This window comes from Pipistrellus kuhlii, unplaced genomic scaffold, assembly GCF_014108245.1.
Source record: "Pipistrellus kuhlii isolate mPipKuh1 unplaced genomic scaffold, mPipKuh1.p scaffold_m20_p_1, whole genome shotgun sequence".
In the NCBI taxonomy this organism is placed as follows: domain Eukaryota; kingdom Metazoa; phylum Chordata; class Mammalia; order Chiroptera; family Vespertilionidae; genus Pipistrellus; species Pipistrellus kuhlii.
In genome coordinates, this window is record NW_023425404.1 from 130,790,121 (window position 1) to 131,078,478 (window position 288,358).

The 288,358-nt window shown below is 39.4% G+C and overlaps 1 protein-coding gene and 2 long non-coding RNA genes across 9 annotated transcripts; 2 read left to right on the plus strand and 1 right to left on the minus strand.

The window, feature by feature from the left end:
* The first annotated feature begins 21,675 nt into the window (after window positions 1-21,675).
* Window positions 21,676-137,053, plus strand: PAPSS1 (3'-phosphoadenosine 5'-phosphosulfate synthase 1). 6 transcript variants are annotated; one of them, XM_036409640.2, is made up of 13 exons: window positions 21,676-21,832; window positions 30,416-30,530; window positions 41,180-41,415; window positions 45,780-45,918; window positions 49,512-49,630; window positions 67,811-67,924; window positions 71,100-71,211; window positions 72,963-73,168; window positions 77,261-77,396; window positions 87,807-88,075; window positions 109,520-109,749; window positions 126,781-126,915; window positions 137,043-137,053. In XM_036409640.2, exons 1-13 carry the CDS (start codon window positions 21,773-21,775, stop codon window positions 137,044-137,046), a joined length of 1,875 nt encoding a protein of 624 aa, XP_036265533.1. In that variant the 5' UTR covers window positions 21,676-21,772; the 3' UTR covers window positions 137,047-137,053. The 6 variants fall into 6 exon arrangements, with proteins under 6 accessions (XP_036265533.1, XP_036265549.1, XP_036265524.1 ...); XM_036409656.2 differs by lacking the exon at window positions 137,043-137,053 and adding an exon at window positions 110,697-110,739 and having other exon boundaries at window positions 126,781-126,892; XM_036409631.2 differs by lacking the exon at window positions 137,043-137,053 and having other exon boundaries at window positions 126,781-127,483.
* Window positions 137,054-224,793: 87,740 nt separating this feature from the next.
* On the plus strand, window positions 224,794-271,632 carry LOC123653320. 2 transcript variants are annotated; one of them, XR_006743052.1, is made up of 6 exons: window positions 224,794-224,872; window positions 229,529-229,611; window positions 230,044-230,175; window positions 237,059-237,138; window positions 248,579-248,712; window positions 270,520-271,632. It is a non-coding gene; the product is annotated as an uncharacterized LOC123653320 (long non-coding RNA). The 2 variants fall into 2 exon arrangements; XR_006743054.1 differs by lacking the exon at window positions 224,794-224,872 and adding an exon at window positions 226,440-226,485.
* Window positions 237,069-261,778, minus strand: LOC123653322. Its single transcript, XR_006743055.1, has 3 exons — window positions 261,768-261,778; window positions 252,422-252,428; window positions 237,069-237,150 (listed from the first exon to the last, which is right to left on the minus strand). It is a non-coding gene; the product is annotated as an uncharacterized LOC123653322 (long non-coding RNA).
* Window positions 271,633-288,358: the final 16,726 nt, after the last annotated feature.

Consider the following 288,358-nt stretch of genomic DNA (forward strand, 5'->3'; position numbering starts at 1 on the left):
TCAGTTACTATCTGCCAAATATATTTTTTTCGCCTTCACTTTCAACATTTATATGTACTTTTGTTTTATTCTCCTCTCTTTTAAATAGTATTTAGTTGTATTTTTTAAAATATATTTTATTGATTTTGTACAGAGAGGAAGGGAGAGAGATAGCGAGTTAGAAACATCGATGAGAGAGAGTCATTGATCAGCTGCCTCTTGCACACCCCCTATTGGGGATGTGCCCGTAACCAAGGTATTATACATGCCCTTGACCGGAATCGAACCCGGGACTCTTCAGTCCCCAAGCCGACGCTCTAACCACGGAGCCAAACCGGTTTTGGCAGTATTTAGTTGTATTTTTTAAATAACAATTGTACAAGTAGTCATTTAATTGGTGAGTTTAGTTCATTTATATTTATGTATCAAGTTTATTTCTATAGATCTTCAAAATTTGTTTAATCTGGTTATTGTTTTAGAATTTTTAAGGCATTTTTACATTCCTAGAAAATCTTTTTACTTCTAATTCCTCTTAGTCTTGTGTTGCCTGCTGATCTTTAATTCCATTGTAATTTGAATAATTCCATTGTTTATTTCCATATATATTCTATTCTTAATCCTCCATTAACAGTTATAACAGTTATACTAGGTAACATTTATATAGTGCTAATATAACTATTAAGTACATTAGATAAACGCATATGTGCAAGGCACTCTTTAAAAAAATATATATATATTTTTAAATCAATCTTTATTATTCATATTATTACAAAGGTTCCTCATTTTCCCCCCCTCCACCAGGTTCCCACCCCCCATTGTCCTCATCCATAGGTGCACAGTTTATGTTCAGTCTCTTCCTGCATCCACCACTCCCCTTTTCCCCGAGAATTGTCAGTCCACTCCCCTCCCGTATCTCAGATTCTATTATAATCAACAGTTAATATTGTTCATCACGTTTTTTAATTTCCTTTTTTGTTGTTGTTGTTTTTTTTTAAAATATATTTTTTTATTTAAACTATCATTTCAATGGGAACTCTTTTAGGAAATTTACTTGTGTTAATTAATTTAACCTTCATTTTACTAATTAATCCCATTTTACAAGTTAGGGAACTACAGCAGTGAAAGGCAAAAAATTTGACCAAGGGCGCATATTTTGGTAGATTTCTGAATGGGATTTGAACTCAAGCTGTCACTACACTTTCTCTAATACTCAGTATGAGAATAGGGTATGGGGAATGAGGAAACAATTTTTTTTTTTTTTGGCAAAAAGATAATTTTTAGTTTTGATTTTTAAAATGTTCGTGATTTTCAACATTATTCACATGGCTTTTGCTCTTTTTCCTTAGTTTATTATTTATATTCATTGCCCGTTTTTGCCTTGGAGAACTAAATAATCTTTTGTATTAAAAACTCTTTGCTTTGAAGTACAATAAAGTGTATTTTTATTTAATAAAATTCTGCATTTTAGCAGATATGAAATCCCAGTTAACATTTTAATTTTCTAAGGAAAATTAGACAGAAGATTTATACAACATTTCCTGTTTCAAAGAAAATATAGCTCTGCTCTTCCTCATCCTTACTACCAGGAAATTCTCAAGCTATTATTTTCTACTTCCTGAGCTCAAATGTCCATAAAGGAAGCATATAAAGAAAGGGGAAAAAAAGTATGCATCTTTCTGTTATGTATATCATGTTAAATATTATTTCTGGAGTCTATGTGAAATTAAATACAAATTTATTAGTTGCACCAAATAACTACTTCTATTTAAAATGCCACAAACATAATTTTACATAATTCCAAAATAGGCACAATTTACATTTCATTTTTTTAGGACACAAACAAAATTCAAAAAATTTTGAAAAAGTAAAGATTTAGCAATTATGCAAAGTATAAAAAAGTATCCTTTAGTTTCAAGAATGATTCACTATAGAGTTGCTTTATAGAGAGATCCAAAGGCTTATCTGATTTTTAATACTAAAATAAAAAATACATATTCAAGAAACTAAAGAATCATAGACTTCCATTTTGAAGCTCTCAGCAATTGTCATGATCAAACCAAATCTTGGGAAAACAGCACAATTTAAGAATGTTGCCATCTAGTGGTCCCCTTTAGAACTGTCCTCATAAATTAATTTCAAGTAAACAGATTACTTGAAAATTTAAAGATCTTGACTTCTTGAAATTGGAACCAGAGATCAAAAGAGAATTTCCTTAGGTAACTGAGCAGTTTTTAAAATTACCTATGGAAAAAAAGGAGAAGGCTACTAACAATATATGTGTATGTACATGTGGGGACAGCAATGAATGAGGATAGACAGTAGAGGGAGAAAATGGTAAATACAGTACTCAGTATCCTTTACAGTGATTAAAGACCATGACGAAAAGGTTGACTCTTGAAGTAGTAGGAAAATAGTGCCATTGTTCATTGAAATGTATTGTATTGGAATTATTTTTTTTATGGTTGAGTATCAAACTATTTCCGTTTTATTTCTGCATCATACATTGCAATTTTTAAAACTTTGATTGTTAGCTAATACAGTAATACAAAAATTAGGGAGAAAAGATATTCATTTTCATAAAGTGCAGAATTAATTTTAAATTGTTTGCCTTAGTAAACAAAACCTCATTTCAGGTCCACCCTTACCCATGGAGGAAGAGAAAAGGTTATTTTAAACTTTTTATTTAACGAATGAAAGATCCAATAAAGACAAGATTTTTTGCAAACATTTTTTCTGGGTAAGCTTTCTAAGGACAACTGATTATAAAATAACCTTTCATAGTTAATATGAACCTATATAATAAAATAACAAGTACATAACTTAGACCTCCATGCTTATTTTGCAATGTTTAGGTCTCCAATTAAGAGAAAGGAACACAACTGAACAGGAACAGTTACTTTAAAAAAATATATATTTGAAAAAATTGACTTCAGAGAGGAAGGGAGATGAAGAGAGAGATAGAAACATCAACAATGAGAGAGAATCATTGATTGGCTGCCTCCTGCATAGCCCTCCCACTGGGGATTGAGCCCTCAACCTGAACATATGCCCTGACTGAGAATCAAATTGGTAACCTCTTAGTTCCTGGGTTGATGCTCAACTGCTGAGCTACACCATCTGAGCAGGAACAGTTACTTTTACTGGAGTTACTTGAAGACATTCTCTGGTTTTGGCCCTTGCAGGAAGTTAATTCTTACATTCCCTTACCAATTATAAAAATACTAGGGGCCTGGTGCATGAATTCATGCACCTTGAAAGGAATTGTGTGAGCCGTGAGGTTGGGCACAGGGATGGATCTCAGCCCATCCTCCATGCCCCTGCCTGGCTGCTCCTGCTGTGGCCCCCAGTCCTCTGTCTGCCAGCAGCCCCACTCCTGCTGCCACCACTCTCATGCAGTAACAGTGCCAGTCCCACTCACACCCACTGAGTGCGTGGAGTGATTGGGGCCGCCGCCAGCAGCAGGTGCGAGCAGAGGTGCCACCCTGACAACCCCTCAGGAGCAGGGGGAGGTGGAGAAACCCTCAGGGGCTATCAGGGCCAGCAGCTGCTGCTCATACCCGCTGATGGTGCCAAGCAATCTGGGCCAGTGCTGGGCACTGGCAGCGGGTGAGAGCGGTGGCTCTGGCCCCAGCAGCAGGTGCAAGTGGGGCCAGTGCCAGCAGCAGGTGCGAGCACCTGGTGGCACACAGCGTGCGGGAGCAAAGAATTTTCAGTAACCAATAGAAGCTCACCCTGATGACAGTGACAGGTGCCCCGCCTTGGTCTGGTGGCCCCACTCACCTGCTCCACCATCCTGCTGCAGCCAATGCCCACCATGTTCTGTACTCTGCCGCCTGCTGCCGATGCCTGTCATGTTCTGCACATATCCCCTGGTTGTTAGCACACGTCATAGTGACCAGCTGTTCAGTTGTTTGGTTGTTATGTTGTTTGGCCTATTTGCATATTGGGATTTTATATATATATATATATATATATATATATATATATATATATATATATATATAGACTAGAGGCCCAGTGCACAAAATTCATACCTAGGGTGAGGGATCCCTCTGCCCAGCCTGCACCGTCTTGCAATCCAGGACCACTGGCTCCTAACCACTCACCTGCCTGCCTGTCTGATTGTCCCTAACCACTCTTTCTGCCTGCCTGATCGCCCCTTACTGCATCTGCCTACCACAGCTACCACTGCATGCCTGTCTGATCACCCCTAACTGCTCCCCTGCCAGCCTGATTGACCCCTAACTTCTCCCCTGAGGGCCTGATCACCCCTAACTGCTCCCCTGCCTGCCTGATTGCCCCTAATCACCTCTGCCTCGGGCTCCACGACTACGGCTTTGTCCAGAAGGACATCTGGAAGGTTGTTCGGTTTAATTAGCATATTACGCTCTTATTAGTATAGATAATGTATTGGACATTTACAACTTCTGAAGGATTTTTATTTTATAAAAGCTAACATTTTTTATAAAAGCTAACATTTTTTGAGTGCATAGTGAGTGTTGAATAAGCTTTGGTGACTGTTAGATAATGCTTTTCCTGTAATATACTAGTATATTTGACTTCTATAATCACTCTGTTAGTTACCTCCATTTAAAGATGAGAAAACTGAGGTATGAAAAAGCTACAAAGTTGGTAAGTAACAAAACTAATTTGTCTAAACCAAGAGGCAGGCTGCAATATCTGTGCTCTTAACCCATATGATACACTTCCTTCTCGATTAAGTACAGAACTTAGGCTGTATATATAACATTATATAGAAAGTTTAGTCAATTATCCAAATAATTTTTATTAAATTTATTTTTTTATGGTGGAGTATCAAAATATTTCCATTTTATCTCTGCATCATACATTTGCAATTTTAACAACTTTGATTGTTAGCTAATACAGTAATACAAAAATTAGGAAGAAAAGATGTTAGTATTCATTTTCATAAAGTGCAGAATTAATTTTAAATTGTTTGCCTTAGTAAACAAAACCTCATTATTATTTTTATTATCTGGATTTGGTGTTTGCACTGATAAACTCATCCAACAATTGTTTCATTTTCCTTTCACATCTTACTATATTCTGGATAAACTCTAGTATGAAATTTGTCTACTTATATTCATATAAGAATATTATAGTGCTCAGATTTCATTTATAACTTCTTTGGTAAGATTCTCTCTTCAACTCTTGGTCATCTTCCTAGATCACCAGCACAACTGTGGTCACGATTATGAGTTGACTTGTGTACTCTACCTTTCACTTTCATATACTGCAGTCCTAACCCCCAGTACCTCAGAATGTGACTGTACTTGGAGATAGGACCTTAAAAGAGTAATTAAGTTGTTATGAAGTCATTGGGGTGTGCCCTCATAAGAAGAGAAAATTTGGACACAGTTACAGAGGAAAGACTGTGTGAAGACAGGGAGAAAAGGCAGCCATTTATAAGTCAAAGAGAGAGGCCTCAGAAGAAACCAACACCCTCATCTCAGACTTCTAGCTCCCAGAACTTTGAGAAAATAAATTTCTGTTGTTTAAGTTACCCAGTGTGTATTACTTTGTTATGGCAGCCCTAGCAAATTAATTCAGTCACTGTATCAACTGCGGTCTTAGTTGACCAAAAAACTAAACCAAAACAAACTGAAAACCCAAAATGAAAGAACCCCGCTCTTGCTAGTTTAAGCAGAAAAAAGACATTTCTTAAGGAATATTAGATAGCTCAGAGAATCTTTGGAGGACCAAAGAGCCAGGTTGGGAGGCCATGCAGCCAGCATGGGAGTGGGAGTGTTCTGGCTTCTGCTTTGGGGAGGTGGATCAAAAGGCAGGAAATTGCCTAGACAGGGAAAGGGTGCTTGAAGGGTGGTATTACCACAGTAGTCTGATTCTTTGATCAGTAGTTGCTCTGCTGGTACATTTCTCTGAGACTTGGTTGTCATTTCTGCAGACCTTAAGCTTTCCTTAAATCTATTTTTATTTTCACTGGATAAAACTCTCCCTGGTCTAGAATTCAAATAACTATCAAGAAAATGTAGTTGGACCCCTCACCCCACCTTATTGTGTATCATTTTTTAAATTTTATTTTGCCAGTACTTTCATTAAAGTTGGAGTTAGCGAAACTAGGAAGGACTTAGGATAGAAGAAGCAATAGGAGAAAGTCCGGGCAGGGCTGCTGTCAGCTCTCTAAAGTCAGAGAAAGGATGGTTTTGGAGACATTTTCAGGAGGTAAGCCCAGGATGAGCTGCTGCTGCCCATTTGCTCCTGGTTGCAAGTCCCATGGGGACCCTCAGAGTTTAAGAGATGTATGCCCAAGGGAAGAAAGGTGGGCATGCTGTGAGGGAGAGTGCGCATATTGTGTACCTTTTAAAGAAAGAAATTAAGCAGCTTACTAGGAAGATGTTGCTTGCCAAGTATTCTTTCCCCCTTATGCTAGGAACATTTCCTCATAGCCCCCACCCCTACTCCCCCGCCTGTCTTTCCCCGTGGTTTGTGTGGGTAACATCCTGTACTCTTTTACTCCTGTGCAAGTTCCAGACTCACGGTTCCGCTTGGCCAATTAGAACATACACACACTATCCCTCCTCCCCGGCCCTGTGATCAGCTCTAGAATAGGTAGTCACATTGTCCAGGACACACTAATGAGACAGGGTCCAGGACACATCCTAGCTCAATAGACTTGCATCTCGCTGGCCCCTCTATTTCTGCTGTGGGTTGCTAGGCTAGGATGTAATCCTGGCGCTGCTGCTGCCTGAATTAATACTCCCTGATGAGAACTTTCCCGAGAGCAAAGCGGACACAGAGGAAAGTAGAGACAAGAGAGAGATAGACACAGCATCCTACCTCTTATCTCTTGAACAGCTCTCTTGAAGCTTGTGTTGCATCTGGATTACTGTTTCCTGTGCCATAAAGTCACTTTCAGCTTAAATCCATTGGATTGATTTTAGTCACCTGCTGTAGGAAGCCACCCATTGTCTTCACTATCAGAGAAGTGAAAACAAGGAGCCCAGAACGCTGGTGAGCCTTGAGAGCCCTGGCAAGGGCCAGAGCTAGGCACCGATTGTTTAGTCCAGACAATGGTGGCTCAAGCAATTTCCTGACCAAATAGTCTCAGAGTAAACCTTTACTAATATTTATTGACCTTTAAGATGGGCACCAGTGGAAGTCCTTCCCCTTGAGCTGGGCTTCCCGCCTGGCCCCCAATATTTCCAAATTATTATTTCTTGTCTCATCTCTGTCATTTGCGCACAGCTCTTCTCCAGATCCAGAACCTTGAACCACACAGGATGTGACTCTTAGAACTTGCCACCAAATACTCTTGACTAATTTAATTTATCCCCTTATGTAATTTTATTGTTTAAATAAAATAAGTAAAGATGTCCCCTAATAATTTTGCTTTAACAAACATTAATAGTACCTCTAACTTGATGTCCAACTGAAAAAAATTTCTGGTCTCTGCCCTGATCGGGGCTGGGGCCTAAACTCTGTGACTTGCTCTAAAAACCAAGCATCAGAGCCCCATCTCCCTCTTTTTATTTTATTATTATTGCTATTAATAACATCCTTGCAATAGAATACAGTTTATACTTGGAGTTAAGAAAAAGAAAAAGAAAAGAAAAAATACTTGGCCCTGGCCGGATAGCTCAGTTGGTTAGATACGCCAAGTTTGCAGGTTCAATCTTCAGTCAGGGCATATATAAGAATCAGCCAATGAATGCATAAATAAGTGAAACAACAAATCTATAATCCTCTCTCTCTCTCTCTCATCTCTCTCCCTCTCTCAAATCAATAAATTTTTAAAAAATTGGCTTTGTTTTTATATGTGTATATACCACATACACTCAGATACAAAGTAAAAATGGAGTGAATACCTCAAAGGTTTTATTCATCTTGATTTCTTCCTCTTTAGATTAAATGACCTTATTAGAACCTGATGAGCAATAATACATACTTGGATATATTTCTCCATATTTTTTTGCTTTTATCCAGTTTTACTCTTGAATATAACAAAGAATTATTTTGCTGTTTCTTATGTTCAAATGTTTGGAGATCAGCATAGGGTTAACTGCTTTATTTTGTTCTTTTTAACTTGGGTGGCTTCTCTCTCTTCAGGTTTGACCTTTCAATTTCATTCTTACATCTGACTATTCCTGGTTAAATGCTGAGGTGTAAACACACATTTAATAGAGGAGTATTATAATTTCAGACTGACTTGCACCTCTCTGTCTCCTGTAAGAATTTATGAGCTCTATCAAGTAACATAATATCCTACTTCATTATGTTTCATCTTCTAGCTTGCAGTGCTGTTTTTTTAAATTTATTTTTATTTTTTTATTTGTTTATTTTTAAATCCTCACTGGAGGATATGTTCATTGATTTTCAGAGAGAGAGGAAGGGGGAGAGAGAGAGTAGGAGAACATTGATCAGTTGCCTCCCATACACGCCTCAACTAGGGATCCGCAGTAGTTTTAACTTACCTCTGTCTTCTCATCATAAATCAGAGCCTCCTATACCAATCTTTTTTTTTTAATGTATTTTTATTGATTTCAGAGAGGAAGGAAGAGGGAAAGAGAGATAGAAACATCAATGATGAGAAAGAATTACCAATTGGCTGCCTTCTTTCTGCATGCCCCCCACTGGGGATCGAGCCCACAGCCCAGGCATGTGCCCTTGACTGGAATTGAAACCAGGACCTTTCCAAACACAGGCACAGGCTCTATCCACCAAGCCAAACCAGCTAGGGCTCCTATACCAATCTTAGAGCAACTGTTGTATTGAAGGAAACAGATCACTATCACAAAATTAAATTTAAACCTACTTTGGTGAAAATATTTAATTAAAGGTACTGTACCTGAATATATCAAGAATCTAATTCTCAAGTTGTGTTTCTGTATAAATTAGGAATGACCGAGACATAAACGAGTGCCCTGGGGACAACTATAGACATAATCACGGTCTTAGTTTGTTCAGGCTGCTATAACAAGATACCACAGACTCAGTAGCTTATGAACGATAGGTTTAGTTCTCTGAATTTGAGAGGTTGGGAAGCTTAATATTAAGATGCCAGCACGGCTGTCTTAGGCTAAGGGCCATCTTCCTGGTTCATAGCTGATGTCTTCTCTTTGTGCCCTCACGTAAATGGAAGGGACTGGGAATCTTTGTGGGTTCTCTTTTATAAGGGCACTAATCCCATTAATGAGGGCTCCACCCTCATAAGCCGGTCACCTCTCAAAGACTTCACATCTAAATATCATCACCTTTGTGAGCAAGGATTCTGCATATGAATTTTGAAGAAAACGTCAACATTCAGAACTCAGCAAGTACTCATTGGCTTGAAGAGTGGAAGTTTTGTCTCTGATGTTCCACCATGCCTTCCTTTCTTTTAGTTTTTCCTTTAACAACATCAACTTTGTGTTTTCTTGGACAGAATGCAATTCGTGTGTCTTTTCATATTTTCTTGAAATGTGTTTCCATAATTTCAAAATAAAAACTTACTCAAAAATTTAAATTCTTATTCTACAACTCTGCTTTAATGAATTTCATTTACTAAAGTTTCTATATGGAATAATTTCCCAGTGAATATCTGGAAATTGTGCCAATAAAGTTAAATAAGAATACAGCTTTTAAGTAAGGAGTGAAGAGCTGTGATTTAGGATTCTGTGCCTCTTATGTTGCTAGATTACTCAACCTAAAAATGGGGAAATATTAAAGTCAGGAAGATTTCTCCCTATTACAACATAGTGATATAACATTTGGGCTTCTGACTGGCTTGGGGTTTGCAGAACTCTATCTCACAAAAACTCACACCAGTGTGACCTACTTAATTCTCTGGACATCCAGAAAGAATTAGCGGTGAGGGGAAGGCTGGGCAGAGGGAAGGAGAAAGCTGGAGAACAAGAAAAAGAAAACTATTTAACTGGTGCATTTTACCTTCGGTGGCGTAAATAATAAGAATCTCCAAGCTTGTAAATAAATGGATAATGCTCTCTGACTAAAATTAGGAACTTGTTTTTATGTAAGTCGTTTATAATTTCCCAATTGTATTGATATTTATTGCAGCCCAAATGAGCAGATGTGCTTTTAAATTAGATTTTTCTATTAAAAACAAATGGATGCCTCAAGTTCACTCCAATTCTTTTCTTAATTCTTTATTGTATGGAAATGTCTTAATTTTGTTTACTGTAAGAAATATGCACAATTAAGTGGGCTTTTCTGTGATTAAATATTTTAAAACTTTTTTGATTTTTAATTTTCACTGATAACGTGGTTATTTTAAAAAATAAATGAAGGCAAATGATTGTACAATAGTAAATAGTGATATTATTTAAGTATTTGTAAATATATACTTGTGGGTGAAAAAGGGTTTCTATGGGAAGTAGCCTCACAGGGTGATCTGATCATAAATTCCTAACTGGACAGGTCATAGTGTGTCCTCATGCCCCAGGCATATAACATTTTTTTTTTTTTTTTTTTTTTTTTTTTAGCAAAAGGCTTATTTTTGCCTTAACCAGTTAACTGCCATGCATCCAAAATGAAAACCATCCCCACATGCCACTATACTTTGAATTTAATTCACCGCTGACATCTATAGACACTGCTCATAAAGGGTTAAGTGAACCCTGTCCATTACTTCTGGGTATCTAGTTTAACACACCTTTCAAATCTCTCTTTTCAGAAACCTAACAACCTTCCAGTGAGCACCTTCCATTTCCTGCTTGCTTTCTCCTACCTCCATGTAATCTTCCTTATGTTTCCCCCTTAATTCAGGATGCATAAAAGAAGCTGCAAACTGCCATTCGGAGAAGCATTTTTCTCAATCTGTTGCCATCTTGCTTCCAGACATATCATCAGTTTAGCTCAAATAAAATGTTATAAATATTCTTTACATCGGGGGTGGGGAACATCCGGGGCCCACGGGCCATATAAGGCCTGGGACATCATTTGGCCTGGCCTTGTCAAGGCAACTGCAGGCGGGACTCAAAATTCAATACATCTAGGAGCTTTTTTCATAGCAACATACATTTATATTAAGTGAATTTTATTAAATGAGTGATGTTATAAATATCCAAATGGTCCTCAGAAAAAAAGGTTCCTGATCCCTGCTCCAAAAAGGTTTATTTCTGAAACCGACATGTATATTTATAAATAGAATTTAGGCACAATATATTACATTTATGCAATAATTTTTCTAAAACAGTTCATCTATTTTTTTGTTTGTTTACCTATTGATGCATAACAAGCTACTTGAAAACTTAGTGGCTTAAAATAACAACTACTTGCCCTGGCCTTGTAGTTCTTTGACAAAGTAGCCAGACTTCTTGAGTTGTCAGTCTTCCTTTTGCCACATTCTGTTGGCTAAAATAAGTCACAGTGTCAGCCGAGATTCAGTGTGAAAAGGATGACACAGGGTGGGAATACCAGGAGGGTTGAACCTGTGGAGACTACTATATTATGTGTCTCTTTTAAAAAATATATATTTTATTGATTTTTTACAGAGAGGAAGAGAGAGGGGTAGAGAGTTAGAAACATCGATGAGAGAGATACATTGATCAGCTGCCTCCTGCACACCCCCCCCTGGGGATGTGCCTGCAACCAAGGTACATGCCCTTGACCGGAATCGAACCTGGGGCCCTTCAGTCCACAGGCCAATGCTCTATCCACTGAGCCAAACCGGTTTCGGCAGTATGTGTCTCTTGACAACTTCACTTCCTGGGACCTAAATTGTAAAATCCAGTATTTCTCAAGATATATTTTTTTTCTGTAATCTGAGGCTTAAGAAATGCTTTTCAGCCTGGGTGGTGTGGTACAGTGGTTGAGCATGGACTCATGAACCAGGAGGTCATAGTTCGATTCCCAGACAGGCCCTGGTGTGGGCTTGATCCCCACTAGGGGGCATGTAGGAGGGAGCTGATTGATGATTCTCTCTCATCACTGATGTTTCTATTTCCTCTCTCTGAAATCAATAAAAACGTATTTAAAATATTCTATATAATAAAAGGGTAATATACAAATTGACCATCACTATAACACATAAGATGGCTGCCCCCATGAGGACACAAGATGGCTACCACAAGATGGCCAGCAGGGGAGAGCAATTGTGGGTGATCAGACCAGCAGGGGAGGGCAGTTGGGAGGGACCAGGCTGTCAAGGGAGGGCAGTTGGGGGGGACCAGGACTGCAGGGCAGGGCAGTGGGGAGGGGGAACCAGGCTGGCAGGGGAGGGCAGTAAGGGTGACCAGGCTGGAAGGGGAGGGCAGTTAGGGGCAATCGGACCGCAGGGGAGCAGTTAGGTGTCAATCAGACTGGCAGGGGAGTGGTTAGGGAACAATCAAGCAGGCAGGCAGGCAAGTGATTGGGAGCCAGCAGTCCTGGATTGTGAGGGGGATGTCTGACTGCCTGTTTAGACCTGATCCCATTGGAATCGGGCCTAAATGGGCAGTTGGGCATCCCTCAAGGGGTCCTAGATTGGAGACAGTGCAGGCTGGGCTGAAGGACACCCCTTTCCCCCTCCCCTCCCCTCACCCCGGCACAAATTTTCATGCACCAGGCTTCTATTGTGTGTGTGCATTTATATATAAATGCTTTTCAGAAAAAGAGCACTGGTTTAATCAATTTTGGAGATTGTGCAAACTAGAGCCTTTCTCTTGAGCTAAAAACAGTAAGGATTTTGCACTATAAAATCTATTTTCTTTGCTTACCCAGCATTTCTCAAACATTTAAGTGTATTGAACTGTGCCTGGTACTTTCCTTGTAAATATTTGTTGAGTGAAACTTATCACAGGACCACTTTTTTCACAAAATACACATTGACAGTATAAAAAATTGATGTTTCCAATGGAAAGAATTTGGGGAAAACAGGGCTATTTTGTAAGAGAGAAGTATACGATTTTTGTGTCTCTCTGACCTTCAAACCCCATCTTGGTGCTTCCTAGTGAATTAATTATTGTATTTAGATGGCGTGACCCCATTTCCTGGTCCCAGGTGATTAGACTCCAGGTGAGCACATGGTACAAAGGCAGCTATCTATAGGCTGGCCAGCTACTTAAAATATATCCTATCACTAGAGCTTTTGGGGGAGCCTAAATTGGATAGCGATAGGCAGACCAAATTAGGTCTGTCCCTTGGCTAGTTGGGATGTGAGAAAACCATTCAGTTAGTTGATAGAGGCAGAGAATCAATGAATTTCCATTCTATGGAGCCCTTGGTGCTAGTTCTTCATTATCCTGTTGCCGAAAACACTTCTCTGTCCCTTTCTCATAGCAACTTTAGAAGAAAACTCCTGTAGTGAGGTAGGCCATCTACGTCTCTATTTCTCACTATCTGAAAGAGTCTATTACATGATGTCAGGGAGGGAGGCCTATGCTCTGTTTTTCAGAGTGAGGAAACCTTCTACTTACTTGTCTAGTCAGGGAAGAAGTGCCACTATGACATGTCCTTCTCCAGCATGCAAAGCCGGTGGGAGTTCAACAGCCGACAGGACAGGGTAGGAGAGGCTGGCAAACCAACTGCTCAGGCGGTGTTTTCAATTGTCGTAGGAAACTCTTTGTCAATAGATGCAGAAGAGACTGGATATAGGTGGGAATTTTTCTTTAAAAAACAACAACTCGGAAATATATGCTGAAAGTTCTAGTTCTGGGCATGTTATTCCCTCCCCCCTCTTCACTGACTAACAGAAAGGAACAAGGAGAAGTTAATGGTAGAAGAAAGGTGACAAGTAGAAGGAAAGAGCACATAGAGAGCAGTGAAGCTGGAGCTATTGTGCAAAATGTAGTGAATTACTGAAGTGGAGCTGGTCTAGGAAATAATGGACAACCAGGAGAAGGTAGCGTAGTCACTAGTCCAAGTCTATGGAGGAGTCAAAACGGAATCATTCCCTGGGTATTTATTAGGAGACGGTTTTGAGGAGTGGGGAACAGCACCCAGAAAATCCTACTTAAGTCCACAGACATGCCAGGTCTAGAATGTCAGTGAGAAGAGATAGAATACTGACTTTGGGACACTAAGTCAATAGTGGGTTTAGCTGCAATTTTCATGAGGTAGAAGAAATTACAAATTGAGATGCCAAGAGCAATAGGGCTTGCCTGTTGTTATTATGCAGACAGCCTCACTGCAGGCCGAGTGTTTGGGGAGTTATCACAAGAAAGAAACATGCCTGCTTTGGGATGTCAGGATTCTATTTTAAAAGTATATATATATATATATATATATATATATATATATATATATATATATATATTACTGATTTTTTACAGAGAGGAAGGGAGAGGAAGAGAGAGTTAGAAATATAGATGAGAGAGAAACATCAATCAGCTGCCTCCTGCACACCCCTTACTGGGAATGTGCCCACAACTAAGGTACATGCCCTTGACCAGAATCAAACCTGGGACCCTGAGTCCGCAGGCTGATGCTCTATGCTAGGGGTGTCGAACTCAATCAGAGAAGGGGCCAAAATCTAAAATCCAAACTAAATCGCAGGCCAAATGGTTTACTGAACAGTCATAAACTGTCATTGTGATGGAAATGCAGCGGAGTGCAGTGATGACAGCGCGGTGCGGGCCACATTGCAAGGCCTGGCGGGACGGATTTGGCCCGCGGGCCTTGTGTTTGACACATGTGCTCTATGCACTGAGCCAAACCGGTTAGGGCTAAAAGTAGTCTTTATCTTTTAGAGTAGTTGTCTATTTACAGAAAAATTGAGCAGGTACAGAAGTACATTAAGAGGGTAGAGTCCCATATACCACCATGCTCAATTTCCCCTATTGTTAGCCTTTTACCTTAGTATTATTACATTTAATGAATCAATACTGATACATTAATATTAATGAAAGTTCAGTTTATTCAGATTTCCTTAGTTTTTGCCTCATTTCTTTTTGTGTTCCAGGGCCCATTCAGGACACCACATTCCATTTAGTCCTCATGTCTCCTTAGCTCCTCTTGGCCCTGCCAGTTTTTCAGACTTGCCTTGTTTTTGACAATCTTTACAATTTTGAGGAGTACTGGCCAGGTGTTTTGTGGGTTATACCTCTATTGGAATTTGCCTGATGTTTTCATCATGACTCACCTGAGGTTATGAGTTTTTGGCGGAAGATCCAGAGAGATAAAGTGTCATTTTCATCATAACATCACATCAAGACTGCATGTTATCAACATGATTTATCACTGTTGATGTTGATCATGATTACCTGGCTGAGACAGGGTTTAGCGAGTTTCTTCACCATGAAGTTACTCTTCTCTCCATTTCCTTAGTACTACTTGAAAGGAAGTACGCTCAGTCCATATTTAGAGAGTGGAGATTATTCTCCCTCTCCTTGAGAGTCAAGTACCTACATAAATTAGTTGTGATTCTTCTGCATGGGAAGTTGTTTCTTTTCCCTACTTATTTTTCAATAATTGATCCATATTGATTTGGACTCAAACATTTATTTTATGTTTGCGATAATCCAATAATGCTTTATTAATTTTGTTGCTCAAATCATTCCAGCTTTGGCCAGTGGGAGCTCCTTCATTTGGCTTCTGAGTTTCTTTGACAGACTCTCATGAATGTGGTGTTTTGTTGTTTTTCTTTTTTGTATTTCCTTACTTTCTGACACTCTACTAGTAAGATGTTCCAGGCTCATCTTGTATGCTTCTTTGCTAATCCTGAAAACAGCCATTTCTCCAAGAAACCCTGGTTCCTTTTATTATAGATAGTATTAGAAACCAATACCATGGGCATACAGGAAAGTGTACTCATTGCTACTGGGGTTAGTTCTTTTGAGCTCTCTCATCTGACAGAGCAAAGACATATATTAGTACATGTATATAATACACACACATCTATAAATATTCCTATATGTAGTCATCAGTACCTATATTATACACACATACATCTATAAATATTCCTATATGCAGCCATCAGTACCCATATTAGACTAAACATGAATTCTTACTAATGTCTCCAATTTGAATCCAGTGCCAAATGAATTATTCTAGCCTCCTCCCAATTCATACCACTTCCTTACCTGAATCTCACTGCACCAGTTGAAAAACTTGGCTCTTCTTTGTGCCATCCATTTACTTACCTTTTTAGTTACATTATACATGTATAGCAGCATCAGAATCATGAACTCTAGCACCAATTAAAGCATAATGCTTATTTGCAGTTCCTTTTGCCTTCTGTTTTACAGACTCCACTCATTTCCATATTCACTCAGGTCAGCACCCCACTCCCTTTGTTGACACTGTAAGGAGATTAAAAGATGGAGGAGTAAGCTTACACATTAAAATAGTTTTAAAGATATGTCTTGCATGTTAACTTGTTAATACTAAATTATACTGTCTGTGGATGCACATTTAAGTGGTGAAACTTAAAAAAAAGCAAAGAAGTTATAACCATAGAAATAACCTCATAAGAAAGCAACTTGTACTTTTGGGCAGAAAAAAATATCAGTGACTTAGATGTACTTTCCCATTTGAAACAACCACAGAAACCCAATAACATAATATACAAAACAGTGGTTTTCAGACATTGGATACCAGGCATACTTGACAGTGATTCCTGAAAATGGGGAAACAAATAAGATAAGCCTTATAATTGCCTCAGCTTACTATCTGGAGGGAGTTTCCAGACTACAAAGCAGGGTTGGGGAACCCAGGCAGGGACCAGTGGTCCCCCGAGTTAAGAAGTTGGAGCTGGGAGTCTGGGAGACCGGGTAGAGTTAGAGAGGGGAAAACAGAGTAGAGAAGAGAGAGCTGCCACAGAGCAAGTTCCAGAGATGGCAAGAAGTCCACCTGGCAAAAGGCAGTGGGGAAACTAATGGAGGACAGAGAAACACACAGAAGGAGCAGAGGGAAAATGCCTGGAGCTCACAACCAGCACAGAAAATAGGCTGTGCTCCTCCCACCAGCCAGTGGAGAACCTTGGTCATGGGCCAAGCAGTCAAAATGGTGTTCTGAGTGGAGGGACACAATTAGTCATAGATGAATGGTTATTCTGACGTCACCGAATGATGCTAAAATCAAACCCTGAAAGGATTAAACTGTTTCCAAGTAACTTGACTGTGACCCAGAATAAAGTTCAAGAATATTTATAGAAACATAAAACCATGCAGCATTCAACAAAGTGAAAATTCATAATATCAGGGTCTGGTAAAGAGGAGGAAGAAGGGAAGGTATGGCTCATAATGAAAAAAAAAAATCAATGCAAAGAGATGTAAACACAGATAATAGAATTAGTAGATAAAGACATTAAAAGAGTTTTGTTCCATATATTCAAACAGGTAGGGGAAAGATTTTATGTTAAATGGAGGCATATAATATACACTTATGTTTTGTAATCCTCACCTGAGGATATTTTCTCATTGATTTTTAGAGAGAGTGAAAGGGAGGGGGAGAGACAGAAAGAGAAAGAGGAGAGTGAAAGGGAGGGGAAGAGACAGAGAAAGAGAGAGAAAGAGAAACATCTATTGGTTGCCTCCCACATGTGCCCTGACTGGGGCTGTGATTGAGTACGGACGTTGACTGGAATAAAACCGTGGACACTTTAGTCCACGGGCCAATGCTGTATCCACTGATCCAAACCGGCTGAGGGGGTGGTCGGCAAACTGTGGCTCGAGAGCCACATGCCGCTCTTTGGCCCCTTGAGTGTGGCTCTTCCACAAAATACCAGGGCCTGGGTGAGTCTATGTTGAAGAAGTGGCGTTAGAAGAAGTTTAAGTTTAAAAAAATTTGGCTCTCAAAAACATTTTAATCGTTGTATTATTAATATTTAGTTCTGTTGACGAATGAGTTTGTCGACCACTAGGCTAGGGGAAAATATATCTATATATTTAAAAGACCCATTTTGATCTTCTAGAGATGAACAATAAATTATTTGACAGGGAATATATAGAGAATTTTAAAACTCAGGAATAGGAGAACAAACAACTCATTTAAAAAATGGCCAAAGGTTCTGATCAGACACTTAAAGATACATAGGAGCCAAAAGGCACATGAAAAGGTGTTAGCATTACTGTCATTAGGGAAGAACAAATTAAAACTATAATGAGGGCCCGGCTGGTATGGCTCAGTGGTTGAGTGTCATGGTTCAATTTCTGGTCAGGGTGATGTCTGGGTTTCAGGCTTAATCTCCATTGGAGGCAGCCACCAATGATTGTCATCATTGATGTTTTATTTCTCTTTCTTCCCCCTTTGAAATCAATTAGATAAACCACACACACACACACACACACACACACACATACAACAACAACAACAACATAATGTGGTACCATTGCATACTACTACAGTGACTAAAATGAAAACAAAACAAAACAAAAAAAACCAACCATACCAACTGTTGGCAAGGATATGGAACAACTACAATTCTTGTGCACTACTGGTAGGATTTGTAAAACCATTTTGGAGAATGGTTTTGGCAGTTTTCAAAAGTTAAATATATACCTGCCGAAAGGCCCAGTCTTTCCCCTCGTAGGTAATTACCCCAGGGAAGGAAAGGATATTTCCACACAAAGACTTGTATATGCTAGTAAATGTTCATGGCCACTTTATTTGCAATAGCTCCAAACTGAAATCACCCAAATATCCTTCAACAGATGAATAAACAAATCCTGGTATATCTATGTGCTGAGTTTAGCTAAGCTACTCAATGATATCACTGCTTCAGCATCCATTTTGTTTTGCCAAGTCCCTGTGGGAGCCTTAGCCTCTTCTTTTGCAATTGTATACTCTAGATCAGGGACTTTCAACCAGTGTGCTTCAAGAATTTTCAAAACATGCAATACCTGACTGCTTAGACAGGGGCACTGGTCTCTTTTCCCTTAGATTAAAAAAAAAAGAAAAAAGAAAAAGAAGAAAAAGACCATGGTCATCCAGTATAAATGAATCAAATTATATATATTTTTTGTGTCCCACAGAATTTTTAGTAATTAGCTTCTGTGTGCCGTGAGATGCAAAAGGTTGAAAATCGCTGTTCTAGATAGTAGCTTGCTGAGTCACAAGCAAATACAAATTCTGGATATGACTTTCTTGACAGCTCTGGTGACCAAAAGTCTCCCCTGCCTCCAAGACTTTCCCTTTGCCTTTTAGGTGCGATTCCCATGGAGCTTCTCAAAACTCTGCTCTTGTTAGCTTGACTTGAACAATGTGTCCCTAGCTTGGGGAACCCAGAGCACTCCATTAATGGAGCCTAATAAAGGCATATGCTTTAGGTCTATCACTGTCTGCACCCTGCCTGACCTCCCAGGCAGCTCCTAAGGTGGGCTGTGTTGTGAGTAATACACTTCTGTATTTCAGTTTCTCTTGTGGTCCCTTGTTGAATAGCAACTCACTATCCAGCATCCTATGCTCTACTTAACGCATGTCAATTTAACAAAAGCATGACATGGTACAATGGAATACTAATCATCAATAAAATGGAATGAACTATTGATATGCACAGGAACATAGATAAATCTCCTCATAATTATGCTGAAAGAATCTAGGGAAAAGAATACACATGGTGTTTGGCGCTGCTTCCCATTAGTCACTACTCATTTAACATATCAAAAATTTTAACACAATGTTTTACATATAGTGAGGTACTTAAAGATGACGTTTGTCTTTGGTTCAATTATCTGAAGCTTGGATGCTCTTCCAAGCTCATCGCTATCATTGGCAGAATTCAGAATTATACTGAGATTCAATTCTGCATACAGATCCTTGATTAAGAATCCTGTAGAAAAAGCTATAAGAAATCACAGACATTGTAATTGGCCTAGTAACAAGACCAAATTTCTCTTTTAGAAATATCACTCTGACAGAAGCTTTAAGAACGTTGTGAGTGGAAGAGAGCTGCACTGGGTGGGAAGATGTACAGTTAAGGGGCTTAGCTGTGATTCAGGTTGGATACAGGAAAAGCCTAATTTGAGATAGTGGCAGTCTAGCAAATAAACAGGGGACTTATTTGCTAGCTATCAAGAGGTAGCAGCTTCAGGTTTTAGAGATTGGGGTGTGTGTATTGAGGGGAGAGGGTTTTGGGTATGGGGGAGCAGAGCTTCACATAACTATCTTGGTGCCAGGGCAAGCAGCAGGGAAGCCCTAAGAGTAATGGCGATGGGAGAGGAGATAACTCATGGAGGAAGCTCCCCCACACCCTCTAGCTCATCGTATGGATTAGCCCTGCAATAACTGGGTGAATTTGAAAATGTTCTTCACCGCCGGGCATTCTCCCCACTGGTAACACGCAGCCCTCTTAAGCCTGCATTTCAGTCCTCTAAGGAGTTCCTGAGAAGCTAATAATACAGAAGCATGTTTTCAGCCTAGTCAGTGAGAAGTACTGGACAGAAATCTGATGTGAAGAGAGGTTTCCAAGTGGGTGTTAACCAAAGGAGAGATTCAGGCTGTAACAACAACAACAAACAAAAGGATTTATTTTTTTGGAATCTGAGAGATGTAGATTCAGGGCGCACCTCAAACTGCTCCGGAGAGAACAAAGAAAGGCGAGGTTTATAAAGGCAAAAACCACAGCATAATCCTTCCATGAAAATGAAAGATAGGTTCACAGGGATGGATTGTTCCAGTATGCAAATGAGGGAGGGAAAAACTACAAGGAGGAAGGAGAGTCCAAGCATTTCCATGCAGCAGTTGCTCTAGAATGTTTTTGGCTCAGCCTGGAGCAGAGGTTAGTGACTTGTGGCAACTCTGAGAACCGAGGCACAGTGTTCATAGGTCCCACTTCCCTACCAGCCTCCTGACTGTTTGACTCTCTTAGCAGCTTAGGCCATTAGATTTTCTCCGTGATAGTGGGGAAGGAGGACACTTTGCAAATAACCTTTAAGCCCAGTCGAGATAGTAATTATGGATGTCCAGAAAGGGCGCATCAATTCTGTAAACTTAATCATACGTTGAGCAGAAGGTTAAAGTGAAGAGGAACTTTTGGAAAGTAAGTTCAGTGAACCAATCTTTCCCTTTGCAAGAATGGAAAAAATCCCTTTAAAAAAAATATATATATATTATTGATTTTTTACAGAGAGGAGGAGAGAGGGATAGAGAGCTAGAAACATCAGTGAAAGAGAAACATCGACCAGCTGCCTCTTGCACACCCCCTACCAGGGATGTGCCCGCAACCAAGATACATGCCCTTGACCGGAATCGAACCTGGGACCCTTCAGTCCACAGACCGAGGCTCTATCCACTGAGCCAAACCGGTTCTGGTAAAAAAAAAAAAAAAAAAAAAAAAAAAAAAAAAATATATATATATATATATATATATATATATATATATATATATATCCATTTTTAAACGTGTCTTGGCTAACAAGGGCACAGATTTGGTGGACACGAGGCTGGGAGCCTGGTGTATGGAGGAAAAGCCAGAAGGGCAGGATTTCCCATCCATGTCTTCTCCCAAGAGCACTGGCCCCAGAGAGCCAGTAGCCATTCCCCAGGAGGCAGGCCGGCCCCCGCGCAGGCGCAGCGCAAGGCAGGCCGGCAGGCCTCGGCGCCCCTTGGTTCTCTTCCCAGGCCCGGTCCCTTCCTGAGAGCAAAGAGACTAGAGGAGCCTCGTGGGCGCTCGAAGCCACGCCCCCACCTTCCATTGTCCCGCCTTCCGCTTCGCCCGCCCCCGCGTACCTCTGCCCGGGACCAGCCGGAGCGGCAGCTGATGCGCGTGCGCGCGGGCGGCAGGAGCCGCGAGCACGAGCGCACGTCGGCGGCGCGCGTGCGCGCGTGCGCCAGCGCTAGGTGACCCCGCCTCCCGCCCCGCCCCCGTCCCCGCCCCCGCCCCCGCCCCGCCGGCCCTCCCTGCTCCTGTCGGCCTCCTGACTCTGAAGATCCCGGCACCCGCGCGCGCTCTGCGGCCATGGAGGTGCCCGGGAGCCTGTACAAGAAAGTCAAGCTGAGCAACAACGTGCAGAACTGGGTGAGTGGGGACGGAGGAGGCTGGTTCCGGAGCCCCTGCCTGCCTTCCGCCTCCCTTTGCATCCTCCCCGGGGCGCCGGGGATGGGTACCAGAGGCCGCGGCGCCTTGCAGCCGGGGTGGTGGGCGGGTGGTGCGGGGCGCGGGTCGGGGGCTACGTGGCGTCCCACCACCCCCCTCCGTGGGAACAACGTCCTCTTCTTCCCCGGTTCCTCGGCTCCGATAGACCTCGACGTAAAGTCTTTGCCGAGAAGAGCCGGCGGCTGCGGAAACCGGCACCTCCGGAGGGGAGCGAGCTGGTTGCATCCCCTGGCGTGGCGTGACGGTCTGCAGAGGAGGCGGGGGCGGGCGGGCGTCTCGGGGCGTGCTGCTCCTGGCTGGTTTCTCTTGGCTCCGCCAGCGCGGTTACCCAGGGTCGTGTGTGTGTGTGTGTGTGTGTGTGTGTGTGTGTGTGTGTGTGTGTGTCCATTTCCAAGTCTTTCCATGTCTGCGCTTCAGTGGGCAGAGAGAGTGCCCAACAATGTATCCATTCATGGGCTGAGAATTCGCTAAACTGAGCTTCTTTGTGGCTCGGTGTTAAAATGGAATGGCTAACATTACATGGGAGTTTTTAAGACTCAATTCCTGGAGACAGCAAGGTGTGGGGAGACGGAATGGGTTATAAGGTTTAGCAGCGACTGCCAGCTGGCTTTGAGGGTCGGGTGGGTGGTGTGTCGTCCTGTAGGCTGCTTCCTTCCTTCTTCTTTGGTAAGAAACAGCCTTTAATTCAAACGCGTTAGTGCTTTTCTGGGTAGGGTGGGGAGATGGTGTCCAATCTGGCTCTTTGGAAAGGCGCTGGTTTTAGGTGTAGGTGGGCATTTTTATCTCACAGCACAACGAAGCCATGAGGTTTACAGGCAGCCTTTGCAAATCGTTTCAGGCAGATGCTCATCTGCAGCCAGTCATTTTCCGGGTCTGTCTTTGCCCAGGAGGCTCACCTGCTTCCTTTCTCCTTGTAGATATTGTCTTTTCCTTAGGTGTTAAGGGAAGGCGAGTTAGAACATTGGAAAGAGCACTTACTGGACTACTGGCCTGGTGTCTCTGACACCAGCTTGGCCTTTTCACTAGCGTGTGATCTTGAGGAAAATAACTTTACTTCTTTTAAACCTCAGCTGACTAAAGAAGGGTATGACAGTGTGTACCTTACAGGGTTATTTCGAAGAGTAAAGGAGGTAATGCATTTGAAAAAGTACAAGGAAGTGTCATGAAACTGTCCACTCTGCTCCTGTTATCTTGAGTATTTCCTGGTTAGGGTAATAGGGGACTCTGTTAAAGTATTTAAAGGTAATTTCAGTTACACCATCTGTTGCTCATTTATTTACTATTCCATTTGCCAAATAAGTGAATATTTTTTGTAGAGACCTGTGCCAGACATAGAAAAGATGAAAAATGAGGGACGCACTGTTTGCATTTCTGGTTGCTCATGGCCTGATTGGGATTGTAAATGACTTTGCCAGGTGATAAGTTTGTCATTTTGAAATTTATTTATTTTATTTATTTTTTGCAATTTGGAGGAGAGATTAATTTAGCCTTGGTGTTTTGGGGAGGGTTTACAAAAGAGAAATGTGCCCACATTTCTGAGGGAGAGGGGAGCTGTGTGAATAAGGGCTGGGAATAAGAATTATTTTTTATTCTAAGACTAACTAACAGTTTACTCTGGAGAGTTTTTATTGAGGAGTGGAGATAAAATTCCAGAAGCTGGGACTATGTTATGCAGTTGTTTTTGTTAATCCTCGCCCAGAGATATTTTCCCATTGGTTTTTAGGGAGAGTGGAAGAGAGAGGGAAAGGCAGAGAGAAACATGGATGTGAGAGAAACACATCGATTGGTTGCCTCCTGTATACATCCTACCCAGGACCCAGGCCAGGGAGGAACCTGCAACGAAGGTATGTGCCCTTGACCAGAATCGAACCTGGGACCCTTTGGTCCGCATGCCGATGCTCTATCCAGTTATCCAAACTGGCTAGGATTAGGTTATGCAGTTGTTAATGTTTGCTCCCAGTGTTAAGACTTGATTCTGTAGGAGATTTAAAAAAATTTTTATTTTATTATTACATTTAAAAAAAATATATTTTTATTGTTTTCAGAGAAGAAGGGAGGGAGAGAGAAAGAGATAGGAACATCAATGATGAGAAAGAATTATCGATCGGCTGCCTCCTGCATGCCCCATACTATGGGTCCCAGGCATGTGCTGCCCTGACGGGAAATGGAACCGTGACCTCCTGGTTCATAGGTTGATGCTCAACTGCTGAGCCACACTGGCCTGGCATTCTGTGGGAGATTTTTGATGAGGCTAGAATTTTTAATTTTCTGGGTCTATTAAGTCTTTTTTTTGCCCCAGTAGGGAACACCCACCATATTTCCAGGATTGAGATTGACACAAATTTGAAGAACTCATACACCTTTAATGTTCCTATTGCATGATAAGACTGGTGTTCCAGGAAGACCGGGTGATGGAGAAATTAGACATTGTTCCCGATGTGGAAGCCCTGGAAAACAGACAGGGTTATAGTGAGGTTTAAATGAATTACAAGCATACCTCATTTTATTGCACTTCACAGATACTGATTTCATCAACATTGAGGTAAGACCTTCTTCCTTCAGCAGAAAGATTATCACTCACTGAAGACTCAGTTGATGGTTACCATTTTTAGCAATAATGTATTTCTAAATTAGTTATGCAGGTTCTTTTTTAGACATAATGCTTTCGCACACTAAATAGACTGCATTGTAGTATAAGATAATTTTTATGTATGTTGCGAAACCAGACATTTCTGTTATGGTTTTATTGTGGTAGCCTGGAACCAAACCCGAGATATCCCTGAGGTATGCTTGCGACATGCCTTGTTCTACAGGTTGGGATGCAGTGGTAAAACAACAGAAAGGGGCTCTGCTGTCATGGGTGTTACATTCTACTTGAGAGACAGTTAATTGAAAAGAAACAAATAAATGAAGGAGATAATTTTCCTTGTTGCTACTTATACCTTTTCTGAACATTCCTCCCCCCCCCCCACCTCCTCCCCGAATACTGCCAGGTGCCTTTCACAGAAGGGCAGCTGCCTGTTCTGAACTTGGGGGGAGACTGAAGTAGCACAAAAATGAGACAGGAGTGCAGAAATGGCACACACAGCATATTGAAGGCCAACCGAGAGGCCCGTATAAGTCATTCTTTGGAGCATGGGCCTCGCTCTTGTCAGGGGTAGATATTGATCTTCCCATTCCAGAAGCCAGGGAGATATTGTAGGAATAGTTGCCCAAAGAGGAAAAGCTGGGTTTGTTTTTTTTTTTTTTTTTTTTTTTTTTTTTTTTTTTTTACCAAGAATGTACTCTTTTTTTTTTTTCTTCTCTTTTTTCTGACAGTATTTTTTTCCATTGATTTTTAGAGAGATTGGCAGGGAAAAAGAGACTGAAAGAAACACCGATGTGAGAGAGACACATCGATTGGTTGCTTTTTGCATGCCCCCTACCAGGACCAGGAGCCTCTAACCAAGATTGTGCCCAGAATCGAATCCGGCCTTCAGTCCATAGGCTGATGCTCTATCCATTGGGCCACACTGCCTAGGGCACAAAGAATGTACTCTTTAATGTTGACTAACAACAACAGTAAAAAGAATGATAGCAAGGTCTAGCTCTGTATTTTACAATCTGATAGCCACTAGCCACCTGTGGCAAGTTAAATTCAGCCAAAGTTATAAAATAAAAAAATTCTGTTTCTTAGTTTCTCTAGCCACATTTCAAGTGCAGTGTTGCCTCAAGTAGCTACTGACCACTGTATTGGACATGCAGTATAGACCATTTTCATCATCTCAGAACAGCAGGGCAGGTCTAGGTAGTCACTTTGGGGTGGATGCCAACATTTTTCCTACTTACCTAAGTATACTCGTATTCGTAGTCTTATCTTTACTTTCTGACCAGGGCAAGGAAATTTCAAGAGGTAATGACTTCTATCAGGATTTTAGGCAATTCTGAGCTCTGGCCCCTCACAGGGCACCCAGCACTGTTAGCCCTTCCCTTAGCACAGTTACTTCTCTAAATTTGAAATGTGAAATAAACTTCCCCAGCCTGGCTTTGTTACATAGAATTTTGAGGTTTAGGTCTTTACCAGTGGTTTTCAACCAGATAAAATTTTGCCACCCCCCTGGGAACACTTTGCAATATCTGGAGACATATTTGGTTGTGTGTGTGTGTGTGTGTGTGTGTGTGTGTGTGTGTGTATACGTGTGTGTACCCCTGCGCATCTGGCGAGTAGAGGCTTGGGATGCTGCTAAACATTCTACATGCACATGATAGCTTCAACAGTAGATTGTCTGGGCCAGAAAGTTATTATTTATGAAGTTGAGAAAGTCTGCTTTACTCTTGGCTTTGACTTTGCAAAAGGGGAAAATGTTATGTAAAACTTAAATGCAAAAGTAGTAATTTAAAATAAAAATCCAATTGATGCTAGAATTCTCTTTTTCACCCACTTGGAAGTTACCATCTCTTGCTCTGAGTTGGATCAATTACCCATAGCATACCAATAATAAAATTCCAACCCTGAATTATTTTAAAAACATATTACTAAGTAATTACTTCAAATGAAAAGTTAATACTTCTTTCTTTACCAAATAAGTTTTAAGTGAGTCAAACTAGTGAAATATTAGACATTATTTTATAGAAGTTCATTTTCTAACTTCAGAAGAATGCAGTCATTAGGTTGCTTTCTCTTATTCTCTCTTTGAAGTTTGCATCCCTTCCCTTTGTCTTTATCTCTCTTTTGTGCTAAGTGTACAATTCATTGTGTCTTTGTATATTCACAGAGTTGTGCAACCATCACCAATATATAAATTGAGAATATTTTCATCACCCCTAATGGAAACCCTATACCCATTAATCATTCCCTACCTTTCTGCTCCCTCCCACCTCCAGCCCCTGACATCCAATAATACACTTTGTGTCTTTGGATTTCCTTGTTCTAGATTCCTATAAATGAAATAATAAATAAATGTAACCTTTTGTCTGTGTTTTCTTTCACTTAACATACTGTTTTCAAGGTTAATTCACGTTGTACTATGTATCAGTAGTTCACTCCTTTATATAGTGGAATTTTCCATTATATGGATATATCACCTTTTGTTCATTTGAGTTATTTCTACCTGTGGCTATTACAAATAATGCTGCTGTGAGCAATTGTGTATTAGTTTTCTGTGCACTTATGGTTGTAATAGTTAATTTCAATCTTTCCGGTAGAAGTTAGTGAGCTGTTGGCTGCCAGCGTCTGAAATCCCTTCGTGTGTGGGGACTGTCCTGCTGTCTTCATGGTTGAGACAAGGGTCTGTCACCGTGTCATGAGTTCTTTATCTGTTTGTAGTTGGTGCCCTTCCCTGAAATGTTTGTCCTCTTTTATCCCCAGTATCTCGAAGGGATCAATCAACAATACTGAATGAATGAACAGGTATAGTTCCAGACTCATTTCTGACTTCTAGGAATCTTTTAGGGCTGGGCTCCCCACCTAGAGGTTGTCCAGGGGCCCTTCTGTTGAAGGAAGGTATATATAGATTTACTTAATAGATTATATATATATATATATATATATATATATATATTCTATTAAGTAAATATTTAAATATTTTAAATCTTAAAACAAAAGTTGTGGAGATAAAATATATGTGCAATAGCATGCATAACAGTTGATGGTGATCATATAAACATGCTGGTCATTTGGAGGTTTGGGTTAGGGCCAGAGATCTGCTTCCTGCCATGCAATCCGTGTTGCCACTCATGCATGTATTCGCAAGGCTTAAGTGTAGCCATCTCAAGTTTTCTCAACCTTCAGGAATGTATGGTCTCCACCTTTGCTGTTTGGCTTGGTATCGTTCAAAAACTAATTTCAGTTATCAGTAACTGAACTAAAGGTTTCAGTCATCAATAACTCTGTGAACTAAGGGTTTCTTCTTATTGTATATTACTGTCTCTTCAGTGTTATCCAAATTATGTCTTTGCACACAAAAGGAATGTGCCTGTTACCATTGCAGGAATTCTCTTTAGCAGTCAGTTTAAGGTAGATTGTGGGATGAGTGAGAGAAGTGCAGGTCCTGAATTATTCTTGATATTTGGAATATGCTCTGGGCCTTTACAAATTTCACTTAATGTGGGGCTCTTTATAAAATTAAAATAAAGTCACAAAGCATGGAAGTCTCTATATGCCATGGTAGGAAAACTTAGTTTGCCCCATAGGGAGTGGCTAAAATAACAAAACAGCTCACGTGGAAATTAAGGTGGGTCAGAAAGGAGCACAGGGCCACTTGTGTGTGTGATGAGGACAGCAGTCTGTAGAATGTGTAGCAAAGGTACAGTGGAATATCAGAGGCCATGTGACTCTGTCTAGCCCGGCAACAGGACTGATAGTCATTTAGTCGTGAATTCTTTGAAAATGAATTGCCTAGTTCTGCTGGATTTAAGATTCCGGAATGTTAGTCATCATTTCACTTGCATGTTATGCAGAGAAAAGAAAACATGCTGTAAAATAAATGCCTTGTATCTAACTTTTACTGAATACTGGCAAGGCACAAGAAGAGAAGATGGGCATTATGGAAAAAAACAAAGGACCGTATGTCACTCAGGGCGTCTGATCTGTCTCCTCAAGCAAGTCAAAATATATGCACAAAAAGACATCTAAAAGTATTAAAGGGTCTATAAATAAATAATGACTCCGGTAGTACATATTACAGGGTCTATAACACGTAACTAAGCCATTGAAGACAAAGACGAGGAATGTAGAATCAAAAGGAAATACTAACTTAACTCACTCTTGGTCCTTAGTGAGTCACTCATGTTATATTTTTCTGTTAGAATTATAGGAAGGATTTATTTAGAATGGGTGGAGAAGGAAAAGAAAGGGGGGAGGGGAGTGAGAAGAAGAATGCACATGGAAGTGGCCTTTAGTGCTTTTATGTAGTTCAAGCATATTTTCAGGACCTTGCAGTTTCAGTTGTTTTAAAAAATGCTTTTTGATTTATTCTAAAAAACCAGTAGGAAGGAAAATGTGGCACACCCTTTTTTTAAAGTTTATTTTTTTATTGGAAAATACCAAACATACATAAACAATAAGCCTTCTCATACTCAGACTGCCATATTTGCTGCCTGATTTTTTTTTTTTTTTAATGTAGGAGCATTCTTTTCTAGTGATTAAAGCAAAAGATCTCTGCTTATCTATAATTTTCTCTCAGCCATATCTTCAGTAGATTATTGCTCGTCAGATATTTTTTATACATTCTACTCAGTTTACTAAGGAAAGCAGAAGACATGGTATAGGGCTAAAATGAATTAAAATTCATCCAGATACATGTTTCTTTTTGCCCCAAAGCACTTGGAAAAATTTCCCCAAATAAAATGACCTAGTTAAACCTGTTTTGCAATTATAGGAAACTAACTTGTAGGCACCCTCCTTGTTGCTTCCTCCATTTCCTGTCTTCTCCTCCTCAGGCAGCCTGCCTGGGAGCTAAAACAGGAGGAGGTGTCTCTGCTTCCGAGAGATGCAGATGTCTGTTTGGAAGCCTGTACTTTGTTTAAGACATTGGAAGTGCAGAGCTGGAAAGTTATGTTTGCTTCATCAGCTTATTAGAAAGAAATGGGTTGGGAGACTCATATTAAAATTTTTATAAGTGGTTATTGAACAAATAAATATACTAGAGGCCCGGTGTACGAATTTGTGCACAGCTCAGGGGTCCCTCTGGGTGGCCTGCAGGGATTGGGCTGAAACCCCTCAGTCAACGCCGACTGCAGCTCCTACCTGCCCCTCCCGCTCATCCTATCCTCACTGTGCCTGCCTTGGGCTTGTGCCCAAAGAGTCCCGAAGGGGAGAAGCTGTGGCCTCCAGCCATGAGCCCTGCATCTGTGGCCCTCCCAAGGAAAATGGCCTGTAGGATCAGGCTGAAACCAGCTCTCCGACATCCCTGAGGGGTCCCGGATTGCGATAGGATGCAGGCCAGGCTCAAGGACCCTACCGGTGCACAGTTGGTCTAGGGAGGGACTGTGGGAGGACCCCGGGGTGTGTCTGGCCCATCTCCCTCAGTCAGAGCATCTGCCCCCTACTGGTCAGTGCACGTCATAGCGAGCAGTTGAGCAACCTTAGTATATCATTATCATATTACACTTTGGTGGTTTGGTTGTTCTGCCATTCAGTCCATTTGTGTATTACCCTTTTATTATATAGGATATTGTAAATACATCTATTAATGAGGTGATCAGTGGGGATGGGTTGGGGTGATGTTTGTGGTGTGCCTATTAAAAGAATTGTCCAACTGTGTATGTGGGCAATGAGTGATAGCAAGGCTCAGATGGGCAGAGATGCCTTCCCCTCCTGTATACTGCAGGGTACTGGGAACGGGGAGATGTGGAAAGAGATCTTGAACCTTAGGCACCTCTCAGGCAGATTTTAGAAAAGACTATCTTTGGAAGTTGAAGAGCTGGATGGAAAGATGTTCCTTTACAAAATCCATATGCTTATCTTTTGAACAATTCAAGTGAACAAGAATTCTTTCTTCTCTCCCCCCCCCCCCCTTTTTCCAGGGGATGCAGAGAGCAACTAATGTCACCTATCAAGCTCATCATGTCAGCAGGAACAAGAGAGGCCAGGTGGTGGGGACCAGAGGTGGCTTTCGTGGTTGCACAGTTTGGCTAACAGGTATAGTCAAACGAACCAGGTTATTTCAAAAGCAGTGTATAAACAACCTTGAGCTAGGGTTAAGCATATTTAAATTTTGAGCCCAGTTCTTCTGTCTGGAGTGTCATAACATATAACCAACAAAGTTGTGTAATAACCTATTTCCTTTGGGTAATTTCCCCCCCCCCTATAGAATTGTTAAAATAAATTGATGCACCTTAAAACTACCTTGTAATTGATAACTACATTACATTCTATAGACTTTTGCATGAAAATAAGATCTGGATTCTGCCTTCAAGAAGCTAACAATCCCCTCTTTTATAGATACTCCTGGATGTTATGAGGTGGTATGAAACATGGACACTTTGTAATATTGATTAATTAAATGTAGAAAAATTAATTAAAAAAGAGTTAATAATGTAAACCAAAGAAGAGAAAGAATGAGTGATAGAGATAATTTATTCCTTTCATTCACCTTTTGTCTCTGATTGATTTTTGTGGTGGTTTTGCCAGAGTCTTTGCGCTTAGCCAAAATAGGCTGGGGAGAAGGCAAATTCATACAGATTTTGGAGATAGATTAGGAATTGTGTATTTAATAAACATGTATTCAAAATTTATATACATCTCACCAAATTGTCTACTTAGATTTTATACCTATTCACTCTCCCACTAACAGTGTGGGAAGAAGGTCCATTTTCCAGTGTCTTTGTCAACGTTAGATAGTACCAACCCTAAACATTTGTGCTAATTGTTAAAAACAACATTTCCACTTTGGTTTCAATGTTAGACAATTCTGTTTGTTTTTGTCTGAAAGAATTCAACACTCACATCTTCCCATCTCCTCATTCTTAAGACTGGATTGTTGTTAAATTGCTGTTTTTTTCATAGCTCATGTTTGAACACTTAACATACTGTTCTCCAATCTTAGATTTCTGTAATTGTTTGTAATCGAATTCAGAAAGTAAATTAATTCAGTACTTATCTCACCATCAGTTCTTTTATCATGGCATGCTCACTCATGAATTCTTTCTTTGAGTCAGGTTTCAGTTTCTGTATTTCATTGTTAAATAATTTTGGTAAGATGGTTTTCTGCTAGGTTCTAGGTTCCCTGAATTTTAATTTTCGAGGATGTCTGTCTATTATGACAGCTTGTCTTGCAAAATATATATTTGTGTATTTTTTGTTGTTGTTAATTCTCACCTGAGGATATTTTTCCATGATCTTTTAGAGAGAGTGGAAGAGAGAGGGAAAGACAGAGAGACACATTGATGTGAGAGAAAATATCGATTGGTTTGCCTCCTGCACATGCCCTGATCAGAGCCCAGGGTCGGGAGGAGCCTGCAGCCAAGGTACGGGTCCTTGACCGGAATCAAACCCGGGACCCTTTGGTCTATCCTCTGAGCCAAACCAGCTGGGATGCAAAAAAAAAAAAAAAAAAAAAAAAAAAAAAAAAATATATATATATATATATATATATATATATGGTTCATACTTTCTTTGTCATTACTCCATCGTCTTCTGGTATTAAAAGTTGTGTGAGACAAATATGATCCTCCCCTCCTCCCCTTATTTTTAGTTTTCCTTTTTCATCTGGATACTTGAAGAATTATATCTTTTTCCTGTATTTTCTTTTTAATTTATTTTAATTAATTAATTTATTTTTTATTTTTTTGGACTAAGGAAAGCAAGTTACAGAGGCAAAAGAAGGACCCTTGGAGCTCAAGAGAAAGGAAGCAAAGGGGGAAGGAAAGGAGAAGGAGAGGGGGGGGAGGGGGGGAGGGAGGGAGAGGGAGGGAAAGAGGAAGGAGGGGAAGGCAGAAGGCAGAGGGGAGAGGGGAGAAGGGAGAGGAGAGGGGAGAGGGGACAGGAGGGGGAGGGGAGAGGGGAGAGGGGAGAGGGGAGAGGAGGGAGAGGGGAGAGGGGAGAGGGGAGAGGAGGAGAGGGAGAGGAGGGAGAGGGGAGAGGAGGGAGAGGGGAGAGGAGGGAGAGGGAGAGGGGGGAGAGGGGAGAGGGGGAGAGGGGAGAGGGGAGGAAGACTGAGCCCTTCCCTGTATTTTCTTTTAGAAGTTTTCCCTTTCTCTCATAGGCCCTATATCCTTCTGCAGTTGATTTTTGTGTGTAGTGTGGGGAGGGATCCATTTTTTTTTTATATGGATAATCAGTTGTCCCAAGAGCATATGCATATATTGATGAGGGTATCTGATCTGCAGTGCCAGCCATCATCAGTTTCAACTTACGTGTGCTTGTTTCTGGGCTCTCTGATCTGTTTCATTGGTATACTTGTTGATTCTCCTATGATTACCACACTGTCTTAATTATTATATTTTTATAAGTCTTGGAATCTAGTGGGATAAGTCCTCTTATTCTTTTTAAAAATAATAATAATTATTTTTTTTTGGAGAGAGGGAGGAAGGGGGAGAAAGAGTGAGAACAAGAAGGAGGGGAATAAGGGGGAAGAGAAAGAGAGAGAAAGAGAAAGATCAGTTTGTTGTCCCACTTATTTATGCATTCATTGGTTGTTTCTTGTATGTACCTTGACTGGGTACTATATATCTTGGGGTATCGAGATGATGCTCTGATCAACTGAGCTTCTTGGCTAGGGCTTACCTTATTCATTAGGAATAAGAAGACTTTTTTTTTTTTTTTTTTTTTGTCTCTGTATTATTGTATAAAATTTTTAATCAGTTTTCCAATTTCCCCTAAACCCTGTTAAGATTTAGTTTGGGATTACATTAAATGCAAAGCTCAATTTGGTAGAAAATTGATATTTAGAATATTGAATTTTGGGTACTCTTTTTTTTCTTTTTAAATATACTTTTATTGATTTTAAAGAGGAAGGGAGAGGGAGAGAGTGATAGGAGCATCAAAAATGAGAGAGTGCCCAGATAGGGAGTTGAACTGTGACCTTCTGGATCATAGGTTCATGTTCAATCACTGAGCCATGCCAGCTGGCTGGGTACTCCTTTTCTTGAACATGGTATATTGCACTTTTTTTTTTTTTTTTTTACCACTAATGATGCTTATAAATACTGTTGATCAGCTTTTTAAAAAATATATTTCTATTGATTTTTAGAGAGAGAGGAAGGGGGAGGGATAGAGAGATAGAAACATCAGTGAGAGAGAAACATCACTGATTGTCTGCCTCTTGCATGAGCCCTTCTGGGGATCAAGCCACAACCTGGGCATGTGCCCTGACAGGGAATGGGTCCTTAATCTCTTGATTCTTGGGTTGACACTCCCCCACTGAGCCGGGCTATTAGATTTTTTGGTACTTACATTATGGTCCTGTTGAAGCATAATAATCTCTATTTTGTAAAATCACTGTTTAAAATTTTCTGCTGTTTTTAAATGATCCCTTGTTCTATGTAGTCAACTCAGTTATTTTTTAGACAGTCCCTTATTCTGTAAATTAACTGTTAATTTTTTTTAGCTTAAATGAGTAATAGGAAAGATAAAGTTAGCTGTCTGACCTTGAAGGCTAGCCATCTGATGTAAGAGGCTGGTACTACTCCCTATTAGTTATGTACTATACTCAAGGTTATAAGCTGTCTGCAAAAAATAACTTACACAAAGCTCTTTGTAAAGTCTGCAGAATGTCCGGAACCAAGAAACTGGAAGAGACAAAGAACTGGAAGCATATAAATAGGGAAAGCTTCCTCCATGATTTTTGCTCAGAATTTGACAGAGATATTCTGCTCTAAACTCGCATGTAATAAAGACTCCTAACTAATTGGCTCATTAAGGTGTCCTATATTCCACTTACTGATTTACAATATAACACCATATGTTTTCATAAATGTGTATTTGAAAAGAACATATAGTTTTCTGATGTGTGAATATGTTCATCATATCAAGCTTGGTAATTAACTGTTAAATCTATAGCCTTTATTGATTTTCTTTTTCTTGTTTTTTATGTTGAAAATGGAGGCCCAGATTTCTTTTCTTGTAATTCAGTAGCTTAATTGGGATCTGTCAAAGAATTAGGTGGTTTGTTTGCCATTTTCCTGGAGCATGGTTTGCTTTTCCTTAGATTTTATTTCAGATAAATTTTCTTTTTTTTGTATTTTTACATTGGTTGGTTTAATAGTATCCCAGGACTGCTGAAGCAAATCACTACAAAGTGGGTGGCTTCTAACAACAGAAATTTATCCCTTTGTAGTTCTGGAGGCTAAGAATCTGAGGTCAAGGTTCCTTCTGTATACTCTGTTCCCTGTTTCTCTCCTTGCTTATGGAGGTTGCTGGCAACCCTTGGAGTTCTTTGGTTAGTAGGTGTATTTTATTTGCTTTTACAAGCAAAAATTTATTTATAAAGTTACAGAGGGAGAAGAAGTGAGCCATGGAAGAGGTGAGTCAGCTGGGCTGTGTGGGCTTGGGAAACAAGTCACAGAGGCCAAAGAAGGGCTGTTGGAGTTTAGAAGAAAGAAAGCAAAAAAAAAACTCGCCTGGGGGAATAAGGAGGAGAGTGAGGGAGTAGGAGAGAGAGACAGACAGAGAGATCTCCTATCTTCACAACACCTTCTTTCCTTTTCATGTACCTGTCATATAAGGGCACCAAATATTAGATTTAGGGTCCACTCTAATCCTGTACAACTTTTTTTTTTTTTTAATAAATCTTTATTGTTCATATTATTACAAATGTTCCTCATCTTTCCCCCCCTCCGTTGCTCTCCTCCACCAGGTTCCCACCCCACCCTCTGCCCTTTCCCCACCCCCCATTGTCCTCATCCATAGGTGCACAGTTTATGTTCAGTCCCTTCCCACACCCCCCTCTCCTCTTTTCCCCAAGAATTGTCAGTTCACTCCCCTTCCATACCTCTGATTCTATTATATTCAACAGTTAATATTGTTCATCAGATTTTTTTTTAATTCCCTTAGTTTTTAGATTCACTTGTTGATAGTTACGTATTTGTTGTTCATAATTTTTATCTTTATTTACTTTCTCTTCCGAAATAACCCCTTTCAGCAGTTCATATAATTCTGGTTTGGCAGTGATGAACTCCTTTAGCTTTTTTTTTTATTAGTGAAGCTATTTATCTGGCCTTAACTTATTACATTCACAAATGCCCTATTTCCAATTAGGGTCACATTCTGAGGTTCTATGTAGACATGAATTTTAGGAGGACACTATTCAGTCCAGTACAGCTGGTTTCTCTTCATGAATACCTTGAACAGCATACCTTAGAGCTGGGCTGTCTATCTTGTTTTATTGTTCTTCTGTAACTGCTTTAATAACTTCACATCATTTTTTCTACGTTCACTCTAATCATCTCAATGAATCCTGTGTCAGTAATTCAGTATTCAGTAGTGTCAATTCTTATTTTGTTTCAAATTAAATCCTATCTAATAAAAGAGTAATATGCAAATTGACCATCACTCCAACACACAAGATGGCTGCCCCATGTGGTAAAAGATGGTTGCCCCCATGTGGACACAAGATGGCTGCCACAAGATGGCCAGCAGTGGAGGGCAATTGGGAGGGACAAGGCCTGCAAGGGAGGGCAGTTGTAAGTGATCAGACCAGGAGGGGAGGGCAGTTGGGGGCGATCAAGCCTTCAGGGAAAGGCAATTAGGGGTGACCAGGCCAGCAGAGGAGGGAAGTTGGGGGTTTCTAGGCCTGCAGGGAAGGGCAGTTGTGGGAGACCCATGCCTTCAGGGGAGAGTATTTGGGGGGATCAGGCCTGCAGGGGAGGGCAGTTAGGGGTGATCATGTCTGTAGTGGAGGGCAATTAGGGGTGACCAGGCCTTCAGGGGAGGGCAGTTAGGGGTGACCAGGCCAGCAGGGGAGGGTAATTAGGGGCAATCAGACTGGTAGGGGAGTGGTTAGGGGGTGATCAGGCTGGCAGGCAGAAGTGGTTAGGGGCAATCAGATAGGCAGGCAGGCGAGCAGTTGGGAGCCAGCAGTCCTGGATTGTGAGACTAACAGGATCTGGCCTAAACAGGCAGTCTGACATCCCTCGAGGCTCCTAGATTGGAGAGGGTGCAGGCTGGCCTGAGGGACACCCCTCTTCCATGTGCATGAATTTTGTGCACTGGGCCTCTAAAATTTGTAAAATATATAAATATAATACACATGTGAATAGGCTTTCCTTATAATTTAGGTTGTCTTTATGTTATAACAAGTTTAGATTTTCATGTTTCAGTTTTTTATTTTTGAAATTTGTCGCTCAGCTGGTAGTGCAAAACAACAAAAACGTTAATCTCTTTGTTTCAGTATTATTGCTGTCTCACAATATATTCAAAACCCAGCGGTGTAAAAAACAATTTTAATTTGCTCACCCTTTTGTGGGTAAGGAATTCAGAAGGGCTCAGGAGAGCAGGTAGGTCTTGCTTGGTTGAGGTCACACTGGTGTGGGCTGCAGTCTTCTTAGGGCTCAACTGGGCTGTGTGTGTGAGATGATTCAACTGACAATGCTTGTCAGCTGGGATTTTAGCTAATCACCTGCTTGTGATCCCAGAGTACTGAACAGCTGGTTTTTCTCAAATTAAGTGTTCAAAGAGAAGCTGCATCGCCTTTTTTAGTCCAGTCTTGGCAGTCACACACTGTCATTTTCAGTACATCAGTACATTCTTTTTTTTTAAATTCTGGGATGTAAAGCTCTTCTTAATTTTAGTTGATATACAATATATATATATCAATATATATCAATATATATAAATATATATGTATATATATATATATTTTTTTTTTTAATAGATTTTATTGATTTTTTTACAGAGAGGAAAGGAGAGAAATAGAGAGTCAGAAACATCGATGAGAGAGAAACATCAACCAGCTGCCTCCTGCACACCTCCTACTGGGGATGTGCCCGCAACCAAGGTACATGCCCTTGACTGGAATCGAACCTGGGACCTTTCAGTCCACAGGCTGACACACTATCCATTGAGCCAAATGGGTTTTGGCTACAATATTATATTAATTGCAGGTATACAACAGTGATTTGACATTTATATACCTTATGAAGTGATCACCATGAGAAGTCTAGTAACTGTGATGACTGTATAAAGTTATTATAATATTATTTATTGTGTTTTCTGTGTTGTATTTTGTAGCTCCTTGACTTATTTGTGTTATAATTATAAGTTTGTACCTCCTAATCCCCTTTGCCTTTTTTTCCCCACACCTCTACCACCCAACCCTCTGGCAACTATCAGTTCTTTATACCTATGAGTCTGTTTTGTTTGTTTAGTTTAAAGTTCATTTAGTTAAAATAAACATTCTGACAGGTGTGAGATGATATGTCATTGTTTCACTACATTCTTTTGGCCACAAGTGAGCCCTATGGCCGGCCTAGATTCAAGGGCAGTGATGTGAGAGTGTCAATGTCACATTGTAGAAAACCTTTCAGGATGGGAAATAGCTGTTGTGGCCATCTTTGGAAAATATAACGTTATGCTATACTCATATGAGTTTTTATTGTTGAGATTATTACAGATGTTCCTCTTTTTTCCCCCATTGCCCTCCTCCACCTGGTTCCTGCCCTAGCCCAGGCCTTTAACACCCTATTGTCTGTGTCCATAGGTAATGGATATATTCATATAATATCTTTAATTTCTTCCCACCTTCCCCATATCCCTTCCCTCTGAGAATCGTCAGTCTGTTCCATTTTCATTGCCTCTGAATCTATTTTATTCATCAGTTTATTTTGTTCATTAGATTTCTTATTTGTTTATTTTGATTTTTAGATTTAGTTGTTGATAGGTATGCATTTGCTGTCATTTTGTTCATTTTAAAAAAAAAATCTTTTTCTTCTTCCTCTTCTTAAATAATACCTTCAATATTTCATATAATACTGGTTTGGTAGTGATGAACTCCTTTAGCTTTTTCTTCTCTGTGAAGCTCTTTATCTGATCTTCAATTCTAAATGATAGCTTTGCTGGGTAGAGTAATACTGGTTTTAGGTCCTTGCTATTCATCACTTTGAATATTTCTTGGCACCCCCTTTTGATCTGCATAATTTCTGTTGATAAATCAGCTGGCAGTCGAATGGCCATTCCCTTGTAGGTAACTAACTGTTTTCCCTTTTGCTGCTTTTAAGATTCTCTCTTTGTCTTTAGCCCGTGGCATTTTCATTATGATGTGTCTTGGTATGGTCCTCTTTGGGTTCCTCTTGTTTGGGACTCTCAGTGCTTCCTGGACTTGTAAGTCTATTTCTTTCACCAGAGAGGGGAAGTTTTCTGTCATTATTTTTTCAAGTAGATTTTCAATATCTTGCTCTCCCTTTTTCTTCAGGCACCCCCATAATGTGAATGTTGGTATGCTTAAAGTTGTCCCAGCGACTCCTTACACTATCTTCATGTTTTTGGATTCTTTTTTCTTTTTGCTCTTCTGGTTGGGTGTTTTTTGCTTTCTCATATTTCAAATCATTGATTTGATTCTCCAAATCCTCTATTCTACTCTTGAATCCCTATATATTATTCTTTATTTCAGTCAGTGTATTGTTAATTCTGATTGGTCCTTTTCTATTTTTTTGGGGGGTGGGGGGTGGTTTCTAGAAGATTCTTGAGGAACCTTATAATCATGGTTTTGAATTCTATATTCAGTAGTTTGCTTTCTTCCATTTCTTTCATTTGTGACATGTTTCTTTTTCTCTGCATTTTGGCTGCTTCCTCTGTTTGTTTCTATGCATTGGGTAGAGCTACTATATCTCCTTCAGCTGGTAGAGTGGCCTTGTATAGTAGGTGTTCCAAAGGGCCTAGTGGCTCAGCTGGGAGCTCTAGGTGCACCTCTTTGTGGCCTGTGAGCACAGTCTTGTTGTAGTTGAGACTTGATTGCTGTTGGTTTTACAGGGAGGAATTAACCTCCAGGCCAAGTGGCTGTGAGGACCAGCTGCACCTACAGTGAGAGAGCTGCTGTGCAGAAGACACCCCTATGAGCAGGACTTGCTTCAGTGGGGCTATGGTGCTCACTGAGTCGGTGCCTTATGGATGTGAAGAGTTGTAATCTGATATGGCCTGACATTGACCATTGGGTACCCTGGCTCTTGGATCTCCAGGGAGGTGCAAAGTCAGCTACTGCCTGGTGCTACCAGGTTGGAGCTACAGAGAGATCTGCAGATTCCTCCTCTTTTGTATTAGGTTTGAGAGCATGGCAGACTGGTGCTGGTGCCAGTCTTGGGCCTTTTATTGATAGGTTTGGGGCTCCCTGACCCAGCTATAGCTTGTTTGAGAGATTTTAGCCCGAGCAAGGACAGGCCATTCATATGCAAAAGCCACGCACACAGCTTGGGTGGCATTGTAAATTGGATGAGGCAGGGTCTTAGGGAATCACCAGGGTGGAGCAAACAGAAATGGCTGCCACTCAGCCCTGCACCAGGGAGGTCCCAGCATAGGAATTATCATCCCTGCAAGCACCTCCATCTGGGAGAAAGCCACCCTGAGTTCCTGCCCTGATGCCAGACAATCCAGTTCCTCCTCGCATGTATCTATGGTCCCCAGAGCCTCGCCTTAGTGCTGGAGCTCAGAGGAAGTAGGACCTTATAAGTTCAGTTTGTGGTGCTGGCCTTTTAAGAGGAACAACTGTAACTCCAGCAGCCTCTGTGTCACTGAGCCCCAGTCTGCACTGGTTTTTACAGCTTGTAATTCTTACTGCCCTTAGAGACTTATTTTCCCAGCTCTGGAACCCTGGCCTGGGGATCTGGCGTGGGGCTGGGACTCCTTGCTTCTTTGGGTGGCCTCTGCATAGATGATCTCCCTCCTGATTAAAAGTGACCCAAGTGGGTGCTGGACTGACCCATTATGGGCCTCCACACCTCCAGCAGTCTCAGTGTGCTTTTCTTCTTTACTTCTCTAGTTGTAGGACTTCCATTCAGCCAGCTTTCTGGCAGTTCTGGATGCTGGTTGTTCTGTATTTTAATTGTAATTTTGATGTGGCTCTTCATATAAGTTTTTAATGTTTAAAACAATTAGTTTTGAATTAATCCTCTCAACATATCTTTTTTCTTTCTTTTTTTTCAGTTAGTCTTCCATACTACCACGACTTCTTTCCAGAATGTCAGTACATTAGTCTTCAATATTCTGTCTCTTGCTTCATAGCTACTTTAGTTATGAATTCTACAATTACACATTCCCCAAGGTGGCAAGTATGAGTGCATAAATGTGCTCTTTCATTCGTTCCTTCTTGTTGGTTAGTGAAGTAACATCATTGGTAGAGGCAAGTGGGTTGAAATGAGGATATTCTTTCAAGGTTAATTATGTTATAAATTGGATTCCCAGATACTTTTATCTATCAGAGGTGATGATCTTGGGATATAGAGGTAACAATAATATTTCACTTACTTTTGTCTTTTCTTTTTCTTCTCCTGTCAGAAGTAATTTGGGCATACTGAAGTAATGTGGGCAGCTTTAGAATAGTGGTAACAAGAAGACAAAGGGAATACCTATCCAACCTTGTCTAATATTAAAATTGGTTAAGCTCTTTGAAGTTCATCAGTGATTTCTAGGACACCTTTGGGCATAGATAGAGGAGTTATTAAAAACATAAGTGATTATTATATTTAAACTACAGATATTTTTCTAGCTTAGAGGTAAATCTTATAGAGAAATATTTGTAAGGTTGTTACTGAGAGACTGCTGTGAATAATGAATGTAATTAAGTCTGTATTAAAATTCTTTATTACTAACTCATCCTTCTGATTTGATGAATGACATCTCTGTGTACTGTGTAATTTTAGGCTTATCTGGAGCAGGGAAGACCACCGTGAGCATGGCTTTGGAGGAGTACTTAGTTTGCCATGGTATTCCATGCTATACTTTGGATGGTGACAACATTCGTCAAGGCCTCAATAAAAATCTTGGCTTTAGTCCTGAAGACAGAGAAGAGAACGTGCGACGCATTGCAGAAGTGGCTAAGTTGTTTGCAGATGCTGGCTTAGTATGCATCACAAGTTTCATATCGCCTTATACTCAGGTATGTGACTTTGGGCTAAATACATGTATTGGGAACATGGCAAATAGTTTCAGCATTAACATTTGCTTTGAGGCTAAATCCAAATTAAAAAGAATTAACCTACCACATTTTTGTGCCATGACTTTTCTGAGTAAACTCATTTTTTATAAAACCTGCTATAAACTCTTTCCCCCAAAAAGTGTAACCAAAGTCATTGTCTTTAAGCCAAGCTGACTTTTTAATTCAGTATGCCTATAGAAAATACTCAGCGGGTATCAAATACCAGGAGAAATCTTGTTTCTTAGCATGTGTTCTACCGTGTTAGCTTCTTTGCTCAAAATTCTTTTTTTTTTTTTTTTAATATATTTTATTGATTTATTGATTGACAGAGAGGAAGGGAGAGAGATAGAGTTAGAAACATCGATGAGAGAGAGTCATCGATCAGCTGCCTCTTGCACACCTCCTACTGGGGATATGCCCGCAACCAAGGCACATGCCCTTGACCGGAATCGAACCTGGGACCCTTCAGTCCCCAAGCCGACGCTCTATCCATTGAGCCAAACCGGTCCCGGCTCAAAATTATTAAGATCCGTCTTTCATCATATTCTTCTTACGTCAGAGACCATAGCAACATTGGATGACTATTTTGTATTTCTCTGAAAATCTCTTTTTCTCACTGCAAGATTTTTGTTTCTCCCATCTGAGAGGCACTCTTCTCCTTCCTGCTATCCCCCTCTTCTCAGCATCACCCAGTCCTGTTCATGCTTTGAGATTCAGATATCTCCTCCTCCATGAATACCTTCCTTTTCTTAAGAACCTCAGGCTTTGTTGGGTGCCTCTCTGTAGTGTCCTCATTATTGTACTTTAACACATTGTTAGTTATAAATACCAGTTCCTTGGTTGGTGGTGATTATGTCAGCAGCAGCAGCAGAGGTAGTGGTAGCAAAAATATTAGTGATAATAGACCTAACATTCATTGAACTGTTGCTTTGTACTAGTAACTGTTTTATAGTGCTCATTTAGTACTTGTCACCCAGTAGGGAAGGTAGAGGTGAGGAAACAGGTGTAAATTACCAACCACAGCAGGTGTTTGCATCCACACAGTGCCCCTGGAGCCCATGCTCTTCTCTGCAGTTCTTTGCTGCCTCTTGGGGCTGGGACTACATCTTATTTATCTTTGCAATATTGATGCCACGCGATGTTCTTGGAACACAGTAGATATTTAATGTTTGTTAGGTGATAGCTCCTTAGGAAGCCCAGATGTCAAAGAAGAGGCAAGTTCGTTTAGTGATTAACGGCAAGGGCTTTGGAAACAGACACAGTGGGCTGAGATGTCAGCTCTTTCTATTGCAGTTATGACCCTGGCCAGTTTACTTAACCTTCCTAAGCTCTGATAATGCTTGCCTCATAAGGTTGCTCTGAAGATTGCATTCAAAGCTCTCAGCAAAAATTTTGTTGCTCTCATCTCTTGAAGCATTAAGAATGAGGTTTGGATGGTGCTTAGGACAAATGAGAATCTGTGTTACCATTGGGATAGAATAATGTAATATAGGACATGTGCATTTTTCCATGTCACCACTGAACTTGAGCGTCTTCGTTCTAAAATAAACCTAATCATTCCTGTCAAGGAGTTGGTATGCTAGGTAATCTGGGAGGAACATACAGATGTGAACAGTCATAATGTCTTGAGGCAAGTGAAGAGGTGAATGGGTCTAGTAATAATTAATGTCGTTTTTAAACATTCGTTTAAAATCTTGCTTGGCGTTGACTTGTATTGACATAACCTTCAAATACGTGGTATCTACAGAACGTGTGAAGTGCAATTAACAAGTTTTGCTTGAAAAAGTTTGTTTGGTTTGGTTTTTGTTGCAAAACTAGGGCTAAGAAGATGGCGGATGAAGAGCATATTCGGCACTGCATGCTTTATGAGTTCCAATTAGGAAGAAAAACAAGTGAGGCTGCAAAAAACATCTGTAGTGCTCTTGGTCATGATGCAGTTAGCGCCAGAAAATGCCAGCGTTGGTTTGAGAAATTTCGCGAGGGAAATTTTTTGTTAGATGCTAAGAGTGGTCGAGGCCTTGTGTCCAATTTTGATCAAGAAGCTCTTCAAGCTCTTTTGGTGCAAAATCCTCAAATTACCCAACAAGAGCTTGCGACAACTTTAAATTGTTCACAAAAAACAATTTCCAATCAATTGCGTGCACTTGGCAAAGTCCAAAAGTTTGGAAAATGGGTTCCTCATGAGTTGACCGACAACAACCGTAATCAAAGAGTCACAATTTGCAGTTCGCTCCTCTCTTGTCAAAACCGTTTGCCGTTTTTAGAGCAAATTGTTACCGGAGATGAAGAATGGGTGCTGTATGTTAATTTGAAAAGGTGGCCTCAATGGTTGGACAAAAATGAGGCTCCGCAGCCCACGCCAAAACCTGACTTGCATGCGAAAAAAGTGATGTTGTGTGTTTGGTGGAATTTTAAAGGAATTCTTCATTATGAACTTTTACCATCTAACCAAACCATTACAAGTGCAGTCTATAGTGCCCAACTGGAAAGGTTAGCCCAAGCTTTAAGAGAAAAAGAACCCGCGCTGATTAATCGGAAGGGCGTAATTCTTCACCACGATAATGCACGACCGCATACTGCAAGAATCACTGCTGAAAAACTGCGCCAGTTGGAATGGGAAGTTCTCCCTCAACTTGCATATTCTCCATTCTCCTGATATTGCCCCTTCCAATTACCATTTGTTTCGTTCTTTGCAAAACTTTCTTCTTGGAAAAAAAATTTAATAATGAAGAATGCCTCAAAAATGCATTGACCGAATTTTTTGCATCAAAATCACAAGAATTTTACACCAGAGGGATTCAAATGCTTCCTGAGCGTTGGGCACAAGTAGTAGAAAACAACGGCAACTATATTGTTGATTAAGTTTTATTGTATTGTTTAAATAAATTCGATTTAAAAAGTATTAGAAAACGACATTAATTATTACTAGACCTAATATATAAGAAGTTCTGTGGAAGATTCACAGATGAGGCGCCGCAAGTGAGTCACAAAGGATGAATCAGAGTAAACCAGTTAGACTGGAGGGTGCAGGCTGTTTCAGACACAGGGGTTACAAAGGCATGGAAATGTGAGGGCATTTGGCCTTTGGAGGACTCTAGGTTGGTAAAGCTGCTGTGCAGGGTGAATGTGAGGGGAGATGAAGCTAGAGCAATTTGCAGACCCTTGGGGTAGTTAACAGTTCAAGAATGTTGGGGAATGTTGTCATTGAGTTTGCACCTTAGTGAGGAACCTTTGAACCTGGATGAGAATGTCCTGGAGGTGGAAGACTGGTTAGGAGGCATTTGGGAATGGACATATTGAAGGGCTGGTGAGCCATTAGCAATAGCAGACTTGGTGTCTGGTTAATTATTGCTTCTTCTTTTTTTTTTTTTTTTTTTTTTTTGCAGGGAGAGCAGCTAAGGAGTGAAGGCTTTTGCTTTCTGATTAAAGATGGAATTATTAAGTTAGAAAATACAGGATAGAAAGGGAGAGGTTGAGTATTCACTTCAGGTGGGTTAGATTTAAAGTGCTAATGGAGATGATCATGGGAACATTGGTTCTGGAGCCCAGGAAAGTAGAATTGAGATGCAGGTTTAATTATCATTCACTTCCTTAGTTGAAACCTAAATAAAGTTGAGTATACAGAAGAGCGTACAGAATGAGAGGAGGGCTGCTGATGGAAACTCGAGCACCTTCTTTGAAAGGATAGCTGGAGCAGTAAGATCACAACTTAGTAATCACTCTGCCAGACACTATGGCTATAAAGCTAGTGAAATGATTTTAATATATGGGAATAAGATCTATGACAGAGGTACATGGTGGGTACATCTGGGAAGCTGGAGAGAGCAAGGACCCTCAGTTTGGGCATGCCCGGGAGGCCTCCTGGAGGATGCCACCTTGGGGATATGCTGTGAGGGAGCACCTTGCGTTAGCCAGAAGAGTGGGTGTGTGGAGAGGTGTTCCTGCCAGGGAGGTGGTAAGAGCATACGCCCAAACATCTATAGATGAGGGGTTTGCATCTGGCAAGTGAATAAACTAGCCTCAGACTTCTGAATGGCCCTCGTGTAGGCTGAGGTTGGACATTAGGGAGAGGCCTGATGATCCTGTATTCAAGCTGTGCTCTGGCTCAGGTTCCTCATACAATCAAATGGAAGTTTTTATGGGGCATCTGTTACTTTTCCCTCCTTGAATTCCCCCAACATCTCATTTTAAGAATTGTATGCTTTTAAAAATTGTTATGGATTTTATCTAATGTATTTATTTTTTTACTCATCTTTGATATTCATATAGTACTTTTGATTTGTATACACACTTTTTATTGTTCTGTACCCATCTTTTTTTCTAAGGATCGCAACAATGCGAGGCAGATCCACGAGGGTGCGAGTTTACCTTTCTTTGAAGTATTTGTTGATGCTCCTCTGCATGTTTGTGAACAGAGGGACGTCAAAGGTCTCTATAAAAAAGCACGGGCTGGAGAAATTAAAGGTAAGTAACATTTCCCCCCAGTTTCTCTTCGCTTAGATACTTTATCTTACTATATCAATTTCATATCTTTTATAAGAGATTGGGGATATCTAAATGACTTGGAGCTTCTTGAGAGAGAAAGTGGGTCTTAATACACGGTGGTAGCTCTCAGACCCAGGAGAGGAACTGGCACTTGTATTCACAGTGACTATCACTGATCCGGTTGGAATCCTAATCAGAAGACAGAATTTTAGAGTGTTGGGACTTTGGGGGCTGGTGGAAACTCCTTGGTATAATTAGCTGCCTGGCATTAGATGGGATATCAAAGGCGAGCTGCTGCTATTACAGCCCTTTGTTCCATTGATAATGTAGAACATTTCAGAGCCAGTGGGAAAAATGCCTGAATTTTAAGCATCCTGAGAGCAAGAACAATGTCTTGTTCTTGTGCTTGGAATGATGGCTTATTCATTCTATGTACAATTGTTGAATTGGATTGGATTAACATATCACTGTTTTCACAAAATATACACACCTTGCTTTTTAGGTTTTATGGTCTTCTCCAAGAGTTTCAGCTGTGATGAGCATTTGGACATAGAAGGAGACATTTAGATCTCGTCTGCTGTGGCCTTTGATATCAATTATATTATTTATCTTCTAGACAACTTTGACATTAGTCCTGTTCTATTATTAACAGAAATAGAGCACATGCAGTGTTAAAAAGAAAAAAATCAAAGGTAGATTACACAGTCAACCTCATATAGGAATCAATGATTCATGCAGGTAGCTTTTGTTTACCTCCCTCACAGGAAGTGCGATTGCCTGGGACTTTCGCAGGAGTTCCAGGAGCTCTGTGAATTATAGATGGTGGCATTCAGCTTCTGGGTCTGAAAAGGAAAAGGTGGAATGAGAAGGAAAATGCTTGTCATTCTGGGCTCTTCTGTATTTTGGACATGGGGAAACTTTAGCGGTTGGGTCAAAATCCTCCTGCTGTGGGAAATCTGGGTCCTTGGGCCAGGTTGGGGTCCTGTCCTGCCCCATGGAGACTCAGTTTCAATTGGTAAGCTGTCACTTGTTTGACTCAAAAAGCACAGGATAATGTGTGACCATGGGAGGGAAACCAATTTCACCCCTTAACTTCTATATCACTCTCTCCCTGTTGAAGGGCAGTTTGTTGTAATAGAGTTTTGACGAAGAGAAGCAAAATGTGTCCAGGATCCTGAAGTCTACATTTTTTACTTTTTTAATTGTCGTTGGTTTTGTTTTGTAAAGATGTTTCATTGAGGGAGGTAGATGTGTCTGCTGGGCTGGAGTAAACGACTTGAAAGCAGGGACACCACCTTGTGTGTTTTCATAATGTTAGAGGGTAGCACAGTGGCCCAAAGCGTAATGCCTGGCAAACACATAGTAAATGCTTTTCAGATGGATTAGAAGGGGGAGTGGAAATCAGATGACAACACCCATTTATCAACCCTTGCTATTTGCTTTTGGCAAGGAATATATTTGGAGTTGGGGATGTAATGATGAATAAGATTTTATCTAAAGTTCCTTGAGTCACTTTGAATTTGTATTCTACATCTGAGAGTGTGTTTGTATTAGCTTAGTTTTCTATGTGTTACTTGTTTAATTTCCTGTTCTCAATGCTTTTGTGCACACATTGATAAGATGCTCCTCAGGTTAAAATATGTATGTATGTGTACCCACATTTATTTTAGGTTTCCTATGGTGCTGGAGTTCTGATTGTTCATTTGTTTGATATATAAATGATAAATTTGATAATAAAAATTTCTTGTTAGATGACACTTAAAAAGGTACTTGTTAGTGTTGTTTTGGGGCCTTGATGATATACATTCAAGGACAGATGAAATTGCATACATCCAGCAGGTCTCAGGATTTTATAGGTCATTTGGCTTTTATTAAACTGTAAATATATCACTCTATCAGCCATTCTAATGCCTAGAGTATTTTCATGATTATTGCTCATGTAGTTATTAACTGCTGAAATATAAATGTTTTTCTTACAGTGTTAGTGTATTATCCTCATCTACGGGGTAAGTTAGCTTGGAAGAGAATTCCTCGACTAGTAGAATGTTAAGCCAAGTTTTCTAACATACTGATTGTCAAGCTTTACTGCTTGACAATTAGCATTACTTGTAGGAATTTATAAAACTCTAGTGCCAATGCTGTCCCTAGACTCATGAAATCAGAATCTCATGGGAATAGGACACAATGATCCCAGTGTATGGCCACATTCGAGAATCAGAGCTTAAGAACTAGGGTTTTAACCAGAATTATTCCTCCCTCCCTCCCGGCTGTTTTATTGTGACTCACCACTAAATACTGCTGGAAATGTTAGTAAATCAGAAATTTATTCCTGGGTTTAGGACTTCATGTGATACTTAGAAATATTAGATAGGAAAAAAGTGAAATAAGAGGACACTATAGACTTGTAGTGTATATTTAGAACACTTTTGGGAACTGTACCTCTTAATAGTAATGATGTTAAATTCATGTTCATCCTTCTAATCCAAGGCTTACCTAAGCATTCCAAGGTGGGCAGGCCTTGAATGACTTATGTGTGTGGGTGGTGCAGAAGTGGGAGACAGGAAGAACGGGTCTTCAGCTCAGCTAGCCCATTCTGGGAAAACATCACGTGTTCTTTATTTTCTTGGCAGTCACAATGGGAGAATCTTAAATAGTGGTTAATAACTAAATTTGATTGTGAGATACATTTTGTGATAGAACAGGATTGCCCTCCTGGTTTGTGTTTTGTTTAAGCTAAGAGTGGTTAATTTGTCTTGCCTGAACACTTAAGCTGGTGGCAAGGGGGAGCCTGCATAATCTCTGTGGACAGACTGATCAGGTGTTCGTTTCTGCATTGAGAGGAAAAACCTTACCAATTTTAGTTTCATGCCTAGAGTAGAGGTACTATATTCTGTATTTCTGTGGAGAAATGAGGTGCTCCTTTTGCCTGGTGTTAATTCCTGTGTCTTCACAGGCAGTTTAGACATTTAAAAAGAAAAAAAAAAAAAGCAGAAGTATAGTTGATCCTCATTAATTGAAGAGTCCATATTTGCGGGTTGGCTTACTCACTAAAATTTATTTGTAACCCCCACATGTGTACTGACGGCACTTTAGCAGTCATTTGTGGACATGCGCAGAGAGGCAAAAATTTAGTCATCCGGAGCACACATTCCTAATTGAAGTTGAACAAGGTGACATTTGGTCTTTGTTTCCTCTATCATACTGTAAAGAAGTGTCCTTTTTGTGGCTTATTTAGTATCATGGTTTTTGCATTTCTGGGGTGCTTTTTGTTGATGATTTTGCTGTTTAAAGTGGCCCCAAGCCTAGTGCTGAATTGCAGTCTAGTAAGTTCAGGAAGGCTGCCATGTGCCTTACAGAGAAATGTGTGTTAGATATACTTCATTCCCGCAAGCATGAGTTAGAATGCTGTTGGTCATGAGTTCAGTGATAATGAATGAACAATATACACTTTATGAATGCATAATAATCTGGCCACTCAGTGTGTGTGTGTGTGTGTGTGTGTGTGTGTGTGTGTGTGTTTGTGTGTGTGCTTTTAATTTCTGCCTTCCTTTATTATCTGGTACCTTTTATAGGTTTCACCGGGATTGATTCTGAATATGAAAAGCCAGAGGCCCCTGAGCTGGTGCTGAAGACAGACTCCTGTGATGTGAATGACTGTGTCCAGCAGGTTGTGGAGCTTCTGCAGGAGCGGGTAAGAGGAGGACAGAGCGGGAATCACCAGAGGACTGTTTCTATTTATAGCATACCCAGGACACACCCCCCCCCCCCCCCCCGCAAAAGTGGAGGTAATGTGGAGGAATGTCTGTATTTTTAAATTCTTTATAGTGTCAACGGTTTTCTGTATGTATAGGTTGCTGTGCTAGGTATTGGGGGCGGGGGAGGGGATACACTGTGTATGCACAATATATGAAATACCTATCAGTGTAACCTACAGGAGGCTTGAGAGCCAGTAATCTTTTATTTTACCAGTAATTTTACCACAGAAGTACCTAACAGAGAAAACTCAGCCTTGACTTATTCGTCTTTACAACTTGGCATTATTATATATTTTTTTCAGTTAAGATACATAAGGGCATACCATGGTAGCTAGCGTATTCTTTGAACCTGGGAGGCTTTGGAGGGGGAGGTTTCTGTGTCCTCACATGCATCAGCAGATCCTGGGCCAGGAGTTCCTCCACCTCCCTCCCTTTGGCACCATATTTGCTTCTACCCCTTCCCCACATACAGGGGATCCTGGGAGGCTTTCCTGTCCTTCCCTGTCAGCTTACGGCCTGTGTTTTGTGAGCCAAGGGTGCAGGGAGATAGGAGAGTTTGATGCCTGTGCACCACTGAGGAGAGCTCACTCTCAAGTCTCCAGACCTGCTTCCAATCTTTCTTCTGAGCAGCTGTTGTAGGCCTGACTGTGAGTGAGTGCCGAATCCCTGGTGTCTGGGCTCCCAGTCATACTGGTCCTTGCTCAGCCTTTTGCATTTTAAAAGCATTTTAGCTGTTTCTTCCTTTCTGCCTTTATTGCAGTATTTTCTTGCTCTCATGCTCTACTAAAGGGAGCAGTAGGTCATGTGTCTTGTCTTCTCTTGGTGGGACTTGTCACTCGTCGGGAGCAGTTCATGCCACTGCAATAGGACTTCTGCTCTGTGACAGCCTTAGGGAAGTCTAGGATTTCATAGATTAGCTGGTCTTTCCTCTTCTAGAAGCTGCTCTACTTGGGTATTTTTTTCCTACCTTGTCTTCTAGCTCACTGATGTGGCCCTCTGCTTCTTCTAGTCTACTCTTGATGCTTTCTATTGAGTTCTTTAGAGCAGCGATGTCATTTTTCGTTTCTTCTTGGTTCTTCTTCATTTCCTCTTGGTTCTTACACGTATTGTCGAATTTGTCTTCTATTCTTTTCATCCACCTTATGACCATTTCTCTGAATTCTTTCTCTGACAGGTTGCCTGCCTCCATTTCGTTTACTTCTTTTGCTGGTGAGGCCTGCTTTTCTTTCATAGGTGGGCTGTTTCTTTGCCTCCCCATGCTCTTTCTTATCTGGGTGTCTGGTTATGTAGTTCTCTCTCTCCTTATCCCAGGCGAAATCTGACCTTTCTGTGAGAGAGCGTAGAGCTCCTCTGAATCTGCATGCTTGCGCCACATGGGGACCAGTGTTCTCGGGTTCACAGCTGTTCAGTGGGTGCCGTAGTTGTAGATTCCCAGGGCTTTTCAGGTTTCCAATAACATCCACTTTCCCCTTCAAGATGGCGTGGTCTCTGCATTGAGCCAGTTGCTCCGGGAGGAAACCCAGCAGCAGTGGGGACTGCCCAGTCAGGGGAGCCCTGCCCAGCAGTCTCCGAGCAGTCCCCCACTGTCTCCTGGAGTATAGCTGTCCTTCAATTCACCAACAAACACTCCCTGTGTAACCACATACTCTCCCTTTATTTTCTCACACACACACACTATCTTGCAGTCTGCCTTCCCATTGGCAACTATCTTCTTTCCTGGCCTTTCCTCTTGTTACATGTTCTGCTGCAGAACTTCTGTTCCATTTTCAGCACATTGGTTTTTTTATAGTGTTTAAAAATTTGTTTGAAAATCATAAATATTAATTCCAAGTCATGTTTGTTGCAACTGTTTTCAGTATTTTTCTTTTTCATTTGATTGTATTTTTGTTTGCATTTTTTGTACATCTAACCTATCTTTTTAAAAAATATATATTTTATTGATTTTTTTGGAGAGAAGAAGGGAGAAGGATAGAGAGTTAGAAACATCGATGAGAGAGAAACATCGACCAGCTGCCTCCTGCACACCCCCTACTAGAGATGTGCCTGCAACCAAAGTACTGCCCTTGACCAGAATCGAACCTGGGACCCTTCAGTCCACAGGCTGACGTTCTATCCCCTGAGCCAAACCAGTTTTGGCCCAACCTATCTTTTGTACTTAGATTTGTCATTATCAATGTTAGAAAGTTGTACATGATTTTATTTTCTGTTACTTTAGATCACTGTTTCCCAAACTTTTGACATATGTATACCCCTTCTATAATTTTCGTAACACTGAGTACCCCTTGTACTCATGAGAACGTAGAATTAGGCACAGCTAAGCACAGTGAAGTGCATGTTTCCACCAAACTCCAGTGCAATGCATACCCCCACCAAACTCTTCCCATACCCCTGGGTGTATGGGTACCACACTTTGGGAAACACTGCTTTAGATGATCTTTTTTTATATTTTACTAAAGGCCCGGTGCATGAAATTCGTGCACAGAGGTGGGGTGTCCCTGAGCCCAGCCTGCACCCTCTCCAAATTGGGACCCATTGAGGGATGTCCCACTGCCCATTTAGGTCCGATCCCACTGGGCAGTTGGACATTCCTCTCACAATCCAGGATTGCTGGCTCCCAACTGCTCGTCTGCCTGACTTCCTGATTATTCCTAACCACTTCTGCCTGATAGCCTGATCACCCTCTAACCACTCCCCTGCCATCCTGATTGATGTCTAACTGCTCCCCTGCCAGCCTGTTTGACTCCAACTTCCCTCCTCTGCGGGGTTGATCGCCTCCAACTGCCCTCCCTTGCTTGCCTGATCACCCACAACTGCCCTCCCCTGCTGGACATCTTGTAGTGGCCATCTTGTGTTCACATGAAGGCAGGATCTTTGGCCACATGGGGGCAGCCATCTCGTGTGTTGGAGTGATGGTCAATCTGCACATTACTCTTTTATTAGATAGATTAGAGGCCTGGTGCATGGGTGGGGGGCAGCTGGTTTGCCCTGAAGAATATTCTGGATCAGGGTGGGAGTTCCCTTGGGATGTGGGGCAGCCTGAGTGAGGGGCCTCTAGTGGTTTGCAGGCTGGCCATACCCCCTGGTGACCCAAGCGAAGGCCCTGGTATCTGGAATTTATTTACCTTCTACAATTGAAACTTTGTAGCCTGGAGTGGATCCAAGCCTCCTGCTTGCTCTGTGGGTGGCAGCCATTTCTATTGGGACTTATGTACCTTCTATAATTGAAAACTTTGTAGCCTTAAGGGCCAGGGTGTGCAGAAAGCTTTGCTTCTTCCATTGCAGTAGTCAACCCTAGCGTCCTGCTCTTTCCAGCTCTGTGGCTGCTGCCATTTCTGTTTGGATTTGTTTACCTTCTATAATTGCAATTTTGTAACCTTAAATGGAGGCTTAGGCCTGCAAGGGCAAGCGGAAAGCTTGGCTTTCTCCATTGCCTGGGAAACCCAAGCCTCTCCTGCTCTCTGTGGCTGTAGCCATCTTGGTTGGGTTTATTTGCATACTCACTCTGATTGGCTGATGGGTGTGGTTTGTTGGCATGGCTTGGTGTAGCAGAGTGATGAGGTAGTTAATTTGCATATTATTCTTTTATTAGGTAGGATTAGTGATTCTGAAGTGTTTTTCTCTAATAAAACCTCAGAAACTTACTCATAGATGCTAATATATAATTATAGGAAGATCATGAGTCCCTAAAGCCATTTTATAGATTACAGATAATTGCAGGTAGTTCAGACATTTATAAGTGGTTATTCTTACTGTGTGATGGTTCCACGGGTCTCTCTCTCCTTCTCTTCTTTTCTTCCTGCAATTCCTAGCCTCTTCTTTGGGTCCTATTTACAATAGAACTTTTTTGTTGGGGGAGGGGCATTTTTTTTTTTTTTGTTCTTAAAAAATGTTATTTTGAGAAAATTTTTCAATTCTTTGTAAGTTTAAAAACAGCACAGATAGCCGAAACCGGTTTGGCTCAATGGATAGAGTGTCGGCTTGGGGACTGAAAGGTCCCAGGTTCGATTCTGGTCAAGGGCATGTACCTTGGTTGCGGGCATATCCCCAGTAGGGGGTGTGCAAGAGGCAGCGGATCGATGATTCTCTCCCATCGATGTTTCTAACTCTCTCTCTCTCTCCCTTCCTCTCTATACAAAATCAATAAAATATATTTTAAAAAAAATAGCACAGATAATTCCTGTAATTCCTTCACCCAACTTCCTCTTGTTACCATATTATGTGAACATAGATCATTTCTGAGGAATAAGAAATTAACCTTGGGTATGATACTAGAAACTACAACTATGAACTTTACAAGTTTTTCCACTAAAATGCTTTCCTGTTCCAGGCTTCAGAATCTCATGCTGTATGTAGAGTTAAATTGTTCTTTGACCATGATTCTATAAAATGAAAATACAGACTTGTATCTATAATTTATAAGACTGCAAGATTTTTTCCCTTATGATTAAAAATGAGAGTAAACTGCTACTGTACAATTTTAGGCTCCTACTATTTATATTCTCTCTAACTGGTCACCCAGCATCCAGTTTTGTATGCCTTTTATTCCATCCTAGACTGTTCGCAGAATTATCTTTCTAAAGGGTAGTCTAATATTTTTTTGTTTTTACTCTAAAACGTATATTGATTTCCCCCCATTGCTTATAGAATTAAGGTGATTCGTATTCAGTCTGGTACCAAGCTACATATTTTGTTATTGTCCTTATGTATTTCACCATGGTATTATTTCCCTCCCCCCTCCATCCTATAATCCCTCCCTCCTTCTTTCCTTTCCTTTCTTCCCTTTCTCTCTTTCTTTCTCCTTTCCTCCCTCCCTCTCTCCTATGCCATTGCTTACCTAAGTCTGTGTTCTATAGTATTAATTAATGTGTCATTCCTAATTAATGATTATACTAATTGCCTTTTCTTTTATACAGATCTTAGTCTATATTATGCCTGCTAGATGATCTGGTAATTGTCATTCAAGGTTGGAAAATAGGGCCAGATATGAAATTAGAAGCTACTGATTACTAATTATACTGGACATATATGCAAGGCTTTGTATCTTAAAATTTTCCTTTAAAATTGATTTTTAGAGAGATAGAGATAGAGAAGAAAGAGAGAAAGAGAAAGGGAGGGAGAGAAAGAGAGAGAGAGGGAGAGGGAGAGAGAGAGAGAGAGAGAGAGAGAGAGAGAGAGAGAGAGAGAGAGAGAGAGAGAGAGAGAGAGAGAGACATGGATTTGTTGTTTCACTTATTTATGCATTCACTGGTTGATTCTTGTATGTGCCCTGATAGGATCAAACCCACAACTGTGGCATATGTGAACAGTGCTCTAACGATATGAGCTACCCAGCCAAGGCAAGGCTTTATGTCTTTTAAAATATTTGTTTTGATAGCTAAACTCTGAGGGAAAATGGCCTTCCTCTTAGTTTAACTTGTATATCAGGTCCTGAATAAAGACATTTTGTTCAACATTACTTTGTTATAATGCTGATGTGATGCTATAGGAACCTATCTTATTTGTATCAATTAGCCTAAGATAAAATTGGTTTCCTTATACAGTCTTTTGCTTAAAATCACAGAGCTTAAGGAGGATGTTAAGCGATGAATCATGAGAATTCTCGCTTCATATTACACAGAATTTTGCAAAGTATCATATTAACTTGTAAGAACATGTAATAAATAACTTCAAAATGCAATGGGTGTTTAATTTTAAAGCGTGCCTTTAACATTTATGTAAAACATTTTTGTGTACTCTTCCAATAGAAACTTACCTGGCCACTGAGTAAAGCTACTGGTCCGCAATGTGTTAAGTGAGGACTTACTGTAAGAAGAACAAACCACCTGTTGTTTATTTATTCACACAGTCAGCCTATGAAGTATTTCACAGATATTAAGTAACTTGCTCATCAGCATGTTGCATTCTATACCTAGGATTCCAGGTATATGAATTCCTAGGATTCATTTTCATATATCATTGACTTTTGCTTTCAAGAATGTTCTTATTTTGCCTTAAGTGCAATGTAATTAAATCTACAACTAGAAAGTGGTTCTGTTTATATTCATTGATGAGAGACATTTTCTTTTGAAAAATTATTTATTTTTATATTAAAGCTGGATGATGACAAAAGAAGAAATTCAAATGCTTCCTTAATGCAATTGTTTTCTTTTGGTACCACCCTCCTTTGGGGGAAAGATTTCAATTATGTACTTTCCTAAGTAAACAACCTCACTTCCCATTGAAAGCATGCATTTCTGCATTGTACATGGCTCACACTGTTAATTTAACAGATACTTTGTGCTATTCACACTGGGCACTACTGTAAATACTGGGGTTTGTGGCAGTGAATTAAAAACAGTAAAAATTCCATTCTCATGGACCTTAATTTTTAGTTTTTAACCATTACTTACAGTTACAGATGAGAATGACATATAAATTCATTATGGCCAAAGTCGGTTTGGCTCAGTGTTAGAGCGTTGGTCTGCGGAATGAAAGGTTCCAGGTACAATTCCGGTCAGGGGCATGTACATTGGTTGTGGGCACATCCCCGGTAGGGGGTGTGCAAGAGGCAGCTGGTCGATGTTTCTCTCTCATCGACGTTTCTAGCTCTCTATCTTCCTTCCTCTCTGTAAAAAATCAATAAAAATATATTTTAAAAAAAATTCATTACTTTTTTTATAACATAATGTGGCATTCAAAAATACTATGGAATGGTAATTGCTGGGAGGGACAGAGGAGGTAGAAGAGGGTATAGTGGGAGTAAATACTGATGGGAAAAAAGAAAATAAAATAATTACTATTGAAAGACGACTACACACACACACACACACACACACACACACACACACACAAACACACACACGACTAACTGGTATGCATCCTCCATTGATTTTTCTCAACAAGTTGAATCTTAAATGAAATATGTGAACACCCGACATTCAACTCAGAGTTTATGATCAAGGAGTACATTTACCTGCTGCACCCTTATTGCAAGGTGACTTTCATACAGACCTCTGCATGGCGACCGGGGTGGCAAATGCAGCTCAGCTTCATAATCATCACAAACGTATTTGTTAGATTTTTCAAAGGTGGGTTATGTGAGCTCATGTAGTAGAGTTCAGATACTGACTGGGAGGTGAAGAGGTTGAATGTGTAGAGTGAATTGGTGTCTTAAAGCAAGGAAGAAGAACAGATCATCGTGGCCTTATAGTGTGTGCTTTGAATGGGGATGTGGAGAATAAGGAGGATATGTCTTTAAATAATGTTTTTGCATCACTACCTGTTGTTGTGTGTAAGAGTATATTGCGGGTGCTCAAGGCAGATGGCATGGGCAGGGATGGAAACCATCAACAGTAACTCTCAGTAGTTGAATTCTTACCATACACAAGGCACTGTGCTAGGCACTTCAAAAGCACTGTTGTGTTTAATTTGTATTAAAACTGGAAAGTAGTCATAATTATCTTCATTTTACGGATAAGGAAATAGATTGAGGGAGGTGAAGTTGTTTGTCCCAGGGTAGCTCAGTTGGGTAGAGCAGGATTTGAACACAGTCGGATGGGTTCTGCAGCCCACATCCTGGTCTTTCTACTACACTGCCTTCCCTAATATCTAGATGTTTTCAGTTTCTAGTTTATTTCTGAAATATGCATATTTTCTTTTAACTGTCTTTCACATTCCCTGGCCAATTGTTCTCTAAGTGTTGTTGGGATTAAGAAATTGAGAAGAATGGACATTTCTTGACTTAATATTTTTAGAGTACTTTTAAAATACTTCTGAGCAGATCAAAGAACACTGGGCTAGAAAAAATGTTTACTATGTAAAGAACTAAGCGGCCATGCCTGTCCTTGGTTAGTGTGGAATGTTTGTTCAGTGTAGTGTGAAATAAGAAAAGTGTGTATAGGTCATTTGATTGACCTTGGGAAGCTGCTGATGAGTCATGACTTACTTAGGTCCTAAACCCACATCTAAGTGGTAAATGAGTTGACTTGGCTTTCATGCCATCTATAACAAAAACTCCATTTCTAAAACAACCATCTAAATTACCTTTTATCTCCTCTTTAGATTCTGTTTGCTAGACTTGGAGGATTTTTTTTTTACACCAACCAGTTCTCTTGTTTCTCTAACACCAATGGGGTGTCTAATCATTCAGTTCAGTCCTGACACTAACTATCCAGAGTTAGCTCAGACCCCACAGGTTAAGGGCTTTCTCTCAAGACTGCCTCTACTTCAGATGCCAGCTGGAAATAGGGTGCCCAGGCTGCCTGCGTGTCTGCCCAGCTGACTGCACATTCAAGGGTTCCCATGATGCCCAGCCTGGCTCCAATAATTCCACTCACAGAACTTGGAAAAGCTCTTTCATTACTATTACCAGGAGTTATAAAGGATACAGTGCAGGAACTGCCAAATAGAAGACATGCATGGGGCAAGGTACGGGGCAGGGAGAGATGTGGGGCTTCCATGCTACCCTCAATGTTCTCACCCTTTCTTTAGGGGTTCTTATGGAGGTTTTATCCTGCAGGGACGATTGATTCAATCTTTGGCCACTGGTGTTTAAACTCAATTTCCAGTCCCCCACCCACAACCATCTAGGGATGAAGCTGAAAATTCCAGCTCTCTGATGACTTGTTCTATCGGGACTGAGCCCCGCAGCATGGAGCAGCAGTTTTCAACCAACCTTTTTCATCTCACCGCTCACATAAAATAATTACTAAAATTCTGCGGCACACCAAAAAAAAAGTTTTTTTTTCCTGATCTGTCAAAAAAAATTGGTATAATTTTGATTCATTCATACTGGATGGTTATTGTTATTTTGGTTATTGTCATTTTTATAATTTGACATTCTGAGGGAAAAGAGGTCAGTGCCCCTGACTAAACAGTCAGGCATTGCATGTTTTAGAAATTTGTGCAGCACACTGGTTGAAAATTGCTGGCCTACATGGTGATGGAAGGAGACTTGACTTGGGGTGGTAAACACACAATCCAATTTACCGATGATGTATCATAGAATTGTATACCTGAAACCTATGTAATGTTACTAATCAATGTCACCCCAATAAATTCAGTGAAAAAAAAGAAAATTTCTGGCCTAGAGTCACCTCATTGTTTCAAAGACACTCCTACCACTCAGGAGATGCCCCGTGTTTTAAGAGCTCTATGTCAGGAAGTGGGGACAAAGACCAAATATACATTTCCCATCGTACCACAACTTGTTCTAAGAGCAAGGAGAGGAGTGTGTTTTGGAACGTATGCAGGCGCTTGAGAAGTGCTGTCTCCATGGTAACAAATGGGCGTTTTTCTGCCTGGTGTTTGGTGTTTGAAGAGACTCTTCTGAAATGAATTCTATCAGGAATTGTTTTGTTAATTTTTACTCTAAGTGGCTTCCATTTCACTGATCGAGAAAAATGTTCTTTGAGCTTGTGGCACCATGGGTATGTTAGGAGGAGTTTAGTTAGCATAATACCCTCTGTCATCTTTGTTCTCTAATTTGTCTTTCATTCAGGACTGTGTAATATAATGGAATAGGTTAATGCAGTCATTTATATAAAGACTGAATTTCTCAGTATTTTGTCAGAGCATGTTTATTTCTTATTGTGCTTCAGGAGGCATATATTTAATAAAAAATGTAAAAGATGCTGAAAAAGGTTGAGGGTTTTGGATTAAAAATTTTCCCCTAACCCTGGAATGGTCACTAGATGGCCTGCTGGTATTGCATTTTAACTTGGTGTGTTCTGACATAAGGAAGTAGGCTTCTTGCTGCTGGTTTTAATCTAAAGAGATATTTTAAATTATGTTTTTGAATCTACCAGGAACTCTAGATTTACTACTGCTATAAATTATTTAAAGGTATGTCTCTTCATGGAATGGTGGCTTAGTGTTCTTAAGTAGATTTTATACTGTACATAAAAACCAGACTTCACAGCTCAGTTTTAAAGTGTTGCCAGAATGTTTTTTGGTGCTCATGCTTTGGAGGCATTGTAGTTTAGATAATAGACACTTAATATTTACATAAAAATACGAATGTGCTCTAATGTTCAAATCTGTTGAGCAGACTTGGCTCAAGAAAAAAGTACAGAGAAGTACAAAGGAGAAGGTACGAGCCACTATGTATTTTCAGGTAGTGAAGACAGTGTATGTCGTTTTTCTGTCTTCCGGTTTCTGATTAAAAAGAAACAGTGTCTCCTTGAACAAAGATACAGATACAGTGCATGTTAGATCTGAGAGGGCATGTCATCAGTCAAGCAAAAAATCTCTTGAGTACTCATGTTACATTTTAAAATAAACATTTAAACATTCATACTCTCTAAACCTACCTCACTGGTAGCGTGTGAATGGTGTCCTGACCCCCTTAGTTAGGGGGACTCCTAGGGACACCCCGATCTTCCTTTACCCTGAAATGCTGCGGAGCTCTGAAGATTAGATGAGGGACTTAGGTGTGCAAACACATGCTGACCTGGCTTATGATGTTTTTGTGATAAAAAGTAAATTCCCTGAAAACAAGGGTCTTAGATGTACCAGTTGAAGGACACATTGTTTTCTAATGGCTGTCTGTGTCTCTGGAAATCCTGATGAATCCCAAACAAAATGGGAAGCTTGTGTGGCAGGGACATCCTTCTGTTGTCCAGACCCCTTCTCTACTTGGAGGTGGTTTTGCCCCTATTAGAAGTTTAGCCGTGGTTTTGGAGACTAAAAAGGGTTATTGTAACTAGAATGTGCTAGGAACTGTCTGTCTGCATTTGAAAATTTTTTTTGTGTTCCTGATAGTTCTCTGTACACTTAGTCTATGTAGAACTTGCTTCCTGTAAGCAAATGTTCCATGTTCATCTTCATTCATTCTGTTACATTGTGTTATTGCAAAAAACGTTCACTTTATGAATCTTTTCCGAGGAGTGAAAATAGTAGAAACCTTTTTTTTTACATTTTTTATTAAATTATTATCTGTGTACATATTTTAACATTGCCCCCCCCCATACATACCCTCCCTCCCTAGAGTTTTGTGTCCATTGGTTGTACTTATATGCATGTATACAAGTCCTTCGGTTGATCTATTATCTCCCCCAGATCTCCCTACCCTACCTGCTGTAATTTGACAGTCTGCTTGTTGCTTTACTGTCTCTATATCTATCTTTTGGTTCATCAGTTTATAATGTTCTTTATTATCCATAAATGAGTGAGGTCATGTGGTGTTTCTCTTTCATTGACTGGCTTATTTCACTCAGCATGATGTTCTCCAATTCCATCCAGGTTGCTGCAAATGATGAGAATTCCTTCTTTTTTATGGCAGCATAGTATTCCATTGTGTAGATGTACCATAGTTTTTGGATCCAATCATCTGCTGATGGGCACCTAGGCTGTTTCCAAATTCTAGCTATTGTAGATTGTGGTGCTATGAACATAGGGGTGCATATATCCTTTCTGATTGGTGTTTTTAGTTTCTTGGGATATATTCCTAGGAGTGGGATTACTGGGTCAAATGGGAGTTCCATTTTCAGTTTTTTGAGGAGACTCACACTGTTCTCCACAGTGGTTGCACCAGTCTGCATTCCCACCAGCAGTGCACGAGGGTTCCTTTTTCTCCGCAACCTTGCCAACACTTGTTGTTTGTTGATTTGTTGATGTTGGCCATTCTGACAGGTGTGAGATGGTACCACATTGTTGTTTTGATTTGCATCTCTTAGTAGAAACCTTTTGAACTTTTACTTTGGCATTGGTTAGGAATCAGAAGAAATTTGTGTCTAAGTTGTGAGGCTAAAATTCATTTAAAGATATTGCTAGGTGTGAAGTTTGAAAAGAAGAATTTTATAAAATGCTTGTAATGAAAAGATTATTATGACTCAAAGATAGGAAAACATTTTCTCTTTATTGAAAACAGTGATTATAGCATCTATGTTTGTACATATAAAGAGGACATTACTAAACCTGTTTTCATGCTAAAACTATGTTTTATTCATGCACAAAACACTAACAGATTAATTTGGTTGGATTAATAGTATAAGTGCTACCCTTTTATGTTCAAAATAAGTCTCTTGGAGACACTTAGATTTGCTCCCAAATTATTTATACCTTTGCTTTTTAACTCCGGGTGTGGTTGGAAGGAAGTAAGACAGGATTGTGTATAAATATTTGTTAGTTCTCAGTTCCTACTTTGAACATCTCTTCAGAGGAAATTGACTCACATGCCTGATGGGCTTTCCCAGGTTGTGGCGTTCTGGAGGAGGGTGATTCCAGGGTGGAGGCAGGGAGTGCAGACTCAGGCATGCGGGACATCGCATAGAGCACCATGTATGCTGTTCTTCATTAGTGTTTGTGACCTGAATCTAGTGATGCCAGTCTAGGAAACCAGCCAAAAATGCCCTGTGGTGTCCAACGAAGATCAAAAGATTAGTCTTTGGATGCTGTTCTCTGACCCACCCCCCAAGATTGTTGACAGCTATCAGTGGTAGATGTGGAGGAGAGGGAGAGTAAGCAATCCCAGCACAACATCAAAAAGGTATTGCAGCCTTACAGTGATACAGGATTCAGAGATGGCAGTGGAAGCTTTATGCAGAGTTGATGTACCATTGAATTGAGAATGGAATGCTTCTCTTGCTGGAGGCCCTGTGTCATTTGTTCCCAGGCTGCATTATGGTTTCGAATTTCTAAGGGGACTAGAGTGGTTGGAGTGGAGGTTTTCATTTTGTTTACAGTGATGGGATTTGAAAAGCTGGTTGAAAATCATTCACATATTAACGTTTAGGCCTAACTGAAATGTTGAGATATCATTATTTTTTGTCAAGAATTGACACAAATATCACATGCTGACCAGAAACCGTGGGAATTATAAATGAACTCATGAAAATAAATCAAGAACACCTTGTGAGAGAAAATGTTTTATAATTTAGTTTTTATGGGAGAAACAGTAATGGGTTTTTGTTTGTTTTGGACTTTTTTTTTTGGAGGAGAATTGTACTGGGACCTCAGTTCCAATACTTACCAATTAACTGTACACCTCGGATAATAACCTTCTTTCTTAGCTTTCATTCTTTGCTCTGTAAATGGGAAACAATAATAGCACCTGCCTGTCTCAGAATTGTACTGATGATTCTATGAGCTAATATGCGTCCAGTGCTTAGGACTGTATCTGGCATGTAGCAAGCAAACTACAATATTTATTGAATATTTATTGTGTGTTACCTGCGGTGGAAGACAATATAGCAGGAATCTGGGACAAGTTACTAACCTTTCTCCTGAGCCTCAGTGTCCCCGTCTGTAAAAATGTAGAATAGCGATAGTTTCTTCTGCTGTCATAGGTAGAAGTGTATGGAGATTAAATGCATTAATTCATTTGAAGCTCCTAGGACAGCACTGCTATTACAGAATGCATTCAGTAAACATTAACTCTGCAGTTCAGATACTGTAGTCATTTAATTGTCACAATGGCCCTGAAAGAAAGAAATCATTAACTATTTTTAAACCTCTGAGAAGGAGGCAGGTTCGAGATGTTAGGTAACCTGTTGAAGGTTGCACTGTTAGAATCTGAACTCAGATCTTAGATACAAACATCAGGAATAAACATCTGCAGACCCCTCTGGCTTTCTTGAATCTCTTTTTAGTTTTGAAGATGATGTGTCCCTAATATATTGTGATTAATGTAAATATTTAAGTTTAATTCCATTTTGCCATCCTCTTCCTCATAAAAGTCCTAATGAATGTCAGACTTTTATTTGTAACTTAAGTAAATTTTAGCATTTGTTTCTAGTCTGGAGGATATTAGTTCTTTGTTTTGCAGCTGGGAAAATGTGTATGTCTCCTGACATCTCTGAGAGCTTTACAGATCCAAAAAGCTAATTGAACATATAGGGTGTGTGTGCAGTGCACTTAATGCACATTACATTATTCTTATAGGAAAAGTTGATTCTGAATTTTTATTTTGTGGTTGATGAAGTAATAGGCTTTGTACAAACTGCTAAAACTATTAATTGTCCTATAATGTGCCTATGGGCAAAAACAGTTGGAAGGGAATATGTAGAAATGATAATGATAACCATATATAAGGTAATGTGCTTTTCTCATTTCCAATTTTTTTACTGCTATTTTTTACTTAAAAATGTATTAAAGTGCATGTATTAATGTATTAAATGTATTATATTTAATAAATGTATTAAAATGATTCCTGGAGTTAGAAGCCCAGAACAGTACAACGGTTGACATTTCTTTTGGGAGCCAAATTTTTAAAACTTAAACTTCTTCTAACGCCACTTTTTCAAAATAGACTCGCCCAGGCCGTGGTATTTTGTGGAAGAGCCACATTCAAGGGGCCAAAGAGCCGAATGTGGCTAGCGAGCCGCAGTTTTCTGACCATGGGACTAGATTAAGTTAATCTGTTTCTCTTGTCAGATAGAAGGAAGAGTATTTTCTATATGTAATTTTCTCTTCGGGTGCACAATGAAGTGAACCCCTCAGCAGAACTTAAGACATGTCCTTCTTACCTTGGTCCATAGGAAATGATAAGTCTCATTCACCCAAAGTTGCTTGGTATTTCCATCTACAAAGAGAAGATAAAGGCAGCAGATGGGAGCTTTCTTCCTTCTCCAGTGTTCTTTGAATGTGCTGACATAGTCTTACCATCAGCAGAGATAACAAACACCTGCAGCTGTGGGCACCTGCTGGTAGCTTAATTGCAAAAGAGGCTCTAGAACAGGGGAAAGGAATGTCCCACTCTTGGGCCTATAAGGCCCAGGAAATCATTCTGTCTGGCCCTGCTAAAGCATTAGGGGTGAGTTAAATGAATATTTGACCAAATATAGCAGGCTAATTTTTAAGTTGATAATTTTGTATGGCCCATGAGTGATCTAAATATCTAAATGTCCCTTGGCAGGAAAAAAAGGTTCCCACTCCTCCTCTAGAAGGTTAATAAAGTGTCCTGTGCTGTGCAGGGTCTCTCTCTCTCTTTCTCCCTCCCTCCCTCCCCCCCACCGCCCCTCCCCGCCTCCCTCTCTCTCTTTTTCCCTCTCTCCCTCTTTCCCTCTCCTCCTCCCCCCTCCCCAGTTTTCACACACACACACACACACACACACACACACACACACACACACGTTTCCACTTTCCCACTTTCCTCCTGTTAGCAGTGGGGTGGTCATGCATGTGACTAATGGGCCTTCAGAAAGTGCCCTTCCCATCTACATTCCAGGAGCAATCTATGGTAAGGCAGCAAAGAGTGTTTCCTTATTTCTTCTCTTAATTTTATTCTTTCTACACAACCCCCCCCTTCATGTTTATTCTTCTTATTTAATCTTGGGTTTATGATGAGAAACACCAGAATTTTACCCATAGGAATAGCCTGACTTTGGCACATGATTTAGCCGGAGTTGAACTGTCTCAAAGAATAATTGTTTCTAGATTCTCAGAACCCACAGGGATTGCTTGAGTAGTGGCATCCATACCTTTCATGAGGTTATCTAGCTTTGATACGCATATCTGACCCTGCTTTTTTCTCTACACATAGTATTAATGTAAGTCCAAATATAAGTTGAAGTCTCTTCTCGCACGTATTTCTTAGGAAAAATAATAGGGATTGTCCTTAAAAAAGTTGGTTTCCCATTAATATTTATTTTGAATAACTTTTTGTTAATGTTTTTTTTTTTTTTAAATGGACTTTATAGGGCAGTTTTAGGTTCACAGCAAAATTGAGTAGAAAGCACAGAAAATGAGTTCTCATATGCCTCCTGCATGCCTCCTGCTGTCAACATCCCTCACTAACACCCCTCACCAGAATGGTACATTTGTTACAGTTGATGAACCGCATTGACACATCATTGTCACCCATAACCTACAAGTTACAATAGGGTTGTACCTCCCGAGGTTTTGACAAATGTATGATGACAAGTATCCACCACTGCAATATCATACAGAATCGTTTCACTGCCCTAGAAAATCCTCAGTGCTTTGCCTATTCATCTTGCCCTCCACCCTCCTCCTGTCCCCAACCCCGGCAACCACTGACCTTTTTTACTACCTTCAGAGTTTTGCCTTTTCCAGGATGTGACAGCAGTATACAGTATGTAGCCTTTTTAGATTGCCTTCTTTCACTTAATAACTAGTGGCCCTGTGTACACTAGTAGCTCGCTACTGCTCGCCTCAGCTGGCCGCCCCGCTCACCACCGCTGTAGCTCTCCCCGGTTTGTAAGCTTGTAACTGGCTACCTCCCCCTCCTGTAGCTCTCCCGGCTTGGAGCTCCCTGCCCTGCCCACCTGGTGATTGGTTGTTATGCGTCATGGTGTAATGACCGTTTGCATGTTACCTCTTTATTATATAGGACAGCGTTTTTCAACTGCTGTCCTATATAATAAATGTTACCTGGTGTGCCGTAGGTGCAGACAAGACAAGAATTTTATAATTTTTCACTATTTTGTTTACTTAATATTTCATAATAAAGTAATTATAAAATACTTTCTTTGTGTTTATTTGATTCCTATTCAAGAGAATTACTTCATATATAGTCAATATAGGCACAGAGTTAAATTTTTTAACATTTTCTAATGGTGGTGTGCCTCGTGATTTTTTTCATGAAACAAGTGTGCCTTTGCCCAAAAAAGGTTGAAAAACACTGATATAGGATATGCATTTATGTTTCCAGCATTGGCCTCCCCCTCCCCCCAAGGCTGCCTAGCTCCTTGCTCATTAATGCTGAGGAATGTTCCATTGTTTGGATGCATCACAGTTCATTCATTTGCTGAAGGCTGCTATCAACATGTGTGTGCAGGTTTTTGTGTGGACATAAGTTTTCAACTTATTTTGGGAAATATCAGGGAGCACAATTGCTGGATTGTGTGATAAGAGTAATTTAGTTTTGTAAGGAACCACCAAATTGTCTTCCACCCCGTCTATCAGTTTTTGTTGGTCTGTATTCTCACTAGTTTTTAGTATTGTCAGTGTTTTGGATTTTGGCCATTCTAATATGTCTGTAGTGGTATCTCGTTGTTTTAAATTTAATTTGCCTAATGACATATGATGTAGAATATTGTTTCAAATGCTTATTTGTTATGTGTATATCTTGTTTGGTGAGGTGTCTGTTCTGATATTTGGCCCGGTTTTTGAATGGGTTTTCTTGTTGAGTTTTAAGAGATCTTGCATATTTTGGATAACATATTGCAAATACTTTTTCCTTGCCAATGGCTTATCATTCTCTTGACAATTACCTACTTTATTTTCAATAACAAAGTATTGCTCAGACGAGATAAATGTATGAGAAGCTTTAATCGAGTTTTATATGCTTACCATTGTTACTTGATAGATTTGGCTTAAAAATTTAAAGTAATTATATACATTTAGTAATTATTCCCAGGAGTGTGACAAACGTGACCAAACCTTGTAATGATCACCTGTGTGCAGCAAATGAGTGTCTGTGTTGTGGTAATTACGCATGTGTCCTTGCAGGATAAATGAGGCTAAAGACCACCCAATCCTATGGTATATAATAAAAGCATAGTATGCAAATTGTCCCCTCGACCAGGAATTGTCCAGGAGTTCAACAAGGAGGCAGGGCTGGTTGGGGGAAGAGAGGGAGTACCCAGCTGGCAGCCAGCAACTTCTAGGGATCCTACCAGTGCATGAATTTTGTGTACTGGGCCTCTAGAGTTATATAAATGAGTATCTGGAGTTTATATAAAGTTTCCAGACTATATTTCATATGGGATCAAAAGTGCTGTTTCTCAATCCTAAAGTTGTGGAGCACTGTGTCATATTCCTGAAAAGGTGGCTTAAGTGGCATGTTCTTATGACATGTTAAAAATAATAATAGTTATGTTTAAGTGGATTTTTTTTTTTGGTTTTTGGGTTCCAAATTCTTTTTATCATTACCTCTTTAAAGTCATGTCTTCTATGCAGTTGCCTGATTTTGAAGGTATATGGTGTGTTCTAGGAATTTCTTTCTCACTAGATAATGGGACATTATGCATAGTGACTTCTTGTATGGGGGATTTTATCTGCTTGACGGTAGACCAACTGATATTTGGAAGATTGATTGGGGAGGGACAGCATTCAAATCCCTCTTTTATGCCTCTTTTTAAAAGTCTTATTTTTAAATTTAAGTTTTTCTTCATTAAAATAACCCCGAAGAAGGCTAAAATTCAACAGTTTATTGTATTTGTGTTTTTGTATAGGATATTGTACCTGTAGATGCCTCTTATGAAGTAAAAGAACTGTATGTACCAGAAAATAAACTTCATTTGGCAAAAACAGATGCAGAAACACTACCAGCATTGACAATTAGTAAAGTAAGTACTTCGTTACTTTTTATACCAAGTACTATGGCCTTATGTACAGTTGGTAGTCTGTAAAATTTGTGGTTTTATGGTTGTGTTTGAGGTCATGGTTAGGTGTGGTGTGTATCACAATTTCCAGGGTGGGAAATGTGCTTAATTTTAATTTGTAAAGCCATATCCCTAAATGATCATGGCCTTGGTTTTATTTTAGTCATAATATATATATATATATATTTTTAAAATATCAAAGAACAAAGATTATATAAGATTTTTAGGTTTATCAGAACTGGGTTTTAAAAGGTTGAGAAATACTAATCTGCAAGAACTAATTTATGATAATTTGCAATAACTAATTTAAAGTTAATAATTAATTTAAAAATGAACATTTTTTTCTTTAAACATGTTTCCCAATCCCCTGCCAAAACTCTCATTCTCCCTTTCTTATATTATTAAGAATATTTCTTAACTCTAATGATATCATTGGGTATTTTCCCCAATAAAAAAAACCCTGCTTATTAAACTAGATATGGTGACAGTGGAAATTATCTAGTTAAACTAGATATGGTGTCAGTGGAAATTATAATTTACTAGAGGCCTAGTGCATGAATTTGTTCATGGGTGGGGTCCCCCAACCTAGCTGGCGATTGAGGCCTATTGGGGGCCAGATGGCCTGGGGGAGGGGCTTCGGGAGATTGGCTAGCTTGGGAGAGGGACCATGGGAGGTTGGCTATGGGAGTGCACTGACCACCAGGAGGCAGCTCTTGCACTGAGCGTCTTCCCCCTGGTGGTCAGTACATGATACAGCCATTGGTCATTTTGGTCATTCGGTCATAAGGGTTGCTTAGGCTTTTATATATATACTAGTGGCCCAGTGCACAAAATTTGTGCATGGGGGGGGGGGCGGGTCCCCTCAACCCAGCCTGCACCTTCTCCAATCTGGGACCCCTCGGGGGATGTCCAACTGCCTCTCATAATATCCCTCTCATAGTTGGATATCCCTTTCATAATCCTGGCTCCTAACTGCTCACCTGCCTGCCTGCCTGATTACCCCTAACTGCTCCCCTCTGCCTCTGGCCTGGTTGCCCCCAACTTCCTTCCCTGCCAGCCTGTTCACTCCATGCAGCCTGCTGCTCAGTCATTTGGTTGTCCCTTACCAATCCCCTGACATCCTAGTCGCCCCATGCAGCCTGTTCTATTATCCATTTGGTTGCGATGGTCTCTTAGGCTTTTATTTTAGTTAAATCAGTTTCAAATTTTAGAGAATTTAAGCCTTACCTTTAGGTATACTATAAAAACAGAGATTAAGGAATAAGAACCTGGACTAGAAGTAGAATTTCCCAGTCTTTGTGTAGTATGATAAAAATTTGACACACCCAGCAAAGTGCCAAGTCTGAAAGTAAGGAAAAAGAGGAAAAAACCAAACTTCTGAGCTTGGAGAAAGATTTTCCAAGTATATAGTTTTTCAAATCACTGATAGGAGTAGATGATCCAGTGTTCCTTGTAAGGAATGCTGGGAGTACAAACATTTGAAGTCGGAGAGCAGAGCCACTTGGAAAGCTGATAAAACTCACTATAAAGGAACTGATGACTTTGCACAGAATGAACACATGAACACATGCATGTGTGTGTGAACACACATACACACACACACACACACACACACACACACACGAAGAATGACAGTGAATGGACATGAATCCAGGTCAGTCAGACTTGACAACCCAGAAGGATAGAAGCCTTTTCTGAATGTAAATTTTTCTTCAATACAGTGGTTTGTTCTCTGCACATCAGTATGAGAAATAATTAATTAAAAACTCCATGCTAAGTCAGATAGTATATTAGCTTGGTCTGCCCTAACAAATACGATAGACTGAATGGCTTAAACAGCAGGAAAGTCCAAGATCTAGGCACTGGCTGACTTACTCCTGGTAAGGCTCTCTTATGGCTCAAGGACAACTGCCTTCTCGCCATGTCCTCACAGGGTAGAGAGAGGGAGCGCTGGTTTCCTCTTCTTATTAGGGCTAACCTATTGGATTAAGACCCACCCTTATAACCTTATTTGACCATTGTCACTACTTCAGAGGCCCTATCTCCATGTCTACTCACTTCGAGGGGTTAGGTATTGACATGATTTTCAGGGGGCACATTTAGTGCCTAATAGGTACCTTTTAGAATTGGATTCTACTATAAACAAAGAATGGCCTTGGTCACAGGTGTAGGGAAAACTTGAAATTAATTTGGTGCATGCATATAATTTTTTTCTTTGGAATTGAAGAAGAGGAATTTGATTTTTCAGTGGGACACATTGGCCAACCTACTTCGAAAATAAACAGTAAGTAACATTTTACTTGGCCAGGTGCTGCATCTTTTCTCATTTGAGAACCACGGCTACATGTTACAGCACCAGTTAAAAATGAGCATACCTAGCTTACTTTAATGATACAAAGATGATCATTTCTTTAATGTTCTTATGGGATATACTAGAAATCGTTGTAAAGTGAAGTGTGCTCTATTATTGGGGAAGGGCTATTTTTAGCTGAAATTTTAGTTTAGGACAGTGTTGTTAAAGTGTAGTTTTTAGACATCATTGTCAACATTTTCTGGAAACTGTTAAAAATACAAATTCTTGGGCCCTATAGCAAATTAACTGAATTGGAAACTTGGAGGTGGAGCCATCTTCATTTTAACAACCCTTCCAGTAGTTTCTTATATATATTAACATTTGAGAATCACTTTAGGAGATACTTTTCTTATTGGAAATGTTTGCAAGTCTGATGTTATTTAAACTTACTCGGAAAAATGCGTATTTTTCTAGTGCCCTAATTATTAGATTTGTATAATCTGTAATCATTCTTGAGATGTTTGTTTCCATCACTTTCTTTTTTAATTTATATTTTATTGATTTTTTACAGAGAGGAAGGGAGAGAGAGAGCTAGAAACGTCAATGAGAGAGAAACATTGACCAGCTGCCTCTTGCACACCCCTTACTGGGGATGTGCCCGCAACCAACGCACATGCCCCTGACCGGAATCAAACCTGGGATCTTTCAGTCCGCAGACCAACGCTCTACCACTGAGCCAGACCGATTTCGGCTGTTTCCATCACTTTCAAAATTAAATTCCCAAAGGCTATTACTGCTTTTGTTCACAAGTACATGACATAGAAAATTTCCTTTCTCCTTTACTAGGTGGACATGCAGTGGGTGCAGGTTCTGGCAGAAGGTTGGGCCACCCCACTGAATGGCTTTATGCGAGAGAGGGAGTACTTGCAGTGTCTTCATTTTGATTGTCTTCTGGATGGTAAGACATTTTGCATGTACATAGAGTGTGGAAGAGATATTGCACAGTTATAGGGATTCATCACTCTTTATAGGAAGTAATGGTACCGTTTTAACGAAGGTAGTGTCTTAAGACTAAGTTATATCAGTACTAGACATTTTAAGTGGATAGTGAGATCTGTTTTCCATTTTTGTTTCCCCGATTGTGATTTATTGCATGGGGAGAAGGAACACCTGAGGATTAGGGATGAAAAGAATTTCAAAAGCAAATAGTTTCCCTGTGCCATAGCCACCTGGTCATTTTCGTGCTATATGGAAGCCTGTGCTTGCTTAAGCCAGGCCTTCTAGTAGGGAGCCAGGGAGTTCAAGTTTAGGAGTCCTGAAATAAGTGGTTGAAAGGATGGTTCTTCCTATTCTTTTAAAACACTCAAAATTACATTTTGTAATAATAATTGTAATAATAATTACATTGTATATTGTAATAATAATTCAGCTACCTTAAACGTTGTATATACTGTTGTTCCATGTCACAGAACCCTCCTCAATTGCTACCATGCCCTTCTGTATTATGACTTCTTTTCACTGGGGAGTGAAATAGATAGTAGAGAATGTAATTTCTAATTGTTCTTCCAGGTAAGTTTTATCACAAGAACATAAGGATTAAATATTGTTCTTCAGTTTTCTTCCTTGAAACTAATAGTAAAGTCTTTGTGGACTGTGTCTTGAGTATTGATTTAGTTTTTGGTTTGATATAACATTTTGCACTGTATGTAGTGGTGGTAATTTTAAAACATCTAAACAGTTATCAAAGAAGTTATGCCATGATTTCCCAGAAAAGTATGGTTTCTATTTGGTGTGTAAATAAGATCCACATAGCAATTTGAGAGTGCGTTTTATTTTTCTAATCTGTGCATGATGAGTAGGAAAAAAAACATTTGGAGCTTGAAAGGTTGGGAACTGAGAATGTGCCTTTGGTCTCAGTGGCACACATTTTGAGTTAAAAGGAGCACTGATTACCTACTGCCTTTGTGTCCTGGCCAGTGATAGCTGACATGGGTTCAATTCTGATGAAAAACAAAGTAACAAAACCCGTTTAGGTGTTTTTGTCTTTCTGTCTCAAGGATATCTATGTATATTCAAAAATATATTTTATTGATTTTTTTCAGAGAGCAAGGGAGAAGATAGGGAGTTAGAAACATCGATGAGAGAGAACCATCAATCAACTGCCTCTCCTGCATGCCCTTTACTGGGAATGTGCCTGCAACTAAGGAACATGCCCTTGACCAGAATCTAACCCGGGACCCTTCAGTCTGCAGGCCGATGCTCTATCCACTGAGCCAAACCGGTTAGGGCTTAAGTATTCTTAACCAACTTGCCACTCAAAAGGCAGTTATCAGCACGAATTAAAATTTTTTTTTAAAAGGCCCTGAACCATATTGCTTTATTTTATTCATATATTGGAGGTATTTAGAATATTGCTGGTGATGTTAAACTTAACCAGCTGAGTTTTACTTGTTAAACAGCTTCTTTTACTTCTGTGATTCTATCCCATACTTTCACCCCAAAAGACAGTTTCATGAATTGTTGTGAGTATTGCTACACACACTGTTGATTTCCTTAATTTTTGCTGTTTTTTTAGCCTCTACTGCTTATTCCGTCTCCTGATTTTCTGTGCCAGGCACCAGTTAAACATTATTAGTGTCCACTGTGTGAGATGTGGCTACCTGAGGAGTGTTGAGTAATCCAAGCTGTGTGTTCCTTTGTGCCCTGCAGGGGGTGTCATTAACTTGTCAGTGCCTATAGTTCTGTCAGCTACTCATGAAGATAAAGAGAGGCTGGATGGCTGTACGGCCTTTGCTCTGATGTATGAGGGCCGCCGTGTGGCTATTCTTCGCAACCCAGAGTTCTTTGAGCACCGGAAGGAGGAGCGTTGTGCCCGTCAGTGGGGAACGACATGCAAGAACCACCCCTACATTAAGGTCCTGTACAATCCTGGCTGCATTTTATCTCGATCATTACAAATAACATTTGTGCTGAAAATGTGGGCATTACCTGTCTATTGGTGGTTCCATTGACATTGTTACTAGATTGCAGAAGGGAGGCTGGATCTTAGGTTAGTGTGATGAGCATATGGTCTTGTCACCTGGTCCAGATAAATATTTGTTCAGTAACTATTTAAGCATCTACTATACACAAGGCACCGAGCTAGATGCTGGTGCTGGACACGCAAGCACAGTCTGTATGCTCGGGGCTCCTAACTTTTAGTGGTGGTACAGACGTTAATCATGTCCATACAGGTAGGATGGGAGGTCAGGATGGTTTTGTCTTGTCTGGGTTTTTAATTGAACATTGTGCTTCCGGTATGGGAGCAGTGCAATAGAATTAGTCTCCTCAAAGTGCCTTGTGTACTTTATATGTGACATGTTTTCATTGAAGTAAACTTCTGTTACTTGTTAGGTGTTTTAAAGTACACTTTGAACACTGAGAGAAACTAAGTGAAATTGTAGTAACTTTATCTAGAAAATGTCTGTAACAGCTATTAGATATTGGAAATGTGCTAAATCTCATTTTATTGTCTCATGAAGGACAAAAACTGGTAACTTTTTAAAAATGGGATGTATTTTCTTAGAAAATAAGGAGGTGATGGTGTCAGGCATTCCTTCAAAATTAAATTTTACAGTTAATAGTAACAAGTGACATGGCTTACAATACATGCTCATGTAAATTCTTTGAGTCACATGGCAAACCTGTAGGATGGTGGCATATCCTTTGAACATATGGACAAAGTGAGACTTACCGGGGATACATGTCTCGACCAAAATTATGCAGGTAATAGATGGGATGAGGGTCTGATTTTAATCTAGATCACTTTGGGCGCCAAAGCCATTTTCCATAATCATAGCAGATAGTGGTTATTGGTATGTGAGCTTCAGATACTATGTAGCCTATATCACTAGAGGGTACTTTAAAAATATCTATTTTTTAAAAATATATTTTTTTGATTTTTTACAGAGAGGAAAGGAGAGAGATAGAGAGCTAGAAACGTTGATGAGAGAAACATCAACCAGTTGCCACCGGGGATGTGCCCACAACCAAGGTACATACCCTTGACCGGAATCAAACCTGGGACCTTTCAGTCCGCAGACTGACGCTTTACCACTGAGCCAATCCGGTTTCGGCAAAAATATCTAATTTTTAAAAAATATTTTTATTGATTTCAGAGAAGAAGGAGAGGGGGAGAGAGATAGAAACATCAATGATGAGAGAAACATTGATCAGTTGCCTCCTGCATGCCCCCTACTGGTGATTGAGCCCACAACCCAGGCATGTACCCTGACCAGAATCGAACCAGGGACCCTTCAGTCTGCAGGCCTTCATTCTATCCACTGAGCCAAACCAGTTAGGGCACTCTAGGGTACTTTTCATATGAATTTAATGGAAGAAATATTTATTTATTTATTTGTTAATCCTCCCTTGAGGATATTTCAATTTTTAGAAAAAGTGGTAGGGAGGGGAGAGACAGACAGAGAGAGACACATTGATTGGTTGCTTCCCACAAGGCCCCTGACAAGGGCTGGGGATTGCCCCTGCAGCTGAGGTCTGTGTCCATGACCAGAATGCAACCCAGACACCTTCAGTCCGATGCAGTCTCCACTGAGCCAAACTGGGTAGGGCAATGTTTGTTCTTTAATCAGTCAACAAACAGTACTGTTTATATTTTCAACCATTTTTTAAAAGTGATCTGTAGACTTCTTGGTATTAGTTGGTACCTGGTCTGCAGCCTTCAGGCACCAGTAGGGTCTGGATAGGCGGGGGCTGAGCGAGCCAGAGTTCTCAGCAGAGATTCAGTGGAGCAGAGATTCAGTGTTTGAGAACTAGCTGGTGTCCAGTGGGAGAGAGGACCTTTGGGAAGCTAGAGGGCTTACCATTCTGCCCTGAAATGTTAGGACTTGGTTCAGTCATAATAACCATTTGCATGCAGTTATGTTTCTCAAACCACATTTCTGTTACTTGGTCCTTTCAGTGACCCTTGGAGGTAGACAGTGTTTTTCTTTGTCCTCAACAAACTTGGAGTGGGCTCCGCTTGCCCAGAGCTGCATAGGCAGCAGTCCCGAGTCAGGGGTAGGTCTGTCCTGTGCTTCTTACTACTCTGCATGCTTACTACAATCGAAGAGGTTGCAGCAGGCTTGGGGATGAGAGGACCACCAGGTGTTGCTGTGAGGAACTTAGCCGGGCAGTTTTGCTCAGGATGTCCAGTCCCAGCTCCACCCCCACCGGAACCCCCCGAGCTATCCAGTTTCTAGGTTAGACCGGTGCTCCTCACCTGGCTGGAGTGCTGCATCCTCTCATACCCAACTATCTTCCTTTCTCCTCTAGCAGCCAGAGTGCATGCAGAGTGTGTCTTCTCAAAATGGAAATCCTTCCAAAGTCGTCAGTAAAATGCTCTTATAATTAGAATAAACCCCAAGTGCCTCTGTGGCCTCGCATGATGCTCCTGATCTCTCTTACCTCTGCTCCTGTCCTTGCTTTCACCTTTCCTGACCTTCCAGCCACATTAACTTTCTTTCTGTTCCTCAGAGACAAAGCCTTTTGCTGCTCCGGGACGTTGTACTTGCTGTCCCTCTGCCTAAAATGCTTTACCTCATGGCTGTTTCCTTCTCATCATCTCAGGTTAAATGCTACCCTCCTCAGAGAAGCCTTCACTGCCTTCTTTTTCGCAGTCACTCACTATATGCCCAGGGCTCTGTGTTCCATTGTCCTTTCTATTTTCTGTAACGTTCGGTACCAGCTGGTATTTCTCTGGTCGCTCCTCTGTCTCCGTTATGTGACATAAGCTCTATTGCAGGAAGATCTCTCTCTCTCTTTCTCTCCCTCTCCCTCCCTTTCCCCCCTCCCTCCCTCTCTCTCTAACGTTTCCTGCTGTATTTCCCAATGCCTGGTGAAAGCCCTGGCACATACCAGTTACTCAGTAAATGTTCATTGAATGGGTGGTCTGACGGGAGGGGAAGGACCTTCTCGTGGGGAAGACCAGGCAGGAAGGGGTGGCAGCAGTTCAGGAACATCGTTAGCACATAAACCACAGTCATGGGAGAAGGGCCAGCTTGAGCTGCTCTGTGGGAGGGATACGTCCTAGGAAATAGCATCTCCTTTTCCAGATGCAGGGAAAGAGGACAAGAGAAGATAAGAAATTTGAGGTGGTGTGGAGATTGGAAAGCATGACTCTGTGCCCAACTCTGTCATCATTACTTTAATTGCTCAAAAGTTTAGGATTGGAGAGCACAAAATAGGGGCTAAACTAGGATTACAAATTTTTATTAATCAACATACAACAATGAAAATAATGTTTTTATTACTTAAAAGTCTTAATTATTCATGTTGGTTTTGTTTGCCCTTTCTTTTAAAATGGGCTAGTTGTTTCAAAAGTCCTTTGAGAAATTATAGAATACTAGAGGCCCAGTGTCCAAATTTGTGCATTGGTGGGGTCCCTTGGGGTGGCCTGCAGGAATTGGGCCCCACCTTGCATCCGCAGCCCTGCAGCTCTGCCTGGCACCACTCTGTGGCCTGGTGCCACCCCTTTACCTGCTCCACCATCCTGCCTATGGGGTGATTGATTGGGACTGGGCCCCCGCTGATGCCTCTGGTCGCAGTCTGCAGGGAGATTGGTGGGGTGATGGGTCCCTGCTCCCACCCACCTTGGCCTGCTCATCTGCTCCACCACCCTGCCTCCGTCCTGCTCTCGTTGGGGCCCATCAGGGCTGCAGTGCCTCCACTGCCACCCGCTGCCGGCACCGTGTCCCCAATGCCTGCCATGTTCTGTGCCGCCCCCTGATGATCAGCACACGTCATAGCGAGCAGTCGAATTCCTGACTGAACAATATGCATATTAGGATTTTATTATATAGGATACTCTAATTCTGTAGCATTTTCAATCCCAATTCAGTTGTTATGCTAAATGTACTTACCATTGACCTTGAGATGAAAGTAAAAGTTTATAGCTTGTATGAGAACAATGTTCTTATTTTCCTCTTGGTTTCTATTTAAAACAATTATTTTCTCTTTCTTCCCATTAGATGGTTATGGAACAAGGAGATTGGCTCATTGGAGGAGATCTTCAAGTCTTGGACCGAATTTATTGGAATGATGGTCTTGATCAGTATCGTCTTACTCCTTCTGAACTAAAGCAGAAGTTTAAAGATATGAATGCTGGTACAACATGGAACTAAATACCTAATATGGGGCTATTTGTTGTTGTTGTTTTTTTCTTGATGGGAAAAGTGTAGATTTCCCCCCAGTATTTAATAACTAGAGGCCTAGTGCACGAATTCGTTCACGGGTGGGGTCCCTCAGCCTGGCCAGTGATCGGGCTTATTGGGGCCACAGGAGGTTGGCTGGCTGAGGTAGGAGCTGCTGGAGGTTGGCTGTGTGTGCACTGACCACAAGGGGACAGCTTTTGCATTGAACATATGCCCCTAGTGGTCAGTGTGCATCATTGTGACTGGTGGGTTGCTTAGGCTTTTATATATAAAAATCTAACACTGAATGATGAGTAAAGGTAAATGTAGCAATTGGAATATGGAAGGAAAAGTATCATTGGATCTAACATTATTTTGTATGCTACGTGGAAGATGAATGCTAATAACAAATTGATCTTTTAATTGTTTATTATGAAACTCTCCTGTTAAAGCTGAACAGAACTATGGAAGAGAAATTTTTTGAAGAGCTCATTCATATCAGTGTGCTTTATATCTCAGAATGCCTTATATGAGTGGACTGTGTCACTGTAGAAAGTAATAGGAAAACAGAACTTTTATCATGTTTGTTATTCAGTCAACAAATGTTTGTTGTTTTTCACCAAGTACAGAGATCCATAAGTAGATGACAGGAGCTCACAGTGGAAAAGAGAGAGACATTCAACTAATAGCAGAAAAGGTTGTTGAAAAGTAGGTTAATAATGATTTTAAATTTCTGGATTAGGATGGAGTGGAACAGTAAGAGCAGAGAGCCTATAGATTACATATTATAAAAACTCCAGGAGAGGCTTTTTAAAAATTTTTATATCAGATACCTGCTGCTCATAGGTCTTTTACATAGAGGTAGGTAAATGGTGTATTTACACTGGTGCGCCCATACTCTTTCTCTCCCTATACTCACAAGTCCACGGTGCCATGTAGGACAAAATCATTCTTTGGAGTTGGGAGGCTTTTTTAAGATCTGATGAATTTTGAAGCATCTTATAATCACGTTACTAATTAATTCTCACTCCACAGAAATGTTCAAGCCCTGAGTGTTAGTGCTGTTTTGTGCGTTTTAAAAAAGTATTTTCTGTGTGGTATAGAAATCAGGCAAAGAAGGCTGAGAAAAATCAGGTATACATGGTTGCTTTTTAAGGAAATAGCTGGCCTCCAAGCTGTGTTTGTTCTCTCCTAAGCGACTGTAGGAATCAGGGCGAGAGCACCCATTTCATCAGCTGTGTCCAGCCTCTCTGACCCCTAGGTCCCAGCAAGTCATTTGGAGTCTTGTGTACAATGTCCCCGCTTCACCACCATAGTAGTTATGTGGTTGTTGGAAATGGCATTCATTTCTAAGGCTCAGTTCCTTCTGTCGTCGGAGTAAGGGCAATGATGGTACTAAGGCATAGGATTTAATTTTAAAGAGTGAAATGAGATGTCTAAGGCACTGTAAACAATACCTGGTACATGGTAAGCAGTTCAGGTCCTAATTTCTGTCATGTGAAGGAAGCTAGCCTTATCTATATTTTTGTGAAGGTTAGAAAAAGAACGTCTATGTATTTTTAAGTTTTGCTGTAGTTTGCTAATATTTGAAAATAAGATCAAGAACTGGAGGCCACACACACCCTTTTCAGAGCTCCACAGTTCCCACCCAGTGTGCCTTCTTCATCACAGCTCCTGCTTGGTTCCCGTAGGGCAGTGGTTGGCAAACTCATTAGTCAACAGAACCAAATATCAACAGTATAACTATTGAAATTTCTTTGGAGAGCCAAATTTTTTAAATTTAAACTTCTTCTAATGCCACTTCTTAAAAATAGACCCGCCCAGACCATGGTATTTTGTGGAAGAGCCACACTCAAGGAGCCAAAGAGCTGCATGTGGCTCTAGAGCCACAGTTTGCCAACCACGGCTGTAGGGCATGAGTTTAAAAAATCAAGCCTTTCCAAACTTGATTTTTTCCCCTTCTGAATTTGAAGCGAATATTTGGCTTAAACTACTTGTACTCAAATAGTCTCTGAAAGCTACATTTGCTGCTTACCTGTACAAAAGCTTATTTATCTTGTTTGTTGCTAACATTTTTTTGGGCCCAGTCACAGGGAATATCTTTATGTAAGTCAGGGATGGCACTTCACTCTCTGGTCAGTGTTTGAGTCTGTTCTGCCCACTGAGAGGTAGGTAAGGTTTTCATTCCTGACAAGAAACTGGCTTACAACTGAAGTCATCTCCTCCCGTTCTTCCCTTCCATGCGGGAAGTGCATAGGTTGCTGCCGTGTGACGGTGCACTGTCCGGAGCTCTGGCAGTCATTTCGCACTGCTGAGGATCTGTGAGAATCTGAACTGTTTGAGTTTGTGATCCAATCCTGGGTTCCTCTATCTCTGGACTTCTTACTCAAAGACCTAATGCATGTTTGAATTATTGCGGGCACTTCTGATTGGGTCTTATTTTATTTGCAACCAGAAACATCTGATAGTTTTTTTAAATGTGCATATTTTTCTCTCTTTTTTCTTTTTCTTTTTCGGGTGAATGGGGACATGTTAATGGAGGACTTGCTGAGACAACCTCATTTACTTTTAATTTTTTGTCAAAATTTGAATTCATATTTAAAATTCATCTTAGTAAATTAATTGTTGGCATGGTTGAGGAGTCTTATCAAGGAATTATCATTCATAATTAGGGATTTTAATATGACATCTGTTTTACAGTCTTTAGTGAGCCAAACATTTTAAATTAGTTAGAGAATGTATTGCATAATGAGTGATTGCAACTTTGTTTAGAGTAGCTAAGAGCCAGTTATTAGCCTTGCATTAGACAACAAAGATGGTGGAGTGTTAGTTTGTTTACTTTTCCATTTTAGTACTAAGGCAAATAAGCAACAGGCTGAGGAGATTCCTTTGTAGTTCTTGGTCACTGTTAGGAAACCCATAATAAGTCATCTGCTGATGGATATGAAATGTAGTTCAAAGGAGAGAAAACAAGGAATATTTATTTTTTCTCTTACCTGGGGATTTTTTTCTTACCTCTCTCTTTCTCCTTCCCAGTGTTAAAAGAACTTTGATCGCCCCTTTTGGGCTGTCGTCTTGTGCACATTGACATGATTGGTTTTGCTGTTCGGCCCATCCTGTAGCTGGAAGGGTTGAGAGGTCTTTAACACTCACACAGTGGTCGCAAGGTGACATGATTCCAGAAGGCAGGTTCTTTGAACCACTGGTGCTTGATCTCTATCTTGGAAAGAAAGAAAGAATTTCACTTAAGCCAAGGAAATATTTGAATTATTTTTAAGCTTTTTTGTGTGGTATTTATTTATTACACACAGAACACTGGTGCCTGCCAGGTTGCAAAGGAAAAAGTTGACATAATTTCCTTCAGGCTAGTATGTGGTAGCACAGGGCTGAATAAATCTAAGAAAGCTTAGAGCTGCTGAACTAAAAAGTCTATTTTAAATGAATGGGTTGGGCCATTAGATGGATATCTTAGGCCACATTGGGAATGATGAGTGAGAGCTGGGGCTGCACAGGTGAGGTGTCTGTCTGTGAGGGCACTTGGCTTTCTTGACCTTGAATGGCAGTGAGCTGGAGAGTGTGTGGCCTGAGGTTGGGTAAGGAGAGACTCAGTCAAGTCGGAGCACACACAGAGGAGGCTCTGAACATAATTTAACAAAGCAGGTGTTTAAAGAAGGATGGTCATGGTTAAGGGAACTCACAGGAATGTTTTAGCATCCAGGGAACACAGTTTAGGGTAGTGTTACCACTCCTGAGAGGGCACGGGAAGGGAACTGTTTCCAAGCCTGGGAAGAGGAGCTGTGGCTGTGAGGAGGGGCTGTGGGGCAGAAGCTAGTTGTAGGGGATGTAGGCACAGCCGGAGTCACAGCGCTGAGGCAGCATGCTAATGGTACAAGAGCTCCTGCAAAGCTTGTCTCCCTTCATCTTCTGGTTGCCTGCCCATGTCTCCCATCTTGGAGGCATGCACACACATAGTGCACACATGCACACACATGTACACACATACACGCACACAAAACACACATGTAAGCACAGGACAGAGAATTGATATGAAGCAGCCCAGAGCCCAGTTGCCAAAAGGTTTATATTCCACATATATCCTTATTTTTATTTGAAAATATTTCTAGTCTTAAGAATGCAAAACATTTTATGGCTGCATACTTTGGATGTAAGAGTACCTGTTTGTGAAGAATTCTAATTAGTGTTTATATGTACTCAAGTGGCCTAGGTCTTATTGATTTTTTCCCCCCTCAGAAGCAGTTTCAGTAAAATAAATACTACTAATTTATGATAGTCTGGAGAGAGGCAAGGGAGATCAAAGCCTTCTTTCAAATTCTCTTCAAAAAACTTCCACAAAACCTCACTTTAAATGTCATATGCACACACACACACACACACACACACACACACACACACTCACACACTCACACACTCTCACACATACACCCCTCTCTAACAACCTGACAATTATCAATACTTCTTGTTTAGCTACTTTATTGATTCAGGGAAAGCAGAAGTGCCTGTTTTGAGAGCTTTGGGGTAAATAATGTGGTAAATATTAAAGCTTGAGTAGGGCTGGGAGAAGAAGCTTATTAATTACGCTGTTTGTAGGACAATGTCGCACAGAAGTTGAAAGCGGGGAAGCAGGAAGCTGTTGTAATCATGGGCTTAGTGGTTGGGATGCATACCAGGGCTCTGGCCAGGGAAGCACGGTTCTGAGAAATTGGGGGGAAGGGTGACGAGGAGCTAGAAGCACTTTCTTGCTCATCACCTTGTTTGTTGCTCAAAACGGTCCCGCCTGGAGTGCCGAAGTTGTCCATGGGCAGGCACTCAGCTGAGAAATTGCAGACTTGGGGTCCAACCCGCGTTCTTTGCACAGTGCCCCCTGGGTTTGATGCCCTGGTGTTCGACTAGGCGACCGGAGTCCTGCACTCTCCAGGGAGTCGGTGCTGGCCCTCCTCCCACCATCAGGAGATGCTCGTGGCCACTGTTTGCTTGCCTGCCACACAATACTTGCTCAGAAGTACCTTCTCTACTTCCTTCTCTTTTCTCTGCTGGAAGGAAACGGGCAGATTGTGCTTCTTTCCATGATGTGCTGGCTCCTGGGCAGATGGTGTTTAAGCTGAGGAAGAGGGGACACCTGTACCACTGGCTCTTCCTTTATGTAGACATGAAATACAGCCAAAGGAATGGGTTTTGGGGGCTAGACCTGCGTCTGGCTTGTGATGTGACAGTAATAGTGAAGGTGGAAGAAACGAGGGGATGCAGGGCAGTAATGAGCAATATATCTTGCAATAGTTTCAGCGATACCTCTAAACTGTTGAATTGGAAGGTCAGGACTCAGAGCTGCAACTAACAGGAGCCATCTGTGCGCAGAGTAATTGGATCCAGGCGAAGGGTGAGTTTCTGGAAGAGTGTGTGGAGAAAGAATTTCTTCGGTCGCAGCGGTGAGCCCTGCTGCTCTGAGAGGTCCTACAGGATGTCAGTAACAGGTGATTGCACCAAAATGGCCAAGCAGAATATAAAATGCCACGCATACCTGATGAGGACTGTGTAAAAATGCATGGGCAAGGAGAGCAACTAGGAAAGTGGTTTTTGTTGTTGTTGTCTTTGTTTTTGTTTTGTTTTTATGTCAGAAGCAGCGGAGAGGCCAGGAGCATTTAAAACAGGAACGTTTCCTTTGGATTTGGCAGGAGCTTCATGCCACATGACGGAGCAGGAAGGAATTGGCCGAATGAATGAATCCAGTCCTGCTCTTCCATTTATCCTTCACACAGTCACCAGACTGACCCTTTGAAAACAAAGACCTAATTTCGCCTGTTGCTGTTGAAGGAAGTGTATTTTCCTTTGCACACGGGCTTATTTTCTGGTTGGTGAATGTCGGCTTCTCCTCCTCTGACCAGATTGGACGCTCCTGGGGGCAGGGCCGGTTCCACTCTGCCTCAGGACAGCATCTCTCCCGTGGCTTTTTCATCTTGCCCCACATTGTCTACTCGCTGCCCTGCCTGCTGTCTCAGGGTGCGGAGGCTGGACTCGGGGAGGAAGGCCAGGTCGTGGACACGTTTTGTGAAGAGGGGGTGCAAGCCTGCGGTGCATCGGCAGTGAGGGAGTAGAGCTTCTGATGAGATCTAGGGCCCATGTGCTTCATCGCCCGTGGAGGGTGAGGGTGAGGAAGGGATAAGGGATCTGAGTCTCTGAGATGAGTGATGGGACTATGCTCTCCGAGGGTGTGGAGGAGGACCAGCGATGCACAGGAGGCTGTGAGGAATCCAACCTGAGGTGTACTTGGGGCACTAAGAGGGAGTGGTGAGATGATCTGGGGTGTAGGGGCGGGTTCTGGTCAGCAGACGCAGATTTACTAGTGGCTAACACAGGACCCTGCTCAGGGGCCTCAGGCTGCTGGGAGCAGGATGGGGAGAGTGCTTGGGGGTCAGGGCATTGCCTGTCTTCGCTGTTGTCATAGCGGGGCTCACCCCACTCACCAGTGTGTAGGTTGTGGTCTGCCAGAGGAGCCTGTCTGGGTCCTGGGGGAGGAGTAGATTGAGTGGGTGGAGAGCATGGGAGAGGGGCGCCTGGGAAGGCACATGGGCATTTTCCTTAAATTAGCTGAGTCCAAGACAACTGGCAGAGCTGAGGCTCAGATACACATTTCCCCAACATGGCAGAAAGTGTAATCAGCTTGGCCTTCATATCAAGCCCAGGTGTTGGCAAGGGCGGGTCTAGATATGTAAATTCAGGCAAGCTAGGGCCTATTTAAGAATGCACATAAGCTTCTTTGATCCTAAGTTTTGGTGTTACTTCTTGGTATTGGGTATAAAATAAATGCACTGGGAGGGGTCACCTCGTCATCTTCCTATCTCTCCAGCAGACAGAATGGTGGCCCACCCAGCTCCAGCTTTAAATCTATCTCTGTGTCTTCTCTCTTTATTTCCATTATTTCTCAATCCCTGGCCGCCTCCACTTAGAACCGGTTCGTTCATCTCTTTCCGTGCGGGACGTGGAAAAGGGAGGCCCCCGCCACATCAGGCCCCTGCAGAGAATGGGAGAGTTGGTGGAAGTCTTACTTTATATGGAATTGTGGGAACATGTTCCTCAGCAATAATCATCTTCTCATTTTGCTGTCTCTTCACTCTACCCACTTACTCTCTGCCCTGCCCATCAGTCTTGCACAGTGCCATTATCGTTTTCTGTAAGACACTACCAGTTAACTCACAACCCCTTTTCGTCCCATTGTGTCCTGCCTTACTTGGCATTTGATATTTTATATGATCATCTTCTGTCAGCTTTTATATACATCTGTGGCAGAATGGATGATCCTGTGTTCCTCACACACATCTATCTCAGCTTTTCTGCGTCCACAGTTTGGCTCACATCAGTTAGTTTGGTTAGAATACTGATTTTACTTCTATTAGTCACATTTCATTTAGCAAAATATAGCATGCAGACCAAGTTTGGCCCACTGCTATTCTTTGTAAATAAAGTTTTATTGGGAACCTGCCACATTCATTGGTTTATGCATTGTTTGTGGCTTTTTTTTTTTTTTTTTTTTTTTTTTCACCAGAATAGCGGGCTGAATAGTTGCTGCAGAAACCCCATAGCCTGCAAAGCCTAAAGCATTCACTCTGCCTCTTTAAGGGAAAAGTGTGCTTTTATTTATGGTGTCAGCAGCTTTGCAGTGTACTTTCTATAAGTCAAGATTATGGAATACCTTATCCTTTCCCAGGAACAGGTACAGAGGGCTAGAAAGAAATGGAAATCATAAGTGTTAATATTAAATTTCAGTCATTTGTAGATCACCACCTATTTTTAAACATGATCTTAGGTAAAGCAGTCTGAAACTAAGCCATAAGGAATTATAAGTGAGAAGTCAAATATTTTATACTGATTATGGTGTGACAACAGGGAAATCATTGCTTTTTAGAAAATGGCAATTACAATGTGAGACATAATGAAAATTGTTGTATTAGTGGCCCCAGGTTCATAATGGCCCATTATTCTTTTATTTTTTATGGAAAATTGATGAAAGAAAATTTAATAGTGATGCACACTGGGCTATGTTCGTTGGGACAGTGTCCTGGGAGTGTAGCTCCCAATGGATCAGATACTCTGATTACAGGGTTCATTCACGGAAGTTCTTTAGTGGAGAGACCAAACGGTAGGGGTGAAAATACAGCCTGGAACTACAGACGGTTACAGCCATTTGTATAATTAATTTATATATATAGTGATAAGGAATTGAAAAGATTAGAAACTTAAGAAAGACCTGGTTCTGTTGGCAAGAAAAAAATGGGCAGACAGATCAAATGTGGTCACGGGATTTCTGAGTGCAACTGATAGTAAGGAAAGAATTATACCTGGAAGACATTTTGGCAGCAAAATCCTTTATATGTTTCTAATGTGAACTTTTAATAAGTCATCCATCTTAACTTTATCTGTGAAATGTCCAGTGTGGAGCTAGATTAATTCTTTTTGGAAAGAAAGCCTAGGTAGATAAATTATTAGAATCTGTGAAATATGTGTATGTGAGACAGAATTTTTTTTTTTTTATATTTCCTTTTGCACATCCTGTCATATAAATAACCGTGCTAAAGGGCGATTTTACAAAGTCAGATTTGACCTGATTGAAGTCTAGGAATGTAGTCATCATACAGCTGAGATGCATTAACCAAGGGTCAGATAGACTCCTGTTCGTGATTAGAGAGGACACAGCTGCCTGTCCCGCACTGAGCTCACGCCCTCACCCGGAAACGCTCGCCGGGAAGAGAGTTCGCGCTTCATATTGGGTGGCTCACAGTTTTGATTTCTTCTGTTACAGATGAGGTTCACCTTTTTTAAAGTTAGTTTTTATCACTTAAGATTGTGTTTGCCAGTTTTTTTCTGCTGTAAAGTTAGCAAATTGTTTTATACTTACAAGTATTTTGAGGGAGAGATTTTTAGACCATAAATATTCTGTTGCCATCAGACTTTTACCTGCTAGTTTTAGCACAATACAAAAACTGTCAGATGGTGAATTTCTAATCCCTTCATTTCTTTCACATTTATTAGTTGACTTTCTACCATGAGGTAGAATTTCCACTTCTCCCCCATTGGTTATTCGTTTATTTTATTCTTAGGGACTCACAGATTCTCGATTTACTCTGTTGGGTACGATCCATTACTATTATTTACTTGGATGTTTAACTTGTTCTGGGTTCGCCAGACTGGCTACTTTATCCTTTTGACGTGCCCCTGTCATTCTTTGAGTACTTTCTTCATAACATAAAGGTTGTTTCAGCTCATGTTGAGCAGCAGGTCTTGGAATAACTTCATTGTCATTTATCTATCTATATAAAAGGAACTTCAAAGCATAATGCTGTAAATCTTAGAATATCAGAGGTTGTGCCAAAAAAAAAACCCCTGGTTAAATAGGGGCCACAGTTTCCCTCCTGGGATTTTGTCATGGGATAGAAATGGGTTAGAATGGAGAACAGATTGGAGAGGACGTTGACGTTTACTGCTTGGCTTAACATTATCAGGGGAGGGTAGGACGTGCCTCTCTCTGAGTCAGGCTTGGATGAACATGGCGCTGTGCCAGGGGTTGTGAAGGCAGTATCAGACCTCCTCTGTCAGGTTGTTACTCTCTCCTGTGAGATTCTTCTGTGACCCCAAAGAACCATGTCTTCTCAGAAAGGTCTCCTAATAGGAAGCCCCATGTAGGGATAAAGCCAGGATTGTAAGCCTGAGATACAGAGTTAATCAGTCTAATGAATCTAGCAGTTCCTATTGTTTGGGTAATAGCAATGGCCCTTGTAGGAATATTGCTGTTGCTTAGCTATAATCCAAAATCCCAACCTGGCATCACAAAGCCAGATAGGGTTCCAGTCAAGCAAGTAATCACATACTTGGATAGCAAACAAATTTTTTGAATTATAAATGTCTCCACCTTACTGTATTCTTTTAATAAAGAAGTGTGTTAGGTCTTATGGAGCAGCGTTTGCCAACCGGTGGTCCGAGGGCCACTGGTGGTCCATGAGGTCCGAAAGGTTGGCGATTGCTGCTATGGAGGGATTGGACTGGTGGGTCATTAAGGCAAAGACCAAGAATTTATATCCACGTAAGCAGCTGAACCAGAATGTCAGGGCCTGAGAGTATGATTGTTCTCAAGTTTCCCATGAATGCAGAAAGTGATTGTTATAAACCCATCAATGTTATGACACATCCTCAAACGTGAGGTTAGTAGAAGTGCAGGTCATGTTGGCGTGGTCAGAGCAGTACATGTTTTCACCCGTTTTAATTCCGAGAATGCATGCTTGCTTAATCCTAAGCATCAGGCTTCAAGAATTGTTTATCTTTTGCAAGGTCATCTGTTAGAAACATGCTCCTCTAACTCTGAAAATTCTCTTTTCAGATGCTGTCTTTGCATTTCAATTACGCAACCCAGTGCACAATGGACATGCTCTACTAATGCAGGACACCCATAAACAGCTTCTAGAGAGGGGCTACCGGCGCCCTGTTCTCCTCCTGCACCCTCTGGGTGGCTGGACCAAGGATGACGACGTTCCTTTGATGTGGCGAATGAAGCAGCATGCTGCCGTGCTGGAGGAAGGCGTCCTGAATCCCGAAACAACGGTGGTGGCCATCTTCCCATCTCCCATGATGTATGCTGGACCAACCGAGGTAGACTGCTTTTCAGATTTTCATGCAGCAGTGTGGAGACCACTCTCATGAACACAGCTAGAGTCGGCCACAGACCCGTCTGATCTATGTGTCCATTGCAAACACTGAGTGTGCCCGGAGGGCTCTCCTGCTCTGTCAGAGATGTTCTCTAAAGGGGGAGAAGGTGGGCAGGGAGAAGCATGCTCCTCTCGCTCTTGTTGCAGTCCGTGGTCCCAGTTGTGGAACAAGTTCTTTGTAGATGAAGGGCTTGGTGAGTTTGGAAAGATGTGACACAAATGTAACTGCTGACCACGTTTCAGACACAACTCCGATAGCACCTATCTCATCCCTCTGACTAAGTCCTAAGTCACTCTTCCCAGGAAACAGATTTGCTCTGATTTTTTTCTTCTTCTGAATTTTGGAAGGGCCAACAGCATTTGAATAGGAAGAATGTCTGAAAAACAGACAGGGAACATTCTTCGTCTGTTCTTTTGTGAAGGACTGGAGCATAATAGAGTGAGGGTGTAAAATTGCTTCTTGATTTGAGTGGGAGAGGGTTCTAGCATTCTCTTAAGGGGTGAGAAGGGATAATTTGAGATATTTTTATATCTCTATATAGGGAGAACTTAAATAGATTTTTGCTGGAAGGTAGAGTAGGCTTTCAAAAAATTTTTGTTGAATGAATGAAAGACCTGAAAAACAGTGGGAAATTCCTAGCCAGCTTCTTCTTGGGCGTTCAAGCTAAAGAGTAGAAGGCATATTCTTATGTATTCTTTTTCAACTCTTAGTCACATTTATCTGGGAGACAAACCCTTTTAGAAAGGGTCAAATAATTTAGTTGTACATACTCCTCTGTGATGTTTTCTTCTTAAAAAAAAAAAAAAAAAAAAAAAAAAAAAAAAAAAAAAGAAAGAAAAGCTTCAAAGGAAACCCAAGCATGTTTAGCTATTTTTGGGATCAAGCCCAAAAATTTTGATTGGAGCTTAGTTATGGGGTTGTATGCTCTGTTACTTCTTTCCAAGAAAAACAGGCAAACAAAAATCAACAATCACCACACGCTGAAAGATTAACTCTTCTCTTGGATCCAGCCAAAGTAATGCAGGTAAAACTCATATTCTCCCCTCTTTGTTGTTACACAATGCTCATGAATATTGGGTAGGGATAGACCTTTGAGTTTCCTAGAGATCACTCACAACCTTTAATTTTTACATCTCAGAGAAAAACTAAAATTGTTTTGGAAATAAAGTAACAATTCTGTTGCAATAGTACCCCAATCTCTTCTTTGGTTCTATCTCCATCATCACCATCATCATTGTCATCTAAAGGGAATCATTTGGTCTCAAGTTTTCCAAAAGTATAGGATGAATGGTTTTCAGTGAGGAAATGACCCAAATGAGTTTAGCATCAGAAATGGGTAATGATAAAAACCTCATTAAGAGCCAGATAGGGAAGTGAAGGAATTTATCTTCCCTATTCAGGGCATGTTTTTCCTCTTTGTGTTTATTATTCTCTAAAAGGAGAAGAGATAGGACATTTTATTAACTAAATGAACAACTGCTTTTTAGAAGGTGGGAGTGAGGGGATAGGTAAGTAATAAATGCAGCCAGCTGTAATGAATCCTTTCTTGAGAGTCAAGCATGCTGTTTTATCTACATTAGGAAGATTTTCATGTCTGATTTCAGAGCAGGGTATGTGTCTACAGGAAGACTCAAAGGTGAAGATACCTAACGTACCTTTGGGTGCTTGCATTTTGGCTCACCTGGTAATCTTCCTCCTTGCGAGGCAAAACTGCCTGGCTGGCAGGCTGGTTGCAGGTAGCCTCAGATTCGACTCCCATTGTTGCCCGTGAGAACATGGTTTGGGAAAAGGAGGAGAAGCCTGTTGTCCAGGAGGCCAGGCACGGCTGTGGACCTGGTTTGCCACCAGCTGGTTTTTGATCTTGGGTTAGCCATCTCTGGGCTGTGCTAAGTTCCCAGTAAATGGTTATTAAGGGATGCACAAGGGGTGAATGTTCTTTAAGGTTCTATCTCATTCTGATCATTTTCTAGTTTTTCTTTTATTTTCCTTTTATTTCATATTAAAGTATAATTATAGTACAATGAATTTATCCCATGTGGTCACATTCATACAACCAGCACCCATAGTTTTTAAAAAGACTACTATTAATACAATACCCCAGAAGTTCTTCCTTCCCCCTCCTCTACATTACCTGCCTCTCCCCTCTGTCATCACTGTCCTCACCTCTCACATCGTGGATCCACTTTGCTTGGTTGTAGTTTGGATACTCTGGGAAACAGACTCTGAGAGCGAGATTAGGGTTCAGGACATTTATTAGGGGGAGTACTTCGGGTCAGTGATTATGGAAGGGAAGGGAAAGAAAGAGAGCAGGGTTGGGCAGTGGAAAAGCTGATTTGTGATTCAGTCTTAGTGGAAGCCTAGTTGATCCCCTGTGGAGTTCTGGAAAGGCCCCCAGAGATCTTCCAAGTTGCATAAGAAATTGTTGGTTATAGCCCTTTGTTTACCAGTGATTGGCTGCTCGGGAAGGGTTGGGCCTTGGGGCTGCTGCTCTTTGAGAGGCAGTTTCTAAAGCGGGTGGACAGCTGCCTGGTGTGTGCTGGCAGAGCTCCGAGCAGCTGGGGATGATCTTTCCTTCCCAAGGAGGGCATGGGCGGTGCATCCCAGCATCCAGTCCTGCCTGTTCTATCGATAACACCTTTTATAGCTAGAATTCTATACTCTCTCGTGTCTGGCTTCTTTCACTTTACATTTTGTTTGTGAAACTTGCCCTTATTGTTGTATGTAGTTAGTTGGAGGTCAGTCATTCTCAGAACTGTGGAGTGTTCCCTGTGATAGGCTTTTGGTCAGTTTCCAGTTTTTTGCTGTTAAGAGTAGTGCCGGTGTGGAAGTGTTAATGCACATTGCTGTTGGTGTACCTGGAATAGCATTGCTGGGTCATAGGTTTATATTTGTTCAGCTTCAGTGCATGCTGTCAGTCAGTTTTCCTGTGGGTGGTAGTATTTTACACTTCCATCTGCAGTGTATTTCGTTACCTGTATTTTTTATTTTATTTTAGCAATTTCTGTCCTTTAGCCTAGACTATTTGGCCAAGCACTTTGTAATACTTTTACTATTTCTAAAGCAATTGCAAAAATGTTTTCATTGAACCTGAAGAGGAAATGGAGCATGGTAAATGAGTTGTCCAATACAGTGATTGAGAAATAGGAGGATAATAAGCTCACTTTTATTGGACTCTTACTGTATTTGCCAGTCATGAGCTGAGCGATGCTCCTCCTATGGGAGTGCATTGATCACTAGCGGGCAGCTCCTGCCTTGAGTGTCTGCATCGTAGTGACTGGTTGTTCTGCCATTTGGTTGATTTGCATATTAGCCTTTTATTATATAGGATATAATAGTACTGTGTGAGAAAATATGTAGTCATAAAAAAAAATTATGTGGTCATACATTATTTGAAAACAGTCTGGAAACAGATTCTTAAAAATCTTCTATAGATGTTCCAAAATAGTGACTTAGGATGGCCCTACTGACATTCATTAGAGGGGGAATCTCTGGTATAGTGGCTCTCACTTATTTTTTGATTATTATAGCCTAGCTCTGTGGATTATGATATTCTTTATACAATCTGTACAGGCATACCTCAGAGATAATTGTAAGACCACCGCAATTTAATATCACAATAAAGAGTCACATGAATATTTTTGTTTTCTACTATGCAGAAAAGTTACGTTTGCACTATACTGTAGTTTATTAAATGAACAATAGCATTATGTCTAAAAAAATCCCTGGTGTACATAACTAAATTAAGAAGTACTTTATTGCTAAAAATGCTAACCATTATCTGATCTTGTTGGAAAATGGCACTGATAGACTTGCTCAACATAGGGTTGCCATAGACCTTCAATTCGTGAAAACACACACACACACACACACACACACACACACACAAACACAACAACAACCCATAATATCTGTGAAGTATAGTAAAGAAAAGTGCAATAAAACTAGTTGTGCCTGTATTCTTGCTTTTTGTACTCTTATGATATTTACCTCAGTATATTACTAATATCTAACTGTTTTTGTGTTGTGAGGAGTGAATGGGATAATGTACATCAGTTAGCACATTGTGTAGCTTGTGATAGTACATGGTGATTAGCATCAGCTGCCTTAAAAACACCCACAAAGTACTTTTGCTTCAAGTTCTTAATATTCCTAGGATTCTGTCCCCACATCAAGGGGGCTGCCTACACCTCAAAGCTGCCTCTCAGTGTGAAGTCCTAGAATTTTGGTTTGGACAGAGAGCTTGGAATGACCTTCTCCCTAACAAACTTCATATCAGAGGATATATCCTCTGATTTGGAATGCTCTTTGGTGTTTGATAGTACATAAAAATATGAAAATTAATAATAAATAAAGGAAAATAAAATTAACTCCTTTTTGAGTGCCTGTTAATGTGTCACTCATTGGACAGATTCTTTGCATCCATTGTATAGCCTCCTCCCCACAGCAGCTCCATGAGATGGGTTTTATTCCCATTGAATGATGAGGTCAGTGCAGCTCTGAGCAGGTTAGTGGTTATAATGGGCAAAGTAGATTAAAAAAATATTTTATATATGTATATATATATATTTTGATTGATTTCAGAGAGGGAGAGAAACATTACTGATGAGAGAGAATCATTGACTGGCTGCCTTCTGCATGCCCCCTTCTGGAAACCGAGCTTGCAGCCTGGGCATGTGCCCTTGACTGTAATGGAACCCAGGACCCTTCAGTTCGCAGGCCAAGGAATGGAACCCAGGACTCTTCAGTTCGCAGGCCAACACTCTATCCATTGAGACAAACCAGCTAGGGCTGTGGTCGGCAAACTGCGGCTTTAGAGCCACATGCAGCTCTTTGGCCCCATTGAGTGTGGCTCTTCCACAAAATACCATGGCCTGGGCGAGTCTATTTTGAAGAAGTGGTGTTAGAAAAAGTTGTTTAACAAATTTGGTTCTCAAAAGCAATTTCAATAGTTGTACTCTTGATATTTGGCTCTGTTGACTAATGAATTTGCCGACCACTGAGCTAGGACGAGGAAAGCAGATTTTATTTGGGAACTGTTACCATAGAGGAAAAGAGACCTCAGAATAGAATGGGGCTCATTTCTAAATATGGCATGGACAGACGGGTGGGGGAAATAATAGCCAAGGAGGGAGTGGGGGTTATGGATGGAAAACTACTAAGAGGCAACATCAGAAATAACAGTCAATGGATGATTCTGGTTAAACAAACCAAGCAGGATTCTTACTGAAAGTGGGCCAGTCAGACCAAGTATCACGTGGAGGGTGGGGGTAGGGAAGTGGTCTTCATCCCTGGGGGTAAAGGATGAAGAACTGGATCAGATATAGTGGATGAGGAATTCCCAGTTAGCAAGACTTTTGCTACAGTTGGGCATTTCAGGCCTGACAAGGATGCACACTGAAGGCCAAGGCCTGGAGGGCTTCTAAGAGCCTGACTGGAGTTCGGTCAAGAAGAGAGGGTCATATCCTGCATCCAGCAAGATGCAGAGGGCTTGGCCTATGCTCCTTGCTGTGTGGAAGCCCCTAAGGCACATGTGTCAAACACAAGGCCCGCGGGCCAAATCCGTCCCGCCAGGCCTTGCAATGTGGCCCGCACCGCGCTGTCATCACTGCACTCCGCTGTGTTTCCATCACAATGACAGTTTATGACTGTTCAGTAAACCATTCGGCCCGCGATTTAGGCTGGATTTTAGATTTTGGCCAGTTCTCTGATTGAGTTCGACACCCCTACCCTAAGGGGCTGTGCCTTGGCCGTCTGTGGAAAGGCATGGAATCTCGGTGCCTGCACAGAGCTCGCAGGGTTTAGAGATTATAAAGACTCCTTGGGTTGTATCTGCCAGGAGATGCCTGTCTGGAAAGCCAGGTATAGGCTTACAGGTGTGGTTCTTGTCAGGAAGCATCAGATCATGTGTGTGAGTCGAAGGATCTTTTAAAGAGCAGAGTGTAGGCATACTAGTAAACATCTTCATGTTTTAAACCACTAAGTGTTTTAATGTTTACGACCTGGCAGGAACTCTGAGATTGAGCGGCTTATGAAAACTACCCTTTTTTTTTTTTTTTCTCAACCGCCTCACTTGTTTGACTCTTTTTGGCTTATTCACAACCTTAAGTGAATGTTTTTTGTTTTTATAATAAACAAAAAGGACACCACTCATTTTTTTTGTAGCGTTTCCAGTGACATCAGGAAAGAGTCTGCCAGTAATGCTTATTTGCCAACTAATAATACAATTAAAAACAGTGACTCTTCCTTTAACCATTTTCTGTAGGTCATTTAGAAGGCATTGGTACCAGATTTGTTTCCCTCGCACAAATGCTTTTCAGAACAATGAGCAGCTGTCAAGCCTGTTTGGTTATCACCAGGATGTCCCTGAGTTTCCAGTCTGTAAAGACTTAAGGGCTTGACTTCTAAGTTCCATTTTAGGAATTGGGTGGGTGGGGGCAGCATGGGGAAGGAGAGTTGCTTTTCTAATGCTAAAAAGGTATTATGTTTGTATTTTTGTGAGGTATTAATTGCCTTTGAAGTCGTGTTTGTCCCTTCTACCATATTACTAAATCTATTTTTGTAAAGGATGAGAATGCTTTCTAAGACCTGTTATGTGAAAGTTAGATGTATTTTGGAATGTGGCTATGTACAACTAACAGGCGTAATCTGGTGTAAGACCTTCAGATGAGAGCTGCCAGTTGAATTTGGAGAAAACGCATTGTTGGGGGGAGGAACCTTTCTTTGCCATGAAAGCTACCCATTGCCTTGTTAAATGACTCCTTGATAGAGACCGATTCTGTGTAAGTGAGCAGGTGCCCTTAAACAGGGATGGTAGGAACATACAGTAGTCCCCTTTATCCTCGGGGGATGTGCCCCAGTGGATGCCTGAAATCATGAATAGGGCTGAGCCCTATATGTACTAACTGTAGGCTCGGTGCACTGGATTGATGCATGGTGAGGAGGGGGGTTTCCTCAGCCCGGTCTGCACCCTCTTGTAGTCTGGGAGCCCCCCCTTGGGGGATGTCCAACTGATGGCTTAAGCCTAAGCTGCCAGTGGAACATCTTTAGCACTGCCGCAGAGGCTCCTGCCATTGCCATTACACTTGCAAGCTATGAGCCCAGCTCCTGGCTGAGTATCACTTCCCTGTGGGAGTGCACTGACCACCAGGGGGGAGCTCCTGCATTGAGCATTTGCCCTCTAGTGGTCAGTGCATGTCATAGCTACCAGTTTGCCTTTTGGTCAATTTGCATATTAGCCTTTTATTATATAGGATAGGATTTTTTTCCTATACCTATATATGGTCCCACTTACAGGAAGTGTTATCAGTGGGGTGTCCTCTGTGTCCCCACTGGTTGCTGGTGGAAGTGGGCTTCTTGGGATGCCACTGGAATAAGAATTTCTGGAGGCCCCCATGGGAGGATGAGGTAACATGGAAAGTTTCATTTCTGTGGAATCAAACCCCTGAGTTTCCAAGTTCCCATCTCCCTCTGCCCCGCCAAGGAAAAAGTCCAGCTGTGTCTTCATCAGGGCTGGGATTAAAGCCATTGCCCAGAGTTTCTGTCCCATGTTTGCACAGCCGAGTCCAGTATCTGGCTGGGTTAGCTTGTGTTCACAGCTGTGGTCCATTGGCTGTGGGGCGCATGGCCATGGGCTATGCGGCTCTTGGGGCCACAGGGCTATGGAGGGAACAGGGGTGAGTACAAGGAAGCAGGAACAAAGCCACAGAACAAGAGAGCAACAAGAGATTCTAGAGAGAATTTCTTGTCTGCATTTTAACCTTCTAAGATTTTGTGCGCTTGCAGTGGCTCCATCCTCTCTAGCCAGTTATCTTTTTACCAGCTTAGACTTACAGGCAAACATCTTCCCTGCATTACCCAGACGTTACTGTCCCTGTGTCCCTCTTCCTCATTGTTGGACCCCTTTCCCCCGTGATTCGCAGGGAATAGATTGGTGCTTCCCTGGGGAGTATGATGTAGCTTCCTGGTGAAGCTGCCCAGATGATCCTGTTAATAATGTCTGGCCTTCCCTTTGCTACTTTGCTATTATTAATGTTAACAGCTAGCTCATTACAATGTTAACAGAAGCGCCTTCTCTTTGGCATATCCAATTTGCCAGCATCACTACCTTTGCATGTTGGGGCCCTCATTAAATAAAATACTTAAATTTTACTCAGTTACTTGAACACTAGCAGTGTGATACTATGACAGCTGATTGATAACTGAGATGGTTAGTAAATGGCTAACGGGCAGGGAGCCTGTACAGCATGAAGATTCTGGCCAAAGGGCTTTATGTTCTGGGCAGATGGAGTGGGAGAGCATGAGATTTCATCACACTGGTCAGAATGGAATGGTGCGCCAAACCATTTCTTTCTGGAATTTTCCACGTAATATTTTCAGACTGTGGTGGACTACAAGTACCTGAAACCACAGAAAACAAAGCCTCAGATGAGGTGGGGCATAAGTGTTAGACTGCTAGAGTCAGACTGGATCTCAGTTCAGAAACCTTGGTACTTGAATTCTGGCTAAGAAAGAATTCAGAGCCAACACTCAAACTATAAGAGAAACAACTTTCAGAGGCAGCCGAAGGGCTCTTGGAGTTTAGGAGAGAGAAACAAGGAGAATACTGCTGGGGGAAGGCAGCGGAAAAGGCATGGCGTGCTCCATGGATGGGTCCTCCATTTAAAGGGCTGTTAGAGTGGGGATTTTAGGGGATTTCCCAGGGAAGGATCTCAATAGAAAAGCATCAGCTTTCCAGGTGTGTCCTTTCAGAGTTGTGGTCTCCACTGATTGGTCAGCACCAGGACAGGGGTAATTAGTTATTGCAGCTATTCCTGATGTCAGCCATCATATTGCTCATCTGGTTTTGTTGCTTTTCTGAAAGACAGCTGAAGCCTATATGTTTTCCCTAGGGGTTAATGCTTAAGGGCGTGGTTGTGCAAAGGTTCACATGGGAGTCACATGAGGCCACTCTTCCACCCCTTGTTCCTTCTCCAAAGGGTTTTTACCGCAAGACTAGCAACTCGCCAGGAGAGGAAAGGTTGGAGGGTCAGAACTGGGTCAGGGCAGGGTCTGAACTAAACGACCAGCTATGAGAGGTTGCCCTGGTGAACTTTTGTACATGGCCCATCATGCTTGCTCTGCTCATGTCTATCTGACTGCTGACCACAGAATTACTGTGTTGCCACCTAGGTGCCCGTATAGTCAGTTAGTTAGTTCATGCTTTCATCTATAATAGTTTCTATCTGGAGCGATAATATGTGTTAGGTTAGAGATCTGTTCCTGCCTGTAAACACTTGCAAGAGTTCTGATAACTTAAAGGGACGTTATTCTTGAGATTTCAGCCTAATTATGGGAGCCATAGATTCTCAAGTTTTCATTGTAACCTTTGGCTCCCTCTGGCATCCTTGATAATTTAGTTTTGTGCTTATTTGTTTTATCCATTTTTCTGGAGCAGTGCGATACAGATTCATAATCTTTTTTTTTTTTTAAATATATTTTATTGGTTTTCCACAGAGAGGAAGGGAAAGGGATAGAGAGCTAGAAACATCGATGAGAGAGAAACATCGACCAGCTGCCTCCTGCACACCCCCCACTGGGGATGTGCCCACAACCAATGTACATGCCCTTGACCGGAATCGAACCTGGGACCTTTCAGTCCTCTGGCTGACGCTCTATCCACTGAGCCAAACTGGTTTCGGCCAGATTCACAATCTCTTATCCAAACTATTTGGGGTCATGTATCACTTAATTCTACTGGGGGTCTGGGACATAGAGAACATGGACATTTCTGTAGCAGTGTGAATGATTTCTACACTGAGTGGGATTGGTAAAGCCCATAAATAACTTCATGTCAGTTTTGATCAGGTTTTGCTCCTAAATTAGTTAAAAAACTAGGTTTTTGAATTTTAGGTGGATATGTTAACTAATCTTCCTATGGTAATCATGTCACACACCATATATATATATCGAGTCATCATGTTTCACACCTTAAACTTATAGAACATGTTACATGTTAATTATATCTCAAGAAAATTGGGAAAAAATTGGATGTCAGATTTTTGGATAAGCAATTTTGGGTCAGTACCATAAAAACATTTAGTTCTGTTGATTTATTTTGAAAGTAATTATTGGGATCTATATAGTCTCATATTGCATATACTTTTAGCTTGAGAACTGAAATGACTACTTTAATTCAGAGATATTGTAGATTTTACATGGGGGAAGACTGTCCTTTTTCTCCTGTTTTTTTATTTATTGATTTATTTTATAGATTTTCAGCTGAAAATCTGTTGTTATTGAAGCAGTATCAGGTTTTAATATTTTAGATTAGCCTGGTTTTTCATTTTTTTTTATAGTGAGATAATCTATACTATTTCTTTCCTGCTCTGATAACCTGTCTTGTAGGCCTTGATACGGTATAAGCAGCTCAGTCAGCTTGAAGAGCTTAAAACGATTCCTACAGCTGAGAAATCAAGAGGCAGGCTGTTATGATCTGGGAATTTATAAAAAATAGAGAGATGTGCTAATGTAATGTACAAAGAAAGGAGGGGTATTTTGACATGGAATTCATAAGATGAATGGAGGTATTGATTTTTTTATCCAACAAGAATAGGTTATGGATATAACTTTCTAAAGACTTTAAGTAGTGTTAAAATAAAGGCACTTTTGATAGTTTGGAACAGGAAATGTCCGAATTTACATTAAAATTGTCTCTCTCTGTGCCTGAAGTTCTTTTATAAACCAAGTGAGTATCAGAGTTTTACCTTATGGAATATTGACTTTAATAAAATTTATTGTACTTAAATAAAATAAACTTTCGGTGTGAATATGTAAAGAAATTGGTCAGTTTAGCTGGATTAAAAATAATTATCTTCAGTATTTTTAAGTGAGAAAAATTGAAAATACATACGCAGTTTGATAGGCAGTTCTCAAACCTTAATTGAAGATGAAGTGAGATAATTATTGAATGTCAGTATTAGTTAGCACTCGGCATTTGTATTCAGTCCTCCTGTCATCCTCTGCAACCTGGGCTTGGGCCCTGGCTGGGAATCAATCGGCAACCTTTTGGTGCCCTGGACAATGCCTAACCAACTGAGCCACACCATCCACGGCTGATTTTACTGTAAATGATTGCACAGTTTCCTGGTGCTAGGAAATTAATTTAATCAACAATAACATCCCACTGAAGGAGATTTGGGTTGTTTTCTGTCTTTTATTATTATTATTTTTTAAAAATATATTTTATTGATTTTTTTTTTTTTTTTTGAGAGGAAGGGAAAGGGATAGAGAGTTAGAAACATCAATGAGAGAGAATCATCGATCAGCTGCCTCTTGCACGCCCCCTACTGTGGACGTGCCCTCAACCAAGGTATATGCCCTTGACTGGAATGGAAACGGGGACCTTTCAGTCTGCAGGCCGACCACTGAGCCAAACTGGTTTCGGCTTTATACCAGTTTTCATTCACATGAGCGGAGTAAAAGAGTATAATATTCAGGCAGGTGGTCATTGTGCATGTAGATGTCTGCTTTATCACTGAGTCTGAATCCCTGGAGCCCATCACAGGTTGTTGTGACCCGGAGAGGTGTATTTATTGAACCAGGTGTTTTCTCCACTAACCTGTGTCTTTAAGTCCTATAAATACCACAGTTTCCAAACAATTCAGTTATTGTACTATTTGAGGTGATAGAGTATTTTAAAGTTTTATTCTATAAATTAATGTTTGTTACATATACTTTTAGTCTTATGATTTCCACATATAGATTTTTCTTTCAATAGGGATGAGTTACTCACAAGTCACTTCTGATTGTTCCTTGTTTTCTTTTAATTTGGCTAATAAGACAGTTTCTAGGAAGTGGGAAATATATAGAGGGAAACAGTCCTTTTTTCTTTCACCTACCTCTTTTAATTAGTCTACTTTTAAATGAATGCAACTTTAGACTAAATAAGTCACTGATTTTAGATATTGGGTAAAGATCTTCTTGCCTTTTGTCTAATGACAAAAAGAATAATTTCAGTGAAGATGTTTCCCTTTTAATTCTTTATTTTGGCTTATATTAAGTTGTGTTCAAAAGAGTGAAGATCAGCAAATATATACCATATTAATACTTGGGGCTAAAATACCGTCAACAAGTCTTTTTTGCTTGTCAAGTTATTATTTCACTTTTTGTTTATTTTTGACAGTTATCTTTTAGGGAACATATTATCTTTTTCAGACAATGAATGCGTTTCATTAGTCAAGAAAGGGTAATTTACAAAAGTCTTTCCTGTTAAAGAGCTGCATTCATGTTTTACAATAGTTAAGCACAATAAAATATAAAAGGGCAGGAAAAAAACATTTTGAGCAAAACTTTATAAAAATATAGTCAGTGTTGTGGAAATCTTAGATCTTGTGAATGTTTTTGTGAAGTTTAGACATCCTTTAATTTTCTTCCAGCTTGTGTAATGAATACAAAATCTTGTGGTTTGTGTAATTTGAAACATATTTTAGCAGAGTGAGGTAGGAACCCTTTGAACCAGAGCAGGTAAAACTTAGCTACATTTTAAGACGTGTTTTCTTTTTTTTTAAGTTTATTTTAAATGCTGTGTTGACACCCTATCTACTTTAAGTTTGTTGGGAACTAGGAACCTTACTAAAGTTTTCCTCCATTTACTTTGAAGAAGTAAAACATGGTGGGAGCATAAATCAGTATTGCTTTGTAAAACACACTTGCATGGACCTCAGATGCACAGAATTAGATTAATCATAATTTGTGGTATACGGTGTATGAGTGCACTGTCATCATTGGTCCATGAGTTGGTTTATTAAGATGTGATTATTTATATATTTGTTACCTTTGAAAATTATTGAGTGAACAACTTTGAATTGCCTCTGACCTGAGAAATATAACTTGCATCTCCCAGCTTCTTCTGTCAGTCAAATCTGGAATTGGAATCGCTTAGGTTTTTGACATTTGCCAACATGCTCGTCAGAAGTTTTATGCCAGTTTTCATTCACATAAGCAGTTTGACCACTATGCACTTGTGTCTGCTTTGTCACTGACTTTGAATTTAGGGAACCACAAAAGGTCTATGATTGACATGATAAACAGAGAAGCATATTTATTGAGTCAGGTTTTTTCTTTGTGAGTCAAAGTCTTAGGTCCTAGAAACACCATAGTTTCAAAATAACTCTCCTGCCATTCTTCTCCCTCTTCAGGTTATCACAGTCTTGAATGTTGTACTTTTTATTTCCTTACGTTTACACACATACATGCACATTTTCATCACATGTACATATGCTCACATGATATATCATTTAGCTTTACTTGTTTTCCAAAGTGATTAAAAGTATGTAATACTTTTAACCCTGCTTTAGATGCCTCTATGCTGATGATACTCAAATATCTATCTATATTCACATCTCTTTTCTGAACTCCAAACCCATATATCTTACCACCTTGAGTCTCTAACATACAGCTCAAACCTAACATGCCTAAAATGTTAATTGCCTCCTTTTAGCCCTCCAAATCTACTTTATCCATAGCTTCCTCCATCTCAGTGAATCCCAGTTCCTTCAGAGATCATGGGATCATCATTTTCTCTCCTAACCCATGCCTGTTTGTCCATAAAAATTATGTTCCTTATCACTTTCAAAATATATGTAGACTTTTGCTTCTGGTCATAATGGGGTAATGATACTGGACTTGTCCTCTTGCTGAAAACAAATATAAAATTGGTTAAGTATGTGAGACACCTGTGTGAAGGCAGTGTGCAGAATCCTGAGAGATGGGGAGCACACATACACAGTGAACCCCCGGTTTAGCCTGGTATGGTGCCTGGGGGAGTTTCCGGACCACAGCACAGACTGGGAATCCAAGCAGAACACCTTGGTCCTGTAAGCTGAGGAGGCAGAGCCTGGATCTGGGGGCCGCTGGATCTGCCAAGATCTGCAGAGTGCTTACCGGAGAGGAGGGTGCAGCACAGAGCTGAGGCACCAGATGCTCCTCAGAGGATGCTCCCCAGTGTTCCTTGGACTGCATTTGTGCAGGGCGTGACTCTGCGAGGCCTGATGCAGACGGCTGCATATAATCTAGAGTGGAGTGAGGATGCTAGAGGTTGGGTTACCCAGTGTTGGAAGGTGGCGTTGAACTGAGACACCAGAAAAACATGCTTTAATAGCCAAGACCACCCTTTATACACAACACAGAGTATTTGTTTGGGTCCCATTAGGAGGTGGAAATTGCACAGACTTTAAATAGGGAAAATTTAAAGAATTATTAAACATCAGTAATGGATGTAATAATAACTGTAAAAATGTCAAGAGAACTCTAAAGGGTACCATACGGTTGAAGGAGATGACTAAAAGGAAGGACAAACTTGTAAAAGGGTTTCCTTCCCTAAGAGTTGGCCCCAGACCTCATTGAAAAAGCAATGGTTTTATCCCAGTGGGTGGAGGAAAAATCCAGTGGACTGTCTGGCCACAGCTGGTTCACAGAAGCCAGAAAGCAGGAAACAGTGCTGGTGCACATGCTGAGGCTGACAGACAGGTGCCCAGAGGGTGGTTGGGAGCCCACTGCTGCCAGAGAGATGCAATGTATGATGCTGGGGTGCAGAGGGGCACAGGAAACAATCCTCTGGGCACAGGTGAGCCCAGGCTGGTGGGTGGGGTACAGAAGGGAGTCAGGGAGCCCCTGCTGCTGGGTGGCTTGGGGTGCACCAGTGTCTGAATTAGGAGGGCAGTGGCGAGGTGGTCCCTGGGTTCAGGTTAGGGCTTTGAGGTTCTGAAGGATTACGCACTTTGGGTTTGCTCATGGACCAGAATGCCACCAGTTATCCACATACACAGGCACCACTGACACTCCTTCCTCCTACAACGTTCCTATGATGCCCTCTACTGGTAAAACTCAACCTTGTGCTTGCTGATAGAGAAATGCTTCGAGTTCAGTCCATTATCTTAAATAATTTGGGTGAATTTGGAGTTGAGAGGCAGTAGATGGATCAAAAGCTAGACCTGCCCTGGCCAGTGTGGCTCAGTTGATTGGAGCATTGTCCCATACACTGAAAAGTGGCAGGTTCTGAAGGTTCTGTTCCTGATCAGGTCACATACCCAGATTGTATGTTTGATTCCTGGCTGGGGCTCATGCGGGAGGTAACCGATTGATGTTTCTCTCATTTCTCATCTCTCTCTCTCTCTCCCTCTCCCCCTCCCCCATTTCTCTCCCCTTCTCTCTTTCTCTCTGCCTCTCTCTAAATAAATAACAAACATATTCTTGGGTGAGGATTTTTAAAAAGGCAAAAAAAGAAAAGCTATATCTGCTCAACAAGGCTTACAACGAAGCCGTAGAAAGATAAAAAGAGTTGCCAATTACCTCCTTAAAACAAACCTTCCACAGGTCCAACATACAATAACAAATTACTGGAAATAGGAAGAAACTGGAAAGTATGATTTACAATGCAGAATGCAAGCTCTTTGTTATTACTTAAAACAGACCTTGAGATGATGCCTATGTTAGAATTACCAAGTAAAAGTATTAAAGCTTTTTAAAGGAAAATATGGATGGGGAATCTCAGGGAAAAAAAGGAAACTAAGAAAAATCAAATGGAAAGTCAAGGACTAAAAAAGCATAGTATCTGAATTGAAATAATTTATTTCAATCAGACAACATTTGGCAGAAGAATTGGTCGGTGAGCTAAGAATCGGATTAATTGAAATAATTTGGAAAAAAGAGAGAAAATGGATGGGGAAAATGAGCAGAGCCTCAGTAACTGTGGACAATATCATGCTATCTAACATAGATGTAATTGGAGTTCTGAGAGAAGGAGACAGAAAAATGTGTCAGAAAAAGTTTTTGAAAAAATGGTGGTGAAAGCTTTCTGAAATTGGTGAAAAACATCAACCTAAAAATTTAAGAAACCTCTAATCTTGGAAAAAATTAATTCAAAGAAAACAACACATAAGCACATAGTACTCACATTGATGAAAATGAATGATGTAAAGAGGAAACTTGAAAGTAAAGTGATGGGGATGGAGAGTTGAAGAGAGAACATTAGGGAAATAATAAAACTGATGCTGCCTGGCCTGTGTGGCTCAACGGTTGAACATTGACCAATGAACCAGGAGGTCATGGTTTGATTCCCAGTCAGGGCACAAGCCCAGGTTGCGGGCTCCATCCCCAGTGGGGGATGTACAGGAGGCAGCCAATCAATGATTTTCTCTCATCACTGATGTTTCTATCTCTCTCTCTCCCTACCTCTCTGAAAGCAATAAAAATATATTTTAAAAAGTAGGAATGATGCCTAACTTCTCAGGAGCAATGTGAACTGGAAGCAGTGGGTTAGCATCATTAAGAAAAAAAAAAAAAAAAAAAAAAAAAAAAAAAAAAAAAAAAAAAAAAAAAACAGCAAAAAAATAAGCTTGTTAATCTAGAATTCTGTTTTCTCAAAAAATAAAAGTAAAGACATTTCCAATAAATGAGAGTTAACAATTTTGTTAAGGAAGAAAAGCTTTTCATGGATCTTGCAGCAGAATTCCTCAGAGGCCCCATTTTTGTTCAGCTATGGTGGGCTGCATGGCAAGGAAGACGAGGACCTGGCATCTCATCCTCTGGAACAAAGTTTCTGTCATCAGGGCGAAGAGGAATCAGTTGTGTAGACATCCAGCCGTGAATTAAATTGTGTAATCAGGAAAAAGTGACAAAGCTCTTTGTTATTTGGTACATAGGTGCAAGAAAAGCAGAAAATAAGTCCTTTGTTGTTAGCTTGACCATCAGCCAATTCTTAGAAGGCTTTATAGAAAGCCTTTGGACATGGCATTGTATTTCTTCCCTATGCATTCAGTGCTGGCCACTGGGCATACGAAATTAAAGAATACATCTTGACCTCAGTCTGCTGGAAAGATAAACAGACAGCTCTTACAGGTTGTCAGTGACCATCTTCTAGGCAGTGTGCCATCTTTTTCATAGAACAAATGGATTTCCTTTAGAAACACCGGTTAGGAAGCAGTTAACTCAACTGGGATCATCAGGGAATGTTTTACAGAATAATAGTAACAGCAGCAATGATTCTCCTTTATTGAGGGCCAGGTGCTGTCCTGAGTGCTTTCAACTCTTCCATCAATCTTATGTGTTAAGAGTTATTCTTGTTTTTATAAATTTTGAAACTGAGGGCTTATATAAGGAAATTGCCTGAGGGCATTCAATTAGTAAGGGGCAAAGTCAGGATGTAAATCTAGGACAGCCTGACTCCACAGCCTGTGTGCTTACCCATATGCAACAAGGGCTCTGGACTGACTCGCAGTCTCTTGATTAAAGCATATCACCTTTCCAGTGGGTTATACCGTATTTTTCGGACCATAAGACGCACCGGACCATAAGACGCACCAGTTTTTAGAGAAGGGAAATGAAGAAAAAAAGATTCTGAAACAAATAGTGTCCTAAAATATTTTATGTGCATTAAAACCCAACATCACAGTCATAAACACATGTAATCAACCCTGTAAAGTAAACAGCAGCATTTAGAACCATTTTAGAGCCGGGCAAGCACACAGAGACCACACAGAGCCGGGCAAGTAAAAAAACTTTTTTTTTTAAAGTATATGTGTAGGCTATATTTGGACCATAAGACGCAGGGACTTTTCCCCCCCACTTCTGGGGGGAAAAAGGTGCGTCTTATGGTCCGAAAAATACGGTAAGTTAACCCACACCAGGTATTTTTGGAAGAGTTACGTGTTTGCCTTATTTACGTCTGTTATAGTTTTACAAGTATTCCCATGGGGAAACCACTCACTAAATTGTAAATTAAAATAATTCAGGTCACCTGCAGGAGAATGTTGACTCCTTGTTTGGTGTGTTTACCTTTAATTTACTCATGTAACCTCTAGAAGTCCAAGAGCAATTTAATTGACTGGTCATTTTACGAGACAAAATTAGAACTGGCCACTGCCACCAACCACATGCTCTGTGACCCAATAAGGTGCTAAGTTTTCTGGCTTCAGTTTCCTCTTGTTTTAAGAGTAGGGAGCTGGTTGGATTAAATGATCTGAGCTTCCTTAAATATTAAAATTAAGCCATGCATTCGATGTTTGTGGACCTTTTGGTGTTTGAATTATTTAAATGCCTAGACATACATACTTAATGAGCAAAGTGAGTTTCCCTAAATTCAGAGAACTTAGACTGCTCTTTCAGTTTAATGCTGTGCAAGCAGCCATTCATTTGCATGCAGCAGAAAAGATTTTTCATTTAAGTAGAGTTGCAAAGTAGTTACCGTATTTTTCGGACCATAAGACGCACCTTTTTCCCCCCAGAAGTGGGGGGGAAAAGTCCCTGCGTCTTATGGTCCAAATATAGCCTACACATATATTGTACTTTAAAAAAAAAGTTTTTTTACTTGCCCGGCTCTGTGTGGTCTCTGTGTGCTTGCCCGGCTCTAAAATGGTTCTAAATGCTGCTGTTTACTTTACAGGGTTGATTACATGTGTTTATGACTGTGATGTTGGGTTTTAATGCACATAAAATATTTTAGGACACTATTTGTTTCAGAATCTTTTTTTCTTCATTTCCCTTCTCTAAAAACTGGTGCGTCTTATGGTCCGGTGCGTCTTATGGTCCGAAAAATACGGTAATTGACGGTAAAATTCTGACCTCAATAAATATTCTGAGTCTGAACTAGTAAAGGTATTTTGTGTGACTACGGTGAAGGGGCAGGGGGGAGTGGGCAGAATCTTCTTTATTTTATTTTATTGTGGCTCAATGCACATAGAATTAATGCTACAGCAGAACAGGGTATAGTTATACGATCGTGGGGTCCTCTCTATTCAGCTGGCAAATGGGGAGAGAAGAACTAAGCACTCAGGAGTCTTGTTGGCGTTCCTCAGCCGGAAATGGCACACATCACTTTGGCTCTCATGCCTTTGGCCAGAACTCGGCCACATGGTCCCACTGCAAGGGAGGCTGGGAGTTGTATTTCACTGTGTTCTCAGGAAGAAGGGTAGTACTGGGTACACAGACACAGAGGTATATGGAAAATTAAACGAGTGGAAAAAAATAAGACAGTTATTAACTCTAGAAAAAACAAACAGTTGTACAAGGAGGGGAATAAAATAAAGACCATAATAACAGCGAACATTTGCCGTGTACTTACCGTGACTCTGTACTAAGTACTGTTTTTCTCGCTGCTCAGATGTTTCATATGTTAGTTTACTTAAAGCATCTATTTTTACAGGTGAATGTTGATTTTACCAAAATGTATCACTGTATTTATTGGAGAAATGGGACAGGGAATGAGAGTGGAGAAAAACCAAACATCATCTTTTATAATAGGAAAAATAATGTGGAAATAATGTCTACATTTTATAGTATCTGAAACTAAACAGTCAAGACATGATTGGTGATGAATGTCATTTGGAAATAAAGAGATGGACATCAGTAGTAACAATTGAAAGAGCAAACGCTGCAGGATGAGCAGTTCAGGTGTGGGGTGATTGCCCTCCTGCTACTGTTCTCTCCAGGCACAATATACAAGTATCTGTTATAAGAGAAACTGTCAGGAGAGAGAAAATGGAGAGAAAATGGAAGCGATGTGTTCATAATGTACACCTTATTTTCATGCAGAACAGAGATGGTTTTGTAAAAATCACTAAATAATGGAGCCTCACGTGGAAGGAAAGGAGCTAAAAACAGATTTCCAGACCTGGATTTGCACGATACTTTATTGGCCGAGTCAAACTGTGTGTGTACTTCAAATTTTAATGAGAATGATGATCTCTTAACAGTTACTCTGACTTCTAAATTCTAGGTGTTAGACTGATTTTTGTTTTTAAACTGTGTCTTAATCTGACAGTATGGGCTTCAAAGCTAGTATTGCATGCAGCCAAATGCCTTAATTCTTGCCCGATATCCTGGGTCATAGTCCCTTAGCTACATGTTTTCTTAGTACCAGTTTATATAAGTAGTCAAATTAGTTTAATCATTTGCATCCAGTAGTTTTTTTTTTTAACCAATGAACATACAACAGAAAAACACAGAAGTCACAGTGTACATACAGCTTAATGAACTTCTACGGTGAACACAGCCTGGTTGCCAGCCCTCGGCTCAGGTCCAGAAACAGAACTTTACCAGGCACGCCTAGAACTGACATCAATGTGGACTAAAGTTGCAAAGTGATTAATTGATGATAAAGTTCTTTGTAGTATTAAGAATGAAACAGCCTAGGTGCCCATCAGCAGATGATTGGATCCAAAAACTATGGTACATCTACACAATGGAATACTATGCTGCCATAAAAAAGAAGGAATTCTCATCATTTGCAGCAACCTGGATGGAATTGGAGAACATCATGCTGAGTGAAATAAGCCAATCAATGAAAGAGAAACACCACATGATCTCACTCATTTGTGGATAATAAAGATCATTATAAACTGATGAACCAAAAGATAGATATAGAGACAGTAAAGCAACAAGCAGATTGTCAAATTTCAGCGGGGAGGGGAGGAGGATCTGGGGGAGATAATAGATCAACTGAAGGACTTGTATACATGCATATAAGTACAACCAATGGACATAAAGCTCTGGGGAGGGAGGGGATGGGAGGGAGGGAGGGAGGGGGGAAAATAAAATAAAATTAAAATTAAAAATAAATAAATAAATAAATAAATAAATAAATAAATAAAATAAAAATAGAAACAGAAAAAAAAGAAAAGAATGAATTTATCTCCCTTTGACTGATGAAATTGTGTTAATTTCTGTTATTTCCAAAATTGGTCAAAGACTATGAACTTTCAGTTATAAAATGAATAAATTCTGAGGATCTGATTTATAGCAGGGTGACTATCATTAGTAATACTGTGTGTATACTTGAAATTTGCTCAGATCTTAAGTGTTTTCACCACACACAGGTAACTATGTGAGGCAATGACTGTGTTAATTTGATAGTGGTGAATGTTTCATAGCATATACATATATCAATTCAACATGTTGCATTCTTCAAATATATACAATTTAATTTGTCAGTTTATCTGTCAAGAAAATGGCAAGAAAACAGCAGAACATTACCGTTATCCCAGAAGCCCCTTCCAGTCGCTTCCATGAAAAGATCAATCTCTACCTGACTTCTAACCTCCTGGATTAGGTTTTGAACAAATCATAAATGATATCTAGTAGTTGTATAAAATCATACATGTAGACACATGTACTCACATATTTTCTTTAAGTAAAAAAAATAAACATGTATGCATAAACAATTGTATACATTTATGCTTTTAGATTTTTTTTTTTTTTTTTTTTTGTGGGAGAGGGGTTGCCAGTTCTGTTTATGGCTTCCCAAGGTTACACATTTAAATTTGGATCATATGAGAAGTATATTATTATTCCTTTACTGTTTCTTAGGACTCGTCGTAAAGGCATGATGATCTAATAGGAAAACTGTTATTCCAGGTCCAGTGGCACTGCAGAGCGAGGATGGTGGCGGGAGCCAATTTCTACATTGTTGGACGGGATCCCGCTGGCATGCCTCATCCAGAAACGGGGAAGGACCTGTACGAGCCAACGCACGGCGCCAAAGTGCTGACAATGGCCCCTGGCCTAATCACGCTGGAAATAGTTCCCTTCCGTGTTGCCGCTTACAACAAAAAAAAGAAGCACATGGACTACTATGACTCTGAACAGTAAGTTTTACGTCCTCTGCACATATCTGTGAAATACCTGTCTTCTCAGCTGTCCCAGGGCTTTCACGTGCTGTCTCATCTTTACAGCTTCACTGATGACCAGCTTCGTTGTACCCACTTCAGAGAAAGGCAGACCAAGGAAACTAACTTCTCGATATCCCAGAAATTAGAAATAAAAATCGAATATGGTTTTATGATTACAGGAATTTTGTCTTGAAGTATTTAAAGGCAGAATTGACATTTCTCTGTCCACCATATCTACTGTACCTTAGCATACAGAAGTGGTCCGAGGATTTAGTGATGAACATTGCTCTGCTAAGCCTACAACATTTATATAAGTGAGAAAGTTTTTATTTTTTAATATATATTTTATTGATTTTTTACAGAGAGGAAGAGAGTGGGATAGAGAGTTAGAAACATCAATGAGAGAGAATCATCGATCAGCTGCCTCTTGCACACCCCCTACTGGGGATGTGCCTGCAACCAAGGTACATGCCCTTGACCGAAATCGAACCCGGGACCTTTCAGTTGGCAGGCTGACACTCCATCCACTGAGCCAAACCGGTTCGGCTATAGTGAGAAAGTTTAATATTCTTGCAATCACCATGTGACAGGCACTATCCTAATTATTGTACAGATGTTAATTATTCCCTACAGCAATCTTATGAGGTAGGTGCTGATATTATTCCCACTATATAATTAGTAGTAAGCTGAGGCATACAAAGGTCAAATAACTGTAAAAGGTCACGTAATCAATAAATGTCAGCCCAACAATTGGACCTCAGCGTGGTGGCTCCACAGTTGGTGCTCCTGACCAGTAAGAGTGCAGTTTTTTCTTCAGAGATCTTAGGAGGAACAATAAACTAGCAGGCTTTTAGGATAAATTATTGGTAGTCTTAAAGAATGGATTTATTGATTGATGAAATTGTATTAATTTCTATCTGGAGATACTATCAGTAGGTACTACACTCCATGATTTAAAGTGGCAAGGTGAGACTTTAGAATCAGAAATCATGGGTTCTAGCTCAACCTTGCTGTAAGATTTGAGAGTCTCTCTGGCCTTATTCTTCATCTTAGGAATGATGGCTGTGGACAAGGTGATTACTGCCTTGCTCAAAATCTGTAGTTCTTTCCATGTTCTGTCGCACCTACTTATTTTTATGTCTTTATATATATATATATATATATATATATATATATATATAAATATATATATATATATATAAATTGATTTTTTTTACAGAGAGGAATAGATAGTTAGAAACATCGATGAGGGAGAAGCATCGATCAGCTGCCTCCTGCACACTCCCCACTTGATATGTGCCCACAACCAAGATACATGCCCTTGACCGGAATCGAACCTGTGACCCTTGAGTCTGCAGGCCAGCGCTCTATCCACTGAGCCAAACCGGTTAGGGCTATTTTTATGTCTTAGTAAGTGCTTGTACATATGGATTGTTTTCTTGATTGCTGCTTATTTAAATAGTATAATTATATCTGCTTATTTAGTATACCTGCTTTTTTAGTACAAGTTACAGTTCATGTTCAGTAAATAGAATCGATAATTATTTTTTATTTATGTTTTATCAGTGTCACCTCTACTGATGGGTATTAATTGAAAATTGACTGTAGTAACCTTCCATCTGAGAGCTCTCATTCTTTTTTCCATGGTCGTTTACAGTTGACTCTATATTCAGAAGTGATCTTGACCTGACCCTGACCCCTGTATGTTCAGTTGGTGTGGCCCATTTTGTAACACTGGGAACAAGAAAAGAAAAGAAATCTTTTTAAAAATAAAAACATTCTCTTGTTTCTAAGAGGGCCATAAATGTGTCATTTAATTTATTTGAGATAATGATAAGTTGTCTGAATAAGGAAAGACTATTACCAGAGGAGTTTGTTGGCTTCTAATTTAATAACATAAATAATTCTGGAGAAAATGCACAATTTTAGGTAATAGTAGGCTTTCTGAGTGACCAATTGTAGCGAAACTACAGGAAAATCTTGAATCAATGAAGAGAAAAGGCTTACGTAACTGGTATGGGCAAGCATAAAGCACGAAGTGTTCCAATGGCCTAGTTGTGGAGTTAAAGACCAGAGCAGTTCTAGAGCATTATTTTCTGAACACCTGAAATGTGGCCCAAATTCTAGTATACTCCTGAACGACACCATGAGACGAATTTACAATCGCCAGAACATTTTTACCCTTGTACAAAATCAGGGTTTGCCAACACCTAGAAATAGTTCCAAATTGTGGTAGGTTTAGTTTTATTTTGGCCTAAGGATATGTGTGTGTGTGTGTGTGTGTGTGTGTGTGTATGTGTGCTTACGTATATATGTATATATTCAGGGTGGGGCAAAAGTAGGCTTACATTATTCGTATGGAAAGTAGAATAGTAATTAATAAATAATAATGCCAGAATACACTCTGTTTCATGTACTCACAACTGTAACCCTACTTTTGCCCCACCATATACACACACACACACACACACACACACACACACACACTATGATTTCACTGTAAAAAAAAAAAAGCAGCTATAAAATTCATGTGCTAAGAGTTGTAAATAGACTGTTTCTACCAAAGCGATGCCTTAGAAGCTTAATAAAAAAGAATTTTAAGAAAAGTAAAAGCAATTATAGTAAACCTTGAACTATATTACCACAAAAGATTATTGAAAGTAAAAATTAAGGAAAGTAAAAATGTTTAGAATATAATGCTGTCCTTTTGTGATTAAAATTATTCAGGGTCACCAACAGGGTTTCTAACTTAACGATAGTCCCCCTTAACTGCAATTTTGCTTTCCATGGTTTCATTTACCGTGCTATCAACTCTGGTTCGAAAATATTAAAGGTAAATTTCAGAAATGCACAATTTGCAAGTTTTAAGTTGCACACCATTCTGAGTAGTATGATGAAATCTCAGACCATCTCATCTGCCCTGCCTGGGAATATGAATCATCCTTTTGTCCAGCATATCTGTGCTGTGTGTTTCCCGCCTGTTAATCACTTAGTAGCCATCTCCGTTATCAGATTGAATGTTGCAGTATCACAATGCTTGTGTTCAAGGAATTCTTATTTTACCTAATATTAGCCCCAAAGTGCAAAAGTAGTGATGTCTACAATTCGGATATGCTAAAGACAAGCTGTAATGTGCATCCTTTGAGTGAAAAAGTGAGTACGGTTATATAATTTGAGAGGGGCCACATTTGCATAACTTAATACAGTGTACTACAATAGTATTATTCTATTTTATTAGTAGTTGTTGTCAATCTCTTGCTGAGCCTAATTTATAAGTTAAGCTTTATCATAGGTATATATGCATAGGAAAAAACATGGTTTATACAGGGTTCAGTACTATCTGGGGTTTCAGTACCATCCACTTGGGAGGGTCTTGGAATGTACACCCTTCAGGTAAGTATACATCTACTGTACTTATTCTAGGGAGAAACCTACTTTGGAAATTCTTTTGGAAGCTCCCCAGCATTGCCTTTCTACAAGTTTATAAAACATGGAGTGTCAGAGATGGAGTGCTGGGCCAGGAAACTTTGCTTCTCACCCAGCATGCAATGCATTGGTTTAATTGTGTACGACAGTGTTTCCGAAACTTTTGACATATGTGTACCCCTTCTATAATTTTCGTAACGCTGAGTACCCCTCGTACTCATGAGAACGTAGAATTAGGCGCAGCTAAGCACGGGGCAGTGCATATCCCCACCAAACTCCGGTGCAACGCGTACCCCCACCAAACTCTTCCCGTACCCTCGGGGTACGTGTACCACACTTTGGGAAACACTGGTGTATGAGATGTTTTGAAAGTAATGACCAGTCACTTACAGAGAGAGGAGAGAAAAATAGAATCATTCAACTAGTGGCCAAATGCATAAAACTTAGGTGCATTTACAGGAGACAAAACTAAAGAGAGCCAGAGCTTTTCTTTTACATGATCCTTGTGCCTCTGTTTCATTACTTTGGCTTCTTTGCATGATCAGCTGATTTAATCACATGCAGGACCCTAGAACTCATCTGTATGTAGTTAGTTGACTGATGGGCTGGGAGGCCCTTGATAACTTTCATGTTTCCTGGGTAATATTGCTCTAAGTCTCTCTTTTAATCATTCAAAAGCTAAATAATTACATCAGTTCTCATAAGATTTTCCAATGATGAATTCTATATTAGTTGCATGAGCAGCTCATTTTCTTGGAATTTTTTTTGAGTTAGCAAATCTTAATAAATTGTAACTTGGGAGGCTTTAAAACTGCCTTAGTTTTCTAAATTTTTACATTGTGTTCAAATATAATTAAGTTGATGGGAATATGTTGGAAAGTGATTAAAATTTTGTGGAAAGGCAATAGTCTTTGATGTAGTGAGAAAACAGTTATTAATTATGTGCATATGATGTTGGCTTAAATTTGATTAATGGACATTGTTCAATGCCAACTTTTATGTAATTAATGATTTTATAGCTTTTGATTTCACTAAATACCAGTGTAAGACAAGATTTAGGGAGAAAAAACCAGCTTCATAAAAATTTCAGGCAAGATATTATTGATAGGAATTATGATAAAAATCATCTGTTTATACTTAGGAAGTTAAGTAGGTCCATATTAGCTATAATAGAGATTCAAAAAAATTTAGTTTTAGGACTACAAGATTAAAGTCCTTTCTTTCAGATATTGCAAACTTTCAGGGATACTTTTTTGGGGTGTAACTTTTTTCCCCCCTTTATGCAGTAAATCTTTGTATTTGAGTAAATGTAAGATTATGATTCACATGCTTGAAATAGTAACTAAAAAAAAAAAAAGCACACATGAGTGAGTATGCCTTTTGGAAATGGATAAATGAAGGGACAGGTGGATGTAAATGTTTGCTGTTCAGTTATTTCCACATTATCAATAGAGTATTTTTTTCATAGTTTTAAAATACTGGCATATACTCAAAATCATACAGTATTAGTGTTATTAAAAAAATACACATTCTGTGTCAGGGGTGGGGGTGGGATAGAAGGAGGCCAATGAGGAAACAAAGGGGACATATGTAATACTTCCAACAATAAAGATTTAATTTAAAAAATACATTCTAATTGTAGGTATCCTTCAAGGCCTTTTCATATACAATATATTCTTCCCTTCTTTTGTATACTTTCCACAGGAAAGCTCATCTATTCTAGCAGTTTCTTTATGGTGACTCTTTTTTTTAAAATTAATATAGTAGAGGCTTGATGCATGAAGATTCTTGTAAAAATGGGCCTTCCTTCCCCTGGCTGCTGGCATCACCTTCGCTCCGCCCGGAGCCGTCTTTCTGCCTTCCCATGCTGCCCAGAGGCCCTGAGTGGCTGGGGCACTGCGGTATGCCTGCATTGTTGCCTTGGTGATGATGCAAGCATCCTGCCCCAGCTAGGTGCCTATGTATGCAAATTAACCTACCATCTTTGTTGAGTTCATTTGCATACTCCTGATAGGCTGGTGGGTGTCGATAAGATATAGTCAATTTGCATCTCTCTCTTTTATTAGTGTAGATGTTTATTGATTTCAGAGAGGAAGAGGGAGAGAGAGAGAGAAACATCAATGATGAGAGAGAATCATTGATTGGCCACCTGCTGTACAACCCTCACTGGGGATTGAGCCCACAACTCAGGCATATGTCCTGACCGGAAATTGAATCTGTGACCTCTTGGTCCTGAGTCGATGCACAACTGCTGAGCTACACCTGGCAGGGGTATGATACCTCTTAAAGCTATATATATGTCACATCTTCGTGTCCCGCGCCCTAGCGTAGCAAGCAGTTATTCCTGCGCACACCTCTGCAAGCAAGCCACCCTCACTTTCCGACCTGATGGCAGACAGTCCAGCTTCTCCCCGTAGGAGTTTGGTCCCCTGTGTCTTTCCAGAAACTGAATTTCAGAGAAATCGGGAGCTTGTCTCCCTTCAGGTTGAAGAAAGCAACGTCCGCTGCCAGCCCTGAGCGCATGGGCCTCCGTACCTCAGCTTTTCAGCGCTTGTGCAGGTATCAATGCTCTTCTCTCTTTCCTTCTAAGTTGTAGAACTTCCACTCAGCCAGCTTTCCCATGGTTCTGGGTGATAGATGTTTTGTCTTTTAATTGTAGTTTTGAAATTGTTGTGCAAGGCAGCAGTTTAGGTGTTTACCTACGCCACCATCTGGGATCCTTTATTTTTCCTTCTTGTAGAATTCCTGAGTCTGCTTCTGACATAGCTTACTTGGAGAAGTCAAGGCCAAACTCTTAAGTGAAGGCTGGAGTCCAGATACTCTGAGCACTGAAGCTGCTCTCATCCTGGTGGGCTTAGCACACTTGAGTATTGATTGCCATGGTCCTGTCTTAGGTCGCAGTCCAGCAGGAGACAATCCTGTTTAGCTGGGACTCCTTCCCACCTACGTGTAAGGAGGAACCTGAAGGGAACCCAGTCCACTCCCCTGGGAGAAGGTGAGGAGAGCACAGAGCATTATATTCAGGAGCCCAAACTCTGCTCTAGGGGGCCAAGCACATATTATATGGGTGACATCAAAACAAAACACTAAACAGCCAGAAAGTCTTCATCTCACATGGGAGTTTTAGATGGTTCTTGACCAGATGTGCCTCAAAGTATTCAGTAAAAGCAAACAAAATTCTCCTGGGGCATTAACATCTTTGTTTTAGGACTCAACTTATTCCAATAAATAATTACACAAGCTGACTGGACAGTTTCAGCCAAAAATGAAAAAATACACAAGGAAACCAGAAAAGTGGAAACTACAGTCAGCAGAAGAGACCTGCACAGACTTCACGCAATAGAATTACCAAATAATAGATTGCAGAAATAGCTATGCTTGCAATGTTTATAAGAACAAAGATAAGTTTGAAACTATCTACATGGCACACCCTCATAAAGAAATAACCTAGCAATACAGGCAAGAGAAAATTGGGAGGGGATGTCATTGTTATCAACACATTTCCAAGACCTTGGATTTTAAATCAAGAGGTTTATTCTCAAAAGCATGGGTTGCTGAAACCGGTTTGGCTCACTGGTAGAGCGTCGGACTGAAAGGTCACAGGTTCGATTCCGATCAAGGGCATGTACGTTGGTTGTGGGCACATCCCCGGTGGTGGGTGTGCAAGAGGCAGCTGGTCGATGTTTCTCTCTCATCGACGTTTCTAGCTCTCTATCTCTCTCCCTTCTTCTCTGTGAAAAATCAATAAAATATATTTTAAAAAAAGCATGGATTGCAAGCCCAGGAGACACAGCTTCCAGTACAAACAAAGCACATTCTGAAGAGGGAGAGGTAGGGCAGGGCATTTAAGGACAAAAACCACAGGAGGCTGACCTTTAAGGGGATTGATTGCTAAGGGAAAGCAGAGCCGTTAGTATGCACTCTACATTTTCTGGGTGGTTAGGTCAGTGGTCAGCAAACTCATTAGTCAGTAGAGCCAAATACCAACAGTACAACAATTGAAAGTTCTCTTGAGAGCCAAATTTTTTAAACTTAAATTTCTTCTAACACCACTTCTTCAAAATAGACTTGCCCAGGCCATGGTATTTTGTGGAAGAGCCACACTCAGGGGCCAAAGAGCCACAGCTCGAGAGCCGCAGTTTGCCAACCACGGGGTTAGGGCAACTGAGCTTTCCAATGTTTGCTAATTTAGGATCAGCAGGTGGAATCATGAGATATGACCAAGGGTCAGTATCATAACGTCAGCGGAATTGTCACAAGACACTGGCCACTGGCTGGGTTTTCCTTGGAGCTCGCAAAACAAAGCTGTAAAACAAGCCATGTTTAAACAGTAGGGAGTGCAGTTCATCAGAGTTCAAACTGCCAAGCTGCTTAGTCACTCAAGCAGAGCCAGAGACCGAATTGCAAAAAAGAACTAGATATTTGGTCACAAAACTGTGATATTAAAATCCTCAGTGTCAAGGTGTGCATTTGTGCCAGCAGGAGTTAATGGGAGCTTCGGTTTGCCTAGATTGTGACAAGAATTGGGAGATATGGATTGACTCAAAACATCTTTAGGAGACATAGTCATTAGGATTTAAAGTATAATTGCTATATTAAATGAAGGCTGATTTTTTTCTTACTAAATACATAAATCTAATATCTTCTTTTATCCTCCCCTCTCCTCCTGGATTTCAAAACAAACACCATCACCACCAACAAAACATTTTAGTTCAGTGTTCTCTGGAATTCCAGAGGTGACAGACAGGGTTTTGTTTTGTTTTTTTAATATATATTTTATTGATTTTTTTACAGGGAGGAGAGAGGGATAGAGAGCTAGAAACGTGGATGAGAGAGAAACACCGACCAGCTGCCTCTTGTACACTCCCTACCGGGGATGTGCCCGCAACCAATGTACATGCCCTTGACCGGAATCGAACCCTGGACCTTTCAGTCCGCAGACCGACGTTCTACCACTGAGCCAAACCGGTTTCAGCGACAGGGGGTTTTAAGGAGAAGAATTGGTAGGTATAAAAATACAGTGCAATTAGTATAGTGACTGTGTTTCTAACACCATCATTATTTTATACAAGGTACATGTTATGCTTTCTGCAATAATACTGTGATTCTGAGAGTGTTCTGATGGCAAGATTCTGACTTTCCATTTTATAAAACAGTTCATAAACAAAGTAATTTTTTGCATTTTGCTCCCATAATTAAGAGACGTTTATTAACCAATATACTGATAATTTTCTCCCCAATTTTATGGAATATTTCCTTTGATCAGCAATGAAATAGCTAATATGGAAATGTAGTTATTTTTTTTATCCCTTCATAGACCACTCTAGAGAACATTCCAGAGAAGTGAGAAGCTTATATTTTCTTAAAAAAATAAATAAATAAAAGTAATCTTTTTCTCTCTGGTAGTTAACATTAGGAATGAATGATACTTAATGAGATTTCATAGTATTTTCTTTTTTTAAAAAAATACTTTTATAAATATTTTTATTGATTTCAAAGAAGAAGGGAGAGGGAGAAAGAGATAGAAACATCAGTGATAAGAGAGAATCATTGATTGGCTGCCTCCTGCATGCCCCCCACTAGGGATTAAACCCGTAACCCTGGACATATGCCATTGACCAGAATCGAACCCAGGATCCTTCAGTCCGCAGGCCAACGCTCTATGCATTGAGCCAAACCATCTAGGGCCATAGTATTTTCATTATAAAACCAAGCACTATCCATGTACTGCTTTTCACCAGTCTTAACATTTATAAGAGAGAAGGTGGTTGTGAGCAGAGGGACATGCACTGAGAAGTAGCCAACAGCGGAAGCCCCTATTAGAACTCTAGTGAGCTGGCGTAGATGGAAGATTTATTGTTTTAGTGCCAGGAAGACCAAAGTAACCTTGAATCAGTGCAGGTCAAAGGTCTCTTCTTTCTCTCTTTATTTCAAAACCCTTACCAGGTTTGACTCCTCTGGGAGGATGAATGGACACACCTGTCAGTACTAGAGGAAAAGTGGAAGAAGCAAGAGAGTTCCCAGGGAGATGTTTCCCTTAGTGCTAAGAGTAGAGTGATCTGGGGCTCCCAGCAGAGCATGACAAGGTATTCCTAACACTCCCGCTGGCGGAAGGGAAACGGGTCTCTGTGATGTTCCTAGGCAGTTCCTCCTTCATGGTGAGTGGGATACCCTGATTTGATAAATCCTCAGCTGAATAAAGGATGAATGGGATGAGTTCCCCCAGTGGTCAACCAGTAAATATGTGCTTTGCTTAAGTTTTCTGTGCATTCATTTAACATAGCTGAGTGTATAATATAGTAGAACTTTGTTCTTGCTTTTTATTATTTGCTTTTCATGAGCATCTTTCCATGCTGTTAGAAGTTCTCTGTGCACATCTCAAGGCTCCTCATTGTCAGTTTTGGTACTGTACTGTGCCATGAGTCTGATGGGGTGTGTGCAGTGAATGATGACAGGGGTGAATGGTGACAGGAATGAATGATCACACTGTGTAGGCCCCCTGTGTGCTTCAGAATGAGACTGGCGGGAAGGACTTCTGCTCATGTCCTTAGATATCACTGAGGGATGGTGGTATCTGCCTGTCCCACCTGGTCCCACTTCTTCCCACCCTTTCCTCTTACAAACATGGGGTATCCTTTTTCTATACCCATGCCTTCAAATGCTGCACTACTTATTGAGATCAGGCTGTGATTTCTCTCGAGTGTAGAGCTGTGCCGTATCCAGTCACTGATCTGGTAAAGAGGCCCAGGAGGAAATAGCCACAAGTCATATGTTCCATGAATTGATTTTCCCCCTTCTATTGTGCCAGTTAGCAGGCTTTCTCAGCTCAGCCCTGTTGACACTGGGAGCCACACAATTCATTGTTAGGAGCGCCTGTCCTGTTTGTGGTAAAATGTTGGCCCTGGGGAGGAAGAGATATGATAGCAACCAATGGTTTGTAACAATATTGGCATATTTGAGTATCTTATGCTCTCCTTTTTAAAAAGAAAATATTTTTATTGATTTCAGAGAGGAAGGGAGAGGGTGAGAGAAATAGAAACATCAGTGGTGAGAGAGAATCATTGATAGGCTGTCTCTTGCATGCCCCCCACTGGGGATGGAGCCCATAACCCGGGCATGTGCCCTTGACCAGAATTAAACCGGGGACCCTTCAGTCCACAGGCCAAAGCTCTATCCACTGAGCCAAACCAGCTAGGGCCCGTATGCTTTTCTTACTTATTTCATCATTGACAAATGAAAAAGAAGCATTCCTTTTTCCCTCAGAGTCGTCTTCCTACTTTGATATTTGGAGCTGATCTATGTGTTTTCAGAGTACTGGAAATCCTGGTTTCTAAATAAATGAAGATAGTCACATATGCCAATATAGTAGAAAGCAGATAACAAAAACATTTAAGAAATCTTGTGACAAATAGAAAGGAAGTAGTTAGACCAACGTCCTTGTTACCTAGAATTCAGTACTCGGGTTCACTTAATTTTTATGGTTAACTTGTAAAGAATTAAGCTCTTTGGGCTACTACTTTAAAAAAACCCTTTGAAAATGTATCATTTCTGTCTGTATAACCTCCTGCCTTAGTCGGAGGCCTTGTATAGGACGCAGCATCCAAGCATGTCAGCGGTCTGCATAGAACAGCCCTGGGCCAGATGCCTCAGCCCAGGCAGTTTTATGTTGGTGGTGGGCATCTGAGAGCTTCCAGGACTAGTTTCCTGAAAATGGAGCCATTCTTGAGTAATCAGAGACTTTTTTTTTTTTAAAGAAGAAGATAAAAGTGATGTATCTTTTTCTAACTGAGGGAGCACAAAAACCCAGAATTTTGCCCAGCAGGGTATTTGTGGATCCTTTTGAAACCTGTTCATTGGCACTCAGTTAAAAAACCCTTCTTCTCTAGCTCAGAGATACAAAGAACAGATGGGTGGTTGCCAGAGGCGGGAGGGAATGGGTGAAGTTAGTCAAAAGCTATAAACTTCTAGCCATGGGGATGTAATGCCAGGCATGGTGACTAGACCTAATAATGTTGTATTGCATATTTGAAAGTTGCTAAGCAAGCAGATCTTAAAAGTTCTCAACATAAGCTAAAACCGGTTTGGCTCAGCGGTAGAGCGTCGGAGCGTCGGTCTGCAGACTGAAAGATCCCAGGTTTGATTCCGGTCAAGGGCATGTACATTGATTGGGGGCACATCCCCGGTAGGGGGTGTGCAAGAGGCAGCTGGTTGATGTTTCTCTCTCATCGACGTTTCTATCTCTCTATCTCTCTCCTTTCCTCTCTGTAAGAAAAATCAATAAAATATATTTAAAAAAAAAAGTTCTCAACATAAGACAAAATCTTTGTTTTTGGTAACTATGTATGACAATGGATGTTAACTAGGCTTATTTTGTGGTGATAATTTCCCAATACAGATATCCAACCATTATGTTGTTCACCTGACATTAATACATTACAGATTTTGTGACCCATTACAGTAAAGAAAATTGAATTGCAGTGACGTCAGGAAACGATTTGATATTTGACTGATTGTCTGGTAGAAGCAGTTCTCTAACTTTTATTCATAAAACTGAGATGGTGGGAGGAAAACATGATGAATTAAGGACTGGGTTAAGTTCTAAATGTTTTGCGTATTTCAATTGGTCTTGGTTTGGAGATAAAAGTTTTGAAATTTGTTATGTATGATGTCAAACACTGCTTTTTAGTTCCTAGAAAGAAAGACAAAAAGCTATTTATTGGGTTGTGAAAAGACGATTTTTTTTTTTACCTCATTCTTAGTTGTTGGTGTGTATGTACTGTATTATATATAAGCATCATTCAAACTGGATGAAAACTTAAATAGGTCCCAAGTAGTTTATTAGATTCATTTATAAGTGACCATCATTAATTTTAGTTATATTACAAAATAAATTCTTCTTTGCTTCTCTGATCGCTTACCATCTAGTTAGCAAAGCTGGCCTAATGGAATATGAACAGTCAGAAGGTGCGCTTGAAGAGCTATCTACTGTCCCCAGCCCTTGTCATTTAAATAGCTTGTGCTAGTGGCTCTGATGGCCACATATGTGGACTGAAAGACTGCAGATGGTTGTAAAGATGTAAAATCTCCAGCAGTTATTGAACGTCGGAGTTAGTCAAGATGCTGGCCACATGTGGTTAGTGTGCCCCATGTGGGGGACGATGCTGGTCCCACGGGGCCCCACGTAGTCTACTTGATTGTCTGGTTTCCCCCTTCCTGCAGTTTAAATGCTCCCCCCCCCCTTTTTTTTTTTTTTTTAAGAGCAGGAGTTCTGTCAGCTGTGGATTATAAGACTCTATGACCAAGTGGTTTTGAGAAGAAAAAACCAAAGCATACTTGTGTTTCTTTTCTAGGTTCCAGGGAAGATTGGTAACTAGTACAATTAGATCGCCTAATTAGAGTTGCTTTGTAGTCAGAGCCTTACGTCTTTTATTCAGTAGCCTTTTCTGCTTCAGCAGATTCCTGGTTACTCACAGGTGAAGGTCAGAGCTAATTTTAGATCATTCCTGGAATGCTCAACTTCTGCTTGATTTAATTATTTCTGTAAAATAATGCTCATTTAAATATATGATTGTAAACACTGTGATTCTAGGCCTTGCGTTGGCCTTCTGATGAAAAACAGAATCCGTGTGTGACTGATAGAAGTACAGTTATGAGGCAGAGGGAAATGAATGTGTTTTTCCTAGCCAGGGTGGAGTGCAACCACCACCATGTGGAAGTAGGAAATCCAGTTCCATGTGATGAAGAAATGCCTGTGGCATGCAGGGCAGATGGGGTGTGAAATAGCGTCAGGAAAAGAGGTACCCAGGGACCTTGGTTTTAAAATGCAATTTCAAAAGGAATGCAAGCAAACTTCTGGATTTTAGACAGCATGGCATTCTGGGGAAAGAAAAGACTTCAATTGGTCTGGCCTTTCTTCCTTTAATCAAAAAGGCAAGACGGAATCATCCAGCAGCTGCTGTGCTCTTGTGTTTTTCTCACTGCCATCAACAACCAAAGATTGCTTCATGCATGTGACAACATTTTCTTTTTCGAAATCAGAGTTTTAAATTTATCTGGCCAGAAAGTGTTCGGGTCATCATTTTCCTCCATGAAGCTTAGTTAGGGAGCTGGTAAGGGAACCTTCTAAGGAACATTCAGTCTGAGATTTTGTCAAATGGTTCTCAGCTGAACTAACCAAGCTTGCATCAGGCAGGAGCAAGGATTTTGAGATACAATTGGGAAGAAATCTGGACCCACCAGCCCCCATTGACTTTGTGCCTAGGCTTGGCTTTGATCCTCGCAGGTGTAACCTGAAGATGAGGTGGAGATCAGTTGACTGAGTTGATAGATTCTATTACCAGTTTATTCCCATACAGCTTCTGGTTACCCTCAGAAGCCAACTTTACGTCTTTGTGGAAACATTAACTGCCTCACCTTCTTCTAATTTCAAACCATCACTATTCTTTTCTTCATTCTTGACCCTCCTTGCCAAAGCTCCTTCCCCCATGTTCTTTCTTTCAGACCTTCTCCGTCTTCCTGTTTCCTCCCTCCTGGTTTTCATCCTGCTTCTAAAATTAGCTCTGAGCTTCATTCTTGCCACTCATTTTGTTCTGCCTGTGTACTTACTCTTTTCTTGAAAAAAAAAAAAAATCGCATCTTTTCTCCTCTGCGTCTCTGCCATTTTACTATTCCATCTGTTTTCTTCATCACCCACTAAAACTCTTCCATTAAAGAAAATTTAAATTCTGGTTTGTCAATCCAGTGGTTTGGGTTTTTCCCCCCTTCATTCATGGCCATCTTCCTTAGTCCCTCTGTGGCCTTAAACTTTTAAAATGTCCCTTCTTCTATGACTTTCTTATAATTTTCTTGGGTTTCTTCCTGTTCCTTTGACAAATACTTTTGCTGAGCTTATCTTTTCAAAAATCCAGTTTTCATTTCAGTGTTGACAATTTACAAGTTATGTTTCTAAACCCAACCTTTTCTGATTTTTAAAAAAATCTCTCATAGTATTGCTTCTAGGCCTAACTCACGTGCAGTAAATTTCTTTTTTCTCACCTTAAGTTGAACTCATTCATGGAAGAGAAAGATGATCACTCCCTGGCTGGTGTGGTTCAGTTGGTTGATCACTGAACCATGCACCACAGGGTCTTGGGTTCAATTTCAAGTTAGGGCATATACCCAGGTTGCAAGTTTGATCCTGGTCAATGTGGGAGGCAGCCGATTGATGTTTCTCTCTTACTTCTAGGTTTCTTTCTCTCTCCCTCTCCATTCTGCTCTCTCTAAAAATCAATTTAAAAAAGAGAGGAAAATGATTGCTTACTTCATGTTTCAACTGTGGTCACCATTTCATCTGTACAGGCCAGTCTAGCTCTGACTTTTCTGCATATTGCATAGATGACAGAAGTGGGAGATTTAAACTGTTTGAATCCAGCCTGCTTTGAGGCATTCTCCATCACCCTTTCCTTCTCATCACCACCTTTGAAAATTGTATAGCCATTTCACCTGAGAAGAAGAGGGCTGTTGAAATACTATCGTATCTGTGTGTCCTTTTGTTTCTCTGGTAGTGCGGGGAAGAGGAAGAGCAGACAGGGCGACTAGGAGAAGATGTCAACGTGTCTGAATGAAAGAAGTAGTGCCTTCTGCTTGGTAGCAATGTCACTGCGGTAGGACTAGAACAGGGAGCATGTGCTACAGCAGCATCCTGCTCATCTGCTCTCATTGGAGTGGCATTCCAAATGATGGAGGTTTCAGCCTGATGAAAGGAATTTAAATTATTATATATCACTTTGGATAGCGATTTTTAAAATAAGCGTTTACTCATAATTGTTTTTGATATTTTATTTGATTTTGATAATTGATACAAATCATTATTGTAGAAAACTGCAGAACACATGTTGAACAAAAGTAAAAGCACTCATGACACCACTTTGTTGAAATATCCTTTTAACGTTTCCGTGTTTTTTTATAGCCTTCCTTTCCTCTCCCCCCCCCCCCCCCATTCCTTGTATTTTAACAAAATTGCAGTGGTGGTATGTATAAAGTTTTCTTTTTTTATATATATATTTTATTGATTTCTTACAGAGAGGAAGGGAGAGAGACAGAGAGCCAGAAACATCAATGAGAAAGAAACATTTACCAGCTGCCTCTTGCACACCCCCTACTGGGAATGTGCCCGCAACCAATGTACATGCCCTTGACCGGAATCGAACCTGGAACCTTTCAGCAGACCGATGCTCTACCACTGAGCCAAACCGGCCTCGGCTGTATAAAGTTTTCTATCCTGGTTATTTCATGTATTAATTATATCATGAACATCTTTCCCTGCCCTTACCTGTATTTTAATAACTACATAATTCTCTTCAGGGCTATACCATCGTTTATTTAGAACCGTCAACTTTTAGGTTATTTATATCTTTTAGGTTATTTATATAAAACAACTTTCATAATAGGTATCTTTCTGCATAATATTTATCTGCATCTCTGACTATTTCCTTCATGTAAATTCCTGGAAATGTGATTATTAAAACATACCTAGCATACCTCTAGAAGGAAGGGCCATTTGGCAGTTTATGATGTCACTGGATCCTCAGTTTAGCTCCACAGATAATGAAGAGGGGAGGGAACATAGAGCTTCTAATAGGGAGTAAATGTGATCTGTGATTTGGTGACTTGAGTGATCCAGAGCTCATGCTGGGTCCTGGTCTGCTTTCTAGTTGGTCCCATTGTCCGAGGGAAGAGGATGACGTTACCAGTAGACCGTATGTGTAATAGCTGTAGGTGCCACATGCTTAATGATGTAAGGGCTTTGTTGCGTTTTGTATGTCTGAAGATGAGAAGGACTAGCACTGCCTTTGTAGTAGCTTATCAGTGGAATAATAGCAATTATTGCTACCTATCGTACTTTCTATTGCTATTATGAAATTCCAGTTTTTCTCTTAATGTTCCAATGTGCATTTCGCCTTTCAGATTCAGCCTTCCTAAAAGTTTTTAATCTGTGCTAGCTAAATTATATTTAATTTTCTTTTTTAAGTTCATAGTTGCCAGGGGCTGGGGAGCAGAGGGTGAGACGGGTATGGCTATAAAAGGGAAACTTGAGGGATTGTTCTGGTTTTGGAACTGTTCTGGACCTTAACTGTGGCGCCTACATGAGCCTGCACGTGTGATAACGCTGCACAGAACCAAATAAACGACCTGGGAAATGAACACCAAGAACACCAGGGAGATTTGAGTAGGATGGTAGATGGTTTCGGTGTTGATGCCCTGGTTGTGATGTTATGCGGTAGTTTTGTAAGATGTTACGATTGGGGGAAACTGGCTAAACGGATACATGGGATCTTGCTGTATTAATTTTTATAATTGCCTGTGAATCTACAATGATCTCAGTAAAAATGTCAATTAAAATAGGTTTGCCAGTTCTGAAATTGGATGATTTTCAATAATGTGGCATTTTTACTCAGTGATAACTTTGAAATCAGCTTGATATTCACAAGTACATGTCCATTTTTTCTCAATAAGTTTGTCTACTGTGAACAGAATGGACAATTGCTTCTTAATATTTTCCTATAACTAAGTTTCTTAAGGTGTGACATGATTTTCTTTCAGCCATGAAGACTTTGAATTTATTTCGGGAACACGGATGCGCAAGCTTGCCCGAGATGGCCAGAAGCCTCCTGAGGGTTTCATGGCTCCCAAGGCCTGGACTGTGCTGGTGGAATACTACAAATCCCTGGAGAAAGCGTGACACTTCACTGAGTAACCAGAAGGGACCACATAGTTAGTGTTGGCATTTCTTTGTGGTGGTGTCTGTCTGGACGCCCTTTCTAAAACCAGACCATTGTCCTTAACTCGCATCAGCTTTGGTCTGCCTTATGAGCTCTGTTTGAACTAGTGTAATACAGTGCTGATTTTAATGTATCTTTTCCACTTATTATAGTTAATATTCCTATAATACAATTTTAAAATCTTGTCTTTTTATATTATATTTATGCTTCTGTCTCATGATTTTTTTTCCAAGCTGTTATACTAATTGTAACCAATAATATACACATTGAATCTCATTTTCATCCCTTGGAAAAGGAAAGAAAACCCACTAAACAATAAACGTGGCTAGACCTCCTTCTGGAAATTTTACAAGACATCTGTAGCAATTAGATTTTTTTCCACATTGAAAATATAAACTGCTTTTTTTATTCCTTCCTTCCAATCAGCTATTGATTTATAATCTGTTATAATCTAAAATATTCCTGTGATATGTATTAGCCCTGAATGAACTTTCTTTATTCAATAAAATTAAACCTTTTGACTTTATTTGTGTGATATTTTTAATTTTTATTTATTTCAGAGAGGAAGAGAGAGGGAGATAGAAGCATCAGTGATGAGAGAGAATCATCAATCGGCTGCCTCTTGTACTCCCTCCACTGGGGATCAAGCCCACAACCTGGGCATGTGCCCAGACCAGGAATCGAATTCTGTGACCTCTGGTTCATAGGTCAGTGCTCAACCACTGAGCCACAAGGGCTGAACTTGTGTGATACTTTTAGTTTTGTTTACACATATGCTTTCCATTTTGTGAAGTTTCTGATGGAGGAGAGAAGATAAAAGTATATTTTATTACTGGAATCTAATAATTATTTTCTAACGTATTCCATAGTGAATTTGTAGGTGGGAAAATAAGAATGTATTCTCAGCCTTTTTAAAAACTGAACATGTTTCCCCAATATTCTTAAAGCACCTCAGAGTGTGGTTCCAGTAGTAGAGAATGATACAGGGAGTAGTAGGATGTCAATTAGTCCCTTTTTTGGGGAGAGAGAAGGCAACACACTAAGTTTGCTTTTGTAAAATATCCTCAAGTTGAATATTTATGTGAAGATGCTTTTTTAGGAGCTGGATATGCACTTTATGTTGAGATTACAGCTTTTTTGATTTTTCAATCATGCTTTGTATTGTAAAATAGTCTTGCATGGTTTGGCCTTAAAAATTCATCATTTTAAAGAGATGGAGATGATACATGGATATAGTGTATTGTCATTAAGGTGGAAGGGTATAAGATATTCAGAAAGGAAATAGAAGGAAAAGTATTTTTTAAAAAAGGTAAAAATGGTTGGATAATGGAACCAATTAGTGAGAAAACTCGTAAATAAAAAAGAAGTGGGAATTATGAGTAGATATTTTCTCATGGATAGATATATATTCACTGTGGAAAGTATTAGCAGGTGATTGAGAGGACACATGGATGGATATTTGATGGGAAAAATTAGACATGTTAGTTTATTACTTTCTTGACGCCACATTATCTAATTGTCTTTATTTGGGGATAACTCCTGTATATAAGTCCACAAAGGTTGAAGGGCACCATAGACTCCCCCTTGGCACCTTGACTCAGCTAATTTCAGAAACTCCCACCTGAAATGTTGAACATATAGAAAGTGATGCAGAGATATAGAGACAGAATAAATCATGGTTTCATGGTGGCAGTGGTAGAGTCAAGATCCTGGGGTCAGTGAGTGTCCAGTGGAGGTGGCACCCATGGCAATTGGGTCTCCTATGCAGAAGAAGTAATGTATCTAGAATATTCCAGTGTCATGATATTGGCTCATTCCTCTGCCATCAACCTCCTTTCATTCTTGAGTATTTTCTAAGCCTTATTCTGTTACATATTCCATCAGATCTGTAAGGTACCCACCAACCTTCCCATTAATTCCATTGTAATCTAAATTATCGGGAGTTTCTATTGTTTGCTATCAAATACCCTGATCCTAATAGGTAGGATGTGGAAAAAAACAACAACTGTATTTCACAAAAAGTATCATGCCTCTGCTAAATTTCAAGATGATTTTTTCAGTCAGCAGCATTAAATGTTTAAAATGTAGAAAATAAACACTTTCAAAAACCTGGCACTCAGAAAATTTAGCATCCGTTCGAAACTATGAAAATGTACTCATGAAATCAAGATTAACAGCATTCGGGTGAGAATTGGTCTAAAAAGTAACTCTGTGTTCCATTGTGTAATTGTCCTCCAACCTATCAGAGAGAGAAGTGATGGAAACATGATTTTAGACCCCTGTGCCCTTGGGGTTGGCCACCTAATTGGTTGTGTGTTCCAGAGAGATGGGGAAGCAAATGCAAGCACCAGTGACTTCCACCAGCCCACAGGTCAGCATGCGTGTCTTTACTCTGCAAATCTGATGTGCAGAAATAGTTTTTCCTCTTCCCAGTTCATAAAAATGAGCCCAAGCTAATCTTTAAAACGTTCAACCCTCACACCAACCCTGGCAAGTGTGGTTGGAAATCTCCATGCCATTGTAATCTATCCATCAGCTGGAAAAGTGGATGGAAAATAATAATATTGTTTTTGAAGGAAGGAAGAAAAGAAGAAAGTGTAATCGTCTTGGCAGAAATATAATGTTTTAAATCTGTCAAATCTCTATTCCACTATGATAATCAAGACCACATATTTGCATTTCATTTGCCATCCAAGAGGGGAACAGTTGGGTCTATGTCTTGGAAGTCAGCATTCAATTACTTTATCAGGAAAAATTCGGAAGTCATGCTTCTTACATATGGTATATTTTTATTAGCACGTATGTATCCATGGGTGGGTTGGCTTACAAAGTAAACTATTTGCCCACTGGGACTCTTACATGTGGGGTATATTTCTTTGAGGGCCTACAATCCTCTTTGGTTATATTCCTGCTGGATTCCCTTCCCTACTCCATACAGTCTTGTCCTGAATGTAATTATGTGAGTCGTGCCAAAAACATCCTGCCCACCTAAGTCCCAGTCTTTTCTGGACTGAGATAAAAAAGCTGGCCTCACTTGACTATAATTGAGCAGGGTGTGTGAGGATTGAAGCCTCCTTTTCCTGGCATCCTGCTTCCCCAGATTCCAAGGCAAATGGCACCAGAACTTAGGGCCTCAATATGAGGAACTGAAATAGGAAACATGGACAGTTTTGTCATGGATCTCTGGACCTGTGCCAGCACGGAGCATTCCTAACAATCTCCCTTTGTTAAGAAAAGGAAGACACCTCAACTGAAATGAACTGGAAGGCTGACCCCTCTCCGCTTTCCCCCAATAGCCCTGGCTTAACCTCCCTGAGAAGGTTTGTACTCTCCTGTAGCTTGATGACTCCTATTTCCCAAGAACGCTTAGGCGTCTGTTAAAAGCAAATGTACAGAGACATGGAAGCATGGAACAGAGTGGGCAGGGGTGAGTAGGTAGGGAAGATTAATGGGGGAATTTATATGAACATTTGCACAGCCCATGGGCATAGACAATAGTGCGGTGAAGGACTGGAAGGGGCAGGTGCATTATATTAACCATTTTTCTTTGCATTTATTTTTCTTTTAAAGAATGAAAACAAAAGGAACATTTTAATCCCTCAATCTCTCAGAGCAACCACCATATACCACATAAGTACACTGGGGGCCTTAAGGTTTTTTTTTTTTTTTAATGATTTTTAATCTTTGGAAAAATAGTGAAGGGATTTGATTCCTTTCATTCATATCTCTAATGGATTAAAAGTATTATGCCCCAAGTTTGCATAAAAATTTTTCTCTTACTGCCAGAAATAAAAGAAACAAAGAACCTCAATAAAGAAGATAAAACATAGTGTAGCTAAGAGACAAACTTGCAAACTCTGTTTTGAGTGATTAAAATTACGTTGAATAGAAACTTTAAAAGGCAATATTTTTAGGAAAGGATCTTGAGTGATGACTTGTGCCACAATAAGTCTGAAAGAGATCGTAGGTCATGTGCTAAAAGCATAGAGCTCTATTTACTTGGGAGTGGAGGCCATTACATTAAATGGGAATCTTAAAAAATGTGAAAGCATTTGTTCCAGAAAATGTGAAAGCATTTGTTCCAGAACTTTCCATATAATCAGCATATGTTTGCTTCCTTCCCTTTCAAAATAGCACTGAATTATCTAGTTCCATTTCACCTTTATGGATGGGATCCTCACTGCGTTGAGGTTGTCAGTGTGCCAACCTTTAGAGGCTGGGACCTGAAGCTCCTAGACTGATCATGACAGTCTGTTCCCAGTTTTCCAGCCTTCCTTGTAGCTATCACTGGCCATTGGACCAACCTGGGCCAAGAGGGAGGTTTTGCTTTCCTCCTAATAGAGAAGGGACACAGCTAGCAACATGATAGTTTCTTTTGTTTTTGTTTGGTAGGCAAAAGAATGCTTCCTTGATAAGTTCTGTAACGAGATAAAATGAGTGGTATTTAGAAATATTTTTTGTTTGTTTGTTTTTTAAAGAGTCTAAAGAAATGTTTTTCAAATTGTGGTCTTGACCCATCTGTATTCAAGACACCTGGTTGCTATCCCTGGGTTGAAGCCAGGAATATGCATTTTAAATATGTGCCTCATGCCATTCTTATGTACCCTAAAGTTTGATATCTGGTGGGGGGGAAAAAGCTGAGATGGATAGTTCTTTTGAATATGTTTGTTTAAAAAGTTATAATATGTTTCTATCTCTTGATGGAAGGAGCTGTGAAATCACATTGCAAAAAGTAGGAGGGAGATATTTTGTCATTGTTGTACTTTATTTCAGGTGATGGGCTTGATGGTCCTCCTCATTCATTTACTACTATCCTGAAGTTTTGCCTTTTCCAAGACACAGAGCTTCTCAAAAGAAAAAGCCAAATATATGGGATCAGAAATTAGTAACAGAGGATCATATTAGGGGTTCTGCCAGAAACTGAACCATGCCTGGAGCTTAATGATCCGTAAGTTTGTAAAGTCTTTACTAGAGTTTCAAACATTATTTTTTCCTACCTTGTATTTGCCAGGCTCGAAGAGTAGAATAATATCAATTTTCTTACCACATAATGAGGACAAACTGCTATAACAAAAACCTCAAATTCTTAATGACAATACAAAAATAATCTATTTCTTGCATTTATCAGTCTGCAGGTAGTTGTAGGTCATATTTCATTTTTTTTTTTTTTTTGACACGGCTACTTTCAATCTGTGGCATTCTCAGTCACTTTGGAAGAGAGAGCAGGGCTGACCATGCGAAGGTGCCTGAAAGTGGTCTTTATTGATTACTAGCCACATGCCATTGGCCAGGATGGTCATATAACTCCAAACTAATTGCAAGGAAGTCTTGGAAACATAGTTTCCCTGAATTCTTAGGACATGTTAAAGAGATTAATGTGCATTTAGCTAGTGTCTAAAGAAAATTTCTTGATTATCTTTCCAAAATTTTAGATGTATTATGAGGGTTCATATGAGAAAACATAAAATAATAACTGAATAAGAAAATGAGGACAATGAGAAAATGAGTCAGAGATATCTCGTACTAAGAATTTGTGTTTTATAAACTTGAAATCCTTTTCTTATTTATTATAGAAGCAAATCGCTATTCATTCCCTCATTGTGCCATCTCAGAATTCATAATCCAAATCAATTTCCAAGTGCCTGAGCCGAACAAGGCATTCAAAATGGAAATTCTTTTTAATTAGTCTCACCCACATAATTTTTGTTTGCTCTTGTTATAAGTCTAGTAAATAAGAAAGTCTTATAATATCTTTCCCATTTTATATAAAACAAGCATAGAAACCTTATGTAAGACTGTCATGCAATCAATTGCCCTATTGCTTAAGTTCCTAAGACAGATGGAAAGTGAGTCTGGGAGGGACCCATTAGCAAAGTACTGTTGAGTATTATCTTGATTTTATCAAAGTATGATCTTGACTTTTAAGCTCATAAACTGACAGTACCTTGATTGCATGCCGTGGCTGGTTATGGTTATTTCAATAAGACTGAACTAAGAGTCAAGGCCAGTGTGTCCTTGGGAAACTTACTCATTTCTCTGAGCTTCAGTTTTGTCACCTATAAAATGAGGATCTCACAGGAATTGGGGTTTGATAGGATATGTGAAAGCATTTGGTACATAGGAAGGGATACATAAATGATAATCCTTAATTTTATCATGACCCTCCTGTATAGTCTCATCAGAGCTTCCATCCTCTCTGAGGTAGCCCTGAAGTGGGCAATGGGATACAAATCGTGGCCACAGAGGGAACAAAGGCCAGTTTCAGCATTACAACCTGGTCTCCCAACTCTGTGAGCACATGGTAGTCAGCTCATTCTGTGATGTGGGATTCCAGATATTTATATTTACAACCTTAAATATCGCCAAGTTTTAGGTGAGCTTTTCTGTGTTAGGGGAGTGGAGTGATGGGAGGGAATACTATAAATAGGCTTAGAGTCATAATCTAATGAGTATGTTTTGGGATAAGGACCTAGGATGAGAGAATATGGCCCAACATGTATGAATGCTGATCTGGCCCTGTGTAGTGGGCTGCAAGCTTCCTGGCAAGTGTGGTGTGGAGCATGTCAGGGCTCTGAGGGTCTCCTTTGTTCTCTCCTTCAAGTATCTCAGATCCACTTGCCAGGGAAGATCTGAGCAAGGGAGGTTGGTCTCATGCCTGGAGCTGTCTCATCAGTTTTGTTTTACCATATTTCTATTTTCATCCATCTGGGTGCAGAACTATACACAGGGAAGAAGTAATTGCAAAGAAAGCCTTAAGTTTCTCTTTTACACAATAAAGAGGGGTAGGAGGGAACAGTTGTCAACCATTGGGACTGATTCCACTGTCTTTGTTGAGGAATTTTATTGACTCTTGAGGAGAAAATAATTTGTTCTAACGCCTTTCTACTTAATTAAACCACCTTTCCCCAGCCATTCAGATAGTTAAATCTTAGCCTATTGCTCTCTGGAAGTCATGCTCATGTAGGCAGAGTTTCAAACCAGGTGGATACAGGTAGGTGTCATAGATTTCATGAATCCCCTGAAATTATATGGGGAAAAATTTTACATGTGTTTTACATGTGTGCCTTTTCCTGGTTTTTGGAAGATTCTTATAGGCCTCTGTATTCTCCCCATAAAATTTTGAGAATCACTGGTTCCCATGATATCCACTCAGTAGGTCTGGATCTCACTATGGTACATTGTTGCTCTATATTTTTGAGAAAAATAGAAAAATCAGGTGAAACATGAAAAAGAAAAGAAATCAACTCTAACCACACTCCCCAAAGTCACTTTTAACATTTTATTATATGTCTTTCAAGTCTTGTTTCTATGGATTGAACTTTAAAAAAAACCAACATAGTTGTAAGTATGCTATTTTTTTTAAAATTAGAAAACACAATTTCTTTCAGCCATTTCCCTTATTGTTGGATTTTAGGTCATATTAATCTCCAAAGTATTAATAAATTTATAGCAAATGTCATCAGGAATAAGACAATTTAAAGTGATTATGGCTATAATGTAGACTTCCAAAGGTGGAATTTGAGTGCCAGAGATTATCAGTTTTTTTCCCAATGCTCTTGATATGTAATTGGATCCACAAATTATTTTTCCAACGTTTCCTTATGCAAGTGCACACACCCATAAGCACAGTTCATTTCTAATCTATTTATTACAAAGCAAACACCAGTTTACTTACATTGCTAATGTTTGAGAAATGCCCTTCATGTCCCTCTTAGTCATTTATTTCTTTTTCCACAAAGGAAACCACAATCTTTTATTGGGAAGTCACTTCCTTGCTTTTATTTATAGTTTTATCACCAAAGCAAATGTCCCTAAATCCTAGAGTTTGGTTTTGCCTGTTTTTCAAACTTCATATATACGCTGTCACACAGTATGTAGTCTTTTGTCTGGGTTCTGATGCTCAGTTTTAGGTTTGTGAGACTCACTTCTGGTGTAGCATGCCACCAGTAAGTTAATTTTCATTGCCATAAAGTCTCCCCTTCTGTAACAATTATGAGCTGTGGTCTATCATCACATTACAATACCTGAAGAGATTGTGTGTGTGTGTGTTGTGTGTGTGTGTGTGTATTTTTTTAAAATTTTTTTTTTACAGAGGAAGGGATCTGGATAGAGAATTAGAAACATTGATGAGAGAGAAACATCAATAAGCTGCCTCCTGCAAACCTCCTACTGGGATATGCCATAACCAAAGTACATGCTCTTGACCAGAATCGGAACCTGGGACTATCCACTGGTTAGGGCTTTATATTTCTTTATAAAGAAAAGAAGGAAACAAAACTTTGAATATCTATTTTAGTTTAGACATTACAAACCTGAATGTTGTGGAAGAAAATGAGTGTGTGATTTTAAGAAATAGCAGCTCCTCTACTGTCATCCTCTTTATCTATGAAGAATGATTCTTTTTGTATCTTTCACCGCATTAGGTCTAGATTAGAGGTGTCACCAAACAACATCCCACCAATTTGGAGCAGTTTTGGGTTCCAAGTTCACAAAAGTGCACTTACTCATTCACAAAGTGGCGATTATGCCTTTTGTGGTGAAACAGAAGGTCTCGCAGACTGTCAGGTGCTTCCTCCCTTCTGAAAGCTGTCCTGGGAGGTGTCCATGTTTGCGTGTCCATTTCTGACTCCAAGGGAAGAGGAATCAGGATTTCCTGTTATTAACGGTATTTACACAATTAACGCAATCTCAGTACTTGCCCGGCGTGCAGTAAATATTTGGAAGTTGTTACTCTAGGCCAGTGTTTCCCAAACGTTTGACATATGTGTACCCCTTCTATAATTTTCGTAACGCTGAGTACCTCTTGTACTCATGAGAACACAGAATTAGGCGCAGCTAAGCACGGGGCAGTGCATATCCCCACCAAACTCCGGTGCAATGCGTACCCCCACCAAACTCTTCCCGTACCCCTGGGGGTACTCGTACCACACTTTGGGAAACAGTGCTAGGCTACAGAGTCCTAGAAGCCAGCATCTGAGCAACCATTTCTTTTATGGCATTTATAATCTTCCATAGGAGTTTTGGCAACAATATAAAGGCCTGCTTGCCACCATGGTGCTTGCTGACACCGAAAGGAAAAATGGGCAGTCTTCTAACTTTGTTTATCCATTGATGTTCATGATTATAATGAAATCAAGTCCCTCAAACGAGGAAGCAATTAAAACGTGCTAATTTCCGGGGTGTAAGAAAGGAAATGGATACTTTGCTTGTATTCCATAAGACAGGGTGATCAATAAATCCTCACTGCCACCTAAATTATTGAAACAAAATTGCACATAACCTTCTAAACACCCCAAATTCATTGCTGAAGCTCAGAAATTTATGCAGCACATGCCTATTTGGAGCTCATTCCCCATTACTTTAAAAAAGAAATATAAGTAGGCTATTGTAGGGGAGGAAAACTTTTTTCTTCTCTTGTAGGTTTTTTTTTTTTTTTTAAACTTGTTTAATAATTAAATTGACATAAAATATTAACGAGAAAAATAAATTTAATTTTGAATGTATAGGGACTCCTAAAAATATGAGACTCAAAGAAGTGACCAAAGCGTGCAGCTTTTATATTTTTTAAAACAATGGAACAATCAATATGTGAAGAATTGACACGACAAAGAGGTTTGGGCTTGGGGTCTGGTAAATAATGAAGGATTAACAAGGTTTGCTTATACTTCATCTCCAGCCTTGAATTCCCTGTCTTACATTCCCCCCCGCCCCCATCAACACCTTCACTGACCAATCAGAATAGCTCATTTCTGATCCATCAGGACAGTGCCTTTTGGACCAATCAAACTGCAAGAATTTGGAGTCCTCATTTGCACGATGATGGACCAATCAGGGAACAGGAGCAGGGGCTTCTGTCTGTATGAGCCAGCTCCCCTTTGGCTTGGGGACCCCATTTTCCTTTGCATTCAAGGCTGCTGTTTCCCTGGCTGAGCTGAAGATATGTTGCCAGAGCAGAGTGAAGCAGGCCAGTGCAGGCCAGAGCAGATTGGCACAGGCTGGAGCAGGCCAGAGCAGAGCAGACCAGTGAGGAGAGGAGCGTGACTCTCTAGCACCCGGTCACCTGGCCCAAGGGCTGCCTCACAGCTGAGCTGTTCTCACGCCCATGCTGTCTCACAACTGAACTGTTTTGCGCTGAATAAAGTTTCTTTCTCCACCGCACTCCAAGGTGGGGGCTCCTGTTTGTGTTGAATGGGCACCAACAACCACTGGCTGACAAGAAGGACCAGAGGCATGAGTGCTTCTTACATTCAAGAATAGCATAGGTTAGAAAGCATCCCCAGCCCTTGCTTTTGTCTCATGTGAGCTCCTTGCTCATAGGGGTTCCAAGTGGAACTCAGGAGATTTAGTCTGTTTGTGTTCTCTCTCAGCGCTGCTCCCTTTTCTGCAGCTTTCCGGCTTTAGCCCTCAAATCTTGATATATTTTCCTTTCTCTGGGAGACTTTTCTATTTTCGGTGGCTTTGGTTTTAGCTAGGTGCTCATGGATACTCTCTGGCCAAACTTGGTTGATTTTGAAAAAGAAGAGGAAGATCCAACAAAGTGTGAGCCAAAGGGGACCCTGGAATAAGCCCTCTGATTTGGGAGACCCTGTTTATTACAAATTTAGACACACCAAGTAGATACGTTAGAGGGAATGGGCATTTCTGCCCCCAGCGTTGTGGAGCTCAGTACAATGCTTCTTTATGTCTCTTGCCTCCTGTCCTCGAAACAAAACATCCCCAACCCTGTCTGCGTGCTATGTGGCTTGTGCTGCTCACATTATGAGAGATAGTAACTATTTCAGCCTGCAGAAACGATTTGGATGGTAAAAATGCAAAGGTAAGAGAAAAGACATTAACTCGTGTTTTTGAGGAGGCTTCTTTTGAGAGTCCATTTACTCTTCTTCATGCTTCAATTTCTGAATCCAGAGATGCTTATGAAATTAACAAGGCATTTCTGACAGTTTGTACATGGTTGCTTACTATTGCTTTTCAGCATTATAATTTCTATCACTTAATTTTATATACATAGTTCTAGATGTAATATTGATGTAATATAGATGTAATTTTGTACATTGGCAACTAAATGGACACTGAATGTTAGGATTGCAAAGTAAATACCTTATACTAATAATGGCCTAGGTGGTCATCACACCCTGATGCCGGGATGCCCTCACGCTGTCACAAGATGGCTGTGCACCCAGCGGAGGCGGGGCCTGGGGACCTCTCTGTGCAGCGAGGCCTGGGTGTCCTGCGCTCTGGCTCCCTATGGTGCAGAGGAGTCAGGCTGGGGCATCTCTGCCACCTCGCATGGAAGAGGCGGGTCACAGCAGAGAATCCCCGCCGCCTCACGCAGAAGTGGCGGGTCCGGCATCCACATCCCCTTGTGCCATGGAGGCGGGTACCGGTGTCCCTGCTACCTCGCGGGAAGGAGGTGGGTGGTGGCAGAGAGTCCCTGCTGCCTCTCCCGGGGGAGGCAGGTCCCTGGGCTCTGTGCACCCAGGAGGTGGAACCCTGGGCTCTGGCCTACCTCTTCGGGGCGATCCATCAAGGAGCCCAGGATGGGTGGACAGGGCTATCTCTTTGGGGTGATCTGTCCCGGGGATCACTGGGCTCCTGCCCTGTGAGAGGGCCCAGGCCTGGCTGGGCCATCCTCCCTCCCTCTAGCGTTTAATGAGATTAATTATGTTTTATTTTATGTTATAATATAAAACGTTATATTTTAAAAATATTCAATTAAAATGTATCTTATGTAATTTCTATTTGATATTTTGATATCCAGTAATTATTTTTATTTTGCCCTCTTGATTTCTGTAATAATTTTAAATATATTAGAAGAATATCACTGTTTTTGAAAAAAAATGTGCAAATAACTTTCATTAAAAACTTCTATTCCCTATTTTCAATAAGGATATAGACAATTTTTATATATTTTGAATGCCATTGCATTTTATTTTAAATTTATGAAATTATTGTTGGTAGAACATAAATTATGTAAAAACCTTCACTCTTAACAGCATAATTAGCAATTTGCTAAAATGTAGGCAAGAAAATTTTATGAAATAAAAACGTAATAACTTATGAGCCATATAGGTCTTTTATTAGTCACACAAACGTCACTGTCTCATCAATAGGACATCCAGATATGTAGAATAGTGGTTAAATTCAGTTTTTAAAACTATAATGCCAAATTTCAGTCCTATAAAAACTATAGTTTTACACAATCTTTTCAGTTTTGTTATTATGACTGTATTTGTCAAGGTAAGAGGATAAAACATACTTCATTCAACAGTTAGGTTGATTTTTAACATTTAAATCTCCAGTAAGTGATATACGGGCCTCTTGTTCTGAGAAAGAGAAAGCAGCCAGGCATGTGAGAGCTGCTGCCGGTGGCTGGGAGCTGACCTCGTCCTTACAGCGAGGCAGTGTGTTCTCAGTGGAGCATAGACAATGCCACCCACACCACCATCAGACAAGGTCCCTGAGAGACCATGATGGAACGAGACAGAAACAGATCACTAGGGACTCATTCTGCCAACAATAACATCTTCCAAACTGAAAAATAACCAAACATCTCCCTCTCTTAGTTATTCTGAGAGACTGCTAATTACTTACCGATACACCTTACTTATTTATTTATTTAAAAAATTTTTATTGTTCATATTATTACAAATGTTATTCCCCCCCCCCCCATTGCTCTCCTCCACCAGGTTCGCACCCCACCCTCTGCCCTTTCCCTACCCCCCATTGTCCTCATCCATAGGTGCACAGTTTATGTTCAGTCTCTTCCCACATCCCCTTCTCCCCTTTTCCCCAAGAATCGTCAGTTCACTCCCCTTCCATAACTCTGATTCTGTTATATTCAACAGTTAATATTGTTCATCAGATTTTGTTTTTTAAATTTCCTTGGTTTTTAGATTCACTTGTTGATAGTTACGTATTTGTTGTTCATAATTTTTATCTTTATTTACTTTCTCTTCTGAAAGAACCCCCTTCAGCAATTCATATAATTCTGGTTTCTGGTTTGGTTGTGATGAACTCCTTTAGCTTTTTTTTTTTTTATTATTATTAGAGAAGCTCTTTATCTGACCTTTGATTCTGAGTGATAGCTTTGCTGGGTAGATTATCTTTGGCTGTAGGTTCTTACTATTCATCACCTTGAATATTTCTTGCCATTCCTGTTTGGCCTGCATGGTTTCTGTTGAGAAATCAGCTGACAATCGTATAGGTGCTCCTTTATAGGTAACTACCTGCTTTGCTCTTGCTGCTTTTAATATTCTTCTTTGTCTTTTGCTCTTGGAATTTTAATTATGATTTGTCTTGGTGTGGTCCTCTTTGGATTCCTTTTGTTTGGAGTTCTGTACGCTTCCTGGACTTGTAAGTCTAATTCTTTCACCAAGTGGGGGAAGTTTTCTGTCACTATTTCTTTCAGTTTTTTTTTTTTTTGATATCTTGCTCTCTCTCATCTTCTGGGACCCCCATCATTCTGATGTTGGTTCGCTTGAAGTTATCCCAGAGGTTTCTTAGATTATCTTCAATTTTCTGGATTCTCTTGCCTTCTAGCTTCTGCGGAGGAGTGTCTTCTAGTTCTTTATGTTCCAAATCTTTGACTTGATTCTTGCGATCTTCCATTCTGTTTTTAGGACTCTGTATAATATTTTTTATTTCAGACAATGTATTCTTTATTTCTTGTTGATCCCTTATCATTTCTTGTTGATTCCTTATTAATTCTAGTTGACCCCTTTTCATATCCTCATAGGTCTTATCGATCTTTTTCTAGGAAATTCTTGAAAAATCTTATAAGCGTAGATTTGAACTCTATTATCCAGTCGCTTTTTGTCCTCCATTTCTTTCGTTTGTGATCTATTTCGTCTCAGCATTTTCGCAGCTTCCCTGATGGGGTGGGGGGGGGGGCGGGGGGTGGAGGGGAGGGGGGGTGGGGGATGGTTTCAAGGTGGAGCCTGCAGCTTTGGCTTCCGTCAGCCCTGCCCTATGCGGCTCCTGAGTCTCAGAGTCCTTCAGTACTCGTTGCAAGCGCCTCTGAGAGAAAGGTGCTCTCGATTTTCACCTGCTACCAAACAGTCTATGCTCTCCCCCAATGTGCCCGGAACTGGGGTTCAGTTCAGTTGGAAGTGGGGTTGGAGGTGGCGTTCAGAGCAGTCCGGAGCTTTTGTCTCCTTCCCACCAGGGCAATCCTGCGGCATAGCCAACCGTCCCTTCTCTGCGCTCAATGTGCGGCCTCTGGGACCTCCTTTCGCCACTCCCCCGGGGTTCCGCCTTAGAGCCCAACTCCCTCTGTTTGAGCCTGGGTCCCCGGGGTCTGGCCTAGAACTGGGGTTCAGAGCAGTCAGAACTGGGGCCCAACACAGTCGGAGCTTTTATCTCCTTCCTGCTAGGGAACGCCAGCCAGGCACTTAGCTGCCCCTCCTCTCCGGCTCCATCCTCTCCATGCGTGCCACGTGTCTCTGTACCTTAGGCTTTTACAGCTCCTCAGCTCTTCCTTCTGGTTTTCTCCTTGCTTCTCGTTGTAGAACTTCCAGTCAGTCGACTTTCCTGTAGTTCTGGGTAATGTCCATTTTATATTTTAGTTGTATTTTATTGAAATTGTTGTGTTCGGCTGTGGCTAGGTGTTTACCTGTGCAGCCATCTTGGATTCCAATACACCTTACTTTTCACTCCCTTTGCATTTTCTACACTATAAAAATTATTAAGAATCCCAAAGATAACACACCTATTTCCTGAGAGGATCCAATCCTGAGCAAAGTCCCACTTTTTTTTAAAATTTTAGTCCTAACTGGTTTGGCTCAGTGGATAGAGCATCAGCCTGCGGACTGAAGGGTCCCAGGTTCGATTCTGGTCAAAGGCATGTACCTTGGTTGTGGGCGCATCCCCAGTGGGGGGTGTGCAGGAGGCAGCTGATTGATGTTTCTCTCTCATCAATGTTTCTAATTCTCTATACCTCTCCCTTCCTCTCTGTTAAAAATAAATAAATAAAAAATATTTTAAAAATTGATTTCAGAGAGGAAGGGGGAGGGAGAGAAAGAAAGAAACATCAACTATGAGAGAGAATAATTGAGCCCACAACCCAGTCATGTGCCCTGACCAGGAATCGAGCTGTGATCTTCTGGTTCATAAGTTGATGCTCAACCATTGAGCAATGCCAGCCAGGCTAGTCCCACTTTCTTAAATTCTTCTCAAAATCATTTAACACAAGCTCAAGTCCTGTACCTTCCATCTCATACCCTCTTAATAAGAAAGCTCATGTCCCCCGTGGTGACTATGCTCCCTTATTAAAATGAGCCAATAATGCCAACGCACTGCAGACACCTTTGTGCTGGCTTTTGGCTGGAGGGCTTTGCCAGCACGTTTGCTCTAGAGCCAGCAAATACTAAGGGAGATCCTTCCTGCCTAGAATGCGGATTCTGATTCGAGTTCAGCTTTCTCTCTAGCTGGAGTTGCTGCTTCCTCCCTAGTTACCAAGGACCAAACCCATCTCCAAGGTCATGACTGATTCTCCCCAGATAGCACCAGAGGAAAGGAAATTCCTTCCGTTAAAATAACTTCAATCCTGAGGCTGATTGTAGGGAGGCAGCAGCCTATGTGGCCAGAAGGTTGTAAACTTCATCTTGGTCCCCTGGTTCTGAAGTGTTCCATCCACAAGGTGGTGGTTTCTGATGTGAGAGAGAATGTGGGCATGTGGGGGCACTTACAGAGGAAGGACAACCAGAGCCACATCTGGCTTCTCTAGGCTTTGCTGTGAGACAGCCTTTGCCTGAAATGGATGTTCTTACTTAAATATTTTTGCTATATTGTATTCTTTTCCTGCAATAAGCTGCAGATTTGTTATAAAACTGCAGCCCTGTTTCTTGTGAAATGATAAAGCTGGTGGTTTAATTGTTCATGGAAGAATTCAATAAACATGTATTAAGAACCAGTTATGTGCTAGTCACTATTAGAGTTGCTGATAACATAAACAGTGAATAAATGGGCAAAAATCCTGGGTTTATGGCACTTACACGCCATGGAGCATTATGACTCCTTGCTGTGCTTGGTTCATATTAATGGAGTCTTTATGTTAGATGCAAATGGCTCTTTCTTAGTCATTTTGGATGGGTAACACCAACTGAATGGAGAGCTTTTTGATGACCAGTCCTACCCCATGCCACCCCTCTGTGCCCATCCCCTTTCTGAAGATGGGGAGGAAGGTTTAAGTTTTAAAACACATAAAGTCAAGGGCTAACTTCTCTAAATGTTGGTCTCTTTTAAGGAGTTCAGAGGTATTTGTTATCAGCATTATGTACCTGTACACAACTTATTTACTAAATTTTAAAAATTAGTTTCAAATTAAATATGGCTATATTCTAACATCTTGCTGGCACTACTTAAGGAAACCAGAACGTTTCTTTGTAGCTAGAAAGGTAATCTTAATGCTTGCATTAGTAGGTTTATCATAAAATCTAAAATAATAAAATCCAAATTTAATTCAGTGCCAAAAATTTGTATTGAATATCTTCTATGGGAAGATGGTATCTTTCTCTTATGAAGGTTAAAAGGCATTGCAAACATTAAACATTAGTGGACATTTTCAAGATAATGCCTAGATTTGATCAATAAATTGCTGATATATGTATCTTACTACACAGAAAGCAACATTTTTAGTAATGAGTCATATATAATAGTGTCTGCAATGTGGTTTCCATTAAAACGCTAGTCCTCATCTGCTAGTAACTTTCTCCAAATTTAATCTTTTGGGTTGAAATTTTCCATGCCTGGTTTAAGCTCAAAGGCATTTAAAAATTATTTTTTTAAAGTTGCAGGGCAATTCCTTTGGCTATCATATGTGCCTCTTCTAATTTCAATGCAGGCAAGAGAAAGAAAAAAAAAAAGGAAAGATTTGAGTATATCAGTATGGTATTTGTGTGTTCAACTAGTATCATAAAAGGCCTGACAGTCTAGATGTAAGATCATTTTATTAAGCTTGTTTCCTTAGGTAACTGAAGCAGGCTCACCGTTATCTGATGTGCCTTTGTGTTTGCAGGAACTATTTCTTTACCTGATCCTTAGAAATGAGGTTCCCATGACAGTTGAATAGCTATGTGTAGCTGATTCTTGTGATGATTGCACACAATGCCTTTTCTCTGAAGCTCTTGGGATAGGAGTGCAGGCCTTCATCATGTCCTTTCCCCCTGTTCCATGCTCCATGTAGCAAATATGTTATTTAGGAAACTAACTTGGCTTCTCACCACAAGATATGGATGATTAAATCTTCGGGGAGCTACATTGAAAAAGCTGTCTCTGGCTTGTCACGTTGCCAAATATGGAACTGTGCTGCCGACATTATTTTTGTCCTAGGATATCTGGAAATGAAGCTGTAAGCACACCTTCTCCCCATTCAGAACGAAAGAATAAGCATCCAATCCTCGCCGAGGGGGTTGGCAGTTGAGGCTTATTGGTGTATGAGGCTAAACGGCATTCTTGAGGACAAAAAAATGAGGGGGAGCACAGGCAGGAATTCCTCTTGGGCCAACACGAAATAAAATGAAATGCCCTGTTTCTTACAGTTTCATGTGTCTTGAATCTTCACCTCACACTTGATTTAAACTTTATTTTCATCTTAAATGTCATTAGAGAGTCGTCACTTTTGAAATTGTGTAGCTTGATTTTTACCTTAAAAAACAAAAACAAACACACACACACACACACATCAAATTGCCCCAAAGGCATTTAAAAAGATGACATCTTAAGTATCCTCTTTCTAAAGTGGTGCCCATGAATGTATATACAATAGCTGGTTTACATGCCTGTCTATTCTCTCTCTCATGTAGACATATACATATACATTCATGTAGATTCAACATTTTCCACAAGGAACAAAAGGAATCTAATAATGAAAAGCAATGTTTTCTCTGGATTCATGCCAAGGCACCGGATCCTTGTTCTTTTCCAGTTGATTTATCTTAATGATGCTCTGTCAGGCAAAAGCCTTTATGAATTCTGCATAATGTCCTATTCAATTACAGCGGCATGCTTGCCTCAGCTTTGCAAAGTTAAGCTTGAGATGATTTCTCTCTCTAAGAATCTCTCCCATAGTCAGTGATAAAATAAGACCAGTTTTTGCTGGAAGAAAACAATTAACAAGAAGTTTCATTTCTCTCTTTCTCTCTCTCTCTCTCTCTCTCTCTCTCTCTCTCTCTCTCTCTCTCTCTCTCTCTCTCTCTCTCTCTCTCTCTCTCTCTTCATGCTTTAAAAAATTAAATCTGGGCACCTTTTACCAACATTGTTTTTTTTTTTATTTAGTTTTTCATTTCTTTCTACATTTCAGTTAGATATAGGTCTTAGAACTACGCTTTGTGTTAGTTTTATGTGTAAGACAAGATAATTCTTTGTTCAAATGTTCCCTCTCAGGCTCCCCCATCTACAGAGAAGCATGGGAAGGGTTCAGGTTGCTCAGTAATAGTGCTCTCTGAAAGAACTTTCTGTGATAATGGAAATGTCTTATAATCTGCTCTGTGAAACACAGTAACCACCAGCCAACTGTGACTGTTGAGCATGGAAAATGTGGCTAGTGTTACTGAGAAACTGAATTTTAAATATTATTTAAATTTAATTAACTCAGATTTCAGTAGCTACCTATGGCTAGGGGCTACTCATACAACACAGGTCAATAGAATTTAATTCTAGAAAACTGCACTGAGGTTTGGCAAAACCCTATTCTTATAACAAACTACCCCAAACATAGTGCCTTGAAACAGTAATGTATTCTCTCTCACGATTCAGTGGGTTGACTGCTCAGCCAGACAATTCTTAATCGAGGTTTCTCATGTGGTTTCAGTCAGATATCAGTGGGGACTAGAATCATCTGAAGGCTCACCTGGACTAATGTTTAAGATCGCTTCTCACTCCATACCTGTTGGCTGGGACTAGTCTGTTTGGAAGAGCGGGGGCCTGGCCAGGCATCTCTCTTTCCATGGAGCCTCTTCACGTACCAAGCTTGGGTTTTTCACAGCATGACAGTCTCAGGAACTTGAACTTCTTATATGGTGTCTGGCTTCCCCCAGAGTGGGTAGGTGAAGAAACAGGAAGTAGGTGCTGCCATGTTCTTCCAGCTTGGAAACTGGCCCCCCTATACTTCTTCTATGACCTATTGGTCAGAGCAATCACAGAGCCTGGCCAGATGTCAGAGGAGGTGGCCTAGACCTTCCTCTGGGTGGGAAGGAGGTAAAAAATAATGTGAGCATTTTTAGTTATCCACAGCTATTCTGTAGAGTGGCATATTTTCTCCTACATTCATCCAATAGAAATATGAAGGTTAATGCCTCTTCTTTTCTTCTCTACCTGAGCAATAAAGTAATTTCAATCATGTAACTTGAGGCCAAAAAATGACCAGAACAAAGAATTTTGTGCTTATGATGAGGATTTTGATGATGTTTAAACTGAATAGGGGATCTAAGATGTGAGGAGAAACATTGATTTTACTTTAACTCAGGACTCAGCTTCATGTGAGGAGCAAACACCATTGACTACAGTCATTTTCATGATTCTGAGATGATTGACAACATCAAATTCTGGCTAAAAGTCCTCTTCACACTGTATCCATGTAAGTGCTGTCTTTATCTGTGAAAATATAATGACTAGAGGCCTGGTGCATGAGATTTGTGCACTCCGGAGGTCCATCAGCCCAGCCTGTGCCCTCTTGCAGTCCAGGAGCCCTTGAAGGATGTCTGACTGACAGCTTTGGCCCACTCCCAGCACAGGAAGTGGGCTTACACCATCAGTATGACATCCTTAGCACTGCTGCAGAGGCAGGAGATGCTCCTGCCATTGCTGCTGTGCTCGCCAGCTGTGAACCCTGCTTCCGACTTAGCTGTGCTCCCCCAGTGTGTTTCATAGAGACCAATCATTACTCGGTTGGGTCAATTTGCATGTTAGCCTTTTATTATATACGATTGTTTTAATATTTTTTGTTTTGTTAATGCAGCTTTAGTAGTTGGAGTTTTCTTTTTATTAAACCCTTTTTTCCTGCCACTTTCAGCACCAAATTGATCTTTTCTTAAAAAAATTAATAATTCTATCTTAACAAAAATTCATCGGCTTTTGGGTTTCTGGGTTTCTCATGTTGTTCTATGAACAAGTTGGCTCATTTGATTTGTGTGTCATGATATATTCAAAACATTTCTTTAGTTTAACATAAACTTTCTTCAACTTTAAAACATTTGTATGGATATCCTGCTGTCAGCCAGCTTCCACATGTTTTGTCCAAGAAAATTAAGGTGAATACTACTTTTTTCCTAAAAGGTTGACTGCATTTCAGGGCTGCTGTTAATAATTTGAACTTGCCTTTGAGCATTAGTCCATAATGTTCACAGGACGCTGGGCGATGACCTGGGTCTAGGTCTCTGAGTCATGCGGAGGGTCAGCAATTCCATCACATGTAAAGCCTTAGGTTTAGTCTTGGGGCTGCTCTCATACCTAGTTGCCACACAGTCAGACACCTCCCAGCGGCTCTTCTGATACTGCTTTTGCTTAGTTTCCTGCTCTTTGTTGCTGAGATCTTCATGGCAGAGAGTGTGTCTTGGGTAATGGAATTCAGCAAGACTTTAAGATCTGTATTGCAGAAGGAAGTCTGGCCAGGTAGGACTTCCTTGGTGCACATAGCACTGATCAAGGGAGTGTGCCTCTCAGCACTGTTTGGGGCCACTTTAAGGGGTGATTGTGGTTCTTGGGTCCATCCACTCCTTTCTTTCCCCCTGCCGTCATCCCCATTCTGATCCCACAAGAGGTCCCATACCCTCTTCCATCAGGTTTGTGTGGATCTGCTGTGGTTCCATTTGCTCTGGCTGCTGTATCCGAGGCTCTGGCCCTCATCACTATGAAAAGCCATGGCTTCTGGTACCCGGCAGAAGAGGATGCAAAGAGAGGATGGGATGAATAATACGTGTAGTTTGGGACAAGAGATGTTTTGGGGAATGGGGAAATCAGTACCTAGGAACTAAAATGCAATTTGTCACTCCCACAGAATTGCAATGTCTCTCCATCTTCAAAACCACCCTCTAGTCCATCAGCAACTTATCCACTCGACTGCCTTCCCCAGCTACTGCCACAGTGATCATTTGAAACTGTGTATCTGATCACACCACTCTCCTGCTCCCATTACTTCCCATTGCCTGTGGCATAAAGTCAAGTGTCCTTACCCTGATCAGAAAAGTGTCTGCGTGTCCAGACTCATTGCTCACCATTCCTCACACCATCACTCAGCTCCAGCCACATTAAAGATTTGCAAGTAGCTCAAACAGACATTACCTTTGCTACTCAGGACTTCTGCTCATATACATGTTCCCTTTTCTGGGAAAACTCTTCTCCCATTCCTTTAGCTAACCCCAACGCTTGTATTGGGAAGTCTTAGTTTAGAGATCACTTCCTCCAGGACATCTCTGCCTGTGTCTCCACAGACTAGGTTCGGCCCACTGTTGCATACACCCTTTCGTTTTTTTCACCAGGCTCACTGCTCGCACATCTTTGACTCTGCGTTTGCCTTCCCCTAGGATTGGTGACGTAGGAACACTTATTCACTGCAGTGTCATCAGAATACAATGTAGTGTCTGGACCAGCAGCTAATAGTGACTGAAAAGTGGAATAAATTCCACACAATAGAAACAGCTCTGATAAAACCTTATTGTTGAGCAGGACCTTCAAATAAAAAATTGTAGTGTGAATAACTGTCAACCTGAAAACGATTCAGGAACAAGGGATTTTATTTGTGTTGAAAGAGTTATTGTACCCCCTGCCTTTGGGTTCAATGCGTGCAAGAAGGAATAATCTTTGCAACACACTTAAAAAATTCGCAGTGGTAACACTGCCTGAGCTATGTTTGAATAACTTCGGGAACTAGGTATAAAGAAGATCACAAGCCAAGAGCGACAGAAGGAAAGGAACTCTTCCTTCAGAGGAAGCCTTGATCCTCCTCTCACGTGGCTGGACCCCGCTGTGTGCACATCGTGCCTGGCCAAGCCCCAGCTTTACATGAAAGGGCTTCACCGGCTTTTAACAAACCATATGGTGAAAACATCGACACACACACACACACACATTTCTCCCGGTACCTTCAGGCGCTGCTAAGCAGCTGGTATTAATGAATAAGAATGGCCATTGAAATCATGGTATGTTGTTGCTAGGAAGGAACAGTTTATAGCCAGGAGAATTATGGATTACTAGGCAAGAACACACAGAAATAGAAAGGATGTGTGATTTCTGCATTTCATCTAGATTTGGCCACCTGCACCGCTGAAGGCAATGCAATGCTGGGCTGATTAGCAAGTGTTAATTCTGTTCCTACTGATGGTGGTCCTGGGAGAGGGGACCCATACCTTCCATACTTACAGCATTATTCAGGGCCATTGTCCCTGGCTGAAGTCATGGAAAGAGCTATGAAGAGAGTCCCTGGTTAAACAAAAACATTTTGTAATGCGGTTTCTCCAGTTTTTTTCATCCATATTTTCTTAGGAAATAAAGTATTTGTTTCCTCCCACTATATACATTAAAATTCTTATTACATTGAGACCCAAATTCTTCTCTAACCTTTTAAGAGACTCAATTCCTACCATAGCCCAGATGTGGGAATTTCCTCCTGTCTTCATGGGTTCCATTTCAGCTTCATACAAACTTTGGCGCAAAACTCAACCCTTTCACAAGGTTCCACAAAAAATAAAAGAAAACAGAAAAATCCAATCTTTTTGATAATTTTTGGTAGTTTTTGGGTTATTTTGTATTTGGCTTTGCAACAACATGGTTAACATAGCCCCGATGCTTCCTGCAGGGCCCTGGCCTCTAGCTTCATCTTCTACCTCATCCTTTGCCCAATGCTGTGCTCAGATTCTAGGACCCTTCTTGTTCTCCCCTACATTACTCACAGCCAGATTTGAAACAATAAAGTCTGTGACTTATTCTAGTAAAATTACAAGACTCTAAAGACAAATTAAAAATCTTTAGGTGTGAATACTTTATAAGCATAAAAAATTAAATTGACTTCAGATTTATCAAAATAAATCAATGTATAGTTCAGTAGCATTTAAAAAAACTCAAGAGAAGAAAATAAGATACAACTATTTTCTATTCAGCTAGTTATATGTTAAGTGCTGTATTAGTTTTTATAGATGTTTTAATAAGTTATTGCCAACTTGGTGACTTAAAGTAACAGAAATATATTCTCCCATGGTCCTGGAGGCCAGAGTCTGAAATCAAGGTGTTGCAGACCACGCTCCCTCTGAAATCTGTAGAGAAGTGTTCTTCCCGCCTCTTTCTAGCTTCTGATGGCTCTTAGCAATCCTTGGGATTCATTGGTTTACAGCTGCATCTATTCAATCTCTGCTTCTGTCTTCACATGATCTTCTTCTCTCTGTGTCTGTGTATCTGCCATTTCTCTTATAAAAACACGAGTTACTGGATTTAGAACGCATCTTAAATCCAGGATGACTTTACCTGAAAATCCTTGATTAATTATATCTGTAAAGACCCTATTTCATATGTAAAGAGGGATAGGACTTGTACATATCTTTTCCAGAGGACACTATTCATCACACTACAAGTGCCAAGGCAAAAAAAGAAAAAAAAAGAAAAAAAAAAAAAGACATTTCAATAAACCACTCACAACACAAAATAGATCAAGTGGACTAAAAATGATATTTAAAGTGGTATGTAAAACAGAGTTTATTCTTGTATTATTATTTATTCTTGTATTATATATTTTTCCACATGAACAACTACAAGTCTACTTTTTCCCCACCCCTATATAGAAGAGCTAAAGAACATAATCAATGAGGCAAATCTTTGGGATATATATTGACATTACACACTGATAATAGAGTGCAATTAAATTTACCAAAATTGATCCCAATAGAAAAAGAAAGTATAAATAGATGAATATTTATAAGGGAAATCATGTTATCATATAACTAACAAACAAGAAAATACCAGGCCCAGAAGTTTTCACAGGGGCAACATACCAAAATTTTAGGGTCAGATAAACCCTATGATACATAATTATCTTATAGAAAATTTAAAAAAATGAGAAAAGACACCTGTTTTCTTTAAATTAGGTGGTACCTAATCACAATAAAGATGATTATGTGTCACTTGTGAATATTGATGCAAAAATCCTTAATAAAATACTAATAAATAACTCAGTCAGCATGGCTGTGGTTGAGCATCAACCTATAAACTAGGAGGTCATGATTCCATTTCCAGTGAGGGCATGTGGCTGAGTTGCAGGCTCAGGTGCCAATATGGGGTGTGTAGGAAGCAGCTGATCAATGGTTCTCTCTGATCATTGACGTTTCTATCTCTCTCTATATCTCCCTTTCTCTCTAAAATCACTAAAATATTAATATATATTTAAAAAAAATACTAATGAATAGACTCCACCATCACATTAAGGAAACAATAAGCCATGACCATGATAAAAAGTTTGATTTTTATCAATAATATAAAGATGATTCAATATTAGAAAATCTATTAGTATGACTCACTATATAATAGATCTCAGGTGAAAAAAAATCACATGAATATTTCTATATCTGCTAAAAATAGCATTTGACAAAATTCTATCCTAATAAAAACACTTTGAAAAATTTGAATAAATGGATTCTTCCTTAATAACTACTACATAGAAAACATTAATGATATGGTTAACAAACTTAATTTAGATACAACTGAGCTCCAAAACTAGAGAATATTTTTCCCCCCCAATAACAACTATGGAACATATTTTAAAATTGCCCAACTAAATTGATTTCATAGGTACCACATTCCCTGTACAAAATACGCTTAATTAGAAATCAATAATAAAAAATTTTAAAAATTCTTATATATATTTTAAATCTAGGAAACATAATTCTAGGTAACTAAGAAATAGAAATTGGAATTTTGAAATAATTATAATGAATAACAATACAACTCGTGCATGTGAAAATTAGTGAGATGCAGCTATAGTAGCACTCAGAGGGAGATTTATAGCCTAAGATGTATTTCTTTAAAAAAACTAATGTAAAAATATTAAACTTTAAACTCATAAGGTTAGGAAAAGAATACAGAAGAAACACAAAAATGGTAGAAAAAAGGAAATAATAAAAATGACACAAAAAGCAAGCAAACATACAAAACCACCAGAGATGATCATTAAAACTGAAATCTGGTTCTTTGAAAAATTTAATAACACATTACTGTAATAACATAGACAAGTTTCTGGAAAGACTGACCATGGGAAATAAGCAGAAGGAATCATTCAGTACTATTGAGAACACCACCAGAAAAGGGCTTTAACTGCTATGTTAGAGGGAATGATGATGTGGTTATATAGAGCAGAGGTCATGTTCAGCTTTCTCTCAAGTGCAGCCCAGATGCTGACTCAACTTTCATAATGGGTCGTGCATTTCTGTCTCTATGTCTTTTAGGTCCAGCCTCTTATCCTGGTCACTCTCTTCACTATTTACATTCTTCCATCTCCTTAACCACAGCCATAGAAACCCACCTGTTCAAATCCCTAATCTCAAACCTTTTTAAAATTTTTTTCTTGGTTCTCTTGAATTCATTGCTTTTGAAACACAAAGCTAAGTAGATCCTCCCTTTGAATTTCTTCAGCAGTGCCTTATCCTTCCACCCTGCAATTAGCACGGGACAGCACTGTTCTAGGCTGTGCTCTGGGAGGAGAAAAAGTGAACCTCTAAGAGAGCAAATATTAATTAAGACCTAAAAATATTTTTTACCACCTATATTTTGTATATACAAATGATTCAGTAATGACAATACAATAGTCATCTTAGGTGTTGAGTCTCAGTGATTATCAGAAGGCAAAATAGTATTGAATCTATACTAATAGAAGGATAATACACTAATTAGACTGGGATTTGAGGAGATCTTCCAGGAGATCTTCCAGATTTTCTTCTGGACAAAGTCATGGTGGTGGGGCCAAAGTAGAGGCAGTTACTGGCCAAGAGGGGAGGGCAATTGTGGGTGATCAGGCCAGGAAGGAATAGTAGGGGGACAGTTGGGAGTGAGCAGGCCAGCAGGGAGGGCAAGTTGGGGTGAGAAGCCTGTCAGGGGAGGCAGTTGGTGGTGAGCAGGCTGGCAAGGAAGCAGTTGAGGGCAAACAGGCTGGCGGGGAGGGAAAGTAAGGGCGAGCAGGGGAGCAAGCAAGCAGTGGGGGGGTGGTGGTGGGGAGTTGGGTGTGTGCAGGCCAGCAAGCAGAATGATTAGGGGCAATCAAGCAGGCAGGTGAGCGGTTAGGAGCTAGCATTCCCGAATTGTGAGAGGGATGTCTGATGGCCAACAGTTGGACATCCCCCAAGGGGTCCCAGATTTGAGAGGGTGCAGACTGGACCGAGGGACATCTCCCCCAGCCCCCCTCATGCACAAATTTTGTGCACCAGGCCACTAGTTCTTTTTATAAGTATGCTTTGGAGGTTTACCTTAAACTGGAATACTATGAGGGAATATATTAGATCTTTAGCAGAAATAGTAATTTCAGGTACTTAATGGTGATGCTCAAATTCTTAACATATTGATATTAACATATAGATTTTTTATTCCTCCAGTTAGGATAAAGTCAGCTTGTTTTTCTCTATCCTGTGACTTTTTCTTTCAAGCATTTGAATTTGGTAAATTCTCAGTGTATCTTTTTAAACACTTTTGCCTGTAATTCTTTAAAAACATGTGTGACTTAATGCATATGCTTTTCATTCATTTACAATCAAATCATCAAAATACAGTCTTTAAAGAGCTATTTGATTTCAAAGAACATTTTTTAATAAGCATTTAAAACCCTTTGAGAATAAAAACGGGATGCCACATTTTTCCGAGAGCAAACACAGCACAACCCAAAACACACTCATGCCCAGAGAAATCCAAGCTTCTGAATTTTAATTTTTTTCCATTCTTGACTAAATGAGCCATCTCCTATCTTCATTTAACTCCTGGTGAAGCATGAAGTATTTTGAGATGAGGAAGTTGTATTTTTCAAATTACTATTTAAAAACCTATTTAACTACCATTTGAGAAGAATCTATTAATACCTGCTTTAATTTAATTTGCCATTGTCATTCTACAGCAAGGTTTTGTTTTTTTAAAGGTTAATTCTTTTTTTAAATCTTTATTGTTGTATTACATATGTCCCTTTTTTTCCCCATTGACCCCTTCTAGCCTGCTCCTGTCCCCTGCCCCAGGCCTTTACCTCTCTCTCTGTCTCTCTCTGTGTCTCTGTCAGAGATGTTTCTATCTCTCTCTCTTTAAAAAAATGTATTTATTGATTTCAGAAAGAGGAAAGGAGAGGGAGAGAGAGAGATAGAAACATCTATGATGAGCGAGAATAATTGATCAGCTGCCTCCTGCACACCCCCAATTGGGGATGGAGCCCTCAACCCTGGCATGTGCCCTGACCCAGAATTGCACTGTGACCTCCTGGTTCATACGTCAATGCCCAACCACTGAGCAACACTGGCCAGGCTACAGTAGAGGTTTTTAAACTATCGTCCAGAGACCAGCAACATCATCAACATTTAGGTAGTTTCTGAAAATGCAAATTCTCTAGTCCAATGGCAGGTGAACTGATTCAGTAATGGGGTACAGGTGCTTCTGATAGGTATTAAAGCTTGAGAACCACTGTTCTAGGGCCTTGGTTCACTCTTCCATTTCAAAAACATGCTTTCAGGAAAGGTTATGAGCTCTGTCATTCACATCTTAGTTTGAATATTTCACCTTTGCAACCTACTAACCACAAACTTGGGCAGGTTGCTTAATCCCTCTAAAACTCAGTTTCTATGTTCCTTGTCTACAAAATGAAGGGGAAAACATATGTCTTCTGGGTGTATTGTGAGATGTATATGAGTTAAAAGTTAAAAGAATAATTCAGGTCAAGGGGCTCATCATTCAGTACTTAAAAAAAAAAAAAAAGAGAAATAGGATTTTGTTTAGAAAGCAACTTGCTGGGAAGCCATTTTGTTCAAAATCACCAGCTTCCTTCAGGTGATAGTACGTTTCTGTTTCCTTTTAACAAAGCAATTCCTAGTATAGCTCCTGACATAAATTTTCATTCCTCATACTCCATCTCCCTACCTTCAAGAAAGGATATCAATGAAACTGGCAGGCCAGTTGATTGATTTAGTGTGTGTTTACAAAGCAAGCTGCCTAAAAACCCGAGACCTTACAGGATTATAAACAAAGAAATTTTTTCCCTCAGCTTCCTTACAGATGCTTTGGTAAGGCTTCTTGGCCCTTTGGTCTCCAGCTGGATGGAAGTAACTTTTAAACCCCTCTGTGGTTATTATTACGTAATTAATAATAACAGTGATTGACTTAATTGCCAACCATTTGGTTGAATTAGTGGTTAAATTTAGTCATTGGATATAGGCAGAAAGTTCAGAGAGTTTATCAGGGAGTTAAAATAAAATAAAAAAATGATACACCTGTTTTGAGTTTTTGTTGGAGGAGAAAATAGCTTTGGCTGGGTGTCTTCCAGATTGAGCGTTTGTTGTCTCCCAGCCATTTATTTGATCATTATATCTGGGGCTCTCTGAGACGAAGGCCCTAAATTGGCTAATCTGTTCACCTCTCCCTGAGGGCCTGCCTGCCTGTGGGAAACCGCACTGTCATTAGTTGTCTTACATGCCAAGCTGGCCTTCAGAATACTGCGCAGCCCCATGCTGTAAAAGAGCTGGTTAATTAAAGGAAAATTCTTCAGACATGAAAGGCAAGAGCAGTGCCACAGAATTATGATCCTGGGACTATTTTGGCAAGGAATTGGCTGACTTGAGTACCCTTGTTACAGGCTTCACAGTTTAGCTTATTTTGTCTTTCAACTTGTTTCAAGGGGCAGTGCCAACATATTCAAAAAAATATTTTAAAAAATCTTATGGTTCATAATGATCTTTCAAAAACTTGGGAATTCTCTTTGTACCGGTTTTGTGATTTTCAATTTGGCAAAAAGTTCTTTGTGTGTTTCTGATGGAAATTTTAATTATAATTTTTTTAAAAGGCTATATTGACAATCTCAATGGTAATAGGAAACTAGCTTTCAGTTCAGTGCTTATTTGATACTTACTGAGAACATTTCAATCCACTTTGCTTGGACTTAATTGACAATTTTTTTTTTTCCTAATGGAGGCCCATAGTGAAAAGGTTTGTGGTACTGATAAAAAAGCCTGTTCTACTAAGATGTTCTTAAAAATGAGGGAGAATGGGTAAGCTTGAGGCCAACTCACAAATTAAAAACTTTGATTTTGAGAAGGAATGTCTAAAACAAAAAATTAAATAACCCTTAGGGCTTTTTGGAGAGAAAGCAGATTGTGAAGGTCTTTGAGGGTATTATAATAAAAATTTAGTCTTTGCATCATACAGATGTACAAAAAAGTTCACTGACATTGAGAACTTCATTGGGTCTGCTGTAATTTGTGCCTTGGAATTTTCAGATACTTTTAAAGTCAAGTTCAAATAGAGAAGTAGATGCCATTGTATTGGAGGAGAGGAGAGATTGTTTCAAGGCCAGTGGTAGAATTGGGATGTACTAAAAAAACAGTATGAGGATTATAATCACACTGGGATGTGGTAAAAAAAATCTTATAAGCGACACTGACAGCTGAGTTCTTAATTTTAGTTTCATGTCAAATTAATAGTAATAAAGTATATTGGGCTGAGGATTTTGCGTGGAAGTATCTTTAGCAATAAGATAAATCTGATAGAGAGGGAGGGCTCTGCCTTATTTTTGGATGCTTGTACCAAAGGAACAGGGTGAGTTATGTAGGGGTCAACCAAGGCAAATTCAGGTTTCTGCAAGACTTAACTGTGCCTGCACTACTCTGAGCTGTCTTAGTAAGAGGCCATTTTCCTTATGTTAGTCATGTTATGAAAAGGCAATTCTTACATAAATTAATAGTTAGAAAATATGTGAAAACCTGATTGGGTTAGCCCCATCTTGGGGGAAATTTGGCAAAGGCAATTCAGAGAGATTTATGTATCAGAGGAAGATGAGTAATGGTAGGGGATAGACCTGGGCTGTGTGTTCAAGGATTTATTGGGTCTGTGTGCTCAAATGCTTCTGGGTACTGTGCTTGCTGCTTGTCTCACCCACGACTGAGTTGCAACCAGCACAATTAACCAAAGGTTTGCAAGTCTATGTCACCTTAATTGTTCCAGCTATTTTCATTGTTCCCTGGAAGGGGATTCCCCCAAGAAGACAGAGTACATTTTCCTGGTGGCCTGTGTCAAATTGGCATGGAATTGAAACTATTACGGCTGCTTACTGGTTAGATTGGGTTGCCTATCCCTTTCAATTTCCCAGGAAGGTGGAACCTAGATAGGAGTCTTGGGAGGAGGAGCTAGTATCTGACTGAAAGAAAATGAGTTTTAGAAAGAGAAATCTGATTAGAGCCCAGTTCTGCCTCTTTTAACCTTGTGCAAATTAATTTAACAAACCTAACTACCTCACCTATAAACTGATAATAATATCTAATGCTTAAATATACTTGCTGTCTTTATATTAAGAACTGGCCAAATATTATTGCTATAAAGTAATGACCACTGTTAACCCCTTTTACAGGTGAGAAGAAAAAATTGGGGACATTAAATAACTTGTGCTTGGTCATGCCCCTAGTAGATGTTAGAGCTCAGAGCCTGGATATGAACCCAGGTGTGTGGACTCTGATGTGTGTTCTCTTGACCACCACACTATATTTTAGGGGATTGTTTGTGGTTTACAAGTTTGTCTTACAATGTACAGATAAGATATGCAAACAGTGTAAGTCCAATGTATAGTATGTAAACATGCAATAAATATTAGCCATTATTACAATTGCCCACCAGAGCTGTATGTATTTTAATGTACACAGCCTTTATCCCAAACTTATAATTATCATATAGGGAATCATAAAGGATAAGTTAGCAGATCTGTGATTTAAACCAGGATGTTCTGACTCAAGAGACCATGGTCCTTCTCCTTTGCCAATAGTACATGGAATGCAGTGTGAGGATTTCTGGAGGGCCCAGAGTCAGAAAGCAGGCTCTATAAATCCATGGCTGTGCTAAGCTTATTTGTATATTGAATATGTGATTTATTTCACACTTATATGTACTATTTTCAGATGCATGCTATAATTAACATACATAAACTTACTCTTATAATTAGGAAAGCATAAGAGTTCACTAGGTTCATTAACAATGCCTTCTTTCCATTATGTGTTTTCTCAATGTTCCAATAGAAAAGTGCAATTACTCTCAAGTGGAAATCCATGAGTATTTTTTAAGGTAAAAGGACTTTCACATTTAAAACGTTTTGGACATAATAAGTAAATTGTTTCATAAGCTTCCATGATTAGTAGGACTAGCCTATTATACATGAATTTACTAGTGTACATTTCCTGTACCATGTAGGAGATTATTAGAGTGAAGACATTGTTGTGCTCTGGACAGACATAGTGGGAAGAGACAGGATGCTCTATGGAGTTTCCTGTTCATGGATATGCACCACAAACAGTTTTAATGGAGGAAAAAACACCCAGAGGATAGTAATGCAACAGCTTTGGCTATGGAAGTGTGAACACCAAATTGCTTAAAGCCTTCTGTTGGGTTTGAGGAGTGTGATTTCCAATAAACGATGGGAATTATGTGGTCCTCACCCTAAGAAAGTGTGTGAGCATTTCTCCCTCAAGGTACAGATGAGTAATGAGTATTTGAAAGAAGGACATTTAGAGTTAATTTTCCAACTCACTATTATCCTTGGGACTACTGAAGAGGAAAAAAAAGTCCCATTACTATAGGTGACAGTGAACAAGAAGTAAAACAAAGCAAGTTTTCATTTCTGTCTTCAATGATGTCCTGTGTCATAAACAATGATGGTCATGAAATTTTAAGCATCATTAACTTGGATTATGCGTTGTTGCTTGGAATTTAATTTTCTGTCTGGTTTTAATGATTAAATCAAATTTGGTGACTTGTAGAATTATAGTGAAAAATACTTGTAGCGAGAGAATCACTGCAGCCTTCACTCTTCATTTAGGGGAGAATTTCAAATTCTCATTCAGCTCAAGACCATTTCTTCAAATGGAATCTAATGCAGAGCCAGTGTATACCCAGATGAGAATGGATCTACTCTGACGAAGCAGAATGAACCCCACCCACTCCCAAACATCGTCTCTGCAGTCCCACCCCCCTTGTGGCCTATGAGGCTCCGCTGAAGAGCACTAGTCTTTCAGGCATTTTACAAGGAAATTTTTCTATACAATTATTTTCCAAACAGCCTTGCACTCTGGTAGAAAGTTTAATGTGTAAATCTTTCCTGCCTTCTTTTTGAAGGCATGATGATTAGTTATCCCCTGAGGTAATAATAGCTTTCTCATTCTCAACCAGCTCCGACTGATTGTAGGGAACTAGCTCTGAAGGATTGAGTGCCTCACTGTACATCATTATGCTTCTGTGCAATGAAATAATATTGAGAGAGGGTAGAAAATTATGGTAATATGTCACAACATTCCTATCGAACTGATAATGAAAATCAATGCTCCCACTCACTGAGCACATTGTATATATGCCACACACTCTACTTATAATTTTTACTGATTTATTATGGCAACCCTATGAGCTGGACATGATTACCTCCACTGTACAAATGAAGGAACTGAGGCTCAGGGAGTCATCCAAGTAACTGGAAGAGCTGGGATACCAGCCTAATTCCCTTTCCACACAGCCACCTGATTTTATATATGTGCTGATTTATATATTTTGCCAACATCCTCCAGAATACTGCTCAGAGTAAAAAAGTTAACATTGATTATACTCTGATAGAATCTCAGCTTATATCAGTGAACAGTCAGGCAATTTGTGACTGAAATTATAAGCTTAAAGTTATTTTGATGTGTTGCTCAGTATGGCATTTTTGAGTAAGTCTATAATAATTTATATTGTTAATGCATTCGGTATCTCTGGGAAGCAAAATAGCTCAGTAGGTTAGGGTGTAAAGACAAATCTTGAAAGGAAATTGAAGATATGACTTAGCATTACTGAACAAGTCAGTGTTTGGGAGTGTGTGTGTGTGTGTGTGTGTGTGTGTGTGTGTGTGATATTTGCCTACTTATCCACACAGTGCAAGTTTCACCTTTGACATTGTTTAACTTGCATTAGTCATTTATTACATTATCATGTCTCTCATCTTAGAAAAAACACCTCTCTTGATCCCAGGTCTCCTGCAGCCAATACTCAATTTCTCTGCTTCTAGTAAAGAAAAACTCTTGGGAAGCATCTCCACTACTCTACAGAAAGAACTCCAGATTGCAAAATTCTATGGCTACTTCTGTCTTCGTTTTTCCAGTTTTTTGGCATCGTTTGACACAGTGTATCATTTCTTCCTTCTGAAAAGCCCTTTCTTCTCCTGGCTTCCCTGCTGCCCTGGTCTCCTATTCAGTTCTGCTCTTTCCTTGTTGCTTCCTCTTCCAGAGAGGACAGCATCCAGTTCTTGCCGGATTCTTCTATCTCATTAATTACCTCTCTTTATCCTGCTCTCCTCCAACCACCCTAATTTTGTGGATTCTTGAGTACCCCATGCTTTTTCTGCCTTACATCTTCTGTATTTGCTTTCCCCTCCATCTCGACACTTACCCCCCTCATACAACTACATGGGTGATTCACTTCATTAAGTCTTTCATCAAATATTGTTACTCTATCCATCACCCTTAGAGTCATTCTAAATTTCCTCACTCTGCTTTATTTTTCTTTAAAGAAATAATCATGATCTGAAATTGCATAATTATTTATTTACCTATTTTGTCGGTCTGTTCTGTTAGTCTAGAAGCTTCCTGAAGGCAGAGATTTGGTCCATCTTGAGCATTACTATATCACTAATATTAGAACATTGCCTGGCTTTTAGGAAGGGTTCAAAGATATTTAATGAGGTTATACATTTATGGGAAAAGCAGTTCCATGTGAAATGACAATGCTTTGAAGTAATTATACCATACATATTATTTATACTCTTGATTTTCTAAATTTCATTTTGTCAACTCTGCAGTGGCTACTTTAGAGCTAATATATGGAATTTGTATTTCAATCTTGATTTTCTTACCTGTGCATGGTCTCTGCAGGTTTCAGTTTCTTCCTATTCCTGCATTTTAATGCCACAGTTTTACTTTGAAGTAATGTGGATGTATATTATTCATACATATACAAATCCACAATGATATGTTTGGGCAATTATGTATTGCCCAAGCACAAGAACATACACACATGTTCACTGGGGCATGAAGCCCATGAAAAATGGAAACCAGATGATAAATAAAGAACTCAAAGGTAAAGCACCAAATCCTTCATTCAGGAGAAATAGTTTCTGTACTGAACAATCACTACGTATTGGTTCCCATAGTAGTTCAAAGATCGATTTTGCTGTTCTAAATGACAGCTGGAACCCATTCACTCATTAACAGTGTTTTCAATTAGGCAACGAACCCAATTAGCATTATATCTTTAATTAGCAGTACTCCACAAGGTAGTCCTAACGAATCTGATAGGTAATTCCTTTGTAACATCGTGAGCAACTTACAGAACTTTCTTTCTAGTAAGATAGATAAAGTCATCCACCAGAGCTAATTTATGGATTTCACTTCATTGGAGACATCAATTGAATAAAAGCAATTGGATAAAAAATACCAAAGGGGGTATAAGGGAGCAAGATACATCTTTGCTTCTTTGGAGAAGAGGACGTAAGTGTGACCATATGTTGGCATTTCTCCAAATCAGACACGTTAATGCAGCTTTTCTAAAATAGCTGCTTTCAAACAGTCCTTTGCTCTCATGACCTTTGACATGGTGGTGTTAACATTTCTCTTTTAGATCTTAGATAACTGGTTACAGTGTATGGGTGCAACAGATATCCCCAGCCACCCTTGATTCCTTCCGTTTTCTCTTTTTATCTTATCTAATCCTGGAAATTCTTTAGGTATGCATTATTATTATTGTTGTTATTTAATATTTTTTTATTATTGATTTCAGAAAGAGGAAGGGAGAAGGAGAGAAAATAGGAAAATCAATGATGAGAGAGAATCATTGACTGGTGCCTTCTGCACACCCCATATTGGGAATCGAGCCCACATCCAGGGCATGAGCCCTAACAGGTAATCGAATCATGAACCTCCTAGTTCATGGGTCTATCTATGCTCAACCACTGAGCAACATCAGCCGGGCTAAGTAGGTATTGCTTTTGTATATAGAAAAAAAATGTAATTGAGGAGTGAGAGAACTGCTAGAAAACATGCAAAATATTTTCTGTGTAGAAATCATATTGTAGTTCAAGTATTCTCCCCCATTTCAGTGCAATATACACCCAGTCAGATAAAATTTTCATAATTAGGAAACCTGCAAACAGGAGTATCTGTAATCCAGTTCTCTAAATGTTCAAATGTAAAACAGGTGAAGTAGCATTTTTACACAGACAATTCTGTTTATTCATGAATGTAAGGGAGTATGCCCATTGTATGTTCAGCTGACTGTTTAAGATATGAGCAAATTCTCAGAGAATGAGCAAGCCCTTTGCTAAAAATGATGGATGGCCCTCTCTGAGATGAGTAAATGTGGTAAACATATAACTTCTGGTCACATATAGTTTGTCTGCCAGATGATGCCTAACCTCACCCCATCCCTCATCCTCAACCCATCTCTGACCCCACCTCATTCCAGACACCCACTTAATCCCTGCCTTCTATCCCAGGGGGTGGGGATCTACAACAGGATGAAGTTCAAGGCTGTAGAGAGATTTTAAAATGGAAAGAAAATGTCTGTTTCACACATTACTTGTTAATAGAAACAGCTGAAAGTTTAATGGTGTGTTTTTTGGGCCGTGTTAAAAAATCTGCATGAAAACAGCTGCATCAGTGCACAGCTGTGTTAAAACAGCCTTGTCAGAAATGTAACATACACACTTATTTCCCCCTACCCCCCCCCCCCCCCCCCCGCAAGCTATTTGGACAGATCATTCTTTTCTATGGATGTCTTTTCTCCACAGGTATACAGCTATGTATATTTTATAGCATATGCCTGGTAAACGTGTTTATAAAGTGTGAGGATGATAATCTGACGCACAGTTGGTACATTACTATACAAATTAAATTGTATTATCACTTCTTGAGACTCTGTCCACCTGGGATATCCCAGCCCAGAGTCTGTGTTTCTGGACTTTATGAATGTAACATTAGGATGTACTATGCAAATCTAAAAAGAATTAGCTTTGCCTTAAAAGAAAACCCCTTTGATGAGCTTAGGTGATGAGAGAGCCAATGCATACATAATAGAAAAAAACCTAAATTTAATAACCAATAACTACTATCCCCCAACCATTTGCAATATGATAAAAATTTAAAACTTTTATAGATTTTTCTTTAATGTTTTACATTATAAAATGAAAATGAGTATACTGCATTTTAATCTTTGTTATGTTTTCAAGTTTGAGTGAAAGGAGTCAGGTGAAACATACTGCTATGTATCAATTTTTTTTTTTTTTGAAAATTGGTCTTAGATACTTATGGAATTTGGAAGTTTATGTTTATGTTTAATGTTCCTTCTAAATCTCTGAATGTACACAAAGCTCCATGAGCACTTAATAACTGTGTGACCTTGGAGGAGAGTCTCTTAACTTTTCTGAGGGTCAGTCTTCCTCCTCTTCAAAATGTACTGGCCACCCCCTAGTTGGGAGGGTTAAGATTGGAATTCATGAGAAGGATCCAATCCAGGGTAAATATTCAACCTTCGATTCTACCTAATTCACCAACCCTGAAGGTCCCTAAGGCCCCACCTCTCTCACTCATGGCCTGGAGCTGAGACTCCCGTGTACTTTCTCCTACGTTTAGTTGCTTGCAGCCTTTATCCCTGGTTTGCCTTGGAGTGATCTGATTGCCACAGGGCAGATTAAAAGAGAGGCCCAGGGTCTCCCGGGCTCCCAGCCCCAGCTGATAAGCCGGGTTAGGAAGAAGCCAGTTGCAACCAGCTCCACTTAACTCTGGGAAAGCTCAGGCTGTTACTTCAGTCCTTTCCTCCTCTAGGTACGTTCCCGAGATTATCAGAACAGGCTTCACTTGACACCTTGCTGGAGGTAGAAACTGCATCCCACCATCACAGCCCCCTGTTCAACCAGGCACCAACTCAGATGCCGTTTGTAAATATGTTGGAAGAGAGCCAATAGCAACACAATTAAAAACCAAAACTTATGCCCGGCCGGTGTGGCTCAGTGGTGGAGTGTGGACCTCTGAACCAGGTTATAGTTTAGTTTACCTATAAACTATCTCCTCCAAACCACGGGGACAAGGTATGATGCTTTGATATTAATTCTCTTTCTATGCAACTGGAAATTTCTAGGCTATTCTGGGGTACTAAGGCAAACTAAGTCAACAAATACCAGCATTATTTGTTGGTGGGTAGTTTTCTCATAAAGTACCAATCTTAACCTTTTATCTTTCTAAGATGCACCCAGGTTTTTTTTTCTGTAGAGAATCAATTGAAATAAGCAGCTATTGATTTTTCAGATCATTAATTAAGAAGCACAAATCATACATTAAAAAATGTAATACAAAAAATTCTGACTTCTTAAGATTTCTAATAGAATGTGTATATGTATTGATTGCCCACACCATATAGGTGCCATATAAATGGTTTTTCACTGTGAACAGCAAATTATTTAATATGTTAGGGGCTGCTAGCTGTTAAAAAAGGTTTTCAAATGTGGTTTTTTGGGTGTCAAGGGATAGAACATATCTTTGGTATAAACCAGTAGAATTTCATGTTTGAGACATATATCATAATTTCTTAAGCACATAGGTCACATGTAATTAATGTTTAGGGAAAAAAGTATAATTAACCTGAATCTAATTTAAAATTTTTATATATAATGAGGACTTGACTTCTTTGGATAACTCAATTTGCTCTATAACTATTTTTTTTAAAAAGTATTTGTTCATATTTTCTTCTTGGCTCTTATTATTATAAAAGTTATTAAGTCCCTGAGTTACACAGATATGGACTAGATAACATTTTAAAACACTAAATAATTTGGTCTTTATCCAGTGTTATATTTGTAAATCAAACAAATCAAGTATATTTTTCTATATTTTATTGCCAATATTGAATCAATTTATTCTGTAGAATTCAGAGTAATTGATTCAGAGATCTAGCATCACACTCTAAATTGACCTGATTTATACAGTACTTAAGGTTTTTATAGGAGAGCAACTTTTGTAAAATGGAAATCAGTAGTCAAATAGCTAAATTTATTGTGTGATTAAAACAGTGTGTGTAGTATGATTTAAAAAAGTTCTAATATTCCAAGGGTTATTTGTAATCTTGAAACCAATGTTGAAGTAAGGATGGGTAAGTTAATCATTTTCATGTTTTTTTCAACAATAGCAATTTTATCAATAAAATTCTTCACTGTGAGCTTTTATATTTCTAGGCCATGTTTCAGAAACCTACCTTTAGAGCTAGTAGACTACTTATCAGTCTAGCTGGTAAAACTGCATTTCTGAAGGCCATATCGGGTCTAGTAATAATTAATGTCGTTTTTAAACATTCGTTTAAAATCTTCCTTGGCGTTGACTTGTATTGACATAACCTTCAAACATGTGGTATCTACAGAACGTGTGAAGTGCAATTAACAAGTTTTGCTTGAAAAAGTTTGTGTTTGGTTTGGTTTTTGTTGCAAAACTAGGGCTAAGAAGATGGCGGATGAAGAGCATATTAGGCACTGCATGCTTTACGAGTTCCAATTAGGAAGAAAAGCAAGTGAGGCTGCAAAAAACATCTGTAGTGCTCTTGGTCAAGATGCAGTTAGCGCCAGAAAATGCCAGCGTTGGTTTGAGAAATTTCGCGAGGGAAATTTTTCGTTAGATGACAAGAGTGGTCGAGGCCATGTGTCCAATTTTGATCAAGAAGCTCTTCAAGCTCTTTTGGTGCAAAATCCTCAAATTACCCAACAAGAGCTTGCAACAACTTTAAATTGTTCACAAAAAACAATTTCCAATCAATTGCGTGCACTTGGCAAAGTCCAAAAGTTTGGAAAATGGGTTCCTCATGAGTTGACCGACAGCAACCGTAATCAAAGAGTCACAATTTGCAGTTCGCTCCTCTCTCGTCAAAACCGTTTGCCGTTTTTAGAGCAAATTGTTACCTGAGATGAAGAATGGGTGCTGTATGTTAATTTGAAAAGGCAGCCTCAATGGTTGGACAAAAATGAGGCTCCGCAGCCCACGCCAAAACCTGACTTGCATGCGAAAAATGTGATGTTGTGTGTTTGGTGGAATTTTAAAGGAATTCTTCATTATGAACTTTTACCATCTAACCAAACCATTACAAGTGCAGTGTATAGTGTCCAATTGGAAAGGTTAGGCCAAGCTTTAAGAGAAAAAGAACCCGCGCTGATTAATCGGAAGGGCGTAATTCTTCACCACGATAACGCACGACCGCATACTGCAAGAATCACTGCTGAAAAACTGCGCCAGTTGGAATGGGAAGTTCTCCCTCAACCTGCATATTCTCCTGATATTGCCCCTTCCGATCACCGTTTGTTTCGTTCTTTGAAAAACTTTCTTCTTGGAAAAAAAATTTAATAATGAAGAATGCCTCAAAAATGCATTGACCGAATTTTTTGCATCAAAATCACAAGAATTTTACAACAGAGGGATTCAAATGCTTCCTGAGCGTTGGGCACAAGTAGTAGAAAACAACGGCAACTATATTGTTGATTAAATTTTGTTGTATTGTTTAAATAAATTCGATTTAAAAAAAAGTACTAGAAAACGACATTAATTATTACTAGACCTAATAGAATATACTCTCTTCTGTTCATAATGACAAATAGCTTTAGCAATAAAATTTCCTCTTGAGGTTAATACATGTATTACACATTTTCTTCTCAGCTTTTTCTTTTATTCTAGTATGTCTTTAAGGTGTTATTTTCCTGGGTCCAGATTAAAACTTCTTAGAAGCTCAGTATTTAGTTGGTGCGTGTGTGTGTGTGTGTGTGTGTGTGTGTGTGTGTGTGATATGTAAAAAGGGTTATGTAGCTAGAAATCAAGCTGAAGTTTTCCCATTTTCTGAGTAGCATTTCTTTGAAGTACTTTTGTCTCTCGGGGGGGTGGAGGGGGAAAACCATACTGCACTTCATGTTGAACATGACCTTGTATGGCTGCAAATTGGACTATTGGGAAGCATCAGGACCTAGAAAATCTGGGCTGATTTTACCTTGTGTGTCTTAACAACTTTCACATGAGGAGAGAACCTCACATTAGACAAGGGATGATTAAAGGCAAAAGTTGAGTAGAGTGGATTAAGCTAATGTCCTCCAGAAAGTGGCAGTGAGGGTTTGAGGGTTGCCTTTTTTTCCTAAATTCTTTTTGGTTTAGCATGTATTTTCCTTTCTTTTTACTTCTTCAAATTGAGATGCATGCAGTAAATTCTGTCTAGGGGAAAGGACACTCATCTGTGTATGATGGTATCATGGAAAGAAACTTAAACCGGAAGCCTCGTTTCAAGATTAATCTAGGGAATTTTCCAATTTCTTTAGACCGGGTAAAATAGTACACAGAAATAATACATATAAAGGAGAAAATGGAAATATAATTAACATCGGCCTAAGAAATACATTAAGTAAAACACAAGCATGAGCTTATACTGGAGAAAAAAGCAGAATTGCAGTGCCTATGGGCCTAACTCTGCAACAAGATGGGCTTCAAAGCCCTGCTGTGTGTTTCTTTTTGGCCCAGGAATGGTTAAATTCTTCAAATAGTGTATTAGATCTCACCTTCCTTTTTTTTGGATGAAGTAGGTGGTTGTTTTTTTTTTTTTTTTTTTTTTTTTTTTTTTTTTTTTTTTTTTTTTGCCTGCTTGCTTAAAAAAAGAAAAAAAAGAAAAAAAAGAAAAAAAAGAAGAAAAAAAGAAACCCAAGTCTTTTTATAGAATGTTTGCAATGAGGACAAATGAGGAAGCAGGGCATTGGCTCCATCAGAATGATTTTTTGTTGCACATAATAGAAAATTCAGCTTTAACTAGGTTAATACACAGAGATATTTATTAGCTCAAGTTATTGAAAAAGTCCAGAGGTTGGACAGTGTGAATGGGAAGTTTGGTCTGGACTCTTGTTTTGTTTTTCTGTGATTTTCTCGATTTGTCCTCATGTCACTCAGCTTTGTTCATGTAATGCCTTTGTCCTCATTCTCTCTTTCTTCGTGGCCACAAGATAGTAGACATCATATCCTCACAGCACTTTTTTTTTTTCCATAGTAGGAGAGAATATCTGTTAGGACCACTTCGGAGGGGTACAGTTCACGTGGCATATTGTGGCTCTCAGAGTGGTGGCAAGTGTCCCAGAATGCCTAGCGAGACTTTTAATTATCCCTGTGTTTGTTCCAGTGTAGGCCCCCTATCCACCCATGAACCAAACACTGTGTGAGGCGAATAGAATGCCTTGCCAAGTTTAGCCAAGCCTGTAGAAAGATGGAGCAAGATTCATTAGAACCACATGGAATTCTAAAAGAGATTTGGGATGATTTTTAAGGGATAAGTGCAGAGAAAGGCAGTTGCAGAGAAAATCAAAAGTATATTGCTTTAGATGTTTTGGTTGAGAATTGTTCCTTTTTGCCCCATGAGAGCTACTTTGAGCACTCAGCCTCTCTGATACTTTTTAAAGTCCTTGCCTCTCCTCTTTCATTTCACTCTCCAAACTATTCCATTTGATTTCTGCCTCCACTGAGAAAGAATAAAGATCTGGATCTGGGACCCCAAGGTCATAAGATAGCCAGAAGGAACGCCGAACGCAAAAATGTCACCACTCCTCCATTCCCTACTCAAAAATGCAGAGGCAGCTCATTGTGTCTCCCTTCTAACTGCTTAAACCACCGACCTGCATGCACACTTGATCAAGGTTTGTCCTCATGGCACAAGCATGAATACAGTTACAGGCAACACAACTGGGAAAGGAAGGCACCCCACCCTGGAATGGAAAATTCCACAAGCTGCCTTTTTCTGTTTGTTAAAGCAGCCAGGCAGAGCCAGCCCTTAAGCTTGTTCAGAGAACCTTCTTTTCCTCTGTGCTGCCTCCCTTGGGCTCCAGCATAATCTTAATCTGTTTAGAAAATCTGTCTGGAAATTTCTCTGAGGTTTCCTCTCGATTTCTATCTTGGGGAACCCAAGAACTTCAACACTGGTAACACCACCATTCTACTGAAATAGCTCTTGCCTTGCCATTTCCTTTTTTTTTTTTTTTTTTTTTTTTTAAATTGTATGTATGTATGTATTTATTTATTTATTTTTATTGTTTAAATTATTGTTTTCCTCACATAAAGTGCAATTATTATAGAGTACAATTATATATCATATAATGCAATTACATAATGCTTTATAATATCTTATGGATGATTTGGAAAGTTCAGAAAGAAAAGGAAGAAAATGTGCATTATAAATGTGTCTTATAACATAAATGTGTCTTATAACCCAAACATAAACATTATTATAACAGTCTATTTAATATATGTATTCAGAAATATGTGATTAAATAATTTTGTACAAAATTCTTTATGCTATTTGAAAAAATTTCTATATACCAGAGTCATGGTAGAAAAATTGAACAATACAGAAATAAAATTTATGCCCGAGATAGATAGCCACAATTAGCATGTTTGTATTTCCTCACTGTTAGGCGATGGCACCAAAAGGTGATTGGGAAGTTAACACCTGCAGCAGGAGTTCTGTTAATCTTTTCCATTGGGAAAAATCCCTACACTTTTGTGTGGACAATGTGGGTTTTAATGTTACAGAAAATCACCATTCAAGTTCCTTTGCAATGGAAATAGTCATTACGTTGCCCTATGCAGTTCTTTGTTGGAGGATAAATAGATTTTATTTATTCTCTCAGCTCAATGTCTAATTATTTAAATGTTTTCTTTGTTAGCTGCAAGGCAGTAACAGACCAGGATCAGTTTTGTTTGATGACCTATCATCTGGACTGTGGGACCATAGGGCGGCACAAGGTAAACTTCCTGATCTGGGGATGGAGAGGAAGAAGCAGGTAGAAATAGGAAGAAGCAGAGTCAAGCTTTCCTCCCCAGGCAGCAGAGTCCATTGTTGGCACATCATCCGACTATACTGAGTCAGAAGAACATAGAAATCCTCCTAAATTAGGGGTGTCGAACTCAATCAGAGAAGGGGCCAAAATCTAAAATCCAGCCTAAATCGCGGGCCGAATGGTTTACTGAACAGTCATAAACTGTCATTGTGATGGAAACGCAGTGGAGTGCAGTGATGACAGCGCGGTGCGGGCCACATTGCAAGGCCTGGCGGGAAGGATTTGGCCCGCGGGCCTTGTGTTTGACACATGTGTCCTAAATGGAGATTACCTCTTATTTTGATTCATTTACATGTGCTAAAGAAATCTCTAAGTGACACTTTGTAAAATGGTCTTTGAATAGTGTATTTTCTGAGTTCCTGTGTCCTTGAGAATATAATTGTTGCCTTTGCACATTGGCTGAGTATAAAAGTTTTGGATAATTTGAGTAATTGAGAGATACCTCTTCTTAAATCTGCCTTTCCATTTCCATGTTCAACTCCTTATTCCTTATTGCCTGAACTGTTGTGATAATTTGTTAACTGGCTTCCCTGCCTACATTAGAGCCTCCATCCTGTATTGGAATTATTCCTGGGTAACTTGAGTAATTGAGAGGTATCAGATTTCAATTTTTCCTAGCCCACATGCATGGAATGACCAAGTTTAGCACTCATTACTCCAGGTATTTATTTAAAGATGGAAAAGAGATCTATTTGTTGGATTCAGAAAAACATAAATGAGAAAACATTGAATCTATATTAGTCATCCTCTTCCTCTAGCACTCCCATGTTTTCACTTGTGATGCCAGGCTAAGTGCTTTTGGGTTTATGCATTCTTCCCCCATTGAATTGCTTACAGCAGGGAAGAGTTTAAAGACTCCTTCCAGTTCATGGGTTCATTGTGTGGGTTCCCATGTTTACTGACCAGGGAAAGCAAGAGGAGTGGGTTTGAGAATGGGACCATCAGTCAGCTGGTTGGCAGTATGTCCTTCACATGAGTCCTATTGTCTTATCAGGGCTTAGTTCTCAAAGATCTAAAGATGGATCCTCAGCTTTAGCTTCATTCTAGCATTCCAAGACTCACTTCTTACTGGATTGTCTATTTGGAAGCTGTATAATAGAAGAGAGTGCCTTCATTTTCATTGTCTTATTAGGAAATAGTTATTTTCATCTCATGATTAATCTGACTTAGGAAAATAACTTTAGTGATGGAAGATATAAAAAACATTTCTTCAGCTAGGTCATGTTGACCAGGATAAATAATTTCCAATCATATATCTATTATTAACCCCAAACATATTTCCTATCTGAGTCTCAACAGGTAATTTTGACTTTGCTTTATCATCTGGGCAGGAGGAGAAAATAATGTAATAACCTTTATAGAAAATACTTAGTCCAACATCTGCCTCATACTTTTATCTCAGGCCCCACATTTTTATGCTTAAGACCTTAAGAAATACCCATTGCATTACATGGCTAAATCAAAAATCTGATTGTTAATGCTCACAACCAATACTTGTTAAGTAATTTCTTTGTGCCAGGCACTGGCCTAAACATCAACTCACACAGATAGTTTAGACATCAGTTCACACAGAGATTAATAACAACCCTATAAGATGGATGCTATTATTATCCACACTCTATAGATGAAAAAACTGAGACACAGAATGGTAAAATATTTCTTTCTAAATGAACAAAATGCCAAGTGAGAGAGCCAGGATTTGGCCTGGGCAGCCTGGCTTGAGAGACCATGCTCTCACCCCCTCTGCTAACCTGTTTAAACCCTACTGTAAGTCTCATTAGAGACAGGATAAAGTCAATGTTCCTTAGTACAGAACACATTCTAGTTCCTTACATATCAGATTTATCAGTCCCAAACAGCTTATTGTTACCTGCATATACCATGATAATACATTCCTATAGGTCTCCACGCATTTCCTCTTCCAGGGTCTCCCTCCTCTTCTCTCTGTTATCCAGCGGATTATCTATCCACCCCCTTCCCTCAGCCCCCACAAATTATTTGTGTCCTGGGTTACTTCTTTTGCTTCTATGTCTATTTTATTCCCAACCCCTCCATCCATTTCTAATGAAAATAAATGAAATATTATCTCAGGGGTGTATAGACTTTCAAAGTGAAGATTGTGTTCAATATTAAAAAGTGAGAAGTGACTTATAACTGTGATTGAACCCAATCCCCTTGAATTATCTTTGAACAATCTTCTCTAACTGTCCTTGAATATGCTTTTTTTTTTTTTTAAAGTCACTTATTGGCTTGAGATAGATAGATAGACGATAGAAACATCAACATGAGAGAGAACATGGATTTGTTCCCTTCCATACACAACTCCAACAGGGGATCGAACCTGAAACCTAGGTATGTGCCTTGACTGGGAACTCGTACACCAATTATGGAGAGGGCGATACCCCAACAAACTGAGCCACATCAGCCAGGGCTTGAATGTGTTTTTCATTTGTAGAACCCAAACCATCCTTGGAATTACCTAATTATTATTTCAAGTATAAGGCAACTCAATCCCAGGAAATTGGCTTGGCCAAGGCCAAACAGTTATTTAGTGACAAATTCCAGATTAAGTCCAGGTTGACTGACTCAGAAGAACAATCTCTCCACTATACCTATTAAGCCTAGTTTGATAAGATAAGGGAGAGAAAATGGAAAATATTTTTGCTTTACTTCCTGTTCCATATTTTCCCTCATGTCAGCAACCCATTGTTTTCCTCTGGCTTAAGTCTGCCTCTCTTCTTTGAGAGGGTGCCAGGCAGATTTCCTTAGCTCTCTCTCCCCCGCCCCCCCCTTTAGCTTCCCCTCAGGCTAATCCTTTCTCTTGCTCTGTCTCAAATTCATGCTTCTGATTGCTCATGAGAAAACATTATGTACACCACTGTCTTTATTAATTCCTGAGTTATTTGCTCTAAGAGTGCTAATGCAGACATGTAGAAATCACATGCTTGTCATATGGATGGCATGTGTGCTTTCATTGCCTATCATTAAAAAGAAAATATTAAACTTCTATTTGTGTGCATGCAGTAAATAAAACAACTTGACCCTTGGAGAAAATAAAAACGTAAATTCCGCTAAGAGTTGATATTATGGCTATGCGTCCTTTTCCATTAAGATGAAGCAGTAAACTCACCTAACAAGGACCGTATGTATGGACCAGGGCTCACAGATATGTACAGGAATATGTGGCCTCAGTGAGAGGTACTACAGGTAAAGGTCATAGAAAGAAAACAGCCTCACAGACATCAAGGAAATCACCTCTATTTACAGACAGCCAGACATTTCAAATAATAGCATGGATCCCAGAACCCCTTCAAAGGGAACTGGTCAGGAAATAGACAAGTCATGAATGTGAATGCTTCTGAGATTCCGGAAATTCAAAAGCAAAGCCTTCACATATTTGCATTAAGGTAGATCATGAGCAATTACTTCATTTCTGAAAATTGCTCAAAGCCTTTTGTGGAAACAGACGACTAAGACCATTTTCTGTCCTTGAATGATGTCTGTGAACTGTTAGAAACTTGGGGGCATATTTAAATAAATAAGGCCTGAAATCATGAAAAATGTATTTTGTGCCTCAAACATAAGATTTTTTTTCTTTCTTTCAGAAAGCAGCACTTGATGAATTATTTCTTCTACCAAGTAATTGAAAATTGATCTTTGAGGTGTTTCTCAAAATGATTGTACCATTGTAACTTGCAGAAGTGCATCTGATGTTTTTTAGAACATATAGGCAGGCAGCAATCATTAATTTCAGTGACCATGTTCACTTTTTGATCATTGTAATTAAATGTTTAAAAAGCTAAGTTAAAAATGTTGTTTGGTACAGAGCAAATGAAGAACTTCCTTCTGTGATTTTGACTTTTAGGGACATTGATCTAAGGATCATACATTTCTCATAAGTAAATTAAATAATTAAGACTTCTAAGTATACTTATTCATAGTAGTAAAAAACAAAACAATTAGACTATGGTTATTTCATTTCTCGGTCTTGTTGACATTTGCAAAAATCATTCCCAGAACCACTTGTTTTTAAGTGAACAAACATCCATAAAAGTGGACATCAGCATTTTAGAAAACACATCCCCTGCTGGCACCATTCCTGACCTAGAAATTGGGAGTGGACTTCTGGTATAAATGAACCTAGCTATAACCTCTTTACAACTGTCTAAAATTGGACTTGCTTTTCTTTCAGCATATCCTTCCCAAGAAAACCTCCCACAGGGAGGCAGTGTAGTCTAGAGAATAAAACACCCATTTTCCCTTTCTTAGAGTTTTGCCACTGACTTCTATAGAATCACTAAAATTAATGAAAGTTTTCATTAATTTTTTTAGTCTCCTTTTGCTATTTTAGTCACAAAAGCACCCCTTTCGCCTATGTAAAACTCATATCTATTGGGGTTTACTAGATTTGTCTTTTAATTAAAGAGATGTTTGTATGAGAGACGAGGCAAACATTCCTTATCCAGATATGGGTGACTGGAAGAACTTCAATTAGAAACGTGCAATCTCAAGTAGCAATGACTCTTCGCTCCACCCACCTTATGACCTTTCAAACATGTCAGAGCTCCCTATGTCAAAGGCTTGGTATAGGCTGGTAAAGAAACTTTGGGCACATTTACTTGTTTGTTCAAATTCTTTAAAAAAAATACATTTTATTGATTTTTTTTACAGAGGGGAAGGAAGAGGGATAGAGAGGTAGAAACATCAATGAGAGAGAATCATCGATCAGCTGACTCCTGCACACCCCCCACTGGGGATGTGCCCGCAACCAAGGTACATGCCCTTGACCGGAATCGAACCTGGGACCTTTCAGTCCAAAGGCTGATGCTCTCTCGCCACTGAGCCAAACCAGTCTCGGCTGTTTGTTCAAATTCTTATAAAAGCCTATCATATTCCAAGCACTGTTCTAGATGCTGTGGAATATAGAAGTGAAAGACATTGTTCTCATTTCAAGGAGTTCACAAACTAAAAGGGGAGAAAGAGAGCTCAAGGAAACCAGTACAGCAATGATAAATGTGACTCTAGTCCTGGTTGATATGCCTAAGTTGGCTGGGATCCTTTCATGCACAGAAAGGTTGCTGATTCAATTCCTGGTCAGGGCACATGCCCAAGTCACGGGCTCAAGCCCTGGTAGAAGGTGTGTAGGAGGCAGCCAATGGGTGTTTCTTGCTCACATCAATGTTTTTCTCTCGCTCCCTCTCCCTTACTCTTTCTCTGTTGGTAAACACTAGGAAGTATGTCTATAGAACTGTGGAGGCACAGAGAAGGGATGACTTGGAAAGGTGAAGAAAAAGAGAAGATAGGGAAAGTTTTCTGGAGGCATCCAAAAGGCACACACAGAAACAGTGTGGTCTGAGTGTTACCGTACATACTTGAGAAAATGTATACAGGTCTGTGTTGGTGCTGTGTAAGATGTATAAGAGGGAAGGTCAGGAAATGAGTTCAGACTTACCGTGAGGATAACTGATAGTCATTAGAAGATATTAAACAAGGGAAGAACATGATTGTATTAGAATTTTTGATAACTTTGCTTGCTGAAGCTAAGAAGAGAGGAAGGGTGTAGATCTGAAGTTGCTATATAAATCCATTGGAAAAAAATGATAAGGGCCTGAACGATGGAAGTGAAGATATTGAAAAAGGACCATATTCAAAAAAAAGTTTTGAGGCAGAATCTAAACTGTCTTCTAACTAATTGAATGTGTGTTATGAGAGTGAGGAGTGTAGGTTGCCTCTTCAGCTTTTGTTTCAGTGTTTGGGGGGAAGGTGAGGCCATGCAAAGCATGAAGCATACGTAAGAGGAGGTAGAGTTTTGGGGGTGATGAAAGATAGTGAGCTAAGTCTGAGGTGTTGGAGCTTTGTATATGCTCCACAAATGTTAGTTTATTCTTTTCTTTTGCTTCTTTTTCCTGTAGAATATTTATAGATATTAAGCATTAGACATATGAGTCTGGGCTGGAAATAAGACTGCAACTAATCAATATTTAGATGGTAGTTTTAACTATGGAAATGGATAAAATTGCCCAGAGACATGTATGCATAGTGAAAAAAGAGTTGGCAAAGGATTGAACTCTGGAGCAAATCAATATCAAAAGGACAGAGGGCTGTAGAATTATTTAATGTTTTCTATTGTTCTATTTCTAACCACATATTTCAGGTGTATAGAAGGTTAGATGTTTAGAATTTGGCTTGAAAAGCCTGCCACCAGTTTTTTGAGATAATCTTTTTTGTAGCAATACAAGGAAGATAGCCACTTACTCACTCAAATGATTGGTTCTAAAAGTGTACATCATGTTTAAACCAAATTCTTAATTAATGCAACTTAAGGAGTTGGTTATGAGCTCTGTGGCAGAGAATATACTTACTTGATCTACCTTGAATATTTACATGGATTTCTATGCTGTGCCTAAAAAAATTACATCATGTTTTTGTAACTGTTCATTTACTGTTGTTGTTAATTTTTTTAAAATATATTTTTATTGATTTTAGAGAGAGAGGAAAGGAGAGGAATGGAGAGAAAGAGAGAGGGAGAGAGAGAGAGAGAGAGAGAGAGAGAGAGAGAGAGAGAGAGAGAGAGAGAGAGAGACCAATGTCAGAAACATTGATGAGTTTCCTCTGACACACCTTATATTGGGGATCGAGCCCAAAACCAGCATGTGCCCTGGCAGGGAATTAAACCAGCAACCTTTTGGTACATTGGATGATGTTCAACCAACTGAGCCACATGGGCCAGAGCATTGTTATCCTTTTTGGATTATTTGTTCAAGTTAGTTATCTACTTGAACTATTCACTCTTAAGAACTTATCCCCCTATTCTGGTTGTCCTCCATTTCAAACCAAGAAAGTCATCTCCTGCTAACTTTATCTCTTAGAGGCTTCCTTTTCTTTTCCTCAAATAAAAAAGTATGGTCTAAATATACTGGAAGGAATTAAATACGCCTTCTCTTTTGCTTAAAGGTTCGATGACAGTGGGCAACGGTAGCCATGATTTAGGCAGACAGGGGTCCCCTAGAGGAAGAGATTGAGAAAGAAGGGACCTAGAAGTGGCAGCTAGATGGTGAATAAGAAAGGTTCACTGGTGTAAGTTAAATTGGAAATGGCATTTAAATTAGAATGTAGTATATATATATATATATATATATATATATATATATATATATATATAATTAGTTTTGAAAAATGTAATTGGAAGGGAAATTTATGTTCTCCCTCTTTATTTTTATTTTGATGTCTACTGCAGAGGTTCCATCATTTGCAGCCTGCTGTTGTATATACTTGGGTTCTCATGCTGTCCTCATGCTGCTTTCTGAGCTGCCAGAATTAGATTAGGTGGAAATCCCATTATGAGTCCCGCTCATATGAAGACAACTATCTGGCTTTCCTCTTCTGCTTTCCCCGCGGAGCACTGTTGTATTGTTGCTCATCCTCCTTACTCCAAGTTCTACTCCCAGGCCATTCTGTGCCTCAGTAGGTATCCAGGTTGACTCATAACTAATCTGATAAATGAATCTATGCTAATATGTAAGTGGTTAAGAACTAGAACTCGGGGTTCCCTATGCATACCAAGAGAAAAAGTTACTAGAGATAGTAGCTATTGAGATACAATGAAGTTTTCTGTCTCTCCCACTCAATAAAATGGCTTTATAGGTAGAGATGTCAGGAAAAGGTTGTAAAACTATGACAGTAGGGATTATGTTGATGGATAGTTGATACATTTGTCTCAGCAAAAACTTGGATCTTTCTCAAGTGAATCTTGAATTTAGAAAATTAAATCAGAATTTCACAGACCAAGCCCACTATGGGTCAAAACACAGGAAATTAAATTTAACCTATAAATGCATGAGGAGGAACTAAAGCTTATGGAACTAGCAAAGCAATACTCATAGTTGTATGCTCACTCATCTTGCTTCATTTTCTTCCTGGGTAAAACACACTTTTTTTCCTCAAAACTTTTCACTCACTGTGTCATCAGCGTGGAGGCTCTCTCTTTAGATATATCCATGGGTTTTCCCCTCCTTCCTTCACTCCTCAGATCTGACCACACTATCTACTAGTAAAATAGTATCATTCCCATCACTCTTTATCCCCAACTCTGCTTTTAATCAGAGCACTTACATATTACTGAACAATATGTATTTATTTGTTTACTTATTATAGTTAATAAATACATTTTGAATGAATAAATAGTGGAGTTGAACATAGAATCCAGGTCTTGAAGCCATAATCCACAGAGGCGAAGTGAGGGGGTGAGAGGAGGATGTAGAAAATCTTAATGATAGCATGTTGGCATATATGTCTCAACACAACGTTGGAGGTCAAGCCAGGGGTGGGGCTCATTCCCAGGTTGTTAGAAAAAAGTCCCCCTCAAGCCTAGGATGCTTTTAAGTTCAGCTCCACTGAATAAAAATGGAGACTTTTTTGAGATTCATAGTCACTTTGGGGGCATATTTATAAGCTTTTGATGGCCATTTAACTGCAAGAGAAGACTAGGAGACTGCATAGAGAGAAGGGCAATAAGAGGCAGTGGTTACAAAAACTTCGAAATCCATGGCCATTTATCTGGGAAGGGCATGAGGCTTTTTCAGGAATGCAGGTAAATATCAGGTTTCAAAGAAAGTGGACTTTGTACCAAACTCTTAAGGTTGTTTATCAGTAGATCAAGTGAGATTCTATGTGTAAGACACTTAGCAAAGTATCATCATCACAATAAATACTGTTTGTTATTATTAGTACATGTGGGTATGATTAGCAGGTCATCTCCATGCTTCATTCTACCTCATAGATTTCCCAAATTTGTCCAGCCTATGGTGTGGAAGAAAAGTTTTGCTTAACACACATGAAGTATGTTGAACTCTTCAGGAATAAAATGAGCCAGTGTTATGTAAATGAAAGGAGAAAAAAATAGCTCTTATATATAATGGCATACTCATTTTCACTTAAGAGTTCATTTGTGAATTTCCATTTTTCTAAAGACTTAAACTCAATGAAGTCCAAAATATATTTGGCCAAATACTTTATTACTTCATTTTTGAAACTGTGTGCTCAGAAGACTTATCTACATGTGAAATATCTACATAGAGAAGCCTAAATGACCAGCTGACTGTTCGACCATTCCACCATTCAACCAGTAGCTATGATGCACTCTAACTGCCACAGGGGCAGATACTCAATGCACAGGTATGGAAACATGGAACAAACTGATGATTCTCAGAGGGAAAGAGGTTAGGGGTGGGCATGACGAGATTAGCCAAAGATCTTATATGCATACTAGAGGCCCGGTGCACAGATTCATGCACCAGTGGGGTGCCTCAGCCTGGCCTGCACCCTCTCGCAATCCAGCCCCCTTTGGGGGATGTCGTAGAGCTGGTTTGGGCCCAATCTCCACAGGCTAGGCCGAGGGACTCCATCAATTCATGAATCTGTGCACTGAGCCTCTAGTCTACCTAATAAAAGAGTAACATGCTAATTGACCATACCTTCATGATGCCCAGCAGCCAATCAGGAGTGAATATGCAAATTAACTCATCAAAGATATGGGTTAATTTACATATGCATCGCCCCTGGGTGGGATGCTTGTGTCATCGCCATTGTGAGGACGCAGGCATTCCACACCACCCCAGCTGCTTTGGGCCTCTGGGCAGCATGGGAAGGTGGAAAGGTGGCTCTGGGTTGGAGTAGAAAGGTGGCTCCAGCAAGAGTGAAGGTAGTGCCAGCAGCCAGTGGAAGGAAGGCTTATTCTTGCACCAATCTTCTTGCATCGGGCCTCTAGTTTATACATAATTAAAGATTTGTAACCAGTAAAAAAGATTTTCCAAGATTTATTTTTCCTTTAGAAATTGAAGTTGCCTTTGGTTTCAGTTTGGACTGAAAACACTGGCTCTATCAGCTCTGTTTGGGCAGGAACAACACAATTTTTAAAAAAAAAAGTTTGTTTATTTATATATTCCCACTAACTAGCACAAGGCCTGGTAAAAAATACTTACTGGATGAATGAACCATAAGTGACTCAAATTTTGTGACCCTAGTAAATATTTACATTCAAGTCTCCTGACTTGAATGTTTCCTTCCTAAAAAAGCTCTGTGTAATTATAACAGGTTTATTAGTTCCCCAAGGCTGCTTACCACAAAACAGGTGACTTAAAATAATCTATTCTCTCACAGTCTGGAGAGTCTTAAGGTGTTGGCAAGCCTGTCCTCCTTTTGAAGGTTCTAAGAGATAAATTTTTCTTGCCTTTTCCATTTTTTAGAAACTCCAGGTGTTCCTTGGCTTATGGTTGGTTGCCTAGTTCTAATTTCTGCCTCTTTGTTCACATGACCTTTTCCTCTACTATCTCTCTCTCTTTAAAAAAATTTTTTTTGTATATTGATTTTTAGATTGAGAGAAAAGGAGAGGAAGAGAGAGATAGAAATATTGATGAGAAACATCTATTGGCTACCTTCTGCATGCCTCCTACTTGGGGTCGGGTCCACACCTGGGCATGTGCCTTGAATGGGAATAGAAGCAGGGACCTCTTGGTGCATGGGTCAAGAATCAACACTCAACCACTGAGCCACACCAGCCAGGCATCTTATAAAAACACTTGCCATTGACTTTAGGACCCACCAGAATCATCTTGATGATTTCATCTTGAAATCTTTAACTTGTTTACATCAGCAAGGTCGTTTTCACAAAGAAAATCAAATTCGTATTTTATGGGAAGTAGAATATTTTTTAGAGGGCTACCATTCAATCAGTTCATGGAAATTTTCAACATCTGCAATGAGATTATCTTTCCCTTTAACAGATTTTCTCACTACATCACTGTACGCATATTTTTTTTGAAGTTTTTGTAGCTAAGAAGGTTGAGGACCAGGTTTGTGTTTCATTCTAAGTTAGGTTAGAAGATGGTTGGGGGGGGGGGAATTAACATTTTATCTGCAGATGGGAAAAATACGGCAAATGTTGAAAACTGGTGGGTGGAGAGAGGAAGTTAAGTAAGTGCTCAAGCAGTATTGTTACACCCAACCCAATAATGTTTGCGTGATATATTAGGGATGGGTATTTGAAACATAGTGATGGGAGTGATGACAAGTGCAAAAGGATAGTGGTTTTGATGATATAAGGAGGGCCCTTTTGTAATAATCTCAGTGCTTCACCCTGTGAGAGGAAAAAGTGGTTTGTGTAGAGAACTGATAAGCCATAAAGACCTGGCAAGAAACGCCAGGGATCAACAGTTTGAAATGAACACTCCAGAAAGAATACTGATTAGGAAAGAGACCTGGGTTAGACTGGCTCTATATTGAAACCATCTGCATTTGATTTGGCAGTAGGAAAGTGCAGTCTTAGAATGTATAAATATCAAAAGGAATAATACATCAGCAGTAAGTTATTCCAGCATTAAATAAGGAGCCAGTGAGGACACTTTCAGAATTATTGTAATTCTGGTCAGCATTTTTATTGAGAGGAAATTGTGAAAATTGAAATGTTCAACAGGTGGCAATGGCAGTAGGTTTTTTGTTTTGTTTTGTGCTTTGCCAAGTGAAGATAAAAAATTTTGCTGAAAAAGTGAGCCAATATTACATAAATGAGAGGATTCTTGCAGAGAAGGGAGAAGTCATGAAATAAAAAATATCCTAAAGAGAAAGAACACACTGAATAGGTTAGAAATGGAACTTGAACACTCCAGGAAAACCTTGATGTGCTAGTAAAGAACCCAGTCGTAACTGGAACAGAGTTCCTTTGTTCTAAGGCTTAATCATTGAAATGGGATTTTAATGCACAGTCTTTAAAAATGCAATAACTAAAATTTATTTATAACATCCAGTGGTAGACAAGTCATACAAAAATGTATTTATAAAAGTGGAAAGCACCTGCACCTTTGGAAGTTAAAAAAATGAATTTATATTTGGGATCTCAAGGGAAATTATAAATCTATCTTTTCCTGTCACTGGAAATTTCTTTTGGTGAATTCATTATCAAACTCAGACAGTTGAAATCAAATAGTAAGGATACTATTGAAGATATGGGGATTTATGCAGAAATGAAGGTACATATTTGCCATGTGGATGTCCTTGCTTATATAGTATACAAGTAAAACAAATTCCTGCCCTTTAATTTATGTCCTTTTCCAAAAGGCTGAGATGATGCTGTCCCTAGAGCTTCAGTTTCTGCTTATGCCATTCAGATTCCCTTATTTTCCTTTTTGTCTTGTGTAACCATCATTCTCTCTCCCCATTTTCTGGATATGCAGGGGTTTCCAGCCATTCTTGAAATTCTGACAGCATCTAAATTATCAGTCAAATTGTTCTAACATGCATTTTTTTAGGTTTGTTTAGAATTTAATATTAAAAATAAATACATTTTAATATGCATTATATAAAATTCAAGAATCCATCTTTGATTGCTAAAAAATATAATCATCAAATTAATTACATTTTTTTTAGTTTTACTTTATAGTGTTAGAATGAGTTTCTGATGATTTCCCATAGGGGGAATATCAACCCATTCCTTGAATTTTATTTATTTTTTCAAATATCCTGCCACTTATTCTCTGATGTATTTCATTATTTTTAAAGATTTATTTACAAATCTTCAAACCCCGAGAGTAATGGTCCACTACTAGGACATCACAGAACTTTAGAAGAGTGTAAAGTAATTAATTGAGGAACAACAAAAGGAATATAATGTATATTTGTAAGTATCTTAATATATAAAAATCCTGGGTTGTAACAACCCGTAACAACCGAGGCTCGACCAACCAAAAGTCAGTCCTGCTGGGTTGCCATGGCAAGCCAGTGCTGACTACTTCTTCTGCAGGAGGGTGCCCAGGCACTGACTGCTGAGGAGGCTGTGAATCAGGGCCAGAGAGAGGCCAGAAGAGAGAAGGAGGAACTGATCCATTGCCTCTGTGGCAGGTTTTGATCAGCACTTGTCTCTCTCTTTCTTTCCAAGTCTGGTCAGCAGTCAGGCCTGCCTCCATGTCCCTCCAGGCCTCCACCATGGCTGCTGATCAGCCCTGCCTTTCTGATCAGGCCCCATTGATAGGCCCAGAGATGCTGACTGGCATAGGAACCGACCAATCAGAACTAAATCTGGGTGAAGTGTGAGGAACCAATGGTTGCCTAGGAGGCAGAGCTTTTGATGCTGACTGGCATAGAAACTGACCAATCAGAACCAAATTGGCCAGCAGAGGAAGGCAGTTGGGGGCGATCAGGCAGGCAGAGGCAGTTAGGGGTGATCAGGCCAGCAAGGGAGGGCAGTTAGGGGTGATCAGGCAGGCAGAGGCAGCTAGGGGTGAGATCAGGCAGGTAGGGGAGAGCATTTGGGGGTTCCTTCAGGCTGGCAGGGGAGGGAAGTTAGGGGCAATTAGGCAGGCAGGCAGAGGGGTTAGGGGCAATCAGGCAAGCAGGCAGGTGAATGGTTTGGAGCCAGCAATCCCAGATTGTGAGAGGGATGTCCAACTGCTGGTTTAGGCCCAATTCCACAGGGCAGGCCTAAACCGGTGGTTGGACATTCTCCGAGGGGTCCTCAGTTGGAGTGTGTGCAGGGTGGGCTGAGAGAACTCCCCCTCTGTGCACAAATTTTGTGTACCGGGCCTCTAGTATACATATAATATGTATGCACTTAAAAAATTCCATTCCTGTTTTAAAATGTATTTTCTCTATATATTTTCATATCCATAAACTGTAGGCTTGAAAATAACCTTTAAAAGTAAGAACATTTAATAAGACCTCAGAATTTTGAACTTAGGTTTTTCCCACATGTAGTTTTCCCTTTCTGACATAGACATAGACCCACATTTCTGGCTCTCCACAGTTCTTTGTCAGAATTTCTGCTTGCTGAGGTCCTGGGGCAGGGAATAGGAGCATCTGAAGTCTTCTAAAGAGACCTAACTTCCCCCCTCCGCCAGCCTGGTTGTCCCTCACTGCCCCCCTCCCTCCCCTGCAGCCTGGTCGCCCCATGCAGCCTGCTGTCATTACTGTGAGGGTGTCCTGACCAATTTTCATATTACCCTTTTATTAGTATAGAGTTTTCCTGCCTATTAATGTACACAATCACCTGAATGTTTTAACACACAATCACCTGAAATTTTCTTTTTGAGTACTATGGTCCAGCCTAGTTCAAACTTAGTAACTTGCTAAATTTTAATTTTAGCAGGAGATTCAAATCATGTGGAATTTTTGAGGGGTTTCTAGCACCAAAGGTAAAATGTTATGACTAGATTAGCTTCAAATAGATAGGGATGTTTCCTCCTGGTAACCTCACTGGTATTTCTGTTATCGTGGTTTGTCTTTCTGCAACAGTTTGTCAGTCTCTGCTGATAACATAAAATATAGAACTTAGCCCCCATAAAATAAGATGTTTATTAATTATCAATAAAATGGTGATGTTGCCCAGTGTTAGAATTGTTTTCTTAATTTTTTCCCCATCACCATTTACTCCCATTATACCTTTCCTGCTGCCACCCCCACCCTCCAACCACCATGCTATTGTCCATGTCCATGAGTTCTTTCTCCTTTATTTTCTTTTTTGCTCAATCACTCCACCACCCCGTACACACCCAGCCCTCCACCATAGCTGCCTGCCTGCTCTCTATCTATGAGTTTGTTTCTATTCTTATTGCTAGTTCAATTTGTTCATTAAATTCTACATATGAGTGAAATCATATGGTACTTATCTTTCTCTGACTGGCTTATTTCACTTAGCATAATGTTCTCTATGTCCACCCCTAATGTCACAAAGGATACCATATTTGTTTTATTCACTCATCTATTGATGGGTACATGGCTGTTTCCAAATCTTCAGATTAATTGGAGTGGTGACAAATGCTAAAGGATAGTTTTTTTTTTCTCTTTCCTATTTTAAATAATGCTGTAATGAATATAGAAGTGTATATATTGTTTCAAGTTAATGTTTTAGGTTTCTTTGGATAAATCCCAGAAGTAGTAGAATTGCTGGGTCATAAAGCAGTTCCATTTCTAATTAATTTAATTTAATTTAATTTTTTTTCAGGTATCACATATTTGAGAAAAACTATTTCAGAACACTATCGTATGAGGCTCAACAGAGACAGAAGGTTTGGGGAGGACCTCACCAGGCTTTCTGTGGAAGGCTCAAGGTGCTCCTAGTTTACCTCTCCTTATTCTTTTAATGAAAAGTTGTTCAATGAGAACAAGAGGTAACTGGACTTAATGTTGGTGGGAACCTGCACATGTGAAGCTGTCTTGGCAGGAGAAAGAGTCAACTGCAATTGGCTTTCATTCTTGCTATAAAATGCAGCAACACAATACATACATGGTTTCATGAACTGAAAAGACTATGATAGTAATCTCCTTGAGTACTTTGCCAAACATTCTTTTAAAAATTAAATGTATTGGGCCTGACATTGGTTAATAAGATTACATAGATTTCAAGTATGTAATTTTATAATACACAATCTGTCTATTGCATCATGTGTTCACCACCGGAAGTCAAGCCTCTTTCTGTCACCACATATTTGATCCCCTTTACCCTCTTCTCCCTCCCCCATCTCTTATTCTCTCCAGTAACCATGATACTATTGTCTGTGTCTAGGAGTCTTTGTTTGTATGTTTGTATTATTTGTTTATTTTTTGCTTTCTGTTTTCTATCCCACATGTGAGCGAAATCATATGACTCTTGACTTCTTCATCTGACTTATTTCACTTAGCTAACTTCCTTCATTTGTTTTTATTTTGGTAATCTCACAGGAAACCAGTCTTAGGGCATTTTTCTAGAGGCCAAATTGGGATTTTAACAGGATGGGATAGAATCTCACCTACCAGGGTAAAAACATCTTCCTTACATGTTCAGGTCCATTCAGTAGAGATCTGAACATTGGATAGAATGGAGCAACAGACTCATCTAGCCAGCATTTGCCAACTTGTAGAAGCCGTTGCCATTTTTTTTTTTTAATTTATCTTTATTGTTGAAAGTATTACAGATGTCCCTTTTCCCCCCATTGGTCAATTCCTTCCCAATCCTGCCTCCTCTTTTGGCCTTGACAGCATTATTGTCTATGTCCATATAAGTTCTTTGGTTAAGCTCTTCCTGACTCTCCTTCCCTTTGAGATTCATCACTTTTAATTAGACTATTCCAATGTACACTAAAAATGCTAACACATGAATCTTCACGTCACCTTAAATAGATAAACAGAATTATCTTTTTCCATACATAAGCAGAATAGTCACTAAACTACAGCTTATGTGTTTGCATATTTCAAAAATGTTTAAATGTGAAATATGGGCCCCAAATGAAAATTAAAAAATAAGCATTCTTTCAAATCTCCACATCACCCCATTTTACTCCTTCCATCTGAGCCCCCCAAAAGTTTACCTACCAATATTCTTACAGTTATAACTTCAGATGTTTGGGTAATAGACTTATGAATACAGACATCTCTATCAGAGGTGGAATAAAGTTTCAAGACAAAAACTCTAACTGTGCCTCAGTCTTTGAGAAGGTTGAAGATGCAAACATAAACTGCTGGATTGAATATAAAAATATTGCCTGGGTTGGGGAGCAGTGATCTGGTGACTGGGAACAAAGACAGTCTGACAAGGAAAGAGTGGTGGGTAGGAGGTTCTTTTTTCTCTTCAGGATGCTTCTAGACAAGAGGAGATGGAAGTCAGGGCCCAGGCAGAGGGCTCTTGCAGGAAGTTGGAGTGGTGAAGATGCTAGAATTAGAGAGAATTTTAGTGCAGCAGTGGTGCAGGCTGGTGGTGGCAGTGATGGTTGCAATGAAGGAGGAGAAAGACCATGAAGGGGAGGCAATGCATGTTAACTGCTTTTACAGTCTGGGCATAATAGCTTGCCAAATTGTTCGTACCATGAGGACAAGCAAAAGTAAAACTATGGCTTGTCCTATATAATAAAAGGCTAATATGCAAATTGCCTCCTTGACCAGGAGTTTGACCTCTGGCTGGCCCGCCCCGACCCACCTGTGCACGAATTCGTGCAATGGGCCTCTAGTGTTGTATAAACAAGTTACAGGGTCAAAGTTCTCTACTTTCAGGTTTGTAAGTGGAAGAAGTTATATTCCTAGCTTTTGAGAAAATCTTTGGTAGAGCCAAACAGGGGTAATTGACAAGGAATACTCCAAACCAAGTAAGGGATAAGAATTTGAAAAATATTCCTTCCCTTTTGATTTTCCCTCTATTATATTCAATGTGTTATTTGCATTTCATTGCGTAATTAACTATGCCTATTCACATATTTATTCTTATTGAATTCCCATTAAAAATCCTGTGACATACTTTTATTATTATTTCTATTTCATACATGAAGAAAATGAGCTTCAGAAAAGTGGAAGTGAACTACTTAAGGTCAGAAGGTACCAGAATCGGACTGAAATTCAGTCCCTCTGGCATCCTGCTGTATGTCAGAGTCCTGATGACTACCCTACCTTTCATCCACTCCTGCATCACCCTCTATTGCTGAACCAAGGTTAAACTGTTTTCATAGTTGCCTTGGACATTGGTACTTCTAAGCTTATATGACAAATGACTGAGATTTGTTTAATTAACATGACAGAGTTTTGAATAAAGTCATATTGAGAACGCAACAAACAATATTCTTGCTTGGTGATTTTTTTTTAAGTTATACATTTTGCACCTTTAAATGCAATTAAGAGAAGCTGGGCTGCTGAAATGTAAGGGGTGTATGTAGTGGACTTAATTTCTTATGGAATAAAGTGCCACATGGATATTGTTTTAGAGAAAGCAAGAGGGTAAGTAAGAAGAAAAGAAACAAAAGCAGGTTCAATAAAACACATTTTAACTTGTGAAATAGATTCCCTTAAATGAACACAGCTTTCAAATTCTACTATATTTGGCAATATTTTGAGCTTTCAAGTCTTTTATAGAAAATGACTCTAAGTAAATGGCTCTTTAAATTTACGGAGAGGCAGCCGTCCTATGTTAGCAGACACTCGGGAAAGCACGTTCTCTCCTGCTGGTGGACGTGTTTTCTACGCATCGGTCTTTGCTCTGCACAGCACTCTTTTCCCAGAGCAAAGCAGTGTATCACATGGGCCTGGCTTGCCCATGTCAGCTTGCCAGGCTGGGCACTGGCGAGAGCCTGACCATATGTTCAAAAAAAAAAAGAAAAAAAAGATCAAAGAGCTAATAAGCAGTGGTCAGCATGCCTGTAGTCAGTACAAAAGAAGAAACAAAACAGGGCAGCCGCTTTCATTTCAGCCACCGTGCTAGCACAGCCCCAAATCACTACCACACCAGTAACGGGGAGCTGAGTCTGTAAAACGTGCAAAAGGTCTGTTTCAAAGCACCCAAAGCAAAAACCAACCCCACAAAAAGCCCACCCTAATAATAACCCATCTTCTCAGGCCTACAGGTAAGCAACACCTCATTCTGTAGCTTTATACTAAGCGTAAAGAGCTTCCACAGCTTGGTCATTTTGAAATATAATGTAAATGAGGAAAGTCACTGAAGCTTTAAGACCTAGAGCATCATAGGACTTGGGTCCAACTTGTTTTTATAGGAGCAGAAATAGTGTTGACAATGAAACACACTATTTTATTTCCTGGGTCTTTCTCTCTAAACATCTGCCTGGGACTGCCACCTGTAAAGAGGTGAACAGCTGCTCTGTGCTGCTCTATCCTTCCCTCATAAGCTGGCTGCCAGGAGGGCAATGACTGATGCCAAAGAATAGACTTTCTAAACCCATAATTGTCTTGGTCTCTCCTGCTGCATTTTTCCAGAGTACAGCTGGGAGCGAATGATTGCAAAAGAGCCCCACAACGATGTAATAACAGATGCGGCAAAGAACTGGAAATTAGTAGAAAGGTTAAATAGAACAGAGTAGGATTTGGGCAGAATGCAAAGCTGCATTAAATTACTCTGATTCAGAATCCCCAGTTGCCTGATCTCAGAGGACTGATGTAAAAAACAAACAGCCCGAAGTGTGATTTGGGAGTTATTGGAGAAAAGGACAGGGCAATAGTGTGCCCCGATTTGAATGCCTATGTGGAGGCTTGAGTCAGTCTGGCAGGCAGAAGGGGTGGTGAGTGTCACAGTTCTCTGCCCACCCCTCTTGATCTGTGAGGGAAGTCAGGGACCTCTAGGGCTTCAGGAAGTTTCTCATATGCCCTTGGAGAGCATAGTTCTGTTAGGAATAGTATCTTGTTGCAGATATGTGCTTCCATCCCACAAATGTCCATCATGGCAGAAAGGACCATAACACACTCAGACACTGCACCCAGTCATTCATTTGGTAATTTCTTCTACTTTTATTCATCATTTAATCATGAAGACACCTAGTCTAGTGTTGGGAGGACAAAAGATAGCTAAGACACATTCCTACCCTGCCTGTTAGTATCCCTGCTTCCCTAGGTAGTGTCCGTCTGAAGCCAACACCCGGAGGTTGCGAGTTCTTTCTAACTAGCTCCTGGAAGAGGTTGGAGTTTTCCCATGCACCTCCACTCCATCATGTGGATTCTTAACTTACTGAAAAAATGAGAAAATAAGGCCTTCTAGGTGCTACTTCAGTCATATCACCAAGAGAGGCCTTTGAATTTGAGGTCTAGATACAGACACTTTTTTTTTTTCCTTCCAAAAAGATGGCGACTTTGGGAACAAATCTACTCTTGTTTTCTTTTTTCTTTTCTTTTCTTTCTTTCTTTCTTTCTTTCTTTCTTTCTTTCTTTCTTTCTTTCTTTCTTTCTTTCTTTCTTTCTTTCTTTCTTTCTTTCTTTCTTTCTTTTTTGTTCATAAAAGAGAGATCACTGGCCTCTGAATCAAAAAGATCACAAAGTCCTCCCCCAAATAACAAAATGACAGATTTTGAGGGGCTCCAAATTCACTGGCGGTGATAAATGGAATGTTTATTCCACCTTTAGAAATGAAATTTGTTTCAGAAAACCATGCATACCCACACACTAGGTTATCTGGCTAAAGATTTGCACAATGTTGGTGCAAAACCTCACTATTCTCATTAGTGTATCCTAAGTCTAGTCCATCTCTTCACTTTCCCAACTCCTATCACCCATCCCCTTTCTGCATCTCCCCTCATTGCTCCTACAGGACAGTTCTCCAAGTCCCCTTTACTGGATGCAAATTGGTCTGTTCTCCTCTCCGAGCTTCTGGAACTGTGCTGCCCAACGTGTCAGCCACTGGCCACATGTGGTTACTGAGTGTTTAGAATACTAACCGCCACATTGAGATATGCTCTAAGTGTAGATGCACATTGGGATTTGGAGCATTAGTACAAAAAATACAAAATGTCTAATTGAAAAATAAAAGGTTGCATGTTGAAATGATATTTCAAATCTATTGGCCTAAATTATATTCTTAAATGAATTTCACCTGTTTCTTCTTACTTTTTAAAATGTTGCTACTAAAAAAGTTAAAATTACATATGGGGCTTACACTGTCCTTAGAGTACTCTGAGTCTGAAATAATTTACCATTAAGTTATTTTTTTTGGTCAGGAGTCAGGATTCTTGTGTTGTCAGGAATAGAAACCACTCACATTTTGTCATGCCAAAACAAGGGATTGTTGTGGAAACACGGAGATATAAGAATGAATCACAGTCAGCCTCTGAGAACAGAAGCAAAACGGGAAAACATCAGGCTGTGTTCTCTCTCTCTCTCCGCTCTTCCTTCTCTCTCTGGGTTTTCATCTCTGCTCTCTCTGCATGTCTGCTCTATCCTCCGCTGTATGCACAAACTTGTTCATTGATTGTCTTTCTTCATTTTTCCAGTTTGCGTGGGGCTTTTGCCAGTGTTGGTGCAACCTTTGGCTCTGATTCTCCGTGACCCTTTAGCTCAGCTTTCCACAGCTGTCTCATCCACAGCTCAGGTCACAAGTTGCAGGGGGATTGGATTGACCCAGTTTTGTTCGGATTCCTCTGTGGCTCTTGGGAGACATGGTCACTTGGAAAAAGATATTGCATTCTGGGACCATGAGTAACGTTAAACTAGAAGCAGTAGAGTGAAGTTAGTAAGTTGAAATATTGGGCACTTATCTATTTCCCTGGCACTGTTTGTTTATTCCTTGGTTATCTTCCATTTCGCCCATATCATCCATTGTTCTCTGTCTACTGGATCAGCAAAGCAGCCTGCTCTAACCCCTTCTATTCTCTTTAACCAACTAGTCTTGTCATTGTCCTTTTCATGCCACTGCAACTAATGCAGAAGAGGATCTTATCTTCAAGTAACTGTTGTTTGATTCAGTTCAAGAAATATTTATTACATACCTACTAGTTGAAAGGCATTGTGTGAGGGTGCTCGGGTTATCCGAGGACACTAGGACCAAGCAAAGGGGAGCCATGCAGGAGAGCTCCCAAGTGCAGATGCGCATTCCTTCCTCACTTGCTGCAGGAAGTTCTGGAGACTTCCCAATAAGCCCGTTTCATTTTAATAGTCTTGAAGGGTTTTGCACACCACATACTTTAAATAAGAAAAATTTAAAAAGAAAAAAGGAAGCTAATATTTTTCCAGTGTTTATCATCTTCTAGGATCTGTATACTCTAGGTAGGTCTGGCTCCCTTATGAAACTTAAGTCTCATATAATTGGGGAATTTTATTGCCATTGTATCTCCCACAACTAAGCAATAGTGCCAGAGGCCTAGTAAGTATTCAGTAAATATTTATTAAACGATTTAATAAAAGGGGTGTGATTTATTCATTACTCTGAAAAAGAAAAAGGCTGAGCCTCACTCACATAGTTTATCTTTCAAACAGTTTTGGGCATAGGAATCACACTCAATAAATATTGGTTGAAAGAAGAATAACTGATGATTTATTTTCTGTTCCTCTTTGTCAATTACCATATTTTTCGGACCATAAGACGCTCCGGACCATAAGACGCACCAGTTTTTAGGGAAGGGAAATGAAGAAAAAAAGATTCTGAAACAAATAGTGTCCTAAAATATTTTATGTGCATTAAAACCCAACATCACAGTCATAAACACATGTAATCAACCCTGTAAAGTAAACAGCAGCATTTAGAGCCGGGCAAGCACACAGAGACCACACAGAGCCGGGCAAGTAAAAAAACTTTTTTTTAAAAGTATATGTGTAGGCTATATTTGGACCATAAGACGCAGGGACTTTCCCCCCCCACTTCTGGGGGGAAAAAAGTGTGTCTTATGGTCCGAAAAATACGGTACTTCTTTTCTAGACCTCCCCTTATATATCAATACTTCCTTTATTAAACTTAATTCTTAGATACAGCCTGCACAAACTTAATACGATTATTTACAAATTACCTAAACACATTTGCTGTTGGGAAAGAGTATATTTATGTTTACATTTTTATAGGGTAAAAGGCAAGACAAAGCTGGGCACAGTGGCTCAAAGCACACAGACGTTTCATGCTTGGTCTTTTCAATAAATATGCTTTTGAAAATTTATAGTATGTTAATGACTAGAATGACAATCCCGAAGAAACTCAAAATGTTAAAATGGTTGAATTCTCCCCCACCTCTCCTCTCATGATTTAAATTATTTCAGTTGGGTTTGAGATTATAAAATAACATGATTTTTGCTTATACTCTGAAGCCTTTAAGTCTTTTGATCAGAATTTTCCTGAAACTCTCCTAATATATATATTTCAAATATTTTTATTTTTTTATTCAGAGAGAGAAAGGGAGAGGAGAGAAAAATCAATGATGAGAAAGAATCATCGAATTGTGGCTTCCTGCATGCCCTCTACTAGGGATTGAGACCCAAAGCTGGGCATGTACACTACTGGGAATTAAACTGTGGGTCAATGCTCAACCATTGAGTCACACTGGCCAGATTCTCCTAATATTTGTATATTAGGGAAACTGATTTTATATGGAAATCAGATAAGGAACAATGTAAAACTGTTATTTTCCAGAAACACCTTGTATGAGAATTGGTATAGTCTGTGTCATTTTCAATCATCATCGTGGCACTATGAAAGAGCATAAGTTCTGAAGGATGGTTTTAGTGAGAGTCTGCCTGCTAACTATGCCTGCCATTTTGCTAAAAATGTTTAATCCATTGATGTGTAAAGAGTCTTCTCTCATCTTTGAGTATCTTTCGTTAAACTTTGATTATTACATTATTAGTTTATTAATCACAAACACTTTTAATTTAAAACTAAATCAGGCATTATTTTGGTTTTTGTTTATTTCAGGGATTATAGATCTTGACAAATATTAATTCTTCTGGCTTTCAATAGGTAAACCACTACACCTGCAGAATTAACTATTGATTGTTCATTTCTCATTTTCAAATACATGTTTTTTTTTAAGTTTAAAATTTAAATGCACACCTAAAATTTAAGTATATCCAAACTTACTACTTTTAATTTTTTCAAAAAACAGATCTCCCAAACTTTTGGTCTTATTGATAATATTTTGAAAAATTTGAAATAACATTCTGGGTTATAATACAACTGTAACTAAACAAACCCAGGTTCAGCTGCCTGTGCAATGAAAGCCAAACTTGTGAGACAGGTGCTGGTGAAAAAGGAAAGAGGTTTATTTCAGTGCTGGCATCATGAGAAGAAGGCCTCAAAAATCCCTCTGAAGGTTTCAGTGGAGGTGGAGGTTTTTATAAAGATAGAGAAGGAAAGCAAAACGAAGAGACCTGGGGGTGGGGCTGTGGGTGTGCAGCCAGTGTCCTTCCCAGTCCCCATATGGGCTCCCTGGTCAGGGTCCTTGAGCTGGCATCTGGTTGAATTCCTGTGTCTGGCGGTTGGTGTTAGCCAGGGCCTAGAAGATCAGGCTGCTCCTTAAGTTCAAACTCCTGAATTTTAGAGTATATATTTTAAAAAACCCTTTTAATATGCAAGCTCTCATTAAAAAAAAAAATATATATATATATATATATATATATATTATTGACTTTTTACAGAGAAGAAGAGAGAGGGATAGAGAGTTAGAAACATCAGTGAGAGAGAATCATCGATCAGCTGTCTCTTGCACACCCCATCCTGGGATGTGCCTACAACCAAGGTACATGCCCTTGACCAGAATCAAACCTGGGACCTTTCAATCCGCAGGCTGATGCTCTATCCACTGAGCCAAACCAGTTTCGGCCAAGCTCTAGTTTTGAAAGAAAAATCAGGTTAAAGTAACAAGTTGGGTTTAACATTTACTAAGATTAATATGGATAGCTTTATATAAGTATAGTGCATTCATTTTTCATTACACAACAATTGTTGAAAGATACAAGGGTAGAAATTTTAATTGCTTTAATGACACATCTTTCATTTTAGAAATTGTAATTGCCTGTGCATGTAGTTTGTCCATTTTTAAATTGGCTGATATTTTTTTTATTGATTTGGGGAAGCTTTTAAAAATTATGGATATTTAAGTCTCTGTATTTGTGTTGCAATTATTTTTTCTCATTAAGTTTTTTGCCATTCAATTTTGCTTATGCTTTCTCCTTCCCTAGAAAACTTATGAGAATCAACTCTATCTTTCTCTTATGACTATGTTTTTATGTTTTTTGTTTAAATATCTATTTCCTGATAGACATGGATGCTTTTTTATGATTTATATTCTGTTACATTGAATTCAATGCACTGTCTTTGGAGAATGTTATCTAAAGCAACCTCTCATCTGCTTTGTAATTATTTTTTCTTAGTTATTCTTATTTAATTCCCTTTTTACATAATTTTAGAATCAGTTTTTGAGTCTCATAAAATATCACATTACTACTTTGATTGAAATCTTTAATATTGTTATGTTAGAAAGAATTGTCATTTTAAAAATTATTGAGTTTTTCTAGGAGCATGATGTAGCAGATATTCAACTCTTCTCTAAAAGACTTTACAGCCGAAACTGGTTTGGCTCAGTGGATAGAGGGTTGGTCTGCAGACTGAAAGGTTCCAGGTTCAATTCCGATCAAGGGCATGTACATTGGTTGTGGGCATGACCCCAGTAGAGGGTGTGCAGGAGGCAGCTGGTCGATGTTTTTCTCTCATCAATATTTCTAGCTCTCTATCCCTCTCCCTTCCTCTCAGTGGAAAGTCAATAAAGTATATTAAAAAAACAAAAGACTTTACAGTCTTTTGTAAAATGTTACTTTTTGATATATATATATATATATAAAAAAGTAACATATATATTTTACATAAGTATTGCAAACTTTTTTTTTCCTTTTAAAGTTTTCCTTAGATATTCTGGAGTTTTTGGTTGCTGTTGTGAACAAACTTTTCTTCATTAAATTTTAAGATTGGTTATTGTTGGCTTATAAGAAAGTGATTGATTGGGGTGGGAAAGGACGGGGCTCAACTGGGGCAAAAGGAGACATATGTAAAACTTTAGAAAGTAAAAGGAAAAAAAGGAAGACCTTTAAATGAAAAAAAGAATTAAAAAAATGATTGACATTTGTATTTTGATCTTATATTTTAGCCATCTCATATTATCCATACTTACAGTTTGTCTTTTTCATTTCACATATTTATAACATTATTTTTGTGTGTTTTTATTCTATTGGTAATACAGTTGTCATGGACTTAAATGTTAGTGTAGCATGATTATCCTTGCCTTTGTTCTGTTTTTATGAAGTGTTTATTATAGGTTATAGGTAAATATCATTTACAAAATTGAAAGTTGTTCCCTTTTGCTGTAGATGTGAATTATCCTATATAGTAAAAGACTAATAATATGCAATTCAACCTAACAGCAGAATGACTGGTTGCTATGATATGCATCGACCACTAGGAGGCAGACGCTCAATGCAGGAACTGCTCCCTGGTGGTCAGTGCGCTCCCACAGTGGGAAGGTCACTCAACCAGAAGCCAGGTTCATGGCTTGCTAGTGCAGCTGTGGCAGGAGCCTCTCTAGCCTCTGAGACAGCTCTAAGTCCTCAGTTGCGCATTCTCTTAGGGCTCCCGGACTGTGAGAGGGTGCAGGCTGGGCTGAGGGACTCTCGCCTCCAGGTCCCCCCTCCCCGATTGCATGAATTTCATACGCTGGGCCTCTAGTATAAATATAATTTCCCATGGATGTTCTTTATTTTCTTGAACTAAAACTAACTTCTTCAGGATGTATTATTCCTTTAAATTGGTTAATATATTTGTTATTTTGTATCTAGGCGTATAAATGAAATTTGACTTAATTTTCATTTTTTGTGCTGGTTTTATTTTATATATTACAGACACAATAAGTTTGATCACATGTCTATGTAAGGTAAGTGAAGTGTGCATTAGGGATTAATGTGGTGTACACTCAAGAGAAAGATGTACACTTCTATACACAACACACACACTCACACACACACACACACACACAAATGGGGAATGGGTTTGTGAGAGACAGTATAGTTTTCTTAAAAATGAGGTTGGGAGAAAGTTTGGAGCTTGTATTCTGGAGGGGCTTGAACATTTAAAGTTTGTTCTTTGTTCTGTAGGAAGCTGTTAGAGTTTAAGTATAATAGAGGCATAATTTGATTTATGCTTTGAAAACCAGAGATGAAAATATTAATAATATTGCCTCAAGCAGAGAGATTGAATATGAAAAATACACAAAAAAAGAGCAATTGTATTTAGAGGCAATGGATATAATGACCTTTAAGAAAAGCATTATAGGAGAGTTTCATGGGCATGAGAATGAATAAAACAGCTATTAGGTCATTAGGGAGTTTTGAAAATAAGCTTCATAAAACATGTCTCAGAACACTGCAAAAACAATAGCCACTTCAGGTAATGATGCAAATTTAGTGAAGAAGAGAACTGAAGAGTGTTAGGCAGATAAAGTGATGCCATGCAGTAAGAGGCTGTGCAGTAAAAGGTAACTTAACTATAACTTGTCAAATTTTGTCACACAGAAAGAAATTACTTTACTTACTCTATAAGTATATTTTATGCACTGTGACTTATCACTAGAGTATGAGCCTAAGAATATAACCTCACAGTCATGGACTAAAGAGAAGTAGACTCTTCGTTCTCTTTAGGGTGGTTTTTTTGGATTGTTCTGCATAACGGCATTCCTTCAAAGCCCTTTTCCCTCATTAAATATGACACACATACAGACAAGCGTATGAAACAAATGCATAGCTCAATTAAGTGTCACAAAATGTAAAGTGTGCAACCATCATTTTAGACAAGAAATAGAACATTGTCAGTACCTCTATCTAATTCTGCCACAAAGGGAACCATTCACTATCCTTACTTTATAGTAATTGTCTCTTTGAGTTTCTTTTTGAGCATCATGTAATAATGCATCTCTAAATGATTTAGTTAATTTTCTCTTCTTTGACCTTTATACACATAGAATTATATATTATACTAGAGGCCTGTGCACGAATTCATGCATGGGTTGGGTCTGACTGGCCCGCCTGATCTGGGCCAATGGGATTGGGCCGGCCTGAGGAGGGACCACGGGAGGTTGGGGGGGGGGGGGGAGGTGATTGGATGGGGCTGACCAGCAGGGAAGAGGGGGCCTGGAGAAGACACACTGAGCTGGAGCTGAGCATGGGCCCCAGGCTTCCCAGGGAGGACAGCCTCAGCAGGAAACAGAAACCACCAGAAGGCTCTGCAAACATGCCCTGAGCTCCCTTTGGCCAGGCAGACTCAGAGCTGGTGTCTCTGTGTGTACATTAGACACAGCCCGGCACTCACCTTTGTCTGTTGGTCAAATTCATTGCATTGAAAAACATGTTCCTCTTCTCCTCTTTGGGTTCTTATTATACAACAAATGCAGGCCAATTGGAAGTTGCAGGTCCTAGAGGCAGAGCCAGGCTTCACAATCACCCGGAATTTAGGCCTAAGACAATCAGATAGCAATCTCCACTGAACAGAACACACTGTTTTAGTCTTAATTCTCCCCCAAAATGCGCCCCGCTGCTCCTATTTAGCCAGGATAGATTGGATAAGGAACCAAAGACTGAGTTTCTTTCCTTTGAAGTGGGATCCACTGGGAGCTGGCCCGTAGCAAGGCCCCTCACAGGCAGCTGCCTTCCCCCCAAGCTCAGTGTGCTCTGAGCCGATCCGTTTCTGGCAGTGCCGGGTCCTGGGCTGCTGGTCGGGCAGCAGGTCCATAGGATTTCTTCTCGCTGCCTTCCTGGCTTCTCAAGCAGTACCCTCCAGCCTGGTGCACCAGGTGGCTGTTGCTGAGCCAGTACTTGGAAAGCGAAGGAGCTGGCCCATAGGTGGCTAAGCTGCACTCCCCATGCCACTTCTTAGTCTCCCTTGTGTGAATGGAGTCAAAGCCCACTGATAGAGACTGGCGCCATGAGGGGAGGGTCAAGGTGGGGAGGGGCACCCTGACCTGCCAGCCTTGGTGATGATTATCTTGGTTCCCAGCTGATTGAATTTATCTCACAGAGCCTTCATCTCAAGCTGCACACTCATGCTGGCCACCTTTGCATTTTTCTTTACTGGTGCCTTGGCCCCAGGGCTCTCAGGCTGGAAAACCAACACTTGGCCGGTCATTCTGGTCATTCTGCTGTAACAGTCACTGGGCTTTTATTATATAGACTAGTGATCTGATGCACCCTCTCTAATTGGACATCCCTCTTCCAATCTGGGACCACTGGCTCCTAACTGCTCACCTGTCTGCCTGCCTGATTGCCCCTAACTGCCTCTGCCTGCCTGATCACCCCTAACTGCTCTCCCCTGTTGATCTGATTTCACCCCCAACTTCCCTCCCCTTGCCGGCCTGGTTGCCCTCAACTGCCCTCTTCTGCTGGCCTGATCTCACCCCAACTGCCCTCCTCTGTTGGCCAATTTGTTTCTAATGGGTCAGTTTCTATGCCAGTCAGTGTCTAAAGCTCTGCCTTCTAGGCATCCTCTGTCTCCACAGTTGACCCACATTTGGTTCTGATTGGCCCATTTCTATGCCAGTCAGTATCTCTGGGCCTATTAACTGGGTCTGATCAGAAAGGCAGGGCTGATCAGCAGCCCCTGTGGAGGCTCAAAGAGATATGGAGGCAGGGCTGCTGGCCAGGTTCAGAGGGAAAGAGAGGGGCAAGTGCTGGTCAAAAGCTGCCACAGATGCTACAGATCAACCCCTGCTTCTCTCTTCAGGTTTATTTTTGGGCCTGATTCAAAGCCCCCTCAGCAGTCATTGCTGGTTCACTGGGCCTGCAGCCTCAGTAGTCAGTGCTGGGTTACCATGGAAATCCAGCACTAACTTCCGATAAGTCAGCCTTTGGTTGTAATCAGTTGTTACACCCTGGCTCTTTATTATAGAGGTATTATTTGATATCTAGTTTCTTTAACTAAACATTATATTTTTATGATTGTTCCATATTGTTGAATGTAGTTGTACATTTAATAAATGTACCATAACTAGAGGCCTGGTGCATGAAATTCATGCTCTTGGGGTTGGGGGGTGGGGGGCGTGTCCCTCAGTCTGAATTGTGAGAGGACACAGGCCAAGCTGAGGGATCCTACTGTGCACGATCAGCACCTGGGAGGGATGCAGGAGGTTGATCAGCTGGGGAGGGACCACAGGAGGACTCCAGGGCATGTCCGGCCATTTCGCTCAGTCCTGATCAGCTGGTCCCCAGCAGCAAGCTAACTTACAGGTCGGAGTGTCTGGCCCTCCCCCTCTCTTTCCCCCCTCCTCCCCCACAGGGTCAGTGCATGTCATAGCTAATGGTTGAGAAGCCTTAGCATATCATTAGCATATTATACTTTGATTGGTTGAACAGACAATTGGACAATTGGACACTTAGTATATTAGGCTTTTATTATATAGGATATTTTTTCATTCTGTATTTAATAGACACAATGCTGCTATCAATCTTATATATGTCTCTTGGATTACATATGTATACATTTCTGTTAGGTAGGAATGCATTTGGGTCATGGAAAGTGCATATTTTTAATTGTAGTAGGTAATAAATGATTTTCCAAAGAGGCTATACCATACTTCCAAGAGCACCATTAAAGTATTCCTGTTGATCTGTAGACTTTCTAAAACTTGGAATTGTCGAACATCTAAATTTTAGGCATGTGGAGGCTATTCTATGACTGTTCATGTCACATTAATTTCCATACTGCTGATTATAATGACATTGTGCACCTGCTTACATGTTTATTGACCTCTTTCCAAAAATATTTTTATTCTGTCTATTTTCCTATTAGCTTGTCTGTTTTTATCTTTTTTCTCATTGATTTTGAGGAGTTTGTTATATATTATCCTATGAGCTCTTTGACTATTATATATATTAAAACTATTTTTTTCTTATCCTGTCACTTCTTTTTTAACTCTTTAGAGTTATATTTTAGTAAACAGATATTCTTAATTTTAATATGGGCCCATTTATCATACCACTTTACCTTTATGATTAGTGCTGTTTCCTTTTTTGTTCTTTTTATTTTCTTTAATTATTTATCACTTTCATTTTTCCGGGATCATGGAGATGTAGTTGGCATATAACATTGTGTAAGGTAAGGTGTGCAATGTATTGACCTGATGCCTTTATATATTGTAAAATAATTGTGACCAGAGCATTTGTTAACACATCTGTCCCATCACATAAAAACCCTTTCTTTTTTTGTGGTGAGAACATTTAAGATCTACACTCATAGCAACATTCAACTATATAATATAGTGTCACTAGCTCATAATCACTATGCTATACATTAAGTCCCCAGAACTTGTTAAATTAGTGCTTTTTCTGTTATTAATCTTTCCCTTACTTCAGGTCACAAAGCTATACTCCTATTTTAAGTGTTTTATAATTTTAACTCCTCTGAATTTTGCCCCCTTGTCTTTCACTTCTGTGCACTGAAACCACACAATAGTTTTTTGCCTCAACTCTGTTTTCTGGGGAAATCAGGCAAAGACAATGTGTTTTGTACTGAGCATACAGATACATTTTTTATTCTAGTCTGATTATTTCTGTTTTTAATTGGTGGGTTAGCTTTCTGTACTTAATGTAATTACTGATATATTTGGGTGGTTCCCCCCCCCCCCCTTATATGTCTTTTTTGTTTTCTTATTGTCCTTATTGGATTATATTATATAACAATTTAGTTTGAAAGATAAACATTCTTTTGTTAAATTCTTAGTGATTCTTTTAGAAATTATTACATGTACCCTTGACTTACTAAAGTCTAATGTTGATTGGTAGTTTACCAACCATTTTCTTAGACAAAGTTAAAATCATAGAACATTTAATTTGTCAATCCACTGAACTTTATGCTATTATTGCTATGTATTTTATTTTAACTTATACAAGACATAATTATTATTGTTTCAACAATCAAATTGTCTTAGCTTGTATTATTTCAAAAGTAGACTTTAGCTCTAACTTGTTTGCTTAAGTGGATAGAGTGTTGGCCTGAAGACTGAAGGGTCCCAGGTTCAATTTCAGTCAAGGGCATGCATGTACCTTGATTAAGAACACATCCCCAGTAGGGGGTTTGCAGGGGGCAGCTGATCGATGTTTCTCTCTCATTGATGTTTCTAATTCTATATCTCTCTTCCTTCCTCTCTGTAAAAATATCAATGATATATATATATAATATATATATATATTTTTTAAAGTAAGCTGTAGACAGGAATTTGGGAATAGATTGTGTGTAGGGGAGGTAGTCTCAGGAAGAATGATAGAAAATAAGAAAAGAAAGAAAGAGAATTCAATAAAGTATGCATCAATGAGTATGTTACTATAGTGGGCAACTATAGAGTAATATTGTTCTACAAAGAAACCGTGTGAAACATATCTCAGAGTCATCCCATGAATAATGGGGACTCTGGGCTACTTAGCGACCAGCAACCATCCTTTATTGTTTGAGAGCTGTCCTGGGGGTGTTGATTCTCCCATACTTCCAGGTTGTTATCTGTTTGTAGTTGAGTAAGCTTCCAAGGTGCTAAAGAAAGCCTTTAGGTAGAGGGGGGGGGGGGGGGGAAAGGGACTTGCAAAGGGAATTTTTCAGCATGCTGGAACTTGTTTTCCATTGTTGTTGCTTTGGGAAAATAGACTGGAGAATCAACAGTGTCTCCTACAAAGCATCCGTTATGTTACCAGATACATTCACTCTCCATATGTTATTTTCCGTGTGTTTTTCATGCTTCAGGATAGTGGCTGGCCACAATTAAAAAACAAAAACAAAAACAGAAAACAAAATTTGCTTTCAACACTCTTTCAAGGGAGTGTTAGTGGAATAAGTCACGATTCCCAATGTTGATCTAGGGAGGTGAACCCATGTGTTGTCTCCATTCCTGATACAATGGTCACTCTATTTGTGGCTGGTTTACCTCTACTGGATGATTTAGCTTGTTCTTCAGGATGTTCAATGACTCCTCTACTATAGATGCTCTCTGGTGATCATGAATGTAAGGCAAAACTGCACAATTTGTCCCTGCTTTCATAGGTCTGCCCACTTGCTTCTTCCAGAGACATCCTTGTCTTTCATCCTCTAAAGATCTACCTTTTATTTTCCTTTCTCTTTTGTAATGACTATACTGATTCTTTGAATGGAGACATGACAGGGAGCAATATTTCTACATCATTCAAGTCTGAGGCTAACAGCAATATCTAAAATCCCAAATAGAAGGTGGTCTGGATTTTGGTTTACTATATTGGCTATTGGGTAAAGTATCATAGGCTTCACTTAGTCCTTTCCACTCTGATGGCTGTTACTCCACAGGTAAGAGAGATATTGCGAGGGTTCTGGCAGTCACTAAATATATCCATTCTGATTATGCACTCAGAACATGGGGAAATCACCAAAACTGTACCCATAGACTTTTTGAACTAATTATACTCAGTCTGATAGAAGGATAATTATAGCATTTTCTATTCCCTGGTACCAGTGTCAGCTCTGATTCTATATCCAACATTTTTCAAATGATCTGGATATTCCTTTTTCTCTATATAGTTATCCTGGAAAATGGTTATAAGTCCCTTTAGGGTACAATATAACTCACATTATGTAATCTTGTTTTGGCACTGTGGGGTTCTTTCTCAAAGGAACCTGACCTTATTTCAATTGGCTGAGAACTGATTCAGAACCAGAGCCAAGAAAGGAATCATTATTTTCCAATGAGATGGTTGCCACTGGGCTTTGCTTGCCATCCATCTCTTGATATCTTATGTTTATATAAGTGGAGCAACACGCTCATTGGTTGTCCACCTATCTTGCCTCTAGAAATAGGATGGTCTATTAGTTATTGCCACTACGAATGGTTAAGGACCCCTGATTGTCAGTCTGGCCTTACTTCCTATTGCAGTGATTATATCTCAGTTACCTCTAATTATTGAGTGCTGAAACATGGTCTTTGCTATTCTGAAATCATATAATCTGTATTGACATTGTAGATTCCCATAGAAGCAACTATGACTTATGGCTCTCAGAAAATAACCCCTCTCAGTATGATGCTTTAATGAAGAGAGAGGCTTCTTCAGTCCTTCCTGTGGACATAGTCAACTGGCACATTCTCTGGTATCATATAATTCATCTACTGTAATCTTTCTACTTCATTGAAACTCCTGCTCTTTCCACAATATTCTCCTAAGAAAGTCTGGTAAAGTGGATCTAAACTTTACTATGAACTAGATTTTTTTTAAAAAAAATTCTGGTTAACACATGTAAACACCTCCAAATTATTATAATTAAAAATTGTTGTTAGTAATATCCATCTTCCATATATATATATATATATATATATATATATATATTTTTATATTTCTGCCTTGTAAAATAAGGCACTTGCATGCTTATTGAAATATGCTCAATAATTACTCAAAGACCTAAAAACATGTTGGTTATTTGCCTTGTCTCTCTTTTATATCATCATTCCTTAATCAATTTTTTTAATCCATTCATCCCCTCTATTTCTCGTCCTTAAAGAAATTTTTTCTTGAAAAAATAATACTTTGAATGAGAATGCAATCAGCCTACATTAAAGCAGGAGAGTTATTAACAAAAACAATAGAGGCTGTTGAGCCAACATATGAGACAGCAGTGAAGATGAGCTGAAGAAGTGGCGATAGTACTGATGCTCCTACTGCTCAAGTCCACCTTCTCCTTGACCACTGCTTCCCTACCATTCTGGGCAACATGACTGAGAAGGTGCAACAGGCTACAAGAACATTTTTAGTGATAATGATTTTAAAAAGAACTATACTTTCTCCTTTCTTTCCAATATTATGATAGTTGCCTGCTTCTTTTCTGCAGCATGGAAATGCACCACTCAGGAGATCTGAGACTGCAGTTGCTGCTCTTTTGGATTCACCAGCGCATTGTGTCAGGACTATGATTCTTAAAGAATGTTCCCAGCCAATGACTGAACATGGCAAGAGTACAAAGAAAGGATAATTCTAGCAAGATGTGGGACTCTTTCAATGGGTAACTTTGCCTAGGACTATGCCACAGTCCAAGATTCTTTCAGCCAAATTCTTTCTTCTCTCTATCTTTTATTAGATGTCAGACCCACATCAGAGTTAGAAGGATCACTTTGTTTCCTGCTTCTTTCCCCAATACATTTTCTGTACATTGTATTAGTTACCTATTAGTGTATAATATACCCCAAAAATTAGTGTCCAACAACAGCAATAACATATATTTAATAGCTCACAGCTACTGTAGGTCAGGAATGTGGGCATGACTTAGCCAGATCTTCTACTTCAGGGTCTCCCACCTGGTTGCAACCAAATGCCAGTTTCAGGGTCTCATCTGAAGCTCAACTGCAGAAGGATCTGCAGAATTTGGTTTCTGAGAACTGTTCTGTTCTACTGAGGACCTCAGTTCTTTGCTGACTGCTGGAGGCCTCCCTTCGTCCTTGGCCACATGAGTATCTCTCATTTTATGAGAGAGAGAGAGAGAGAGAGAGAGAGAGAGAGAGAGAGAGAGAGAGAGAGAGAGAGAGAGAGAGAGAGAGTCATAGGTAGATGGAAGTCACAGCATTTTGTAGTTTAATCACAGAAATGACATGCTATTACTCAACATTTTATTGGTTAAAAGCAAGTCACTTAAGCAGCTGCCTACCACATACATCTAATGCTATCTTAAAACATTTAAATACAATGTATTGATTCTTTTAGAGCAGGGGTGTCGAACTCAATCAGAGAAGGGGCCAAAATCTAAAATCCAGCCTAAATCGCGGGCCGAATGGTTTACTGAACAGTCATAAACTGACAATGTTAACCAGAAATGTGAATTTAAAATGAGTGGAACAATCTTTTCCTTAACAGTGCTGTTAACCAACTCACATGCTATCAAGCAAAACAGTAATATTGGTATCAAGCAAAACAGTAATATTGGAATGTACCTAAAATGCTCATTGTTTTGTTTTCTGGCTAGATGTCTGACACCGTTTTCCCCGTATCAATGAGTCAATGTTCGGTTTTATTTCTTGGGCTGTAGCAACCCGCAAAACAGCATGGAGGTTGTCATCGGTAATGCGTGATCTGTGCTTGTTTTTGTTCAGATTCATTATTGAAAACATCTGTTCGCAAAGATAGGTGCTCCCGAACATGGATAGAATATGGGCAGCATGAAGTCGGAGCTCTGGCATTGAGTCAGGGGGCAGTAGAGGGTAGAAGTCCTCAATTTCAACATCCTGAAACCTTGATTTCAGGCCACTGTCAGACTGAAGCTCGATTATCTCCATCTGAAGGTGATGGGGCACATTGTTGACATCAACTGTAAAAGGATTGGCAAAGATGTCAAAGCCTGAGTGCTGTGTTCTAAAGTCAGAGAAGCGCCGCTCAAATTCACTTAGTAAACGGCTAAGTTTGGTAGCCAGCCGACTGCAAGGAGAAGTACCAGAAATAGTGGTTGAGATACTCAAACAAACGGGAAAGTGGGCAAGATTGTCCTGTTCCAGTTGGGACTTCCATAGTTGAAGTTTACGCTAGAATGCTGTGATTATGTCAGACATCTTCGTGATGACTTGTTTGCGTCCCTGCAGCTTCAGATTCAGTTGGGCGAGATGCTCGCATATGTCACACATCATAGCAAAATCACATAGCCAGGCGGGATCTGACAGTTCAGGCAAGGGCTTTCCTTTACTTTCCATGAAAAGAGCAATTTGTTCTCTGAGCTCAAAAAATCTTTTGAGGACTGCGCTCTTGCTCAGCCATCTTACTTCTGTGTGGTATGGCACGTCTCCATGCTCTGCACCCACCTCCTGTAAAAACTGCTGGAACTGGCGATGATTCAGGCCACGTGCCCGTATAAAGTTAATAGTTTTAATGACTGTGGTCATTATGTCATTCATGTCCAGAACTTTTCCACACATAGCCTCTTGGTGGATAATGCAATGATAAGTAATCAAGGGTGTGTGGCAGTGACTTTTTTGCATTCTTTCCTTCATTAGTCCAACCAAGCCTTTCTTTTCTCCGCACATTGAAGGTGCGCCATCGGTAGTTAGCCCCACCAACTTTTCCCAGGGTAATTTAAAATTATTTATAGATTTCTCCACAGCCTCAAATATATCTCTACCAGTTGCCGTCCCATGCATGGCAGCTACATCCAAAAGTTCCTCAGTGACAGAGAGATCGGTCTTCGTAGCACGTATAAAGATGGACAGCTGCGCTGTATCAGTGTTGTCTGTGCTTTCATCGATAGCAAGTGAAAAAGCGAGATAACTGCATGCCTGTTCGGCCAGCTGTGATGATAGATTTCCTGAGAGTTCTTGAACTCTATCTGCAATGGTGTTTCTTGACAAACTGACATTTTGAAAACTCTGTATCTGGTCTGGGCATACTTGCTCACACACTTTTAGCATGCATTTCTTCAAAAAGGCACCCTCTGAAAACACCTTGAAGTACGGGCAATTTCTTCAGCCACTATAAAGCTTGCTTTCACTGCAGCATCATTTTTCGCTGTAGCCTTTGTAAACATTTGCTGCTGTGATTGTAGTTTGCCTTTTAGTTCTTTAACAATTTTATGCTTTTCTTCCAAAGTATATTTGCCATACTTAACATTATGTTTGGTGTCAAAATGACGACGTATATTGTACTCTTTCATCACTGACACTGTCTCATAACACAATACACACACTGGTTTGCCCTCTCTAAGCACAAACATGTATTCATTTTCCCATTTGTCATTAAATTGTCTGCCTTCACCGTCAACTTTTCTTTTCCTGGACATTTTGGGATCAATATTGGCAGTAAAAGATGTAGTTTATTGGAAATCTGCGTTAGAAGGAAAAAGTTGAAAACTGCACAGGGATAGCTTGATTTGGCAGATGGAGTGGAGAAAAAAAAAGTCAGTCAATAAATGCCTGGCTGGGTACAGATAGCAGATTCTGTTGCGATTTTTATGCCTGCACTTTATGCCAGGAACTGGCAGCTTCTGCTGTGTATTTTTTATGCCCGCACACTCACTCTCTCCTCTGCTCTGCCACCCGCACAACCACATCGGATGCCGGACTATAGGTCACGCCTCCTGAATCTCGCGTGACTTGTTATCTATGCGCATGCGTAATAGATAGCAAGTACAGCGGCCGGCAAGGCAGCCGGCGAGATCACAAGCCTCCTATGTCACCATGCGTCATTGTGATGGAACGCAGCGGAGTGCAGTGATGACAGTGCGGTGCGGGCCACATTGCAAGGCCTGGCGGGCTGGATTTGGCCCGCAGGCCTTGTGTTTGACATGTGTGTTTTAGAGAGAGAGAGGGAGAGAGGAGAAGGAGGAGAAGGAAAGAAGGAAGAAGAGAGAGAGAGGAAGATATTTGTTGGTCCACTCATCCATGCATCTAGCCCTGGTTGATTGTCATTTGTGTCCTGACCAGGGATTGAATCTGCAACCCTGGCATATCTGGATCATACTCCAACCAACTGAGCTACATGGCCAGGGATTCTAATATCACCTTGATGCACGTTTCTCAGAGGACTCATGTTCCTCAGAGGACCCAAGTAACACATCTCTAAAAAATTCTAAAGAACAGCTTTACTTATTAGAACATTTGATTCTAACAAGGGGATAATTTCTCATAAAAAATGAAATTGTTTTGTTGTTATTGCTATTTTAATATGTTTGAATAAAGAGGATTTATGCATTATAAATTAATATATTTTTGTTTCATAAGTGATGACAAATGGAGTGGAACTCAAACTGAAACCACTGTGGGCAGGAAAGAGTATTATTTCTTTGTTTAGGATAGGTTTATAGGCATATACTTTTTCATTCTGCAAATAAGATGATTTGTTTCACATCAATTGCTCAAACAAATGTATCAGAACAATCCCTACCATTGACAGCAAATTCTTCAAGATTGGTGCATGGGAATGTGGGTTGGTGGAGTTAAAAGACCAGAAAGAGAAATAAAAAGTATACCAGGTACTTCATTTTTCACGACAGAGTGCAATGGTATTAAACTAGCAAGAATTAGTTTGAATCCACCAATACCAAACTAATAGGAAATTGTTTTTATTTGGGAAGAAAACCCAGTGTTACAGGAGGCAGATATTATAGAAACCACAAAAATATTATTGTAGATTTTACAAAGAGGAACACAAAGACTTATAGCACCGAAATCATTTCTTCTCTTCCAATAAACATGTGATTGGTAGAATAGAGACCAGGTTTATGCTCCAGCACCCTGACTAATCAACTATTCTTTCTACTATAATGCATCTAGTCTAGGTCTCAGAATTACCTGAGGGAATTTTAAGCTGGCCAGATTTCAGAGAAAATGACCGATGTATCAAAGGAGCAAAGGCTCTATGGGAAAGTAATAGCTAAATAAGAAAATCTAGGTTATAATTCACAGGAATATGTTTTTAAGCTTTGTCTGAAATAGGAAAGGAATAAAAAAACTGAAATTGGGAAAAGATAAATTCAGACTGACTCTCCAATCCAAGGCAGGGAGTTGAGGATTATTAAAAGAAATAGTAAAAGTTCATTATATGAGACAATGAAAACCTAGACCAGCTGTGGTGTTCCACAATGCACCCAGAGTAATCCTATCTGGGCTCCAGGGAGTAGCCTGACCTGGGTAGCAATTTCCAGCTTTAACTTAGAATCTCTATTATTGCATTAGTTTTTGTGGGTTGGCTCCAGGCACAAAATAGTTTACAATGGTGACTGTCTGTTATTTCCTGTAGTTGAATCCATATTTCTAGGGGCTGCCTTGTGTTCAGTCCTGCTAAAATCCTTTACCTGCTTCATGGCTCTGGGGAATTTAATAGGCATTTTCACGCTGCAGTAGGGACAGCTTACAAAACAAAAAGTTTGCAATGAGATATGTGGTGTTCATGCCAAGAATATTCATCACTCCTCATTACCTGTGGGTTCAGACTGATGCAGGAATGTCCTTGTTTAGAAATTCTTCCAAGTGACCAAAAAACCTCCCCAACGCCCCCCCCCCCCCCCCCCCAAAAAAAAAACCCTTCATAGAGGCCGTAGCCTTTTTTTTTTTTTTTTTTTTTTTTATGAAGTGAAAGATTTAGAGCAACTGTGATAGGGAACCAGCTCCTGAGTTTGAATGGAAGTTTTGGTCAGCAGTGTATGTAAGTGATAGATGAGAGCTGAGATTACTTTCCTTTCACGAGGGTTTATGCAGCCCATTTATTATTATTGAGCAAAAATTTTCCCTCTATTTTCTTGGAGTTTGAACTCAAGCCTCAGTTTCTTAGAGATCTGTTTGGCTCTACTCCACAGTGGACCAGCCTGGGTTCCAGGTGTGCGAACTGCTGTTGGTCTAGTGGCTCAGGGCAGCTGGAGCCCCTGGGCCTGTCACCTTGGGGTGAAGATGACTTGTCCATTTATCTCAGTGCCTGCCATATAACCATTATCACATAAGCCTCCATGCCACAGAGAATCTGGGAAGTCCTGCTATTTTCTTTGTGTAATCCTAGATCACTTTAATGCCTTGAAACATGCGAAGATACTTATGTTTGCTTTATTTTATTGACTATTTCCCACTATCTGCTTCCTTCCAACCAGAATTGCCCTTGCATCTTCCCAGACATAAAAAATATTTATGTTTACTTCTCAATTCTGAACATTTCTAATGATAATGTCTCTAGTTTGACTTTATTTCAAAAGCTCTTCTTTAGCCAAAATGACTTACATCTCTGTTTAGGATGCATTAGGAAAACAAGGTGCTGGATGGGAAATACTGAGATTTAGCTAGACTTCTTGCTATTGGGTAAATCACCTGACCTCTCTGGGCCTCATCTGTAAAAAACCCAAAAAGTTGATGATCTCTAATGTCCTTTCGAGTGTTATGAATCCAAGGAAACTCTCAATTTAGTCATGCTACTGGCTATTGCTATTATTCTAAGTGATTCATGATTATATAACATATGAAAACACTGTAAATATTAAAATAAAAATTTCCATTGAAGACAATGTAAGGATTCATGTATTCAAAAGTTGATTAAAAACTTCATCTTAGGCACTGCTCTTCTGCTGAGAATGCAAAGGTGACTAACTCATAGCCCAAGACCCTAAGCAGTTTATGTTCTATTGGTGATATATAATAAGCAGATAATTAGATTCTGCATGATGAAACTGATGATGGAAATGATGTCTACATTCAAGCTGCTCACCACGGCAGGAATGAAACAACCTTCCAAATGGAACAACTTTCCAAAGGTTGTTCCATTTCACCCCTGGTCCAACAAAGGGGTCATGAGGAAGACAAAGGTCTGGGGGCTGCTTCTTGACTCAAGCACATCCTTCTGCTGCCACAGTTCAAGCCCTGTCTTTGTCCAGGGGTTAGGATGCATTTGATCGCACAACACCTTGGTACCAGCCTTTATCCTGTCGCTAGGAAGGATACCTTCCGGGTGTGAAAGGTGAGTTAACATTTAATTTTTATGTATGAAAGTTTACCTTGTAACAAACATTAATGTATGAAAGTCACAGATCATAGATGGCCTGTACTTGCCATCTGTCATTTGGCATATATAATCTATAATAATAAAAGTGTAATATGCTAATTAGACTAGAAGTCCTTCCTTCCTCCCGAACAAAGCCGCAGTGGGCGGGTGCTGAGGCAGAGGTGGCAGAGGCCCCCAGCCACGGTGGTGGTGAGCGGGGGCGATGGCAGAGATGGCCACTACAGTGGTGGGGGCCAAGGCGCTTGCATGAATTTTGTGCATCGGGCCTTTCGTTTATATATAATTTATCTTCATTGTTGAAAGTATTACAGATGTTCCCCTTTCCCCCCATTGACCCTCTTCACTCCACTCTCATCCCTCCACAGGCCTTTACTACACTATTATCTCTGTCCACGGGTTATGCATATAAATTCTTTGCTTAACCCTCATCCCCCCTCCCCCAACCACACACACACTCACAGACACACACACTGAAATCTATTAGTCTTTTGCATGCTTCAATTATTTATATGGATTTTTTTTCCCCATTCAATGTCTGTGGATCTACTATTTTGTTAGTTTATTTTGTTTATTCGATTACACATATAAATGAGATCATGTGATACTTGTCTTTCTCAGATTTGCTCATTTCACTTAGCATGATACTCTGTAGGTCCCTCCATGCTGTCTCAAAGAGTAGGAGATCATTTTTTTATTTTATTTTTATAGATGCATAGTATTCTATTATATAAATGTACCACTGTTTTTATTTTATTTTTTTAAATACATTAATCTACTGATGGGCACTTGGGCTGTTTCTAGATCTTAAGCTTTTGTAAGTAATGTTCCTAAGAACATTGGGGTGTATCTGTTCTTTCTGATTGGTGTTTCAGCTTCTTAGGATATATTTCTAGAAGTGGGATTACTGGGTCAAAAGGTAGCTCCATTTTTAATTTTTTGAGGAAACTCCATATTGTCTTTCACAGTGGCTGCACCAGTCTGCATTCCCACCAGCAGTGCAAGAGGGTTCCTTTTTCCCCCATCTGCACCAGTGCTTGCTGTTTGTTGATTTCTTGATGGTAGCCATTATGGCGTGTATGAGGTGGTACCTCATTGTCATCATAATTTGTATCTTCCTGATAATTAGTGACATTGAGTGTTTTTTATATGTCTCTTGGCCATTTGTATGTCCTCTTTGGAGAGGTGTCTATTAGGTTCTCTGCCCATTTTTTAAATTGGGTTTTTGGTCTTCCTTTTGTTGAGTTGTATGGGTACTTTATATAATTTGGAAAAAAAAACCTTACCAGATTTATCATTGGAAAATATGTTCTCCCATATAGTGGCTTCCATTTTTGTTTGATGCTGGTTTCTTTTGCTGTGCAGAATCCTTTTAGTTTGATGTAGTATCATTTATTTATTGTTTCCTTAGTTTCTCTTGCCCTATGCAATGTATCTGTGAAAATTCTGCTACATGAGATATCTGATATTTTGCTGCCTACATTTCTTTCTAGGATTTAAAAAAGTATTTTTATTGATTTCAGAGAGGAAGGGAAAGGGAGAGAGAGAGACAAAAACATCAATGATGAGAGAGAATAACAATCTCTCATCAATGATGAGAGAGAATAATTGATTGGCTGCCTCCTGCATGCCTCACACTGGGGATCTAGCCCACAATCCAGGCATATGCTCTGAACTGGTTCATAGGTCAACACTCAACCACTGAGTCATGACAATTGGCTTCTTCTAGGATTTTTATGGTTTTACTACTTACATTTAAATCTTTTGCCCTTTATACAGTTATATTTTTTAACCTTTTAACTTCTCTCTTCATACATTTTTTTTAACCTGTGAAAATTCATGTTTGAAATAGAACATGCTTAAAAGAGGAGTAAATGAAAAGTATATGTGATGTCTTTTGACAAATGCTTAGCTTTAGCGAGAACTCGCTAACTGTGAGCTTGATACTTCCCCAATGCACTTTACACCTGGCATCTCAGTTGCTCTAATTTCACCACAAAACGCTGTTGGGTGGGTTTTGCTAATGAAGACTCAGGAACGTTAAGTGCTTAGTTCAAGAAGAAGCCACTGATTGTATGCAAATTCAGTGTTTTTCCTTTTATGCCTCAGAAATCTCACAATAATAGAGATTAAAATTTATGGTTTGCTGATGCTTGTAGATCTGGTCAAGGTTCCATGCTTCCTGTCAAGTCTTAGGTTAGAGAGATGTTTTCACTTTTTTTTTTTTTTTTTTTTTTTTTTGTAACTGGCACTTACCATCAACTCTAGTGCAGCATCTTATGGGACTTTCCTGGCTGAGTTGAGTCCCTTGGTTGGGGTTGTGGCAGTTTTTATACAAAACTCTTTTTTTGTTGCTGCTAGTCCTCACCCAGGGATTTTTTTTTTCCCCATTGAATTTTAGAGAGAGTGGAAAGGAGGGGAAGAGACACAGAGAAATGTCCATATATAAGAGACAAATTGATTAGTTGCCTTATGCACTCCCTCTGGAATCAAGCTTGCAATCCAGGTACATGCCTTTGATCAGAATCGAACCCACAACCCTTTAGTCTGTGGGCCGATGCTCTAACATAGGGGTGTCGAACTCAATCAGAGAAGGGGCCAAAATCTAAAATCCAGCCTAAATCGCGGGCCGAATGGTTTACTGAACAGTCATAAACTGTCATTGTGATGGAAACGCAGCGGAGTGCAGTGATGACAGCGCGGTGCGGGCCACATTGCAAGGCCTGGCGGGACAGATTTGGCCCGCGGGCCTTGTGTTTGACACATGTGCTCTAACACTAAGAAAACAGACTAGGGCTATACATAAATCTGTTGTCCTTTTTTCTTTCTTTCTTTTTAAATTGTAACCTGAGGATATGTTTTTATTGATTTTTAGACAGAAGAGAAGAGAAGGAAGAGAAGAGAAGAGAAGAGAAGAGAAGAGAAGAGAAGAGAAGAGAAGAGAAGAGAAGAGAAGAGAGAGATATTGCCTCCCTTACTCATCCCAACCTGGGAGAGAGAGAGAGAGAGAGAGAGAGAGAGAGAGAGAGAGAGAGAGAGAGAGAGAGAGAGAGAGAGATTGCCTCCCTTACTCATCCCAACCTCCTCAACCCAACCTCTTTGGTGCATGGGAGGGTACTCCAACCAACTGAGCCACTCAGCCAGGGCAATTATTTTGTGGTTTTTATTTTCCTTTAAAACTTTATTTTATTGTTGAGAGTATTACAGATGTCCTCCATTTCCCCTCTTTGTCCCTCTCAACCTATCTATTTTTTTTTTCTTTTAAAGTGGGGGCTCAGCTGGGTTTCAGTCCCAGTGGATCTGACTCCCATGCCTGTGATCTTAAAGCACAGTCTTAAATCTGCAATTGGCAAATAACTGAATAATGTCAGCTAAAGGGAGTTGTGTTACTATTTGCCTAAGTCAGAAGAGCCAGACAGGATTATGACTTTCAGAAAGAAAGTAAGTCCCTCAACTCAGTTTCTGCACAGACAAGAGCTCTTTCAGCTCTGTTTTTAAAGAAGTGTTCCCTTGCACTCAGAGAGGTGCACCCCTAGTATTGCTGGAAGCTGAGCTCTTGTTGTCAGAAACCCCTTGCCCCCCCTCTTTACCCCACTCCATGTTCTGGAGCCCTCTTAGCACTCCCTGAGGCAGCCTGCAGCCCTGCTGAGAACAAAAGATATTCATGTTTATTGTTTGCTGTTATTTTTGTCAATTACCTCACAAAGTGACAATGATGATTTTTATTACTCTCTATTCACAAACTTGCATAGAATGTGAATGACGGGTTGCCACTCAATTTTCTCCATGAGCCCACTAATTTTAGTGAGCAATTTGGCAGGCTGCAAGGTTGGTCAGGAACACATACAGGTGCTACAGGAGAAAAGCCTGTAAAATCCACTCTCAATGTTCACTACAGCCCTACCTCCCTTATCTGAAGTCAGTGGGGCCAGGTGTATTTTGAGATTTATGTATATATATTTAGATTTTAGACAGTAATAGGTGCCTAGATAGTATATCTTATAGCCAGCACAGTGTAATCAAATAATTATAGTAAGAGGGATAGATGAAAATTGTAAATCTCTTCACATCAGTATAATCACCTTTTGCTATCAAATGAGTTATGAAAAGCACTTTTGGTTTTCAGAGCTTTGTGGACTTTGGCATTGACTGCCTAGGCATCTCTCAGGGCCACTTTCTTTCTGCTGCTCTGACTCCAGTGTCACTTGGGACCCCGTGAAGGCTGGCCCTCAGAGAGGTGGCAGGCCCCCTAGCCACCTCTGAGGAAGCAGAGAATGAGCTGCCAACCCTGGGGTTTCCAGGAAGTGTGTGTGGGTAGTTTGACATTGGAGGGTCATTCGCAGTTGGGAAAGGGAAAACGAGGACACTGTGTTTGACTTATTCTCCCTTTCTCCCTTTCAGTCTCTTCCTCTTGGCTCCTTTTCCCCACTCTAGGGGGGCTCTCCTCCCCATGTCATATTGCCTTCCCATGCTTCCCTGTGGCATACAGTAACATCTCTGATTCCAGTCCAATGTTTAATCAGAGGATGAGTTAGTGAAGCCCCATGAGAATCTCATCAAGAGCCATTCAAGAGAAACTAATACTAAAGCATGGACATCAGAGTTAACATTCCATAGTATTTCTCATACTTGGTAGAAGTCATGCTCTATATGAGACAAGCTGTTTCAAACAAACAAACAAACAAACATACAAACAAATGAATTTAAGACATAAAATAGACTTCTGCCTTAGTCTGTTTGGCTGCTAACAAAATGCCACAGGCTGGATAGCTTATAAACAAAAACTATTTATTTCTTATAGTTCCGGAGGCTGGATGTCCAAGATAAGGTGCTGGCCGGTTTGGTATCTGATGTGGTTTCACTTCCTTATAGAGGCCATCTTTTTTCTAGAACCTCACCTGGTGGAAGGCCCAAGGAGCTCTGTGGGGTCCCTTTAATAGAAGCATTAATCACCTTCCAAAGCCCTTCTCCCCCAAACACCATCACCTTGGGGAGGGGGTTTCAACATAGGACTTTGGTGGTGGACACAAACATTCAACCTGTAACAACTTTTTTTTTTTTTTTTGTAGCTGAGTTTCACTTTCCCTAAGGACAAAAGATTATCCAAAATGAAAAGATTTTAGTTAAATATTCAAAAATATTAAATCCATTTCATCAATATGATAATGTTTAAAAAGTAAATCATATGACTATATGTATAGATTTCATATAGACATATATCTGTGTGATTTTGTGTATGTACATATCGATACAAACATGTAATATATCTCAATATACAATAGAATGTTTCCAGATCATATCAAACTTCATGACAAAGTGCAGCCCTGTGACATAAGAGCTATTTTTAAAAATATATATTTTATTGATTTTTTTTTTTTACAGAGAGGAAGGGAGAGGGGTAGAGAGTTAGAAACATCAATGAGAGAGAAACATCGATCAGCTGCCTCCTGCATACTCTCTACTGGGTTTGTGCTCACAACCCAGGTACATACCCTTGACCAGAATTGAACCTGGGACTCTGGAGTCTCAAGGCTAATGCTCTATTCACTGAGCCAAATCAGTTAGGGCCATAAGAGCCATTTTATTTGTTAACCATTAAAAACCTTTATGAGTTTCCCAGTTTTAGGAGTACTCCAGTTGCAAGAGTAGCAAATTGCAGATATTTTATTTAGCAGTGAGATAGTGTTCTCCATCTATTTCTTTGGCCTGGTTTATCCTTTAATCTATTATTTAATGAATTCTAGAGATAATTTGTTTTTGAACTGAAGGGATTACTATCTCGTGCGGACTCAAAACTTTATAAATCAGTACTAGTTCTCTCTCTCTCTCTCTCTCTCTCTCTCTCTCTTTCTCTCTCTCTCTCTCTCCCTTTCTCTCTGTCACACACACACACACACACACACACACACACACACACACGTTGACAAGCTAAAAATATGCCACTTTTTGGTAGGGTTGGTAGTTGACACATTGACCTAAGCTTTGGAGATGGGGCTCAGAAGGTGCTGATGGAGCTGCTTTGCTGAAATAGTAAAGTTCAAGTCACACAGACCTTCAGGAACAAATCCCTTCAGTAACCGTGGGACTATTTGAGTAAGGAAAATTCAGTGTCTACTCATCATTAATGTGATCACTTCAATGCACATTATCTGTGAATGGTGATCTGAGTTCACTGCCAACATTTGCAAGATAAAATATGTGGCCTAACAACCACTGGGAGAACTATTTCCCCAGGTTTTCTCCTCTAGCCATAATAATATTACAGGGATCAGAGATTTTGAGCCCTGCTTCCTGTTAATATGAAGGGAGGATATGATGAATCCTGACAAATAAACCCATGTGTTTTATATATAGTATGTCGGAACCTTGGAATGGGGACACCCTAATACTATTCATTGCTGTAAGAATGAAAAGCAAGAACTTGAAAAAGGAGGATACTTAAATTTATTCATTTGCCACTGTGCTGGTCGAGATTTACATTCTCATTTTAACACAGGGTAGAGTCTTTTTTAGACTCTTCACTTCAAAACAAACCAGAATAAAGCCTATTTTCACCATTAAAAAAAGATTATTTGGTGAAACCCTATAAAAATCTCGTCACACAGCACTTTTAAGAGAAAATGATACTAAAGCATGGACATTCTGTAGTATTTCTCATACTCTTTCAAAGTTGTTCTTTCATGTACATTTCAAGCATGCATTGGTACTAGTTTACAGATAAACTAGTATAACTCCCCTATACTAAGTCTTTGAATCCACTTGTTTCTTTATATTCATTTTTAACAGTTTCTTTTTCTTCTTTCACTTTTCTTATTCCCTTAGTTCCATTGACTTCAAAGAGTACGCAAAAAAATATAGGAGGAAAAGAAAAAGACAGCTCCCTGCATTCCATGTATCTAAGCAGGCACTTTTTTTTTTTTTTTTTTTGCCTGGCATATGGCTTGATGGTTAAGAAAGGTAGAGTATCCATACCCAAATTCCAGCACTACCACTCAACAGCTTGATGTGAAGGCAGTGTAGCCATTCCAAATTATAGCACCACCACTCAACAGCTCTGTGAGCTGGGCATGTTACTTAACTTCTCTGTGCTGCCTTTCCCATGAGTAAAGTCAGGATAACAGTGCTAACACAGTAATTTTTAAGGGAGTAATGATGGTGTGATGAGTAAACGAGTTAATGTTTAAAACACTATGTCACCCCACACAAAGAAAGCACTAAAATTACCTGCTACTACTCCCTATAAGTTTTGAATTGTTTATTTGCACCCATGTTCTTTTCATCTTTTGACAGTTTTGCAATTTCACTTTTTGCCCCATCTCCTTTCTTGCATCTTGACTTTGTAACTAAATGCAACAGGTGATGAACAGCAAGATTGACAGAGCTCCAGGTCCAGGTAGTAGTAGAGTGAATAGAATTGGCTAGTCTTCTGTCCTCCTGGAACCTATATTCTTCTTTCTGAATGGAGCACATGAACTAAATGAACACGGGGCAGAGATAGAAATAAACAATTGATGAGATGGAGATGCATGAAGGTGGGATTGATATAACACAGTTACTTTAGAAGAAATGGTGACAGAGCTCTCTCTGAGGACATGACATTGGAGTAGAGATCTAAATGTTGAGAAGGAATCAGCCATGAAAAGATTTGGTAGAAGAAAACTCAGGGAGAGGGACCAGAGATTAGCACATTCTGGCTTGATCTGTTCAAGGGACACAAACGATAGCCAGAATGCCTGGAGCTTAGTGAGCAATGGAGAGTGACTAGGGACCATGTGAAAGAGAGATAGACTGGAAGAAGACCATGTGGAGCACTCCAAGGCAGAGCACTTAGATTTAGAACAGGGTCTCTCAAACACGGAACTGTGAACATTTAGACCAGACAACTCTGTTGATATGGACCGTCCTGTGAATTTTAGGATGTTTAGCAGCATTTTTGGCTTCCACCCAGGAGATGCCAATAGCATTCTCCCCAGTTGTGATAATTAAAAATGTTTCCAGACATTGTCAAATATTCCTATAGGGACAAAATTATTCATGATTGAGAACCACTGGCTTAAGAGTATTTTCAACAGGGAAAATATGATATTATTTACATTTTAAAAATATAATTTTGGTCAATTTGTAGAGAATGGATTGTTGAGAGTAACCAATGGAAATATGGAGACTAGTTCTAGGATGAAGATGATAGTATTTGGAATTGCATGGTATTGGAGAAGGTGTTTAATTTATATTAATAGCTAGTATTTATTCTTTTTAAAAAATATTTTTATTTATTTCAGAGAGGAAGGGAAAGATAGAAACATTGATGATGAGAGAGAATCATTGGCTGCTTCCTGCATGCCCTCCACTGGTGATTAAGCCTGCAACCCGGGCATTTGCCCTGACTGGAATCAAACTGTTACCCCTTGGTTCATAGGTTGACACTCAATCACTGAACCATGAAGGAAAGAAGGAAAGAAATACTTTTCATCTGGAGGATGAAAAGTATTTCTTCTTAACAAGATAATATGAGTAAAACTTTTATAAAAATTCACAAATTATAAAGCAATAGCACAAAATCTAGCATAGAGAAGGTACTCAGTAAAGGTATGTTGAATGAATAAATGAACAAATGCATTATGGATTTCTCATAATCATTGTTTTGGTGATCAATATAGGATAAAGGTCCGTGGTCCATATAATGTTGGCTTTGGATTCATTTTCAATAATGCGCTGGTACATAAGATCTTTTGGTAGATTCTGTCAATAGAGCATGATCCTTAAATAGAGAGTCTATCATTATATGAACATTCTAAAACTAGAAAAGCTCAATTTTGTGTTTCTTCAACTTTGGGTGACTAGATCTCATCCTAAACTTAATTATAGCAAAACATTAATATAAGGCATTTGAACTATTGTCAGGGGAAGCAGCGATTATTTCCAGTAATGGATGAGAGCCAACTTCTTCTCTTCCCCCCACTCCCCTACATTTTCCATTATAAAGCATGCTTTCTGAGTAATGAAACCTTTAAACCTGAGTTGATAAAATTGGCTTGGATCTGTATTGAATTTTTAAAATCTATTTTTTTTTGGTTGCAATGATTTTTGAGGCTCCCTATTGTGTAATAACCCACCTACCTATTAAAGGATAAAGAGTAGACAAAAGTGGCAGAGGACACAGCATCACAGTTAGAGGGTCCAGTTTGAATGTTTCTCTGGGTTTTTCTGAAGGATGAAAAGTTGTGCTGGAAACCTCATAAGGATAGATTTTCCTATGATGTGTCTTTACTTTCTGCTGCCAATTGGATTGAAAGTATCACAAATAAAAGTGTTTCTTGTCGTATTTTCATATATCTCAGTCTAGTTCCAGGAAACACAATAGATGTGAACCATACAACTATAAAAGACTCCATCTGAAAAACGAGCAACCTTCAGGGATGTCTGATTTGTTTCAAGAGTTAGGTAAAAGCCAAGGTCTTCCAAATCTGTTCAGTTTAAATTACAACTTGCTTCAGGTGGTTGCCACTGGTTTGCCAAAAGATTACCGCACAGAGGGGCTTCTTTCTAGTTTATGAGGTCTGGGCACTTTGGTGAAATCTAACAAACCTTGCATAAAGCCCCTTTTTGAAAAAAAAATTTTCAAGAGAAGTTAATTCTTGTTAGAAATTCAAAGGGCAGAAAGTGTGGGAACGGAAGTAAAAACGTTAAATGCGATCACACTCCTTAAACTGAAGTTTGGAAACTTAAACTGGATTTCCAGGAAACATTGATTGGAGGTCAGTCTGGAAGATCATGACAAACATCTTTTAAAATTATTTGGTAATGCTTAATAAATTAAACAGCTATTAAAGAAATGTTCCTCCATCTTTGTTATCATTTAAAATTATGGAGATGATCTACATCTCTATTTTATCCCAGTTTTAAATAAGCCAATGTAATATAATTGAATCAAGGACTATAAATCCCCATAGTACCAGAAAGAAAATGAATTTTGTTATTACGCTTAGTTTGGGAAGTAATTAGAGGCATTTTGGAATAAGTCATATACATTTTCTACCCCTCACATGCTATTAAGATGAGTATACAAATAAGTGTTAAACATGTCAGATTGAAGCAACCCCAAATAAAACATTTGTGTTCTTATTCTAAGCCAAATGAATGTTTTGCAATGTGAATCAAATTTTTTTCTTTTTGTAATCATCTTAATGTCTTTCATTGACAGGAACATATAAACCCTTGTTCATGCCGGGGATCAAGTATCATTTATCAAGGTTCCTATTTCCAGTTTAATAAAATCTATATTTACACTGGCAAATTCCAGTCGCATTAATAGCCTTGGGATGTAAAATGTGATAGGTGTGGCCTATTTGCACAAAAGGCCACTTTCCTTTCTTTGGGTTTTATGCTTTTTATTGGGGGCAGTCAAGAAAAAGCTCCCATTAGAGTGTTCACCACAAGGGAAAAGAAGAGTCTTGGCAAGGGGAGGAGGATGCTGGTCTTCATAGGGAACTGGGGCTACATCTTGGCAGAGGCTGGAGACTCCCTGTGAGGAAGAGTTGGCAAGAACAATGCAAAGTGGGGAGTGAGTTGTGCCCTCCACTGGGAGAATGAGCAAGTCAAACAATTTAAGTGAAAAATCTTTCAAGCCAAATCAATCCTCATGGCATGAATGAAAAAGACTGAACAAATTATATATTTAGTTAAAATATAACGACCAAGGGTAAAAGAGTGCTGATGAAATTTAGGCCAGTTGTTTTTTTTTCTGTAGTCATGATTTTTATATTCAATCCTGAGTCGCTCAACGACCGGGTTGTGCTGTGAGAACTGTGTCATTAGGCAATGTTATTGCTGTGCAAACATCACAGAGCACTTACACAAACTTAGATGATAAAGCCCACACACCCTTAGACTATATGGGATTGCCCACCGCTCTTAGGCTACTAGTCTGTTCACAACTGTAACACATGGTAAGGATCAGTGTATCTAAACATATCCAAACACAGAAATGGTAAATTAAAAATACAGTATAAAAGATTCAAAATGTGATTCGCTTATATAGGGCAGTTACCACGATTGGGGTTTGCAGGACTGGAAGTTGCTCTGGGTGATGGTGAGAGATGGTGAAGGTCTAGCACTGTAGTCTGCAAACTACAGCTCGTGAGCCACATGCTGCTCTTTGGCCCCTTGCGTGTGGCTCTTCCACAAAATACCATAGCCTGGGCGAGTCTATTTTGAAGAAGTGGTGTTAGAAGAGGTTTAAGTTTAAAAAATTTGGCTCTCAAAAGAAATTTCAATCGTTGAACTGTTGATATTTGGCTCTGTTGACTAATGAGTTTGCTGACCGCTGGCTTAGCACATCACTGAACACGGCTGTGGATTTTATAATCACTGTCCTACAAGCCTTTCCCCCTGCTTCCTACAGACAAGATCAGAAGTGGAACACCAAAGCTGTCAATGCTGCTTCATGAACAGGGAGTGGGCTGGATTGCTGGAGAATATTTAGGAGAAACTGGCCAGGTAAGGCATAGATCCCCGTAATACTGACTGAGGAGGCAGTGAAAGGTGCTGAGGAACAGTAGGAATAATTTATCAACATGGAGAGATAAAGGGACATAGGGGCGTGTCATGGCAATGTGATGTTTATCTATTGCACTGTTAGAGCACTACTTGGGTCAAAATAACATTGGATGTTTTTTCCTAAAAAAAATAAAAAGAGGGTGTTTAACACGGGAAGGGTGTAGAACTGAGGACTCAATATTTTGACTCCAGAAATTTGTTTTGGTTACATTGCACTTATTGGCACAAAGAGCTCTTTCTGGCCTTGAATTGATGGAAGAAATAGAGCTTACTTATGTTTTACATTATTATAGTCTGAAAATACATCCAAAGTCCAGGGACAGGCTGGCTCCACTCAACCACAGAATGCTCTCTAAAGTGACAATGGCACTTGATGCTCGTTAAGGTATCTCCATGGACCTGTGTTCCTGTTTAGGATCTTAGGTCCTCAACAAAGAATTTCCGGAAGTATATCCTGAAGACCAGCAAGCTAGATCTGGGAAGGCTTTAGTGCCCTCTGAATACCCCGTGCTGGTAGGACAGGCTTCTCTGTGCTGACACACGTCAGTGACTGACTGACTGGGATGTAATCTGAGTACTCAAAATTGAGGTGCCGTGAGTGAGAAGGAATCTATTGCCAACCCCCATAAATATTGCTCACATAAGAGAGAAAAAGTTCCTCCTGCACCATGTAGCCTTCCATTTCTTATAGGAAATTCAGGTCCATTATAGTCTTATGGGACCACCGTCGCATATATGGATGGTCGTTGACTGAGACGTTATGCAATGCATGACTACACCTAATTTTGGAAGAATCCAAAATAGGTCCCCGTGGATCTGGAGATGCCACTTAAATGAACTGTGCCTTTGTCAGTGTGCCACAAAGTCACTGGAGAATGTGTGCCCTCACTCCCCACTCCCTGTCATCTGGCTGGCTGCTCCATTCCCATAAAACTTCCTCAGAGAAGACCACCCTAGGTCTGCATAGATTCTCCCCAAACCAGCCTGGTCAGGCTTACCCTTTATATGTCCTCACAGGTTCCTGAACTTTTCTCTACACTCTCTGAGTTATATTCAATTATTTATTTCATGATCATTTATTCATGTCTGTCTTCCCAATAGACTACCTGGTCTATAAGAAGTAAACAATTTTCCCCACAAATGTCCCATTCCTTTGCCCAGTCCTTGACACGTATGGCCCTGGAAGTTTCCTCTGTATAAACAGATAACATGATCCTTACTTCATCACCTCTGAAGCCACCCAAACAGGTATTTTACCAAAATTTGTGTATCTTTTATCCTTGGTTCATTTTTAAAAAAATAAAAATCCTGAGGAATGTTATAATCTGCTCTTTGTGATTCTGCTTTCCATCCTCATTAATTTTTGAATTTAAAAAACCGAAGTTCTGTGATGCAGAGTGTGGGATTGGTTTTTAAAAATCGAGAACAGCTTTAGTTTAGTGTTGACAAAATATATATACACCATAGTATTTTTCTTCTGACCTCATTGTGAAATGTTGGAAGAATAATGCACACCTGTCTGTCAGTTAAAAAAATAATAAAAACATTTATTTCCCAGCTAGTCACATACCTAGTTCAGTTTTAAGATTTCACATAATTGTCAGCCATGGATGAAAAGTGATTTACATCAAATTCCAATAAGAAGCTAACTTGACAGAGAGGCTGTGTTGAATCCAATAAGTCTTTACAAAAAGTTAACTTAAAGTTGGACCTACTATAAAATATATAAACTGAGGGGAGAAGGAAAATTCTCCATTTTGGGATTCAGGGAATGAGGAGGAGGGTGTGTGCACATATTTAATGGTGTTTTATATTGATGCTCTGGACTCATTTTTCCTCCTAAAACAAAACTGAAGAATGTTTCTATGACCTAGAATTGACTTTCTGTAAATGTACATTTTACTGATAAGTTATAAATAGTTTATGATGATTTTAAATTAAAACCAGAAGTTAAATTTGGAACATGGAAGAGCTAAATAAGTTAACTCAAAAATGTAGTGTCTTGAACTGCCATATCGTATATCAGAAAAAAACAAAACAAAACAAAAAAACCCTGCCAGGACTCCTCTGGCTGTGATCAGAGCTGCTCTTAGCAGATCCATGGCTGCTTTGGTAGTTGGGATCTATGAGTTTTTGCTTTGGTAATTTCAAGGTCACTGAAGCTGTGTGTATTGAAATGGCCACTTCTGCTCTCACATTAATAATCACTAATGATGTGTTAGTTAAAAGTGGGAGCTTATATCCCAGGGCATTTGGAGATATTTCAATAAACTCAAACAGTCCAAAGCATAGGTAATTGTATATCAAGTTATTTGTAATGATCACAGGGGACGAATAATTACCTCCCAGGGACTGGGAATAAGATGAAGTGTGAGAATAACTAAGTATGTTAATGACTGGTGGATGAATAATGCTTGGAGTAGAAACCAAACTCTGAATTGAAAATCTTTGTTCCTATGCACCTCTCAGAGACATGGTGGCACTGAAGAAATCACATAACTGACCTTCCTTAATCTCAATTTCCACAACTATAAAATGGGTCTATTAAAGACTATTTTGTGGGGTATTAAAAAATGCAGTGTGGTGAGTGACTGACACATAGTAGGTAATCAATAAATGATCAGTATGATGAAGTGGATCAATGTCCTTGCTTTATTGCTTATTAGCTTTGTAATAAGGTCATTAGTTTCTTAAGGCTTTTCTATCATCTGTAAAATAAGAAAAATAATACCAAAATTGCAGACCTGTTTTAGGAATAAAATGAACTAATCTTTATAACATTTTAGCATATTACTTGAGTGAAATAGCTATATCACTCAGTCTTGAAATGTCTCAAGTTTGTTTCTTTATCTTTAGAATTAAATTTCTCTAGAGCAAAAGTGCTCTTTGTGTCTGGTGGCAATACTAAAAGTAAACAAACCATAAAACAAACAAAACAAAACAAAACAAAAACTCTAGCTATTAGTACTTAGTAGTAAAAGTGGAGCAATGACTTTGGAAACTGGAAACACTGCCCAAAGGGAATCTGACCCATGTGTTTAATAGAGAGGATAATAAATGAGAGTAATAAGCATCATTCTCTTCAAACAAATATTATATTGTTTCTTGTTTTTAAAGTTCTTTGAAGCAAAGAGACAAAGCGTAAGTGCTGAAGGCCTCACAGTATTTTTTTAAAGCTCTCATTGTTTCAATCATTTCTGTGTGCTTTTTGTTTGTTTGTTTTGTTACATATTCATTATTTTTAAGAAGAAGCTTTAGTTTTCATTTAATTGATAAGTACACTGAATTAGGTGCATGCTATGCCTATCATGGGCCCAGAAGTATCAAGGTTAGCTAATTAACATCCTAATTTTTAGTGGCCAGTTTTCAAACATATAAAAGAAGACCTCGTAGAGAATGTAACAAGCATTAACAAGTTAGCTATCTAGTTCCAAATTCTTCCATGAATCCTCACAAGTGTTTTCAAAATTATCCACAGAATTACCTGAGTCTTCAAGCTATACATAGCAGTCCATTAATGTCTTCACATTTGTATACTTATTAATATCTAGTTAGTAAGATAATTCATGCCTATAAGGAGAATTCTTATCTGCGCATACTTCTATTTTCATTGTTCAAGTTCTCCAACTATAACCAAACAGAAAAGTAAGATAACCTATCAGTGAGTAATACTGTTGATTTTACTCTATTATGGTCTTTTGCAGCAACTTTCAATAGGTGTGCTGCAAGAATTTCAAAACATGCAATACCTGACTACTTAGTCAGGGCCACTGACCTCTTTTCCCTTCGATTGTAAAATGAAAACATGATTGCAGCCAACACAATAGCTGTCTGTTGTGAATGAATAAAAATCATACCTATTTTTTTTTTGTCAGATTGGCCAGAAATGTCTTTTTGATGTGATGCAGAACTTTAGTCATTAGTTAAATGTGCCATGAGATGAAAAAGGTTGAAAATTGCTGGTCTCCTGTATACATTTATTGAATACCAAAGGAGAGGAAAATTGTTGGGAGTGGAGCGGGACAAGCAGCAAAAATTACTGGAAGGAACATTTTCATTTCTTCAGACTTACTAAGTGTCAATCATTATTCTGAACTTTAAGTGGGCAACAAAATTTCTCTTCCAGATGGAAGAATTAAGTTCCTTTGGAAACTATGAACTCTTTCTGGAATTCAGGTCACTGTGTAATGCTTACTAGTATACCTTTGGCAATTTGACAAGTTGGTGTTTTTAAACAGTTGTTTTTTTTAAAATCTGCATCTGAGTATATGTTTATTGATTTTAGAGAGTGAAAAGGGAGAGAAGGAGAGAGACAAAGAGAAGGAGAGAGAGAGAGAGAGAGAGAGAGAGAGAGAGAGAGAGAGAGAGAGAGAGAGAGAGAGAGAGAGAAACATTGATGTCAGAGAGAAATATCAAATTGGTTGCCTCCTGTACACACCCTGATTGGGGATTGAACCCACAATCTGGGTATATGCACTGACAGGGACTCAAACCGCAACCCTTTGGTGTATGGGACAATGCTCCGGACCAATCGAGCCACCTGGCCAGGGCCAAGTAGGTGTTTTTAAATTGAGATTGTACAAGGCAGAGAATTTTCACAGGCGCTTCTGGTGTTATAGTCCCAGTCATGTTGGGATGAAAGGCATATAGTAAATGGACTGTAGGAGGGGTTTCATTTCCCTATTTTGGGTGGTTATAGGTAAAAAATGTTCAGATATCAGCAGTATTATATGGTTTGCCAAATAGTTTGTGAACCAACAGTGCGTTACATTTTGTGATACTCCCCTGAGGCACTCTGAACGAAAATGCGACCTGCTGAAAGTAACGTTATGAAGGTTATTTTCTTAGTTGACAGAACATTTAATCACTGTGTTACTGGTCTGGTTTTCCAACTCTGAGGATCGTGAACACAGAAATTGGCTTATCTTTCAGGTCCCAGCTTAGTTACATTTTACCTCTACAGAGGAGGATTCTCAGACTCTCCATCTCTGTCTACATTTTCTTTCAAAATAATGCTAATCACAATTTATTAACCATGTGGAATGTAATTTATTAGTGTGGTTGCATTAATGTTTATAAACTTTTCCCCTAAGCTCTCAAAAAAGAATCCATAATTTTGTAGACTCCTCAATCCAAGATTGGCTCTTAGATATTTGTGCTGAAAAATTTGACAGGAAGTGGGGAAACTTGCTGGAATTTAAAACAATCTACAGGGTAAGGAGGTGAGAAAGAGGGAAGGATGTGAGGATAGAGTATAAAAGACAAAAAGATGGAGAGTATAGAGCATTTGCTATAAAGTGAGTCTATTGATATTTGACACCAAACATATACATGTATATGAATAATTTATGTTCCTGTTATTTATTAAATAGCCAAAGTTTAAAAATGTTTTATTTCTAGAGAAAAAAAAGATCAGTAAATCTCAAACTTCAAAAAGTTAAATTTAAATTATAGTTCAAATTTTATACCATAAAAATCATTTTAAACTACATACTAATTAGGTTGAAATGTATTTTAAAAATATGCAAAATTTCCTCTTCATTACAGATTGTTTTGCTTCTATAGTATATCTGGCTGTGGGTAAAAGCCCATTAAATAACTGCATTACTGAAAAATCTTTGACAAGACACTTCTATTCTTTTTAAGACAATTTGTGGGCAAAATGCAACCATTCTAGCTATAAAACCATTCTAGTATAAAAATAAAAAATATGTGCAGAAAATTAGTTACATATCCTGAATTTTCCATAAGGGAAGCAGAGTTAATGAGCATGAGAAATGCATTTTGAAGAGAGAGGCATTTAAACATATAGAGATAAAATAGAAATGTAATCATAAAATGGTTGTATTTGAAAGTATGATATTTGAGTTTTTTAGGATCCCTCATATAATATGTAAATAATTTTCACATATATAGAAGCTGGAACGGTTTGAGACATTATCTTCATTTTAAAGGAAGGTTTCCCCAAGTCAGGCTGCCTTACTGACTCTGCCTTCTAAATAATGAAAAACATTAACATTTAATGGATGAGCACTGACTTGGCCTCTAAGCAAAAATAAAGAATAAAAGAAATGAAGATCACATTCAACACAATGCGACCACTGGAATATTTGTCAGCTCATCATCTGCTCTGTTTGGAAAAATCTGTCCTGCAGCTGGCTAGTTAGGGACCCTCATAGCCTGGAGGAAGACACAACTGTGTTACAAGATGTAGGCTTCCTGGTGATAGTTCAATTAATACTGTGTATTCTCAAATCTCGCATCAAAGTACAGATTTATTAGAGTTCAAAGAAATATTTTATTACAATTGCTCTGAGAGGTAAAAGCGTTCATTGATCTTAGAGGGGAAATTAAGCTGTACAAAACAAGATTTCCGTCTGCACCCCCCCCCCCCGCCCCCAAGTCAAATGTGATGATAAAGATTGATAATCTTTTGAACAGTTTATAGTCTATACTGGGGTCTTAACTTTCTATTAACTTCATAAAGGAAATTATCTGTAAGGAATGTTTTCTCTTTCTGACTTCACATGTTTCTTCAAAATTCTTTCTCTTAAGGTTATACCAAAGCAGAAATTGTTTGACATGACTCAGTATTACTTTATTTCACTATGTGGGGAGGCTTTTGGCTGGAAAACCCAAGCTCAGTAACAAATCGTGTTTTAAATGCCACTTTGAAAGGAGAGCAGGTTGGGCCAGTGGCTCAAGGTAGAAGTCCCATTCAGTAGGAGAATTTAGAAAGTGAAGCTGCTTCCTCATTCATAATGCTAATGAAAGGAAAATCCTGGGACTTGGTTTACATAGATTAATGGGCTGCTATATCTTAAAACTGTTGACAGTTTGTTTTGGCACTTCAAGAAGTGCTATAGCATTCATGCACAGTAAATTATGAGAGATTAGTGATCATCCAATTTAGAGTGAGCTAATGGTGTGTTTGTGTCAGAGGGCTTAATTTACAAAATCATGTCCCCAGCATTAAGTAAACATGCCAGGCTTGGGAAACTATGAAATGGCCATGCAAGACCCCAGGGGGTGAGCATGGTGGTAATCAAGGCCATAAAGACACGGACTACCTTTCATGTTTTAATTTACACCAGTGCATTTGAGGCCTATGAGCAGAAGATGTTTTCCAGCATCTGCAAGACAAACCCATGAATTCTGATTGTTTTGTGTTGTGTGTGTGTATGTGTGTGTGTGTGTGTGTGTTTAGTTTTTTTTTAAGAACATAAAAAAGTTGCATGAAGACTTCCCCAACAGCTGGACTACAGTCTTTGCTGGGTGAAGCCTCTTCCTAAGTCCATGTTTGTGAGTACACATTTACAGGAATCAAGCTCTCTAGTTTTATGACTTCAAATGTAGAAAGAGTTATAGGATAAAAAAGGGTCATTCTTTAAAAATAAGCTCTATTAAGGTCAATATTTAACTCCAAGCCAATATCACACTATATTTGGCTTTTCCTTCCCCCCCAAAAAATGGTATTCAAGAAATTTTCTCTGCCCCTAACTTTGTAAGACTGAGTTCTTTCTGTCTTTTGAGATAGATTTTGAAGGGGTCTTTTATCATTGTTCTTTGCAAGTCAGCACAACTCCCCTTATTGAGTGACTTCTTTTTTTTTTCTTTTCTCTCTTGAGGGTTTCATTCTATGTAGCCATTGCACCAGCTAGGATACTTTGTTCAATCCTTTATTTATTTAATAATACTTATTCAGTATTGACTATGCTCTAGACATTTCTTTAGGCCTGTGCTTTCCAGCATGGAAACCACTCACCATTTGTGCCTGCTGAGCCCTTGTAATATGGCTGATCAGCATTGAGGTGTGCTCTAAGTGCAAAGCACACACTGAATTTTACAGACATAGAACACAAAAAGGTAGAATAGTCTATCAGCATTTTTATATTGCTTATTATTTAACATGAATTAGTATAAGCCTTGCTGAAAAGTAATAAAAGCAAAACATTCTTTCACCTGGAGACATCCACAAAGCACAGATATTGAGGCTTGGAGTTCCTATTGGAACTAGTCTATCATTGGTCCAAGGTGACAGCCACAGGGCTTTCTCACAGAGGAAACCACTTTCCCTAAATGCAGGGGTCCTGGGAGAAGAGATGCTAACCTGGGGATACCTACTGTAGTGGCTTAAATGGTGGCCCCTGAAAGATGTGTCCATATCTAAATCCCTGGAATTTGTGAATATGATCTCATTTGGAATAAGAGTCTGTGTAAATGATCAAGTTAAGGATCTCGAGATGAGACTATCCAGCATTATCGGAGTGCGCTCTGAATCCAATGTCAAGTGTCATTAAAAGGGACAGAAGAAGAGAAACTAGAAACACAGAGAATAAGGTCACGAGAAGCACTAGGCAGAGACTGAAGTCATGCAGCTACAAGTCAAGGACCTCATGGAGCCACCAGAAGGTAGAGAAGACAAGCAATGATTTTTTCTTAGAGCCTTCAGAGAGATTGTGGATCTGCCAACTCCATGATTTTGGATCTGATCTTCAGAACTATGAGGGAATATGCTTCTGTTTTTTTAAAGCTGCCATGTTTATGGTATTTTGTTACTGTAGTTCTAGGAAACAAATGCATGTACACTTTTTCCCTACTAAAATATAAGAATTGGATAACTCCCTCCTCTTTACCTTGAGAAAGACCAAAATAATTACTCTAATCTAAGGTCCTTCATATAGAAATAAAGATTATCTCTTTCTATAAAAGGATGGTCCCTTTGAACTTTGCCCTATATTACCCAATACACAAGCTCAATTTAAGCCTTTTACTCACATTATTTTACTTATGTTCTCATGCTTAGTCTGTGACAAACCCCATTCACCCTCTTTGTAAATCCTGCTCCAAGGTCAAAATAACTCATTCACCTGTTGCTAAATACTATTATTATTTATTTCATTCATTTGGCAGATATTTTTGAGAATCATATAGATAAATAAAAATATTTGCAATATTTTTGCGGGCTACATTTTGAGCAAAGAAGACAAAGATTTCTACTCTCCTATATCTTAATTTCTAATAGTTTCAGAGAGATGATAAATAATAACAATGAGTTATATAGAATTTTATAGGTTAATAAATATTGTGAGCACAGGAAAAGTAGACTTGGGTAAGGGCAGGGTGGTTGCAATAGTAAATAAGGTGGTCAGGGTGGGCCTTATTGAGAAAATGACATCTGAAAAAAGACTGAAGGAAGTGAGAAATTAGCAAGGGAGACATCTGTGGGAAGAGCATTGCAGGCAGAGGGAACTACTAGAGCAAAAACTACAAGGTTGGAGCATCGCTGGTGTGTGTGAGCCAGAGGCCAGTATGCTGGGAAGTAGTGTGAGCATGGGACAAAGTGACAGGAGAAGCAGTAATCGTGGGCAGCCTGTGGAACCCATTAGGCCACTGTAAGAATACCAGACTTTTTGAGTGCTTAGAAGGCTTTAAACAGAGGAAAGACATATTCTGACTTATTTTTTTTAAAGTTATTTTGGTAATGGTGCTAAGAATAGGCCATGTAGGAAACAGAGGTGAGAGTAAGGTTAAAAGCAGAGAGACCTGTTAAGAGAATGTTGCAATGGAGAAATAATGTTGGCTCAGACCTACATAGCCAGTGGAGGTGGTGAGAAGAGATGAGGTCATGGATATATGATTTGAAGGTATAGTCAGCAGGGTGTGAAAGAGTGAGAGAAATCAAGGTTGATTCCATAAATTTGACCTGAACATCTAGAAGGATAGGGACACTTTCAATGAAATAAGAAAGGCTGGATGGAGAGCAAGATTTTTTAGTGTGTGTTATCCCTTTCCAAGTAGATTTTCTTATTATAATATAATTATCCTGAGCTAGTGGCTTCACCACAAGCAAATTAGGAGTGATGCATGCATAGTTCAGCCTCCATTGGACTCTGGGGTGTTCTTGACTCACTCCATTAGGGAAATGGCAAAGGTCCAAGCCTTCTGCAGTTTACTTCTCATTAGTCTGATTCTCTATGAGATCCTGAGGACTCGCATACGGTCTCCTGAAATTACCGATTTTATACTTAGAATGTCTTCTAAACTAGCCTTCACTACTTTCCTCTTCCAACATGATAGATTCTCTTTTTAATTAATAATAGTTGCCTTGACATTTTCCTGAATAGTATTCCAAATTTCTTTCAAGAAATCCTCTCTCCTAATATTCCCACATTATTGGTTATCATCTTAGTGAAAGTTAGAACTTGCCTCTTCACTTTTCCATTGTTCTCTGAGCCTACAATATCCTTTCAATAAATTCCCTTTCCTTAAGACAGGTGAAATTGCTTTCATCAGTACAATGAACAATGCTGGCAGATATATATCTTTATTTAAATGAGAGGAAGGATAAAATTTACCTTTTAACATTAGAATTCTACATTATAAAGGTTTTATACCCTTACTTCAGGAAGGTAATTTATATATAATGATATATATTAGAGGCCCAGTGAATGAAAATTCATTCACTGGAGGGGAGTGTCCCTCAGCTTGGTCTGCCCCTCCTCTCCTAGTCTGGGAGACCTCAGGGATGGGAGGCAACCTGGTGATCAGGGGAAGTTGATGCCTTATTATACCTCTGCAGCTGCCACTGCTGGCAGTGCAAGCCTTGGCTGGCCTGGTTACCTGGGCATCTGCCACCTGAGGCTTGCCTGTATCTTGGGCCCACCTTGGGCAGCTGGGCAGCTGACAACCAAGGCTTGCCTATGCCTTGGGTTGGCCTTGGTAGCTGGGGGGCTGAGGGGACTGGGGGACTCTGGAGGTAGGCATGTGGAGTGGCTGGACCTGCCTGGGGGTAGGCCCAACTGTGCCACGTGCCTACTGCCCCAGCAGGGCTAAGGGGTCTGGGTGCCATCATCTCTGAAGGTGTGGCAGTCAATTAACATATTCCCTCCTTATTGGCTGTGGATGCCACCATCTTTGTGAGGGTGGGATGGTCAATTAGCATATTTTCTCTTTATTAGATAGGATAGTTTTATGTGCAAAAAACTTTGTGAGCTTTAATTCAATGACATTGTCTATAAATATTATCACAAAGTTCAATAGATGGGCCCTAGTGAGCTCCTCAAGTGGAGTTTTCTTTGCTTAAACTATTCAGGCTCAATTGAGTTTATGAGATTAGTTGTCTCTATAATCATAGGCTAGAATGGGACTTTGCATGAAATCATAATTCAATCACAATTGGCATTTATTCAGTCATTTCATATCCTCAGATTAGTCTCTGAACTCATGATTTATTCTCTTTTTGTTGTCTAAACTTAGATTTATTTTTAGTATTTTCTATAGTATTGTATTAAATTGTTCAATACACTAAATACAGCAATACAATCAACCCTAGGGAGAAAATATTTCCATTTTCTTCTTTTCTTTTAGAGCCTGAATCTATTAAATTTTAGATCCTGAATTTAATCCTGTCATTAATATTTATGTTAAAATATTAAAAATATCTTTAGGCACATTAATAAGAAAATTACAAAAATATGAGTAAGGAGATTGTGAGCAGCTATATTAAGGATTTTAATTAGAATTTAAATAGCATTTTCATGGTCCAAATGAAATTCTTTTGAAAACTTTGCTGATTTAATTTTGTTGAAGAGAAGATTGCTATCTTCTTTTTTCCATAATTGTAAAACATTTATTTTTTTTAGATTTATAAACACCAGTTAGGAAGATTATTTTAATGAATTTTTATTTACCCATCAGATGTTTTCTTGCAATTAACATTGTATATACAGCTGCACTAGCATTTTTTCATTTGTGAATCATATCAAGTAAATTTTGGTGCCTGAACATTATAAATAATGAGAAACTATTCATCCTTTTAGCAAAACAATATGATCTAGGCTCTTGTGAATTATTATAAGATGAAGTCTTTCCTTTTTTTTAAAAAACAAAAACAAAAAAACCCACACATTTTTATTGATTTCAGTAAGGCAGGGAGAGGGAGAGAGAGAGAGAGATAGAAACATCAATGATGAGAGAGAATCATTGATTGGTTGCCTTCTGCACATCCCCTACTGGGGATCGAGCACGCAATCTGGGCATGTGCCCTTGACTGGAATCAAACCCGAGACCCTTCAGTCTGCAGGCCGACACTCTATCCACTGAGTCAAAGCAGCTAAGGAAAATCTTTCCTATTAAATGATTAACTGGGTAATAGTACCATATTTTCTTATTGTCAAGCTCTATTCTAAGCACTTTAGGTATATTAGCTCCTTTAATCATTTAATCTTTACAGCAACCATATAGAGCACCAGTCCATTTTTTTTTTTTTTAAAGAGGAAACTGGCTCAGTAACTTGTTCAAGATCACACACCTAAAGGGTGGCAGAAATAGATTAAAACACAGGCCATCTTTTCTTAACCACTACCCTACACTGTCTGTCAGAATAAACGATCTGGACCTATGCTCACAGATATTGTAATACTGTGGGAACAACAGTATTCCAAATGGAGAGCAAGCCTTAAAGGAGGGCTGTAGAGAGCTTCCCAACCTGTGCCTTACAGATAGCTGATAGGCCTGCTGCCCATGGATTCCAGCAGTCATGGGCTCCTTTACCCCAGTGTGCTGAGTTGTTTTCTGTGTGTAATATGAGCTGAAAACAATTGAGAAGTTCAGCAGATTCTCAGATAACATCGTTTCATTCAATGTTGTTTCCCTATAACGTTGATGAGGAAAATATAAAATCGATCCCTGGCCTTTGTCTGCGTGGCTTTCTCCAGGAGCTCTATTTCTGCCACATCCTAAAGATGGGCGTGTAAGGTGAACTGGCCTGTCTAAATTGCCCCAATTTAGTGGGTGTGAGTGCGAGTGTGCCCTGCGGTGGATAGTAGCTTATCCAGGGAAGGGGTTCTACCCTGTGCCCTGAACTGTCTGGATATGGCTCTGGCCATTTGCCATTTTGAACTGGGACAAATAGGTTGGAAAATCATTATCTTACTTATTTTTATTAATTTTTCTTAAGTGTATGTACTGCACACACTTATTTGATTGTTTGGTGATGTTTCTGTGACCAGAAATATGCTATAAGAACTTAAGTGTTGTTCAGATCAGTTTGGCCCATGGCAAAGTGATTTTTGTTATACATCATTTTGCTTAAAGCTGCAGTTTCCAAGAAGCTAGTGATTACATAAAGTGAAGTTTTACTGTAACTGCTTTGCTCTATTGATCTAAGCTGCTGGTATGCCAGCGGGGTCCACTTGACCCAATATTAGTTTTTTTTAAAAATATATATATATATATATTTTTTTTTTACAGAGAGGAAGAGAGAGGGATAGAGAGTTAGAACATTGATGAGACAGAATCATCAATCAGCTGCCTCTTGCACATCCCCTTCTGGGGATGTGCTTGCAACCAAGGAACGGCCCTTGACCGGAATCGAACCCGGGACCCTTCAGTCTGCAGGCTGATGCTCTATCCACTGAGCCAAACCGGTTTCGGCCCAATATTAATTTTTCAGTTTCCTTTTGGTCACTGTATTTGTAAAGATTGCTATTTTATGCAGCTTATCCTTTCTTAGAGATTTTCCACAGAACAAAGAGAAGAGCTAACAAAAAGAGGAAGGCTGGATGTTTGAGACAGAAAGAGGGACAAAAGATCAGATTGATTTGTAGAGCAGGAAGAAAGAGACGAAGGGGTTGACATGGAGGTGATATTTTGGATTAACGCATTATTTGAATTATGAATTCAATAAATATTTATTGATCACCTACTATTTCCTGGGCTCTAATCCAGGCTCAGAATGTGCCTATTATAGACATGGATCCTAATCTTCATGAAGCTTAGAATATAGCAGGAAATATGGACATAAAACCATACAAATGTGATAAATGCTATGAAAGGAGAAACATGACTCTGGGTCACTTTCCCTAAATCTTCGCTCTCTACTTCTCTTTATGCATCTGTGAACCACAGAGTTTTCTCTTGTGTCTTCTTATCTTTTTATTCAAAGTCATTTTGAGGGATCTCAAATAAATCCCTTGTCACTTAGCCAGTGCAAAAGATTAGCTGCCTGTTCCAACTTATCCACTGAAGTCTAGATGGCATTTCAAAAGCAACTTGACTGAAAATGAACTCATTTTTTCCTCAAAAGCTATTTCACCTAAGGTACCTCTAATGTTAATGAATGACAAAGTGATCCACCCATTTCCCAATTGAAAAGCCTAGAAATTTCTATAGACAACGTCATCTTTTTCAGCTCCCATTTCTGATCACCACATAGTTTTATCAATTGATTCTTTATTGTTTCTCATTGTCTTATTTTAGGCCATCATAACTTTTATGCCTATATTACTTTTTGTGCTAAATTATACAATCATACAGTAGGGTTTCTGACTTACATTAAACATTTTATTGTTTTTGATCAGAGATTATCAATTATTATTACTCCCACCTTTTGAAATTTATTGAAGTTTTCTTCTGGCATAATATATAGTTAATTTTTAAGAAAGTGCTACTAGCTTTATAAAAAGTGCATTCTTTGGTCTTAGGATATAAAGTTGGGTCTCTATTAATTGAATAATAATTATGTTACCTTAATAATTTTGTTATTTATGTCATTCTTATCTCTATTTTTTTCCCCCCACTAGATTTTCCATGGACAGAGAGAGGTAAAATAAAATGTTGGCTACTAATAATTAGCCTACTCTCCTTGTATTGATTGTATTTTGCTCATAAATGTCAATGCTTATTCAAAGTGCCTTGTGATTCAAGTTTTATCTGTGATTTCTTTCTGTCTTTTTCTTTTCTCCAGTCAACAAGGATCAGCCTCTGCAAGACTGCTTATCATACAAAATCCATCGAATGCCTCTGTTTCACCACGGGTCATTCTGGGTGAGTAGAGTGCTTTTGTGTTTTTGCTTTATTCTGTCCCCTTCCTCCCCCTCTTACCCCCTCCCCCCTCCCCCCAGTTTTCTTCTGTATTGAGGGAAAGCCTTTCTGTCGGTCTATGCACACACTTGCCATTATTGCAAATAAGGTCTTGCTAGTGTCCCCTCAGCAGCATCCCCTGTACTGGGTAATGTCACTCTGTGACCTTGTTTGAGGTGCAGCTGCAGACATCTATCTCCCTCACAGTGTCCCTCAGCGTAACATTCAGCGCCTCTGGGAACCTTTGTCATAACCTTAAATACAGTTTGATGAAATGTTGTTTCTGTTGCCCATTCTACTTGTGGCTAAGGAGTAATTTCTGAAAGAAAGGAATAACATTTATTCTATTTCAATATTTAAAACCCCCAAATATTATTGTCATTTCTCTGGCATCTCTATCTACACTCTGGTTTTTCTCCAATTCAGCCTCACCGTTGCTCCAGAGGAAGCCTTCTCAGTGAAGGAGCTGAGACTTGCCATTCAATGACTCCCTACCACCTGCAAGTTCTAGGTCAAATTCCTTAGCATGACATGGGATATTTTTTATTATCTGATTCTTATCAAAATCTTTAGCATAATTTCCTCCCTCCTTCCTTCACAATACACACACGCCATAATGAACTGTTTGTAGCTTCCAACTTGTCCCATGCTCTTTTTTTGTTTTGTTTTTGTTTTTGTTTCCGTGCCTTTCTATATTCTATTTACTTGGCCAGGAATAGTTGCCAGTATCCAAATCTAGCTGAAGCATTGTGTTTCTTGGTTTCTTTCTCATTCTGGGGTCTCATGGGACTTGACTGTGTGCTCTGACAGCATCTATGTCCAAATGCTACATTATTCCTTAATTCATTTAATTTTTATTATGTACCAGATCCTGCTACAGTCTTGGGTGCACAGTAAAGAACAAAATAGACAAAGGTCTTGCCATCCAGGACTTATAAGATTATATTATAAGTGTTGGCTTATTATTTTCTCCATTTAGCCTATGAAGTTCTGAAGGGATTGGATTTTTAATCTTAATAATTGGATATATATCCATAGTAGATCCCCAAATGTTTACTTGAATGAGCAAATAATTAAGAATTTGTAACAGACCAGGTGAGAAGATAGGTTCCTGATCCAAAATAAGAAAAAAGTGGGTAAATTTTTGAGGTTGTAAGTGCTCAGTTTTGGTGATGAATGGTGTTAGAATAATTTAGGTTTCTAGCCGAAACTGGTTTAACTCAGTGGATAGAGCGTCAGCCTACAGACTGAAATGTCCCAGGTTTGATTCTGGTCAAGGGCATATACCTTGGTTGCAGGCACATTCACAGTAGGGGGTGTGCAAGAGGCAGCTTGTCGATGTTTCTCTCTCATCGATGTTTCTAACTCTCTGGCTCTCTCCCTTCCTCTCTGTAAAAAAATCAATAAAATATATTTTTAAAAAAGCTTATAAAAAAAGAATAATTCAGGTTTCTATATTGGCTGACTAAGTGAACAAACATGGAGGGGTCAAAAGATTGAGAGTTGGAGTTCAGTTTTGGAGTCTGATACCCATTCTGACCTTTCAGCAGAAGCATCACGTCAGTTCACCATGCTGCATTCCCAAAGGGGTGCTAGAGCTTCCACTGAAACCCCAAGCATCTGAGAACACCAGGAGATGAAAGCAGAGAGGACTTGCAAGAGAAAGTTTTTGGGGAAAGCCGAGTTGTGAGTCTCCTCTCTTATCTCTACCCAAAGTAGTGGTGGTGGTGATGGGAGGTAAACCCACTGTGCGGTGGGAGGGGCTTCATTGGATCCACAAGGGGAGCTTTCTATGTGTGTTCTGAAACTGGGGGACATTGGATTTCATGACTGGCATAAACTTTTGATAGCTGGAGCAGCTCACCACACAGTGATAAGGTTTAAAGGGGCAGGGGCTAGTAACATAAAGCTGTCATGTGATTATACTCCAGGCATGCGGCTTGTTAAATGTCCCAACTACACACACATTTAGGAGTTGTTAGATTACAGGTGGTGACTGAAATAATAGTGTGAGATGGCCAACAATGAATTGTCAAATAAGGTGACAAAAGGCTTTTGTTCAGAATCTTGGGTCACTGATATCAATGGGGGGCAGGGCAGAGAGAGAAAAATGTAAAGGGTAAGAAGGAACTGCCAAAGAGGTGTGGGAAGGCAAAGAGTGACATCATGAAAATAAGGACCCTGGAAGATACAGGGGCCTGAAGCTTATTCAATTATTGGTAAAAATTAGGTACAGCCCTAGCTGGTTTGGCTCAATGGATAGAGTGTCAGCCTGCAGACTGAAGGGCCCTGGGTTTGATTCTAGTCAAGGGCACATGCCCAGGTTGTGGACTCAATCCCCAGTAGGAGGCGTGCAGCCAATCAGTGATTCTCTCTCATCATTGATGTTTCTTTCTCTCTCTCTCCTTCTCCCTTCATCTCTGAAATCAATGGAAGTTAAGACATTATTTTAAAAAATTAGGTACACTCATGCCCCAGGATATGTCTGAGATTTTGCTGCCTGTGGACTCCTCTAGTATTTTTATGATTTCCCATCTTATGTTTAAATCCTTTATCTATTTTGGGTTTATTTTTGTTTATGGTGTAAGTTGGTGGTCTAGTTTCATTTTTTTTTTTTTGCAAGTATCTGTCCATTTCCCCCAGCACCATTTTTTGACGAGGTTGTCTTGACTCCATTGTATATTCATGCCTCCTTTGTCAAATATTAATTGAGCATAGTGATTTGGGTCAATTTCTGGGTTCTCTATTCTATTCCATTGCATGAGTGGGAAGCTGGAGAGGTAATGGGGTTTAAGAACACAAATGTAATAACTGAATAAATAATTTTTAAAAAAAATTAGGTACAAAATAGATACTGATTTATAAAGAGAAGATAAATACCAAAAAAATCCCAAAATCTCAAAAAAGTATATTTTCATGTTATTGTTAACCTGTCTGTGTAGTGTTTTTCTTATGCTTTGACTGCATTTCTATTTGATTGACCTTTTTTTTTTTTTTTTTTTTTTTTTTTTTAGAAAGACAGAAAAGTTATTCAGTTTTTTTCTTTTAAGATAGTTGGTAAAAGTTCAATTTTTATTATTAAGAATTTTATTATTAGAAAATTTTATTATGAAGATTTTCAGCTTTATCATTCTTTATTAGTAATGGCAAAAGAACTTTTTAAGGATCATTTCCAAATTCGGGGAAACTTCTATAAAATGTCTTTCAGTGTGCACACAAAGAGTTCCTGGCATTTGAAGTATTCTCATGTAGTTATTTAGGCAATTTTCAAGCATGGTCACAAGTTCTATGATTCATCTCCCATTGAGAGGTATACAATTATATTATGTCCCTCCCTCTTGAATCAGGATGGGTTTATGTCTATTTCAGTCAAGAGAGTACAATGTAAATGAAGCTATGTCTCTTCTGAGGCTTGGTCAGGAAGGTCTTGCATTTCTGTCCTTGGTTACTGGAATATTTGCATCTAGAATTCTGTGCCTTAGTGTTAGGAGTCCGACTACACAGAGGCTGCCACACTCTGAAGAAGCTCAATGCACGTGAGAAAGCCAGGTGTAGGCTCTGATTGACAATCCCAGATGAGCCCAGTCTTCAAACCATGCCACCCCATGTGCTAGACAAGAGTAAAGGAATCTCCAGATAATTCTAGCCCCCAGTCATTTGAATTTTTTCAGTTGAGACTCCAGATGGTGTTGCAGAGATAAGCCATCCTTGCAGTGAGAGTCCAAATTCCTGTGTTTTATATTAATGAGCTTTAAAATGGCTTGTTATATGGCAATCAATAACACAAAGAGACTAGTCTTAAATTGACTGAATTAACATTCATTAATCTGGTATTTTGATTTCTTCAACTTTGTTTTTTCTTTTTCAAGATTGCTGCAGCTATTCAGGGTCTTTTTGATTCCATATAAATTTTTGGAGAATTTGTTCTAGCTCTGTGAATTATGCTGTTGGTATTTTGATAGGGATTGCATCGAATCTGTAGATTGCCATGGGTATTATGGACATTTTAATGATGTTGATTCTACCAATCCATTAACACAGTATATTCTTTCACTTGAGTATATCTTCTTCTATCTCTTTTTTCAATGTCTTGTAATTTTCCAAATACAGGTCATTTACAATACCTCCTTGGTTAAATTTATTTCTAAGTATCGACATTTTTGTTGCAATGAAAAATGGGGTTGTTTGTTTGTTTTCCTTTTCTGAGAGTTCAAGTTATACTACAAAGCCACTGTACTCCTAACACTGAGGCACAGAATTCTTAGTACTGGCACAGAACAGGCATATAGACTAATGGAACAGAACAGAGAACCCAAAAATTCATCCAAGCCATTATGCTCAATTAATATTTTACAAAGGGGGCAAGAGCAGACAATGGAGTCAAGACAGTCTCTTCAATAAATGGTGTTGGGAATATTGGACAGATATATGCCAAAAAATGGAACTAGACCACTAACTTACACCATACACAAAAATAAACTCAAAACGGATAAAAGATTTAATGTAAGATGTGAAACCATAAAATTCCTAGAATAAACCCTTGGCAGCAAAATCTCAGACATCTCTCATAGCAATACAATTAGGGATACATCTCCTAGGACAATGGAAACTAAGGAGAAAAATAAACAAATGGGACTACATCAAAATAAAGAGCTTCTGCAAAGCAAAGACACCATCAATAAAATGACAAGAATACCTACTCCATGGGGGAACATATTTGCCAGTGATACATCAGTAAGGGGTTAATCTCCAAAATCTGCAGGAAACTTATACAACTTAACAAAAGGAAGATAAACAATCCTATTGAAAAATAGGCAAAGGACATATAGAAGGCCAGAAGGCATATGAAAAAGTGCTCAGTCACCCAGAGAAACAAATCAAAATGACAATGCAGTACCACCTCACATCTGGTAGGTGGCTATCATCAACAAATCAACAAACGACAAGAGTTGGTGAGGATGTGGTCTAATTAGAATGTTGCTTTTTTTTATTAAAATAGAGTTTTTTCATTTTCTGAAAAATTTTATTCGGATACTTTCTGTAGATTTCATTTGGATACTTTCTATTGTTGTTTAATCAACTTTACTCATCTTTTTTTTCAGCTGTATATAATTTGTTTTTAATCTGTCCTATGTAAATTTTGTTTTTAGATCATGATTTTTTATATCTAAAAGTTCTATAAAATATTTTTATATGGTGTATTTGTCTGCTAATTGTGTTTATAATTTTAAGAAAATCTTTAAGCATATTAAATTGCTATTTTAATTGTGTTGTTTGCTAATTGTTATGTCTGTGAAGTCTACTTCTGTTAATTTTTTTTATGGGTCATATGTCTAAATATTTTTTTCTCTTTTTTAGACATTTTCCTTTTGGATGCCAGATGTCAAAAAGCTCTCATTGTTCACTGCTTGATTTTGCTTTGGTCTTTAAAGATGGTTGGACTATGTTCTGGCATTATGGTGAGGGTTCCTTTGGATTAGGTTAGTCCTTTCAAGATTAGTTTTTAAACTTTTTAGGAAATGTATGGAGTAATTTTATTCTAGAATTAGTTCAGTCCCTCCACTGAGGCAAAACCTTGAGGCTCTCTATCAAGTTCCTGTGTATGTAATGAGGTCTCTTCACTTTGAATTGTGAAACTCTTCATGATGGTTATCAGCCCTGTGTGCTCTGAGAATTGTTTAGCTTACAGTTTTCTGGTAATTATTCTTTTCCCAGACTCATGATATTTTCTTCTAGGAATAAAAATTTAGCCAAAGTCACAGGAAACCCTTATGCAGGTAACTAGAACTTTTGTTATCACTGTTATGCTATCTGAACTCTCATTTCTGTATCCTTAATTCAGCAAGACTTTCGGTCTTTATTTGTATCCTGCCTTATTTGTTTTCTTTTTCTGAGGGATTACAGTCCTGCATTGTTCATGTTTGAAAACAGTTGTTTGACTATTTTGTCTAGGTTTCTAGTTTTTTATAATGAGCGTATAATTCTGGACCTTCACACTGCCTAATGGCTAAAAGTGGAGAAACATAAAGTGACTTTATGAAATGATTAAAGTGGTGGTAATTTGTGAAATCCAAGTTAAATATGAGATTAGTTATGAAAATATATGTATAGTTTATGCACTGAATGGCCTGATCTTATAAATGTATACTCAGTAATTAAAATAAAAATTTTCACAGAACATTAGCAATATTTTATAATATGGTACTGTTTTTAATTTCTCATATTAGGATCAAAATCTTTATAAGATAATATTTAATATAGCATTTGTGTACAAACGTGTTACTTCCTAATAGTGCTAAATTTCCAGTAAGTAATTGAATAAAACAGGGTCATTAAAGACATTTTTTTTAAACTTAATTTTTCATGGAAAACATCAAAATTATAATAATAAAAAAATCTGATTCTTGTTATTTGTTTTTTTACATTTAGTACTATGTATGTGTATGTATGCTTAATTATATGTATTTGCAGGCTTTTTAGGATTATTTTGTTAATTAGGGGTTCTAAAGGTCAATCTCTTTAGCACAATATTTCAAAACTAGAGGCCTGGTGCATGAAATTTGTGCACTGGTAGGGTCCCTAGCCCTGGCTGCTGATCAGGGCCAATCAGGTTCCCCGCTTCCCTGCTTCCCTGCCTCCTCCTTCACTCGCTCCCTCAGTGCCCTGCTGCTGCTGCTGGTTGCCTGCCATGTTCCATGCTGCCCCCTGATGGTCAGTGCATGTCATAGTGAGCAATTGAATTCCCATTCTCCTGGTTGGACTCCCAATTGGACACTTTGCATATTAGCCTTTCATATATACTAGAGGCCAGGTGCATGAAATTCGTGCATGGAGGGGTTCCCACAGCCATGCCAGCACCCTCTCCAATTGGGGACCCCTTGGAGACATTACTCTTGCAATCTGGGACTGCTGGCTCCTAACTGCTCACCTGCCTACCTGCCTGATTGCCCCTAACCACTCTGCCTGCCTGCCTGATTGTCCCTAATTCCTCTGCCTGCCTATCTGATCATCCCTAACCTTTCTGCCTGCCTGCCTGACCGATTGTCCCTAACCACCTCTGTCTGCCTGCCTCATCGGCTTTAACTTCCCTCCCTTGCTGGCCTAGTTGCCCTTCTCTGCTGGCCTGATTCCTCTTAACCCCCTGCCAGCCTGATCTCACCCCCAACTGCTCTGCCTTGCTGGCCTGATTGTCCCTAACTGCCTCTGCCTCAGCCTCCACTACTGTTGCTTTGTTCAGAAGGTAGTCCAGAAGATGGCCAGTTAACCTGGTCTAATTAGCATATTACGCTTTTATTAGTATAGGTATATTATTTGGATAGAATTGCTTAAATTGGGGGAGGGAGGAGCCGTTTTTAACAGGAGGAGATACTCTTTACAGACAAAAATATATAATCTCTATATCTGGGCTGATAGTCAGCTATATGCACTGTACTGCCAGACTGGTTATTAAAAATTAAACTGCTTTCTTACACCTTACACCAAGCAACTGTTGCCCTTAAAACCCCTACTCAGCCCCCACCTTGGGTTCTGCCTTCACAGTTCACCCAGATTAGGTTCTGATTGGTTGGTTTCTATGCCAGTTGGTGTCAAAAGCTCCACCTCCTAGGCAGCCATTGGCTCTTCTGGGAAATCCAGAATGGACCCGCTAACAGCTGCCTTTCTCTCTGGACCTATCTCCAGGCCTGATCCGCAGCCTCCATGGCAGCTGTGGATCAGACCCTACCTCTCTCTCTTTCTGGGCCTCACCAGCAGCCATATCAGCTGCTGATTGGTCCCTATCTCTTTCTTTCTCTGGGCATTGCCAGCAGCCGCTGCAACTGCTGATCAGGCCCCACTTTTCTCTCTTTCCAGGCATCGCCAGCAGCCATGGAGCTTCCAGATCAGGCCTTGCCTCTCTCTCTTAGCCTGATCCACAGCCACCACAGCGAGGTCGTTAGTCCTCTGACCCAGCCCCAGGCTTGAGGCTAATGACTTTGTCAAGCCTGCTGAGCCCCCACACCCTCTCGCCAACTGACCCATCTGCCTGCTGCCAGCCTTGCTGTGATAGGAGCCTGTGGGCCACAGGGAAAGGACCTAGAGGTGCTCCATACATTTCCTGGTGACTGGTTGTCCATCCGGTCATTTAGGTCATGACGGCCCTAGGTTATTATTAGTATAGATAGATAGTGGAAGATAATCAACTATGAATGCATTATAAAATATCTTATTCCTAGTAGTCTCATGCAAAATTTTACTATTAAATGTAGAGATTACTCCTGTTTTTTATGTTATTGTAGTTCACTGCTTTGCCATGTTTTACTGATCTCATCAAATATATATAATAACACCTTCCATTAGAGAGCAGTTAGAGTTCATTGAGAATCTATATTTTCAACTATACTTCCTTCCTTCAACAAATGTATCTTCTAAGTCAGATGTTGCATACTTTTGTTTTGCAGGGCTGAGCCAGGCTATAGACATAATTTTTCAACTTCTACATGGATGGCCCATTTATAGTGTTTTTCCACCCCCAGAGCAATCCTGACTTGCAACGATTTTTCAGAGCTGCTCACTTCAGATGGGACATAATTTCTCCAGGTTGTCATTCTCATAATAAGTCTTCATTTTATAGCCATTAATGTTCACTTAATTCATTCAACATGTATTTATTGTGGCCTGAGATCTGGCCTCTCCATTCCTTATGTTACATGTTTGTTGACTGGTCTGGAGTGAAGGAGAGAGGAAGAGTAGGGAGACAATTTCAAGGGACTGAAAAGTAGTCCTTAGATATGTTTATACAAGGTTTTCATTTCAGGACCATTCACTGGTATTCATCTTAAATCAATGGTCATTTCCACAAGTGATTGAAAGTGAATAAATAGCACAAATAAAACTATATTCCTTAAGTACAGAAAATGGAAGAAAGATGGGATCAATAAGGAAGTTATTAAAATAAAACTTTCTATGGAGAAAGAAGCTGGATGGTAGAAAATATCTATTTTCTTTTCCTCCCCATTCAACCAGAGGCAAAACTTATTGCTCCTCAGTTTAAACTTCTGTCATGGCAAGACATTAGTTTAGAGAAAAACCTACTGGTACCATAGTTGGTGATTCATTACAGATAAAAATTACTCGCAGAGCATAGATTTCATTTTGATGGACGTCCATGAGGAATATATAAAAGGAAAGTATGAGAAAAGATATAGGCGTTTTTATTTTACATTTACCTTGGAAGAAGAAGAAATCAGGAAACCTCAGAAACATTGTGTTCTCAGACTGCTCATTTCTTTCTCCATCAATTTCCTCTTCCTTTGATTAATTTCCTCTTCCTTTAAGCAGCGTGCATATGCTGCCTTGTAAAACATTATATCTGGAGAAGCAGTACCATAGGTTGGCCCATCTGGTGGGAGAACTTGTTCCCTTTTAAAAAAAATCCTTGCCTCTACATTATGACATCATTCCTTATAAAGGTAGAGATAGATTATTGTGCACATATAACATAATGAATTTATATGAGATATAGTGACTATCCCATGAGTGGGGGAACAAGACATAATTTGGAGTTGGAGCCTAGAGTGATTTATGAAGGTCATTGTCTTACAAGTTCAGATGCTTTCCATATGGTGTCAGAGCAACCCCCTTATGTACTGTATGTATAAAACATATGTAGCAAATTAGTTTCACTTACATTTTTTTCCTCTTAAATATGTTTTGGTTTACTAGTAAAAATGACAATGTCTTTTGTTTATCTGGTCTGTAAAATACTACAGATTTTTGTTTTCTACGAGAGAGGTTGTTTGTTAATAATAACTGAAAGTTTTTAAATGAGACAGACAGAATCAAATATGAGCCCCTTTGACACTGGGTTTTGCTGTGGCTTGGATGCCAGAGTCTTCCGTTTCATTGGATTTATGGCTCAACTTCTGTATCACGCTCAACTTGAGAGAGCTCAGCAGTGTGACCTTGTCTAGGAAGAGAAAAAATGGATTGTTCATTTTCCAGCTGTAGCGTATTATATTTCCATCTAATTGCATTTTCAAATAGATGTGAAGATGCAACTACCTCCACTTAAAAGGAAATTGCTCTACTTAAAGAAATATGGATAATGGATTAGAAATAATATTGAAAATTGAAAGTATTTTATCCCTAAAATAATAAGCTTTTTGTTTGGCCTGGGCAGCAATCCCATTGATGGATTTTTTCTTCCTTGTTAGAGATGTGAAGACTTAAAGAGTACATGCCCTCATACTCTAGTATTTCAAAGCCTTTAAGAATTCCCTGACCTTACACAACTTTACCCTCTAGGATCTATAGTGTACATGGTCCATTTTAATACTACAAAGCATGGGTGCTTTCCAAAACTTAATGTCGTCGTTTATTTGAGAAGTTTGTAACACACTTTAAATTTTTAGAATTTCACTGGGATGTGGCAAAACTGAGACTGGAAGTCATTTAAGCTTTAACCCCAAAGTAAGAGACTACCTAAACATTTGTGTTGGAGAAGAGTTTCTTACATTATTAAGCACATGTCTGGCTAGATGTTGCAGTTAATTTTATGTCATTTATAGTGGCTATCAAAACTGAAATGTTCACCCAGAATTATAGAATTTTCATAGTTGTATAATCTCTAAGTCATACATTATTATAGTGTAAAAATTGTCCTTTAGTTTGAAAACCCTGACAATGTGCATTTGAAAAATATTCTTAGGAGGTAAAAGTAACATCTAGGTAGTATATGACTTTCTTTTTAGTTGGGTGAGATAAAGTATGTAGAAAATCATTAACTAGAGTGAAAAGGAAATAGGTTTGGAGTGTGCAGGGGAGTATGGCCATAGACAACACCAACCTTTTTGGTTTTTGATCTCCAGATTTAATTTAAAATGAATATATATGCATATACAATTGTATATGAGCACACAATCAAATTAAAAAGTAATATTTAATTATCGCTATGTGATTAATATGTCAGTCCATCTTGACAAGGTGTTTATAGGCTCCAATCCAATGCCACAAAAATCTGATATTGTAATTTAATTCCTATGAAACATTCAGGGTCTATGCACCAGTGAGTTATCTACTTATTTCTAGAGACAGAAAGAATTGTTTCAGAGAACATTGTTTTACTTTCTATTTAATGCTTTTCCTGTGTATAAAGAAGGATCTCTGGTTTTTGAAACTATCAATTTAGCTCTTTCAGAATCACTACGATTCATTTGCTATAATCAAATTTTTCCTTCTTGTAAGCAGCAGATTTATTTCAGTACAAATCTTCCTCTCTTCATTTTCCTCTAGTAGGCAGCTTACACAGCTCTGCACGATAGCTCCACAGCAGTCATTTGTAGCTTCAATAGTTTGATCAGAGGTGTGAGGAAGCAGTACAGTAGCAGCTCCTCTGGATGTCTTTCTGCTGTTCTTTGTGTCCTAGTTGTATGTGGCACATGGCTTAGAAGATTTGCATTGGATCCCAGTTGGCTTTGGAGATTGAAGAAGGTTACCATTCTGTTTAGTCTAAACATCTGCTAGAGTCATGAATTACTTTGAGGATGAGCTCATCAGCAGGTAGGTCAACTAACTCCTCAGCCAAGTTATCATCAGCCAGATTCACTACCGTTGCCCCATTGAGAATTACTAATGGGTCCTGGTGGACATGAGATTGGATAGTCAGCCAGAAAGCTAATTTCCTTCTCTCTTGGAGTGAGGAAGAGTATGGAAAAGAAGGAAACATGTCAAAAACCATTTCTGGATATGTGTTTGAGCTGCTTACATCATGATATATAAAACAAAACAATGACTACAACAAAAAATAGAGATTGACATGCCTTAACTCTGATTTTCCCATAGGCAAGATTAAGGAGATCTTGAAGGAGAACATCAACCTAGATTCTATTTCTATCTTTGACCAGTCATTCCAAACTATGCTCACAGATAATGCTGATGGTCCACTTAAAATGGTTTATCACTAAAAGGTAACAAAGGTGCTTTCACAAATTCATTTAAAAGTAATTAAAAATAAGTGAAAGAGCTGATTCCATGGAAAAATATTCTCAATATTACTGTTTTATCTCATAAATTTTCTTAAATGTTTCAAATTAGGTCTACATTTATTAAACAATATTATTTGTCTGACAGAGCTCTAGGTTGAAAACTTGTAAACAAATCATTCACAACTCCTATCCTTGATGATCTTTCAGTCCAGTGGAGCAGACAGACACACAAATAATTTCATTTGTTGGAGAGCAATAACAGATGAGCCATAAGAAAATTACTATGAATTAAAACAAATTGAAACTAGATTTTCTTAAATGTTTTGAACATTCAGTGATTTACCTACATGAAGCATAAATTGCATTTTCCATTAATCATTATTTTTGTGATAGTATTAAATGATGTTATGAAGAGATTCTACCATCTCTAGAGCTGGGTCTATATCTCAGCTCACAAGCAGATTGAATATCTGCTTTAGCTTAATCTGTATTGAAGGGTGATAACACTTTCCAAGCCACATTGTAGAGCAAGAGAGAGTATGTGTGGGAGGTGCCAGCACCTACCTGCTGATTCTTCTTTGCTACATCTCAGCCAGGTGGTGGGACAGAATATTTTTTTATACTCTAGTGATGTACATTACAAAATAGTAATGGCTCAGAAGAAATATGCTAATAATTCCCTAAGAATTATTATGGGTTGAGGGATAATTTGAAGCTGTGGTCTTGCTGGGGAATTTGCCAACTTTCAACTAAAAAGTTCTCCAAGTTTTTACCTATGGCAATTGGTGTATCACTGCTTTATCCTTGATTTTCTGTGTTATTTTCTCATAATATAGAATGAGTTATAAAGTACCTTTGCTGCCTCATCTATTTTGAAGTTGAGAAATGGAGGCCCTAATCTTTCTGTTAATTAGCAACAGACCTGGAGGAACACAGATGGATTGAACTCAGAGATCTTTTCTCTATCCCACCAGGTCTCTTAGCGGTGACCTGCTGGTTGGTTGTGTGCAGTATGTACATGGTTGACACAATAGGCTTCTGGGTGATGATGATAATTATTATGACTGTGGTTGGATACTCTTTTTATATTCTCTTTTGCAGAAACTTATTTTCTTAATTTTTCAAATCAGTGCTGTTACTGAACAGATATTTTCCAAAGTAGCCTTTATTGCTCACTTAGATTGAAAACATTAATGGCCTTTGGAGCTGTGCTTGAAAACAAAACTGTGTTCATTTTTTTTAGTAGACTAATTCTTTTCCCCCAGCAGCTGTCTTTGTTTCTTTTAAATCTAAACCTTTTCACTGTTCTGTGTTAATATTTTTCAGAAATGTTCATTAAGTGGATCAATTTTTCTACTTCTTTCAACACTAGAAAACAAAACAAGTTTAGTCATGTCAAAAGCAAATAGTCCATAAAGATAATACAAGCAAATGCTCATTCTGAATATAATTTAAAAAATTTAAATACTATATAATTTTTTGAATTCTACAATATAAGGATTGTTTAAAATGAGTAGAGAAGCAAAGTTTGTTCTATAAAAACCTGAATACATGTTTGTAGCATTGAGTACCTTAGGTTTGAAGAATTCTATCTAATAAAGAGGGAATGTTAATTGACTGCCACACCCTCACAAAGATGGTGGCACCCACAGCTACAAGATGGTAGTACCTAGTCTCCTCAGCCCTGCCTCATCTGGCCGGAGTCCCCCAGTCCCTTCAGGCCTGCTGGGGGGCAGCAGGTACCACATGCCTCATCCAGTTGTAGTCCCCCAGTCTCCTCAGCCCTGCCTCATTCAGCCAGAGTCTCACAGTCCTCTCAGCCCTGCAGGGGAAGATAGTTGGGAGAGATCAGGCTGGCAGGGGAGCAGTTAGGGTGGCTATCAGGCTGGCATGCAGAGTGGTTAGGGCAACCAGGCAGGCAGGCAGATGAGTGGTTAGGAGCCAGCAGTCCTGGATTGTGAGAGGGATGTCTGACTGCCAGGATCGGGCCATAACCAGCAGTCGGACATTTCCCAAGGGGTCCCAGATTGGAGAGGGTGCAGCCTGAAATGAGGGACACCTCCAGTGCACAAATTTCATGCACCAGGCCCTAGTATATTAGAAAAGTGACCCAATGATCCATAGACTATAATTTTTACACTAGGTTGTCAAGTTCTGAATCAAAGTATCTGTTGTATAATACAAAAATATTTTATAATTTATTGTTTTTTAAAATGTGTAATAAACTTATACCAATATGTAATATGAAAGCCCTCACAACATATTTTATTGCTAAATACTTAGTTAAACATATTTTGGTGCATAAGATATTTCTATTGCCAGCATTTCAAAGTACTTCATTGCCAAGATGAAGCATTTCTTGAGGGTTAGACACTGGTCTAGGAATTGCTCCAGAAATCACCCAAGAGCACTCTAGGAAAGAAGTCACTAAAATCCATATCAAAGGCTCTTCTGATTCATTTGAAATTATTTACTGTGTGTTTTATGTAATAATTAATAAAGGTGGTGAACTTATTTGCCAGAGATTCATTATTCTGGTCATTTTGAGGCTTGTTATGCATATAGTTCTATTCTATTTGAGGAATATGTAAAAGGAAATGGAGGACACACAAGGACAAGAGAGGTTGTTATCATCAGCGGCCTTTCTCAATAGTTATTTCCCAAGTTTTGTAAGAACTGTAAAACAATCCATAAAAGACTTAGCTGAATGAGTCAAGAGATTGTTTTATAAATTTAAGTTGTAGTTCTAACTTTCAAATAATTGCTACTAAAGTGAAGTGTGAATTCCCTTTTTCATGTTTGTTGAGGTCAGGGACCTCATCAAGTCAGGTGGACAAGGTTTACTATAAAAAAAATTTTTTTAATTGCTTTTTTACAGAGAGGAAGAGAGAGGAATAGAGAGTTAGAAACATCGATGAGAGAGAATCATTGATTGGCTGCCTCTTGCACACCCCCTACTGGGGATGTGCCCGCAACCAAGGTACATGCCCTTGACAGAAATTGAACCCTGGACCCTTCAGTCTGCAGGCTGGTGCTCTATCCACTGAGCTAAACGGGTTTTGGCCAAAGTTTCAATTATAGAAGATAAATAAATCCCATATACCAGGGCCTCTGCTTGAAAACCACCACAGGCCCCTCGCCTAGGCTGCTCCATGCCCCAAGGGAACCCCCACTTTGATCTGGGACACCCTTCAGGGCAAATCAGCCAGCCCCCACGTGTGTACCAGGCCTCTATCCTATCTAATAAAAGAGTAATATGAAAATTGACTGTTACTCCAAAACACAAGATGGCTGCCCATGTGGACATAAGATGGCCTCCACATGATGGCCAGCAGGGACGGGCAGTTGGGAGGGACCATGCCTGCAAGGAAGGGCAGTTGGGTGATCAGTCCAGCAGGGGAGGGCAGTTGGGGGTGACCAGGCTGGCAGAGAAGGGAAGTTGGGAGGGACTGGGCTTCCAGGGAGGGGCAGTTGGGGGAAACCCAAGCCTTTAGGGGAAGGCAGTTAGGGGCAATCAGGCTGACAGGGGAGCAGTTGGGCATCAATCAGGCTGGCAGGGGAGTGGTTAGGGGTCATAGGCTGGCAGGCAGAAACAGTTAGGGGCAATCAGGAAGGCAGGCAGGTGAGCAGTTGGGAGCCAACAGCCCTGAATTGTGAGAGGGATGTCCGACTGCCTATTTAGGCTCAATGCTATGGGCAGTCAGACATCCCTCAAGAGGTCCCAGATTCGAGAGGGTGAGGGACATCCCCCCCACTTCCCCATGTACCAATTTTGTGTACCGGCCTTTAGTATATATATATAATACCCTAAAATGCAATAAACCAAATTGTAGAACAAGCAAAGAATGGGTAGCTATGACGTGAGCTGATCACCAGGGGGTTCCCATGGAAAATGGTGGGCATTGACCATTATGGAGCTCGTGAGTGGGGATGCCAGACCAAGGCGGGGCACTGGTTGCTGTCATTGGGTTGAGCCTCTGGTGGTTACTGAAAATTCTTTGCTCCTGAGCACTGCGGTCCTGCCTGGTGCTCATACCTGCTGCTGGCGCTGACCCTGCTCACACCCGCTGCTGGTGCCAGAGCTGCTACTTGCACCCACTGCTAGCACCTGGCATTGGCCTTGATCACTCAATGCTATCAGCGGGTGTTAGTGGAGCCGGCATGGTCAGCATATGGGAGCAGCATTGGTGGGAGCTGGGCTGCCGGCAGACGAGGACTGGGGCCAAGGTGGGAGAGGCTGGCAGAGGCACAGAGGATGGACCAGGACCCATCCCTGTGCCCATTGCAGCCTTGAGGCCCACAGTTCCTTTCAAGGTGCATGGATTTATGCATTATGCCCCTAGTATTCTTATAAGATTTTAGTGAATCTTTTAAATGTCTTTCATATAAGCAAGTCTTAATTATCCATGTAGTATATTTGAATCTTACAGTTAACTGCTATGCATAATTTTAATCAATAGCTTCCATTTTCTGTCTCATTAAATATTTTATCAAAGTTGCTAAGTGTTCTCAGGGAGAACGAATCAGTTTTTCTCCCTTCCTGCCTATTATGTGTTTTATGTGCAAAGGCATGATGTGAGAAGGAGAATGGAGAGGGGCAAGGGACCCAAGTAAGCAATTATTTTCAACAAAAGCATCAACTTACTAGCTCTTATCTAATGTCCTAGAAAAGTTCCATCTACTTCTTTGATACCTGCTTTCATCTAGCCTCCCCAAAGGATCTCATCTTCTTCCTTGGATTTCACCACACTGGTAGATACCAATTTATTTTTCTCTCACCACTTTTATTTCTCAAGCTCTGGGAGTTCATTTCCAAATATCTAAGAGACACCAGCATGCCATATAGTCACCTTAACGTGCCCCTCCTTTCAAATCTGTTTTCTTTCAATATTCCACACCTCAATTAATGTCATCATCATCCACTAGTCATCAAAGTCAGAAGTACTGAGTCTTCCTCAACTCGCCTATTTATTTTCAGGTTTTATTTAAGGTAGAGTTTCCCAACCTGCTGAATATATCTTGGGTCTTCTTCCTCTTCTCTGTTCCCACCTGAACTTATATAGTTCAGGAATTCATCTACTCTTGCTCACAAAATGGTAATAAAATGGTCTCCTGGCCTCTAATCTTACTTTCTCTTAGATATCTTCTATAGCTTTGTCAGAATTTCTTTAGGAAAGCTAGTCACCTGCTCCCTCTGATATCTCTGTTGCCCCTGGATAAAGAATAAACATTTCAGACCGCCCAAAGTAATTTGTAACCTTACCAACATCTTACTTTCCAGGCTCCAGCTCGAGCCACTGTTATCTACCATCTCACAAATCTTTTTGCTCATGGTTCCAGAAACTTCAGGCTCTTTCATGGGTCCATGTCTCAAAATATGCTCTTCCAACTGCAGGGGATTCCCTTCTCTACTGTAACTGTGTGTTGGATCCCATTCATCCTGCAAAACTTATCTCAATAGCTTTAACATGGCCTTCTGAAACCATTTGAGAGCTCTCACCATCATCTCTCAAATAAAATGATATTTTCTCATTCATGTTACAATAATATTTTTATTATAATTTCTTGGCTAACTGTTTAAATTCCCTGTAATTCCTCTTCTAGTGAGTGTTGGGCGAATTTGAGTTGGGCAGTGTCATTAAATGTCTAAGTTTAAATGAAGCATAATGAAAGTATTAATTATAGTACCCAGAATAGTGTCTGGCACTCCTTATGCCTTTGCCTCACTGTGATTAGCATTTTCCCCTCCATCAACCAACTATAAAGTCAAATCCATAAGAATCACAATCAAACTGCTCCTGAACAATTGCTATAGTCCCACATAATTTCCCTCCAAAATGCTAATTTCATGAATCTTGCTCTAATTTGGCTTGAATCTGGTTAACATATAGAGTTATTGATAAAACTATCTTTAATTTTTCCTTTCTCCTCCCTTCCCTTTCTTTCTTGCTTTTCTTATATACCAATAATTCAGTCACCCACATTTATCTTACCCATGACTGATTGAACCAATCAGTATTGTTTATCAAGGTCATTATAAGTGACTTTATTTTTAGTATTTACAAAATTTTCAATCCCTTTCAAGAACTCATAGTCCACTGGTCATCAAACAAAAATGAATCATTTGTAAGAAAATCAGTTGGTTAGAGTTATTTTTCTAAATTACAAGTTATTTCCTTTCTATATTGCAGTATAAGGCAATTTGTTTAACATACTCAATTTTTTAAGGATTATAAAATTTGGTTATATATTAAATATGCATTTTTGGCTCTAATTCTGATATTTTATTTTAAATATATTTTATTGATTTTTTACAGAGAGGAAGGGAGAGGGATAGAAAGTTAGAAACATTGATGTACACCTCCTACTGAGGATGTGCTTGCAACCAAGGTACATGCCCTTGACTAGAATTGAACCTGGAACCCTTCAGTCCGAAGGCTGATGGTTTATTCACTGAGCCAAACCAGCCAGGGCTAATTCTGATATTTTAATTACTAAGTTTATTTTACTGTATTTAAACTTAGAAATTTGACAGTATTGCCCAACAAACTGTAGAACATAAGCAGAATGGTAGATACTGGATGCCAATGTTGATTTCCTGATAAAAGGGACAAATTGCTGATGCCCCACATTTTCCCCATTCCTTCCATCAGTGCAGATGTTCTTGTAAAATCTGTGGCAGCCAACTTTCAACCATGACAGAAGAAAACAAAAAAATGCACACAACTGCTACCCTTAACATATTTGAAGGACTCAAACCAAAATAGCAGCTGTGTATTTAAAAGCTTTTGCCATGTGAAAAAAAAAATCCCTAACTTGTATGTTTGGTAAGGGTGTGGAAGAGATGGGGTGTTCCCACAAAACACATCTGAAGAAAGAAAAGAAGGCTATTTTAGGTAAAAAAAAAAAAAAAAAAAAAAAAAAAAAAAAATTGTTAAAGCAGCTTGATTTAATTCAATCTCATGTTGGCTTTATTTATTTGCTTTCTTGTTTTCATGCCTCTTTCCTTCTCTCAACTTAATGTTGGCTACCTTGAAATTAACTGGCTTGAGTGGGAGGACCACACCCTTAATTGGATCTTTCCCCAGAGTCACTTCATTTAACAAATACATTTTACTGGTATTTTTTCTTCAAAGTCTTTTTAAATGCCACATCTTACTGTGTCTAAGAAATAATTTTGGGTGTGGTTACTGGTATACAGAGCATGGAATTGACTGAAGGCAAAATGATTAGACATTTACTGAGCATTTGAGTCAATTGACTTCTTCAAAAAACACAGCACTAGTTTAGAAAGCCTTTGATTATGACAATACAGAGATTGGAACCAAATTATTCATGAGTAGAATGTAGCTTAAAAGATTTAAGTGCCTTCACAGGGGGAAGGCTCATCAGTACCCATTTTAGATTGATATTCTCCCAGAGAGCAGAACAAATGGCCCAAAGAATATGGGCGAGGGAGTTCCTCACAGAGAATAGAATAAGGATTAAATCAAATACTCTCCACATACCAGAACAGGGGCTAGCACAATGTCTTCCCAGAGAAAACCATATGTCTCCCATTCTTCCTCTTTCTGAATGGGATGTTTATTGAAGTTTGCCTGTCCTTGGCTCTACCATTGAAAATTGAGTATATGCAGGGAAGGGAGAAGCAGAAAACACAGCATTTTAGTCCGCTGATCATCAAACAAAAATGAGTCATTTGTAAACCTGATGGAAGGGATTGAACATCACCTGCAATCTTAGGCACTATGACTGGAGAGGACTTTGGGTTGTCCTTCGGGGAGGAAGTAATGTGATCTATGTGTGGGAAGAAGATGAAATGAATATTTGCTGAAGAGTGTGGAACCTGGCAAAGGCTGGACAGATACCAATTTGCTTTCATCCTCTCAGTTCCCAAGAAAATTCGATTTTTTAGTTAGCATTGTATTTAGAAGTTGGATAGATCCAGAAAGATCAACTGAAAAGGGGAGTGGTGTGATGTAAAAAAAAAAAAAGTTGGAGTCATAAGTTATGTGACTAGACATGGTACTGGCAGTGGTATGTGGGTAGAGGTGATTTATGCCAGTTCTTTGCTTGGGTTCTAAAACTCTCTTGTAGAATCTGCCACACCATCTTGTCTCCTAAACTTGCTGACTAGATGGATGAAGTGGTAGATTCCAAGGAAACAGGAAGATAGTGGAGCCACACAGTAGAAGAGGTCAGCTGGAGAGTATGCTGTTCATGTTGAACAGTTGTACAGTGTTAGGGTGATTGCATAATTTATTTCCCAAATCATGGCAGCTTAGAGAGTCCGAGGGGGTGTTATTAGTAATTGTGCCAAGACAATAGGCATAGACCATGACTGTCCAGGGAGATGTTGATATTTAAAGAGTTCCTGGGAAAGAACCTGACAAACTGAAGAGGCAGAAGTTGAATGTCTGACAGAGGGCGTTTCACTGCCAAGAGAAAAATGCAGACAGGACCAAATAAGGAAAGTAGCCTTTGCCCCTTTATCTGTAATTCCTCATCCCCACCCTGACCCTAGAGAGTTTAGAAGGAAAATATTGAGCAGGAAAATAATGTTGAAGAGAAAGTTAGAAAAACATTAAAAGACATAGACCATTTCTCTGTTGCTGTTTTACAAAGTCCAGATTAGGTCTATATAATGAAAAAAAAACAACAGCTCTGAATTAGATGAGAGACTGGAGTTTTTATTAGATTTTTAAAAATAAGAAAATGAGCCCTGGCTGGTGTGGCCCAGTTGGTTGGAGTATCATCCTTACACCCAAAGGTCATGGGTGTGTTTCCCAGTTAGGGCACAGACCCAGGTTGCAGGTTTGATCCCCAGTCTGAGCAAGAAGGTGAAGCAGCTGATCAATGTTTCTCTCACATAAATGCCTTTATCTCTCCCTCTCCCTTCCTCTCTCTTTAAAATCAATAAAAACATATCCTTGGATGAGGATTAAAGAAGATCAGAAAATGAGGTCTTTTTCTTTTAAAGTAGCTGAAAAGATTATAGGACCTGTTTGAAATATAGCAGTAATAAAAGCTGACATTATATAATAACCTTCATGCTATTCAAAAGTATTAATACTTTTGAATAGCATGAAGGTTATTATATAATGTCAGCTTTTATTACTGACATTCTAATATTTATGTTAGTTCAAATATACAAACTAGTTTACTATATTATATTAACTAGCATATATATTTATTCTAATTAATTGTGGGAGCTGGGATTGAGATTCTGGTGGTTTGGTTCTTCTGGATCTGAGAATTCTACAATACTATTCCTCTGTATTCCCTCCTTTAGCTGACCTGCCTCTGCAGAGAGCAAAGATAGGAGTGAAGAAAAGATAACTGCTTTCTGACTACACTCCAATGAGTCCCATTAAACTGTTAGACATACTTAAGAATGCAGTGCTAGTCAGCCCTGTCTGGTTTGGCTCAGTGAATAGAGCATCAGCCTGCAGACTTAAGGGTCCCAGGTTCTATTCTGGTCAAGGGCACGTACCTTGGTTGAGGGCACATACCCAGTATGGAGTGTGTAGGAAGCAGCTGATTTATGTTTCTCTCTCATCAATGTTTCTAACTCTCTATCCTTTCTCCCTTTCGCCTTGTAAAAAAATCAATAAATATATTTAAAAAAAAAGAAAAATAAAGAATGCAGTATTAGTCAAGAATCAGTGATAATCATAAAACTGAAGAGAAAAATCATAAAACTGAAAACTATAAAAATGAAGAGAGAAAATGAGTATCCAAGTCTGAGCCTGTTGAGATGTTTTTGCTAATTAGCATGCATCTCTATAGAATAGGGAGAGGGAATGACAATGGAATGCTGTGAGACTGAAGAGCTTGAGAAGAGAAACAGGGAAGTTGGAGAACATTGTGTCCCTGGAGCCAAGGCTTACAAGGGGAAGAGCCATCCATGTGCCAATAATGAGAAAATAAAAAAGAATGCTAGTACAAATAATCCTCAATAGAGCTTTTGTTGGTTCTCTCTTTCATTTTTTAAAGGAAACAAATTTTGCTTTGTTAAAATCAATTTCCTGCCCATAGAAATTTAGTTCCCTTAGCCTTAAGTGCAAAACTGACAGTCAAGTTCAAATGAAATATCCTTTTCTTGCAGGGCCTACCTCAACTGGACTGAACATTTGGCTGGACCTTAGCTGGGCTACATCTTGCAATGTTGAATAATTCTAATAAATGCAGTGCTCTCTTGTTTTATGACAAATAATTTTCCTAACTTTCATAATTTGTAATTGTGGGCTCTTCCAAAGAAACAACAGGGTCTCGGAGGTTTTTCCTTATAGGGATGCATGTAACTGAGGACAAATCAAGACTTTCCCTTTTCCCAGTGAAATAAGTTCAGTGTCACAGTGTGGGTCAGAAACTAGGTGATGGTCCTGGATGTCCCTGCAGCTTCCTCTTTGCATCAGATGGCAGAATCCATTTGGCTTGGTCCGGATGGTCTCCAATCCGTTTCAGCTGTTCTTCCCACTTCTTTTTTTCCATGCCAGCCATTGGTTAGGTTGTACTGAGGTGTTAGAAAGTCTCCAAAAATGTTTGCAAGCTATTCACTGCATCTTATTAGACCAGGGAAAGGAGAGAAAGCTGGAGGTGCTACCCTATAAAGGTGAAACTGCCACAAACTGAGGTTAAACGGGTGAAATGCACGTTGTTCTGTTGGGAGTGTGAAATGACAAACTAGAGCAAATGAGCACTGATCAAGCACACTGTGCCTACCCTTTCTTTCCCCTTTCTGTGTTTTCAAATATCAGGCTGACCTTGTCCACACTCCCTCTGAGAAAGAGAGCCTCCTTTCTGGGTGACTTTAAGGTGATATAGTTTAAGTCTTTATTTTTATTTCTTTACCCACCCCTCTCTCCCTAAATTACAGATACAGTCACAGGGTTTTGCTTTATTGCTTTGCTATTCTTTATCTGGAGCAAGGAACACAAACATTTTCTTCAAGTCCTTATAAGTATTTATTTTAAAGATGCAGACTTGCTATGAACTGTTGTGGGGTCGAACCCTGGGTTCAAAATAAGACCACCGGAGGCTGATAATTTATTAAAAAAAGCAAACAAGAACAGTCAGTCCACTCCCCTCCCATATCGCCGACTCTACTGCAATGAACAGCTATTATTGTTCATCAGGTTTTTCAATCTCTCTTTTTTTTAATTAATAAACTTTTACACTTCTAAGAATAAATTTTAAAATCTAATAATTTTAAACCATGTTTTTTTTCTGCCCTGGGAATTGAGAGCAAACTTGTTTACATGTGAACATAAACTGTGCACCTATGGATGAGGACAATGGGGGGTGGGGAGGGGGCGGAGGGTGGAGTGGGAACCTGGTGGAGAGGGGAAGAAATGAGGAACCTTTGTAATAATATGAACAATAAAGATTGATTAAAAAAAAAAAAAAAAGCAAACAAGGATTTATTGAGCTGGCCAGGGTAGTTGCAAGAGTACCACACGCAGGCCGACCCTACATGACTGCGAGGTTTTAGGGACAGGTAGTTATTTTTAAAGGTTCTGAGAAGGAAAACTCCTATTCTACAACAAATTGTTGTTTTGGAATTTTCTGTTGCTCTTTCTAGATAAAATGTTCCTTTTTAGTTTGCTTTAGCCCGTTTGAAGAATGATGAAGATAAACTTAGCTGTCTGACCTTGCAGGCCAGAGACCAGATATACCTACAGCTCAATATCATGCCAGGTGCATTTTTTTTTAATTGGATAGAACAGCATTGTTTTCGAGGCCAGCATCGAGATAACCACTAAGTGTACCCAGGGCTGGCTCTTTAATGAAAAAGAAAGTTCTGCCTGTAACCTTGCCCAGAACTTGAACTCATCCTCCCTAAGCCCATTGCGCGATGAACAAAGCAAGTAAGTGAAGGTCGAAGTCAGAATAGTAGGATTAAAATTCAAACAGTAGTTTTTACCCAAGTATGATTGCTACCATATTTCATGAACTTATTTTCGTCCTCCTTTTTGTATTATAGTCCAACCCCACCCCTAAGAAAGAGCCTGCAGTAAAAGAAGGGGGGGATGGATGGCAGAAGGTGGGCTATATCTATTTCTCAATAACTTACTACTGTCCTGGGTTAGAGACACCAAGTCCACACCCTGAAACCTAGTTGATTTAGTGTCCACAGTCTGCTTCTCTAAGTCTCTATGCCCTAGAACCCTTAATTCATCATGTTATAATGGCTAAAATGTAATATGAGAAAAGTGCTAATCTTTAACATTATCTAAGAACATATGGAACTTAATTCTTCTGGTGCCTGAGTTGCTCACCCATTTCTTACATTCCCCGATACATCCTCAAGAAAGTTTTATCTTTCATTCGCTGTGTATGCATCTTATTTGACTAGTCTGAAGAAGGTATTTGAAGACGAGTCCAAGCTAGACAGGCCTTATCGTAAAGATCTAAAGGGGTTTTCTAAGGAAATAGGTCAATTTAGTACATTTACTAATTCTTTCTTCTTAATTGAACAAATTCATGCTTTTCTGCATACAGACAGAAATCTATGCAGAGTTTGTAAGTTCTGAATTCTGATTAATTACACGGGGCTTTGTCTCCATCGGCTCTTCCAAATGTCATATTCTTAAGAAGAATCCTGAACGAGGATCACGAGGATGACACAAAAGATGTCTGGGACATCCTTTTTTAAAGTTGAACATTTTATAATGATTTAAGTGTAAGCAAATCAGAGACACATGGGTTACATTTCAGCTTGGAATACACAGGGGTTTGAAAAGTTAAGAGAAAACAGGCTTGGCACATTGTGGTTGGGTATTATTGAACGTAAAACATTTGGGGAAAATATTTAGTTTTTCTGACAAGTGCCCAAAATGACCAAACTCTCTCATCTGCTTCCCCTGTCCTTTGCCTTTAGTATTAGCCTAGAGTTGGAGGGATTTTGAAATGAGAGGATACAGGGGATTTTGTATTTCTTTGTCAGGAAGTTAACTTTGCCTTATTTTGTTACTCTCCTATCTTTTTTTTTTTTTTTTTTAAACCGTATCTCCCATCATGTAAACTTTAATTCCTCACTTTAAAGAGTGATACAGGTTTGGGACTGTGTTTTTAAAAGCTGAGTGAATGTACATAATACTTAACTCTGCAGAGTCCAGAGAGGAGGGTTTATAAATCCTTATTGAGGCAATTAACTGAATATCTTAAGGAATCATCAGCTTGTAGCTGTATTGTGCATTTGTCAGCTGCATTGTATTGTGCCTTGCTGCAAACTGACTCTTTCCTCCTTCTCTCTTTCATAGGAGAGTACCTATTATGTTCAGGTAACATGATAAATACTGCCAAGAGCTGAAGATTTGATCTTTATGTATTTCTGGATGGTGATAACTAACCTTAGTATAAACGTACAGTAATAGGTAAGTACTAGATGGAATATTTTGAGGTTTCATTTCTCTTTTAGGTATTTGCAGATGATCATGAATAACCTATTATTTGCTCCCTTGTTATTCATCAAATCTTCATTTATTTGGCAGAAACGCCTTTTATACTGATTCTAAAGTAGAAAAAAACAAAAATGTGGCTAATTCATAAATGAGTGGTATGATTATATACACAATATTTTAATGATGTTATAACAGTGGACCTGTGGACAGGAAACCACCAGAGGGTTATGTCACTATAAGTAAGATAAGGTGTTATACTATCAATAACATGTTCTTGGACCTTAGCTTTTTAAACTCTATTTATAGTAACCCCCATTTCCCATTGCTAAGGTTCATTGAAATTAAATCTTTTAAAAAGTAATGCACAATTACAAGTTAACGAAACAAGAGACTATAAATAGGTTATAATAAGAATACAATTATAGGTAGTTTATTCTCCCAAATTAAGATTAGAGAGACTTATGATTACATAAACACTTGAGCCTATTTTTCTTTTGCCCTCCACCCCTGCATACAGAGAACCTAGATACAAAGTCCAAAACTATAAGTGTGAAGATGTATTTATTGAGTTTTTTTTTTTTTTTTTTTTTTTTTTTTTTTTTTTTTTTTTTTTTTTTAATATATAACTCTCCAAGTTTATTAAGCCTGTAGAAATAACATTTAGTCAGGTTTAAAGCCTGAGCTCATTGGAGCATGGGAGCCTGAAAATTGACCTTGATTTACTTAGTCGTATGATAAACACACTAGGGTGGACTACTTGCACCTGGCAGGTGAGTAGGCATGTAGTCCAGACTTCAAGAACAGGAGAAGATCAAGGTCCTGTGAGAATGCCAAAGAGAAGTTCTCAAAGAACCTAGCTGTCCTACCATCTATAGTAATGTATCCTTTTTTAAAATATAGTTCTTTTAAAAAAATATATATTTTATTGATTTTGTACAGAGAGGAAGGGAGAGAGACAGAGAGCTAGAAACATCGATGAGAGAGAGTCATCGATCAGCTGTCTCTTGCACACCCCCTACTGGGGATGTGCCTGCAATCAAGGTACATGCCCTTGACCAGAATCGAACCAGGGACCCTTCAGTCCCCAAGCCGACGCTCTATCCATTGAGCCAAACTGGTCTTGGCTTTTTTTAAGTTCTTTTTTAAAAATTGAATTTATTGGGGTGACATTGGTTAATAAAACCACACAGATTTTAAGTATACAACTCAAGGTATTATCTGCACGCTGCATTGTGCACTTGTAGCCCAAAGTGAAGTTTCTTACTATCCTCATTTATTCCCAATTTGCTCACTTCTGCCTCTCCTTCCCTCTACCTCCTTTCCCTTTCCCTCTGGCTCTCACCACACTACTGTCTGTGTCTATGTGTCATATATATATATATATATATATATATATATATATATATATATATATTTCCTTTCTTCCTATTTTTCTTTTTCCAACAGATAGTCACCATTGAACAAATATCTCTTAATACCTAATCAAATTTTGCAATATGTGAAAAGGTGCTGCCAAACATTTTAATGAAGAGTTAGACACTTGAAAAATTATCTGCTTCATCTTCCCTGTCTCAGAACTTTGTTTTCATTACTCTAAGATTTTTTAGTATAACTAAGATATTTTGTTTGCTTTTATGATTTCTATTTTAATTAATAAAAGTCACCAGCTAGATTTGGAATCTATATCTACTGTATGCTTCAAACTTTCAGTTAAGCCAAGATGAGTTGATTTTTATCTCTACTTTAAGGTTTTAAACATTAAATCCAAATTTCACTAGAAAATTTAAGCAAAAGATTATAGATAATATAGAAACCATTACCTTGACAGCATCTCAACGAATTACCTATATGCATCTCTTTTCACTTTGTACCTCATTAATCTACATAGTGTTAGTAGGCAAATCCCTTTATGGCAAAAAAGAAAATGAAAGAAAAAAGTATCAGTCTATGAATATTTATCTATTCTTTGGAAAATGGTAGACTTGAAAGATGACTATAAAATTAAAGTTAAAAAAAAACAAAAACCACATAAGTCACTGATCTCTATTGAGGGTTATGCCCATCACTTACATACCATAAAATGGTGACAGACTATGTTTTTTAAAGGCATATCTCATACATTGATATTAGTAAAATATCAATATATTTTAAGTAAAAGTCTCTACAATCTTTATATCTCTCTGGGCTCTTATTAGATTGAAATGTGTGTATCTGAGAAGAAGCAATGCATGCAAACACCAAATATGTGTGCAGAATGACTAACATTCCGAGGAAGATGGATGTATGCACTTTCATGTTAAAAAGTCAACCAGTATAGAATTGTACACCTGAAACCTATATAATTTTAATAACTAATGTCACGCCAATGAATTCAATAATTTTTTAAAAAGAAAAAAAAAGTTAAGTCAGATTCACTGAACACATACTAAGTGTAGCAAGTAACTCCAAAACCGAACAGCTTAAAACAAATTATATACCTTCTGTGGAGCAGAGATTGAGCATAGCTCAGCTTGATCATGATCTCATGACTGAGCTGCTGTTAGTTAATGCCCTGGCTCTTGGTGGCCAGAAACCACAATTCTTTAAAAACTAAGTAAACTAACTTTTATTTTTTCCATTTTTATTGAAGTGTAATTGGTGTACAAGAACATTGTATATGTTTAAAGGGTATACCATGTGCTGATTTGATGCACTGATATATTGCAAAATGATTACTACTTGTTTTCTCCTGTCTTTTTGATAATAGCCATTCTAACAGGTGTGAGGTGATAGCTCATTATGGTTTTGTTTTGCATTTCCCTGATGATTATTGACATTGAACATCTTTTCAGGTATTTGTGGATACCTTCTTTGGGTAAATGACTATTTAGATCCTGTGCCCAATTTTAAATCAGACTTTTTGTTTGCTTTATTTCCCTGACACCCCCCCCTCCCCGTCCCCTCCCCCATGTCTCCAACTTTTAAATAGAAAGACTTTTCTTCAAAGTGCTTTGTGCAAGGTGAGCTAACTTCCACTTGGAGAAGAGTGGATTTTTCTTGATAATATCTTAAAATAATCCCATCATCGAGCCACAAGAAGCCAAATGCCCTAGCACTAATTCTAACTATGGAAATCACTTTAGAAATAAAGGTAATAATTATGTGTAATTGTGTTGTCTTTTACAGTTTCCAACAAATTTTCAAGTACATATAATATTCAATCCTCAGAGCAACTGTAATACATAGGTTTTACTATTTTCCCCACCATTGTTTTTATTATTCCTATTAGAGGCCTGGTGCACAAAATTGGAGCACAGGGGGGTGGAGGGTGGTCCTTTAGCCTGGCCTGCTGGATTGGGCCTAAACTGGCAGCTGGACATTCCTCTCACAATCTGGGACTACTGGCTCCTAACCACTCACCTGTCTGCCTGCCTGATTGCCCCTTAACTCCTTCCCCCCTGCCAACCTGGTCACCTCCCTAACATGCCCCCTGCCATCTTGGTTGACCCCCAACTTCCCCCCTGCTGGCCTGGCCAACACCCAACTGCCCCCCTGACCCAACCTGGTCACCCCTAAACTGCCCCTCTGCTGGCCTGGTTGCTCCCCAACTGTCTCCCTACCGGTCTGATCATCCTCCAACTGCCACCTTGCTGGGCTGGTCACCCTCTAGCCGTCCAGAGGAAGTCAGAGGTCCAGAAGATATCTGGCCACCCAGACTAATTAGCATATTACCCTTTTATTAGTATAAATTTCAGAAATGAAGAAAGACCATAAAGATGTGTGAATTAGGCCCAGAAAGTTTTGTCTCTTTCTTTCTTTTCTTTTTCTTTTTTTTTTTTGCTATTGAGTTATTTGAGTTCCTTATATTTCAGATATTATCCCCTTATCAGATATGACTTGCAAATATTTCCTTCCATTCCATAGACTGTCTTTTCACTTTGTTGATTGTTTATTTGATTTTTATGGTTCCAGGCCTGTGTTTAAGCCTTTCATTCACATGAGGTAGTTTTTGTGAGTGGTGAAAGATGGCAGGCCAATTTCATTCTTCTGCATGTGATTATCCAGTTTTTCCAGTACCTTTTTTGAAGAGAATATTCTTTCCCCATTATATAGTCAGTAATATACTTTCAGTCAAAAATTAATCATATATGCATTAGTTTATTTTGGGGCTGTAAATTCTGTTTTATTGGTCTATATATCTACTTTTATGCCAGTAATATATTATACATTTTGATTAGTGTAGTTTGTAGTATAGTTTGAAATCAGGAAGTGTGATTTCTCCAGCTTAATTCTTGCTTTGTCTCTTCAGGGTCTTTTGTGGTTCCAAGAAAATATAGCATTTCCCTCCTACTTTTATGAAAAATACCATTGGAATTTTGATAGGGATAAATTACATTGACTCTATAGATGTCTCTATAGATGAACATTTAAGCAATATTATTTATTCTGATTCATAAACATAGGGTATTTCTCCATTTATTTGTTTGTTTTTCAAAATCTTTCATTGATGTATTGTAATTTTCCATGTAAATATTTCACTTCCTCGATTAAATTTATTCTTAAGTATGTAATTCTTTTTGATGCTGTTGTGAATTTTTATTTTCATCCAGATATTTCATTGTTAGCATATAGAAATGCAACTTATTTCTGTATGTTAATTTTGTATCCTAAAATTTTACTGAATTCACCAATTAGTTCTAACAGTTTTTGTTGGTGTCTTTTAGATTTTCTATATATAAAACCACATCATCTGCTAATAGAGATAACTTCACTTTTTCCTTTCTGATATGGATGTTGGCCTTTCCATGGGCTGCCTGAGTGTTCTCATGGCATGGCAGCTGGTTCCCGCAAAAAAAGTGACCCGAAAAAGAAAGAGAAATGGTGAAAGAGAGAGGGTGGGGGCTTAAACTGAAAGTTTAAGTTTTTGATACCCTAATATAAGGAATGATTTGCTATCACTCCTGCTGGATACTACTGTTCATACAGACTGAGCCTGGTACAATGTGAAGGACATTGTGCAAAGGTGTGACCATCAGCAGGTGGGGCTCATGGGGGCTGTCTTCCACAGCATGTATATGAGCCAAAAGTAGAAGGATATTCTTTGTTTTTTTTCACTACAGCCATATGATTATCAGTGTTTATTTTTCTTTTTCAACAGTTCATTTTCTACGTCATTAATATTTTACAAACTACAGTGTTTTGATTCTTTTCTTCACTGATCACAAATAAAACTTTCTAATTTCTTCACTCTTCCATTTCAAAAAGACCACATAATATTTTTCTACAATTTAACCAGTAGATGGAGCATGTAAACCTGACATTTTAATAACTTCTCTCATTAGGTTAAATGTAACACCATCCTATAGCTTTGGAAAAGGTTTCAGTATTGGTTTAATGTTTTTATCCTAGACATTTGAAAACGGTGGTAAAAGTCAGTACTAGAATCCAGGTCTTTGGACTTTTTGCATTTCCCCATATACTACCTCCCTCAGCTGGACTCACTTGATATTGCTTCCTAAGAGCAATGAACTCAGTTTTCTTTTAATTATTCATTCAGTTCTTATTGTGTTGAATTCATGCAAAGATGAATAAAATAGTTTCTGTCCTTTAAAAAATTACAGTTTGATTGAAGGGATAGAGAAATAATTAATAAAATAAATGCAGTGTACTAAGGACCATGGTAGAGTCATGTCATGATGTTCAGATAAGAAGACTGGTAATTACCTTAAAGAATTAGGAGACATTATCTAGGTAGGATTTGGATGATAGAAGGGCATTCCTGGAAGAGGACAAGCATGAGGACAGATAGAATGAAGAGAAATAGCCTGGTGTCCATGGAAAATCAAGTAATTCCATATTTCTGGTCCTCAAAAGAAAAAAAAAATTAAGATTCAGGTTACTCAAGTTCACTGGGTACTAATTGTACTATCACAATTAGAAGGACAGCCAGCCCTATAATCACTTTGTAGTGACGTGGAGACTTTTCTTTGTTAGGCAGACATTCAGTTAGTAAATAGTTTTTGAAGACATACCATGTGCCAAGCACTGTTCTGGGAAACAGCAATGAATAACATAGATAAAATCCCTGTTTTACATGGAACTTAAAATAATAAATGAGAAGTTATAGAGCAAGAGAAAATAAGTACTTTAAAGAACAATAAAGCAAGGTAAGGGAGAATGAGTGTGTCATAGTGGGGGACATATACTTTTAAGTGAAGTCATTAGGGTAAGCCTTATTCAGAAGCAGAGACCTCAAAGGTGAGTTGTGGTTTAATAGACTGATTGAGGAGGTCATAGAAGTCTTTTGAACTATAAGGTGATGAAACAATTATCACAAGTGGAAAAAAGGTCTAAAAATCAGGAATTTCATAAAAGAGTACATACAGTATATCTTTTATGAAATATGGCATACATATACCAGTGTCTTACATATACACACTAGAGAGATGAACATGTAATACATTGAGGCTAGAAGTCTGATGGTCCATGTTTCCTGAAGTTCACCTTAATGCTGCCAAAATTGTGAAACGGGTGCTTTGAAATTCCATAACCGTGTTTCCTTACTGCTTTTTTGACTAATAGTTTAGTTTAGTCAATTAAAACTTGTAAATATTAATGAGTTCATAGCACTGCACTGGATGTTCCTATATGCACTTTCCATGGCAAACAAATAGGCTAGCTATATTTGGATATATTTTATAGCAAAATGCAAACAAATTTAAGACTTTTTACCCCCATTTACCTATGAAGATTGCATATCATGATGTACAATAGATAAAAATGCAGAGAAGAATGCCTTTGTAAACTTTGACCTGTTTATTTCATATTTCTCTATAGAAAAGCCCAGCAACTGGAACCGCGGAACGACCAGAATGACCAGTGGTTATGACGCACACTGTGTCAGCCAACCAGCCTGATCCGGGGCCCTGATTGGCCCCCCTACCCCGGGCTGGCTTTGATGGGTCCCCAACATCTTGATCTGGGGCAGAGCAACTGCCTGCGGCCCCTCCCCCTGGCCAGATCTGCCCCTGATCAGCCCCTCCCATGCAGATTGGGGGCAAGGTTGGCTGGCCAACTGCCCATGGCCCCTCTTTCCTACTGGCCCGGCCCTATGGGACCCCATTGGGACAGGCCTGCCAGACTCCACCTGTGTATGAATTTGTTTTATTGCAATAAAATATTAAATATATTGAGCTCTTATTTTTATTTTCTCATAGCTTTGGAAAAAGATGAAAATACTTTTATTCATTGCTTTGAGAAGCTCACAATATGGGACAGATCAGTAAATAATTGTAATAGCTTCAGATATTATCTTTAATGTTAAAATTACATTTAATTTTCTCTCCTTCTCAAAGCTCCACTAAGGGCAGAGACTGAGTGTCTTATTCATTCATTATTGTGCTTCTACTTCTTGCTAAATGTCTGGCACAAATATTTAGTGAATGAATAGTGGACTCATATCTGAATTGTTTTCTTTGTTCTTTATCCAAATTAAAAACTCCCTCAAAAATCAGATTGGGGTTGTTTAGGTAAACCACCCTGTTATGCTCAATCAAAGACAAAGCCAGTGATAATTATCCCAATTATTCCAATGCTACACATGTTTCTACAATCATTCTTTTTGGGGCAGGCTAGGCCCATTAGTTACTTTATACCCAAGTGGAAAATCATTAAGGGACATACTTCAGCAAAAGAGGGGGTAGGAGGATTGAAAGCTGATTTTCAAGGTTCCTCTTTGTCTTGTGATTTATGAGTCCTTAACTGCCAATCTCCTCGATATGTAAACACATGGTCCTTCCATGTTGATAAATCAAGTTAATTTTATTTGTGTGTCTTACAGTACAATATCCCCTTAAGACACTGTATTATATTCACACCATGGGACAAATTTGGACAGACTTAGAAAAGAGTCTGTTTTTTTCATGATCTCCATGGGATTTGCTGCTGATGTGGTAACTTGAAAAACTTTTTCTTTTCTCTCCCCCCCCCCCCATCAGAAACATGGTCTCTACATGAAATGGCAAAAAGAGAAAAGTTCAGTCTATCACCCAACTCCTTTCAGATTGTAGACTACAATTTGGGCGTCACAAAGGGCTTCAGAGTCAAAAGTAACTTCTTTGCAATTAACTCTTAATTTACTGACTTGGACTTTGACATGCATTTTGATTTTTAATGTGTTATTGTGGGGGTATTATTGTTTAAAGTTGAACCTAGGCACCTCCGTTGGGTCCCAGGCACCTGTCATTCCTGAGGTGCAGTTGTCCCATAGAACCAGCCTTGATCTCATACCCTTTGGTCTTTCCCCTTTCACTTTCTTGGACTGGACAATCTTTCCACAAAACCCAGCTGATGGTTGGAGTACCAGCTCTTTACTTAGCTCTTGATGGGTCTTCTTTCTTAAGGATAGGTCCTATTGCTAGCTCCCAACAGTTATTAGGAGAACAGAAGGGAAAAGTTTGTAAAATACATGGACAAGCTCTTTGAGATGAGTAAAACTATTGTCGAGTAGAGTAGAAAGAACATGGACGTTGAAGCCATACAGACCTGGGTTATGTTTCTGAACTCCACTTACTACCTTGCAATCTTTTGCCAAATTTCTTGATCTCTTCAAGATTTACTTCTCTAATTTGTTAAACGGCACTAATAAATTGTAGCTGTTGTTCATTTATACCATATAACACCACTTCTGTGGCTGTTAGTTCCCAGTTCTTCCCCGTGGTGGAGGACTTCTTCCTTCTCCCTGCCAGCCCACATTGCGGGTGCCAGCTATCCTCACACCCAAGCTAGCCATGTCTAGACACTTAGGGTTTCCTAAGGAAAACAAGCGACGTGATAGTCTACCAAAGAGATAGTTGAAAGGCCATGCTTAATTGATTCCTTGTAGGTTCTCTGCTGGATTTCCTTTAGACTTGGGCTGATTTTCATTAGATCGTGTGCACACCAGCATATTCTAATTTATGTGTCTGCCCTACTAGTTCTCATTCTTTCTGATATACACCCTTTGGAACCCTAGTTAACAGCTTTAATTGATGGTTGTGAGGCAATAATGATCTGCAATTTGCACTCTTTTTTAAATAGTATGTTAATCGCTTTTACTATTTCCCCTCCATACTGTTGGCAATGTGTGTGTGTGTGTGTGTGTGTGTGTGTGTGTGTGTGTGTGTGTTTGTGTTTGTGTGTGTGTGTGTATACTTAAGAACTGACCTATGATATCAACTGTCAAAGTGGGGGGACAAAAAACAAATTAAATCTATAATTTTGTAAACAGAGCCAACCCATTTTAACCGTGTACTATATCTTGAATGTTGTTTTGAGTGTGTAGGGCAATAAAAAAGATTTTTAGGAGATTTTACTTGACTTTAAATCCAGCATTCGCCCTGTATTCCTGCTAATGTACTGGACAGCCTGCTGATTGGGAATGGTGCAGAAGGGAAGATGCAATATGTAAATACACTAATCAGATCAATGCAAATCATAGTAGCACATTCCTTTATAGGGTCTGTGGGACAGCTGTTAAAAGAATGATGATTTTCATTTTCATAGGTTTGGGTGAACTTCTTTAGCAAATCCTGTTCCCATGATTCTGTGATGCTAGTTCTGTTACGCTTTACTTTGATTACTTTTCCCTTTTGGTTTTTTGGGGACTACATATGGTGGAAGTTGGCACTTGAGGAATAAGTGGCTAGTTTTATTTGATTCTCTTTGTGGCCAGTTGGATTTGGAACTTTTGTTTCCAATAACTTCACTACAAAACCACATGAGCAGAGCTTTTGTGAGGTTTTTCTGTGTGATCAAAGTGGGGATTGGTAAAGTGTTAACTGTTTCAAAGGTTTTCTTAGAAAAGTATGGATCATCATCTTTGGAGAAAAAACATTTTCTAAAAGAGTCAACAAATTATTTTAGTTTACTACAGTTGATGCCATTATGTCAATGTTTTAATCAGGTCAAAACTTCTGGCCACTTGTTTTATGTGGAAGAAATATTAGTATCAGTCAGGTAGATATTCCTACTTTCCTGAGACCCTAATAGACCCCAAGGGAAGGAGGAACTGTTGGAAGTGGGAGTTAAAAGGAATCAGAGTGCTCTGCTGACTTATCATAAGTTAGGAGGAGAGAAAAGGAGAAAATAAGACTTTTTTGCTAAAAGTCTTATTATTATTTTTAAAATCAAAGTAATACAAAAGAAAAGTTTAAAGTAGTGTGAAAACATTCCAATGGCATGGTGCAAATTGAAGTGGTGAAATTGCACAATATTTAATACTGAATTTTAGGAATAAAATTGTGTTGGATCTTTTATTCCTAAGTGGATACAGGATCCAAACCACTCTGAATTATTCTGGAAGACAGTACTAATAAGTCAAAGGTTTTTGGCACTTATATAATTTTCTGAGGGAGGGTAAATTATGAGAGTAGAGCCTTTCTTTTATTTATATACTAGAGGCCTGGTGTATGAAATTGGTGCATTTTTTTTAGGGGGGGAGGGGGGTTCCCTCAGGCAGCCTGAACCCTCTCAAATCTGGGACCCCTCAGGGGATGTCCATGTGGGATCAGGCCTAAACTGGCAGTCAGACATTCCTCTCACAATCTGGGACTGCTGGCTCCCAACTTTTTGCCTGTCTGGCTGCCTGATTGCTGCCCTAATGGCCTGATTGACACTTAACCACTCCCTTGCCAGCATAATTGACACCTAACTGCTCCCCTGCTGGTGGGATCATCCCCAACTGTTCACCCCTGCAGATCTGTCCGCCCTCAACTTCCCTCCCCTGCCAGCCATCTTGTGACAATGTAGGGGTTGCCATCTTGTGGAAGCCATCTTGTGATGATGTGGGGGTGGCCATCTTGTAACATGAGGACTTGAGGGTCAATTTGCATATTACCTCTTTATTATATAAGATTTATATATTTATTTTTCAGTTACATTTGACATTGAATACAGATTAGTTATAGGTGTACACATAATGATTATATATTTATATAGCTCACAAAGTGATCACTCCCATAATTCTAGTACCTATATTGACATCATATAATATTACTATTATTATTTTTTTCTTAATCCTTGCCGGAGGATATTTTTCCATTGATTTTTAGAGAGAGTGGAAGGGAGGAGGAGAGAAAGAAAGGGAGAAACATTGATATTAGAGAGACACATCAATTGATTGCCTCCTGCACAGGCCCTCGGGGCTGGGGATAGAGCCTGCAAGCAAGTATGTGCCCTTTACTGGAATTGAACCTGGGACCCCTCAGTCCTTGTGCTGATGCTCTATGCACTGAGACAAACTGTTCAGGGTTACAGTTACCATATTATTGGTTACTAGTGGCCCAGTGCATGAAATTCATACATGGAGGGGGATTTTCTCAGCCCAGCCTGCACCCTCTCTGATCAGGGACCACTTGGGGGATGTCTGACTACCGGTTTAGTGGTAGTTGGATCCCTTAACTGGCAGTTGGACATCCCTATTGCAATCTGGGACCACTAGTTCCTAACCACTCACCTGCCTGCCTGCCTGATCGCCCCTAACCTCTCTGCCTGCCTGCCTGATTGCCCCTAACTTCCCTCCCCTACTGGCCTGATTTTGCCCCTGAATGCTCTCCCCTGCCTGCCTGATCACCCCTAACTGCCCTCCCTTGTTAGCCTGATATCGCCTCAAACTTCTCTCCCCTGTTGGCCTGGTTGTCCCTAGCTGCCCTACCCTGTCTGCCAATTTGTTTAATGATTTGTTGGTTTCTATGCCAGTCAGCTTCAAAAGCTCCAGTCTCTAGGCAGCCATTGGCATCTCACAGTTCACCCAGATTTGGTTCTGATTAGTCAGTTTCTATGCCAGTCAGCGTCTCTGGACCTATCTGTGGGCCTGATCAGAGAGGCAGGGCTGATCAGCAGCCCCCACTGAAGTCCAAAGAGAAACAGGTGTGGCTGGTGGCAAAGCCTGGAGAGAAAGAGAGAGGCAACAGCTGATCAACAGCTGCCACAGAAGCTGTGGATCAGACCTTGCCTCTCTCTTTGGGCCTCTCTCCTGTCCTGATCTGCAGCTCCCTAGCAGTCAGTGCTGGGTTGTCATGGCAACCCAGCACTGACTGCAGGACTGACTTCTGGTGTCAGGTCAAGCCTTCCGTTATTTGTTTTGAACCCTGAGTTTTTATATATTAGAATAATTTTTATGCTGTGCTTTACATTTTATTTTTATTTTTATTTTTATTTTTTGCTAATCCTCACCTGAGGATATTTTCCCATTAATTTTTAGAGAGTGGAAGGGGGAGAGACAGAGGAAAAGAAACATTGATGTGAGACACATTGATTGGTTGGCTCCTATACTGGGCCTGGAATCATGCCTGTAACTGAGGTTTGAGGTACATTCCCTTGACCAAAGTCAAACTCAGGACCTTTCATTCCTTGGGCTGACACTCTATCCAGTGAGCTAAACAGGCTGGGATGCACTTTCCATTTCTGTGCTTATTTTTATAACTGGCAATTTGTACTTCTTAATCTCTTTCACCTTTTCACCCATCCTCCAATCCTCCTCTCATCTGGCAGCCATCAATTTGTTTTCTGTATCTATGAATTTGTTTTGGTTTTGTTTGTTTATTTTATTTTTCAGATTCCACATGTAAGTGAAATCGTATGGTATGTGTCTCCCTCTGACTTATTTCACTTACCAAAATATCCTCTTTGTTTATCAATGTTGTAAAAAAAAAGAAGGCTATATTTCATCCTCTTTTTATATAACAGTAATATTTCATTGTATATATGTACCACTTCTTCTTTATGCCTTTCTGTATTGATGGGCACTTAGATTACTTCTATATTTCAGCTATAGTAAGTACTGCTGCAATGAACATAGGGGTGTATATCTCTTTTTGAATTAGTGTTTTAGTTTCTTCAGAAAAATACACAGCAATGGAATTACTGAGTCATAATATCTTTTCCCCATTAATTTCTAGAAAGAGTGGAAGGAGGAGGAGGAGGAGAGAGAGAAACATTGACATAAAAGAGACACATTGATTTGTTTTCCATATGTGCCCCTACTAGGGCTGAGGAACTTGCAACCAAGGTCTGTGCCCTTGACCTGGAATTGAACCCAAGACCTTTCAGTTCACAGGCCAATGCTCTAACCTCTGAGACAAACCAGCCAGAGCTATTTTTAAATTTAAAAAAAAATTGATTCCAGAGAGAGGAAGAGAGAAAGAGAAAGAGAGAGAGAGAGAGAGAGAGAGAGAGAGAGAGAGAGAGAGAGAGAGAGAGAAAGAGAGAGAGAGAGAGAAAGAGAGAGAGAGAGAGAGAGAGAGAGAGAGAGAGAGAGAGAGAGAGAGAGAGGAAATAGATTGGTTATCTCCTGCCAGGAATTGGTTACCTCAGCCAGAAATTGAACCCACAACCTGGGTATGTGACCTGTCTGGGAATCGAACCTGCTACCTTTTGGTGTATGGGATGAAGCTCTAACCAACTGAGCCACATTGGCTAGGGTTCTATTTTTAATTTTTTGAAAAACCAACATACTGTTCTCCATAGTGGCTGCACCAATTTACAATTCTATCAATAGTCCATAAGGGTTCCCTGTTTTCCACATCCTTGCCAAAGCTTGTTTGTGATTCATTGATGAAAGCTATTTTGAAAGTTATAAGGTGACATTTCATTGTGGTTTTGATTTGAATTTCCCTGATTATTAGGGATATTGAGCATCTTTTCATGTGTATATTGGCCATTTATGTCCTATTTGGTGAAGTATCTGTGCACGCATCTCTTAATTTCTTAGTCAGATTGTTTGTTTTTTACGCTGAGCTTTGATAGTTCTTTGTGTATTTTGAATATTAATTCCTTATTGGCTATATCTTTTGTAATATATCCTAGTAGGTTGCCTTTTTGTTTTATTATGGTTTTCTCTGCAGTGCAAAAGATTTTTTGCTTAATGTAACCCCACTTGTTTATTTTTGCTTTTGTTGTCTTTGCTCTAAGGAGTCATATTAAAAAATATTGCTAAAACCAATGTCAAATAGTTTACTGTCTACATTATTATTTCAGTTCTTACATATAAGTCTCTAATCCATTTTGAGTATATTCTTGTATGTGGTATAAGAAAGTGGTCTAATACAATTTTTTTCATGTATCTATCCTCTTTCCCCAACACCTTTTACTGAGGAGACTCTCTTTACCACACTGTGTATTCTTGCCTGAGGGAGTCCTTCCTTGCTGAAACTCGGGAAGAATCCTCTGTGTGCAATGGTTTTTAGCGACAGAACAGATAAAACGGTATGACATTGTTTCTAGAGATCAGATGCTTAAAGATAATTCAATGTATTTAAATAAATGTGCACTGACCTCAACATGGTTACCTGCTCATGTGCATGCCTGTCTACTTCTCTGCCTATCACGTGGACAAAAACCCAGAAAGCTCTGCTCACAGTGAATATAGTTAGTACTTCTCAAAGACAGATTCCCAAGGAATCAAAAGAAGAAAGGAATGTACATTGAACAACATTAATTGGCAAAGAAGAATTGAGATGTCAGACTAAAAATAAATATTTTTGGAATTCCATGTCCCGTTGAGTATATTTTCTCAACCTCTTAACAAGCAATCTACTTCTCTCCATACCTTGTGCCACTATTGTAGTCCAGGCCAGTAATTTTCTCTCTAAAGCATTTTGACAGTTTAATTGAACTCATTTATGTTTGGCCTCGCCCCTACCCCAATCCTATATCTGCACCATGTATTATCCATCGGCTTAAAAACTTTCAGTGGCTCTATACTGTCTGCTGGATACTGTCAAACCTCCTTTTGTGGTTGACAAGGCTGTCAGGACCATTCCTGATTTATTGGCCCCACCTCACTGCTTTCTTAGATCACTCTTACTACTTTGAACTCTAGTCTTACTTCCTTATATAGCAAATCTTATGGCATTTATGCCTTTTCTGAGTGGAGTGACTTACTATCTTCTTATGGTTCCCCATCTCACATCTCCCCCTGAAGTAGTTCTTATAATTAATAAACAAAACAGTAAAACTAAGCAAAGAAACAGGATCCTATGGCTAGAGGATTGGTGATGAGAAACTTCTTTCAAAGCCATTATCAGGGTTATAGTACCATCTTTTGCTGTTTGTCTTAGTTTAGGCAGAAAGTTCCCTCACTTAACCATCAAACACTGTTTATGTGGTCTTGGCAGAAGAAAAGCTTAGAGCAACTCAGCTGGGAAGAAGGGGTCAACCACAGGATCCTTCGGCTCCTCTGGAGGACTTCCCTTTCTTTTCACTTCAGCTGGGTGAGTTCAGTTGCACCTCAGTGAATCCCTGCTCCAACACACAGAATTCAGCTTTAGCAGTGGTGTAAACACCTTCTACAGCTTTCAGAAGTCCACTAGGAAGGCCATGAAATATGTGCTAGTAGGATATGAGATGTAAGCACTTCCCTTTATCACAGCTAAAAACAAATATACAGATAGATATATGGTGATTACTGGGGAGTGAGGCGGGGAGTAGAGGGAAGTAGAAGAAGGTAAAAGGTGATGTAAGAGTCAGTGATGGAAGTGACAGGCCTGAGTGGGTCTGCCTGAGACTGCTTGTAGTGGGTTCTCAACTTTGTGCAGGAAAGATTTCACAAAATGAATCCAGGTGATTCTGAGAGCATGTTTATTAAAGCTGGGGACAGTGAAACAAAGGAAGAACTTAGGGTGGCAGAAGCAACAGGAGAAAGCCTAGCCTCCCTAAACACAGTATGGGAAAGAAGAGGACTGCAGCAGGGCTGCTGTTAGCCCACTGGAAGTAACGGTCACAGTGACAGAAGTGACCAAAGGTGGGGCTGCTTTTAGTTCACTAGAAAGTCAGAGAAAAAGGCAACCTTGGAGACAGGATCAGAGGGTAAACTTGGAACAAACTGTTGCTGCCCTGGGTGCAAGGCTTGTGGGGACGCCTAACTTAGAAGGAATTAAAAGGTTCAGGCCCAAGAAGGAGCATGGACGTGATCTACAGAGAGCCCACACTGGTATCCCTTGTTTTGATGGTTTTATCTCCCTTCTGGGGGTGAGAATATCAGGGGAGGGTTTCAACAGAATATTCATCAGATTTCCAGGTGCATTTTTAATATGCTGATGCATTAAAAATGAGTGTATAAGGGAGTCTGGGACTATGCTTTGGTCTGATTTACTGTTTTACTTTTATCTTGGGTCTGTCTGGTGCTAACTGGGTTTTTGTTATTTGTTTTTCTGACTTCATCTGTCCTTGGGTTGGCTGGCACAAATGGTTTTCATTGGGTCTCTGTTCTCTCTCTCTCTCTCTCTCTCTCTCTCTCTCTCTCTCTCTCTCTCTCAGACCAGTGATTTAAGCCCTGTATTCTCTGCTTAGGGAGGACAACTATAAAGCCTTTGCTTTCACGTGTCCTAGGTTAGGGAAGATAAGGTCTTGCGATTCACTAGCTGGCTATAAGTTGTTTATATTTTTTGACCTTGTCTAATTATCTTATCTCAGTTTTCCCATTCCACTTGCTTCTTACTACCCTGCCTCAGAAGCAGACTTGATTTGGGGTGGTGAACACACAATGCAATATACAGATGATGTATTGCAGGATTGTACATCTGAAACCTATATACTTTTACTAACCAAAGTCACCCCAATAAATTCAGTAAATAAGCAACTTATACATAAACCTGAAACTACCTATCATAACTGAACTAGAGGTCAGCTCTTATTCATCTTTCAGACCTTCCCTGTCCGTGGCTTAGTCTCCCTCTTTGAACCTTTTCTTTTCCCTCATTCTTCTGTGGTCTCCTAGCACCTTGCCCATTCCCCTCTGAGTTCAGCACTCACCACAAGCTATTTTCTGATGTGTCTGCCTTTCCCAAGAGACAGAGAGTATTAAAGATGGATTACATTATTCATCTTTGTGACTCCAAGGCATAACATAAGGTACTTTTATAAATGTTTATTGAGTGGATAAGACTTTGATACTTCTGAAGATCTTATGACTCCTATATATTCTCAACTATGGAGACCAAATGACATGATGGTTTTAAATTATGGAAAATAACATGTGTTTTTCTCATACTTTATTATTTTTCTTGGGAGAAGGGGTTGTTCACCAGCACTAGTATATTTATTTTTTAATGGTATTTTTGACTGTTGACATAGCAACTGTGCACTAATATGCAAAGAAAAAAAAATCAAGCTAAAGTTATGTTTGGATACAGTGCTATTATAGTGAGGTTAAAACTGTAAAATACCCAATTGGGACAGAATGTAAGACAATGTGTAATTGAAAACAGGTGGCTGCTACATGTATTGCAGTAAATTTTATCAAATTTCCTTTAGCACTTTTTTAATTGCCATCTGAGAAAGAATTCGTGTTCCCAAGAATTATTCTTATTTTTCTATATTTGATAATTAACAAACTCATTGATTTAGTCATCTATACATTTCATAATTATTTTTAATAACTTGCTGATAACTTCATGGAAGAAGTTGAGAAGTGGGAAAAGTGTAAGAAAGAATCAAAGGCAAAAATATCTTTATTTAATAAACTTGCAATCTGGTTTCAGAAGTAAAATTCAGAGCATAAGCCATTTAAATATTTATTGATTACCTGTTGGGTGCAAAGAAATGAGATAAAATACTTGTATTTAAGTACTTACAATATGGTTGTGAAAAATACAAAAAATGCAACTACCACAAGAAAAATGAACTCCACTCATAAGCACATAAGAGTGTTTGTTTTTTTTTTAACAACTTGAGAAAAAAAAAATCCACTATGAAGGGGATAGTTAACAGACATTTTACCTAAGAGAATTAGCTATCTCAAAATTGAAGACCAAATTCAATCTGAAAAAAAAGACAAAATATATTTAAAAAGATTAAAGAGATAAAAGAAAGAATAAAGAAACATAAAAGATTAGGGCTGCTTGAAAAGTTCAAGCAGTTTTGAAAAAGAATCAAATTGAATATATATATTGGGTCGGCAGCTAAGTAATTGCGGATTTTTTAAAGAAAATCAAAGACAATTTTTTCATGGAACTAAATAACTTTATTTTGTAATGTATTGCCCATTTTGATCAATGACCTCTTGCCATTTTTCAGGCAGCATCATAATCCCACGTTCAAAAAACTTCTGGTTTTTATTAGCAAAAAACTGAATCAGGTACGATTTGACATCATCATCATTATTGAAATTTTTACCATTCAAGGAGTTTTGTAAAGATCGAAACAAAAAGTAATCAGATGGTGCAAGGTCAGGACTATATGGTGGATGTGGCAAAACATCCCAACCAAGCTCCATTAATTTTTGCCGAGTGACCAAAGATGTGTGTGGCCTTGCATTGTCATGATGGAATACAACACCTTTTTGATTTGTCAATTCGGGCCGCTTTTCTTCAACTGCATTGTTTAATTTCGTTAGTTGTTCAATGTAGACATCAGAATTGATCGTTCGGTTGGGTGGTAAGAGTTCAAAGTAGACAATTCCTTTGTAATCCCACCAAACTGATAACAAAACCTTCTTTTGATGAATATCAGCTTTTGATGTTGTTTGAGTTGGTTCATCTGGCCTGCTCCACGATCTTTTCTGCTTGATATTGTTGTAAACAACCCATTTTTCATCGCCAGTTATCAGTCGTTTTAAAAATGGACCATTTTCATTACGTTTCTTTAGCAAATCGCAGCTGCTAACGCGTTGCGTTAACTCTGATTCTTTCAGTTCGCGAGGAACCCATGTATCGAGTTTTTTAACATAGCCAAGTTGTTTTAAGTGATTTTCAATGCATGTATGTGATACATGAAGCTTCTCTGCAATCTCACGTGTTGTACTGTGACAGTCCGAATTGATTATTGCTTTGATTAGGGCTTCATCAACTTCAACTGGACGACCAGAGCGTTTTTCATCTTTGAGTGAAAAATCACCAGAACGAAATTTGGCAAACCAATTTTGACACTGCCGTTCTTTTAAGGCTTCGTCACCATAAACAGCACATAACTTTTTATGAGCTTGCGATGCGTTTTTCCCTTTGCGGAAATAAAAAAGCAAAATATGACGAAAATGTTCCTTTTGATTTTCCATTTTTCAACGAACGCCAAACGAAAACTACAAAACAGATCAAAACCCTTTTTTTACTGATTAACAGCTGGATAGCCAACTATCAAATAACAAAATGTGTTTTACATTTGTACTACGTCTGCAAACCTAAAAATTCAACTGAAGCCATATATGTGTGAAACCAGCAATTACTTAGTTGCCGACCCAATATATATATATATATATATATATATATATATATATATATATATATATATATATATATATATATACACACACACACACACACACACGCACACATATATATATATATATGATAGAATAATAAAAATAAGCTCATTGGATGGGGTCAATAGCTGTTTAATATAAGTTAATATGAGGATCAGAGAACTGCAAGGTATAGTTCAGTAAACTTCCCAGAATGCATAACAATATAACATAATATCTTTAAGAAAGATATCTATCTATCATCTATCTATCTATTATCTGTCTATCTATCTTCATCATCATCATCATCATCAATCTATCATCTATCATCTATCATCTATCTATATGCCTAAGTGACCAGAATGCTAGAACAACTGAAATGACCAGAATGACCAGTCGCTATGATGTGTACTGACCACCAGGGGGCAGACGCTCAATGTAGGAGCTTCCCCCTGGTGGTCAGTGCACTTTTATGGCCAACCTCTGTGGTCCCTCCCCCCTGCCAGCAGGCCCTGACCGGAGCTGGCAGCTTGCAAGAAAGCCCTGGCCTGCAGCTGGTGGCTGGCAGAAAGGTGGGGCCATGAGAAGGTCTTGGCTGGCAGCTGGAAGGCCCCAATTGGCCTTGATCAACAGGCAGGCCTAGAGACCCCACCTGTGCATGAATTTTGTGCACCAGGCCTCTAGTTAAGATATAAAAAAAATCTAGAAATCTAGAATGAATAGACAGAATGAGGGTATTCCAGAAAGAATAAATAAAGGACATAGGGGAGAAAAAGTATTCTAAGAGATAATAGCTAGGGAGTTTTCAGAATTGAAAAAAGTCATGAACCTATAAATTAAAAAATCATAATTATTTCCCAGCAGAAAAAACAAAACCCAAAATATAAACAAACAAAATTGCAAACCCACACTAGAATGCAGTATGATGAATCAAACAAACAACTACATATACCCAAAAGCAAAACCAAAAAAGAAAAAGATTTTTTTCAGAGAAGAATACAATTAGGCTTACAACACATTTCTCATTAACAACAATGGACATTAGATGAGAATACAATAATATAAAGTGTTGAGAAAAACAACCATCAATCTAGAATGCTAAACCATCAATCTAGAAGGTTAGTTAGAGACCTTCTGGAGGACCACTGAAGGTTTTCATTCTTCATTCAATTAAGAAGTGGAATGCAGTCCTAGCTGGTTTGGCATAGTGGATAGAGCTCTGGCCCATGGAATGAAGGGTTCTGGGTTTGAGTCCAGTCAAGTGAACATACCTTAGTTGCAGGCTTCGGGCATACGCAGAAGGCAACCAATCCCTGTGTCTCTCTCACATAGATGTTTCTCTCTCTCTGTCTCCTCCCTCCCTTCCACTCTCTCTAAAAATCAATGAAAAAATATCCTCAGGTGAGGATTAACAATAACATAAAAGAAGTGAAATGCAAAGTATCATGTCATGTTAAGAAATTTATAATCTGAATGAACTGATGAGAGTATAATAAAATAATGTCTATCTAGTGGGAAATTTAAAAATAGAACTAAAATACTAAATTACTCTGTTGTGAAACTTGGGAGACAGTGATTAAAATTAAATAAGGGCCTTGAATTATATAAAACTCATGTTAAATAGAAGAGATATATGATGTAACTCAAAACCAATAGGAGTTTAGGTAGATTAAATAAAATTGAACTAATAAAAAATGCTGAGTTTGTAGAAATAAAATATATTACTTCAAAACATAGGGTGGAAAAAAATGGAATGAAGAAAATTGGATGTAACCAATAGAAGTAACAAATGGAGAAACACAAAAGTTAAATAGCCAAAAGTGATAAAAATAAGTCCAAAGAAGAATAAGTGGGAACAATTACATCTGCCAGATGATAAGCAGGGATGATCAAACTGGGTTAAACATGAATCATACATTTTTAAAAAATTTATAAAACGGGGAGGTTTATTAAATAACAAAATAAACCCTCAATTCTCAGGGCTTCTATTTTGAAATAAAATGTTGCATTTTACCAGGAAAAGTCATTTCCTCTCCTCCTATTCTCCCCAAAATCATGTATCATTTTTCAAGTAAATTATACTTTTTTTTTCACAGAGTACAGGGAAATCCACAAATAAATTGCAAATTCATTATTTCTTATAAATATTAAAAATTTAGGAAGTGATTAGATCACTGTTCAAATAACAATTTGCATTTCCATATATATACATAAACTGAAAGAGTAATAATAAGAAAAGATACCATTTACAATAGCAAAAGAATTTAAAAAGGAAAAAAAAAAGTAGATACTTAGGAATAGGTATAACATGTTTAAGACCTGCATGGAAAAATTACAAGTTTTTCTTTAAAAGATACTGGAAAAATGTTAAAAAATATAGGAAGAGATTGTCTAAATCTGTCTGGGTTGCTATAATAGAATAGACTGGGTAGCTTACCAAGAGAGTCAACAGAAATTTATTCCTCATAGTTCTGGAAGTTAGGAGTTCAAGATCAAGGCGCCAACATGGTTGTAGTCTGGTAAGAAATTTATAATCTGAATGAACTGATGAAAATATAATGTGATAATGTCTAACTAGTGGGAATTTTAAAATTGAACTGATTCACTTTCTTACTGTTACCTCACATGATGGAAAGGGCTAAGGAGCTCTGCGGAGTCCTTTATGTAAGACACTAATGCCATTTATGAGGGTTCCACCCTAACGATTTAAGCAGCAACCAAGGGCATCTCATCTACTGTCATCCTCTTTGGGAGTCAGGATTTCAACATAGGGATTTAGGGAGGCACAAACTTTCACATCACAGTATATATCATGTTCACTAGTAGAGACTCAATATTAGCAGGAGGTTGATTCTTTCCTCTTCAGTCTATTAGGTAGAACCACATGAAATTGCCATCTTTGTAGGTCAAAAACAGTTTAATGTCAATGTCAAAAGTTTCAACTAATCTATAAGTACAATTATAATTTAAAAAAAAATAGGTTTTGTTTAGAAAATTGACAAGTTGTTGAAACCAGTTTGGCTCAGTGGATAGAGTGTCAGCCTGCGGACTGAAAGTCCCAGGTTCGATTCCGGTCAAGGGCATGTACCTTCTTAAAAATATATATATATATATTTTATTGATTTTTTACAGAGAGGAAGAGAGAGGGGTAGAGAGTTAGAAACATCAATGAGAGAGAATCATCGATCAGCTGCCTCCTGTACACTCCCTACTGGGGATGTGCCCCCAACCAAGGTACATGCCCATGACAGGAATCGAACCTGGGACCTTTCAGTCTGCAGGCCGATGCTCTATCCACTGAGCCAAACCGGTTTTGGCAAGGGCATGTACCTTGGTTGTGGGCACATCCCCAGTAGGGGGTGTGCAGGAGACAGCTGATTGATGTTCCTCTCTCATCAATGTTTCTAACTCTCTATCCCCCTTCCTTCCTCTTGGTAAAAAATCAATAAAATATATTAAAAGAAAATAAACTTGATAAGTTGATTCTATGATTTATATGAAAGAGCAAAGGCCAAAGAATATATAGGACAATTCTGAGGTATAAAAGAGCAAGAGGACTTGCTTTACCTGGCATCATAATATATTATCCAGTAATAATAAAGACAGTTTTGCACTGGCCCAGGAAGAGACAACTAAACAATGGAACCGAACAGAGTGCTCCCAAAGTATTCCAGGCCTATATGCCTGTTTGGAACAGGTTTCAACACATATCCTTAAGCAATGGCAGACTGTTCAATAAATGAGACTTGGCCAATCAAAACCTGTGCTAACAGTGAGAGCTGAAATCTACAGACAATACTAAGCTCTTGTAGAGCAAGAACAAATGCTGATCTAAGGAAGTTATAGGAAGATCGGTCAAGGCCATTGATGCAAAAATGGGAGGTGAGTTTCAGTGTTTAATATCTGCCTATCCATAGTGCAGAAGCTGTTCTTTAGTGTCCATGTTTGGTCCAGGTCCAGGTAAAATGTTTTCTTTTTTTCTGAGCCCTCTTTCTTAGACCTCTTGTTTGTGCAGTGCAGGCCCTGGGTTCAGTTGGAAGGTAGAGACACATCCAGGTGGCAGACACGTGAAAGGTTTGAATAGACTTTCAAGGAATCAATAGCCTCTGGTTAAACAAACTTAGTTCAAGATTCAGATCAGACTATTCTGTGCCCATCACATGCCAGTTACTCCTTCTCGTCTCTTTGGCACATGACTAAGAATAAGATGCTCTATGAAAAGTGAACGTGGTGCAACAAATATTATGCTAAAGAATTCCAAAGGCAAATCAACTATTTTTTTTTTATTATTTAGTGTCTTGAAATAAATATTGTATAAAAGGATAAAGTTGGGCTCATCAAAATTATGTCTGAAATCTTAAACCAGGTCATTAATAAAATTTCTCTTGCAAGAATAATATGGTAAAGTATCTGCTATCTCTTTGAGTATCATGAAAGGATGTACAATTATATTGGACTATTGCATTTTTGGCAATGTAAATGACTTAGCTAAAAACACACACAAAGGGATGTAAAAGCATTTGACAAAAATTAAACTACATACAGACATCACTATCATGGATCTAATGACTACCAATGACTCATTTCAAGCAGGAAGTGAAAGAAACTTATCCATCTCTAGGAGGAAATCTGTGCATCCCTGAGGTGTCCACATATTTGAACTATGCATACACAGTTTAGACTTTAGATAATCCAGGTGACTAACTCTCAAAGTAAATCTAACTGAAGAAATTGTAAGAGAATTATGATTTCCAATTTACCACAAATTCCAGAAGTTTACAACCCTCAAATAAATGCATACCACTCAAAAGCCTAATAGCTTTTCAACAAAAGAAGTCCTTTGAGCTTCAAAAAAAACCCCATGTAAGTGCTTCATCATGCAAATCAACTGTTCGGGGAAATGGCCAGTGAGCAGCATGCATGGATGATACTGAGAAAAGCAGAGGCTGTTTTCATCTTCTCAGCAGGACAGATTCCTCATGCCACATGACCCCCCTTCCCCATACGTCTTGAAAAGGCACGTCTCACAGATTTGTGAAAAGATGTTTTGAATGAAGCAGATTTCAAATAAATTCCTTCTCCTGTGCCTACCGAGTTATCATTATAAAGAACAGTTGCAGTAAAGTGGATATAGACACATAATGTTGGTGTCCCTGCATATGGTGACTGTATTGATTCAATCATTTGGGGAAAACTTGAAGTTTTGTAAATGGACATCAAGGGTTAGGTTATATTCATCAATATGGCCGAGGTCTGCCACTATTGAGTGCATTATTAATATATTTGGTTATTGAAAAATATTATTAGTCTCTGATTTTTTTAAACTCTAGAATGGAGAGTAGAGAGGGTTGACTGGGGTTGAAATTGTGACAGGTTCTCAAGATAGTGTTAACAGAAGCTCAGATATAACTTTTGTAAACTGCATGAGAGGGAGCACCACTTTTACTAGGTAATTATACATAAGGGCTTTATATGGGCATGAAGGAAGGGGACCAAGATAGTGAAACAAAATAAGGTAGGTAAATTTTTCATGTTTGGAGTATTATGGCTCCTGGAAAGTTTTAGGGCAGAGAATTAAAGAGGAAAGTGAAAATAATTATAGTAATAGCACTATATGTTTGGATACAGTCTAATTTTAAGATTTCTGAGTTATTTAAAATTCTGAGTCAGGACTAAGTTTTCTTGAATGAGAGTCTACTCCAGAACTCAATTACTGAGGTTTCTAAGTGCACAAGGTATTTGTTCTCTTATGGTGATGAGAAACCTGACAGGTCAGTGTACCTCACTGCACAGGTCTTTAGAGAAGCAATAAATAAGACTTGGGTCCATCTCAACAATGTTGAAGGGGACACACCCAAAAATTAGGTAGCCAGCTATGGTGCCTGTTTGGAAATCATTTGCAATCATTCTATTCCATAAAACGAGGAAGTTTCTTAGAGACTTAGAGAAAACTAGTGAAGCAATTGGGCAGTTATTATTCTATGCTTCATCTTAACCTTAAAAAATATTGAGAGGAAAAATCCTTAGGTCTAAAGCAGTGTTTCCCAAACTTTTGACATATGTGTACCCCTTCTATAATTTTGTAATGCTGAGTATCCCTCGTACTCATGAGAATGTAAATTAGGCGCAGCTAAGCACAGTGCAGTGTATATCCACACCAAACTCCGGTACAATGCTTACCCCCATCAAACTCTTCCCGTACCCCTGGGGGTACGCGTACCACACTGGGAAACACTGATCTAAAAAAAGGGAAAAGAAGTCACAACATTGGATATCAACCTCCATTGCTTGGGTGCACCACATGACTCATGATTTTAAAATGTCCTCTAAATATTTACAGAAATATTACTTTTTTAGCATAGATTTTATGTCAATGCATTTCTTGGTATATATTGCAATACTATGTTAGCTAAGTCATTTAATTAAATGAAATATGGTATTTCTTTACCATTTCATATTAATAGAGAGTCATTGTCATTCCCATTTGTATCCTTATTATACTTAGAAACAAAATTCTGAGAATCCAGAAAGCCATTCTGGGTAAAGAATTACAGAGGATGATGATGAAGTCAGCATTGGCTATTAAAACAGCAGATGTAATCATGAAGTTGAAGTTGACCAAG

Bases quoted from the DNA above. Each gene is read 5' to 3' on its own strand.
- PAPSS1 (XM_036409640.2), top strand. From the start codon at position 21,773: ATGGAGGTGCCCGGGAGCCTGTACAAGAAAGTCAAGCTGAGCAACAAC. The intron at 88,076-109,519 runs GTAGACTGCTTT...CTGTTATTCCAG, and splicing joins TGTATGCTGGACCAACCGAG to GTCCAGTGGCACTGCAGAGC. The intron at 109,750-126,780 runs GTAAGTTTTACG...ATTTTCTTTCAG, and splicing joins GACTACTATGACTCTGAACA to CCATGAAGACTTTGAATTTA.